The sequence below is a fragment of the Rhineura floridana genome, chromosome 3 (genome assembly GCF_030035675.1).
Source record: "Rhineura floridana isolate rRhiFlo1 chromosome 3, rRhiFlo1.hap2, whole genome shotgun sequence".
NCBI classification, from domain to species: Eukaryota; Metazoa; Chordata; class Lepidosauria; order Squamata; family Rhineuridae; genus Rhineura; species Rhineura floridana.
The window spans coordinates 6,665,491-6,937,314 of record NC_084482.1 but is presented as its reverse complement, the minus strand read 5'-3'; the positions used below and the strand labels follow the sequence as shown (position 1 = coordinate 6,937,314).

The window sequence follows — 271,824 nt, the reverse complement described above, 5'->3', positions numbered from 1 at the left end:
TCAGAAGTAAGGTCCATTGGGTTCAATGGGACTTACTCACAGGTAATTGCGTATTGGATTGCAGCCTAAGTTGGTGAAATATAATTCACATTTTAAAAAAAAGACTCCAGAAGTAGTGGGCAGTGGCTTTCATTTTATTTAATTTGCTACTAGCTGAACTTTCAAGAAAGGGACATTGAAGCTGTCACCCCACCTGCCCTTCCCAAGCAGTAAGCCCCATATTGGAGCTTACTCTTGACTGAAACACTCATAGAGTTGCATGGCAAATACCCCTGAGGAGATTCCTTTAATGCAGAGCCAGTCCAAGACATTATGACGCCTGAGGCGAAGAACAAGATGTTACAACCTCCCATTCCATGTATAGGAGGTGATCAGATTGGCAGTGGGGTAGTGTCCTCTACCATACCAGGTTAGCTTAGGGGGTGCAGGGCAGGCAACAGTGCCTAATATCTTTGCACTGCCTCCCTTGCCCACTCCCAAGAACCTGCCACCTGAGGCAACTTCTGCCCTCTGCCTAATGGTAGGCACTGCTCTAGTGAAGGAGTTGTTCCAGACATAATGTGGAGCAAGAGTGAATGGGTGAAGCCATTCTAAAAGAGCACATTTTCTATTTGGATGTCCCAAATGTGAGTGTAGAAAAGTGTTTGCTTAGCAATCTGAAGCCATGTAGAACACAACCATAAGAGATTTCCTGATTGGGATTTAAAGTATGCCATTGGACTACAACTACCATCATACCAGACCATTAGCCACATCGGCTGGAGATGATGGGAACTGGAGTCCAACAACATTTGGAGGGCACCATATTGGCTACTCCTGAATTATAGTCTGAGACGTGCTAGCAATAGTTGCCCTTGGGACCAGCCGGAAGCCAAATCAACTACCCAGTGTTTAGCCATCAAACACTCCCATTACAGTATCGCAAAAGTGCTTTACAATCTGGCAGTATTATGCTTTGTATGTTGACTCAGAAATATTTGTTTATTATTTATTTATTGTTTGATTTATATCCCACCCTTCCTCCCAGCAGGAGCCCAGGGTGGCAAACAAAAGCACTAAAAACACTTTAAAACATCATAAAAACAGACATTAAAACAAAACATCTTAAAAACATTTTTTAAAAAGCTTTCAAAACATTTTTTTTAAGGTTAAAAACATTTTTTAAAAAGAAGGTTTAAAAATATATTAAAAAGCAATTCCAACACAGATGCAGACTGGTGCAAGGTCTCAAAAGACTTGTTGAAAGAAGGTCTTCAATAGGCACAGAAAAGATAACAGAGATGTGATGTTAAGTTCAGTGGGACTTACTCCCAGGTGCAAAGAAATTATCATTGCAAGTGCAAAAACATGTTCAGTCTGATACTTTGCAACATCTTGGGGAAGGATTATGCTTCATGTTAGAAGACAATCCTTGGGTGCAATCCCCAGCATCTCCAGGTAGGTCTGGGAAAGACTCCTGTCTGAAACACAGGAGAGCTGCCACTCAGAGTACTGTCTGGACAATAATGAGCCAGGTTAATCAGTGCTCTTGGTATAAGGCACCCCACACAGCCATGAAGCTCACTGGGTGACCTTGGGCCAGTCACTGCCTCTCAGCCTCAGAGGGAGGCAATGGTAAACCCCCTCTGAATACCACTCCAGAGCTTGGAAAAGTTACTTTTCTGAACTACAACTCCCATCAGCCCAATCCAGTGGCCATGCTGGCTGGGGCTGATGGGAGTTGTAGTTCAAAAAAGTAACTTTTCCAAGCTCTGCACTTACCATGAAAACCCTATTCATAGGGTCACCATAAGTCAGAATCGACTTGAAGGCAGTCCATTTCCATTTTCCATTGAAGGCTGCAGTGCTATGTATCCTTACTTAGGGGGAACCTCCACTGAATTTAGTGGGATTTCCTTCTCAGTCGACGCATAGGATCTGGCTGCATTGTTGCTAAATGGCTTAGAGATGTATACATTTGGGTTGTTGGATGCTTCTGAGTGGCAATGCCACATCTCCTTGAAAGCTGACTGCATTATAAGCAATTTTGAAAGATTCAATATTTTACAATAAATCATGAGGTTGTGCTCGGAGCATAAAGCAAGCATCTGTCACAATGCTGAATTTGTCAGTTCCTTCTTCACATGCCAGATGCTTAATGTAATGGAAGTTATTACCATTCTCATTACACCTTCCTGTCAAAACAGAATATTAATAAGAAGACTTTGGGAAGCAATTTAATCGTATGGAAATCTGATATTTTAGTCAATTCTGATTGAAGTTTAGAAGGCGTTTTGTTCAGATCCCCCCCCCTTTTAAAGGGTTCCTTTAAAGTTTCAGAGAAGACTCCAACAGGAGACAGAATGAACATAGACTAGTGCTGATGCTGTATTCTATACATTTGAAATCTACATTAAAGTCAGATGATGATTATATATTCTGTTTTGTTTTATTAGTGCACAGATTATTTATCATTATGCTTACATCACCCCAAATCAGCAACATGATGGGCACAGTCCTGTACTGAAGATATGCTGGTTGAGGAGCTATATAGGATATAGCAAAAACCCTCCTATGCTGATGCAATAGAAGATAAACAGATCACCAAGAAAAATACACAAGCACAACTGCTCAGAACACACCACCAGGGGATTTTCTATGATGGTCAAGGTGCGCTGGCAGAATGGCCAAAATAGGGCAATGACATGGGCAGCACAAGCATACTTACTCTACATCCTATACTTCCCCCAGGCCACCCTGACAAGGGCACAATTTTACAGAGCTGGCGCAAGGCATATCTTTCCCACTGAACTCACCCCCTCCCCATGATGACCTCTCTGTCTATGTCACGGAAAAGAGCATAATAGCTGTCATGCCCCCGTCAGAGAACTCCTCAGATGAGGACGACTCGGAAGTAACAGCAGCTGACCCAGGAGCAGCAGACTCAGAAGGAGACATGGAGGAGCCTCCTGAGAATCCAGCTCTTTCTCCCCCTCAGCTGCAGAGCACCCCAGATACAGCAGAGTCCCTGCAGCCAGACACAGACAGTGAACAGGATACTCCCCCCTCACCTGCAGAACGTAGACAGCAGAAGGTCAGGCAGAAGAGAGGCAGGCCTGTCTCCTTCAGGCCCAAACGCTGAGGACTCACACCTGCTGTCAACCTTGCTCTTTATAAGGCACACCTTGGCTGCAGCTTGTTGCTGACTGCAACATCAGGCGTGGCTTGTGTGTTCCTAGTTTCCTGGCACCCTCTTTCGGACTGACCCCTTGGCACTTGATCCCGGACCTCTACTGACCTCACTTCTGGACTCCTGACTTGGCAAGTACGCTTCGGACAAGCCTGGCCCTTATCAGCTCCCCTCCTCCTAGACCTGGCAGATTTATGACCAGACTGCCGGCTAAGGACTTTGCTTCCCTGCCAACCACCCAGGAATTTCCAGCCCCCCACCGGCACTGCTGACACAGTGTAGAGCTGACAATAGCAGAGCTTGGAAAAGTTACTTTTTTGAACTACAACTCCTATCAGCCCCAGCCAGCATGGCCACTGGATTGGGCTGATGGGAGTTGTAGTTTAAAAAAGTAACTTTTCCAAGCTCTGCATGATAGGGATGGCAAACCTGTGGGTCTCCAGATGTTGCTGGACACACAGTGTCTGCAACTCCCAATCAGCCCCAGTCAACATGGCTGATGGACAGGGATGATGGGAGTTGCAGTGCAGCAACACCTGGAGGGCCACTGGTTCCCCATCCCTGGAGTATTTGGATATGGATGAAGTCAGTACCCAATCACAGCATACCATCACTTGTTATTAGTCCCAGGCAGGGATATCATAACTTGGATGACATGGTATGCAACATAAGCCTATAACTCTGTGACCGGATGTTATGCACACTTGGAACATACAAGACAGAACTGGTGATGGGAAGTTTGGGGCAAAAGCACTTTGCAGAAAACGGGGAGGATATGACACAAGAAAGTCTATTTCCCTCCATAACACTTTGGTTCATTGCCAACACTTCTCTTGCCAGAACCCTAACGGTAGCTCACCTTGAGTCTAGACTAGGGATGGGCAAATATGTCAATTTTTAGATTCTCTCCGTTTCTTATTTTCCAATCTTAAATTCAGTTCTTCATATTTCCACACCAGTTTGCATTTTTTAATTAATCCATAATGGAAAATCATCAGCATTTTAGTGTGAATGACTCCTAATATACACATATCACCAAAGCAATTTCCCTTAATATAATGCATTTTTCTATGTTATTTTAACTAATATATGCAAGGGCAGAGCACTCCATGCAGGTAAGTACAGCAAGTGGGTATCCATGCTGCGGAGTACAACGGTCTGCTCCCTCCTTGCGAGATGCGATGCCTGTGTCTTGCTGCAATACTCTTCCCTACCCCAACAGTGTCTCCCACGCAGAGGAAACACTCACCCCACCACCACGTAAGCTCTCCCTTGACAAAGGCCAAGTACTTCACTCTAGCCATTGCTACTGCTGACCAAATGCTCACAAGGACTTGTGCCTTTCAGGATCACAGCCCAGACACATGGAACAGAACAGGCTGCCTCTGCACTTTAAAAAAATTCCACTGTAAAAACAACCACAACCACAACCGGGAGGGAAGGGGAGGGGGAGGGGGAGGGAAGGGGAGGGGAGTGGGGAAAGTAGGCTCAGCTTCACAGCAGTCATTCCTTGAAGGCTTCTGCCAAGGAGGGATACGTATTGTCTCTACAAAGCTCCTGCCACAGAAGCTATGTGAATGTTGCCTTGCGTGCCTTGTCTGTCCTCCCCTTTGTGTGAAGCTTAAGGAGCTTCCCTATGGTTTCTTAACACTCTGTTGCCACCACCCAAAAATTGTCCTTTGCCGGGATGGGGAATATTTTCCAGCCCAAGGGCCACATTCCCTTCTGGGCAACCTTCTGAGGGCTACATGCCAATGGTGGGAGGGGCCAGAGGAAAAAGTGGATGGAGCAACAAACACACGTTTTACTTTTGTACAGTAGACAAGTGCATGCACCCGCTCCTATTTGTCCTTCCTCCAGGCAAGCAAGAGGTATTATCAGAATTCAAGGACACATTCCAGCCAGGCAAAAATATTCAGGGTGTAAAGTAGGGCCAGTGAGGGGTGTGACTGGGGGGAGTTCCAAGGGCCAGACAGAGAGGGCAGCCAGTCTGAGGTTATCTACCCTGTCCTACACCACCACCAGCCCCGTTTTCTATCCTTTGACTTCTGCTTAGGGTGTTTGTGTGTCTTACTTTACAGAGGCCAGTCCTCCATTTCAAGGGCTGCCTGGTCCAAGTCCTGGTTGAAGATAAAGACCCATAAGAAGGGAGAACAAAGAGAACCCTTGAAGCTGCCCGTTATCAGTACCTGGCCAACAGGCACACAGGTCACCTCATTGCAGTCTTCCCTACTGTGGTCAGGTATATTTAGATTTAATGTGCATCTACACATTAGAGTCGCCAGTTATGCACTGCCAAAAAGGAGGACAAAAAGAAGGCACTGGTTTGCATAAAATTTGCATGCAGTCAGTTTAGATGCAAATTTAGAAGTCCAATACATCTCACCCAAGTGGGGGAGCCAGCTGGTGATTTGTGTGCCTGCTGACTCTGCTGACTCTGCTTCTCCTAATGGGCGGGCAACATCAAGGCTCCTGCTGCCCTCTCTTTGCATGGCTCCTTAGAGTTAAACCAGACTTGGACTGGACAATCCTCAAAAGCTCCTTCTGGAAGGAAGGGTGGGATATACTGTAAATGTATAATAATAATGATGATGATGATGATGATGATGATGATGATGGAGGACACTTTCAAATAGAGGATAGCTGTCTGGCAGCCCTACAGAACAGAGGATATCCTCTGTAAAGTAGGGCACTTGGTCACCCTACATATAAATTAGCATATGCAAATGTTATACAAATCAGAGCCCTCTTTGTTCCCCATTTATTTGTTTATTTATTGGCAAGGCATTTATTCATTTCTGACATGTATAAGCGGCCACCCTGATTCTGCTCACTGAATCCCTCGCAGCTCCTTCCCTGGGGCTTCACGAGTTTCCTCTAATGCACTTGGAAGGGCCAAGCTGGCTCAAGACATTTTGCTGACTGAAGTGATGGACAAGATTGCATCCTCTCCCATTCCATTCCAAGATAGTACCCCCTACCATTCCATGCACTGAAGCTGACCAGACTGGCAACTGACAGTATCCTCCACTGCAGCTGAAGGCAGCAGGCTGGGCAGATCTGTCCTTTAACACTTTGTTGTCACTCTCCATCCCATCCCCTCCTCAGCATCTGTCGCCTGAGACAGCTGCAGCACACTGCCTAATGGTGGGGCCAGCTCTGGGAGGGGGTAGGATGAGCCCAGTTTTCAACAGCTCATACCGGAAGCTCTACCTAGCACTAGCAGGAAGCAAAACAAAGATCTTGCACACAATACTTTAAAAATTCCTTGGTAAGCAACATAGTAGGTAAACACGTTGCCAACTTGGCAGCTTTGGTCTTTGTTTTTCCTGATCCCACTATCTATAATTGTAGTAGTACTGCCTTCAAGTCGATTCTGACTTATGGCGACCCTATGAACAGGGTTTTCATGAGGCTGAGAGGCAGTGACTGGCCCAAGGTCACCCAGTGAGCTTCATGGCTATGTGGGGATTCGAACCATAGTCCAACACCTTAACCACTACACTACATAATTAGTATGTTCATAAACTGATTTGTGGTACATTTATACATATATGTATACATGTTTGCATTATGTTTTAATACCTGAAACATATATACAGATCTGTATGCAATATGTATTCATTCACGTTTTACTTGCTGATTTTTTCCTCCTCCATCATTTCTGATTACATTGCAGATCTACAGTTACCTGAAAGTTCCAGAGCCTTCTCCGCACCCCCTTCCCCAGGATGAGTGAAGATATGCTGGGCTTGCTTTTATAAGTGCAATTTTTCTGATTCCTGTCTCTGATCTAGTCTAGGGTGCTCATGGCTTGCAATAGTATTGACAGTGACACACAATCATATCTGCTTATTTATACAAAGGAAGTGAGCATGAGTTAGAGATGACATCCTCACCTAATCTATAGCTTGGATATAATCCAATCTATTTTATAACCAAGAGCTCTGGTTTAATTAGTTTGAGAATCTCAGTCTTATATTAATAGTCACAGTCAGAGCTTAATAATTTTGGGGTTGGCCTTAAAACTGACAATTCATAAAGTACAAATCTATCAGGAAATTCTCCTGTGCAGCCATTTTAATTTCACACAATGCACCAAAGCTATGCTATGTAAGGACATGGTGACCTGCTTGGGTGGTGACAGGGGGCCTGCTACACTCAGGGATATTGTTGTTTGGGGTTGTGGGGGGTCACAGTCTGCTTAATTTTGGGGGGAGCAGGGTCCCTATATTTGAGCCAATTGGTATGAAAGGGTCAGCCACTGAGAAGAGTCTTTTCACTTGGTTAACAACATGTTTCCTTGTCTTTTTGTGCTGATTGGAGCCAATCAGAGTGTAAGAAGGTGAATCTCAGTAGCTAACACACACCTCCCCTTTCATGCTGATTGGCTCCTAGGGAAGTGAGAAGGGAGCTTCATGGCAAAGTACTTTGGTCTCCCAAATCCTAGTCCCACACTTGGCTTCACTGTAGAATTCTTAATATCAAATTATTTCTCGCAATACTTAGCTCCCAGAAAGAGAGATTGAGAACGGGGGGGGGGGAACTATGCACACAGCAGTTTTATTCTGGTTCTATAATTCTACAATAGCAGAAGAGACAGTGAATCCTGGGGGCATGGCTGTGAGGGGGCATAGTGTGACTGTCATGAAGGGATCCTGCACTTCTGAATTTGCCACTATGCTACTGGCTACACTAGATAGTCTGAGTCATTGTAAGGCAGATTCATGTGTTCAATATAACTCTGTAAAAATAAAAAAGGACATGCCTTCTTTTCCCTTGCACCAGTGTCCATGTCCTCCCATTTAATGAATGTTTCTTTTCTTTTTCCTTGATGGATGGAATACTTTCCTCCCCACTCCTTACCCCACATTTCCAGCAGTGGAGTGCATTTCCCTTCTCCTTTATGGCCCTCCCAGTATCACTGTTGTGGCCTCATTCAGAACTCTCTGTGCCTGTTAAAAGTTATAAAAAGTCAAGTGATCTGCATCACATGTGGCTTAGCCCTAATTGTCTTCATACTGGAATCAGGGAAGTTTCTGTAGCCGATACAAGGGAGTGTTCATAATGTATGTGCTGAGTACAGCATATATAACAGTCTGACTGGCACAAGTGCAAAATGGGTGGTAAATATTTTCTTTAGTGGGCTAAATACTGAGAGATAGTCAATTCCTCTTTTTTTTGTTAGAAAAGCCATTTTTTAAAATTAAATTCTTACTGTCCCTGCTTTTTATGATGAAAGTAGATGTGCCTTCAGACACATTATTAAATTTCATGCTTAGGAGTCTTTCTTTTTCAAAAATCAACTGTGGGGCACCTGATCTTAGTTGGGACCACAAACAACGAAGGGTATTAACCTCTCCACATATGCTGAAAATTCCTCCCCCCCCAGCTGCTATTTGCTCCAAGTTTTAAAAATTAAGTGATAAAGAAGAGGCAAATAGCAGCTTCAGGGGCTGGGATTGGGAAAGTGGCATAGTGGGAAACCATTTTTAAAATATACGTAAACACGTTTTCTTCCTGCACTGTCACATCCACACCATACATTTAAAGCACATGGCTCTCCCCCCCCCCCGAATCCTGGGAACTGTAGTTTGTTAAGGATACTGAGAATTGTAGCTCTATGAGAGGTAAACTACAGTTCCTAGGCTTCTTAGTGGGACCCATGTGCTTTAAATGTATGGTGTGGATGCGAGTTCTTTGTGGATGCTTTTTGAAAGAGGCATGGCCTTTCCCAAACACAGGATTTAAAAAAGTGCTTATAGGATCATCAGCTGAACAGAGTTATGGGAAGATTATCTCTGTTCATTATGTATTGGAATAACAAATATCAAGAAAATATTCATCTATGTAACTTTTTGCATTATTTTAATTATGTAAATGTATACATTGTTATGGAAATATGCAGAGCAACTCAGTGTCTGAGCATGGAGTGTGCCAGTATGTATTTACTTAAGTAGTAGGCTTTTACCCTGCATTTAGATCACGGAGAAGTAAGACTTAGTAAAATAAGAAAAATATTTTTTTTATAGAAATACATAGTAGACAGGAAAGGCATACCTAGTTCTAACTCACTAAGTTGGAGGTGCAATGCCCAGACCTGCGTACTGCCCTGAGCGCCTGCATGGTTCAGGAGAGAGAGCAAAGACAGAGATGTCTCCTCTCTCCTCAGACAGTAGGGGGGGGGATAGACAAGGGAAGGAGGGGAAGATAAGCTTCCCTGAGCATATCAGTTTACAATGGAAGGAAGTTAGGTAGAGAAGAGCACAGGTAAAGGCAGGCAAGCCTAGGCAGCTGGAGGATCCTAACTCTATCTTCCTTCTGGAATACAAACAAAAGAACCCATACAGGAGTCTCTCTTGCCCCATTTCCAACATACATTATGAATATGGCACATGTATAAATCTGTTTCTTTTCATAAAGAAAAAATGTGCTTCAAGTCGTAACAAGCTCGAGCCTTTATCAAATGAGATGCAATGGGTGGCGTGGCTCCTAGAGACAGGGCCTTTTCAGAGGTGGTCCCCTGGCTGTGGAATGCTCCCAAAAGAATGCCCTCGCCTGAAGCCCATCTTTTAAAGTTTCCCAAACATTTATTTTAAATTTCAGCTCTTTTACTGCTTTTAATATCTTCTGTTTCAAGGTTTTCTGCTGTTGTTTTTCTTTATTTCTTAGTTCTTTTATTTTTTATTGTTAACTGTCCAGACAGACTACACTGTTGACAGATGGTAGACCAATAGTGTTAATAAATAAACAATGGTGAAGGCTAATAGAAACAAGAGAACAGAACAAAATGAATAGTTTGTTGTGTGCTGCCAAAGCTTCCTGTGGCTGTTATGGGGGTTGTTGTTTTTTTTGCTCTGTTTTGATGGCATATTTATTTATGTTTTTAACAGTGTTGTAAGTCACTTGGAGACCTTTGGGTAACAAGCGACTAACAAATCTAATCTAATAGTAATAATAATTCTGAATCCTGCTGTACTAACTATAGTGTATATCTTAATTAACCATATAGCTGAGATATGAAGGTGTTGAGATAGAATTCTGAACAGCAGTATCATCTCAAATGCAGTGAATTGGTTCACACATGCATGGATCTCTTCTACAAGCTTGTGTAACTTACTGGCTCAGTGTGGGAATATTTGGCTGCCTTTCCACAGCATCCTCCCCCTCCCCCCGCTCCAATCCCGTGTAGTGGCAGTCCACCTTCAGGCACGCTTGGAGGATACTGAATATCTGGATCTGTTTCAGTCTGGCTTTAGGTCTGGTCATGGCACTGAAACTCCTTGATTGCCCTGGCTGATGATGTTTGTTGAGAGAGAGATGAGAGTGCAACCCTGCTCGTTCTTCTTGATCTCTCAGCGGCTTTTTATACTGTTGACCACAGTATCCTTCTGGAGTAGCTCAAAGGGGTGGGGGTGGGGGACACTGTACTTCATTGGTTCTGCTTCTTCCTCCAGGGATGTTTCCAGAAAGTAGCTATTGAAGGCTTCTGTTTGTCACTATGGCAGCTTTCCTGTGGTGTCCCTCAGGGTTCCATCTTGCCCCCATGCTATTTAACATCTATATGAAGCTGCTTGGAGCTGTCATCAGGAGTTTTAGGGTGCGGTGTCACCAATATGCTGATGACTGTTGGCTATTAAACCGAGAAAGCAGAGGTTAAATTTCCACAAGTGAGCTACGTGACTTAGAAGCGAAAGTTGGCAGAGCTCGAGCCATCTTCAAGGACACATTGCTAAGCAACCTAGGCTTGGGCAGCTGGCCTTATCTATATAGAGGGCCAGCAGACACTTGTGAGTGTGGGGGTCGAGGAGTTTGTACAGAGAGAGAGCTTGTGATATATTGTCAGTAAAGTGACTCTTAAAACTTATTGCTTGTCCGGCTCATTGCTTCAACTGGCATCTAGCCTGTCACTATATTGTTCTGCATCCTGGGCATCTGCTTGCGCCAGATACAACATCCAACAAGTGGTAGCAGAGGATGGTTACCTGGTGCTGATGGTTACCTGGTGCTGATGGTTACCTGGTGCTGAGGATTACCTGGTGCTGAGGATTGCAGAAAAGCGGCAGAGAAAAGCCAGAACTGCAGACCAGCGAGTAAAACAGCAGAGAGACGGAGAAACCGAAAGCTGAGCTGAAAGCTGTGAGAGAGCCGTGGGGAAAAAAACAACCTAACTGAAGGACAGAGGTGAGAAGCTCTAATTACAAAGGCGGTGAACTGTGAAAAGTGAAAGTATGTCTATTACGTTATCGGCCGGGATTCCCTTGGAAAGGCTGACAGGGAAAAATTATGGCACTTGGAAACAGAGAATGCAGGCTTTTCTAGTGAAAGAAGACCTGTGGAAAGCTATCGCAGAAGACCCACCCGCCGGGGTGCCTATTCCAGCAGATTGGAGAAGGCTGGATGAGAGGGCAAAGGCGTTAATTGTTCTTGCTATTGATGATTCTCAATTACTGCACGTGTGTGATGCAACAACAGCTAAGGAAACCTGGGAAACTTTAAGAAATATTCATGTGAAAAAGACTGCCAGTTCTAAAATATATCTTGCCAGAAGATTGTACCAGATGCGCTTATCTGGAGATACAACCATGTCAGAGCATTTGTTGGAAATAAACAGACTGTTTACTGAGTTGTCAGAACGTGAAATTGAACATTCTCAAACGCAAAAAGTGTATATCACATTAGCTTCACTAGATTCAAGTTATGATAGTCTGGTGAGCTCTTTGGAAGCAATGGACGATGCAAATCTCAATATGGATTATATAGAAGGCAAACTTTTACAAGAATTCCAAAGGAGGCAGGAAATGGCAAAGCAGGAAAAGACTGAGTCTAAACACAACGTGGAAAAACAGAACAACAAAGCTGCACAAGAGAGACTGTATGGACAAAAGGCGTGTTATTTTTGTGGTTCCAGGCAACATCTTCAAAGGAATTGTGAAGCAAGAAGAAGAGAAAGAGGAAGAAAACCATGTGTACAGGTGATCTATGCTAGTAAGAATAAGCAATGTATTAACAATGAGCAGGGAAATAACTGTAAAGATTTATGGGCAATTGACAGTGGGGCAACAAATAGTATAATCAAAGATAAATCTATGTTTCATACATTTTGTGACGTAGAGGATCATGTAATAATGGCTGATGGATCTAAGAAACAGATCAAAAGTAGGGGTACAGCGAAATTAGCAGGTTTCAATACCATTATGACAGATGTGCTGTTTGTTCCTAATATCGAATGTAACATTATGGCTGTGTCGAAACTCAATGAAATGGGGTTCACAGTAATGTTCAAAAGGGGTTCAGTGCATGTAATGAGAGGAGAAAAATTATTCATGAAAGGAATAGTGAGGAACTCATTGTTCTTCTTACACGCGAAACAAACAAATCATGTACTCATGTGTGCTAATAAGAAACCCCATAATAATTGTGTTCATTTATGGCACAGAAAACTAGGCCATATAGGATATGAAAATGTGGTGAAAACAACAGAGAACAGTAATGATGTGACATTGAAAAACTGTGAAAAATATGTAGACTGCCACATGTGTAAACAAACTAGGGCAGTTATGGCTGCAAAGAACAAAGAAGCCATGCCTAGTACTGATGCACCTTATCAGTTAATACACGTGGACTTAGTGAGGCCATTTCAACCTACTCAGGGGGGTGCAAGATATTTCCTGACAATAGTTGATGATTTTTCAAAATTCTGCACTGTTTATTTACTAAAAGCTAAAAGTGAAGCTGCAGAGAAACTGAAAAGATTTATTACAAAAATTGAAGTGCAGTTTGGTGTCAAAATACAGAGAATAAGATCAGATCAAGGAGGAGAGTTATTAGGACACTCTTTTACTGAATACTTGGATAAAAGAGGAATAAAACAGGAGTTAACAGCCCCTTATAGTCCTCATCAGAACGGGTTAGCTGAACGCTGGAACAGGTTGCTTCAGGACTCAATAAGATCAATGCTATGTGACTCCTCTTTAACACAAGGTTTAACACTCTCTGGGGAGAGTGTGTTCTGTATTCAGCTTACATTCAAAACAGAATATTCCATAAGGCCACTGGAATGTCTCCTTATCAGAAATTGTATGACAGAAAACCCAGATTAAACCATTTGATTAGGTTTGGAGCAGAATGCTGGGTACATGTTCCCAAAAATAAAAGGACAGGGAAGCTGCAAAGGAGAACAGACAAAGGGTACATGCTGGGATTTGAAAACACGTATTACAGAATATGGCTGCCAAAACAAAGGTCTGTAGTGTTAAGCAGAAGTGTGCAAGCAATAGAGCAGGATTGGGAAGAGAAAACATATGTGGAGTTGGGAAACACTGAAGGTAGTAATGAACAAGAACAGGCAGACACAGTACCAATAAAACAAGAAGAAACAGGCAGCAGTAGTGAATCAAGTTCTAGCTCTGAGAGAGAAACAGAGGAATCGCCTGACACAGACACAGACACTAAGGCAGAAATACAACCACGCAGATCAGAGAGAACAACAAAAGGTATTCCACCTGTTAGATTTAAAATAAATTCCATTAAACATATAGACTTCAGTAACTGGAAAAGGTGGGATGATGGAAATCATGAAGAGTAATGAAATATAATGAAAATGATGCTGAGATTGCAATGGAGTAACTGTATTACAAATGAAAGTGATGTAAACTGAAATAAAAGGAAATGTATCAGAAGAATAAAACCAAATGATGTAAATGTAATGACATGTAAAATGTAACATGTAAATGGAAGAGAAATGTAACTGGCTGAATGTGGAAATTTAAGGTGGGGGATTGTTGGCTATTAAACCGAGAAAGCAGAGGTTAAATTTCCACAAGTGAGCTACGTGATTTAGAAGCGAAAGTTGGCAGAGCTCGAGCCATCTTCAAGGACACGTTGCTAAGCAACCTAGGCTCGGGCAGCTGGCCTTATCTATATAGAGGGCCAGCAGACACTTGTGAGTGTGGGGGTCGAGGAGTTTGTACAGAGAGAGAGCTTGTGATATATTGTCAGTAAAGTGACTCTTAAAACTTATTGCTTGTCCGGCTCATTGCTTCAACTGGCATCTAGCCTGTCACTATATTGTTCTGCATCCTGGGCATCTGCTTGCGCCAGATACAACATCCAACAATGACAGCTCTATCTCTCCATCCCATCTGCATGGGAGAGGCAGTTAAGGTGCTAGACAGGTGTCTGGAGACAGTGATGGGCTGGATGTGGGCCAACAAACTGAAACTGAATCCTGAAAAGGCAAAGGTGTTATGTGTTCCAAGTTCTCAAGTCCAGGAGTTGGGAAGACAGCCTGTTCTGGATGGGGTTACACTCCCCTGGAAGGAGCAGGTTCATAGCTTGGGAGTACTCCTTGATCCAATATTGTCATTGGGTCTCAGGTGACCTCAGTGGCTAGGAGTGCCTATTTCCAGCTCTGGCTGGTTCACCAGCTATAGCCCCTTTTGGACAGAGATGACTTGGCAACAGTATTCCATGCTCTGCTAACTTCCAGATTGGATTATTGGCAATGCGCTCTGCGTGGGGCTGCCCTTGAAGATGACTTGGAAGCTTCAACTGGTCCAGAATGCAGCAGCCAGATTACTTGATGGGGTTGCTTTTAGAACTCATCTAACCAGTTCTAAAATACTGATTGCCAGTCACATTGGTTGCTGGTTCATTTCCGGCCCAATCCCAGGTGCTCACATTAGTGTTTAAAGCCCTAAACTACTTAGGCCCCAAGTATCTCAGAGACCCCCTCCTTCCCTACAGACTCTCTTGAGTGTTAAGATCATCAGGGGGCCTTTTGGTAGTTCTGCCACCTTCAGGTTTTTGTGGGATGGTGACCCAGGAGAGGGCTTTCTCTGTAACAGCCCCTATATTATAGAATTCCCTTCCTACAGAGGTGGCTGTAGAGTTTTCATGCTAAAGACAAACCTCTTTACCCTGGCCTTCAGCACTTGTTGAGATACATGTTTTTAGGATCCACTCTTTTCTCGTAAATGTCATTTGTTTTAATTGTTTTTTTTAATACTATATTTTAAATTTCTGTAACCCACCCTGGGACCTACTGGTGCAGGCAGTAATAATACTGTTGAGAGATCTCCAGACTTGCAGCAGCCACCATTAAACATTTCTACCTCACAATGTGCGTTCTGTCCAGGGGTGCAGTCATCTAGGATCTCAGACCCCTTTCTTTTTTGGGAGCAGTGTCCCTATATCTCCAGCATCCTATGATCCAATCAGCATGAAAGGGGAGTATGTCAGCCACTGAGGAGAGGCTTCTAACTTGCTTCCTTGTCCTTTCTGCTAATTGGAGCCAATCAGAGTGAAAGGAGGTGAGTCAGCCACTGAGAAGACTCTTTTCAGTAGCTAACACTCTCCCCTTTCATGCTGATTGGCTCCTAGGGACGTCTGTTGTTATGGGAGAAAGCATTAATCAGGATGTTTTTGTGAACCTAGCAGCAAAAAGTGGAGGAGGGGCGTGGTTGTGACTATCATGAAGGGGAACCTGCACTTCTGAATTTGCCACTACAGTACTGGTTTGCAGCCTGTATTTGGTGAGAGTCTGTTGGAGCGCGGAGGTATATTTCTTTGCTGCCGCAGCGCCGGCTTTGCTTGCATCCTGCTTGAGCCTTGCATGGCTGGACCTCCTCCGTTTCTAAAGGAACTGCGGGGAAGGAGGCGCGCCGCACGGGTTGTCTTTAGCTCGTTTCGGGCAGCAGGGGGCGCCTGTGGGTCTCCAGCTCTAGCTAGCCTTGGGGCTTTGGGAAGGGGCGGGTTGGCTTGGAATTGGCTGCGAACAACCGGGAAGGGACTGGAGACACTTCGGAGTTGGCAGCGGTGCATTGTGGGGGAGTGGCTGCTGGTACAATCGGTGTCGCTGCCCGGGAGTGGCTCTTGGCTCGGAGCGGCGGTGAGCTGCAAGTTCTTAACTGGGCTCGCCAGGTAAGGCGCATCCGCAGTGCTTGAGGGGGAAACCGCAGGAGAAGGCTCCGGGCGCTCTGGGGTTGGAGGGAGCAGCCCTTTTTCTTGGGAAGACATCGCATCTGCCCCTCCGGGCTCCGATGCCTTCTTGAGACCATAATTTCTCCTCCCGCCCCCACGCCCCATCTGTGTCGCTGGCCAAATCCCAATGGTGGCTCGTTCCCTGATTAAAAACCTGTCCCTACGCCTCTCTCCGTGGGTCCTTTTTTCTCTTTCGTGCGCGTCTCCCCGCTCTTCTCTGGGAGCCAACCCCTCTGGAATCCTCCTCCTGCCTCTTTAGCGACCCCCCTCAGTTCCCTTGCAAAACTTGTCTCTCCTTCGATCTTTTGACACCCCCCTCAGTTCAGTCTCTCCAACCATTCCAGCCCCCAATCTTTCTTTAGCGACCTCTCCCTTCCCTCCCCCCCGTCAGTCGGTCCCCACTTTTTCCTTCACCCATCGCTGTCCTAAATCTCTTCCCCGTCCCCGCTTTTGTACCTAGACCCTTCCTTTTTCCAAACAGAGTTAGTACTTTGGAGAGGGGTGGGGTACTGCTTCTGCTTCTGAATTGGGAAGGGACGTGAAATTGTCAAGCTTGGAGGGTGGGAGAAGGGAAATTTTGACTCTAAGTTCCGGGCGATTTGGGTGGGTTTGAAAGCCCCTCTCTCCCCCCAGATTCTCCACCCGTTCTCGAGGACTTGTGGCGCCGCTCTCCCTTGCGGAGTGGGATGCTTTGTGTGGCGTATCTGTTTGTCTGCAATTGTCTGTCTGAATTGGCTAGCTAGAGTTCCAAAGAGGGATGGGGAACAGGTGCTTCGCCAGGGTGTGGATAACTACTTGTAACTACTTTTTTGAAAGTGGGGGGGGGACGTTTGTGCAAAACAAGTGAACTTTGGGCACGCCTCCTCAAGCCAGGCAAGGGGTGCAATCCATGTGTGAGGGCATGTTAGGGTGTGCAGCCAACAGCCCTAGTTGTTGTGCGGAGCTCGCCTTTCATAGAATGAGCTTTGAATAAGCGGGGGGGGGGGTTGGAAGGGATGTCTGGCTCCAATTCGAAAAGTGGCTTGTTTTTGCTGGGTGGGGATTTCCAGTTTAATTTTGCTCATATCACACTTTCTCATTTTGAAGAAGTGACATAAGAGTCAATGTGAATTTGGGGAAGGGCATAATTTACCTCTCTCTAAATGCCAGCCTCGTCCCTTGCTCAGGTTAGTAGGAGCTATTTCTCATTCTCTGGGAGCATGACTGATTCATTTGCAGAAAGACGTCTCTGTTGGCTTAATTTGTGGCTGAGCTGCTCAGCTCTAGCCTCTTTTCAATGCCAGGGATCAGTCCCAGAATATTTAAAGTAAAGGTAGATTGAACTGTCCCTGAGAAGATGCAGTGTGCATTTCCCTTAGCACTGGGTAACAGCAGAGATGCCCCACACATCAGAAATTAGGGGGTAGGGCTGGCAGATCAGAGACTTGAGCTTTGGCATCATTTTATTTATTTTGTAATAGATATCAAGCACTTTTAATAGACATCAAGTACTATCACAGATAGTTCCCCCATGAGAGGGGCAGGAGTAGGGTCACTTGTCACACCATGATTTCAGCTTAGATTGAGAAAGAACAATTGTACCAGGTTATCCAGTCTGGGGTGCATTGGCTTGTCTTAGGGATGGGGCATAGCTCAGTGGACAGAGTGCATCTTTGCATGCAGAAGGTTCCATATTCACTCCTCTGCATCTTCAGGTAGGGCTGAGAAAGATTCTTGTCTGAAACCAGAAGAGCTGAATTAAACATGAATTTCTTAGAAAGATTAGGATTGCACTGTTACTAGGGCAGGTTTGGGGAACCTTTGGCCCTCCAGATGTTGCTGGACAACAACTCCCATCATTCCTGGCCATTGGCCATGTGGAATGAGGCTGATGGGAGTTGGAGTCCAACAATATCTGGAGGGACACAGCTTCCACATCTGTGGTGTAGACAGTACCGAACTAGATAGACCCTTGGTCTGACTTGGTATTAGACAACTGAGCTTCCTAATGTGTGTGTGTGTGTGTGTGTGTGTGTGTGTGTGTGTGTGTGTGTGTGTGTGTGTGTGTGTGTGTGGTGTTCTCCTTTTGCACAGACAATCCTGCTCCATGCTTTGTAAAAAAAACTAGTGAAATTAAACTACTTGAAACGATCCCTTCCTCTCCCCCATATTTAATATGGTGCCCTACCCTGCTTGCACCTTAGCTCAGCGCTGCCTGTGCTGGAGTCTGGGTTGAAAGCTGATTTCTCTTCTCATCTAGTATACTTTTTACTACATTAATTTATTAAATTATGCAAATATTTACATACTTACATATGTGTGTGTGTCTGTGTTTCTTCCCTTGCTATAGATCATTATTAGTATTGTAATTCTAGGTTTCTGTTTGCTTGCAGCCCCCCAGCAAAAACCTAAACACAACCTAAACCTAACACAAATTGAACATTAATAATAATAATAATATATTTTTAGGACTTCCCTATTTTTTGTGATTGTATACAGTTTTAAACTGTTCTTAATGTTGAATTTTAAATGGTTGTAACCCATCTTGGGGCCTTAAGATGAAGGACGAGTAATAAATAATGATGATCTATAACAAGGAAAGAGAAGTGATGGGCTACTTTAGCAATCTGGGAAGAAGTGTTGCACCCACCCACCGTTTGCTGCATTTGTGGAGTAGCCTTGATGGTAACCCCATGCTGATTTTTCTGTCTTCCACACAGAGGTGGGATTCCTTAGGACTTTTCTCTCTCCCCTCTCCCTTGTGATGTTACATGCTAAATCCCTGGGTTTTGATTATGTTGGGGGTGTGTGTGTTGGGATTCCAAAGGAGTGCTGGATGGGATGATTCAGGAAAGCAGATGTAAGAAGTAAAGGTGCTGGATAGATATGGGAGGGTGTACTTCTGCTTGTGGCACTTTGCATGTGAGGGAAGGTTTTTAAGGCAAGCTGCCACGTGTAGGTGTGGGTGAGGTGGGAGTCTATCTTGCTCTCTCGCGCTCTCCCCCCCCCCCCATCTTTGCTGTTGACTCCAGGGCAAGTCCCAGCACGCCTGGCTGCCATCAGTCACACAGTTATTAAGTTAACAATGGGTGTTTGTTGGTTTGCTTCATCTTTCTAAAGTGGTGTGTATTTATGGGGTGAGGCAGAACAGAGAGGGGGGAAAGAGGTCTCCTGCCACACTGCCTTCCTCCCCAGAGGCTTCAGCCAGTGAGTAGTTAAGCAGTGGAGTGGGATGGCGAGGGGGGGGGGAGAGGAATGGATTTGCCAAGAACTCCAAATCACATGATTCTAATCCTGTAGTAATGTTGCCTGTCTCTTCCTCCGCCTCCCCCCACACAGTGCCTGTGTCTTCCTTTAACGGGACCGTTTACCATGGACTGGCAAATAGTCCTTAATGTTTACCTGAATTATGTAACAAGCACAGGGATTCCCTCTCTCTCCCCTGCTATATAATGTGTAATGCTTGGGAATGGGGTGGTGGCAGCATTGCCATAGGTTTGGATTCCTGAGGTCAGGTCTGTGACCTCCTCATAAGCCTCAGTCTGGGGTCTCTCCCAATCTCTTCCCATCCCCCCCAGCTGTGGGGACGCTTCATCCGGATCTGACACACATGCGCAGGCACTTCTGGTGGCTTTTTTTTTAGCTTGTTTTCTGTGGGGGAGGGGGGCTGCTGTGGTTCCCAGGCCACCCACGTTTTGCTCTTGCAGGCACCATCGACGCTGGGTTGGGTTTCCCGTTGTCTTGCCTGGAGCCAGTGTAGCAACCTGTGTACAAGGCAGCTGTGCCAGGCACCTTCCAAGGTGAAGCAAGAACCTGCTTTTCCCACTGAAGCCGGTGTGTGCCAGGAGCCTGAGGCTGGCGTAAGCAAGAAATCTATGGCAGTGGATTGAGAGGCTACCAACAGCATTGTGTGGGGTGATGGCAGGCTGTGAATGGTGCGTGTACCTGTGTGAATATGAATATGCCCACTGCTGGAGCAGAAGTTAAATGCATAGATATGCTGAGGGATCCATGAGGGGACGTAACACGCCTCGGTGCTGCTTAGTGGGGCAATGCTAGCAAAAGAGTTGTACTGGTTCGTGGTGAGGTCCCAGCCCCCCTTCTTGGCTGTGATCCCTTCACGTCTGCCCCACATTTTCTGCTCTTGTCTTTTTCCCCCACTTCATGCTCTGACTTGCTTTGACGCCCTCTTTCAGTCCTCTGCGTGTTTTCCTACCCCAGAGCTTGTTATCCTGGAAGGTGCTGAAAGCCCCATTGATTTCCTCCCACACCACTAGCTGGGTCCCTGCCCTCCACAACTCCTCTATCCCTTTTGGTGGATCAGACTCAGGAGGAACCTTCTCCACCGTGCCTGTGTGTGTACAAATGTATATTTACAGCTGCGTATACACCATACATTTAAAGCACTTCTCCCCCACCAATAAAGCTGGGAATCCTAGTTTGTTAAGCGTGCTGGGAATTGTAATGCTGTGAAGAATTCTTTTTTTTTGGGGGGGGGAAATGTGCATTAAATATATGGTGTGTATGCAGCCACAGTGGGTGGCTGTTGTTTGGAGTGGAGGTAGAGATACCAGGTTATTTTACCTGCATGTTTCCCCTCCTCCCCCCACTTTTAGGATGGGCTTTGGTCCTTGTAGAGTTAAACACATTAGTACTGTGAACTCTCTGAGCCAGAGTATCTCATTATTCCCTGGACTCTTATCAGGGGTGGCTCTGTTCTTGCCCCCCTACCCTGAGCCAGACAAAGGGGGCATTCAGCAGCCCCTGGACTGGCATGGCTCTCTCCACGCCTGCTTCCCGCTGTGGGGGTGGCTGCGCTGGGTCCCCGCCAAGGAACTGCAGCTTCTTGCTGACCCTGACACCTTCTCTGCCTCTTACAGTTCAGGCAGCCCTCAGCTGACTCTAAGGCGCAAAGGGAGTGGCAAAAGCATGAGTGTGGGACAGGCCTGAGCTGAGGACAAGGGTGTGGTGTCTTGCCCTATTCCTCACTTTGTAGGAGAGGGGAAGAAATAGGTGGGGGACCAGGCATGGCAAGGCCCTAGTACCCTGGGGAGGTGTCGTTGATGCAACATCTTGACCTCTTCCTCCTGATCCCTGGGCTGTTGTCCTTTGCATGCAGGCAGACACATATGCACTCTTTTTAGTTCCCAGTGTCCCAGTCTGCTGCTTCTCCTCTCCCCCCTCCCCGGCTGGCTGTACCCTTAATCTTGTGCCCACTTCCTTGTAGGGAATGTCCTGCCCCTCCCTGCTCAGGCCAAATGTCCTGGATCCTGCAGCTTCCTGGAGCCAGCAAAGGGAGATCAAGGATTCAGTGAGGCTTTAATGGAATTGCTACTATGCTATAACATGGAGGGGGGTTACAGTAATTGCCTGGGAAAAGCAGGGGAGGGGGCTACTTCCAGAGATTGAGATTGGAAAGTGGTGGGGGGGGCGGATTGGCACTTACAGTGGCAAGGCAAGGATTCGTAGTGCAGCTGCTGGTGGCTCTGGGCAGCATCAATCTGCTAACCTGATGGAAGCTTTAATTTAATGTGTAGTACTCTCAGCCAAAGATTTGCTCACTCAGGTCTATCCCCTTGTATGCTCCAGAGATAGCTCTGCTGTGAGGCAAGGCTAAGCAGCTGCCTCTAGTAGTGGCTTTGGGGCAGCAGAATGGGAGATGGACAAAGATCTGATCCATGGGACCTAATCCACTTGGAAGTTTTGCACCAGCACTGGTGAAGTGAACAGGCATTCACTGCAGCGAGTCTTGTGTGCAGGAGAACTTCCCAACAGATTGAGTTCACATGTTCCTTGGGGGAAGTGGGTGCCTGTTGGCTTCTTCCCCCTCCCCACCTCAGGAACTAAAAAGTCCTGCAGCAAAATGGTTAGAAAGGTTTGGGAATCAATATATACATTTTGAAGTCAATCCATCTTCATTGCCTGACCCTTAGATTTTGCCTTTCTTAAGCTTTTTGTTAGAATGGTTAGGGTCAGCCTTGCGCTGCTTTACATCCCCTTTCCCTCCACATTAAAAAGGGGCCTGTCAGTACACCCACCTCTCTCTCTCTCTCTCTCTCTCTCTCTCTCTCTGCCCTTTTCCAATTAATCAATAACTCCATGCAAACAAATTACAAGGGATTCCTCTGTTTCCCACCCAAGGGCTAGACACAAGTCCTGACCTGTCCATTTCTTGCTGGCTCAGCCCCCACACCTCGCTCCCCGCCCTGCACTCATTTGATCAGCTGATGCCCCAGCCAGAAATAGCTGCCTTTTTTCTCCTATCTCTGGCAATGCCCTTCATTTTGCACCCCCAACCTCCTCTTCCCTCTACCCCTTTTTATTCTCTCTGGGGTGCCAGTGCCATGTGTACAAGAGTTGTAAGAGCTTTGCTTTCTATGAGATAATGGGCCCCTTTAGCCCCCGTGTGGCTCTGTGATGGCACAGGCGAGATGGGAACAGTGGGGGCTTTGATTGGGGGAGGTTATCACAGCAGCCATTGATGCAGCCTTGAATTGCCATCTCACCCCTCTCTCCCCTCCCACCCTATGTCAACTCACAAGCTGTCTTATCTCATTCTTCCACCCATAGGGATGCCTGCTGAGTCCTCCTGCCTGATGCCACCATGTGGGAGCTGAAATGCCCCCAGCGCAACAAATTGGTAAGCACTGGAAGTGTAGGGATGTGAAACTGCTCCCTGAACAAAAATGGGATTTAATAGGGGGCCAAGGAGGCACAGCCCAGCTTGGGTGCTGGAACTGCTGAGCTTCATCTCTGGGAGCAGAGTTGATGTGCATGCACCTATGTGCATGTTAGGAGTTGAAGCTGATGCTGCTAGAAATACTGACATATTTCCCTTGCAGATACCATGGCATTACATATTACCCTATAATGTGCTTTGAGAACAGACTTGGGTTGCTGTGCTATGCTAAGAAACTCAGGGCCAGGATTCCTGGAAGTGTGTGTCTGTGTGGTGCCTTTTGTCTCCTTTACAGCCCCACCCCTGTGCTATTGTGTGTGTGTCTCTCTCACCTTCCCCAGGGATTGTGTGTGTGTGTATCTGATGGTGGTGTTGCTACATGTGCCGCCTCTGCTCCCTTCCAGCTGTTGCCAGGAGGGAAGGGACGAGGGAGGGAGGTTACTATTATCTCTTGTCTCTCTGCTGCCTGCCTGCCTGCCCACCCCACCCCCACCTGAGACTGGGTGTGGGGGGAGATGGAGAGATGAGACAGAAGGTTTGATTTCCAGCCAGGATGTTGAAAATCTGGGTTCTTCCCCCTCCCCTCCTCTAGCAAGCGGACGGGTCCATTTGCTGGAGGAAGAGATGCGGAAGGGTAGGGTGTGTGTGTGTGTTTGTATTGCTGGGTTGGGAATTCCACTGAGGAGGAGGGAGTGGGCCAAAACACCTTCACATCTGTATGTGTTTAGGCAACAGCTGGGCCAGGGGAATTGGAGCACAGCGGGTGGGGAGAGTGTTTTTTCCACCTAGGTGCCAGCTTCCTGATAGCATCTGTCTAGGGCAGCAGTGGGAGTGAAGAGGAAGCCATGCAAACTTGCAGTTCCCTTGCCTCATGGCTTCCTGTGCCAACATGCAAATGAACTTGCTTAGCCCACTCCTTTCTTACCCTGGACTCCCAGCTGAAATGACTAAACCTGTAGGGTACTCCATTCCCCCCCCCCCATCAATGCATTATTAATTAAAAACAACAACTAATAATTAAAAGGTAAGATTAATATTAAACTCCGATGGTCACATTTCTGTCTTCCCACTCCTACCCTTCCCATTGTACCTCAAGGTTCTTAGAGTGGTTTTGTAGCTATCATCTTTTTGCAGGTAATCTCAATAAGTCCATTTAATAACAAATATTATTTATTATTATTTATTGAATTAATATACTGCCCTTCCTCCTGAAGGAGGCCAGGGTGGCAAATGTAAATCCTGCCCTTATAGAAACAGGGACCGGAATGAAGGTTTGGGGCAGTGATGAAAACACAAGCATCGATGTGCCATTCATGTCCCCATTAGCCACCGTTTCCTGCCTGTGTCTGGCCTCTCAGCTGTGACCTCGCTTGAGGGAGGGGGATTAATTCCAATGGGATGTGGCTTAATCGCCTTCCCTGGACCGCTGAATCCTGTTAGTGTTGGCAAGTGAGAGGAGGGCACTCATTTTCAACTTGAAAACTGACTGAGAGAGATTCCCCCCCCTTCCACTTCCATGTGGGGGCAGTTCTGTCATCTCCCATCCTCTCATTGGGGTCATTGTAGAGGCTGGCTTATCATGCAGAAGCAACCTTCCTCTGGTAGCACCGTGAAGGGAGGTGAATGAAAGCAGGAGGTGGTATCTGAATGATGCTCTTTTAAAGGATTGGCCTTAGCAATGGGAGGGAAGGTGGAATGTTGGCTCTGTTGCAGGCAGCGAAATGCCTTGGGTCTGAGCAATGTCGGTAGATGGCTGTGTCAGGACAAAGTGTGGGGTCCTGGGCTTACTGTGGGAAGGAGTTGGGGAACTGGAGTCATTATCAAGTAGCATCCGTTGGTGGAGGGGAATTAATGTGGGAGAGTGAGGACTGGAATTTGAAGAAAGGACACTGAAGCTACAAGAGTAGAAGCAACTTAAGCCAGGGAGATAAAAGCAGTGTGCCAGGACTCCTGGATTCTGTATGCTGACTTAAAGTCTGTGCATAAACGATGCTTTGTCACTGAGGGAGAGTAAAATAAGTTAGTGCCTCTTTACTACAGACCAATCCAGATGATTCCTATCTTGTTTCCTAGTTGTACCCGCAAATGGTGATCAGGATTCCAACGTCAACCATAAGCATATAATTGGTCTGGTTTTGCTGGCCTTGGGGAGGGGTAAGCAGACTCTTTTACAGAACTGTCCCGGTGACAAAGCCTGGCCACAGATCAGGTCATTGCTGATCAGCAGTTCTTCTTGAACCCTCCTGCACCCCCACCCACCACCCACCCACTAGCAGGAACCTACTTGAAGAGTGACTGCTGTCTGTCTAGCATGGTGATTCCCAGACAGCATTCTGTGCCTCAATCATGTGGTGCAGGGGAAAGAAATTAAAGGATTTCTGTGAGCCTGGAGTGTCTGTCCATGAAAGAGACTGCCTGCTGTGCCTCAGAATGTTGATCATGCCTTCTCTTTCTCCTTTTTCTAGGATTTAGCCATGTTCCTAGTCTGCCGCCTGCTGCCCTTGGTGGTTGCACTGATGCTCCTGTTGCCGTTGTACCCAGCTGCTCGGTCCCCTTCCTACCAGCCATTCTTGGTTCCCAATGCTACCTTCAACCATCTGGCCCTAGCTCGGGACACAGGGACACTGTATGTGGGTGCGATCAATGCCTTGTATCAGCTGAGCCCTGAGCTGAGGCTAGTGAAGCGTGCCCACACGGGGCCAGCCCAAGACAGCCCTGAGTGTCTTCCTTTCCGTGATCCTCATGATTGTCCACAGGCCCGGATCACAGACAACTCTAACAAGCTGCTGTTACCCAACGAGCGGGCTGGAGAGCTGGTGGTCTGTGGACAGCTCTTCCAGGGAGTGTGTGAGAAGCGAGCCCTAGCAGACATCAGCCAAGTGCTGTACCGTCCCGAGGATCCTGGCGACAGCCAGTATGTTGCAGCCAATGAGCCGCGGGTTTCGACCATTGGCTTGGTGGGGCAACATGATGGCCATGACCTACTCTTTGTGGGTCGCGGGCTGACGGCAAAGCTCTCCGGGGGGATCCCACCATACACCATCCGGCAGCTGGCAGGACCACAGGCGTTCTCCAATGAGGGGATGGGCAAGCTAGTGGTGGGTGATTTCTCAGACTACAACAATAGCTACGTGGGCGCCTTTGCTTCTGGTGGCTATGTCTACTTCCTGTTCTCTCGGCGTGGAGCAAAGGCACAGATGGAGTATCGCGCCTACCTCTCTCGGAGCTGCATGGAAGACACTAACCTCTATTCCTATGTCGAGATCCCCCTTGAGTGCCGGGATGCGAAAGGGCGTGTTTATAATCTGGCTCAAGCTGCGTATCTGGCATCTGGCTTCCCTGGAGATGAGGCAACCCTCTTTGTCATTTTAGCCGCTGGGCAGGGCTCCACTGCATCTCCGACGGCGCAGACGGCCCTCTGTTCCTACAACTTGAGTGAGGTGAATGTGGCCATGGAGCAGACGCGGCGACTGTGTTACACCTCAGCCGGAATGAACGATGCTAACGAGGAGGAGGCCGCCATTGAGTATGGTGTGACCTCTCGCTGCAATTTGTTACCCAAGGTGAGAGCGAGGATGGAAAGGATGGCCTTCTTTCCATGGGGAAGAAGGTCTTTAAAAAACCCAAACAAACCCGGTTGCCCAACCCCAGAGGTGGCTGCATTCCAGTCTTTCTCTTTATCGTTGTATTAATTTTCAGGAATCCCCAGAGACTTACCCCTGTGGGGATGAACACACACCTAGTCCCATTGCTAGCCGGAAGCCAGTGGTGGCTGAGGCGATTCTAACCACTGTGCCAAGACTGACAGCCGTGGCGGCCATGGTTGAAGCAGGTCATACCATCGCCTTCCTTGGGGATGGTGCTGGGCAGCTGCATAAGGTAATGGGAATTTCACTAACAATCTGAGCTGTGTATAGTATTGCTACAGTTTCTCCTGTGTGCTTGGTGTATCCTCTTTTCTCTCTCTGTGTGTGTGTGTGTGCGTGCGTGCGTGCGTGCGTGCGTGTGTGTGTGTATATATATATATATATATATATATATATATATATAAACAAAACCATGAGGATCTTTAGAAGGGGATGATTTGGAGTGGAGAAACAGCAGCAGTTGGGAGAAGCCTACCTTTTTCTGCATGGAAAATAAAAAGGGGCCTAATGGTTTGATTATATGTGCTTGCATTTTCATGTGTTTATTACGTATTTGACATTAGTCACTCCCCACAAAAGTGGCCTACAAAAAAAATTAGAGTTGTCTGTGAGTTTTGTTTTTACTTTAATATCTGCAATGTCTTAAAAGGTGGGGTGTATAGGGTATCCAGCTTCATACCAGAAGTGGATTCATTTGAGCAGTTGGGAGTTTTAAGCCATCTGGTTATGCTTCTGGTCCATGTGCTCAGAGCTTGGGGTAGTATCAAGAAGTCCTGTGCCTTATTTTGCTCTAAATCACTCTGGGGTTGAGACTCTGAATAAGTTAATTCAGCTTCTGTGTGTCTTAGCCCCGCAAGGTAGTTCCTTTGCAAAGACTTGGAGATTCTAGCTCTATATATGAGATCAAGTGTAGGATTACCGTAGAGTTCAACACCTTGAAAATCTTCTCCCCACCTTTTTTTTAAAGCAAGTTTCTGGCTGTGATTACTGCAGAAATGGGTTTGTAACAGAGCTTGGAAATGTTACTTTTTTTGAACTACAACTCCCATCAGCCCAATCCAGTGGCCATGCTGGCTTGGGGCTGATGGGAGTTGTCGTTCAAAACAGTAACATTTCCAAGCTCTGTTTTTTAAGTAGGTGGTTGATGACTAGTGATGTTTCTGAAATCAGAGAAGAGACACAGTAAATGTAAGGATTGGTCATTGCTTTTCCTCACAACTGTGCAAACTAAATTTGCTTAAATTGCATAATTTTTGCAGATTGCAGCATATAGCAATTGGAAGCAGAATTTTAAATGAGCAGTTTCTTCAGATGTTGGTGTCACAGAGCAGGGAGCCCCATGGGAATTCTGATCTTCCCAAAGAAGGAAAGTGAGGGGAGATCCTTCTGTGGCGTAAAGTACCTACTGTCACTCTTTCAGCTCTGGAAAAATTGTTTGATACATGGAACTGAATCAAGAAGGAGAGTCTTAAGAGGGCCTGCCAGCCATCTTTTGTGGGGTTTCAATCTGTGGCTTTCCCTTACTCTGCCATGTGGTTTCGCCTGTGGAAGGAAAATTTATTGTGCTCCAAAGGACAGAGTTTATTGATACAGAATACATATACCAATAGCTCAATTGGGAGACAAGTTCAGCCGAACAACTCTGAAGCAAAAACCAGGAATGCATAGCCTTATAAGAATGATTTGACGTCATACTATGGACGCATCCAATCCCCTGCCCCTTTTAGATGGAGGCTTCCAGACTCTGTTCAGACTGGCTTCCCCTTTGTGTGTTACGCTTGGAACGTACAGAAACCCACAGTGTAGTCATTAATTTGTTAATGCCCCTCATCAGCATTTTACAAACTGTGAACTTGTTCTCCCTCTTGTTCCTTATGGCTTAACCACAAATTTTCATCATATCTCATCCATCTGTACTTTTGTTTTTAGGCAGGACATCCTTCCTCAAATTACAGTTGCTCTCAAAGCTGCTTTCTTTTGGGTTAATAAACTGCATTAGAAATTATCAAAGCCAAAAGCTTATTAGAGGGGCTTTAAGAAAATCAGAAATTCTTCCTCATTTCCCCCCTTTTGAACCTGAGGTTCAACCAGGAATTTCTGATTCCTGAATCAAAATATCATCACAACGCTTTTTCCTTAGGCAATGTAAGCAAATTTTCCCCGGTGGGCACTCACAAATCTTAACCTTTAAGGTAGCGGGAATTAAATATGCATAATAACATGATCCTGTCCATCCTGAGGGTAGCCACTTATAGGCTGTTTTCCCACATACATAATACATATCTTTGAGTCACTACCATCTGTTTAGGACAATCTTCCGGCAATAATCCATATTGCATATCAGTATTTCCAGTTTCTGATAATGGGAGAATGATTTCTTTCCCACAGGAAATATTATATTTGCACTTGCTGATTCCCATGTGTATTGTTCCCTTCAGATTTTGGAAACATAAATATCCTTCTCTTCTTGTAACTGTAAAGGATAAGGTTGCATTGTCGGACTTTCTGGTTGCATCCACTCTACTGGTCTAAAAGCCTTAGTGCCATAGAGGTGACACTGAGGGAGAGAGCTACAATCATACCTTTCCAAATTGCAATTTCTATAAAGATACCATAGACCACACCAATCTTGTTGAGTAAATGGTATTGGCAGAAGTGGAATTCCTCCTCCTACAGTTAGAGGAAGAAGCATGAGTACATACCCAACATTCTTTTTTCTTTAAATCCATGGCATATTCTAAACGTAACTGTACATATTTATTCCCATTAAATTCCCAATGATGCTGTCTAATAGCCCTTCTTTTTCTTCTTGGTGATATTCATAGGTTCAGGAGTAGTTTTCACAGGAAGATTTCCCCACACGCCTTAAGGCTGGCCGCTGATTAAATAATGTTTACGTGCTTGATCTGCCTTTTAACTAATTTTCTGATTAAACAAATAAACATGTGTATTACAAAAACCTCAGTATAAGAATCTTTGGGGGGATATTGAAGGAAGGACATTTTGTCTAGTTAACAAAAGCTGCCATTTATTGCTTGAAGGAAAAAGTATTCTCTGTTACAGTAACACTTTAGAACCAGCATAGCCTGAAAAACATATGCACCCTTTACTCTCAGTCCCACTGTTTTAAAATTTGCCTATGCTGATTTTATTTAGTATTAGTAAATTTTTCGCCTGCTTTTCACCATAAGGATAGTGAAGTGCTTCCCATTGATTTAATCAACTAAATATTGATTCATCTCGTCCTCTCCAGTAAAACCTCTCCTGGCATCCTTCCACATCCCTCGCCTCTACCCCCAGTGCCATCAACGTTGTGCATCAATGGTGCATAGTGTATTAGTGTTTTCTCTCTAGATACAAAGCTGCAGCAGCAGCATGGGCTAATTTTCCCAAATAGTTCCTCTGCATCTGGAGCCTTGTACTGCAGTTTGTTCAGGCTAAGCTCCATAGGCTAGTATGTATACTCCACATGCCCACTATTGCACTGCCCAAGTACAGAATTTAGTATCCTGCGAATCTCAACTTTCATTTGTTGTAGCTGGCTTCTAGATGGGCAGGAACTAGTAGCCCAGAGGTAGACCCCATGCTTTTTGGGCTCAGTCCTCTGCAGTTGAAGGATCTTGGGTGGCAGCTGCTAGGAAAGACCTCTTGCTTGATGTTCTGGAGAGCTGCTGCCCATCACAGTAGCCATTACTGAGCTTGATGGACCAATGGTCTGATTATGTATAAGCCAGTATAATGTATTCCAGCTGTGGAAGTAAACTTGAAACTATGTGGGCAGTATCTGGTGAAGTCTCCAAATCCAGCCTGGCACTGAACAGGACTTCCAGAATCCTGGTAATGGTGCTTTGCTCTCACTGTCCCTCCTCATGGAATGCTTTCGGAGTGTTCTTTTTCAAAAGTACAAAAGTTGGGTCCTGTGCAAATTCATTGCTGGGAGATGAGAATTGACCCAGGAGGGCCTATGGCCTCTGAAGCTACCGCCGCCACCCTGTGATATTTTAAGCTGCAAAGGAGCAGTCCCCCTTGTCACACCAATGATCCTGGGTGGTGGTACATTGTGGCTCAGGAATTGGGCTCAGATCATGCATGTCCTCCACATCCAGTTCTATCCATCTTCCCCTTTAGGCCCCAGGCTGAAGTAAAAGCAAGCAGTGGGCCACTTGGCTTCCCTTCATCACCTGTGCTCTCAGTCCTGGCTGGTCAAGGGCTTAGCACCTGCACAATTTTACCTATTGGGTTGGGCATATTCTCCAGAAATTTGAGGATGCTACTCATGTGCAACCCATGCCTGGTGCCAGTTTGGGGTGAGGATGATTCCAAGGGGTAGTGGGTGTCCCCCCCATTTCCTGCTACCCCATTCCTTCCCCCAGCTTTCATTCACAGTATGTTGTGGTCATACATAGTATGGATGGAATTCTTGCTCCTCCAGCAGTGGGCTCTGTCACCCCTTTGTTTTTCCAAACTGGTTTTTTCTGGGGTGAAGACTTCTCACCTTGTTTCAAGAAGGATAGGGGACCTCTGCCTTTTTTAGAGACCCCCTCCTGCTCTGTGCTTCCCGCTATTTCAATTCCTAGGACATCTTGCATAAAGGCCACAATCGGCTTGCAGTGCATCGTTCCTTATGTTTGTGAAGCAATCTTCTTTCCCGAAGAGTTTCCCAAGACTCTGGCTGGGAGCCTCTTCTCTTTATCTCCCTCCTTTCAGCCCTGTTGGTCACCCCTCGAAGGTTCATTTCTCCCTTTTATGCCACCCGCCTACAGTTCCCCTTCTCTTCTTCTGGGCTATGTCTTCCTCCTGATTGGTTTCAGTCTCTCTGCTTGTCTTGTTGCTGTTTGTCACTGCATGCTTTCTCATGCCGAGAAAATTTAATGGTTTGAAATTATTGCTGTGTAGCTTTTGATTTTTGGCAAATGCTCCTGTGCTTCAGCGTGGGGATGGGGAACCTGGAGCCCTCCAGATGTTGCTGGACTACAACTCGTCTCATCACCTCTGACCATTTGCCATGCTGGCTGGGGCTGATGGGAATTGGAGTCCAGTAACATCTAGAGAAGGGCACTCGTTTCCCACCCCCTGTTCTACCTCTTTTCACTTCTTATTGAAGCCACTGCAAAGGCTTGCCATTTTGAACTGTACAACGGAACCACAAATGTGCTCCTGAGTATCTGGTGACTTTGATGAGCGTGAGTTCTGCTCCCAAGAGAGGGTGGTGGCAAAGGGATTATCGCTGCAGTTGTGCCATGTGGCACTAATGGCCCCTCTAGACATCCTTTTTATTGAGCATTCATGATGACTTGGGCTGACGATGGTATTGGTGTGGTTATATGCAATCCCTCTTTCAATACTGTTTGTGCATGCAAACATTTTGGGGCAGACATACTGCTTTGTTTCTAATCGGTGCATGTCCTGTACCATCCTGTTGAAATCCTGTAATTGTTTATACCATCAATGTTCTGGGTTTTTTTTGTCCTACTTTTGTTGTGCTTTAGTGCATGAGTCCAGATGGCAATAATGTAATAGCATTGGGGAAGCATTGCAGAACAAAAAAACCATGTGTGGATTGTCTAGTATCAATCCACCACTAATGCATGTTGCAGAATGCAGCTGCAAAGCAAGCCCCCATCCAGAGCTGCAATGAACCTATGAGATAGGTTTGGCTGAGAGATAATAGTGATAGACTCAAGGTTACCCAGTGGGGACAGAAATAGGGTGCTGGCAGGCAAAAAGTTTGGCTAGCTACGTTTTCCCCAACCTCCAGATTCATTCTTTTCAATATTGCTACCATTTCTTCTCTCCACCCCTTTCACATACAACAACAAATTTGTTTATTATCTTTTTCTTGGCTTGATGATTGTGATCATCATCTCTCTGTTTTGACTCTTTCCTGGCTTTATCCCTCCCCCCTCCCTCCCCTTATTCTCAGTCCTAGTGCCCATTGTTCTCTGCAGCCCTGACCGCTTCCTTAATGGATCCAGTTTGAGTGTGTTGTCCATTCTTTTCTTTTAAAAAATCTCTTTACGCTTTGAGTCCTTCTTCTCTATTTTCTCCTCCCCCTCCTTATTTGTCTTTTAATAATCTCTGTTCTACAGATGTGGGTTACTCGTTTTACTTCATGCCGCTGTCTTTTCCCTCTTACTGCCCCCCTGCTTGCAAGTGTTCAAACTGTCTGAAAACTGATCTCTTCTGTTGTGAGACTTGCAAATATGCCCATAAAAACGACTAGTCTGTTGGGGGGCTGGCAGAGGAGAGCTGGCTAGCTCAGCCCTTCTTGCAGCAGCTTGCTGCATTTCTATGCAGGGCATAGTGGAGGGGTCTTCTCTCTGCCAGCCAGTTAGGTTTCTATGCTGGGTGCAGAGGAGGACAGAGTGCGCCATCCCTCCTCTGCCAGCCTGCTCACCAGTTGGCTATATAGAGTTCCATGTACTCATCCGTATGCAACTCCTTGCCAATGGCTACCAGGCTGGTGCTTAAAAACAAGGCTGCTTTAACCTCTAATCTCTGCCTCTTCTCAACCTTCTCTTTCATGTTTCTTTCCCTTTCTTTTGGATCTTGTGTTTGGTTTTATGTTATTTTAAGCTTCGTTATTCTACAGTGCTTACTGTCTGGGGTGTCTTAAAGGACCCCTATAAAAAAAAATTACGGTGACATTATTATTCCCCATATCTGAAAGGAGCAGGACAGGTTTTGCCAAATAAGGTAATAATAGTAAAGATTTATCTAGGTACCTGGATAGCTATTCTTAGCTATTCTTTAGTATGCATAATCCTTCCTATAGTATGAATCAGGCTTGTGTGGACTCTAACCCAAGTTGTCCTTCATTCTATCATAAAGTGTTTTTTAAATTTTTTATTACATTTATATCCCACTTGTCCTCCAAGGAGCCCAGGATGGTGTACTTGGTTCTCCTTGCTTATTTGTTTATTTGTTTATTTATTAAATTTATATCCCACCCTTCCTCCTGAAAGAGCCTCATAACAACCCTATGAAGTAGTTTAGGCTGAGAGAGCTTGGCTCAAAGTGACCCAAAGATCTTTTATGGCAAAGGGGGGGCTGGAACTCAGAGCTTCACTCTGTAGCCACCACACCATGCTAAGTCAGTCAGTTAGTGAACATATTTAGATTAGTGTCCCCCATGATACTTATTTACAAACATAATTATGCTGGGATTTCTTGGTGTGTCAGTCTTTCAAATCCAGATAACAAAATGGGATATAACTCTGCTTGGGGTACATACGTTTGTAGCTCTGTAGGCATTCCAGTGCACAGGCAGAGCTCTTGCCTGCCCAGACTTTTCTCCATGACAGCCCATCATGCATAGCCACGGCCCACATTTCTGCTAATCTGTTTGCCTTCTAAAAAACCACTCCGAATGAGATTGCTATTTCTGGGAAGCTGAGGAGGAGGAGGGAAACTGCATCTGCAATTTTACACCTCGGAAAGTGTGTCCCCCAGAATCATCCTTCTAAGAACTGCATTACAGAGAACATCAGTGCTTTAGGAGACCCTTGCTACCTGCATGGGATCAATCATTATCCCTAAATAGCATTCCCCTTGCCTTAAACCTTTTTAGCATGCTTTAGTAATCAAGGGGAAAAGCCTGCCATGCTTAACCAGCCTGGGAACTAATGGCCAGGAATGTGTGTGAGCACACAGAGTTGAGTAACAGCCAGCATTCGCCTACCAGTTCAGCTTCAGGCTCTCTCTATGGCCACACACCCACCATCTGCTAGGCATGTCACCTCTATTTTACAGTGTCTATAGATCATAATCCTGAATGATTAACCCTAAAAATCCACAGGAGGTAAGCCTAAAACGGGGGCAATTTGTCAGAGTAACTTCAGAGATAGGGAACCTGTGGCCATCCAGATGTTGCTGGACTACAGCTCCCAAAATTCCTGATAATTGGCCATGCTGACTGAGGCTGATGGGAGTTCGAGTACAACAGGTGTGGGGAACTTTTGGCCTTTGAGATGTTGCTGAACGACAGCTCCCATCAGCCTCAGCAAACATGGCCAATGGGGAGGGATGATGGGAGTTGTAGTTAAGCAACATTGCAAGGGCCAAAGGCTCCCCACACCTGGAGTATAATATAGCTGGAAGCCCACAGGTTCCCCATCCCTACTCCATCGCAAGGTACAGCCAGATGAAGACATGGAATGTGGGAAGGGCTGAGGCTCAATGGCAGAGCACATGATTTGCATGCAGAAGTTCCTGGGCTCAGTCCTTGCCATCGCCAGTTAAAAGGATCTCTGTGAGTGGGGTTTAGAAAGCCACTGCCAGAAAGAGTAGTTGATAGACACAGGCTAAATGGAGCAATGATCCAATTCACTATAAGGCAGATTCATAAGTTCCAGACCATCTAGCTGTGTGTACGTTTTCTCAGATATTATATTCACTGTTTGGATTTCTCTTGGATTCTGTTCATTTGTACCAAGCTGATTTACTACAAATTGCCAGATTTACCCGTAGGTCACGGCCATCCTTCTGCCCACACCTGCAGTGCAAGTCGTTTCCATGTCATTTTGTGGGGCTTGATAGAATTGTGACATGAATGGATGTAACTAATGGAATGAAGTATTCTGTTAGGATTCTGGGCTGCTATGGTAAATGGTGGGTATTGAGGATGGATGAGTCACTGGAATGAAGACGTTATTCTTGTGTTTCTGTGTGGAAGGGTACTTGCCCAGCCTGCCATGAATAGTCCCCTCACAATGAGATTCCACTCAAAAGACAGATAACTGCTGATTTTGTAGAACTTCGTAACATTAAAAACTAGTGCCCGAGTTTGCTTTTTCCTCCTCTCTCCCCATCCCTTTTTTCTTTTGTGTAGTGCCTTTTAGATTGTGAGTCCGAGGGCAGCAACCCTCTTGCTAGAGATCTTACGTAAGTCACATTGGGAGCCTTTTCAGCTGAAGAGTGGAGTAAAAATGCTTTAAATAAATAAAATGACATCTACATGGTGTTCCTTTCAGGGTTTTTTGTGTAGTGGTCAGTATTGTGGATGAAACATAACAGCACAAACCTCTGCATGTTTACTCAGATGCAAGTCCCACTATGTTCAGTGGACTTTATTCCTAGATAAATGTGCTTAATATTACAGCCTTTTGGTGATTATTAGATGCTATCCTGCAAGTGTTCCCTCTATTTCTGTTGGACTACTGGATTCTAGGTGTCACTTCTACCTTTCTCCTTCTCTTTAAACACTTGTGGGAAGAGAAGACAATTGTTCGGGGACGGGGTGGAGCTTCTGTGACTCTCCCTTATGACCTCAATTCATGTTGTCTTTACCATACTCCTAGAGGGGCTGGTCCTACCATTAAACTGGGGCAAGGCAGCTGCCTCAGGCATTAGATGCTGGGGTACCATTAAAGGGAAGCAAACTATTCTTTAGTGTATAGTTTTTGCTACCATGGGAAGAGGGAGCAGCAGCTGGATTTTTTTGCCTCGGGCCGTTTAATATCTTGGGTCATCTCTGCCTACCGGTTGCTTTCTCAGATGCCATTCCACCCCTTTCCCCTAAACCTCCAAGTTATGCATGCACATGCAAACACAGAAGCAGATGCTGCCTGTAAAGCAAGCCTTGAAAACAAACTTGGATTCATGTAGAATAAGTACCTGTGCAGAAATAGATTTGCATAAGTAACTTTGTGAGCAGGCTTTGGAACATTTTCACTCTACACATATACTGGACTGCCTTCAAGTCGATTCCTACTTATGGCAACCCTACGAATAGGGTTTTCATGGTAAGCGGGATTCAGAGGTGGTTTTCCATTGCCTTTCTCTGAGGCTGAGAGGCAGTGACTGGGCCAAGGTCACCCAGTCAGCTTCATGGCTGTGTGGGGATTCGAACCCTGGTCTCCCAGGTCATAGTCAAACACTCTAACCACTATGCCACACTAGGTGGCTGTTATTTTCAAGGTATAGTGTCCCATTTTATCCCAGAGCATCACAGTCCCAGAGAACATGATGATGTCTCTTCCAGTTACCACACTTGCCAAATGCCCTTACTTTTTAAATGGAATTGAGACCAGTGCAAGAAAAAACAAAACTGTACACAACCTGAGGAGGAACTACATGCTGTAAGCGACATGGGGCTGCCAGTGGGGAAAAGTCTCTTCTCCCCTTTTCCCCAGTCATGGGAAGTTGCAGAGACTCTGCTTGGGGCTGCTGTTGTCAGTGGCAGCTCCACGGTATTTACAATATATTGCTTTGGGAGACCCTGTGGCACTCTAGATGTTGTTGGTCTCCAACTTCCATCAGCCCCAGCTAACATGCCCAATGGCCAGGGATTATGGGAGTTGTAGTCCAACAATACCTGGAGGATGCCACATTGGCTACCGTTGACCCAAAGCGTGGACAGGCCTGAGTAAAAGCAGGGTCCTTTTTTTAACTGACAGTGGTCAGCAATGGAATTGAAGAGGAAGAATATGTACCAAGGATCCAGTAGAGGGTATTAACCAATGTGGACTGTTTCCAGAAGCTTTTAGGCTTGGAGATCTCCTTGCTGTCGTATCCTCCCTAAATGTCATATTAATAGGAAGTGACAGTCCTACTCATTTGTCTAGGTTTACCTGAATGGCTCCATGGCACAAGTCTACAGCACAATTCCCACTGGCCAGCGCTCTCCAGTCAATCCAGACCTGCTTCTAGATGGCAGTGGGGCCTATTTGTATGTGATGACAGCCTCACAGGTGAGTGAGTTGTCATGGGACTTAATCTTCTTCTCCCTTTACTCCTACAGCACTGCTATTTGTCACCTTCAGTTTTGAAGGGGGGTGGACTCTGCACCATATCTAGTTTCAGGGACAGCTGTTGACAGGTTTTCAGAGTTTCCCCCCCTCTACCTGCAAGTACTTTTTGGTAGAAAACATACACTGTTACTGTGCTGGTGTGTACAAAAAACTTTGCACGTGCTCAGAGGTAACGCTACCCCGTTACTAGATTATGAAATGTTACTGAGTTGAGCACTACTCTGAAAACAAACTTGAGCTGATACTTCTCTCTCTGTCTCTCTTTTTTTCCTTTCCTGTATAATACGTAGCTTAGCTCATTTGTATTTTCTGGAGTTGCTGGATAAGTCAAGTATGGGTCCTGTAATGCCAGAAGCCCTTTTTCGTATCAAGCTCCACAAAATTAAACTCTACTCCTGTTTTAACCATCCTTTTCTTATTTATACATTTCCTCTGCCGCTATAACATTCCAAATTCTACCAGCCCCCCAACAGTAGGTCTTCACTTCTGATATATAAAATTTGTACAGGCCAGTGCAAAAAGTAATGCAAAGTAGCCTAGAGTCTAGTGGTGGTGGTTGTTTTTGAGTATAGAATATGGGCTGCCTTTAGAGAAAAAAGTGGAGCCAGTAGCCAATTATTTATTCTTTTTCCATCCCAGGTCTCCAAGGTCCCAGTCTCCGAATGCCCTCACTTCCAGGACTGTGCCTCATGTCTGCACGCCCAAGACCCCTTCTGTGGTTGGTGTGTTCTGCAGAGCAGGTGGGTCTTTGCTGAGAGCTAGCAGAATGTGAAGTTTATTTCAAATCAAAGGATACAACCTGTTTTCATTATCTCTAATATAATTGCTTGATTGGCAGGTGCACCCAGAAGTTGGAGTGTGAGCACCATGAGATGGCCAATCACTGGCTCTGGAGCTATGGAGTGGAGAGCCAATGTTTGAGAGTAGAACAGATGTCACCAGCCAATCAGAGCCGAGAAGAGCAGACAGAGGTGAAAGAGGAGGGTAGAAGGTTGAAACTTGGGTTTATTATGACTTGAATCAGGGGCTGATTCACCTGTTACTCTCTTAGGGCACAATCCAACTCACATTTATGCTAGGCTGAGGAGAGTTGAATGCAGTGGATCTCCAGATGAGTCAGCTGGGTCCTGGCTCAGCCAGGCTATAACAGTCTTAAGTCCTCAGCCGAGGCTCAGCCGGCCTAGCTGAAATCAGCTTAAGTGAAGCTGGTGTAATCACTGAAAAAGGGGTGTCCCGGGTGTGTGTCAGGGTAGGGGCCAACTTGAGGGGATTTAGGCCACATCTAACTCATGTTCAAAGCTGTACTGCAGGTCCCAATTCAGGCAAAAGTTATGCTGGGGAAAAGATCGGTCCAAGAAAATAAATACAATAGAAGTCAATGGAGAAGGCTTACTCCCTGGTAGGGATATTTGGGAAAGCAGGCTTTTACTTTCAGGTCCCTGCATGCAGCTCCTGGCTGAGCTGCGTGCAGCCATCCCAGAGGCTCTTGAACGGCAACTGAATGCAGTGGAACTCTATGCCAGCTTCTCCTGCACCAGCACCACTTTTGCCGGCTTCCCCTGAGTTAAATTACTCTGCCCATAGGTGTTATGTGTGGAATGCAGCACGTCAACATCACCTATGTTTACCTCAAACCCTCTTGCCCCCCATTTACCTTTTTGTAAGTGGGTTCCATCCCAGTCACAGCCAATATGGAGAGTGACGACTGGAGATTCTTTTCAGCCCACATGATGTTCCTCACATTCTGGCAAAGATAAATCCTGTGACTGCTACCACTGCTATACACTCACCCAATGCCTGAGGGGGCAGTATTTGAATTGGCTCATCCAACATTAATTTACTCAAGATTTGTAAACGGCTTTTCTTTTCAAAGCTGCTCATACAGTACACCTAAAAATAATCTAACAGAAATGCATTGTTAATGTTAAGACCATAAAACACAAAACCACATCAAAAGTAGTCAAGTCAGTCAAGCTACATGCTTGTAAAATTATGTATCTCCTGCCTTACCCAGGTCTCCATGTTGGTCCCTCGTCTCCCTGCACTGGCTGAGGGAGAGCATTACCACTGTTCCTTTGGGACCCAAGACAGCCAAGCCCACCTACAAGACTCCTGGGTTCGCTGCTTCTCACCTGTTCCCCAGCAGGTGCCATCCACCCAAGAGGGCAAAGGTGAGCATGGAAAGTATGGGGTATGTTCAATTAAGTCCTATTCAGAGTAGACCCACTGAAAATAATGAACCTAAGTGAGCCATGTCTATTAATTTCAATGGATCTACTCTGGGTAGGACTAGCAGTGAATGCTACCCTATGTTTGGCCCCCTAACCTTACAATATTTGATCCCTTAGGACTACTGTTTGCCTCTGAGAGGGGGATGATTTTCAGTGGGAACCCAATGCAGGACCCCAATACAGATGAATAGCATGATTTTGATCAAGGCCTGGCATGGCTAGTTTTCCTTCAGAAATGAAACTGGCCCATTTAGAGGAAAATCATGTTTAATATCCAATTTGGCCCTCATTCCTTCAGGTTACTTAATCCAAATAGTTATCATGAGGGCTGTCAGCATTTTGGGCAGTGTTGTTGCTGTGCTTCTTAACAGCAGCTTGATCTTCAGCAACTGGCAGGTGAAGTTTTTCTAAGCATGAAGGTAAACATGATCGCTTGATCAATGTCTACAGGGCAAGCTGCTAGTAAAAGCACAGCGACAGCCCCCCTATTTGAAAAGGTGCCAACCTCAATTGTCACTTGCTGGTTCAATTCTGCTTTAGTACCCACAAGCACTAATGCAGATTAAAATTGTCAGTTTCATAAAGTATGTAAAACTGAGGGGGGAAATTGTCTTATGTTCCTCTTTTTCCTCTTGCCTATTATGCAAGATTCCAAAGCCAGGCTGCCTTCATGTTAGAAAATGCTTGTCTGTTACCTAGCAACCGTGCCATGTTTCTGGCCTAGACCAAAAGATAATCTCAGAGCAGCCTTCATCAAAATGGCCTAAACAGTAGGAAAAGTAAAGAGGCCATTGATGTGCATGCCGGGTGATGGTGGTCAGAAGTTTCCTGTCCCCAGATGTCTCTTATCGTTCTTTGTTTTTCCCCTCCTCAGATCATGTGACTGTGGCATTAGCCCTGATGTTCCGGGATGTGGTGGTGGCCTCCGTGGGATTTTCCTTCTATGACTGTAATGCCGTGAGCCAACTCACTGATGCCACCCCGTGAGCGAATGTTGAGTGGGGACAGAGGCATGGGGGGTGGCTGCAGGTTGGGGATTGAGAAGTATCTGTATAATTGTTTGTGTGGGTGGCTGGTGGGGATAGATTAGAACTTGGCCTAACTTGCAAGAAGCTTTTAATTTAAAGACAGGACTATGTGTGCTTTTTATGCTAAAAGGTTCAAATTCTGTGCTAAGGAAAACTGAATTCTGGAATTCAGCTGCTACAATTTTTAGGATGCTGATTTTTTTATGTTCCACCTCCTTTCCTATACTTGCTGTTCACTTACCATCCTGGCTAAAGGCCCTTTTCCTTTGACTGCCTTCTCATAGGTGTGGGACGTGTGTAGACAGCCCTTGGATGTGCCACTGGTGCCCATCCAGTCACCGCTGTGTCCCTGGAGGGCCCTGCCTGGATGGAGAAAGGCTTGTCTACAATCAGAAGGTAAGTAACTTAAATTTTACAGCAGCGCCCTCCTGGCTTTTCAGAACGGAAGAACCTTAGGAAAGAAAAAAGGGAGAAATGAAGCTGTATCTAACTCGTCTGTGTCTCCTAGGTGGCCGTAGAAGAGCTCCGGGGTCCAGCTGCCTGCCCTAGGGTGGAGGGCATTGGGGAGGCCCACCTGATTCCTGTTGGTGTGAAAATGCCACTGAAACTGGTAGTCTGGAACTTGCACTTGTTAGTGGTAAGTGAGGAGATTAAAAGCCCTAGAGAAGAATATGGGGGTGAAAGAGCAAAGGCCTTGAGAAGACATGAGGTGCTCTTCATTACAAAGTTTTAAAAGGCTTTACACTGTTGTGTCTTCCCCTGAAGAACACTAGGAGTTGTAGTATTTAATAGGGCGCTTGTAACTCTTAGGAGAACCCCAGGGATGAGGAACCTGTGGTCTTCCAGTTGTTGTTGAACTACAGCTCCCATCAGCCCCAGTCAGCATGGCCAATAGTCCGGTTTGATGGGAGCTATAGTTTAACCTATCCGGAGGATTGCGAGCTTCCCGCCTCTGCCTTAGCCCTTTCCAGAATGATATTCCCAATATTTTTCTGGAAGCTGTGGAAGTTTAAGCATGTTTCAGGTTGATCGTGAAAATGAGCTATGAGTTTGAAGAATAGTGCACTTGAGTACTATTTTAAGTTGTTGCAACAACATACCAGTTATTTGTAAAGAGCATACAAGTGATGCAGTCACTGTCCAGGGAGCTTCAGGTTGAGATAAATGAATGGGATTGGTGCTTTGAGATTGGCATTGCTCCTCTGTATTAGATGGGGGTGGCAGGTAGAAGGGGGTGGAGAGTAGGACTGAAAGCGAGCAGGCATTGTGGCAGGCCTGGGGAAGGAGAGGCAGGTGTGGTGTGCAGGGCCCTGTCTCACCCTGTCCTCATCCCCAGGGCCCAGTGACACTCTCCTGTGTACTGGAAGTGGAGGGAACCCCGGTTGTGGTTCCAGCATCCCTGGAAGAAGAGGACAGGGGAACATCCCATCGTGTGCAGTGCCTGCCCCAGGCATATAGCTACACACAGCCTGCCCCAGAGCTACATGTCCCTCTCTACATCATGGTAGGGGATGACCGGCGCCTTGACAGCCATGGAGACCTGCATGGTAAGGGATGATGACCTGCAGAGGTTGGATTTTTTTTAATGTTGTGATTATGCCCGGCCTTTGTGTGTGCTACAATTCCCCAGGAATGCAGAATGTGCTACTGGATGCAGAATTCAGCTTCATGAAATTCTCTAGCTTTTAATTTTAAAAAGAAAACAAGCTTCTAGCCCTTATGACTGCAAAGAGATGCTTAGAAGTATGTGGACTACGCCTGGAAAAATCTTAAAAGCTGAGTGGGGAGCGGGAGGGGGGAAGCAAGATTTCCAGTAGTTGGAGATGCAGTTTCAGTGCCCTGTGTAACTCTGTGCTCTCCCCGACCCTACCAAAACAAGAAGAAATTAGGTAAAATAGTAAACACTGCATCACTGATTATACAGAACAAGCAAATAATAATTTGCATAGCTTATTCAGGCTGCATAATTTACTTTCTCTTGATGCAAAACTATTTAAACTTTTTTTAGTGCCTAAATATACCCCATTACTACTGTGTGTTCCCCGTGCACTACTATCCTTCATTGCTCAAAGGTAATGAACCTCTCTTGCATCTTCTTGCCTTCCCTGAGTAGGAACGAACTGTGTCTGGGCTAGGAAAGGCAGCATTAGCTCTGTGACTTGAAGTCAGTATTCACCACTTACCTTCTTAACTCCCTCTCCAGTGACTTTGTACAATTGTTCTGCTGGCCGTTCTGACTGCAGCCGCTGCAAGGCTGCCCCCGGGCATTTCCGCTGTGTCTGGTGCCAGCTGGGAGAGGTGCCCGGCTGCGTCTATGAGGAACTGTGTCCATCCGAAGCTGGTGTGGCTGCTTGCCCGTCACCAGTCATCCACTCGGTGAGAATCAATCAGCTCTGGTTAACCACCAGTCCAATTCTAGGGGAGCGCATTCCTCTCAGTCCAAGTTTTTGTATGGAACTTGAGCCAGGAAGCTGACAGCGACCTACTTCTACTAACTTGGACTCCCTGAGACCATAATGCCAGTGTCTGGACTGTTTCCACTTCAGATTGCAGATAGGGGTTCTTGTGATTAAATGCTCCTCCATAGAAAGAGGTTCTCTAAATGTAGAAAACTAAACTAGGCCTTGGTCTGTCTTTTGTGCTTATATACCTACTGCCTTCCCAGTTTCACATGTATGTGGTGGAGTAGGTTATTGCTTAGAAAGCTCTCGCAGTAAACTAACTAGCTTCTAATGTACCACCAGTGCTTTTTGTTTCTTTTAGTCAGATCTGGAGGGAGGAGGAGCCGGTTTGGAGCTATAATGTCCAGTCTGGGTGCCACTACCAAATGAACTGTGATGGGTGGCTGCTGGGGAAAGGGCCTTCTCAGTGGCAGCACCCTGATCATGGAATGTACACTCAACAGAGGCTTGCCAGACACCTTCCTTGTGGTCTTTTTTGTGCTATGTGAAGACATTTCCCAAGCCTCCACACCCAGGCATTTCAAATGTGAACTTCTGGATCCACTGAATTATAGATTGGTTGTATACTTTTAGTGACACTCTACATTTCTTTGTTTCTTACTCTCTGCTGCTGAAATTTTATGCTGAATTGTTAAAACTGGAATTTGTTGTTTTCATTCTGTGATTATTATTGTGTTGTATTGTTTGTAAGCTGCCCAGAGAACATTGTTATTGACCAACATATATATATTGTTAATGAAATATTCCTGTTTTCTAGATTCACCCTGTCACCGGGCCCTTGGAGGGCGGCATATCAGTCACAGTGACAGGGTCAAACCTGGGTCGTCACTTTAAGGATGTGGCCAACACTGTGACTGTGGCTGGGCTGCCATGCATCCCTGATCCAACCCAGTATCTAGTATCTACTCGGTAAGGAGTCCCGGCAGAAGGATGCGTTCCGTCCCCCCATAACACACCTTAATCTCTCAGAAAACCAGAAGCGGCCAGCTCCTTCTTGTTCAGGGCTACAGGGAGCAACCAATCCTAAGCTAGAGAGTTGTAGCTAACGTACATATTTTGTTGCACTGACTTGCATTTCAGTTTTATTTACTGTGGTGGATGATATCAGCTGAAAATCTTGTGATTTTCATGAAAATATGAAAAGTCTCAACCAGTCTCTGGATCCATCCTTGCTGGATCAGACCAGTCGTCTATTTTATTTATTTTTCATATTTCTTCACCAGCCTTCCTCAAAAGATTCCGGGGCAGTGTATATAAGCTAATTGAGCTAATTCATGCAACATAATTCAAACAAGGTCTAGCAACTTGATTTCTTCCCCACAGCGGCCAGGGAAACCCACCAGCAGAGCATGGAGGCAGTAGCCCCTCTCCCTAGCAACTGAGGCTCAGGGCTTTGAGGCTTCCGAACTGGGAGTTTCCATATAGGCATCACGGCTCAGACACTGTTAGAGCTCCCTTCCTCCAATGAATTTGTGTCTAGTCCTCTTGGTAAAGCCTACTAAGGTAGTGGCCATATCTGCATCTAGTGGCAACAAATTCCATAAATGAATTGCATGTTGTACTTTCTTTGGCCTGTCCTGAACCTGCTGCCGGCCAGTTTTATCGGATGACACTGAATTCTAGTTCTAAGGGGAGAGGGAAAAAATGTCTTGTTCCACTTTCTCTACCCAATCCATAATTTATAAGCCTTCATCCTGTCCCTCTTTAATAATTTTTTCTGAACTAAAAAGGCCCCATTCTTTAGCATTTTCTTGTAGAGAAGGCAATGGTTTCTACAGCATCTCTGAAGACCTAGGGTTCTTTTATGGCATTCCTCCTTGCCAGCCTTGTGAGGTATTATCATTATCATCATCATTTATTGCCTGCTCTTCACCCAAAGGTCCCAGGATGGGTTACGACAATTTAAAAATACATTAAAAACAATTTAAAACAACCTAAAGTCCCAAAATAGGGTGGGTTCTAAAAATACACGTCTCAGGTGTCAAATGCCAGGGTAAGGAGGAATGTCTTCAGCATTCAGGTAGGTCAGTCACAGCCCTCCCCCCTTTTCAGATGGAGGGATGAGAGCAAAATAGAAAGCTTGGCCTAGCACCACTCCCTGGATCTGTATGTGAGCTAAACATGAACTCTGGTCCCTCATGTTCAAGTCAAACATGCTAGCCTCAAGAACTGTAAAACATAGGAAATCCAGCTATCATTTGTTGCTGATATTTTAGTATAGGTTAATTTGGCCACCATAAGGACTTGAAAATGTTTTTTAAAAGACATAGGAAGCTGTCTCATACTGAGTCAGACTATTGGTCCATCTAGCTTAGTATTGTCTACGCTGACTGGCAGTGGCTCTCCAGAGTTTCAGGCAGGGGTCTCTTCCAGACCTACCTGGAGATACCAGAGATTGAACCTGGAACCTTCTGCATGCAGGGCAGTTAGACAAGACAAGTTAGAGCGGGTTCAGAAGAGGGCGACGAGGATGATAGCCGGTATGGAGAACAAGTCTTATGAGGAAAGGTTGAAGAAACTTGGCATGTTCAGTCTGGTGAAGAGAAGGCTGAGGGGTGACATGATTGCACTCTTTAAGTACCTGAAGGGCTGTCACATAGAGGAGGGTACAGATTTGTTCTCTGCTGCCCCAGAGGGTAGGACTAGGTCTAATGGTTTTAAGTTGCAGGAGCGTAGATTCAGATTGGACATTAGAAGGAACTTCTTGACAGTAAGGGCGGTTCGGCAATGGAACCGACTGCCTAGGGAGGTGGTGGGATCCCCTTCGCTGGATGTCTTCAAGCAGAGGCTGGACAGCTATCTGCGGGAGATGCTCTAGCTGTGGATTTCCTGCTGTGAGCAGGGGGTTGGACTCGATGGCCTACAAGGCCCCTTCCAACTCTAGGATTCTCTTCCACTGAGCTACGGTCCTTCCCCACATTCTAACCATTTCTAACAAGGGACCACAGGCTCTACCTTGTTCACTTTTTGCCCTTGCTCTTCAAACATATTTCTACAGGCTGTTCCATGAGAGGGCCTTTCTGCTATTCCTTACAGGATTGTCTGTGATGCATCTCCTGGAAAGCGTGGGTTATCTGGCCCTGTTCAGGTCACTGTAGGAGACCGTCCACCAGGGATTTCTGTGAGTCACTTCACCTATCAGGTCAGTGTCTGACAAAGGACGGGGTGAATGGGTGGATGTCCAAGGATGGGTCAAGGAAGGGCAGAGTTAAGAAATAATTGTGCTTGCTCCCAGTGGTTTTCTGACACTGTAAACTTCCCACGTTGCTCTCTACCTGGGTGGGATGTGGGAGGAAAAAGTCAGATGCTGTGAACACCCACAAGCCCTTCACTGGTCTGCATGTCCCATTAAGCCATGGTTTAGCCAGACAGGCATGAACAGGAATGAACTGCTGCAAGCCTGGAGCTTGAATGCTCACCCTGCTTACCCTTCTTCCTGTGTGGCTGGAAGGAGGCTTTTGCAGCTTTTTTTACCTCACCTCACTTTCACTGAATGTTGGCTTGTCATGTTGTCCAAGCCAGGGATCATGGTTTACAAGAAGCTCTAGTTAGTTTACCAAGACAGCTTCAGAAACACTTTGGAGTGGGCTTGTTTTGTAACTTGGAAGAATTTGTCATAAACTGTGATCTTTGGTTCAGGCAGCAAGACAAGACAGAGGGAAAGTGAAATCAAAAGCTGCTGAAGTCTTCCTTCGTGCTGCTTGAGAGAAGGAGGGGAGGGGAGAGAGGAGCAGGCAAGCCTGAGATTTGTGGCGGTTCCTGCCTGCCTGTGTATGTCTTGCTAAACAATGGTTTAGTCTGTCATGCGAACCCTACCACTGTCTATAGGCCTAATAGGTGCTTCTCTCCTCAGGATCCCACCCTTCTTGATCTGCACCCCAAGCTTGGCCCCATGGCTGGGGGCACTCGAGTCACCATCACTGGGGAGGAGCTTCTGACAGGCACTGAGATTGCTGCCTATGTAGGGGGCCTGCCCTGCATCCTGTAAGTGGTGCAGCTTCTTTTATCTCCCCAAGTGTTGACCCTCCCACCTTTGTTGTTCTTTCTGTAACAGACGTGCCCAAAAATTTCAGTTGAGCTCTTTGCTGTCCCAACAGCGAGGAACCTGTGGAGCCAGGGGCCATTGTCTGCCGTACCAGTGTCAGCCTCAAGCCACAAGAGGCATCTGTCTGGGTCCAGTATGAAGGGGCAGAGCGCCAACTGCAGGAGAAGACCTTCCGTTATACACCCAACCCACAGTTCACTGGGGCTTCCCCAGCCACCAGCTTCCATGGGTAAAAGAAGATGCAGGGGAGGGGGAATGATTAGGGCTGTCACCTGATTAAAGAAAACCTTGATTGATTGGATCAATTGAATCGATGTGAGTTTGCATGGGTTAAAACTATAGTTGTGCAGAAAGACGAAATGTTCATCCCAGCAGGCATAATCTTTTCTCTTTTTGAAAAGGCTTCCCCTCTGACAAGAGGTAGAGGAGGGGGGAACTGCCCTTGCCATTGTCTCTTTTTTTAAAAACAAATACAATTATTAAATAATTGGAGGCATCTTATAGAGTCCATCAAAATGTTTTTAGTTGATTGATCCATTAATGACCAAACATTGCTGCCCCACATTTGTAATATTTAATAATAATAATGGCATAAGTGTGCATAAGAAACAATGAGTCCTTCCCTGCAGAACTTATAGTCTAAGGGCCAAACTGGAAGTGTTGTTATTTGCATCTTTAGCCCATGCATGTCTGGGCTGGTTTTTTTAAAAAAATTGTGAGCACTGGGGGGGGGGAAGCTGGATCAGTAACATCGTGCCAGGGAGACTTGGTACAAATCAACACATGCACACACAGGCATTGGCATATTTCATCAGCCAAGCAAGAACTAACTATATGTATACTGTCTTTTCTAGTTAGGCCCTACATTTTGAACCAGATGCAGAGATTTCAGAACAAATATATGCAAATGTGGCTGTGGGCCTTTGGGTTTCCTTGAGGATGATCAGTAAAGGGTTAGCCCAAAGGGTGAGGTTTTAAGCTTGGTTCTGAAGGAAGAGAAAGGTGGAGCTATGCTAGATGTTTTTGGAGGAAATTCCCATGCTTAAAGGGCAGGAAGGGAGAAGAGCAGAGCTCTTTAAGAGAGCAGGGCATCTAAGGGTGAAATATGAGGGGAGATGGGGACAAAGCCATGGAGGACTTCCAAGATAAGGCCCGGTTTGGACACTTGTGGGCTCTTTAATTGTGATCTTCCCTTAGGTACCTGGTTGGCTGCTGTGAGAACAGAATGCTGGATTAGACAGAGCTTTGTAGTCTGATCCAGCAGGGCTCTTCTAATGATCATAGTGTCTGAGTCAAACTGGGGGGTGGGGGGGACATAAGACTGACATGCCCCCTTCCAAAGCTGATTTTCACCTTCTTGGATGCTGGGTTTCCTCAGGGGCGGACGGATCATCTATGTGAAAGGGATTAATTTGGATGTGGTGCAGCAGCCAGTTATCAAAGCTATCCTGGAGCCAGAGGAGATGGAAAGCAGACGCAGCCGGAAGAAAAGAGCATGTGACTCCTTGCAGGACCCCCACATCCCTCTGACCCCAGTTCCACCACACCCCTGTGCTGAGGTGGGAGACTTGTTGGAGGTGAGTGCAGGGGGGGGATTCTGATTTAGTAGTAGTCTCTCTGTCTCTCTCACATACACACATTTTGATCCACTTGTGTACCCACAGTGCTCAGAACCTTGCTGTGCCAATTCATCCACTCTCCTCCTCTGCCCGTCACCAGCTGTGCCACCCAATGCCCTCTTCCGTGACCTTCTTTTCGAGCTGGATGGACTCCGTGTCCCCTTTAACAGTGCCAGCGGGGGCCAGAATTTCTCCTACAAGCCTAATCCCCATCTACGCTGGCCTGGACGGGATTCCACTGGGCATCCTTTCAGTCTTAAGCCTGGCAATGTCTTGGACATAGAGGTGAGCAGGCAGAACCATATGAAGGTGCGGGAAGGCCCTAGAGGCGAGGGATGGAGCTCCTAGGATTTAGTCATCACTCCTTTGCTTCCTAGCATAGTGATACCAAGTGGAACTTTTGCCACCCTTACACTCGCTTTATGCTTCTGCCAGCGTGGTGTAGTGGTTAGAGCAGTGTTTCTCAACTGGTGCCTCCAGATGTTGTTGGACCACAACTCCCATCAGCCTCAGCCAGCATTGCCAATGGTCAGGAAAGATGGGAATTGTGGTCCAACAACGTCTGGAGGCACACCGGTTGACAAACACTGGGTTAGAGTGTCAGACTAGGGCCTCCCTGACAGGGGTTCAAATCCACACTCAGCTATGAAATTTGCTGGGTGACCTTGGGCCAGTCACTAGCTCTCAGCCTAATTTACCTCACAGAGTTGTTGTGTGAATAAAATGAGGAGGGAAAGGAGAACCATGTACACCACCTGAAGCTCTGGAGGAAAGGTGGGATATAAATATAATGAATACAAAAATGAAATAAAGTAGTGCCTGCAAAACTTCTACAATTCCCTCTATGTGGATTCATTGAACAGATGGAGTTAATTGATCAGCACCAGATTGCAATGAAGTGGTCTTGATTCCACCACCTGCACCTTGAACAACATGGGCAGGGATATCATTCCAAGGGGCCGGGTATAAGAGTGCACTGGAATTCCATAATGCAACCTGCTCTACAGCTGAAGGGCAAGAGGGATTCCTTGAATCATCAACATTAGCGGCATCACAATCCCTGGTAGAGCTTGGAAAAGTTACTTTTTTGAACTACAACTCCCATCAGCTCAATCCAGTGGCCACACTGGCTGGGGCTGATGGGAGTTGTAGTTCAAAAAAGTAACTTTTCCCAGCTCTGTAGACTTGGTCCCTAGTTGACTGGGTAAAGGAAGGTCAGGGGGATAGAAGCAGGGCTGGCTCTAAAGGGCAGCAAGGTTGGGCCCTGACCAAGGGCCGCGTGGCCTGGAGCTGCCTCTGAAGAGCCCCTCTCTAGGGTGGGGGAGTAGCGCTCCCCTTCTGTGATCCACGGAAGAATCGCTGCTCTGGATTGCACCACCTGCCCGTTCTCTCGCTTCACCCGCCCATTCTCTCGCTCCGTCTACCTTTCTTGTGTTTTCTGGCTGCGTGTGCAGCGCTACCCTTAACCAAGATGGCAGCTGAGGTTTCCCTATGAGGGTGAAGCGTCTGCTGCCATCTTGGTTGATGGCAGCCCTGCATGTGCCCAGCATGCATGCATGCCATCAACTAAAATGGCGGTGGAGGCTTCAGCCCCTTAGGGAAACCTTAGCCGCCATCTTGATTAAGGGCAGCCATGCACATGCAGCCTGAAAATACAGGACAGAAAGATTGGTGGAGCGAGGTAACGGTGGGCGGTGCGATCCACGGGAGCATGTGCCGGGGCCCGGGACAGGCTGGAGCACAAGGGCCTCAGTATGCCTGGAGCCGGCCCTGGCTAGGAGGTGATACTAATTGGGCTTTCGTACTGTTTCAAGGAAGGTGGCTTCCCATTATTCTACTACCTGTTCAAGAATGAATGTGTATGTTTAGAAAACACTAGTGTAATTCATACCTGCAGAACTTGAATCCGACCTGTTGAATGCAGCCAAACAGCCATTTCTTGGTGACCTGCGATCCACTCAGCCATCCTCCATTTGATGGGGTGGGGGCAGTCCCAGGCAGGCAGCAAAACTAGTAGGTTTTTTGAGTTCCTTGTGAGCTCTTTTATATGGCTTGCTGGCAGGCTGCATTTGGCCTGGTGGGTCACAAGTTGTAAAGGCCTGTTCTGACTTCTTTTAACTATTAGCATGTAGAGTCATTGCCTTCTTTGTTCTGCTTTTAAAGAACTCTTTGATTAAATGCCTTTTTTTTTTTTTAGTTGGGATGGAGGGGACAGTTGCCCAGGTGTGTCTATGCTTGGTCATGAAATACACAGGGATTTGTTTTTCTTGGACTTGGACATGTGGTACACTGTTCAACTTAGATGCCAAGAGATTCAGGATTATGTTACCCCACAGCACTGCCTCAGCTTGTGTGTACATACAGAGAATTGCACCTTTTGCCTCTGTTTCTCTTTATGCACTCCTGTAGGGAGAAGGCTTGACCCTTGGCATCAGCAAGAATGAAGTGAGGGTCATCATCGGCAACAGTGCCTGTACCGTCAAGACTCTGACGCTTACTCACTTGTACTGTGAGCCTCCCCTGAAGCCCCCACAGCCACTTAACTCTTCCTCAGTGCTACCGGAGTTCATTGTGAGTTCAGGAAGTGGGTTGGTGAGAAGGGGGCTATAAGATGCATGCAGGAAGTAGCCCGCACCTGATTCCCTCACACAATGGGGAAGGTTCTTCGTCTCCTGAAAGTTTTGAAAGATATTTTGTGTAGTCTCTGATCTTGCCAGGCAAAACTCTCTCTTTCTCTTACTAGGTACATAACTTGTTTAAAGTACATAGACAAGGTCACACCCTTGTAGTTTGCATAATGACAAACGATTCTGTACTGTCAGTAGCTACTACAGATTAGTTTTCTCACTCCACCCATAAAGCATGCACAAGAAGTAAAGACCTGCAGAATAATATTATATTGGCTTATGCCTGTGTTAACTGCCATGGCTTCCTTCCTGGTAATTTGTTGCTGGTGCTGAGAAACCTGAGATCCCTACCCCTTATAAACAATTCCCTGGGTAGAGGGAGTGACTTGAAATGGTTTAAGTATGTCGTGTAAATATATCCTTAAAGATCTTTTTTGCAGTCCTTTATATGGCCTTACTGTGAGTATAAAGGAATTAGGGGGATGGTGAATTGAGCTGTGCGGTCCTCACATGCGTCCTTTCTTTCCCTGCTTCAAGCCAAATTCACTTGGTGGTTGATTGGGATCAGTGCTGCTAAACCCTGAGGTGGAGGTGGAGCTTGCTCTCGCACACTCTGAGGACGTGCCCTGTGTGGGATCAATGCCCTGCTAATACTTGGTTGAATAAGGTGGGTGGGGGATGGGAGTAGAGGAGAACTCGTCTCGATCATCCCAGAGTGCAGGACACGGAATAATGGGCTCAAGTTGCAGGAAGCCAGATTGACTGGACATCAGGAAAAACTTCCTGACTGTTAGAGCCATACGACAATGGAACCAATTACCTATTTATTTATTTATTATTTATTTCCATTTATAGACCGCTTACTATCTAAAAGATCTCAAAGCGGTTTACAATAGATTACACAAGGTACAATTAAAAAAATCAAATTAATTTACAAAGCAAACATAAACAATATCCATATACATAAACATATACATAAACACAGTATAAAAGTCAGCGTTCACCAAGGGAATCATTTAGAATCATGTCTTGATTCTAAAGGTTGTGCTGTGGGGTCTTGCTCAAACTATCTATTAGAGGAGCAGCTCCTATCATATCACTGGCTAGAAAACAGGTTCACCTTCCACAGTTAGCTCCAAGGTGGTTTCAGGAACACAACCTGGAAGTTCTGCTGGAGACCAGATGATCTCCTCATCTTTGGGTGTTCCAGAGCTTCAATGGCTGAACTGCAAAGCAGGTGGGTTGTCCAAGGCAGAAGGCAAGTCACAAGTACCTTGAGGGTCCTCAGTATCCTCAGTTTTTAGGGAAAATACTTACTGTTTTTATTAAATTTATTAAGTCAATTTATTAGTCTGATCTTCATAGCTAGAAAATATTAGACATTCCTAGATACTAAAATCCAATGCTTGGTAGATGGCATCAAGCATATTGATCATTTGTCATATGCAAAAATGGAGAGGGGCAATAGCAACATTTCAAAAGCACTAGCATCCAAGCTGCATGCACCATGATAAAGAGGTGCACTGGGGTATTTCTAGATAACCTGTGAGATCTGTGTTTAATGCAGCCTTTGCCAACCTGGTGCCCCCCAGATATTCTGTACCACAGTTCCCATCAGCCCTAGCCTGCACAGTTCTAGTGCTGGCTCATGGTTAATGAGAGCTGTAGTCCAAAACACCTAGAGGACACCAGGCTGGTGAAAAGTAGAGAGGTAGTGGGCTCTCCAACACTGGAGGCATTCAAGAGCAGCTGGACAGCCATCTGTCGGGAATGCTTTGATTTGGATTCCTGCATTGCGCAGGGGGGTGGACTTGATGGTCTTATAGGCCCCTTCCAGCTCTATTATTCTATGATTCTATAAACTAAAGTTCACTTCCCAAATGGCAAAGGAGTGTGGCATTAGTTGTTCTTTTTTGCATTTGTACCTGTGACATCAATTATTTTGGAAGCATTTGGGAGAGAACCAGTTTTCTAGGGAGCGCACCAAAGGCCCTATGTTTGAACCCTTGGCATGCCCCTCCCTGTACTTGACACAATATGCTGAGAGTCCTTCTCTTGCTACTTGTATGTGGGTTTTTTTTAAAAAAAATGTGGCTCTGAATGCAGCTACACTTTGTAGGAAAGAAACAGGCACACGAATTACAGACTGGAAGGAAGAATTCAATTTTGCTTTATCTCTTACTAGATGTGGTGTAATTATAATATGTTTATCTATTTCTTTTGAAGCTATATGAGGGGTATTTGTTTGCTTTACTGTTGGGAAGTGTTTGGTTTTTTTAACCTGCATGGCATTTTGTACACACAATCTGCAGGTGAGAGACACAAGATATTCTCATTATACAAAGTTTGAATGAGAAATGGCTGAAGTACAGTAGTTTAAATGTTTCCTCTTAAAATGCATTTTCACTTGTTTGTGTCCATTTTTTGTGCACCTGTAATATACCTTCGGGTTTTTTTCCCCTTTTGCTGGTTTAAGCTCTATGAAAACTTTAAGGAATGAAACAGCTTTTATCCCTGTGAAATGGCCATGGAAACCTATTTTTGCTTCTCCTATATTTCAGATAGAAATATTTTATAAAGCAGATATGAAAACGACTCCTAGTTTTATGTAAGATCAGATATTATTTTGTGACCTCAACCCTTCATTGTTCTGATTACAAAATGAAGCATATATTTCAATTTATTGGATTGGATCCTCTTCCTTCCACTTTATTTCCATATTGAATATCAAGATGCACTGACTGTGCACTGCTGGACTGTCATTAGCTCTATGACTGAGTACTAGAAATAGCAAATGGTCGCTACAGATACTGTTGGACTCCATCAGCCCCAGCCAGCAGGGCCAGTGGTCTGGGATGATGGGAGTTGGGAGTTTAACAGCATCTGGAAGGCTATAGGTTCCCCATCCCTGATATACAGGATGAACAGGAGAAAAGAGCTGAGAGTCTCCAGCTTATTGGCTTTCTATAATGATCTAAGGTGACTAATTTAGAGGTCCAGTTCATGGACCAAATGAACTGGACTTTGTCTCACAAAGGCTCCAGTATATTTGTTAGTTTTTTTAGGTGCTGCAAGACTTTGTTGTTTCGGTGCTATAGACAAATACAGCTACCTCTCTGGAATCAACCTTCTGTGTTGTTGCCACTTTACAGGTACAGATGGGAAACTTGCGCCTGGATCTCGGCCGAGTTCGCTATGACACTGAGCCACCATCCCGTTTCCCACCTGAAGCCCAAATTGGGCTGGGGGTGGGAGCAGCAGTGCTGGCTTTTGTAGTGCTTCTTCTCATCCTAATGTATAGGTAAACATTATGATGCTTCAAGGGGAGGGATGTGCAGGGAGGGAAATGGCCTTGTTTCCTTCACCCCATCCTTGCTTCTGTGAAAACTGTGTGTCTCCCCTCATCTGGGCAGGCGGAAGAGCAAGCAAGCCCTGCGAGATTACAAGAAAGTGCTGGTGCAACTCGAGAACATGGAGATCAGCGTTGGGGACCAGTGCCGCAAAGAATTCACTGGTATGGAATGAGAATGGGGTGAGCGAGGAGGAGATGATTCTGAACAATGGGCAGGAAAGCACAGAGAAGATGATGGGGGGTGCAGAGGAAGTAAGGAGCATGCCTGTGTATTCTGATTTTCTAAATGCACAATGATCAAGGAACTCAAGGTGTTATACAGGCATGTTCCTCCCCCCCCCACACACTTTTATCCTCACAACAACCCCTGTGAGGTAGGTTTGGCTGTGAGGCAGTGAGTGGCCCAGGGTCACCCAGTGACCTTCATGGCCAAGTAGGGTTTTGAACCCTGGTTTCCCAGGTCCCAATCTGACACTAACCACTGCACCACACTAGCTCATCTAGAAGACCAGAGGTTGTCTATCCCTAGTTTTGAACACATAGGAACAGAGCCTGTGAAAGCAATATATAAATGCCTCAAATAAATAAAAGAAGTGGCAGTCCTCGATGAGAGGGAGTCAGAAGGGTATTTCCTGAAAGGAGATATTTCCAGAATTTCATAAAGGAAGCTATTTGAGATGGATTGCAGAAGGATTTTTGCTGACATAGGAAATAGCTATATTTTGGGGTAAAGAAATGTATTCAACTTTTTTTTTTTTACTAATGTGAATAGCTGGATATTGTTAACTCTTCCTTTTCTTCTCTCCTTGGCCCCTCCCTTCTTACCTCCTCACGCTGTGTGCTGGTTGCTTCAGACCTCATGACGGAAATGACCGACCTGAGCGGGGAGCTGGAGGGCTTGGGGATCCCGTTCCTGGACTACAATACCTACACCCAGCGTGTCTTCTTCCCGGCTCAGGGGGATGTGCCATTGCGGACTGTGTTGGACCTGCCTGAGGGGCGCCGTGCCACGGTGGAGCAGGGCCTGGGGCAGCTCTCCAATCTGCTGAATAGCAAAGTCTTCCTGCTGACGGTGGGCACTCCGGGGAGTAGTAGTGGTGGTGATCATCATAATAATAGAAGTAGATTCTGGAAAGTGGCTGAGCTAGAGAGTAGATCCTATGCCACTCTTGGACAGGGGGTACGGGAAGAGGTTATCCTGTAAGTCAGGCATGGGGAACCTCAAATGTGGCCCTCCAGGCCTCTTGGTTTGGTCCTTGGAACTCTCCCCAGGCCACACCCTCACTGCCCCCCCCTTCACTCCCCAAGTGCTTATGCCTAGCTGGGATGTGTCTTTGAACTCTGATGATGCCTCTTGCTTGTCGGGATGGAGGCCCTGTGAGTGTTTGTAGAAGCTAACCTGCTGTACAGAGGTTATGTTTACATTCATTGCTTTACCCACTTCTTGCCTCTGGCCTTGCCCACCACTGGCCTCTGGCCCTTGGAAGGTTGCCCAGAAGGGAATGTAGCTCTTGGGCTGACAAAAGGTTCCCCATCCCTGCTGTAAGTGGAGAGTTTTGGATTTGTGTGTGTGTATAGAGACAGAGGAATGTGAGGTTATTTCATAGAGCTGGGCTATAGAGCTCAGTATTTCCAGATACACTGTGAGACGAGGCACCTACATCTACTCTTAAGGAGCACAGCTCTAGTTGCACTGAATAGTAGGTGGGAGAGGGGAGGGGAATGGAAAGGCCCCAAGTGGGGTGGAGCTGCTGGTGTCACCTCCTGCATTTAATTTAGGCAATGTAAATGTACAGCGCTAACCTCTAGGAGTTGTAATCTGGGACCTCCTAGTTCATGGGGAACCTGGTGCTCTCCAAGTGGACTCCAACTTCCATCAACCCCAGCCAGCATGGCCCAGTGGTCAGGAATGATGGGAGTTGTAATCTAGCGACAATTGGAGGACCACAGCTTTCCCTTTCCTATGCTAGAGGGTTTTGTGTGTGCTGGTGTCTAGGGCTGTTGTTCTGTTGTATGAATGGATGAAGAAGACGACACAAAGATCTGCCCTGAGTTCTGTTTCTAGCTGTGGGAAGGGAGTGGAACTGAATGGGCTTTAGTGCAGGGTGGGGATTCTGGTAGGGGAGGTGATGACATGCTTTCTGTGCCCTTCCCAGTTAATCCGTACACTGGAGGCCCAGCCTACCTTCTCGCAGCGGGATCGATGTCATGCAGCATCACTGCTCTCATTGGCTCTTCATGGGCGCCTGGAATACCTGACAGACATCATGCAGACCCTGCTGAGTGATCTGGCTGCTCACTGCGTTGCCCGCAATGCCAAGCTCATGCTTCGCAGGTAGGCCCCCTGGGGTTGCAGGGAGTCATGCCATTTTAAGGAATGTAGGGGCTGGGGGTGATGGAAATGTCCCTGTTTCAAGACATTTCCATAGGCACTTTCTCCCTATCCCATCCCTGGGGTACGGATCCATTCACACTTGGATGCATCTATTTATTTGCCTGGCCAGAATTAATCCCCCTGGCTAGTTGACAGAACCAGAGGATGCATTGTCAAAAACAATATCTCGTATACTTTGCTGTTAGCGCATGTCCATAAGGTAATTAAGGCTTAAACGAGAACGTCACAGATAGTAAATGCTGAAACAAAGTGGAGATCAGGAGTTCTTTGAAAACTTTTTTTTGCTGCTTTACCCTAAAATATTTATACTTTGCTATGCTTGCAGACAGAAACGAGTTCCTTTAAGCACTCTGTACATGTTCAGTGGCACTGTCCTGATGTTCTTTTAAAATACCAACAATTAAATTTGGGACCTTAGTACTGGTAAAAAGAAAAACAGCCTACTCCCTTTAAGGTACCAGAAGTTTTGATATCAAAACCATTCTACTGAAACTGATTTACTTAACTTTACATTTGTTCTGCAGAACAGAGTTTTGAATTCAAAACGTCAGGCATTGTGGACAAAGGATAGCTAGCACTATCTTTATGTTAGAGCTGATAGCAAACCTAGGCATGAGGGGGAGGGAGACATATCTCAGAAACAACTCTGCTTAGCTCCTCGACTATCCTGCAGGACAGAGACCATGGTGGAGAAACTCCTGACCAACTGGATGTCCATCTGTCTCTACTCCTATCTCAGGGTAAGCTGTGCAGCATGCCTAGATTATGCTTTCTAGGTCTAAGACAGGAAGTGGGGGGAGGGAGGAGGGAAAAGAAGGTCTGGTTGATGGGAAGAAGATGGGAGCAGGTAACACCCCTAACCTTGGATGTTGGTACCTTAAGCAGGATTTTACCAGTAGTGCTTTCCCTCCTGTTTACAGTTCCTGCTTAGTCCTGTGACTTGCTGAGGCTTCATGGGGGGTGCCTTTTTATCACAGTCTCTAGTTCCATAACTAGGCCAGCCAGGGCTGGTTTAAGTCATTTTGGTGCTTGAGGCAAACAAATCCAACTAAGACCCTGCCCGAGCGCCCTTGAATTCAGAACCAGAGCACAATCCACCTTATGCAAGTGAATGTATTCTTCTGTTTCTTGCATTTTTATACTGCCCTTCATCAAAAGAGCTCAAAAAGGCACATGTGGTTTCCCCACACCCACCCTCTTTTTATCCTCTCGATGGCCCGGTGAGGAAGGTAGAGCTGAGTGAGATAGTGAATGGCCCAAGGTCACCCTCTAAAACTTGTAGCTGAATGGGAATTTTGAAACTGAATCTCAGTAAGTCTACCTATGATGCCATGTTGGCTTTTAAAGGGCTTATGTAGGAAAACATCTCAGTGGATTGTTCCCATCTGCCTGTCTCCTACCCAAAATCCATCACTTGAGTAGCTGCATCACCTTGCTTGATGATAGGGCTGCCTCTGGTGCCTGCCAACCCCACCATGCCTGTTGGCCTTGGTCCCTTGGTCCCTGATTCACCCTCCCCTGCCTTCCTACAAAATCTTTTCCACTGCCTTGCCTGTTTCCCTTTTCTTGACTCCCATCCATCCATCTGCTGTACTTGAGTAGCCAAAGGATTTCACCTAGATTGTAGTACAGAAAAGCAAAATCCACCACAAACGTATGTTTGTCTGTCTGGCCTATGTGTGCATTCCCTATTTCCCTTCTCTTCCTCTCCCCCACCCCCCAGATTCCCCAACCTACTGTATAAAATACTACACTCCAGCCTTCTCGTGCTGGTCAGAAATGTATATACTCTGTTCAAAAAAATAAGCCAGCCCAGCACTGGATGCCAAGACACCAAAGTTCTGCACTAAGAAAAGTGGAGCTCTTTTACTCTGTGTAATTTATGCAAACTAAGCAGTCTGCATGCTTTGTGGCTTATTTTGCATAATGCATTTTACTTCTGGTAGTCAGGAGGATAGGTTTAGGAGGTATGTGGGGTACTGATGCCCTGATGCCCCTTGTGACTACCAGGAATCCCAGTCACCCTCTTCTCTGACACTTGGTACAGACATTCTGAACTTGTCCTTTTTGGGTGGATTTTTCTTTCTTTTTTAAAAGCCGAGATTCTCTTGAGAACTGAATTAAGCATCCAATACCACCAGTTGTGTTCTCCCCCCCCCCCCCCCGGCACTTTGTTTGGAACTTCCAAGAATATGCACTGCCCAGATGTGGGTCTGGTGAAAAATATGAGGACTTTGGAAGGTCACACTCTGGAGCTCCTCCTTCCAGCTGTGCAAGTGTGGGATTCGCTGGGTGCAGAACAGGGACTGTTGCAACTCTGGAGTTGAATTTTCATTCTTATTCATTCCATCTCTCTCTCTGTTTTTTCCTGGTGAAGGAGGTGGCTGGTGAGCCCCTGTACATGCTCTTCCGTGCCATTAAGTACCAGGTGGACAAGGGCCCGGTAGATGCTGTCACAGGCAAGGCCAAACGGACACTGAATGATGGCCGGCTGCTGCGAGAAGATGTGGAATACCGGCCCCTCACCCTGACTGTCCTGGTGAGAGGGGGTGGCTCTGGTGGTGGGGGTGAGACCCAGCGCATCCCAGCGCGTGTCCTTGACACAGACACCATCACCCAAGTGAAGGAGAAGATCTTGGACCAGGTCTACAAAGGCGTGCCTTTCTCCCAGCGCCCTTCTGTGCACTCCCTTGACTTAGGTAAGGGGCCTGCCACCTGCACTTTCCCCCCCGTCTGTGGGTCTTGGCTTTGAATAAAGAAAGACCAAATGGTGGTTAGCTCACTTTGAGATAGGGCCACAATACAATTCTCCTGGGTGTAGATGTGGGGAGCCCTCACCTGCCGCTCCTTCATTCCTCAGAGTGGCGCTCAGGCGTTGCTGGCCACCTGACGCTTTCAGATGAGGATCTGACCTCCGTCACACAGAACCAGTGGAAGAGGCTTAACACACTACAGCATTACAAGGTATGGGGGTGGGTGGGGAAAAGTTGAGTGGAAGGAGTTGGGGCGGGGGGAAGAGAGAGAATGTGTGGAGTACTAGCCTCTAGCTGATTAAGGAAGTTCTTGGCATGATGCTGGGGTTCCATGTTTTGTCTCAGACAAGAGTTTCCTAGGTTCTTACACACATGCAGCTGGGAATGCTTCTTCCTGTGCCTGATCATGGCACTTTCATTCTCTTACCTGAATGATTTCTCACCTTCCTCGATATTTCTCACCTTCCTTCATCGCTTGTTTGCATTCCTTCCTCTGTTCCCCAGGTTCCAGATGGGGCCACAGTTGGTCTCATCCCCCGCCTTCACAATGACATCTCCCAAGGCACAGGCCAGAACTTCTTCTCTGGAGAAAGTAAGTCTCCATCTCTCTCTTTTGTCCGTGAACTATTGCTGTCTCATGCAGTGGAGCATCCTCCTCTTTCCCTCCTCTCTTCAAGCTGGTAGCCTGCCTTGGCTGAAGGAAGGACTTGGGAGTACTTGCTCAGGACTACCCAACCTGAAATCCACCAAGCCAAGCGCAGCCCAACAGCTCCCAAGGGGCTTGTTAAACTTCCTGCTTTGGCAGCCAAGGACTGCAAAAAGGAAGAGGGGGTTGTCAAATGCCTGTCAGATCACAACACAAGGCTGGTGGGCTGCATTCATTTTGATGAGTTGTGCAGATGTCCTTTAGCTAAGTTCTTCATTCAGCTTCATTCATTCTTCATTCAACGTAGAGTGTGGAATCTCCTGTTTTTATATCAAAAGTGGATCCTGGGCAGGTGGTGTGTTTGTGGAGATGATTTATTTGCACTCAGCTTTTGTAATTTTAGCTTTCTTTTCCTTTTAGTCTTGCAAATAAGTTCTGAAAAGTTACTTGCACTCAGCAACTTTGCCTTTTTTTAAAAAAAATCTGTAACATTGATAAAACTTCAATTAAAAATAGTATTTTTAAAAATTAATTTGCTTTTAGTGGGTACACTACAGAGTTATAAGATGTAACTTGTTTTCACCTTGGGTATAAATGGTGAGGAGTGCAGACCAATTGCAGTGGGTATGCTGGGGGGAACAGAGTCTACCTATTCATGGAACACTGACGGGGTGTGGGATGGGGAGAGAATGCAGTGCTTTGCCTCTTATTTGTAATGTGTGTAGAGATCCTTAATTATCTGGCCTGAAGTAATAATGGAAAAGATCCAGGGCAGGAGACTCTAAAATTGCATGCATGTAGATTCCCAGTTTTGATTCTTTCCTCCTTCTTTTGTGGTTAAAGATAATGCAAGTTATTACTTGGGAACATTTTTATTTGTGTGTATGTACTTGTCTTTTTCTTGTGCAAACAAGAGGGTTGAGTTTGTTCCAGCCTTCCTTCAGTCTAGGAAAGAAAAGAGCAAATTGGTATACATGTGGGAGTGGCAACAAGTGGAATGCAGGGCCAGAGGAAGACAGACTGCATGCTTTTTAGGGAGGGACTGGAACTACTTGGACAGAGTGAGGTGGCCCCTTGGTTGGCGAAAGCCCGTGTGTGTGTGTGTGTGTGTGTAGATTGTGTTGGTTTTTTGTAGGTCTTTGGCAGAAACACATGTGGTTTTTTTTATTTTGCTACCAGGAGGACTAGATACTTGTTTAATTTCCCTTTGCTCTACTCCCCCCTTCAAATGAAAGCATCATTTAGGTGGGATCAATTTAGATTCTGCATTATAGAACCATATTCTGTGCTTTGCAGAACATGGTTTTAGTCGTGATTAAAAGTTCCTAAGCTTCTGCCCTGTGAAGATTTATAGAGGCTTCCTTTATGACCCTATCCCCTTTGTTTTGTTTCTTAGTTAGGTGGTCTACAGGCCACATCAGTCCCACCAAGCCTCCAGCTGGGCCCCTGCGCCTCTGCTTCTTCCTTTGTACAAGCATCACCATTTCTTTCACACCATTGTATGCTGCTGCTGGTAGCCAGGACTGGAGGCCCCAGTAGTTGTTTCACGGGTGCACAGGACAGATGGGTGGCCTGAGGGCTATCTGGCTGCCCCACTTCACATTCCAGTGAATCCTACTGCATCCTTTGTAGATACCCCAATGCTAGAGGATGGTGAGGAGGGGGGTCTGCGCCTCTGGCACCTGGTAAAGCCCTCTGAAGAACCTGAACTTACAAAGCAGCAACAAGAACGGCGCAGCAGCCTGAGGGAGCGGGCCAAGGCTATTCCCGAGATCTACCTCACCCGCTTGCTTTCCATGAAGGTAAAGGGCAAGCGTGTCCCCCTCACTTCACCTAGTCCCCAAATATACCAGCCCTTTTAGAACAGTGGTATTCTTTCGAAGCTTATTGGGATTTCCTCAGTGAGAAGATCAGTAATGACATTCTACCTTCCCTGAAAGGCAGCTCAACACTGCCTATTCTCCCCTGCAACATGCATCCCCAGGGCTATGTCTAGGTTGTACGTTTTGCACGAGATAACACAAAGACTACATAAACTTGACTGGGAGCCCTAGAATAGTTCTGGGGTTCCTCGGCAGACAAGACAGTCTGGAGGGGGATCTTTAATGTGGTAAATCTGAAAAGCCCTCCTTTAGAGGGATTCAAAGTTGGCTGCCACATCCAGAAAGCACAAGGGCTTATCTTCCAGCCTGCAGGTAGTGCAGCTGAAAAAGTGGCTCCATGTGTGTACTGGTCAAAGGCATATGGTATTTTGCATTTCCTGAAGACCAGACTTTCTCTCCAGATGTTGCGGGACTCCAACTCCCATCATTCCTGACTATTGGCAGTGGTGGCCAAAGCTGATGGGAGTTGGGAGTCCCGCAACATCTGGAGGGCACCTGCTTGGGAGAGGCCCATGTAGAGACTTCTCTTGGAAGTACACCCAGATATTGAACCTTATGCTAAATACAATATAGAGTAGAGCCTTGTCGTATAATATTAGCAATGATTATTATGATATTATTATTGTTAATAATGATAATAATATTTCTTACCCGGCCTTGACCATGAGGACCCAGGGCAGGTTACAACAATGTAAATTAAGAGGTTAGGATAGGGTTAAGTGGACAGCTGCTGTATTGACTATTCAGGAATCCTTTGTCACATATGTAACATAACAATCAAACAGGCTAAAACTTGTTTGTTTGGGGTGCGATAAGTCTTAGCCAATGGCAGTTGGAGAGTATACTTTGCGCAGCCCAGTAAACTGAAGGCTAAATGGTCAGTTCAAATTATTTGACTGTTTTGAAACTAGTGTGGTGGTAGACAGGTTTATTCCATCCTTTATAAGTTCCATTCAATGTAAGTCAAACTTTATCCTCAGATTCCATTGGGGGCTATAGCACTGAGGTGTAATAATGTTGGAAACTATTTAAAATTTCTTAGAGCAAGGCTCGGTGCTCCTCAGAGTGTGCCAGTGTTCTGACACAATGGAACTCTTCCATTGGAGATGAGAGCCCAGATCTGCATGTTTTAATTATTCTATTCTAAGTCCTGTCAAGAGAGAAAAAGAGACTCCCTGTGTAATGCCTTAAGGAGCAACTTCTGGTAATCTGTACAAAAAAGGTAGTTAGACATCAGATTGCTCTGTTGCCAGCCCAAGATAATGCTCATGGTAGAACCATGCTGCTGTTTAAACTGGTGCTTCCTGGGTGTCTCAAGTGTGCATCCATGAGTCTCTAAACCCCTCCCTTTCTTTCTTCCATTCATTCTCCCAAAGGGGACGCTACAGAAGTTTGTGGATGATGCGTTCCAGGCTGTGTTGAGTGTGAACCGCCCAGTGCCAATCGCTGTCAAGTATCTGTTTGACCTGTTGGATGAGCTAGCTGTGCGGCATGGGGTCAATGAGCCAGAGACACTGCACATTTGGAAAACAAACAGGTGGGGTGGACAGTGAGGTAGTTGAGACAAGCTCCCGTAGGAATGGTTGGTGGCAGGGGGAGCTGAGACTTTGGGACAGTGGGTTGTGGAGTCTGAATATTTACAGCTAGAAGGGCTGAAGCAAGTTATCCAGTTTTGAAAATGATTTCTCCCTTTGTTCCCCCTCATCCCCAGTCTTTTGCTGCGCTTCTGGGTAAACACGCTCAAGAACCCACAGTTCATATTCGATGTGCGTGTCTCTGACAATGTGGATGCCAACCTGAGTGTCATTGCTCAGACATTCATTGATGCCTGCACAACTGCTGAGCACAAAGTTGGCAGGGTAAGTCTCCATGTGTATGCACCTACTAAACAGGGTAAAGGTCTTCTGTGTGTCTAAAGGACACATCCCTATACCTTACTAGGATAAAAACAGGACAGGTGGTGCTTGCCTGGATCAGTTTCCGCAAAGGATAAAGTCACGTGGTTAGCAGTGGTTCATCCTCTGCCCTGAAAAAGGATACTCTAGGTATTTAGTTCTCATATTAATCCCAATGCCACCAACAGAGGTAGTCCTACTGTGGGGCAGCAGATTTAGAGAAGCAGAGAGAGAGGACCTTTGTAGGCCACAGTCCACTGGGAATTACCCTTGAGGCTCTCCTGTTCATTTCAATGTGGTGTACACTGGAAAATTTTCCAGGGGATTCTGCCCCATATTAATTAGTTATTTGGATCTTCTGCCTGAGGTACCAGCATATCTTGGCCCACCCTAGGTAATCATGATTTTAGCCCTTGCCGTCAACAGAACAGGGATAAAAATGATGTTCCATACCAGAGGGACTTTAATCAGGCTGCTTGAAGAGCAGCTTAATAAAATAATCCAGACTGCTCAAGGAACAGCGTCAAGCCAAAGGAAATTCTCCTTGATAATTAACCAGGCTTACATGAGACCAAAGCTGTCCTGACTAGCAGAAACCACCTTGCCCCATCTTTACTAATGTCCCAGAAGAAGTGGGGAGCAAACTTCAAGATCTTGGACAAAAAGGAAGGAAACTTTGCCCCAGCGCCACCATAAAGAATTGGTGCCAAATATGAACATGACCATTCATGTCTGATCTCGTTGGGGGTAAAGGATTTGGCATTCCCTAATGGAAGAGTCTCGGCATATGAGCTAAAATGCCATTCCTAATTTACAGTATTTTTTAATCCACCAAACCATCACCTCAGTTCCAAGATGCCTGTTGTGGTTTCGGCCTGTCTCAAACACTTGCGCAGAAGTACTGATTTCAAGATGCTTATTGCTGATTGTGTGGGAATGACTTTACTCCCATCTAGCTAGCAAGGCCATTTAACATTCAGTTGCATCACTCTGCTTAACCGTCTGTATTGCAAAACACCGCCTTTCCCACATCGTTAACATTTTATCCTTCTGGATTTGCAGTTTAGTTTTCCCCTTCCAGTAGAGTGATGTTCAAAAATGGTGGCTACCAATAGTCCCAAATTCAGTCAAGTGTGGATAAAACAATGTATCTTAGGTCAGTAGTTGGAATCCCAGGGACTGAACCTGGCCTCCCAGTTTTCCATGTTCTTCCAGCCTCACCTTCATGTGCAAGGACCTATGTAGAGCACTGAAGCCTTGCCCCACTAAACTAGAAATCATTTTCAGCTGTTTCTCTGACCTTTGAAATTTCACAGGGGTTGCCCACACTTTCAAGCCTTCATATTTTTAAAACATGAAATCTTAAGACTGCAAAGGTGTTTGCTTGGAACATAGTGTGAGAGCCTTGGCCTATATACCCTTTTTGATCTAAATGTCTTATCTCTCGTCTCATCCTAGAAGTGCAGAAGCCATCCTCTGTTTGTTCAAGGGTGAAGAAGTGGTGCTCTACCATACTTAGTGATGCATTTTTTTAAAAACAAAAACCTATATCACCATACATTCTAGGCCTTTGACTCTAACATAAGCCCCATTTTATGGACCCAAGTACCAGTCTCACATTCTAGTTGCTCTCTGGAAATATTCTTGTGGGATGAGTTTTTCAGCTTTATCTTTCAGAATTTCTGAAGAAAAAAAAATAGATATTTTTGTAGATCCCTGAGGAAGGGCCTGTTGGGCCATAAAAATAGTGCTTTGAAGCGCCTTTTTCTTTCCTTTTTTTAAAAAAAAATAAGGTGCAGCCTTTTTTGTTCTTTTGACCTCTCTTCAGCCACGACTAATGCAAGTGACCAGTCCATCTGAAGAATAGCATTTGCACAGGATGCTTGTTGAAGACTTTTTTTTTAACTTTCATGCAAAGCCCAACACTTCTAGAAGATGGTGGGGGGGGGAAGGAAGGAACCTCCTGTACTATTGGGGAAAACATTTGTTGCTCCCTGTACTGCAAAAGCTGGATGTCTCTCAATCTTTCATTACAGCCTGCCAAACTGGTCAGACCTGACTGAGACCTGCTATTGCTGCCTCTCAGACATAATTCCCAAGGACTGGTGGTTCTTCCACACCATTTTTTTTTTCATTACCGAGAGCTCACTTGATGATTCTGTCTTTGAGATACAGGCGTTTTCATTTTTAATTTGGGGTTTAGTTCAGCTGCCTTACTCAGCTGCTCATCTTGTATGTCTGGTGTTGTGCTAGGAGGCCCTTTCAGGAGTGCCCCGCTCTGAGATGGAGTGTTGATACTGTAGATTTGTTAGGAGGATGAGTGCCAAAGATATTGGCAGATAAGAGAGTTAGAAGGACAAGCAAGAGGGCCCCTCAAACATGGCACCTTGAGAGGAGGGAAGCCATGATGTTTAAAAAGGCAGAATCGGTAGGATAATTGGTGCTTTTCACCCTTAAGCCAGATACAGAAATGACACATCATTATTTGTTACCTGCACCTTTATTTATTTATTTATTTATTTATTTATTTATTTATTTATTATATTTCTATACGGCCCAATAGCCGTAGCTCTCTGGGCGGTGCACAACATAAAAACATCCAATATACAGGTAAAACATATATAAACAACTTAAAAACAGTATATCAAAAGTAGTAGAACATAATTAAACATATAAACAACTACAACACAAGCCTAAAAATATTAAAAGCGTATTAAATCAATTAAAAGTATTAAGATGTTAAGTAATTAAAATTACTAAAATATTGAGAGCGTAAGTGCAAATGTAGGTGTTAAAAATAGATGTTAAAAATGTTGTTAAAATGCCTGGGAGAACAAAAAGGGTTTTACCTGGCGCCGGAAGGACAGCAATGTTGGCGCCAGGCGTACCTCATCAGGGAGAGAGTTCCATAGTTCGGGGGCCACCACAGAGAAAGCCCGTTTTCTTGTTGTCCCCTTCCGGGCTTCTCTCTGGGTGGGCCCCCGAAGGAGGCCCTTCGATGTTGAACGCAGGGTACGGGTAGGTTCATATCGGGAGAGGCGTTCCACCAGGTATTGTGGTCCCAAGCCATGTAAGGCTTTATAACCAGCACTTTGAATTGAGCCCGGAAGCATATAGGCAGCCAGTGCAAGCGAGCCAGAATCAGAGTTATATGTTCACACCTCCGAGTCCCTGTTAACAATCTGGCCGCTGCATTTTGCACGAGCTGCAGCTTCCGAACTGTCTTCAAAGGCAGCCCCACGTAGAGTGCATTGCAGTAGTCCAATTTTGAGGTTACCAGTGCATGGACAACTGAAGCAAGGTTTTCCCTATCCAGATAGGGGCGTAGTTGGGCCACCAACCGAAGTTGATAGAAAGCATTCCGTGCCACCGAGGCTACTTGTGCCTCTAGTGACAGGGATGGTTCTAAAAGAACTCCCAAACTACGGACCTGCTCCTTCAGGGGGAGTGCAACCCCGTCCAGAGCAGGTTGAGCCTCTCCCATCTGGGCAGGGGAACCACCCACTAACAGCATCTCAGTCTTATCTGGATTGAGCTTCAATTTATTCGCTCTCATCCAGTCCATTACCGCAGCCAGGCATCGGTTCAGCACCTTGACAGCCTCACCTGAAAAAGATGAACAGGAGTAGAGCTGCGTGTCATCAGCATACTGATGACAACGCACTCCAAAACTCCTGATGACCGCACCCAGCGGCTTCATGTAGATGTTAAAAAGCATGGGGGATAGTACTGACCCCTGTGGAACTCCATATTGGAGGACCCAGGGTGCCGAGCAAAACTCCCCCAGCACTACCTTCTGGAGACGACCCACTAAATAGGAGCAGAACCACTGCCATACAGTACCTCCAACTCCCAAATCAGCGAGTCTCCCCAGAAGGATACCATGGTCGATGGTATCAAAAGCCGCTGAGAGATCAAGGAGAATCAACAGGGTTACACTCCCCGTCTTTCTCCCGACAGAGGTCATCATACAGGGCGACCAAGGCCGTCTCAGTGCCAAAACCGGGCCTGAACCCCGATTGAAATGGATCTTAGATAATCGGTCTCATCCAAGAGTTCCTGGAGCTGGTCCGCGACCACTCTTTCTAGAACCTTGGCCAGGAATGGAACGTTCGCTACTGGACTGTAATTGTTAAAAGTTTCTGGGTCCAAGGAAGATTTTTTCAGAAGTGGTCTCACCACCGCCTCCTTCAGGCAACCAGGGACCATTCCCTCTCGCAATGAGGCATTAATCACCTCCGTGGCCCAGCCGGCGGTTCCAACCCTGCTAGCTTTTATCAGCCAAGAGGGGCAAGGATCCAGTATAGAAGTGGTCGCATGCACCTATCCAAGCACCTTGTCAACGTCCTCGAGCTGTACCAATTGAAACTCATCCAACAAAACATGACCAGACTGTGCTCCGGATGCCTCATTTAAATCCACTGCTATAACATTGGAGTCCAAGTCCTGACGGATGCAAGAAATTTTGTCCTGGAAGTGCCTGGCAAATTCATTACAACGGGCTTCAGATGGATCTATCATGTCCTTAGGGCCAGAATGTAATAGCCCTCGGACAATCTTAAAAAGCTCCGCTGGCCGGCAGATAGAAGATTGAATAGAGGCAGCAAAATGTTGTTTTTTTGCTGCCCGCACTGCCACTAAATATAACTTAGTATAGGCACTTACCATTGCAAAGTTGTATCCATCAGGAGTTCGTCTCCATCTGCACTCAAGCCGTCTCCTATGCTGTTTCATCCCTCTCAGCTCCGGAGTATACCACGCAGCTGTATGAGCTCTACCCAGGAGAGGGCGCTCAGGAGCGATCATGTCAACTGCCCGGGTCACTTCAGTGTGCCACAGTTCGACCAGGGTTTCGACAGGAGCGCCAGCCTTATCAGCCGGAAAACTCCCCAGAGCCTTTTGAAAACCATCTGGATTCATTAGTCTCCGGGGGCGGACCATCTTAATAGGTCCCCCACCCCTGCAGAGGGGGAAAGTCGCTGTAAGTCTAAACTTCAGCAAGCGGTGATCTGACCATGACAAAGGGGCTGATGTAAGATTCCCCACCTTCAGATCACCTTCACCCTGTCCAGTTGCAAAAATCAGGTCCAGAGTATGCCCTGCCATATGCGTTGGGCCAGTGGCGTATTGGGACAGCCCCATGGTTGTCATGGAGACCATGAAGTCCTGAGCCGCCCCAGATAAGGCAGCCTCGGCATGGATGTTGACATCCCCCAGCACTAAAAGTCTAGGGGATCTCAACAGCACATCCGAGACCACCTCTGTCAGCTCAGTTAGGGAGTGAGTTGGGCAGCGGGGTGGGCAGTACACCAACAGAATCCCCAATCTGTCCCGTTGACCCAACACAAGGTGCAGACACTCCAGGCCAGTAGCTAAATGGACAGGGTGCTTGGAGAGAAAGATGGAACTCCTATAGACCACAGCAACCCCCCCTCCCCAGTCCTCAGACCTACCCTGATGCTGAACCAAGTACCCAGGTGGGCACAGTTGGGAGAGACTAGCTCCACCCTGTTCACCCACCCAGGTCTCGGTTATACATGCCAGATCAGCCCCCTCAACCACGATTAAATCGTGGATGAGAGAGGTCTTATTATGGACCGATCTGGCATTTAAAAGCAGCATCCGGAGATCTGAGAACTGGCTGATAGGGCAACCAGCAATCCTGTGGGTGCGTGGGGGACCGGAACATGGCACAGCTATTAATTGTCTGGTTTGTTATAGTTTGAATACAAAAATATCTTGGCTAGAAAATACACTGGATTTAAAATTGGCTCTTATGTGTCTTCTGTTTTGCGTTAATGATGCTTAAAAACATATGAGAAGCCTTGTTAGATCAGGCCAAGGTCCATTTCATCCAGCATCTGTTCCTAACAGCAAATCAGCCAGATGCCTCTGTAAAGTTCAAAAGCAGGGCGTTGAGGTGATAGTCATTTCTTGTTTGCTTCCATTATTTGGAACTCTGGTGGAATGGAAATACTGCTTCTATGCATGGAGATTCCATTTATTTATCAAGGCTGCCCCTGACATTGGACAGAGTGAGGTGATCACATCAGACACCTGATTTTTGGTGTCATGAAAAGGCAGCAAATTGTTAAGTATTTAATTTATCATTATTGTATTTTTACTCATAGAAAGAGGTACTTAATGGGTTTTTTTGCAAAATGCCTTGCTCTTGCCCTGCCATGGCTAATAGTTGTTGACAGGCCTATCCTCTTTGTATTTGCCTAATCATTTTCTTCAAAAGCTATCTACAGTCTTTGGGATGGGATGTTTTTAGGGGGGTAAGATTTATATGCCTTCAAGTCAATTATGACTTATGGTGACCCTATGAATCTTTTGGATATATTCATAGGGTTTTCATGGTAAGAGGTATTCAGAGGTGGTTTACCACTGGCTTCTTCTAAGCCTGTGGCGCCTAGTATTCCCAGGCAGTCTCCCATTCAAATAATAACAAGGCCTGACCCTGCTTAGCTTCAGAGATCAGACGAGATTGGGTGTGTTCAGGGTAGTATGGTAGTATGGCCGTAACCAAGATTTAATGTTAGAGATGCATTATTTTTGCTGTTGGAATTATGGCTTTGTATTTTTATTATTTGATATTATTATGAAGTATGTGAGGATTGTTTAATTTTATTGTATATTTATTGAGATGTTTTCATTAGTTTATTGTTTATTACTATTTACATTTTATGTTTTTGTAATTGTTAGAGTGAACTATGTAATTTTTTATGTTGTAAGCGGCCTTAGCATGGTTTAACTATAGAAAGGCGGCATACAAATAAATGATATGGATGAGCTAGTGGTAACCACCCTGACTTGCAGTAGTGAATTCCGTAAGGTAATCATTCCTTGAGTAAAGAAGTGCTGTTATTCCGTCAGTCCTGAGCCTTCTGCTATTCAGCTTCATTGGTTACCCCCAGATTGTTTACATAAGTTGTGTCGTTTAGACTGACAGGTGTTGGTTGTTGATCCTGCCCCTTTGAAAACATCCTTAGCTACCCAAGCATGGAAGAGGCTGCCACATTGGAGAGTGACATATTTACCCATCAGAACTTTTGAGTTGGGCCTTTCTCTTTCTTCAGTAGCTGCCTTGTCTTGTTTCTGAAGGGTTTAATGAAACATGAGGCATAGGCCTTGCTCAGGAGAGTGGCCTGTCTTCTCATGCCTGCGTCACTTAAGTCCTCTTCTGGCATTGCCATTGTGTGTTATGAAAACACATGGGGGTATAGCGGTGACAAATATGTGAGTTCGACAACCACCACCCTTGTTGTCCCCATTGCTCTCAGCTTGTGGAGGGTGACTGTCTGAAGCAGGTTGGACATTTGTCCCTGCTCCCCCCCCCCAAGCGTGTTTCCTTAATTTTTTATAGTAATGCCTGAAGAGGGCTTTACTGAGCTGGTAACTCTGTGCCTGAGCTTCAGGTAGGTTTCAGCTTGAAGGTGGAGATTTAGGGACATAGAAATCTAGTGTGTCAGAAAAAAAACTATGCTGTAAGTCTTTTCCCTGATACATTTTTTATTCTGCATGCAGGGGTTTTTGGTATGGAGAACTTTTCTACCTGCATGTGAGCCTTCATCTGCAGTGTGAAGTGATATAATCCAGACACAGGTTTACCATCTCTGTCAGAACTAGGCCCCAGCTGAGTCTTGCTCATGCCTCCTGTTTGTTGTTGTTGTTGTTCTAACAGAATAGCCAAGGCTACAAGCCAGCTGTCTTGGGCATGCAACATAATCTGTTTCCCTATTGTAAGGAACACATTTTAAAAGTGCTGCTAAGGGAAGTGTTTAATGGGAGAAGATTTAAAGCCTGCTGGATATCAAATTATGTCAGTCAAGTAGTTACTTTTTAAAAATTCAGGGGTGGCAGTGCTCAAGGCCCCCTGGAAATAATGTCCTTTGATTTACAAGACCCGTGCCTTGATCATAGATGTGGGAGACAGGCTTTGACTCTGCACATACTCAGAGGAACTCTTCCCCCCTTTCTATTAGCTATGCAGAGTCCTGCATTTAGAGCAGACTTTAGAATGGGCTCCCATTTAAGTGCTGAATTTCCCTAGTAAACTTTACATTTTTTCCTTTCTCCCCCCCCCACTTTTGAAGTACAGTCTGGCCAGCCTGAAAAATAAACCAGTAGCCCCCATGCCATAACTAGATGTGGAGGCATAATGTTTATTTAGTGTTTAGCAGAGACATAATTTGTGAGCCTGACTCTTTGTGTGTGTGCACCTGCCTCCTTTCCAAAATCTCTTCTAATCACCCCATCGTTTGCTGCTGCTTCCCCCCACCTCCTCAGGATTCACCAGTCAACAAACTGCTCTATGCCAGAGAAATCCCACACTACAAACAGATGGTAGAGAAGTAAGTATAAAAAAAAGTGTGGAGGGAGGTGGTGGAGGAAGGATATCTACCTCTGGTGAAAACAAGAGGTTGTGGGAGTGGATTGGCAAGCTACAACTCTTGGGAACTGGGAGCTTTGTCCCACATGCATACAATCATACTCTTGACTGCATATATTCTACATTTGTTTAAAAAATATGCAACAAGGAAAGATTAATTTTGCAACAGTTATACATTATGCAAATTGAGCAAACTTGCATATTTTTCTTAGTTTGCATAATTCTGCTTCTGCTACTTATATGGAAGGGCAAGGAGCTAGGCACAGGCTTTGAAGCCTCATCTTAAACAAATGGAAACCTGATTAGCCTCCTCCCTCACTTCGGAGATTTCTCTGTCAGTATCCACAAAATTTCAAGCATATCTTCATAACGTCTAGAAACTTCCTTTTATTTAATACAGGTATTCTAAGGAAGCCGATTCTTGAGATTTTTCTGCACTCCTGCAAAATCACAGAATACACGCCTCCCTGATCACACCCATGTACTCGGGAAATCCATTGCCCTCCCTCTTAACCACCATTAGTCAGAAATTTCACATCTATGTCTGCACGGAAAGTGAAAATATCCACCCTTTCAGTTACCCAATATGGATGAGAAGAATATTTAGCGATCTTCCCCCGGTATTGCTTAATAATATTGCTATATTAAAATAGTGATTGCTTCCCCTTGCTCTCCATACTCCAGAATGAGAAGGGGGCCTTGTAGGCAGTGTTAAATGTTATATGAATGTCACTAGATTGCTTGATATGTCATTTTAAGGCTATCAAGTGAGATCTATATTGCAATGTGGAGCTCCCCACTAACCTTTCTCTTTTCTCTCCCCTCCCCCTTTGCGGTTAGGTATTATGCTGATATTCGACAGACTGTTCCTGCCAGCTACCAAGAGATGAACTCAGCCTTGACGGAACTCTCGGGGGTAAGGGATTTCCTGCCAATGTCCCCTCAGTCATGATTCCAGAACCAAAAATAGTATTTAAAAACTGCACTCTTAACTCTCAGCCTCATTAATTTTAAAACTCTCTCATGCTGATTTAATATGCCATTTTCAACCCAGGAAAGGTTGCATGCAGCCCGCATAGTAAGTGCCTCAAAATCAAAGCACTATATAGCATCCGCCACCCAAGTCAAATAGTTGACATTTTCATTGGAATTTCATAACTGAACAGTTCCAAGCATGTCAAGGGTATGTTGCAAGAGATCCTGGAAAAGTCTTCAGAACTCGAGTTGAACAAGGGCTGTTTTTGTTGCAATTTGGTCAAGACTTGGGTCATTTACATTTACAAGATGGTTTTGTCATGTCCCAGTCCACTAAAATTGGGGCTGTGCTCACAACTGATGGACATGAAGCCGTTGGGAAAGAGCCAATTCTAATTGTGTATGTCCCTTGCAATGCCCGTGATTCAGTGTGAACGTGTATATGAACATGTGAAGCTTCCCTATACTGAGTCAGACCATTGGTCCATCTACTGTAGCTCAGTATTGTCTACGCCAATGGTTCCCAAACTTCCCCCTCACAGACCAATTGCAAATTACTGAGGGTCTTGGCCGACCACTTGATGATTTTTCTGCCTGGGGTAGCAGCCAAATCCAATGTATTGCTAGGGGCAGGGATGTATATGTCCAATTCATTGCAGTCTAGGAGCCAACATTGGCCAGCATTTTCCTGAAGCTAGAATGCAGCCATATGAATAGGCCCAGAGTCAGTATGGGCTCATTTCAACCTGCAGGAAAATTGATGCATGAATTAATAACGCTCCACATTTGTATAGTGCTTTCTGAACATTCCGAGTGCTTTGTGATAATTATCTCAGCAAACTTACACTAATCCTGTAAATGGCCACTGTTGAACAGATGGGTTGCATCTGGAGGGCTGGCAGGTACTATATAGAATCATAGAATGGTAGAGTTGGAAGGGGCCTATAAGTCCATCAAGTCCAACCCCCAGCTCAATGCAGGAATCCAAATCAAAGCATATATATGGCAAAGGACCACTCTGGGAGCACTGCATTCCTCTGTGCACAGGCATGCATTGTGCTTCCTTGTAGGATCCCATCCGTGAGGTCTGAGTCATACAACGTATCTCCAGTTGCAGTGTTTTACTTTGCCCCAGAGGAATGCATGGTTATGGTTCATATATTGTTGCTTCCATCCTGTGGTTCATAAATTGTTGCTTCCTTACTGAGATGACATTGACTATCAATACCTCGGCACAATCATTAACCAAAATGGAGACAATAGTCAAGAAATCAGAAGAAGGCTAGGACTGGGGAGGGCAGCTGTGAGAGAACTAGAAAAGGTCCTCAAATGTAAAGATGTATCGCTGAACACTAAAGCCAGGATCATTCAGACCATGGTATTCCCGATCTCTATGTATGGATGTGAAAATTGGACAGTGAAAAAAGCTGATAAGAGAAAAATCAACTCATTTGAAATGTGGTGTTGGAGAAGAGCTTTGCGGATACCATGGACTGCAAAAAAGACAAATACTTGGGTGTTGGAACAAATTAAACCAGAACTATCACTAGAAGCTAAAATGATGAAACTGAGGTTATCATACTGTGGACACATCATGAGAAGACATGATTCATTAGAAAAGATAATAACGCTTGGAAAAACAGAAGGGAGTAGAAAAAGAGGAAGGCCAAAACAAGAGATGGATTGATTCCATAAAGGAAGCCACAGACCTGAACTTACAAGATCTGAACAGGGTGGTTCATGACAGATGCTCTTGGAGGTCACTGATTCATAGGGTCGCCATAAGTCGTAGTTGACTTGGAGGCACATAACAACATCAAGATGGGTAAAGACTGTAAAGCTATTGTATGAGTATGACATATACGTAACTTAATGTTTAGAAATGTGTAAAAAAATACAAGGACTGTTAGGGGTCAGTTTAGGGAAAGAGCCACAGCTCAGTGATAGTAGAGCGTGTGCTTTACATGCAACAGATCCGGGGTTCAATTCCTGCTGTGTCCAGGTGCAGCTGGGGAAGATTCCTGCCTAAAACCCTGGAGAGAGCTGCTGCTGTTTGTCAGCGTTGGTGATACTAAGCTTGATAGACCGATGGTCTGACTAGTTAAGGCAGCTCATATGTAGTTGTCAAGATGTATTTTTAAAACAAATCTGATATTATTTTTTCCATTTTCCTTTTTCTTTGGCAGAAATATTCCTCTGACCTCAACTGCCTGGTGGCCCTGCAAGAACTTTATAATTATATTAACAAGTACTATGACCAAGTATGATAAGTTCCTTAGATGTTGTAGTTGCAAAATGGAGGGGAAGAGATGGGGGGGACACAAATAGACCAATTTTTGTGGGAGAGGGTGGGGGTGCAGCCATCTACTCTAACCCAGTCCCTGCAGAGAGGTTGGCTGCTGAGGAGGGAAGGCCTGTAGAGCAAGGATGGGAAACTGTGGCCTTCCAGATGTTATCAACTCCACCTCCCGCCAGTCCCCAGCCAACACAGCCAGTGGTCAGGGTTGATGGGAGTTGTAGTCCAGCAGCATCAGAAGGGCTCTGGAGGATCACAAGTTAGCCAACCTTGCTCTAGGGACATGGCAGAAGGCTTCTACTAGGATGAGCAGGCAATACATTGACTTTGTGTGCCTCTTTGCAGATAATCAGCGCACTAGAAGAAGACCCACTGGGCCAGAAGATGCAGCTGGCGTATCGCCTCCAACAGATTGCAGCTCTCGTAGAGAACAAAGTGACTGACTTGTGACATTCCTGGATCCATTACCTGCTCAGATCAAACATGGATGACAAACTGTGCAATCCTAAGCACGTTCACTCAGAATGAAATCCCACTGAGTGCAGTGGTGCTTAACTTCCTAGTTACTGTGTTTTGGGGGCTGCAGCCTTTTAAGGGGGGCAAAGTTGATCCATACTGGGACATTCCCTGCTGTCTGTGTGCATATGTCTGTACACATACTGATGCCTCCAGCCAGTGCCTTAACTGCATAGATGCTGCCGGGGTCTCTCGTACTCGGTGCTCTTTCTCTCTTTTTAAAAAACTAGCTGCAAAGGGAATCCTCCCAGTCCAGAACACTGGTTTTGTATATAAAAGGGTGTATTTATTTCTGTCGCTATCTGAAGAGGGTACCGGCTACTGTCTCCCACCTTTTGGGGGAGTGGGGTTATGGCAGACTGCAGCATCTGGAATTTGGGGATCTGCCCCTTCTGACCCCAACTTCCTCGCTGGTAATGCACTAATATTGGGGTGGTAAGACCACCTTCCAGCTTCCTCTAAACAGACTCTAACTAGTCTCTCTCCTAACCTTCCCTATCTCCCCCTTCCCACTCCCTCCATTTTATGTGTATATATGGGAGCACTCTGCTCCAGGATTGTATTTATTTTAATGAGATTTTGAAGAATTAAAAAACACTTTTGAGAAAAATACTGTTGTCTGATTTACTCACAGAAGCTAAAAGAGATGGGAAAGAGGGAATGGAAAGAGGTTTGGCTTAAACAAGTGATCAGATGACTCCCACAGCAATTAAGGCTGAAGCTGCTAAGGAGGGAAAACTACGGAAGATGGTACATGGGCAGTCTCAGGAGAGTTAGGATGAAGAGGTACCTTTTTTAGTGCTACCTTGGGTCAGTCTCTCTCTCACAGGTTGATTAGGAATTGCGCACATTCCAAAACCAAGTGGGTGCATATTCCATGATTCCACACAAACATGGAGTATGATGTTGGGCACAACCTCCAGCTTCATGACAGTCTTGGTTTCCTTTTTCTTTTCTTTCTTAAAGCAAGTTTCTAGTTCTTAGGATTGTAAATATAACGGGTGAAATGACCAAGTCCTGACTCAATAAAGTTTCCAGATGTCAGGGGAGAAGGCTTTCTTTCCCCAACACTTGTCCCTGTTCTTTCCCTTTATTAGGAGAAGCAGAATACACTGGGGGAGGGTAGAATCTTTTTCAGTCCAAGAGTTGCATTCCCTCATGGGCAAGCTCTAGGGTGCTTGAGGGTGCAGAGGGTGGGCAAGACCAGAGGCAAAAATGGATTGGGCAACAGACCCCCTGGCCAAGAAGAGGTGGTAGATGAGGCCTTTCTCAAACAAATCTCTGAAATCTCAAGGAGGCAAGAAGTAGTAGTGATGGGGGACTTCAACTACCCGGATATCTGCTGGGAGACAAACTCTGCGAAGCACAAAGCCTCCAACAAATTTCTGATGGGCCTTGCTGATAATTTCCTCTTTCAAAAAGTAGAAGAAGGAACAAGGGGATCGGCAATCCTGGACCTGATCTTAACTAACAGGGACAAATTGGTCACGGGAATTAAAGCGGTCGGTACCTTGGGGGAAAGTGACCACGTAATGCTGGAATTCGTGATTCTGGGGAAAGCCAAAGAAGAATATAGTCAAATATGGACCTTGGATTTCAGGAAAGCCGATTTTAGCAAGCTCAGGGAAATGATGGGTAGGATCCCGTGGCTAGATAGACTAAGGAAAAAAGGAGCCCAAGAAGCGTGGGAGTTCATGAAGAACATATTACAAAAAGCACAATTGCAAACAATTCCAAAGAGGAAGAAAAACGGAAGACATCGGAAAAAGCCAATGTGGCTACACGGAAGACTGGTGGAGGAGGTAAAAATAAAAAAGAGCATGTATAAAGAATGGAAGGAAGGACGCATCACCAAGGAAGAGTACCAACGAGCGGCTCGGGCTTGCAGGAATAGCGTAAGGAAAGCTAAAACCCAGAATGAGCTGAGGCTGGCGAGGGAAGCGAGGAACAACAAAAAGGGTTTTTTCAGGTATGTTCGAAGCAAGAGAAAGACCAAGGAAACGGTGGGACTCCAATCCAATCCATTTATTCGACCAATTGGTCAGCATAAAACATAGTAAAACAGGGTGTACACATAACTAAATGCTATATGACATTTTAGTAAAATACATAAATTTGAATTTAAAATAGATATAAAAGGAGTAAAACTATAGATTTTTAGTCAAGTTTCTAATAGATCGAGAAAGATTTACAGTTGCATAATAATGTTGATCGAGATGGGTTCGAAGTGGCATCGAGTGAGTCAAAATAGGATTTTTTTTTATGTTCTCAGTTAAAAGAATTTTTTACAATGTTGCATCGTAGATTTTGGGCAGCAGCACTAAACTTTGCTACTTGCACAGTTGTTTTTGAAGATGTGTCTCCTAGGAGATATTCCAACCAAAAAAGTTCAGATTTATGAGAGAAAGGCGACAGCAGAGGGATAATTAGTTGTTGCCTTAAGGTCTTATAAAGAGGGCAGTACACGTGTGTTGTTCTCAACTGCATCTTCCCCACAGAGACACACACGATCTTTGTACGGTATTTTGGATAATCTGCCTTCCATAACAGCTGAAGGTAAGACGTCCATTCGGATCTGAGAGAAAGCTTTACGATATTTGGGGATTTCTAAATTCAGTAAGTATGGCATCGGAGTAAAGAATTTAGAATTATGTCTTTGTTTTTTGATTAACAGTAACTGTTGTTGGTAGTCTATGTCTTTCAGACGCTGTCGTATGTTGACAAAAGCTGCTTCAGGTCCAATAAGAGAAATAAGTTGGGAGGAGAGGCCTATCTTTGAAAGTTTATCTGTCACTAGTCCCGCCCAAGCAGATTGAAAGTTGTCATTTAAGATATCAGGGGCAAGACCAATGGGGTTAAAAGTAAGTTTTAACCAAATATTAATCCTTAATAACCATATCTTAGTTTCTACTGATTGGACTCCAGCTTCCAGTCTGAGGATATTATTGGGAACACATGTAGGAATTGCCATGATGGATCTTAAAAAAATGGTTTGAATTGCTTCAAACTCACTGAATTTCAGGTTCTTATTAACTTGGGAGCCAAAAGTCAGCTGTGATAGTATTTTGGCATTGAAAATTTTAATAGCTGGGAGGAAAGCTTGTCCTCCTTTAGAGTAATAGAACATCAATAGTGCTTTCATCGTTCTCCATGCATTAGAAGTCGTAAGTTTATTATGCATCTGATGGCTACCTGTAGCTTGGAATACATAGCCCAGATATTTTAAAGAATTGACTTGTTCAATTTTATGTCCATGGATCTGCCAATAATGAATAGTTTTTTTACGGGTAAAAGCTATTATTTTAGTTTTCTGATAGTTTATTGTCAATAATTCCGTGGAACAAAAAGTTGCTAGTTTGGCTAAGAGGCATTTCAGATCAATTTGGGTTCTTGAGAGCAAGGCTACGTCGTCCGCATATAGTAGGATGTTTCTCGGTTTCTTAGCCAAAATAGGTGGATGAGCAGAGACTGATGTTAAATTGTGTACTATGTCATTAATGTAAATATTGAATAGTACAGGAGCTAGTACACAGCCTTGTTTGACTCCTCTTGAAGTTGGGACAGGATTAGATAGGTGGCCTTTAGTACTACATCTTATTTGCAATGAGGTATTATTATAAAGACCTTGAATTAAGGCTATAAGACATCTATCCATACCAAGATAATTTAGTTTCAACCAGAGACGGGGGCGAGATATTGAGTCGAATGCAGATTTTAAATCTATGAAGGCCGTGTAAAAGGTCCCTCCTTTCCTGCCCGCATATTTATCGATTAGGTGATGAAGTACTAATATATGATCAAAAATTGATCTTTTTGGGCGGAAGCCTGCTTGTTCGATTGCTATTATATCATTCTGGTCGATCCAATCAGCTAGTTTTATATGTAGATGGGCTGCATATAATTTGCTAATTATGTTTATTAAGCTGATCGGCCTATAATTGATCGGGTCATTAGAGGGGCCTTTTTTATAGATAGGGACAATTGTGGCCAGTCCCCAATCTTTTGGTATTTCTAAAGATGACTCAATGTACGTAAACAATGAGGCAAGGACAGGGGCCCAACGGTGGGACTGCTGCTCAATGAGGATGGCAAAATGTTGACAGATAACAAGGAAAAGGCAGAACTGCTCAACGCCTATTTTGCCTCCGTTTTCTCCCAAAAAGGGAACAGTGTGCAACCTTGCATCGGTAGCAATCTCAGTAAGGGGTCAGGATTGCAGTTCAAGATTGATAAGAAGATAGTCAGGAAATACCTAGTTAACCTAAATGAGTTCAAATCTCCAGGGCCTGATGAACTGCATCCCAGAGTATTGAAGGAACTTGCTGATGTACTCTCGGAACCTCTTGCCATCATCTTTGAGAAATCCTGGAGAACGGCAGAGGTGCCGGAGGATTGGAGACGGGCAAACGTCGTCCCGCTCTTTAAAAAGGGTAAAAAAGAAGATCCGGGGAATTACAGGCCGGTCAGTCTGACTTCAGTATCGGGAAAGATATTAGAACAGATAATAAAAGAGTCCATTGGCAACTATCTAGATGACAATGCTGTGATTAGTAGGAGCCAGCATGGGTTTGTCAAGAAAAAATCCTGTCAAACTAATCTCATCTCTATTTTTGATCGGGTCACTAGCTTAGTAGATGGTAGAAATGCTGTAGATGTCATCTATCTAGATTTCAGCAAAGCGTTTGACAAAGTCCCCCACGACCTTTTGATTAGCAAACTGGTCAAATGCGGACTAGATGGAAATACTGTCAGGTGGATTCACAACTGGTTGGAAAACCGTACTCAAAGAGTGGTCGTCGGTGGCTCTGCTTCGGACTGGAAGGAGGTTTCGAGTGGAGTGCCACAGGGTTCTGTCCTGGGGCCGATACTCTTCAACATTTTTATCAATGACTTAGATGATGGGGTGGAGGGAATCCTTATGAAGTTTGCGGATGATACGAAACTGGGAGGGATAGCTAACACAATGGAAGACAGGAATAAAATCCAAAGGGACCTGGATAGACTAGAAAATTGGGCTGAAATTAATAAAATGACATTCAATAAAGACAAATGCAGGATTCTGCATTTAGGCCACAAAAACAAAATGCACGGGTACAGGATGGGAAATACCCGGCTTAGCAGTAGTGCGTGTGAGAAGGACCTTGGAATTGTAGTGGATCGCAAGTTGAACATGACCCAGCAGTGTGATGCTGCGGCAAAAAAGGCAAACACGGTTTTGGGCTGCATAAACAGAGCTATAGTTTCCAGGTCGAGGGAAGTAATAGTCCCACTATATTCTGCATTAGTCAGGCCTCATCTGGAATACTGCGTTCAGTTCTGGGCGCCTCATTTTAAGAAAGATATAGACAAGTTAGAGCGGGTTCAGAAGAGGGCGACGAGGATGATAGCCGGTATGGAGAACAAGTCTTATGAGGAAAGGTTGAAGAAACTTGGCATGTTCAGTCTGGTGAAGAGAAGGCTGAGGGGTGACATGATTGCACTCTTTAAGTACCTGAAGGGCTGTCACATAGAGGAGGGTACAGATTTGTTCTCTGCTGCCCCAGAGGGTAGGACTAGGTCTAATGGTTTTAAGTTGCAGGAGCGTAGATTCAGATTGGACATTAGAAGGAACTTCTTGACAGTAAGGGCAGTTCGGCAATGGAACCGACTGCCTAGGGAGGTGGTGGGATCCCCTTCGCTGGATGTCTTCAAGCAGAGGCTGGACAGCTATCTGCGGGAGATGCTCTAGCTGTGGATTTCCTGCTGTGAGCAGGGGGTTGGACTCGATGGCCTACAAGGCCCCTTCCAACTCTATGATTCTATGATTCTATTCTATGATTCTATGTGACTCTCACCTTTTTACAGTAGGCTGCATTCCAGCCACACAAGTCAGCAGTTTCTACACCCACATACCATCTCTCCATCCAGGCAGGCAAGAGACATTTTCAAAGTTCAAGGACATATTCCAGCCAGGCAGAAGCACTTGAGAAGGATGCAGAGCTGGGTTGGTGAGGGGTGTGGCCTTGGACAAGCCCTTAGGACCAGATAAGAGAGTCCTGGAGGGCCACAACTGACCCCCGATAATGAAATGAAATGAAGTATAGCATACACTCTTCCTTAAATAATACAGCGGCTCCAGAATTCACTTTTTCTTTGCACAGAATTTGCATTTTTGTACAGAAACTTGAGGCAGAATTTCAGTTACTGTATAGAACTGAAACTGGGCAAAATCTGGATTCAGATCCTGCTTCTGTCATGAACCCCTGTGCAGCCTTGGCATATTAATGAAGTTCAGTTTTCCCCATCTCTAATGCTTGGGAGGATGGATAATGTAAATAGCAGAAATGTTGTTGTTAAACCTGCTCCAAAATACTGTATAGGGCTAGATAAATAACCAAAAGAAATGGGTTAAGTTTAAGCATGGACTTTTTGGTCCTAATCCAAGTGGATCATTTTTAATGAACAAAATCCCCTTGGTGTAGGTGCCTGGCAGGAATGGATTTGGCCCAGTGTTAAAGGCTTCATCCTATCTGTCTCTATTAGGATCTGTGATGGTTTCCGGTGCAGAGATGGAGAACCTGAAACCCTCTTGGTAGAAACCCTGTAATCCTAGCAGGGGTGGGGAACCTCGAGAGTTCTCTCTTCAGCTTTCAGGACTCCTGGGACACACCGTCACCAGCTTTGCTCTGTACCCTCCTCAAGTGCTTTTTCGTGGTGGGAATGTGTTCATGAACAGTGATGCTTGCCTAGATGGAGGATGGTGTGTGTGTGTGTGTGTGTGTGCGTGCATGTAAAAACTCTCCTAACTTCTGCATGACTGATATGTAGCCTACTGTACAAAGGTAAGAATCGTATCCATGCTTCCATCCACATTTGCCTTTAGCTCTGCCCAGTTTTGTCTCTGGGCATGCCCACCACTGGTACATACCCCCCCCCAAGGCAGAAAAACGTTCACCACCCCTACAGGGGAAGGTTACCACTTACACCAGGAATGGGGAATCTGTGATCCTCTACCCAGTTCCCATCAGCCCCAGCCAGCATGGCCAGTGTTTGGGGATGATAGGAGCTGTCCGTAGTTCAGCAACATCTGGAGCCCCAAAGGTCACTGTCCTTTGACTCGTGCACTCTAAAGCAATTGTCCATATTTCCTTTAGCTGATCAGTCTCCACCAAAGCAGGACTGGTGCTAGGGACCACAGTTTCTTGGGATGGTTGTAGAAGAAGGGGGATTCGTACTGGGTAGGATTTAGGAGCCTAGTTTGTATCATGTTTTCTTCAGGGACAGTTTTAGCAGTTCTGTCTTGCCTGGGATTCTGCCTAGTGAGGTTCCAGAATATTTGATTCTCAACAGATAGAGCTAGGGCTAATGAGCTCCCAATTGAGGTGGTAAGCCTGTATGTAGGATGTACTACTTCAGAGACTGCAGACAGATCCGGTGCTTGCGTGACTAAAAATAAGACAGAAATCCATCCAAATAGAAAACTGGCAAATTGGAAAGGAAGGGTTCTAGTCTAGCCTTCTCCCTGACATTTGAGTTTTCTACATGTAGGATTTTTAAAAAATTGTATGGAGAAGCAGTGAGCCCTGAACCTGCAATACAGGCTTACTATCTCAGTGAGATCTAGACTTTAGCTGCTGCTGTTTGTTTTGTTTTTTAAAAGCAAAATCTTCTTCCTGTAGGGCACCTCAAGCAAGTTGTGGCTCTGGTTTCTCTGGGCAAAAGAGGTGTCTGAGGGCTGCACATCCGTGGTACTAGGCCCTTCCCTGGCACCCACAGGTCCCATCTCCTGCCCCTGCCCCTGCTGAATTTATTCTTGAAAGAATCCTTAGACAACAGAAGCCTTTTTTAACATCTTAACTTTGGCATGGGGGCAATTGGGTACAGTTGAGGTGAGAGCTGTGAACATGTGAGATACTGACACCATTTCTTTGGTTTGCAACCCCTCAACTAGGAGCTAAATTTAAAGGGCAGTTTTAGGCTTACTCCTGGTCAGCAGCTTATTTTTCTCTTTTTTTTCTTTGTGGTCAGGCCAGTGTGTCTTAACCTCCCCAAAATAGCCATTTGCAAGTCCTGTTAATGGATACCACTTTTCCGCACTTTGGCTGTAGGTTGGAAACCAGAGGCAGCTCTCCTCAAGCAGGTCGTGTTTTATGCCTGGTCCTCTGATTGCTGCATTCTACAGCATGGGAGGGCACATCACTCTGTTGTTGCTTTAGTTTTGTAAATCTGGTTTCTGCTCTGTTGTAATGGCTTAGAAATTATAAGTTGTGTGGTCTATGTGGTTAAACTACTTCTTGTAACTTGTTGCTAACTATGTTAATGGTTATTTGTTTATAAGTTGCCCTGAAGGCCCAACATGGGTCAAAAGAAGAGCTAAAAGTTTAACACCCACACACACCAGTGTGATGTAATAGTATTTCTTCATTATCTTTTTTCTATACTTCACCTTAAGAGGTAAGCCTCAGCTTTTACATATTAATATTAAAAATTATTCTGAGCTGGAAATATTTTGCCAGTGAAGTAGCAGTGTACTTTCAACCGCTGCTGTCTTGATATGTTCAGTCAGCATTGACCTTTTTATTGCAAATATATCAACAGAGTCCCAGTTTCAGAGCTTCCTCAAAGAATGAAACAGCCGCTTCATGTACATGTGGCAACACACAGTCTTTCCAGTACAGAGAGAATTATATCTACAGGGAAATTATCAAAATGGGACAGCATCCTTAAGAAGTGCAAAGAGGTTACATTAGAGGACTGAATACACTATGAAATGAAGATCAAAGGATAGAGCAATTATGCTTCAAGGTGGGGGGCCTGAATTCATCCACCTCTTGTAGAATGACCTTAAGTGCATTTAGGGAGTGGGTGTAGTGACCAAGAAAAAGAACAGTGCAATCCTAACCATGTCTTAAACTGAACATGGGGCTTACTCCCAGGTAAATGGGATTTGGATTGCAGCCTGAATCAGGAAATCCCTGGTTCAAATCTTGTGTCTCTGTAGCTCATTTAGGCAAGGCAAGCCTCTGTCCCTCAACCTTCCTTCACAGGTGCAACATGGAGGATAATAATACTGACCTACCTTATAGGGTGATTCTTAGGACTTCACATGTATTACCTTGAACACTATAAAAATGGAGCATAAGAAGCGGCCTTCCTCCAAGCCAGATTATTGGCACATCTAGCTCAGCATACTCTATTACTGGCTCCCACTCTCCAGAGTTTTAAATGGGGGACATTCCCAGTTCTACCAGCAGACGCCAGATATTGAAAGTGAGACCTTCCGCATGCAAATCATGTGTTCTACCGCTGTGTAACATCATCATCATCATTATAGTTATTATTCCATACTGTGTTCAAGGAGGAATTACTCTCCAGTAAATGTACATTGTATTGCAGTTTTGGGATGCTTTGAGAGAACATTTCATTTATATAGAGGCCCACCTTGCAGGGTGGTGGTTAATTATAAAGACTGAAGCAATTTGCCCATGTACATAAAAAGTGTTCTATGTGAAACATTAAATATATATAGTAAAATGCTTTACATGAATTAAATGTTTGTACTTGAAAAGAATAATCTGTCTTGTTTCGTCTTTTTCTGTCTTCTCTCCCGCCGGCCGTCACCGCCCCGCATCAGAGAGCAAAGCGGTAGGGTGGGGGAAGGCCGTGAGAGGATGTCCAGTCTCCTCCCTTTCAGCCTCACGTGGTGGAGCAGAAACAGCTACTGCGGTTGAGAAGGGGCAGGGCTACGCAGGCGCAAGGGGGGCATTTCTGAGGTTGTATGGAGCTTAAAGCGGCTGGGGGGGCCATGAGCAGCAAGAAAAGTAAGGGGGTGCGGCTGCCCTTAGTATATGGGGTGCATGTAAAGGAAGGTGCGGAGAATTTTGGGGCTGGAGAAAGGGTTGTATTGGAAGGGAAAGAGGGGGCTGCAGCAGGTGCAGAGGAGAAGGAGATGATGGTAGGGGGGTTGTCTCTTGGACGAGGTATTCTGTTGCCATTTCCAAGCTTGCCTAGGAAACTTTTGCAGGAAAAGTCCCATTTCCCCCCACCCCATTTGACCGTGCATGAATTCTTCTCCTTCCCCCCCCCTTCCATCTCGCTGCAGGCCCAGGGAACGGCCGGAGTAAAAAGAAGAAGCATAAGAAAGAGAAGGCACCGCCCCCTCCACATGCAGAGAGCGAGACTCCCACGGGGTGAGTGCGGGGCAAAATGGGGGAGGCGGTCGTCCCGGCGATCGTTTCATGCGGCATCTTGCCTACCTTGGCGGGAAAATAGTGATTGGAATAGTCCTGCCCCGTCGGGGGGTGTGTATGAATGCAAATGATTGTTCCTTTCTCTGTAAAGCGTAGCTCTGGGTGCATTAACCCTAGTTGAAGGAAGCCAGCATGGTTGGGGGGGAAATGTTGAGTGGGGTGGTTTACAGGACAAGTGCAGAAGAAACGCATGGGGTGTGTGCAGGGCTGGTTGTGGCTTCCATCTGGATGTTCATTGATCCATCAGAGTGTGTGGATGGGCCATCACAGGTATCATGTCCTAGTGTCTGAAGTGTACTACTTTTCAGTGGAGTTGGTTAATGTGCTCAGCTGCCAGTCTTCAAGCCTTAGGAAATCTAATGCCGTGTGCACGTGCAAAGCAACCTTTAGTGTTTGGAGTACTGCGAATTCCAGGAGAGTGGCTTATTTTCAATGCCTGTTAGTTGCTGGAAGACAACATAACTTGCATGTGTGAATGGCCATCACAGATATAACACAGTCACCACATAACGTCTGAAACCTAATTCAGTGGAGTCAGTTCAGCCACAAGTAGTTGGGTACTGAGAAGGCCATACGATGGTTATGGATATGTCCATTTGTGTTGCAAGAAAAGAGATATGATGATAAACACATTGATTGCAGCAGAAGCTTTTGTAGTTGCTTCACTGATGCATGAGGCAGCCAGAAAAATTGGTAGATAAGGTGATTCAGGTATCTGATGTTGAAGGCTTAGCACATCAGTCTTTCCTCCCCAGCTGCAACAAAGCCTACAGAGGAGCAGCTGTGTTTGGTTGCCTTGGGCCATTTTCCTCTTGCTTCTCCTCCTCTCATCAACATTTTTATTGTGAACTTTTGGGAGTAGGGAACTTTTGTTGTTGTTACTTATGTTGAAAAGCAGTGTGACATTGCTAATGCTGTACAAATAAGCTACGGCCTGCAAACATCTATGCCACAATACATATGTAAGGCTTTTAGGGGGCCTTAGCTCATGAACATGGATTGGATGCCTCTTGAACCAGGGTGGCTGTGACAGGCTAGGAGATCCAGATGACTCAGACAAGTAAACCAAGCTAGAAGCCCCCTAAGACAGGTTTCCCCAACCTGGTGCCTTCCATATTTTGATGGATTACAACTTCTATCATCCCTGACCACTAGCCTTACTAGCTGGGGCTGATGGGAGTTGTAGTCTAAAGAACATCTGGAGGGCACTGGGTTGGAGAAGGCTGCCCTAAGATGAGGTGATTCCTACTGTTGCTGCAGTGGTCATTAGCTAATCTGAGCTGATGCAGAAAGCCCTAGTCAGCTGTGGCTCAAATCAACCTTGGGCCTTATCTAGGGGAATCAAAACAGATATGAGTAGGTCCCCTGCCTACTTAAGGAGAAAAGCGTATTTTAAATAAGCGAGAGGGAGGTGGGTTTTTACCTAAGAAATCTGCATGGTTTGGGTATGATGATTTTGGGGTAGTTTCTCTTTACCACTTAGCCTTACGATGCAGATCACCACGGGTAGTTTGGTCTTGTGTATGGGATAGAAGCCAAAGCCAAAATCAAATTTATGAAACTGGCTGTGTGCAAAATTGAGTTTACTGTGTCCCTTTGTCAAGGAGAGAATCCCTTAATTAGGTGCCTGAGGAAAGTGTGGGTGATAAAGTAACAGTGCTGGTGCCGAGAGGCCTTTTTACAGGCATGAGGATAAAGCCCCATCTGAGGGTGATGGAAATGGTAGCATAGGTTACTTGCCAGATATATCTTTTTCAGAGTGATCTATGGTGGCAATTGAGACCGATTAGCTGTGAATCTCACCCAGATCCTAGGAAGAAAAAAAATCTTTAGGCTGTTTGGTTCTCTGGGGGAAGATGCCGAACTAAGGTCTAGCTCACACTGAGGTGATAAACCTGATTCTGGGCTGTACCACTTTTAAATTGCAGGTAGGGGCTTATACAACTGAATGTTACTCCATACCAAAAAGAAAAATCCTCCTGCCATAGGAAACTAGCACATTACAGTAAAGCTGTGCTAAAACTCTTCTCCCTGACAGCTGACAGGGATTTTAATTTTTTTTGTATGGAAGAGCATCCAGTCATGCAAGGCCATGCCTGCAGCAGTATGGTCTGGACATAGGTCTATCACCTCATTGTGAGCTAGGCCCAAACCGTGTAGGGCTGGTTGCCTTCCCCTGCTGGTCCCATCCCACCCCCAGATGCCATTCCCATCCCGGGCTGCAGCTGCTGCTAGGGGCTGTTGGGCTATTTTTAAACCCCCGTTGGCCTCTTGTCTCTGTGCACATTTGGGCTCTGACAGGGAGGAGGGTTCTGAGCTCACAAAGTATTAATTCCTCTTTTACTAATGAGGGGAGCATGTGGGACAGATAAGGTGCCCAGCCACCAGCATGTTCTGCTTAGGCAGAGTCTTCCGCCACCATCCCAAGGCCAGCCTGGCATTTGCGCTAGAATCAGCAGCCCCTGCCCAGATCTGGGCACTTTTCCTCTGAGGAATATCTTTTCCCTGGGGAAAATATCAGGAACAGAGCAGATTCTCTCCCTCCCCCCTCCAATACACACCTTCCTCAGACAAGAGCTGGAAGATCAACAGCAGTTGATAGGGGGACTTAGACCCTTTCTGCCAGCTAATTCCAGTTTATGCTTGTCCGTTATCTTTGGAGATGGGGGAAACAACGCAAGAGGGACAAGAAGGCAGTAGGTAAGTACAAAATATTGTCAAAAGAAGATGGTATTTTTATTTAATTTTTAGTGTCATTGATGTACATGGTATTTTACAAAGTAATGTAAGCCTAAAATATAGATCCCTACCCTGAGGTGGTTACCATTTAAATTTTGACAGAGAGGGAGATAAGAGGATTAAGTGTGAACAAATAAAGTTACAGTTGATTAAATTTAGCTTCTGTCAGGGTGACAATACCCGTGTGGTTCTTCCTATGTCGGAAATAGGCAAAAGATGTCTGTGTAAGCTGCTGCTCCCAACTAGAGACATAGAATAAAAATGAGATAGGCCTGAATAACAATGCTAGGAGTTGGAGATACTCATGGTGGCTTTTGACAAGTTTCTTTCAATCTCTCTCTCCTCCCGCCCACAACCCCCCCTTCCAGGCCACTGAGTCCATCCTGTTCAGAAGATGCTCTATGCACCCCTCCAATACCTCCCCTGCCTCTCCCTGCTGTGATTGGAGGAGGGTTGTTGGGATCTGATGATGAGGAACAAGAGGACCCCCGAGATTATTGCCGAGGTATTTGGGCAATGTGGGGAGTGGGATGTGCTATTCTTCTCCCAAGCTGGGGCTGGGACGGCCTCTCCATCCAGGATTGTGAGGGGGGGGTTAAATAGTCATAGGCAGCATTATTTTGGGTACCAGATGCTGAGAGCAGAAAACAGAGGAGGACAACCTAAATAGGCCCTAGGTCAGATCTAACAGGGTGCACTCTTATGTTCCTAAAGAATAACAACAAAACTGTACTAATAACTTTAGAAGTTGCCTGCATACAGTACTAGATCATGAGTGGAAAACCTGCAACATTGCGGATGTTGTTTGAATTACAACTCCCATAATCCCTGACCTCTGGCATGTTGGCTGCGGCTGATAGAATTTGTAGTCCTCCAAATGCTGTTTTTGTTGTTGTTTGGGTTTTGGTCATTGTGGTTCTTAGTTGGCACAAAATCCCCTTTGAAGCTGCACGTTGTGTGCATTTTGCCCAGTCCTAGGTCCTTAGCACAAGGGCAGAAAAGACTGGAAATAAGACTGTCGTCTCAACTAGTGAGGCAATTCTGGGGGTGTTGGCATGCCTCTGGCGACTGGTATAATTAACTAGCTTCCTCTTGTCTCCTCGCTAGGTGGGTATTACCCAGTAAAGATTGGGGACCTGTTCAATGGGCGCTACCATGTGGTGCGGAAACTCGGCTGGGGGCACTTTTCTACTGTCTGGCTTTGTTGGGACATTCAGTGAGTATTGGGCGACTGGGAGGCAGGAGACAGACTCCATTTCTGTCCTCTACTAAAGAGTGAGGACTAGTACAATGTCCCTCACTTCTCTGAAAAATAAAGTAATATGTTCAGACTGATTAGATTATGGAGCATACATTGGAGTGTATGTAGAAGGAGAAAAGAAAGCAGAAGTGCATGGGTACTGTTTTTTATATCATATAGATAGGAATATGGAGCAGGAGGGAGGAGAAGAATGTGCTGAGGGCTTATATTTCATGACTTTTCTGCTGCTCTGAGGACTAGAAGCTTGTTTTGATTTTTTTTTCCTTTGCAGTTATTCGTTGGCACAAAAGACCCTTTGAAGCTACACATTATGTGCAATTTTAATAATATTTATTGGTTGCTTTTTTTCCTCAGAATGAAACTCAAAGCAACTTACAAAGGAATCTAAAAAAATATGAGCAAAAAATGTCAAACACAATTCAAAATACCAAAACAATATACCAAGCCAACAATAAATAAATAAATCTCAAAAGAGTATATACAAAATTCACATCAAATACAGTACAGCTTACTAGCATACAATTGGGAGTCATCTTACAAGCCTAGTGAAACATTTAATAAACTAAGTAGATAGAAGTAATTAGATAAAGGGACATCTTTGTGGATACTCTCTTTCTTCTTTTTACCCAGTCTACAATAGGTCCTTAGCACAAGGACAGATAAGATTGGGAACAAGAATCCAGAGCGTATTCACAGGATTGTAGGCTTCTACCTGTAATTAGATACTCCAGAATAGCTAACATCAGTAAGATGCAAAGGTTGGGGGAAAATCCAGCCTTTCTAACCAGCCTGCTGATTGTAAGCACAAAAGGAAAGCTGGGTGCAAAAGGATGCCTAATCTGTGTTCTTAGATCTCTGGCAGACCCATGAGCATCTGAGGGTTCTCTGGGTGCATGTGGCCAAGGAGGGGGTGGGCATGATACTCAGAGGAGAGTGCTGATTTTTACTGTGTAAATTATTAAGTATTCCCATTTTGCTTTTATTAGCTTGCTTAATGCTTTTTAAAATTCACTACGACGTCTTATTAATTTGCTTTATTGTGAGAAATCTCGAGGCTGCTGTTGGGACTATAAAGTGGAATGTAAATTTTAAAACAAAGTGGGAAGGGGGAGTTAAGACTAACCAGTCCCCCCTTTCTCTCTACGCCCCCAAGACGGAAGCGTTTTGTGGCTCTCAAGGTGGTGAAGAGCGCTGTGCACTATACAGAGACAGCCGTGGATGAGATAAAGCTGCTGAAATGTGTGAGTTTTCCGCCTTGTCCCATCCACTTCCCCAATTCTGGAGGCACTGCTCTCCTCTTGAAAAATGGTGGAAGTCCTTAATTTAAAAAGGGGAGGGAGGTAATGGGATTTAGGCATATCTGGAAACTCCATTCCTTGGGTGCCCTGACCCATAAACTACCATTGCATGGCTGTGTGCTGTTGGGAAAGAATCATATCTCAAAGGCACTGTTTATTATTTCATGTGCTCCCAAGTTCAGCCTTGGTATTGAACACTGTTTTTCTGGGCCTAAACCTTGGAGAGCCTGGGGTCAGATGATTAATTGAATAGGTGAAACACTTCCAGTCTCTGCTTTCCCCTACCCACACTCCTTGATCAATTTCCTTTGAATGTGGTTGCCATCTAGATACCACCTTTTGCTGTCACACAGTTTCTTCTCTAGAGATCCCTTAGAGTAATCTTTGCTAATCGGATGCTCTCCAGATGCTTTGGACCACAACTCCCATCAGTCCCAGCCAGCACAGTCATGCTGTCTGGGGCTTATAGGTATTTTAATCCAAAACATCTGGAGGGCACCAGGTAGGCAAAGGCTGCCTCGAAGTAGTATGAAAAGTGTATGACTATGAGAGGGCCAACTCCCAACAACCCTAGAGCAGTTGCTGTGTAGAACCACAGAGTCTGTGCTTGCTGTTCTGACATTTCAAGAAGTTTTCAAGTAATCCTTGCTTCTTCCCCCATCCCACACAAATATGCTAGTTAGCACCTGGAGAGGTGAGCAGTTTTAGCCCAGTTTTGGCTTCTATAGTTGGTTCTTAATTTCCCCCCTTTTACCTGATAGTCTTCTTTTTCACCCTCCAGGTGCGGGACTCCGATCCGAGTGACCCTAAGCGTGAGAACATTGTCCAATTGATTGATGACTTCAAGATCTCAGGGATCAATGGTGTCCGTATCCTTCCACAGGCAGACCCAGAAAATAATGACTGCTCCCATTCAGATTATGTTGGGAACCACTCTTGAGTTCCAAACATGTGGTTTCAAAAAGTATTTGATTTGGATGAAAGGCCTGGCCTAAAGAAAACTGTCCTACTACTTTTTAGACCACATGTAGGAGATTGCAAGATGGAATGTTTTCCAAACAAAACAAAGAACAGCCCCAACTTCTCCACGCACATAAAAAGTGAGCACATTTAGAAGGTCAACTCTTTTTGCCAACTTGTGGTTCAGTATGTACAGGATATTTTTTCTTTGCTGGAGTCCTGGAGCCTACCTCCTACTATCTGAAGTGATACAGTCCAGAGACAATTTGAGCAAGCGATGAATTTTCTGTCTGGATCAGGCCTACGAGGATGTGCATAAATGGTTGCAGCCTGTTTCACATTATTTTATTGTTGAATAGAGACACAGCTATTGCTAGGCTACAGAGAATTTCCCTCCAGCTCATGCCCCTGTGAGGAGGAATAGTACTTTGGCCGGTTATAAACTGCAGTACATTTTTGCTGGAAAAATTAGCACATCCATGATGGGTATATGGAATGTTGTGATTACTGTGGCTGTGCAATGTCAGAGGCATCTGTTGACTAGCAGCTGTAACACATCTGGTTATGGCCAGAACATTCTTCAGCATACAGAGACACAGAATTTTCAGAACTTTTTTTTAATGGTGGCTGTGTTCTTTGCTTTTCCATTCTAGCAGGAGTTTTCATGAAGCCTCTGAAAAAATAAATGGTGTAAGGGTGGGGACCTGATAAAACGGTAACAAGGCTACCTGTCCTCTACAGTTCCCTGTCATTTAATAAATAGCCCTGTTTCTGCATTCTAACTGCATGCTTCTCCTTCCCTGTTATTAGTGTACATCAGGGGTAGCCAGTGTAGAGCCTTCCAGATGTCTTGGGCTACAACTCCTGTCAGCCCCAGTCAACATGGCCAGTTGTCAAGGATGATGGGAGTTTTAGTTCACATCATCTGAAGGGTACACACTGGCTATTCCTGGTGTACACATCTATCATATTTAATAAACACACCAAAAAAGCAGCGAACAGACAATAGTTCACTACAAATCGGTTACCCCTGCCCCATCTTTTACATGGGATGCTTTAAAAAGGAATCCCAGTTTTATGGTTGTGTGGAGATGCTTGTTTTTCACATAACGGCCAGTTGTCAATAGCCAAGTGTCTCTAGGAATCTGTATTCGAGCATTCTTCCCCCTGCTGAACACTGGCACCTTTTGTTCTCTCTCTCCGCTTCCCCCAATATCTGATTTTAAGATTGAAAACCCTCAAAACATTAATAATCTGAAGAAAAGGAGTTCTGGTACATTGCTCACACCTGGGAATAGTGTTCTGATACATTGCTCACACCTAGAAAATTTGTTCTAGTTTACTGTGTCTCCTTGACTTGGCCCCTGCCCAGATGTCTGCATGGTCCTTGAGGTTTTAGGGCACCAGCTATTGAAATGGATCATCAAATCCAACTATCAAGGGCTTCCTATACCCTGTGTCAAGAGCATCCTACGGCAGGTAAAAGTAGATTTCAATGTAAATTCAGGGGTAGTGGTCTGCTTTCTACCATCAGAATCATTCCTACCATTCTTTATTTAGGCAGCTCAAATTTAGGTTACAATATATCCTTTTATTGTATTATCCTCAAAATAACTGGGAGGTGGACCAAGTTACACCCAGGGAGCTCTATGATTTGTGCTGGAATGCAAATGGGTTGGGGGGAAATAAAAACATGATTAAATCGTTTCTAGATTGTATCATTTCAGACCACTAGGGGGAAGTTGCATGTTGCATTGCTTCCCATGAAAGGAGAAAGAACCCCGATCTCTGCATATGGAAAGCTAGGACATCAGGGTGAAGGCTAGACTAGAATTCACCCTGACACACTACATTTTCACATGCAGGGAGTTGTTTCATGGCAAGGAAGCATTCAAACCACTGCCTCACCTGTACTCTGAAATGGTGCAGCTCTTAAGTCTGCTCTGAATAAGGGAGGCTCTGTATCGGAGACTGTGACAGAGGGAGCACCTACCGTTACAATGGAAATGCAGTGGCTTTCCACACTCTTCTTTGTCTTCTGGGGTAGGAAAAATGTTTTGAAAAAGCACAAGGGGACATGCAGTTGGGGAGAGGGAGAAAGGGATTCAGGTGAATGGAGCAGAACAGGAGACTACCTATTGGGCATAGATTGGGACCTAGGCCAACCATTCCCAAATCTAGCCCTTTCAGAGGTGGGTCCCCTGAAGTCTGTCGATTGAAGTTTGAACTTCATATAGTCTGGTAAGTTTGAGCTTCACACATGATTTTGTTACAACAGTCAGGATTATTATCCTTGCATGGCAGAGGATGGGTAGAAGCTAAAAGAGTGGTTTGCCTTAAGGTCACTCATTGAGACAAGATTCAACCGGGGGCTCAGTCTTTATACTGCACTGGCTACTGCAATGTTAATTGGTGCATGAGAGCAGCTTCCTGGTATTTATAACAGGTTGGCCTTTCCAGAGACTTTGTACGGCCTGCTAGTCGAAGAGGCTGATGTTGCATGCACCTGTTTCCATCTCCTCTCAAAGAGGATTCTGTGGCTTGAGTACACACTCACACTCCATTGTACAGTAGAACCTCGCTGTAATGTGTGGGTTGGGGGACAAAGTGCCCACGTTATAGGGCTTCTGTGTTATAACGAAAGCCACGTTCTGTAAATAGCATTTTACTCATGGGACATTGTCATACCTGTGTAGTATATCTGAATCTGCGGTTCAGCAAGCCACATTATAGCAAGGTTCTACTGTGGCTAACAAAGTCCCAGGCTGTGAGATTTCTAGTTCAAGCTCCATAATTCCTGATACCACAACCTCTGTACACAGAAACCCCGGAATTCTGCATTTGAAAATGCATCTCCCTTCCCAGGTATTGCAGGGCCTCGACTACCTCCACACTAAGTGCAAAATAATCCACACGGATATAAAGCCAGAGAACATCCTGCTTTGTGTAGATGAAGGTTATGTGCGGCGTCTGGCAGCTGAGGCCACGATCTGGCAACAAGCTGGGGGGCCTCCCCCTTCTGGCTCTGCAGGTAAATAATCACATGCTACCTGTATTCCTTATCTTCATATAGGCACCTCTTCTTTATAAAGAAGAGGATAATCATTGGCTCCATTCTCTCTGTCTGCCTTAGACAGGCAAGACAGGAGTTGATAAGTGGAGAAGTCGGAGACTAGCAAGAAACCAAGCAAGCATCTCCATCTGATTGATTTAAAAAATAACAGTGCAATAGTTCCTGAGTTTATGGGTGAAGATTACTTAACAGAATCAAAGGGGGCAAGGGGGAGAAGGTCTGATAGCACACATACAGTGCTATTGAAGAATTCAAAGTGTCCAGCAAATCCTTGACAAAGCATAAAACGGGAAAAAAGGTTTGGCTGAATTGTGGAGTGAGATAGAGGAGAGCCAACTGGTGGTAAGTGTAGGAAAACTGATAATAGAGTGGTTTATGAAAGGCTGGACTCCTGGCTGGCAATTATTTTTACTATAAAAGGAGATTGCAGACATACACACAAGGTTGTATCCAATGTTAGCCCTACTCAGAGTAGACCTATTGAAAATAATAAACATGACTAACTTAGGTCCATTAATTTCAGTGGATCTATTCTGAATATACTTAGATGAATACAACCCACATTCTCTTCCTGCAACTGAATTGTCAGAAAGTCCCATTGCTATCACTCCACCCACGCATCTTCCGTCTGACTTGGCAACTGGAGGGCCCAGCTGGTACATTTCATGGAGTCGGATTTGGCCTCGGGAATCACAGTTGCTGATCCCCAGACTGCACCCTAAAATATGTTGCAGGAAGTGGCTTGACATATGGTACAAGTATGGGGAACCTCTGACCTTCCAGATGTTGCTGAATTACAGCTCCCATCATCCTTGGCCATGCTTGCTGGGGCTGATGGGGGTTGTAGTTCAACAACATCTGGAAGGCTAAAGGTTTCCTGCACTTGATATAGTGAGAGGCTGCCTTAAGCATGGCAGAAGGCACCAAAATTAAGAAAGGAAGGAAAATAGTTCTCTCAGATATATTAATATGTGTATGCATATATAAACACACACACACACATGTACATATAATTTATAGTAGCTCTCCCCATTCTCCTTACTTCTTGCCATCAGACGTTCATGGCTGTGTGTTGCTCTAGTCCAGAGATTGAGGACCTGTGATCCTCCAGCTGTTGTTGGACTCCAACTCCCATCCAACCAGCAAGGATGATGGGATTTATAGTCTAAACGGCATCTGGAGGGCCACAGATTCCCCTTCTATAATCTCTTCTATCTCTGTGGCAAAGGGTGGATGTGAGTGACAGATGTCTGAAAAGAGGTGAGATGGGAAGGAGATGGAGAGAATTATAAGGAAGGGAATGAAGATGATGCAATGTGTATGTTTAGGAGACAGTATAAGAACTGAAAGACTTGAAGGAGAGGGAGGGTTCCAAGCGTGGCCTGGGCTGTGCATGCTCTGTGCTAAACATTGGAATTCTTCACTGAGGTGTCTCAATGCCTGCATCAAGAAAATGGACCCCTCTATACCTTGCATACTCAGATGAAGCAGATTTCCATCTCTTGTTTTCTGTCAGTCATTCTCCTTTAGTTAGCCCTTGGGAAATATGAGGCACTGGGCAAGTGCCATGAACCACTGTTCCTTCAATCACTAGAAATCAGCCCTATTCTGAGATTTCACCAGGCATTTGTCACATGCTTTCAAATGTATTTTTGAAGCCACAAGAGCTGGAAACACAATGTATTTGTAAATGAGAGCTAAGATCCTTAGGATCTTGAATTGTAGCAAACGCACAAGCCCTAGGAGTGGAGAACTGTAATGAAGGAACATGTATGTAGGAACTGTAGCCTGGTGGAAGTCTGCAACCCAGAAATTCTGCAATATTTATTTGATAAGGTTCAAACTGTGTTAAGGATCACCAGAAGTGGAAACTACCTATTCAGGACTGTGCTAAGCATAGCCATAGTGGCAGAACTCTGGGATAATTTGTGTGTGTGTGTGTCTATCTGTTAGGGTAGCAAATTTTTTAAAAAGATGGGACAGAGACAGTGAGCAAGAATCATGATGTCACTCCTCAAGCCATGGAATGGCAGCCCTGCCTAAAATGTTAATCCACCTGTGCTAGGGATCTTGGCTGCCTCCCAGATCCTCTCCCTTATGTATCTTCGTAGCATTACTGATTGATCTTTGTGTGCCTTAGATTTTCTGGCTGTTTGATTCTGGGAATCATTCCTGTCTCTTTTTCTCCCTCTTTTTCTCTCCTCACTCCATCTGTGCACCTCTTCCCTCAGTCAGCTCAGCACCCCAGGAGAGCCTGGTAAGTCCCTTCTTGGCACCGCTACTCCAAGGGTGGTGGAAAAAACGAAGTTTAGAATTGCTTATGGCCTTGTGTAGATGGGTGGGTCACTCCCCTGGTTTTACAAAAATCTCAGCGTGGTCACATCTGTATTCCCCAGCAGTCCAGGTTTATGGAACCAACCATGGCCAATTTTTCTCAAGGGCAAAAGATCTTTCCAGTTATTTTTGGATACAAAAACCAACAGAGCATCACAGCCTTATTTGTGCTATTCTCAGGCCAGGTTTTAGTGACTTGGCTTTGTTGGACTCTAGGTAAGGTAATCCTGGGTGCATATGAAAGGGGAGGGGGAACATTGGAAGCTTGTACTACATCTGCCTACTTGTTCATCTTGTCCAGTCTTGTTTCTTCAGATTTGTAGCAGCTCTCTGGGGTTATAGGCAGCAGTCTTTCCCATCACCTGCTACCTGACCTGTTTAGCTGGAGATAACCAGAGATTGAACCTGTGGCCTTTTGCATGCAAAGCATAGCTCATCCACGTAGCCCAGGGCAACTCCAGGATGGCCTCAACTGGAAAAAGTTCTCCTTCTCACATTAACGGCACATTAGCGAGTGTACTTCGCTACCCACTCCCCCCCCCCCCCCCCGTTCATGCCAGTGAGGCGGCTTGTGCAGAACAGTTTGCTGGTTGATTCTGCCCCATGGAACAGAACTGTTTGTCTCCCATGCCTCTGACCTTAACAGCACCCAAACTCCATTTCCCAAGACAGCCACCTCTGGTTACTTCACCTCTGGCCTTGTCTTTTGGAGCAGGTGGGAAGAAGAGGGTTGCAGTGCTGGAGTGAGCTTGACAGTCCATCATTCTTCATTCTCCATAATAATGGCAGTCAGTGGGTGCTTCAGGAAGGTTCATAACAAGGCTTGATTCCCAAGCGTATGGTTATCAAAAGTTATTGTCTCTGAGCATGAAGATTGCAACTTTAGCTAATGTGTATTGATATTTCTATTACTATTTTATTTTATTTGTCACTTACTACAAAGATGTCTCAAAGCAACTTACAATTCTAAAAGCATATATATTAAAAATAACTAATTGACTAAAAGTGCTCATGTAATAATAATAGTGAAGGGTCTAGCCACCAATAGGTCTATCAAATATTGTTCTGTTCAGGTCTCTTCTTTCCAAGCATAATCCTGAGATTATTTTTTTTTTACTGCCCCCACCCAAGCTCCGTTACCTTCCTCATCAGTGTTTAGGGTATGTAGATTTCTGCACTCACCCACCCACACCCAAATGTAAACTATAAACCAAGAATTCTGTGCTTGGTATGCTAAGCAGGGAAAGCAAATTTGCATAGATCTCAGCTGCCGGGTGTATTTAATTATAGTTTTAAAATAGGGTTGCCTTAGCTGAACACAGCTCAGTAGAACAGCACGTGCTTTGTATGCAGAAGGTCCAAGGTTCAGTCCCTGGCATTTCCCATTAAAAGGAACAGTTTGCAGATTATGGGAAAGCCCCTCCTCTGCCAGGGCCCTGGAGAGCCACTGCTAATCAGAGGAGCTGATCCTGGGCTAGATGGACCAATAGTCTGACCTGCTATAAGGCAGTTTCCAACATTCCAACCATGGTGCCCACGTGGTTCAAGTTGTATCACTTGAGGAAGGACAGAAGTACTTGTGTGAAACATAACATACCAAAATAAGGTAGGGATGGGCATGCAGATTAATCCTGAACTTGCCCTCTGTGAGTTCACCCTCCCCTGCAATACAGTTTATTAGGATTTTTTATATGAATACAGTACACGCATTTTCAAAAGTGGTACAGCCCAGTGCAGACAGAACATATGTTTTGCCATATGTCAAACTGATACCTCTGTGTACCAGGAGGGGCCATAGATCAGTTGTACAGCACATGCTTTGCATTTATTAGGTTTCGGGTACAATCCCCCTTTAAGGTATTTCAAGACAGAAGAACTTCCTGCCAGAGACCCTGGAAAGCAGACCTTTCCTATATAGCAGGGATGGGGAACCTGTGGCCCTCCAGATGTTGTTAGTTCCAACTCGCATCAGCCCCAGACAGTATGGTCAGTGGTCAGACATGATGGGAGTTGGAATCCAGCAGTAGTTGGAGGGCAGCTGGTTCCCCATCCTGCTATATATTCTGCTGCCCTTTTCTGTTTTTCCAGTCCACCCGGCACATAAAAAAAGTGATTAGGCAAGGGACAGGCCTGATTTCTACTTGGTTAGCCAAAGAAACTGGAGGAATGCTGAATTGTGAGTAGCCTATTTGAAACCGGGCTAATAGTCTTACCACACTTCTGATATAACTAGCACATGGCTGGGTGCAGATGGTGGTAATGCTGGGCTTTTGCCAGTACCCTAAGTCCAACAAAGGGTTCATTGTCCTAACAATGCTGCCATTCTCACCGCATGGAGCACCCATGAAGGTCAGAGGCAGTGTGATAATTCTTAATTTGCAGGCCCCTTTTCTTACAGGTTAAGGGGCCCTCTGAAGATGCCTTGCCTATGGGTCTTACACTCCTTAGACCAGCCTTTCCCAACTAGTGGGCCACCAGGTGTTGTTGGTGTTGAACTTCCATCAGCCTCAGCCAGCATTGCCAATGGTCAGGAAAGATGGGAATTGTGGTCCAACAACATCTGGTGGCCCACTAGTTGGGAAAGGCTGCCTTAGACCAAAAAACACACAAAACCCCTACACAAAATCTTGTGCCTTTCATCCATGCCAAAAATGTAGCTAGTCATGCTATTCTCTTAGAAAAACCAAGCAAACAAGTTCCTTTTTGAACATTGCACCAGAAGCAGGGCAAGAGGAAGTGCAACCAACTTGCTCACCTGCTTCCTTGTGAGACACTAAGGCTGCAATCCAATACATGTCTACTCAGAAGTAGGTTCCATTGGATTCAGTGAGACTTACTCCCAGGTAAATGTGTATAGGATTGCAGCCTAAAGCTGCTGCAGGATGGAGATTTGGTTCACATGATGGAGTTTTGTGTCTTTGAGCCTGTTCCTTCCTGTAATCTGTACACATGGGCCAATATCTCATTTACTATGAAGCCTATATTTTGTAACATGGCTTCCACATACACCTATAAAGGTGAAAGAATACAGGTTTATGGGTTTGCATGTAGATAAACATGGCATAGAAATCTTCCCTTAAGATCTTGCTGCTGATGTCCCGTCGTTGCCCCTGCTGCTGTCTTGCATTGGATAGTGCATTGATTGTTGCTCAGCTTTGCTGGAAAGTGAAAGGATCATGCTTCATATGCTCATACCACAGCTTTTCTTTGTTGTTTTTTCACACTTGTCTGCTTGCTCTGCTTTTCCACCTTAAAAATACCTGGGTGCATACACACACACACATCGCCCTGCACGCACACGGGTATCCCTTTTTGTTTGCAGAAGTGCAAGATAGTACCTCCTCGCACAACCATTACGGTTTATTTGTTTTCTCATTCCCAGTTGCACTCTCTTCATGCCTTTGGTATGTCCTCGAAGAGTTTGTGCTTCCGCTACCAAGCAGACCCTTCTTTCTGTATGTCATTTATTTGCTGTTTCTGCTTTAGTCCAGCCAGGCTTGACCCAAGGCATTTAACTGCCAGGTGGCTAACCTTTTTTGGGCCAAGGCCACATTGCCTCATGAGTAGTCTTGGAGGCCTCAGGAGGGCTGCATGGTACAGTGGGCATGGCCATAGTAGAAAATTAATACCTTTTTCTTTCCATCCCAAGTTCTATTTGTTTTATTTATTTTTAAATAATTAAATTATTATTACTTCCATCCCAAGTCCATTCCTTAATTTCTTGAAATGTCTTCTATTTGTACTTTCTTTTAATTAATTTTTAACTGATTATTTGTCCTCATTATTCCTTCAAAGCCCCTCTTTTTTTCCATATACAATTTCATTTGCAATCAATGGGTGATGCTGCGTTCATTACTTCTGTTCATTCCTGTTGTTTCTATTCACTTGATTTCTGTTCACTGCTGGCTGCATTGTTTCTCCCACTTTGAGAAATCAATCATTGGCTGATAAGACATCACAGTGGAAGCAACAATGCAACCAACAGCAAATAGGAGTGAAGAGAACAGGTTGTTAATGAATAGTACTGTCAGTGGAGCGCCTAAAAGCAGCAACATCAAATAATCAATTTGGGACTTTTTTTAAAAAACGGTGAAAATTTCCCAAGGGCACTTAGATCATCACCATCATCATCACCACAGAATTGTTGGGGGTCCCTGCAGGCCACCCAAAACCTTTTGTTGGGCTGTTTGCAGCCTGCAGTTAGCCACACCTGTTTTGTAACCTTAACCAGCAGTTCTATGCAGTGTGCCCCCCCATCCTTTCTAGGATCACAAAGAATGATGGGGCTCAGTATTTTAATTGCACATTGTTTTCCTGGTACCCCTAAATATATTATCAGCCTGAGTGACCGCTGTCCTGCATTTGGTCTGGCTTTGGGCCCAGCTTGTTTTATAGACCGAATTCTTGCATGCCTCATGCCTTTCTCACTCTGATCCTCCATTTTGACTGCAACCTTACACAGGTCCCTGCTTCCCCGCAGGATATTTGCAACTTCGGTCTAGTGCTCAGTGAGGTCTCTGGGTTGTACACTTCAGATTGCAGTGGGTGCTCAACTAATTAAAATATACCTCCATAAATAAATACCTACATATAGAAAATGTATCATTTTCTATATGGGATAGGAGCCTGACCTAGCCTTCTTCCTTGACATGCTAGTTTTCTATGTGACATGCTAGTATTCTGTTGTGTTGTTTTGTTTTGTTTGGAGAAACATTTCAGTTGTGGGAACCCACCTTGCAATCTGAAGTGGACAGCCCAGACACCCCACTGAGCACTAGGTATTAGTTTCCAGCCATTTCCTTACCTGCTCTTGCACACATAACACTTGTCCTGTTTATACATTTCCCTGTGCCTTTTACATACTTGCAGTGCCTTTTGTGCTACATACATTTGTTGCACCTCTCCCCCTCCCAATTTGTTTGCACACAGCTACTCTCTTGCACATTGTGTGTTTTGGTGTGAAATTACACCCTGCTGCTTTGGGCACTGGCACTGCCCACTGACACTTCCATTTGTTCCCAGATGTTTCCCTTGGTTTGCTCTTCCAATTCTCCCCTTCTCGGCCCCAGACATCACAGGCTGGCATGTGGCTCCATTGTATGCCTCTCCCTTCCACCCCTGGCTGCCCCAAAACACATACCACCTTTCCCATGCAGCCTTGGAATTCTGAGTAGCAGGCCTGTGACATGGGACCATCTGATCTTCCAGAATGGGAAGCTTTCAAAGAACAAGCGGAAAAAACTGAAGAGAAAGCAGAAACGGCAGAGCCAGCTCCTGGCAGAACGGCTTCAGGACCTTCAGCAGCTAGAGGAACTGGCAGCCACAGGAGCCGGTGATGCCAGTGAGTCCACACTGGCCCCAGGTGAGGTTCGGAGTTCGGTGCAAGCTGTTGTTGTGCGTAGCCAGTTCTCTTGTGTAAGTCAAGCCTGGAGGCTTGACAGACTCACTTGAACATCTCCAGTGCCTTCTGTTTGCATACTTCCTCTCACACCCTTTTGCACAGCTTAAAGATTTAAACTTGTGTGTCTTCACTCCTTCTCTACTCTTGTATGTTTGCATTTACATTGTTTGTCACCGGCATTTTCATTGATCCAGTTTGCATGTCACAATAAACTATAGTTAATGTTTTACTGTCAAGGCACTTATCTGGGCTGTTTTGCTCCTCCCAGCTAGTACATGGAGGAAAGTGAGGTCCCTGGCTTTGAGTTCCATCTGAACCAAGGATCTTGGTTTGTTTCCACTCCAAACCATTATTGATAAGCCAAGAACAGATTGGTTTATCATTGTGGATTGATTGGATTGAAACAAACCACAATACAATCCCAGGTTTGGATGTAATGCTAAGCCAGGGTTCATGGTTTGTTTCTCTCCAGTGCTAGCAAGCAGAAGCAAAGTAGGCTGAATCAGCTCATGCACAGTAAGCTGTGGTTTATTGTTTTGCCGTGACATGCAAAAGCAGCCATTGCCTGTTGGAAGTTTGACTTCCGTTTTTACCTCTCTTGATCACTTGTCATATGCAACAACCCTATAAGGGTAATTATCCAGCCTACTACACTTCCGAGAGTTCCCTGGGAAGGGGGATTGATTGTTAAACCACTCTGGGAATTGTCACTCTGGAGGGGGAATAGTAGGGGTCTCCTAATAACTCTCTGCACCCTTAACAAACTACAGTTTCTAGGATTCTTTGGAGGAAGCCGTGACTGTTTAAAGTGGTACGATACTGCTCTAAATATATAATGCAGATGGGACCTGTGTTGGTTCTGCATGCTTGTCTCTGTGCACACACTGTTTAGTACCACAAAATATTTTTTATTGGGAGTAAGACAAAGTAACCAAGGTTCTAGAAAACCTTACTCAGTGGGTTAAGGTAGAAAAATCTACTTATAATTATTGACATATGAACAGCATTCATGAAACATCCAAAAATCTTATTACTATATATAGTGCAGTTTGAAAACAGATCACAATTTCCTTGCCAGTGTGTACAATTTGTAGCCATGGCCACATCAGGTTTTAAATAGTCACAGATCTTTTGTTGTGTTTTCAAAATGCAAAGTGAATTGTTAAAGTGAATTATTCACACTGGCAAGAAAATTGTGACTAGTTTTGAAATATGTGTGCATTTTTATGTAATTACATAAGCCTTGTTCTCAGGGGGTTAACCTGTGTCTAGGCAATACCACTTCAGTCTGCGGGTGAAGGCTTTCATGAGTGAATGTTTCTTTATACCATAAAAAAAAATATCTGTATAGGAAAATTACACGTAGAAAGGTTCTAACCTAACATTCTCTTTGATAACAGAGATGTGTATGTTTTGTGGATATTTATTTATTTATTGCATTTGTGTACTGCCCCATAGGCGAAGCTCTCTGTTGTTAATTGGATATCGTTCCCTCTATTTCCAGTTCAAGTCTTCCCATACTCCTGGAGATATGGCCAAAATGGCACTATCCACACACAAGAGGGGAGGTATCAATAGATGTGAGGTAGCCCCAAGGTTTACATGTGTCCAAAAACGATTTAGGGAGAAGAAAACCTTAGGGTGCAGAGGGAAAGCCCCAAAACAGCCCCAGAAGGCCTCAGTGGCAGGAATGTTGACTGACTGAGAGGGGAAAAAACTGACAATCTGGTGGGAGGGGGAATGGAATGGAGTGACTGGAATGGGAAGAGGGTGACACAGTGAAAAAAGGGTACAGAGAGAACCATCTCATTTTCTGGATAGGTGATTTCCTGGTTCACACTGCCTATTTTTTTAATATTACCATAATCAGAGAGAGCTGCCTGAAAAAATCCATTTAGAATTCCAAGATTTTAATGTAATAGATTGGACCAAAATGTAGCATGCCCCCCCCAATCCAAAATCAGGAAAAAATCCCAAAACAGGCCAGTGAAGACTGAGCATGTTTAGTGGACACAGAATGCTGACCGAGTGTTGGAATGGGGAGGGGTAATGGAGTGGAGTGGCTGGAACAGCAAAATGTTCACCGATCCCTAACTTCAATATGCTCTAAGCACAAGAATGGCACATGACGTAGGGGGAGCAGGAAGCAGAAAAACAGAGGCAAAATATTTACTTTTTTTTGTAAACTGCCATCAGTCTTTAGAGTATGTGTGGTCAATCTTTTTACCTACTTTAATGTAAGTTAGTATCCAACAGATTTCACTGTTATTTTTGGCCATGTTACAGTCAAATAATCTCATAAACATATAAACATAACATATGTTTTTAAATTGTTTTAACTTGTGTTTTTAAATTGTTTTTTGTGTTTTAAAATTTGGATATTTGTTTTTAATGTTTTTAATTGTTGTAAACTGCCCAGAGAGCTTTGGCTATGGGGCGGTATATAAATGTAATAAACAAACAAACAAACAAACAGTGAACAGAAGCACTTTACGCTGCAACATTTTGTTGCAGGGGCCCACTTATCCGCAATAAATAGGTTTAATTTTTGAATATTTTAAATCGTAACTCTTTGAATCGGATGTAGGTACCTCTTGCCTCTTCTCTCTTTTGTGTCTTTTCATGCCTGCCTCTTCCCCCAGGCATGCACAACGGCAGCTCTGTTCCTTCTGAGTCAAAGCTGTTTGCATCACATCTTTTTACAATTTTGGGAAACCATGACCCTCTCTTTTCCTTTTCTGCAGACCTGCTTGGCGGAGCCCCCATCTTGGTCTCCTCGGTTGCAGGGGCAGAGCCCTCAGGGGGGTCTCTAGCCTGCAGCCCCCAGAGTCTGACATCGTCTTCTGGTTTCTACACGCACAACGCTTACGACAGCTGCAATGGGCACTCTCCACCAGGCACTGCCAGCCGCCATTTCAGCCCTGACTCAGCAACCTCAGGCTTCTCAGGGTCCCTCTTCTCTGGCTCAGCCATGTCAGGTGTCTCTAACCAGCGGGAGCGTGGAGGCCTTCTTTCCCCCAGCAGTGAGTATCTGTCTTCAGCCTCATGATCTCACAGGGCAAAGTGACCGAGGGGGAGGCATGTAGGCCCAAAAGCTGGTGAACCATCTTTTATACAGCATCTCTTCCCTTGGTCAGAGTTTCCTAAAGTTGTGATAGCAAAGGCAAACCATTATCCTTAATTAAAGCTGGAGTCATAGTTTATTCCTACAACTCAAAAGGTTTGAAGAGTAAAAATCACATGCCTTCCAAAGAGAATGTGTTTCGCATCAAACGGGGTACTGCTGTCCTTCCTCATAGGCAAGGTCATTCTGACTTTGGAAGTGACTGGAAAATCAGCCATATCTGATGCAAAGAGTGTGGCAGTATTGCTGAGCCAATTATCCCCCTATGCATTTGGTTTATTTTTCCTAGGTGTAGAACTTTATCAGATGAAACTGAGGTTATTATACTTTGGACACATAATGAGAAGACCTGATTCACTAGAAAAGACAATATTGCTGGGAAAAACAGAAGGGAGTAGAAAAAGAGGAAGGCCAAACAAGAGATGGATTGATTCCATAAAGGAAGCCACAGACCTGGACTTACAAGATCTGAACAGGGTGGTTCATGACAGATGCTCTTGGAGGTCACTGATTCATAGGGTCACCATAAGTCATAATCAACTTGAAGGCACATAACAACAACAGAACTTTATCCCTTTTAAATTTCATTCTGTTGATTTCAGCCCAATGCTCCAACCTATCAAGATGACTTTGAATTTTCTTTCTGTCTTCCGGGGTATTAGGTATCCCTCCCAATTTAATGTCATCTGCAAATTTGATAAGCATTTCCTGCACCTCCTCATCCAAGTCATTAATACAAATGTTAAAGAGCACTGGGCCTGGGAACAAGCCCTATGGTACCCCGCTTATTCCCCCCCCCCAGTTTGAGAAGGAAACATTGTTAAGCACTCCTTGAGTACGATTCTGTTGCCAACTGTGGATCCAGCTGATAGTTGTTCCATCCAGCCCACATTTAGCTAGCTTGCTAATCAGAATGTCATGGGGCACTTTGTCAAAAGCTTTGCTGAAGTCAAGATACATTATGTCCACAATATTCCCACAGTCTGCAAGGGAGGTAGAAAATGAGATGATTATTCTGGCAGGATTTGTTCTTGATTTCTAGTAATCACTGCATTGTTTTCAAGGTGCTTACAGATTGACTGCTTTATAATCTGCTCCAGAATTTTCCCAAGATTGATGTCAGACTGACTGGTCTGTAGTTCCCAGGCTCCTCCTTTTTGCAGATAAAGACATTAGCCCTCCTCCAGTCATCTGGCATGTCACCCATTTTCCATGATTTCGTAAAGATAATAGACCGTGGTTCTGAGAGTTCTTCAGTCAGTTCCTTCATTACTCTAGAATGCAGTTCAAGTAATTAGGTATTCCTTGACCATTTGTTTATCATTCTCAAGCTGCAGTACTGCCCCTTCAACTTGTACTTCATGTTTGCCAGGAGGGTCATAGACCTGCTTTTGGGAGAAGACTGAGCCAAAGTTGGAATTGAGCACTTCTGCCTTTTCTTTCTCATCTGTTATCATTTTGCCATCCTCACTGAGTAGCTGTGCCACCATTTCTTTCTCTGTCTTTTACTATGGACGTATCTGAAGAAAGCTTTTTTGTTGCTTTTAGCATCCCTCACTAACCTCAGCTCATTCTCAGCTTTAGCCTTCCTGACACTAATCCCTGCGATTCTATGCTACCTGCCTGTACTCTTCCTTTGTGGCCTTATCACGCAAGTGAGGATATGAACCTAGGTGTTCTCAGCTTTAACCCAGCACTCTTAACCTCTGCACCACACTGGCTCTCAGTTGTGGCCATTTCCCAACTCCATGGTGTCCACAGAACCCCCTCCGTGGTTCTCTCTACCTCACAAGACACCCCCAAAATACATTGTCTCCACCCTTTCTATCAGACTGCTGTTCTTTCCTTTCTTGGCAGCCATTTTAAACACAAAAATAAAAAAGGCTTATATAATTGCAGCAAATGGTCAGCTATTTAATTTATTATAATATTTTTAGTAGGTGTTGGGAGGACAAAGGCACCATTTGGGTTTTCCACCAGACAACAAATTGCCTCGCAAACAACACCTGTACTACTCGTAGCCTTTTCAGTTTAATGAGTGACAAGAGGTGAGTGGATGGACCTTTCACCCAATGGCTTTTTGTTTTGTTTGTGTTTCACCCTGTTCTCCACCCTGAACTGTCTTGGCAGCTTTTGGTACCTCTGAATTCCTAGTGAACCCCTTGGAACCTCAAAATGCAGACAAGATCAGAGTGAAGATAGCAGATCTGGGAAATGCCTGCTGGGTGGTAAGTAATTGGGGCAGACACATGAATGCGTTTATAATTTTCAATATGCCCAGTTCTGAAGGTTCTTAAAAAATTTAACTGTGGACTACACACACACACGCATTTTGTAGCAAGTACGTTGACTGGTGTCTCGGGGGACGCTGCCAAGGAATAAGAATTACATGGGATTTAGTAAGACCCATATCCTATCAGCAGTGGAGCAGGGTGAGGTGATTTTCCTTTTGGAAGATGAATGGGGGATAGGTAGAGCTCTGCTTTGGTGGGCAGTGCACACAAGTTTTGGCTGAGGCAACTGCCACATGGTGGGAGAGAGGCATTTGGGTTGGCCTACAGCCTGGCTATTTGAGGGAATTGTATTATGATGAGTGTGGGGGGTGTGTGTGCATGAGTGTGCATGTCCATCCATGCATGCAGGGATTATCATCATGCTCTTCATTTCCTCAGCACAAACATTTTACAGAGGACATTCAGACTCGCCAGTACCGGGCACTGGAGGTCCTAATTGGTGCCACGTACAGCACTCCGGCTGATATCTGGAGCACAGCATGCATGGTATGAATTCCTGGTGAATCCCTTGGAACCTCAAAATGCTTTATGTGCTAAATTCTGGTGGTGGTGGTGGTTTTTAATTCCATGACTTCAGGTTTTTAACTCGAAACATGTCCACAAATGTAGTCACCATCTCGCCATTGGTAACCATATTCTTTAAGTCTTACTTTCATTCTCCAAAACCCTGGAGAAAGGTGAGGGGTCTTACTGACCATATGCCAAAGACACTTGGCTACATGTCATAATGGCTCTATGGAACCTCCAGGTTCAGAGGCAGCCCACCTCAACTGAATGCCCGTTGCTGGGGAGCTGCAGCAGAAGAGGGCTGCTGCATTCATATCCTGCTTGTGGAAGATCTTCTCAGAGGCCTCTATTTTGGGAGACAGGATGCAGGAAGCGATGGGCCTTTGGTCTGATCCAGCAGGGCTCTTCTCGTGCCCTTTTGCTGAAAAGCAGCATGGTGTCTCACTACGACGAGGCTTTCTGAAGTCAGCATGAGGTAAGGAAGATTCCTGGAGGAAAGGGATCGTGCTGACCTCATGCTGAGACTTAGGTGGCCTTGCTGTTTTCCTGGCCTCTCTCAAGACTCAGCACAGCAGGTATGAGCCCTTGCCCTCCCTACCCAGCTCACTGCAAAAACAATGTTTTGTGATTTTAAAGAGAATACAAAAGCTGGCTGTACCTTCTGACAGCATGGTGGCTGCTGCTTGTTAAATTGTTAGTTACCTGACACTTCCTTTGCAGTTTGAAAGACTCTGCTGGTGTGGCTATATGCAAGAATGAGCTAAATGCTAGGCGGTTAATGAATTAAATATCCTTCCTTCATACTGTAATAGCCACACATTTAAAATTCTAAGTACAAGACCTTTGTTATTAGTACTGGTACTGGTGCTACTTCATACTGGTACTAAACCCCCACACCCTTCAAAGCTTTCTTTGCCCTTCATGCTTCTTTTGACATCAAACTCTGTGAGCAAAGGATCGATGGTAGCTGTAAGCCCTGCTTTCAGCAGGGATCACCTCCACTCTGGAGCTCTGATTGCGAGCACCAGAGTGAAACCAGTCCCACTGGCACTTGTATTGGTATGAAATCTGAAAAGGTGGTGAATACAAGCCCCACTTGCCAAGGAGCAACCAGGAGTGCACTTTAAGGCTCTCAGTGGCTCCTTTGCAGCTGTATCTACCTGCCCCAAACCTGATACCATATATGACATTGGGGGCGGGGCTTGGAGAAAAGGTTTTCATGGGCAAAAGTAGGATCCCTGCTGGGCCTGATTAGGCCAGAGGTTCCCAACAATTGCTTTCACCCAAGAAAGCCTTCAGACCTGCCTCACAGATCTTCCATGCTGAGACTTCTTTAAAATGGCTCCCTGCAATGTTTTCATGGTGCAGTTAAGTCATTCCTGTGGAATTGCTTACAGTGCAGTTTTCTCTAAGGCTGGTACTACTGTCTGGAAAAAAAAGGTTTGAGCTGGTCGTGTGGTATTTTTCTCCACAACTTCTTCACACCAACATCTTAATTTGAGCAAGCAATAACAGCTGATGAAGCAGGCTCTATACGATTGCTGTGTGACATACAAACTGGCCCAGAGAACATGCCAGCAAGATCCTTATGCTCTGAGAATGGCTGTCTAAATGTTCTTGCTATTTGATTTTGATGCATGATGGAACAAATATTCAGATGTCAGTCACAGCTCCTACCAAGTTTTTGTGGTTTGTTTCCGTGAATGAGTGAGTGAACAAGTGAGCGAGTGAACAGCAGATTCCCTTTGCTTCTTAGACCAGTGAGTAAGTTTGCCCAAAAGGTCCCGCAATACCACATGAGCCCTTCTGGCCTATTGCTTAGGGTTTCTTGCTGGCCTCACTGGCTTCCTCGTAGTTCTCACCTTTGGCCACAGGTTGCCACTGGCATGCAGAACTGCTATGGGCTTCGGTCCTGACATTTGTGTGTTATGTACCTTCAAGTCAGTTACAACTTACAGCGAGCCTATGAATCAGTGACCTCCAGAAGCACCTGTTGTAAACCATCCTGCTCAGATCTTCTAAGTTCAGGTCTGTTGCTTCATTTGTGAAATCAATCCATCTCTTGTTTGGTCTTCCTCTTTTTCTACTCCCTTCTGTTTTTCCCAGCATTATTGTCTTTTCTAGTGAATCAGGTCTTCTCATGATGTGTCCAAAGTACGATAACCTCAGTTTCATCATTTTAGCTTCTAGTGATGGTTCTGGTTTAATATGTTCTAACACCCAATTATTTGTCTTTTTCGCAGTCCATGGTATCTGCAAAGCTCTCCTCCAACACCACATTTCAAATGAGTTTATTTTTCTCTTACCTGCTTTTTTCACTGTCCAACTTTCACATCCATGAATAGAGATCGGGAATACCAAGGTCTGAATGATCCTGACTTTGGTGTTCAATGATACATCTTTGCATTTGAGGATCTTTTCTAGTTTCCTCATAGCTGCCCTCCCCAGTACTAGCCTTCTTCTGATTTCTTGACTATTGTCTCCATTTTGGTTAGTGACTGCCTCAAGGTATTGATTATCCTTGACAAGTTCAATGTCCTCATTATCAACTTTGAAGTTATCATTACTTCAAAGTAATGATGTTGTCATTACTTTAGTCTTCTTGACATTCAGCTGTAGTTCTGCTTTTGTGCCTCTTTAACTTTTATCAGCATTCATTTCAGATCATTACTGGTTTCTGCTAGTAATATGGTATCGTCTGCATATCTTAAATTATTGATATTTCTCCCTCCAATTTCTGCACGTCCTTAATCTTGATCCAATCCCATTTTCCGTATGATACGTTCTGCATATAGATTAAACAAATAGGGTGATAAAATACATCTCTGTCTAACACCCTTTCTGATGGAGAGCCAGTCGGTTTCTCCATATTCTGTCCTTACAGTAGCCTCTTGTTGATGCTGTGGCACTCCCATTTCTTTTAAAGCATTCCATAGTTTTTCGTGATGTACACAATCAAAGGCTTTGCTGTAATCTATAAAACACAGGGTGATTTTCTTCTGAAATTTCGTAGTCTGTTCCATTATCCAGTGTATGTTTGCAATATGATCTCTGGTGCCTGTTCCCTTTCTAAATCCAGCTTGGACATCTGGCATTTCTCACTCCATATGTGGCAAGAGCCTTTGTTGTAGAATCTTGAGTGTTACTTTACTTGCATGGGATATTAAGGCAATAGTTCAGTAATTATTGCATTCCCTAGAATCCCCTTTCTTTGGAATTGGGATGTATATGGAACGCTTCCAGACTGTGGGCCATTGTTTTCTTTTCCATATTTGTTGACAATTTTTTTTTGTCAGTAACTTGTAGCAACTCAATTGGTATGGCATCTATTCCTGGTAATTTGTTTCTTCCAAGTATTTTAAGAGCAGCTTTCACCTCACATTCTAAAATTTCTGGTTCTTCATCATACGGTTCCTCCATGAATAAATCTGTCATCCTTGCATCTATTTTATATAATTCTTCAGTGTATTGCTTCCATCTTCATTTAATTCCTTTCGATCAGACTATTGTCTCCATTTTGGTTAATGACTGTGCTGAGGTATTGATATGACAAGTTCAATGTGCTCTCATTGTCAACTGTAAAGTTGCATAAATCTTCTGTTGTCATGACTTTAGTCTTTTTGACGTTCAGCTGCAGTCCTGCTTTTGTGCTTTCCTCTTTAACTTGCATCAACATTCATTTGAAATCATTACTGGTTTCTGCTAGTAGTATGGTATCGTCTGCATATCTTAAATTATTGATATTTCTCCCTCCAGTTTTCATACCTCCTTCTTCTAGGTCCAATCCTGCTTTCCGTATGATATGTTCTGCGTATAGATTAAATAAATAGGGTGATAAAATACACCCCTGTCTCACACCCTTTCCGATGGGGAACCAATCGGTTTCTCCATATTCTGTCCTTACAGTAGCCTCTTGTGCAGAGTATAGGTTGCGCATCAGGACAATCAGATGCTGTGGCACCCCCATTTCTTTTAAAGCATGATCTCCATGATCTACACAGGCTTTGCTGTAATCTATAAAGCCCAGGGTGATCTTCTTCTGAAATTCCTTGCTCCGTTCCATTATCCAACGTATGTTTGCAATATGATCTCTGGTGCCTCTTCCCTTTCTAAATCCACCTTGGACGTCTGGCATTTCTCGCTCCATATGTGGCAAGAGCCTTTGTTATAGAATCTTGAGCATTACTTTACTTGCATGGGATATTAAGGCAATAGTTCCATAATTACTGCATTCCCTGGGATCCCCTTTCTTTGGAATTGGGATGTATATGGAACACTTCCAGTCTGTGGGCCATTGTTTAAAGGTAAAGGTGTCCCTGCACTTATAGTGCGAGTCGTTTCCGACTCTTAGGGTGACGTCTTGCGACGTTTACTAGGCAGACCGTATATATGGGGTAGGATTGCCAGTTCCTTCCCCGACCTTTCTTTACCCCCCAGCATATGCCGGGTACTCATTTTACCGACCATGGATGGATGGAAGGCTGAGTGGACCTCGACCCCTTTTACCGGAGATTCGACTTCCTCCTTCCGTTGGAATCGAACTCCGGCCGTGAGCAGAGCTTCTGCTGCGTTACCACCGCTTACCACTCTGTGCCACGGATTTTAGTCAAAATTTGGACTGATTCAGTCTCAGTACCTTGTAGCAACTCTATTTGCCATCTATTCCTGGTGATTTGTTTCTTCCAAGAATTTTAAGAGCAGCTTTCACCTCGCATTCTAAAATTTCTGGTTCTTCATCATATGGTTCCTCCGTGAATGAATCTGTCATCCTGTCATCTCTTTTATAGAGTTCTTCAGTGTATTGCTTCCATCTTCCTTTTATTTCATCTCGGTCATTCAGTGTGTTCCCCTGTTGATCCCTACTCTTGGTTTAAATTTCCCTTTCATTTCTCTAATCTTTTGGAACAGGGCTCTTGTTCTACCCTTTTTGTTGTCCTCTTCTATTTCTATACAGTAACTATTGTAATAGTTCTCTTTGTCCCTACGTACTAGTCGCTGTATTGTTGCATTTAGGGTTCTGACTGTGTTTCTATTTATTTATTTATTTATTGCACTTGTATACTGCCCCATAGCCGAAGCTCTCTTGGCGGTTTACAGCAATCAAAAACATTAAAACGAATATACAATTTAAAGCACATATTTTAAAAACAATTTAAAACACAATTTTAAAATTTAAAACAATATAAAAACAATTTAAAACACATGCTAAAATGCCTGGGAGAAGAGGAAAGTCTTGACCTGGCGCCAAAAAGATAACAGTGTTGGCGCCAGAGAGATCATTCCATAATTTGGGGGCCACCACTGAGAAGGCCCTCTCCCTTGTTGCCATCCTCCGAGCTTCCCTTGGAGTAGGCACCCAGAGGAGGGCCTTTGATGTTGAACGTAGTGTACGGGTGGGTTTGTATCGGGAGAGGCGTTCCATCAGGTATTGTGGTCCCAAGCCATGTAAGGCTTTATAGGTCAAAACCAGCACCTTGAATCAAGCTCAGAAACATACAGGCAGCCAATGCAAGTGGGCCAGAATCGGTTTTATATGTTCGGACCGTCTGGTCCCTGTTACCAATCTGGCCGCTGCATTTTGCACAAGCTGCAGTTTCCAAACCGTCTTCAAAGGCAGCCCCATGTAGAGTGCATTGCAGTAATCTAATTTGGAGGTTACCAGAGCATGGACAACTGAAGCCAGGTTATCCCTGTCCAGATAGGGATGTAGTTGGGCCACCAACCGAAGTTGGTAGAAGGCACTCCGTGCCACCGAGGCTACCTGAGCCTCAAGTGACAGAGATGGTTCTAGGAGAACCCCCAAGCTACGAACCTGCTCCTTCAGGGGGAGTGCAACCCCATCCAGAACAGGTTGGACATCCACCATCCAGTCAGAAGAACCACCCACTAGCAGCATCTCAGTCTTGTCTGGATTGAGCCTCAGTTTATTAGCCCTCATCCAGTCCATTGTTGCAGCCAGGCACCAGTTCAGCATATTGACAGCCTCACCTGAAGAAGATGAAAAGGAGAAATAGAGCTGCGTGTCATCAGCATACTGATGGCAACGCACTCCAAAGCTCTGGATGACCACACCCAATGGTTTCATGTAGATGTTGAACAGCATGGGGGACAGAACTGACCCCTGCGGAACCCCATACTGGAGAGTCCAGGGTGCCGAGTAATGTTCCCCAAGCACCACCTTCTGGAGGCGACCTGCCAAGTAGGAGTGGAACCACCGCAATGCAGTACCTCCCACTCCCAACTCAGCCCGTCTTCTCAGAAGGATACCATAGTCGATGGTATTGAAAGCCGCTGAGAGACCAAGGAGAATCAGCAGAGTTACACTCCCCCTGTCTCTCTCCTGACAAAGGACCTTGCCCAGGAATGGAACATTTGTTACCCGCCTATAGTTATTACGATTTTCTGGGTCCAGGGAGGGCCTCTTCAGGAGTGGTCTCACTACTGCCTCTACTACCTCTGTATATTAACTCTGTATGTGTTTGTTTATTTTTAATGTTGTTTTAGGCAGCAGCCAAGGCTAGCACCTTGTAGGCTTTTTTTTAAGTAACTGAAATGTAATTGTAGTGATTACTTTGGAGGAAAAGTAAAGTAATCAGTTACTTTCAGAGCGATTGTTTTTTTGCTGCCCTTGCTGCCCCTAAATACAGCTTACCATAGGCACTTACCAGTGTATAATTGCATCCACTAGGAGTTCGCCTCCATCTGCACTCAAGCCGTCTCCTATATTGTTTCATCGCTCTCAGCTCTGGGGTATACCATGGAGCCATACGAGCTCTACACAGGAGAGGGCGCTCAGGAGCAATCATGTCAACCGCCCGGGTCATTTCTGTATTCCACAGTTCAACCAGGGTTTCGACAGGAGCACCAGCCCTATCAGCCAGAAAACTCCCCAGAGCCCTTTGGAAACCATCCGGATCCATTAGTCTCTGGGGGCGGACCAACTTAATAGGTCCCCCACCCTTGCAGAGGGGAAAAGCGGCTGTAAGTCTAAACTTCAGCAAGCAGTGATCTGTCCATGACAGAGGGACTGATGTAAGGCCCCCCACGTTCAGATCACCAACTCCATGTCCAGATGCAAAAACCAAATCTAGAGTATGTGTTGGGCCAATGGCATATTGGGACAGTCCCATGGTTGTCAAGGAGACCATGAAATCCTGAGCCGCCCGGGATAAGGTGGCCTCGGCATGGATGTTGACATCCCCCAGAACCAACAGTCTGGGGGATCTCAACAGTACACCCGAGACCACCTCCATCAGCTCAGCTAGGGAGTCTGTTGGGGGCAGCGGGGTGGATGGTACACCAACAGAATCCCCAGTCTGTCCTGCTGACCCAACATAAGGTGCAAACACTCCAGACCAGTAGCCACATGGACAGGGTGCCTGCAGAGGAAGATGGAGCTCCTATAGACCACAGCAACCCCCCCCCTCCCCGACCCTCAGGTCTACCCTGATGCTGGACCAGGTACCCGGGTGGACATAGCTGGGAGAGACTGACTCCTCCCTGCTCACTCACCCAGGTCTCGGTTATACATGCCAGATCGGCTGCCTCATCCACAATTAAATCGTGAATGAGGGAGATCTTATTATGCACCGATCATGCAGCAGCTTCCGGAGGCCTGAGAGCTGGCTGATAGGGCAACCAACAAACTATCTCCTTTCGCTTTTGCTTTCCTTCTCTCTTTAACCATTTGAAGAGTTTCTTCAGTCATCCATTGGGGTCTTTCTCTCTTTTTAGCTAGAGGTATTGTTTTTTTGCATTCTTCCCTGATAAAATCTCTGACTTCATTCCATAGTTCTTCTGGTTCTCTGTCAACTAAATTTAAGGCCTCAAACCTGTTTCTTATTTGATCTTTATATGCTTCTGGGATATTATTTAAATTGTATTTTGGCATTATGATTGCTTTGTTGTTCTTCTTTAGCTTTACTCTGATTTTTGATACGACCAGTTCATGATCTGTACCGCAGTCTGCTCCTGGTCTTGTTTTTGCAGAAAGTATGGAACTTCTCCATCTTCCGCTACCAATTATGTAATCAATTTGATTCCTATATTGACCATATGGTGATGTCCACGTGTACAGTCGTCTTTTCTGTTGCTCAAAAAATGTGTTCGCAAGAAACAAATTATTGGCTTCACAGAATTCAATAAATCTTTCTCCTGCTTTGTTTCTGTCTCCTAAGCCCCATTTCCCCACAATTCCTAATTCTTCTCTGTTCCCTACTTTTGCATTCCAGTCCCCCATGATTATCAGCACATCTTGTTTTGGTGTGTGATCAATTTCTTCCTGTACTTCTGCATAAAATCTCTCCAATTCCTCTTCTTCTGCGTTTGCTGTCGGAGCATAAACTTGGATGATGGTTATGTTGATAGGTTTCCCATTTAATCTCATTGATATCACTCACTCAGACCTTGCATTGTAGCTCCTAATTGCTCTTGCTACATCACTTCTCACTATTAAAGCAACCCCATTTCTTCTTAATTTCTCATTTCCTGCATAAAATATTTTGTAGTTGCCTGATTGGAAATGTCCCATTCCCATCCATTTTAGTTTGCTCACACCAAGTATTGTAATGTTGATGCGTTCCATTTCTTGCTTGACAATATCTAACTTTCCCCGGTTCATGCTTCTCACATTCCATGTTCCTATTGTGTGCGTCGTACAACTCCGGACTCTGCTTTGGAATCTGTGTGCATCAGCCTCTGGGCTTCCTTTCGGCTTTGACCCAGCTGCGTCATTAGTCACAGCGCTACTCGTACTTGACCTTTATTCTTCCCCAGTAGCTCGGTGAGTGCCTTCTGACCTGGGGGTCTCATCTTCCAGCACTATCTCGTATTGCATTTTGGATACTCTGTTCACAGGGTTTTCGTGGTAAGAGATATTCAGCCAGATGGTTTAGGCCTTGCCCCCCCGCTTTGAGTCCCAACCTGGATACGACACTATTAGAGCAATTCCATGTCTTAATTTCTCATTTCCTGCAAAAAATACTTTGTAGTTGCCTGATATTTTAATTCACTCGCGCCAAGTATTGTAATATTGATACATTCTATTTCTTTCTTGACAATTTCTAACTTTCTCTGGTTCATGCTTCTCACATTCCATGTTCCTATTGTGTACATTAAATAACTCCAGACTCTCCTCTCGCATCTGTGCGCATCAGCCTCTGGGCTTCCTTTCTGCTTTGACCCAGCTGCGTCATTAGTCACAGCACTACTCGTACTTATCCATTGTTCTTCCCCAGTAGCTCACTGAGTGCCTTCTGACCTGGGGGTCTCATCTTCCAGCACTATGGCGTGTTGCATTTTGGATACTCTTTTCATAGGGTTTTCATGGTAAAAGGTACTCAGAAGTGGTGTACCATTGCTTTCCTCTGAGTCTGGATGCATCTTAGTCTGGTGTCTCAGCTTTGACCATTTCGCCTTGGGTGCCCCTGCTAGGAGTTTAACCTCTTGGACTAGACTCCTGACGGCATTGCTCTCAGCTTCTTCAACACACTCAAACCCCCTCACCATGTTAAGGTGTGCATCCTAGAGGGGGTCCTTACATTTAGCTGATCTGAAAAATTACGATGGGCCATGGAGAAGAGGAGAGATCTCTTAACTCTGTAGATGTGATTATCCGCTTGAGGGAATGTAGGCCTGCTTACAATTATTCTCTCTTCTTTCTTTGACAGGCGTTTGAGCTGGCTACTGGTGATTACCTCTTTGAACCGCACTCAGGCGAGGACTATACCAGGGATGAAGGTATAGAACTCTAGCTGGTTGAGCCAGATGGTGGTGTGTATGAGGCCTGGCTAGCTAGCTGGGCTTGATTTTTTTTTTTTTTTAATCTGGGGACATTGGTGATGTGACACTTTCACAAAGGGCATACTGGAACACTGGAGGGGTGCAATGAGTGGACAGACAGGGACCTACTGTAGGAAACTGGAGCTGCTGGGCATTTTCTGCAACATCCCTGCAAACCTGCCTGTGAAATTAAATGATGGCAGTGAGGCACAGTAGCTGAGACATGCTAAGTTTAGGAACATAGGAGGCTGCCTTGTACTGTATCAAATCGGACCATTGGTCCATCTAATTCAGTATTGTCTACACCAGCCTTTCCCAACCAGGGTGCCTCCAGATGTTGTTGGACCACAACTCCCATCAGCCTCAGCCAGCATTGCCAATGGTCAGGGAAGATGGGAGTTGTGGTTCAACAACATCTGGAGGCACACTGGTTGGGAAAGGCTGGTCTACACTGACTGGCAGCAGCTGTCCCAGATTTCAGACACGATTCTCTCTAATCCCTACCTGAAGATGCCGGGGATTAAACCTGGGCCCTTTTGCATGCAAAGCAGATGCTCTGCCACTGAGCCATGAAGCACAGGGCCATGGCTCTGCTGCTCAAGGAAGACTCTTTCCATAGTAAGCCCTGTGGCCCTCATATTTTCTCTTTTCCCTCTTTCAGATCATATTGCCCATATTGTTGAGTTACTAGGTGATATCCCTCCGCACTTTGCTCTTTCAGGGCGCTATTCCCGCGAGTACTTCAACCGGAGAGGTAAGAAAGGGAGTGCAGCATTTCTGTGTAGTTTAGAGGAGATGCTCCCCCAACGCATGTGTATGTATCATGGTCAAAGCCTGTCTGTGAGGGCCGTGAAAACTGAGGAACTGTGCATGTAAGAGAAATTAACAAGAAAGGGAAGGAACTGTGTGGTGGTGAACACTAGAGGAATGAAGCTGCTTGGCCAGCTGAGATTCTGGCCAGCAAACCCAGGTTTTGGGTGAGACTGCATGGGGCTCATGCAAGAAGAGATTTGGTGTATGATTGTCACATGCCACATTGCATCTCCTTTCAGGGCAAATGCTTGTGTGTTCTGAACTTTTGGTATGGTAGGGAATGTTTACCATCTAGTATGTCTAACTTTTGAACTAGAGGCTGGCCTGGAATGGGGCTCCATGCTGTCATCTCAGGAACATAGAAGCAACACAAATACAGTATTGGGTATCATATTTAGAATCCTGATGAAAGTGAAAGAGGAAAGCACAAAAGCAGGACTACAGCTGAACGTCAAAAAGACTAAAGTAATGACAACAGAAGATTTATGTAACTTTACAATAAGGATTATCAATACCTCGGCACAGTCATTAACCAAAATGGAGACAATAGTCAAGAAATCAGAAAACGGCTAGGACTGGGGAGGGCAGCTGTGAGAGAACTAGAAAAGATCCTCAAATGCAAAAATTACTGAACACCAAAGCCAGGATCATTCAGACCATGGTATTCCTGATCTCTAGGTATGGATGTGAAAGTTGGACAGTGAAGAAAGCGGATAATTAGAGAAAAATCAACTCATTTGAAATGTGGTGTTGGAGGAGAGTTTTGTGGATACCGTGAACTGCGAAAAAGACAAATAATTGGGTGTCAGAACAAATTAAACCAGAACTATCACTAGAAGCTAACATGATGAAACTGAGGTTATCATACTTGGACACATCATGAGAAGACCTGATTCGTTAGAAAAGATAATAATGCTGGGAAAAACAGTAGAAAAAGAGGAAGGCCAAACAAGAGATGGATTGATTCCATAAAGGAAGCCACAGACCTGAACTTACAAGATCTGAACCGGGTGGTTCATGACAGATGCTCTTGGAGGTCGCTGATTCATAGGGTCGCCATAAGTCACAGTCGACTTGGAGGCACATAAGAACAAAAAGTGGCTCCTGAATATAATGCCCGGTTCTCAAAGGGTGGGGTTTGGGGGCCCTGTGTAACCTTTTTCCTAACAAAAACCAGAATAAAGCTTGCAAAATAAGAGATGTCATGCACATTTGCTGAATTTATATAGGTTGCAGGCAGAATCTTATTTTTGGTTTTTTTCATTGCAAAGTACCCACAGCCCTAGACAGGGCCTCTTCAACCTTCTCTTTTGTTTCCTTTTTCTTCCCCAGGGGAGCTGCGCCACATTAAGAACCTGAAGCATTGGGGCCTGTATGAGGTCCTGGTGGAAAAATACGAGTGGCCCCTTGAGCAAGCAACCCAGTTCACAGACTTCCTCTTGCCCATGATGGAATACATCCCAGAAGACCGTGCCACAGCCGCCCAGTGCCTGGAGCACCCGTGGCTGAACTCCTAAGGCCAGACAGACCAGCTGCTGAAGCAAGGGGACTTCTTGCCCCCACAGATTCCCCAGCAAGAGGCTGGTTCCGTCACTGGGGTGGGGAAGGCTTTGTCTCGTGCTGGTTCCTCCCCATTAGCGGAGGGCATTCCAGGATTGGAGGCAAGAGGCTGTTCTCTCTGGCTGATTACATTGGGGAGATGGGGGTTGTAATGCTGAACTAGAACCCCAAGCCCCAGGTATCACCTTCTGGCTGTTTCTGAAGCACAGCCAGAGGATTCCTATGATCCCTCACTAACTCTTTTCCTAGAGTTCACCTTTTTGGAGTTGCCAGTGGCCATCTTTCCCATGTACCCTTGACCGACGCTGTGTGATTTTTTAAATTAGCCATGGGATTCCTTGCAGGTCCCCCCACCCCTTGAGGCAGAAGGAAAAGGATTCCTGCTGTTCCTAACCTTAGTGGGCAAAAGAGTGTATGTGAAGCTCCCAGCATGTGGATGTGCGAGTATGGGACAGGCTAAATCTGTGAGTAAAGTGTGGATGGTGATTAGGAAGATGTGCTTGAATGTTCAAACAAGAACGCTGGAAATGACAGCTCTTTGTGCGAGTATACTGTCTTGCTGGAGATGGCACAGGTATTACAGGTCCTGGCGCTATTTGGAGGGGACAAGAGACGGTAGCCGATGGAGAAAGCAGGGGAAATGTATAGGTAGCCAAGCGGAGAGGGAGGAGATCCTTTTCCCAGCTGCCAATCAGCACCTGACGTATCTGTAACTAGCAGACATTTGCTGGCAGTATTCTGCAGAATTGTGGTTAATAGTTAAATAAGCAGGCCCTGATACATTGGTGCTCCTCCGCCACCCCAGGAGCGTGTTGTGAATCCTGTTCCCTGCTGTCTGGATGCATAGACCATAGATTATGCCACAGTCCTTAACATGCATGTTTTACTTTAGCAAGGGGCTGAGTTGCAAGTAGTTACTCATAATTTGATATTCTAGGAATCTCAAACTTAAAAAAAAAAACTGAACAAGTTTCTAGCCCTCATCGTTGTGAAGGGATAGTCTATAACAGACATTTTCAATAGCAGGAATGTATTATATGGTGTAAAGTCTCTTGTTCCCATTTCTGATTTCCTTTTAGTCCTATTTTGCCTCAGTTTCCTTTATCACTCCGGTCTTTGCCCCTGTTTTTGAGATGGCTGGCAATCCCATTAATCCTCACGTTCTAAGTATTTGCATACCGCATTTCAACTCCTGCTGTACCTGGAAAAAAAGCTAGGTCAGAAAGTGAGTGTGTGTGTACATGTGTGATTACCCACCATCTTTTTCTCCCTGGTGAATGTTTGGATGTAGCTGGAAATGTTGCCATCTCTCGAGCTGCTACTAAAGCCCCCCTTCCCTCTCCTCCACTTAAGTTTCTTGATGCTTTTGCTACCTGTGATCAGTTTTTATTTTATTTTTAGAGCAGAGAGGAGAGCTGCTCCAAAATGCTTGGCTCAGTTCAAGCTACTTTGTGCCTTTAGGAAGGAGCTTATCTACGGTTTGTGATGAAGGATTGAACAGAGCGAGTGCTTCTGTAGCATTTCCCCCCCAATACTTTGATCTTAGAAAAAGAGTAACCATCAACCAGAGCAAAAAAAAAAAAAAGACACAGAAGAGAGCAAAAGGTGCATGAAGCCAGGCTTAAACCCAAAGTCCTAGGTCCTTGTGCCTATCCCAGGGATATGGCACTAGAAATCAGTTGTGGTTGGCTCTTGCATCTCTCACTATAGTAGTGGAGAGGTGGGGGAGAGCCTCTTGGGTACGGGAGAAATCTAGCTGCAGTGCTATCCAAGAGGAGTGTATTTAAACCAAAGTTGTGGTGCCAGAGAGCTTGGCATAAGAGAGAGTGAGACAATGTTGTTTCCTTGCACTGCAATTTCTTTTAGAAAAATCATGCCCTTGCTTGGGGTGTGGCCCATGTGGGGGAGTGTGTTTGGATGTGTGGGTGAGTTGACCCCTCCCTCCCATGCTGTTACAGGCATTGAATTCAAGACTTTTCATTAAAACGTTTGCAATAGCCTCTGCCTCCTACTGCTTTCTAAGGGCAAAGTGGGGTTTAGGAAATGGCAGTAGAGGAGAACCTCTCCAGGATCAGGTTCTTACTTCCTGCAAAGGGAAAGGTTAGGAATTTCATACTCTCCCTCTGAGGTAGGAAGTGCTTATACTTCTTATGAAGTCGCTCTCTTGCCAGTGCAGTGCCATGGATTAAGACCAGGGCTGTGTAAATTTCGCAATGCCACAGAAGTACAATGAAATGTCTGAATGCAACTGCTTGAAAATTATCAGCCTCTCATTTAAAAGCAAAAACAAAGGTCCTGCTATATAAACAGGAATAAATGTCCCCATACAGCAATGGTGGGGACCCTTTCTCAGCCCAAGAGCCACACTGCCTCATGGATAACTGTCCAGGGGCCAGGATGGCAGTGGCGAATGTAGTCAAAGGCAAGAGTGGACATAGCTACAGATGTTTCCTTGTATACCGTAGGGTACATTCCACCTGTGTAAAAAGCAATGGTTTCTACATACACATCTCTCTACATCCAGGCACACAAGAGGCTCTATTACATCTCAGGGACACCTTCCAGCCAAGCAAAAGCACTCCAGGAGGGCATGGAGCAGAGCTGGTATACAATGCAACCTAGGGCAAAAGGAACCACTTGGAAAGAGACACGGCCTGTGGAAAGTCCTGAGGACCAGATAGAGATGCTTGGCAGGCTGCATTTAGCCCGTGAGTTTGAAGTTCCCCACTCCTGTCATTCATATTCCGAGACACATCTAAGAACACAAGACGAGCCTGCTGGATCAGGCTAATAGCTCATCTAGGCCACCATTCTGTTCTCATAGTGGCCAAACAGATGGCCATGGGATGCTCACAAGTGGGACCTGAACAAAAGAGCATGCCTCTCCTGCTGTTTCCAGCAACTGGTATTCAGAAGCGTACCACTTCTGACCTTGGAGGTAGAGCATAGCCTTCATGATTAGTAACCATTGGTGGCCTTATCCTCCATGAATTTGTCTAAGCCTCTTGTAAAGCCATCTAAGTTGGCTGACATCACTGCCTCCTATGGGAGCAAAGTACTTGTACGCATTATACGCTGCAAAGAAATGCTTTCTTCATGGAAAAGTCGCTCCATCCCCTGGATCATTCTGGTTGCCCTTCTCTGAACCTTTTCCAACTCTACAATATCTTTTTGAGGGGAGGCAACCAGAACTGTACACAGTATTCCAAATGCAGCTGCATTTAGACGGCCCAGCAGGACCTGGATGAGCCAAAACATGTACCTGTAGCAGACTGCTTTCAGTAAATCTCCCTTTCTCAACGAGTGCGCATGAAGCCTATATATATGGGTAATGCTTTGAAGTCTGTAAGCATTGCTTTAGTGCCCTGGAGCTTTTTGATGCTCCTCACTGCTAGCAGAAGCACAAATTCTGCAGGTTGCAGAATTCAGCTTTTCTGAGAAAAAAAATGGCAAAGGTTTTCTTTGTTCAAAAAACTGCAGCACCAGTCTCATTGACAGACATTCACAAAATCTATTGAATATTTAAGTGTGCCTTTCTGTCGTTTATTGGACAAAAGACTATAGCTGTAGCTGCAGAAAAATCAGTGTCTTTTGAGAAGTACCTTATTAAAAAAAAGGGAGAAATTGACACAACCTTGGAATCTCATTTGCAGTGGTTGGTTGTGGTACTAGAAGCAGCCAGCCCCTTCGCAAACTAGGTAGTTGTGGCCCTTGCATTTGGCTGCTGTCTTATCCAGTCCTTAGGTGCCTTTCATATAAGTGCCTTTCATATAAGTCACTAGGATTCCTTCCCTAAGTTGAAAATCAGGCGTCCTAGTCCCAAACCTCTGCTTCACCCACTCTTCTTACTAAACCACTAATCTATTTACCCACATTTTTACCAGTCACCCTAAAAGAGAGAGAGAGGGAGACACACAATAAGAATTCACATTTCCATTTATTTCCTTTAAGGAGGTGAGAATGAATTGTCCTCTTACTATGTACAGAAGACGGGAGTTTGTGCTTGGATAGTTTAGAATGGGAGAGTCTGTTCCAGTCACAGACAACAGAGTTGCTCTGGCCTCTTTTATAGAGACGGGGGGGTTGTTTCAGTTGCAGCTGGGCTTCAGGATGTTGCTTACTAAAAAAAAGAAAGGTAAAACAATTGCATGGTCTTTAGCAAAAGCTACTCAGAATTATGTCTCATTCTGTCTAATATTGCTTTAAAAATCCCATTTCAGAAGGGAAGACGCTAAGGCAGGACAAGAAATTTCAAACTGGTCTTAGCTCCAGTTGCAGGACTGTGAGAACCTCCCTTCCTGTTCACACAGCTGGGGACAGGAGGCAGAACTAAATCCTAAATTCTGCTGCCACCATCATACCCCTGCCGCCTTCCGTCTTGCATCCAATCCCTTCTCCCTTGTCTGCTGCTGCTGCAACCCTCCAACCCCCTTCTGAGGGCTGCAAACTGTTACCTTCCTGTCCAGCTTACCTGTGCCAGGTTCGGGTTAGCATTTCTGATCTGTTTCAGGATGGACTGAACAGCTGCTGAGGTTGTACCCTGGCCCCCAATATCTGGTGTGTGGGTCTGGGGGAAAAAAAAAACCAGGCTATTCTAAGCCACCCTCACTGACAATTACCCATCCACAGGCTTCAGTTTAGCTGAATAGCAGTCTTTCTTTTTAGGAGCCAGGATCTACCATTAGTCCAAAGGTACCCAATTCTCAATTTTTTACCATGTATTTGCAGATATTGTTGTGACCCACTAGTACAATTGGTGTATCTGCACTATAGTCATTCCCTTGTTCTAGGGAAACACAGAACTACAGTTCCCAAAGGAGTGGGTTTGCTAAAGATCTCACCAAGTTAAAAATTCTCATAAAATCCACAAAAGAAAAAACTAGAAAACCAACATAAGTTTGTAGCATGGATGGGGCTATCTACCCAAAGTGCAAGGACAGTCAGTTGCTGAGTAAAGCCTAAGCTGCTGCTTCACATAAGAGGAGCCCTGCTGGAATAGGCCAATGACCCATCTAGTCCAGCATCCTCTCAGTGGCCAACCAGATGCCTGTGGAAAGCCTACAAGTAGTACATACATACACCCATACCACATATATACGACTGCATACTCTCCAATACTTGTGGCTCTTGACCAACTGAAGAGACTGATGACTCGGCCCAACTCCCTCAGAACAATACCATTAACTACATTATACCCCTCCATACCAACTGACAGAGGCAGAAGCCAATTCATTATTCAGTTCTCTACAAGTCCCTTAGTTACCTTATAGATGAATAGGCATGTACTCTCATCCATCAGCAGAGCATGTGGACCAGTACCTGCTCAGTCATCTTTGTTTTGTCTTAGGTGAATTCAGAGAGACTTTTTAGTAGTTTGTTGCCAATGGTTGCATTGATCATTGTTGCTTTAGGAATCATTAAAGCTTGCATCTTTCCAGAACAAGAAATCAATTTGAGATATTTGGTGATGGATTTTAAGACCTCTGCAAAGACCTAAGGAAGACACCCACTGACCACAGCTGAGCACCCATGTATTCCCCAATTTCTTGATTTGCCATAGGCCCAGCAGGAGGAGGAGAGCTACTCACTTCTGCTTGATCCATGGAGGCCAGGACTGCTTTGCGGATAACAGATGCATAGCTGTGCAGTCTGTAATGAATGATAGATCCAAGGGGTGAGGAACAGCAGCACAAATCCAGTCTCTTTTCTCTCACACACACACCCATTACAGTGGCAGAGGCTACCACTGGGGCAAACATTCCATTTTTGGCCTACACTTTCTCCAAGATGCTCAGAGCAGCATGTGTGGCTCCCACATTTTATCCTCAGAACAACCCTGTGAAGTGCATTGGGCCAGTCACCATCCTTCCACCTAGTGTCTCCCAATAAGTGACCAAGCAAAGATTTGTACCCAGGTCCCCTAGTCTCACCCACTATACCACATTAGCTCTCATAGTTTGAGAGCTGTATTAGGCAGCGGCTGCTGGGGTAGGAAGGGAGGCTTGAACACATACTTGAGGTGGTCCAGCATCATGCAGCTGGCAAGCAGCATGGCTGTGGGGTTGGCAATGTTCTTGCCAGCAATACTCTTGCCAGTATTACGCGTGGCCTGGAAAGAGGAGAAGAAGACAGAAAGGTGAGACATGAAAAGGGTGGACTATATGACAAGAGGAGCAAGAGGTTTTCCCAAATGAAAACGGGCCAACTTAGAAGAAGGGAGAGGTGGAGACCCAAATGGCTGTTTTTTTGTTGGTGTATTCTGGTCTCTTCCAGCTCTCTCAGTTTCTTTAATGGAGAGATGCTGGGACTCAGGCCCAGCTGGAAGTCATAGTGGCCAACTTGAGAATCTTTCCTCACTCAGTTGAGCAGCTGCTGGTGCCGATTAGAGGGATGAAGAGGCGGCAGCCAGGTCCCACATCCAATCGGCCACATCCATGAGAGGACAAACCAAATTCCAACGTGTTCAATTGCTGAAATGTCAAGTTACGACAGCCTGTTCTGGGCACCTGCATTTTTACACTGCTATCCCTATTTTATGTAATCTTGCCCTCCGTTGTCAAGCCTCTCTCATCCCCATGGCATTTCCAAGTTCCTTGGGGCATCTATATAGCACTAGTAAAAAGGCAGTCCTATATGACAATTGTGCCGTATAACCAACCAGCAGCAGCTCCTCGCATGGAGGCAGCAAGTGGCATAAGCAGCCTGCTCCCTATGGCCTTCTGCGACTGCACACAACACAGAAGGATATTGGAAAATCGTGAGTTTCAAAACCTCTCTAACACATACCATTGGTATCAAATCTTGGTTAAGCCATAACTATGCTCAATTTTGGTGCCAATGTAGCACTCGGACACAGTTAAGACAGGTGAGAAAAACCTGGTCCAGGGTGGGAGTATGTGGCCTTGTGACCTGTTCACAATCTCTTTAAAGCAGCTGTAAGGAACCCAGCCAGCATGGCCAATGGCCAGGGATGGAGTTGTAGTTCAGCAACATCTGGAGGGCCAATGGTTCCCCACAGCTGTCTTGAAGACAATGAAGAAGACCCCAAATGTTATATCTGCACCAGGTCATAAGAAGAAGGAAAAACAGGACAGTTCAACCAGTAGGTATGCATTCTTGTTTCCAATGCTACCTCATCACAACCCCCATTTTACCAAACTCTGACTTCCACCACCCTCTCAAATAAACTCAAATGTCTTATATGCCTCACCGTTTCAAAAACAGCGTAGTCACGCCCATAATTAGCACCTGGCACCAGGCCCGGGCCCCCAACCAATCCAGCACAGACATTGTTGACAATGTTGCCATAGAGGTTAGGCATAACCATGACATCGAACTGCTGTGGACGGGACACCAGCTAGGAAATTGGAGAAAGCAGCGAGTGGAAAGGTGTTAGTCACAATTTTCCACCACCACATCCCCACCCACCCCAGTCACGACAGAATGGGCACGTGGTTACAGGTCTACCTAAAAGGATGCATAAAGGCACTCCTGATGTAAACAATTTCTCTGAATAAAATTTAAAAATCAGGAGGTTACATTATTATACAAATTCTTAAGACAATTTTGTTTTTCCATCCAAAGCAAAACCTGAGGAATGATTTCTTTACAACCATTGCTTTGATCATAATAAACTTGAAAATTTCTAATCCTTACCATTGTAGGTATTCTTTAAAAAACCAAAGTGATGCTTGTGGGCACAAAACACTGGGTGGCAGGTGGCAGTGTGGCTTTGGGAAAAATTACTGTAATGAGGAAATTTAAGTCCCCTTCAGAGTGGGACTTCAGAGAGCGCTGCGCAGCACTGCCAAAAGGAATTAAGAACATTAAGCTTTGAATTATTTGCACAGGAGTCTCAGAAGTCCTGCATCTGGAACTGCACTTGGACATGAAACCAGACCAACATCAGAGTACCTGCATGGTGGTGTTGTCAACGATCATGCTATCGAAGGATATGTTGGGGTAGCCAGCTGCCACCTCTTTGCAGCACTGTAGGAAGAGACCATCACCCAGCTTCCTACATGGGAGGAAAACGGGACACATCAGCCAGATCTGCAGCAAAGGCATCACAAGCGGTAGAGGCAGCAAGAGTGTGTGATACTCTTGGACAGGAGCAGAAAGGTCTCTGGCACTGACCAGAGGTAAGCCAGCACTGCTGCCTGCTCCCTGACTTGATAGCCACCCTAGGAATAAAGCCCCAAGGCACAGTGGTGAGCATGAGCAGTACATCTCCTACTGGGCACAGGTTGTGGCACACTTGCCACCACAGAGCCATAGTACTCACACTCCCCTTGCCACACACACAACACAGCCCCACATCTCCCCGACCTACATGATGTTGGCCTTGTGGACGGCTGTCACCTTCTTGCGGCCAGCTTCTTCTGCCAACTTGAAGGCATATTCGGCAATGCGCAGCGACTTAGCCTTTGTGATGATCTTCAGGCTCTCTACTACACCAGAGACACTCTGTTGGGGGAGTGGGCATCATCAACATCCCTGGGTTCTACCTCCACCCCAGTGACAAGGAGAACATGGGAGCCGGGAGTGAAATGGTGCCTCATGGGAAAGGGCACTGCAATCCCCAGCTTGGAGGGATTCCCTTTTTAGGAACCCAACTTTCTACTTGTGGTTTTCCCCTCTGATATATCATAGAACACTGGTCAGAAACTATTTTTAAATGGGGCCCATGTAATTTAACTGAGTAAGAGGAACAGGCTCTGCCTGCTTGTATCACACCCATATGAGACAAAGCAAATGGCTCTCTCACACACACAGAGCCAGCATGCACAAAAAACAAACGGTTTTGCAGAGCCATTCCCTTACACCTGGGGTGGAGAAACTGTAGCCTTCCAGATGTTGGACTACAACCCCTATCAGCCCCAACCAGCTTGGGCCAATGGTCAGGGATGATGAGAGTTGTAGTCCAACAATATATTTGTGTGTGGGGGGGGGGGGAGTACAGGTTCCCCACCCATGCCTTGACACACTTTAGTTCTTGCACCAAAATGAAAATTAAAGGTGCATCTTTCAGGGGACAACTCTGCCAAAGACTCTGTGCTTGGTTCCGGTGAGGAGGAAGGGGTTAAAGAGCCATTTGCCAGTCTCTTGTTTCGGAGAAATCTCTTGAAGGTAGGCAATAACTGGGAGGCTCCTTGAAATTGAAAGATATGCCAAGAGCCAGACTGAACCCCAGGACTGCCAGCTGTCGACCACTATAATAAAATCTTACTTTGACACCTCACTAAAAGGCCATTTAGTTCAACACCTTGCTGTACAGCAAGACCATCCACCCATCCTGACCTCTCATTACTCAATCATAATATCCCACAAGCAGAGAGCAGGTGTGCCATAGAAGGTACTTGCAAATCCCAAAAGCCCACCCAGATGGGAAACAGCATTGCCCTCGTGTAAATGGGGTTGAGGCCAATATGCAGAGGAGAGATACTGGGGAGAAATAACAAGGGCAAAAGTGGTTGCCGCTGCTTATTAGCACCTCATGCTCCAGGCTGCTGTATTCCCCCTCCGTGTTCTCCCGGACGATGAGGATGTCAACATCATGGTGCCTGGTTGCAACTCCTGGAAGACTCTTGCAATGGATGAGGTTAGCAAAGAGATCCAGACTCGTGCTGTGGAGGCAGAAAAAGAAAGGCCAAGGTCACACAGCACAGACTCTGTTCCCAAGTCACTTCAGAAAGCAATCATCCCTGCTCTCCCAACCCACCTTCTCCCCAGTGTTGCCAATTGACTTTAAAAGAACATCATGCCGCTAATAGAGATAAATCTCAAATGCTATGGGTGACCAACCCATGTCACGGTAAGCAGGATTCTGTGTCACGCCTGGATTGGAGTTGGGCTGCTGAGCCTGGCTGTGACACAGGCTCAGGCCCAGCCAGTACGCATGCTCCTGCCTCCCTCCCCAGTGCTTTGTCAATGTCTGCCCCCCCAACTCAACAGACTAGAAGCAAAACCACACTAAGGCACAGAGGGTGGAGTTGCATACATGCATATATATATTGCAGTGCACACTATAGTGATGTTATCTCCTTATGGTGACATGGTAAGCAATACACAAATTAAGACGCTGGTATATATTTGCTTGATTTACCTACTTTATTTCATGTCCAAGATCTAGTGGGGTTTGTTTGTTTTAAAGAATCTAGATTTATAAAAAAATTTAAAAAGCAAAGGCTTGAGTGGGAAATGTATGGAAATTGTTAGCTGTAGACAGAGACCAGGAACAGCATCTGGCAAAGACAGGTAAAGAGCTGTTTAAGGTCCTGGTGTATCAACCAAACTGTGGAGGCAGTCCAGCCCCAGTCTGGCTCCAGAGACCTCATCAAATATAGCCCACACTCTCAAGTATTACTCTGCCTTTAAAAAAATAAAAGCATGCAGAGGTCCTTAAGGTACCACGTACTGCATCACTACATGTACAGTACTAGAAACTTTAAGAAGCCAGAGAGAGCATTAGAATCCTCCCTAGGGTGCCTCCTAGAAAGGCCCACTTTACAGTTCACACAACATCCAACATGTGACTTGCACAGCAACTAAACTGCAGTTGTGCTGTTACCACTGCAAGAGTCACTATGTTGGCCTGTCACCTGTTGGCAGACCAGGATGCTGGTAAGAACAGATGATGCAGTACAAAGGACAGCATTGTCCACAATCCTGCAAATCCACAAATCAAGGAAGTGGGGAGAGAAGAACAGATAGCATCAGGTACCTGGCCTTAAGAGAGACAAAAGTACACGAGGAGGAAAACAGCCTACAGTAACCAGGTTGTGACCCTACCCCTCAGTTCCAGCCCACCATTCACACTTGAGCTTTACCTCAGTCTGCACAACGTGTGACCCACTAAGTCAAGTACACCCTAACAGTCATGCATTGTTACCTGTGGGTCCCAGGCAGCCGAGAGAGAGAGAGAGACTGTTAATTGAGCTACTGCTCCACCACCATTTATGGCTGATGGGCTGTGTTGCGAGGGCCACAAACAGTGTAGGCCTGGTTTAACCCACACTCCCAACTCCAGGCTTTGTCTGGCAACTGAACTAGGCCTCTCTCTCAACTCACCGAAGTATGTTGTTCCTGGATTTGTGGGAAGGCGGCAGGTTATGGTTTGTCTCAATGTTTCCTATAAAGCAAGGAAAAGAGAACCGGTTAATAAAGGGACCCATTCCCTGGCACTGGCAAACATGAAATGTCGAGATGGGGCAGTCCAATAATCGTAGCTGTACTAACCACCCTTGCCCTTCTTCCTGATGGGTTAGGGACAAATGTGGACAAAGAAAAAAATCAGCATAACAGCCCTTTCCAGCTGCCCCCTGCAATTAGCAAATGATACAGAGGACATGGGCATTCCCATCCTTTCCATTTCCCTTTAGCAGATGATCCACCCCGTTCGCACTACTATACATGCTGTGAAAAGAGAACAGGATCACTTTTACCTTTGAGGGCCACACGGTTGCGCCGGATGGCCATGAGAGCATTCTTCATGTCCTCTTCAGATGCCTCAGAGCTCACCAGGACTTCCTCAAAGTCCACGGGCACACAGGCATGCCTGGAGCAAAGAGAAGAGAAGGCTGAGGGCAGTTGTGGCAAATTCCAGCTGTGGCTTTGGGAGGGGAAAGGGGCCTGTTGGCACAGTTGTACAGAGGGGTGCTCAGAGGGTGGCTTTCTGGGTTCCATGCACAGTTCTGGAAAGGGGGAGGAAAAGGTAGAGGGAAATTTGTACCTGAAAAGTTCCTTGACATGTAGCATAAGCTCTGGCCCAATCCCATCTCCAGGGATCATTGTCACGGTATGGCGTCCTCCATATTTGGCTGGTGGAGGCTACAGAGAAAGAGATGTGAATGCAGGCAGGTGAGAACAAAATCCAGCTATTCATACGCCTCTCAGCTAAGCCACACTCCTTCCCAAGAGTTCACCACACATCCCTGCCATGATCGTCTAGGCTAGTGCCTTTCAGACAAGCCTCCAAGGAACTCTGCCCAGATTGACTTGTATGCAGTGGATCCCCTAAGAGTCTGCCATGAAATGCCACCCTCTCCATATTGCAGAGGGTTCTGGGGCATGTTCTAGGCCTCCCATGCAGTTCACATAGATTGCTTGGTCAGGTCTACTGGGCCTCACTGTTAGCCATGCTAATTAGGGGAACATTCTAGAACAGGCCCAGCACTTCCCTATGGCTACACAGTGCATGGAAAAACTGGTGGTGTCAGGCAAATAAGCATGTTCACCATTAATGATCTTCCCTTTAAGGAACCCCTCACAAGCTACTGAAGATCCCCAGAGCTCCTCAGAGCAGCTTAAAAACAGTCTAAATTCTATGTTTTTAAAATATTTTTTGGAGAAAGCAAACTTTATAGGTGGTTAGCACAAAATCCAGAGCTACCCACCTGAAATTTGGCAGGGTTGATCTGCTCTATAGGAGCTACCATGTCTCCAAATTTCATTAATTTATTTAAGGCATTTATATACCTTAAATAAACCCCCAAGAGTCCTAGATCCCAGCCAAGTAGCATCAGCTGCTCTGCTCTAACCAGTAGACCACCCCATTCTCACCAAGTCAAGAACAGAACCTACAAATCCAACCTGGAAGGTGCCTTAATGCTGAGTCAGACCCCTGGTCCATTTGGCCAGTATTGTCTACACAGACTGGCAGCAGCTCTCCACAGTTTCATACAGGATATTTTCCCAGCCCTACCTGGAGATGCCAGGGATCAAGCCTGGGCCGTCTACATGTAAAGTGTGTGCTTTGTCACTGAACTACTACATTCCACCCATCATCCTTTTAGCTTGCTACACCACATTCAAACACCACTTATGATGGTCAAGTTATCCTCCATTAGCTTGCTTTTGCTTTTTAGCCACCATGACCTCTGGTTTTCAGTGGTAAATAAATGCAGTCACCAGTATTCCCAACCCTACCTTATCAATACAGAAGATTTCTGAAACCAAACTGAAGAAATATTTAAGCTCATTCTCTCCAATTTGGGGGACATCAGAGGAGGCCAAAGAACTACTCAGGACCAGTGGTCCATATATTCTTGCTTAGTAGTATCAGTCTTAGCAACCATCCTTTGCCAATTACCATCCAGCATGGGACTTTTGCAGCCTGTTGAGTACTTGATACCTGGAATAGTTACTCATTGGTTATAACTCCAATTTTAACACCGAGAGAGAAGGAAAACTACTTACAATAGTCTGTTGCTTTAGGCGATGCGTCAGAACAGATATCAGGGACAAGGGAAAGAAAAAGACAACACGAGTTTCACAAGCAGCAGCATAACAAAAATGCAGTCTTAAACAAAAGGACACCAGGACTATTTATCTAGTCTTTTCATCAACAAGGTGCTTTACAGTCTCTCATGTCCTCATAGCAGGCCATTGTCGGACTGTAAATTATAGGGATTGGCTTCCTGCATGCTAGAATAACCAAGATTCCTGGGGCTTCCCACTTCCAGTTTAAAACAAAAATCGTAATTCCAAGCTTCATCAAGATCAGCCAGAGTGCATTGTGTACAGTGCAAACCCAAAGAGCTCTGGGGAGGACTTCCAGGGGCCCAAAAGGTACTGTAGTGCCCTCTGAAAATTCACAATTGATTTTTTTTATTCCTCATAATTTCCATGCACAGGTAGATAGGTCAAAATTATAATTAAAATTTGACAGAGAAAAGACATGAGTGAGATTGTTAAAATGGCCTCTGCCATAGCAACCTTGTTCCTCAATGAAGAAAAACAGTCTTAGATTGCAACATTTTGTTTTAAAATTTTGTCTACTAGATTTCATCCCAACTACTCGGGTGCGTGATCAGCAAAGAGAAGACAGAACAGGTTCACATTCAACATCAGGAAAACCATACTATTTATGGCAGGTGTGGGGAACCTTTGGCCCTCTATATGCTGCTGAACTACAACTCCCGTCAACCTTGACCACTGGATCATGCTTGCTGGGCTGATAGGAGCTGTAGTTCAGCAACATATGGAAGGGCAAATATTTCCCACACCTGGTTTAGGGAACTATGTGGCATGAGATTTACATCCCCAGTCTGTCCACTGACAGCAGTTAATGAACTGCACGTGGGGTGGGGTGGGGAAATAATATACAAGAGAACATGAGTGCCTCCCAGAGCATCACTCTGGGATGAAAGGCAGCAGAAGCTATACAAACCGAGGCCATGTTCCTGCGACTGTCATCTGTTAGAACCTGCACCTATGAGGAAGAGATAAAAACAGGATAGGCTCTGCAAAGAGATTTTGGGGATCCAAAAATAATTGATTCTTACACTATGAGAATGAGACCTAAACTAAACAGACCACAGGCATCCTGCTTGACTCCAAGGAAATTCTAGGTTTGAATGAGACTTTGCGTTTTCCCTCTGCTAGAAGTTAGAGACGGACATTTGACCTGTCAAAAAAGTACAGTATTGGTCTATCAAATATCAGTCAAGTATTTAAAGTAGGGGCTGGGAATGTGAGGCCCGAGGGTGGAATGTGGCCACCTGGGCCTCTCTGTCCAACTCTTGGGACTCTTTCCAAGTCACACCCTTTACCAGCTCCGCTCCATCCCTCCCTGAGTGCTTTCGTCTGGCTGGAATGTGCTCTTGACCTGTGATAATGCCTGTTTGGATGAAGGATGGAGAAGTATCTGTGCACGTGGGTGGCTAAAACACAGCCAACTGTACAAAAAGGTAAGAACCACGTCCATTGCTCTGCTCACTTTTGCTCAGCCCCTGCTCCTTTGGCATGTGGCCCCCCAGAAGGCTACCCATGAGGGAATCTGGCCCTTGGGCTGAAAAAGGTTTCCCATCCCTGATTTAAAGCATTCGTTTGGTTGAACTGTGCTAAACGTGTGCAAATTATAATTATTATACTTATATTATTATTATTATATTATACATTGGAGGCTTGAAGAGGCAGCTGGACAGCCATCTCTTGGGTATGCTTTAATTTGGATTCCTGCATTGAGAAGGGGGTTGGACTCGATGGCCTAATAGACCCCTTCCAACTCTACGATCCTATGATTTAATGATTATTATTTTAAAGAGAGCCAGTGTGGTGTAGTGGTTAAGGTGTTGGACTATGACCTGGGAGACCAGGGTTCGAATCCCCACACAGCCATGAAGCTCACTGGGTGATCTTGGGCCAGTCACTAACTCTTAGCCTCAGAGGGAGGCAATGGTAAACCCCCTCTGAATACCACTTACCATGAAAACCCTAATCATAGGGTCACCATAAGTCAGAATCGACTTGAAGGCAGTCCATTTCCATTTTCCATTATTTTAAATAGGAAGCTAATTCAGTGTTTTGAATGAAATTCAAAACCTTTTGAACAATAAATAATGCTATGCAAATGTAAATGTCTATCAAATAGTTCTTCATGTTTTGTTTTAGGAAACCCAGAGTGCACCTCAACAGTTACAAGCTTTGTTCAAATATCTAATTAAACAAAGAATCATAGAATAGCATTCATCACACTTAAGGGTGCATCCTGGACTTAAGATCAACTGGTGGAGGGGCAGTAAGAATCTGCAGAAGTTCCACTACATTGCCAGAATGCCAGATACATACGAGTTTCATAAAAAACACACCAGGAGAGCTATTCTGCTAACAAAGATTATGTCAGTAGAACAGCTGAAAAAGGGCTGATTTGTAGGCAGGGCCTGGCCAGCACAGGGGAGGAACATATTTACAGTGTATCCTATACTCCTCCAGTCTACAGCTACATCCACATTTATAGCACAACTTTACATCAGCCCCAGACTTGGGACCAAAATTTTCCCTCCTCTTGACTTCAGGGAACCGGGAAAGGGGATTAAAACTAGCACCCTCATATCAACAACCACCCCATCATGACAAAGAATAGGACATTGTGTATGTCAGCACCCAATCACAGCACACCTCCATCGGTATATAAACCCCACAAAGGGTGGCCACAAGCACACAGCATAGAACTCCACACTTCATTTACATGGACACTTCACATTTTGTAAGCACACAATCATCAGAGTGGTCAACTGATAGCAGAAGGATGGATCTCCATCCCTCTGTTCCATGCCATGGCAATTAGATAAGCAAGTATGAAAGCAATAGATGGCAGCTACTCCAGACTAATTATTATGATGGTAAAAAATTAACTAGTATGTGCCAAACAGGGCTATCCTTTTCTTGTTCCACTAGCCATTCTTCAGTGCTTTTAGTAGCACACAGCAGCCTTCCCTAGCCTGGTGCACTCCAGCTGCTTTGGACTACGGCTCTCATAATCCCCACCCACTGACCACGCTGACTGGGGCTAATAGGAGTTGTTATCCAAACCATCAAGAGAACACCAGATTGGGGAAAGCTGGCACAGAGAAAAATAAAGTAGCAAGACAACGTTCGCCTGCTTAATTTCATTGGGTCAGGTGACTATTGCAAGGCGAAAGAAGAACTCAAAGGATAACTGTAGTGCCAAATGGCTATGAGAATACACCGCCCACCTTCAGCCCTTCTTAAACCAGCCCCTTAATCTAGCGTCCAATCAAAACGATCTGTAACACAACTACTCCCACCCTTCAGGGAAGTGACGGCCCATTAAAGAGCCTTTCCAAAAACGCCCCCGCCAAGACGCCGAGCCAATACGAAAGCACCGTTCTCTTTTTCTCCCACCTATCATTTGTTTTCTTACCAATCAGACACACCACAACGGTTTACCCCCCCACCCGAGGGAGCAAAGCAATGTAGCACCGGTTTCCCTTCACCTCCCACACGGCCAATATCACAACCGCAGTTAATCATTCTCTTACCGAACGAGGTGCCAAGAAGGTCGGCCTCCACAGTTGCCTGCTGGTGTTCAAAACCACCGGAGCTGCCATCCTTGAATCTACTAAGGGTGGCTCTGGAAGTGGAATTAAAGAAATCCTATCTAGATTCCGCGAGACTTGTAATCAAATCCCGCGAGAGATTGAAAGAAGTGCATGCGCATTAAAGTTGCTTCAATCTTTTTCCTCCATCTTTGAAATGGGGGTGGAATGATTCTGAGATCCGAGTTATGTCACAATGGACATTTCTTCTACCCAGAGACGGAATTCGAAGCACGCGCACCGGTGCTGCTTCTTACTCAGCGACCATAAGTCGCTGCGGCCATTTTATTAGCTCATTCAGTAGATCGTAATGCATAAGAGAATCAGAGCCGTAATAGATGCTACTATTACCTAACAGGGTTTTTGGTCTTCTTAATATTATTTTTATTTGCTTATGATTTCAATTGAATTCAACGATAATTGTAATGCGTTCTTAATAAGAGTAGCAAGTTTGTTATGTGCCTTCAAGTCGATTTCGACTTATGGCGACCCTATGAATCAGTGACCTCCAAGAGCATCTGTCATGAACCACCTTGTTCAGATCTTGTAAGTTTAGGTCTGTTGGCTTCCTTTATGGAATCAATCCATCTCTTGTTTGGTCTTCCTCTTTTTCTACTCCCTTCTGTTTTCCCCAGCATTATTGTCTTTTCTAGTGGATCATGTCTTCTCATGATGTGTCCAAAGTAGAATAACCTCAGTTTCATCATTTTAGCTTCTAGTGACAGTTGCTTTAATTTGTTCTGACACCTAATTATCTGTCTTTTTCGCAGTCCATGGTATGCGCAAAGCTGCCCTCCAACACCACATTTCAAATGAGTTGATTTTTCTCTTATCCATTTTTTTCACTGTCCAACTTTTACATCCCTACATAGAGATCAGGAATACCACGGTCTGAATGAATGTTCTTTGCATTTGAGTACCTTTTCTAGTTTCTCGTAGCTGTCCTCCCCAACCCTAGCTGCCTTCTAATTTCTTGACTGTTGTCTCCATTTTGGTTAATGACTGTCTCAAGGTATTGATAATCCTTGACAAGTTCAATGTCCTCATTGTCATCTTTAAAGAACATGTTAATAAAATTATGACAATTTGGGTTGAGAGGAGAGCGACCATATGAAAGTCAATGAGCTAAATACCTCCTCCACAGAAGGCAGAAGCTCCTAATGGTTCGTTCCATTCTAACGCTGTAACATGGACATTCCTAAATCTACCCGGAAGCTAATGTGTCACTCTAGCCTTCCTCTACACTCAGCTTAAACTAGCCCCTTCGCGCAAGGCCCAACATCTATAGTTTCTGCCGTCCTAGAGTGGCAACATAGATAAGGTGCGCGCAGGCGCGTCTTCACTCTCTTTCCGCTCAGTGAGGTGAGTGTGCGAGTGAAATGGTCGATGTGTGTCTCTGGCCTATAGAGGAGAAATAGGCCCTAAACTTGATCCCATTTTTTTCTGTTGCGGTCGGTGACTAACTTTCTGTCTCTTCTTTTCAGACCTTTAGCCATGGGCCGCCGACCCGCGCGTTGGTGAGTTAACCGTTCGCTCTGCCCAGAGAACGAAAAAAGGGTCGGGCGAAGGCAGCGTGGCTGCTTGCATATTGGGGGTGGGGGAAGGTTGGGGAGAGTGAGGCGCTCCTGCCAGACTGGGACGCGTGGGCTGATGTAAAGGGAGCTTCTTGGGGCTAGTTTTTCGGGAATCGTGATCATGGAAGATGAGTCTATCGATAGATAATACCCAGTGCAAGTAAAATTGTGGCGTCCGCGTTTAGAAGCAGGGTACCTCTGTTGGGGCCTGTAACCGACATGTGTATATGTTTCCAACAGCACCTGGTTGGCGCTTGTTGGAACTGAAATATTGGTTCGATACACCCATGTTACAATTCATAATTGTTCTTATCAGCAAAATAGTTTTCATGGGGTGGCTATCAGTCTTCGCCGCCCCCCAAAAAAGTTTAACATAAAAACCTTAGAACTAAATTGATTTATGAAGCCAGGTACTAGCATTGGGACTGAGCAACCCCCTTTTTGTCTTTCCCTTCCTTCTGTGACATGCCACCTTCAGCATGCAGATTCTGGCATATATTAAGTCAGGGTTCCTTGTTATATATATAGGCCAACATCTTCACACAGAAACTGGTAAGGGAAGGGAGAAATACTTGTCCCTAGAGCTCATTCCTAGAAACCCAGATCTCTTAACCAGCAAATGCTACTGGTTCTAAGCCCTTTTCATTATCTCCTTTTTCTCTCCACCCCCTGCGTGTGCATTCTAATTCAATACTAGCAAGTTAGAGAAGATATTATGTATATAACATATTACTGCTGTGTTAGAGGACCACAGAAGCTCTAAAATTCAACTATCGAAACAAGAATCAAAGCTCACAAAAAGAGTGAGCTTAACTGTACCAACAGTACTAATGGTAGCAGCTAGTGTTGAGCCAATTATTTGTTGTAGGATAGGCATCCACTTCCTGGTACAGAATAAGTTGTGTAGAGATGGTACAAGCCACATTAAGCGATCTAGCCCTTGGACCTTATGTTTGCCTATAACATAATGATCAGAGTTTCTTAGAGAAAACTGTAGAGTTAAAATCTACCTTAACATAAACACAGTGCTCCAAAAAAGGAGTTAAGGTACAGATATAAAATACAATGTTTTATAAAATAATGTCAAAAAATGTTTTTAATATGTATATAAAAACAGACAATATAAAATGCTTATAGGAGTTCTCACGTAATAATACAAAGATGGCCAGAAAAGAATTTTAGTGAGCAACTCAGTGTTCATACTTGATAAAGAATGAGATAATCAAAACAAAACCAATCTGAACATGAAAAGTAACTGATAATCAGTGGCCAATAAACGAGTCTCAATACCCAATAAATTCAAAATGTATATTGTAGCCAAACGCGTTTCGACAGAACGTCTTCTTCAGTGGCCTTGAAGATGGATATGCATTTTGTATTCTATGTTCTAGGATATTGACTGATGTGTTAATTCAATTTTGTCATTTCCTTATAGCAGTCAGTTTGAACCATATTGAAGATTTTACCAACCTTATCTAGCCCTTGGACCTTATGTTTGCTTGTAACATAATGGTCAGAGTTTCTTAGACCACAGGTAGAATATTTTACCATACCACTTAATACAGTGGTGGGGAACCTGTGGCCATTCAGATGTTGATGGAATACAGTGCCATCACCCCTGACCACTGGTCATGGTGGCTCGGTCTGATGGAAGTTGGGAATCCCAACAACATCTGGAGAGCTACCGGCTCAGAGCCGTTTGGAGGAAGGGGATTGCTTCAGTGTATGTATTAAGCAATGCCTTTTTTAAAAAGTGCATTGTATGAACAAATCCAATAAATCAAGAGCAAGGCTGTGAGGGCGGTCAGTTCTGTTTCCATGTCTCTCCACTACCACAGCCATACATTCATTATTTGAAACAATCTTCTATTTAAGTACTTGCTTGGTAACCATAGGCAACAAGAAATTAAGTGCTGCAAGTGAGCATGTTAGCAACAGAGGGATGAAGGGTTTTACCCCTTACATTTGTCCAGCATAGACATGCAGTGTGGGTTGCTTAAAGAGGATCAGAGCTCTTCATCCTTCCTCTGCTATACCCCAAAAGGCTGGTATCAGGGACTGCATCTTGGACCAGTTTTTAAACTCCTCAATCACTCTTCTTTACTGACAGTTAAACACTGTTTGGAGTACAAGGGATGGTGTTCCCTAGAGGCAACAATCTAGCTAGCCAGGAGATGTTTATAAACCTATATTCATGGGTGGCTCTCTAAACCATACATTTCTAGCCAGACAAGAGATAAAGAATTAAATCTTTTGAAATTGGGATAGGGAACTTGTGACCCTCCAGATATTGCTGGACTCTAAGTCCAGCCAGTGATAAGGGATGATGGGAGTTGGAGTCCAACAACATCTGGAGGGCTACATGTTCCTTATCCCTGGTTTAATACATTTATCTGTTTTGGCTGTAATTCTTTTTTAATGCCTCTGACCACCTTTTCTGTTTTCCTCTAGCTATCGATACTGCAAGAATAAGCCTTACCCCAAGTCCCGCTTCTGTAGGGGTGTTCCTGGTAAGTAAGATGTTGACACAAATTATCTTTTTGTGTAAGATGAATTGTTAAATTGAATTGTGCACTTCCAGAAAGCAGCTTAAGATTTAAATCTGAGGTAGGATTGTCTGATTGATTGCACCCAATTTGATCAGTAGCTTCCTTACACTTGTTCGGGAGTGCTGGAGAACCCAGCTTTAGTTAACTTCCCTGTATCCTCATGTAACAGTGGCTGATAAAATTTATTTTTATTCTTCAGACCCCAAGATCAGAATCTTTGATCTGGGCAGGAAGAAGGCCAAGGTCGATGAGTTCCCACTCTGTGGGCACATGGTGTCAGATGAATACGAGCAGTTGTCATCAGAAGGTACAGAGCACCAACAGATCATGCAGCCCATTCTTCTTGTTGCTGTGCTTGTGTGGTCTTCCCCATTCACCCTGTTCATCTCTCCACAGCTCTAGAGGCTGCTCGTATCTGTGCCAACAAGTACATGGTGAAGAGCTGTGGCAAGGATGGGTTTCACATCCGTGTGCGCCTGCACCCCTTCCATGTCATTCGCATCAACAAGATGTTGTCATGTGCTGGAGCTGATAGGTAAGGAATGAGTTAGAGCCCCAGCTCTGATGTTAAGATTGTGGGAGCGGTATATGAATGACCACGCAGTCAATTAAGCCGACCAGTCCCTGCTGCTGTCAGGGGCTGGTGTGCACTGACTGCGCACAGCAACTCCCTTGGTTGTGTACGTGCTCTGTTCCTTGTACAGAGCACCTTAAGGGACCTTGGGAACACTTTTAAGTCCTGGTGAGGTGCATATGTCTATATCCATAGCACCTGTGATACTTGACTGGAGCCCTTGGCTTGCATGTTCAGACATTGTGCCAAGAGGGCTTGAGTGGTGATGGGTGTGGCAACATGGTAGTCCTTGTAGATCACACATTAAGATCTTAAACATTTTTTGGTTTTCATTAGGCTTCAGACTGGAATGCGTGGAGCCTTTGGTAAGCCTCAAGGCACTGTGGCCCGTGTGCATATTGGTCAGGTCATCATGTCCATCCGCACCAAGGTGCAGAACAAGGAACATGTCGTTGAAGCATTGCGCAGGGCCAAGTTCAAGTTCCCTGGGCGCCAGAAGGTAATGTATGGTGTTGGTGGAGGAAGTTGGTATTGTCAATGTGGCCATATACAGGTACCCCACTGCTAAAGATAGGGCACATAATAAGGGTTAAATCTCACAGTATAACTAGTGAGAGCATAAGTTTATTTTGCTGCTGTCATAACATTCTGCCCAGGATGTATTTTGTTGTGTGACTCTCTTGTCTACAGTGACTTGCTGTAGATTGGTGGGGAAGGACAGGCAATTAACCAATGGCATTGCTTCTCACCTCATTGAAGACAAGCTAATACAGGCATACCCCGCTTAACGTCGCTTCACTTAACGTCGCCTCGCTATAACGTACATGCTCCATACGTCCCCATACCCCGCTTAACGTTCACGCTCTTCGCAATAACGTACACTTTATTGGCATGACGCCGCTGCCATCTAGTGATGATTGCGTGCAGTACAAGTGAAGACAATTGCTTCGCTTAACGTTTATTTTCGCTTAAAGTATACTCTCCGGTCCCATTGCGAACGTTAAAGCGGTATATGCCTGTACGCAATAGTAGATGCATAACAGAGCATTGTGGATACATGTATCCATTTTTTTAAGAACACTTGGCACATTGGGAATTCCGGGGGAAACTTCTGATCTCTCCCGCTCTCTCTCCTAGATCCATATTTCCAAGAAATGGGGCTTCACCAAATTCAACGCTGATGAGTTTGAGGAAATGGTGGCTGAGAAACGCCTTATCCCTGATGGCTGTGGAGTTAAATACATCCCCAACAGGGGCCCTCTAGACAAGTGGCGTGCGTTGCATACCGCATGAGTGCAATGTAGGCTGCTCCACTCAGTTCTTTTCTTGAAGGAAAATTGATGAGAATAAAAATTTCTATCTAGCTGCTGTGTTAAATGTTGATGTTACTGTAGGATTCATATAACTTTGAAAAGATGTTCACCCTTTGGGGTGAAGATGCTTGTAAATTTGAGATAATTGGTAATCCTTTGTCAGTGTTGCAAGACAATTCTCTCACCAGTGAATCCCTTAGACTAGTCTGCCACAAGCAATCCTAAGGAAGGGACTAAAAAACCTCACAAAGACTTCCAGGGCAAAATAATCAGAAACAAGATTGCCCTGTACTTCAGAGAAGATTGGTAATAGTAATTAGTCCAGACTGGCCAAAGTGATGACACTTGAATGCAAAATATGTTTGTTTTCACATAGAATATGAACAGTAGGGTGTAACTGTTAAGTCCAAAATAAGCACTTTAAATTTATGGGGAGAAGAAACAAGCATAAGCAAAAATAAAATTGACTCCCAGGGCACAGTCAAGATATATGATAATTGGCTGAAGCGAAGCAGGTCTACTCACTGCCTACATGGGAGACCTAGCAGCCTTTATGTAGATATAGGTTCCCAGCTGGCAAAAAGGCATAATTGTAGAGAAATGCATAGAATTGCTTAATCCAGGAGTTCCCAAGCTTTTTTTCCCCACTGACCATTTGATAATTGCTGAGGGTCTTGGCAGACCACTTATGATTTTTCTGCCTGTTGTGGAAATTGTAATGTACTCTTAGGTGCTGTATGACTTTTAATTGTATTTTTATTCCTTTTATATTTTATAGTATTACAATTTGAATTCCATTACATTTGAATTTTAAGGAATTCAGATTGTAGTACAAATAAAATACAGTATAAGAAATAAAAAGCAATAAAATACAGTTCAAAATCAAAATGTATATTTAAGGTAGACATGCTGTGGGACCACCCGAATAAAGCTCACAGACCACAGTTTGAGAACCTCTAGCTTAATCCGACTGTTTCAGAGCAAGAGTGATCCCAGTTGGATGTCCTGGAAGTGATGGTTAAACTAAAACAAAATGCCAGGGGGGGGGAGTCTTTGGCCCTCTAGGTGCTGCTGAACTACAGCGCCCATCATTCTGTGGCTAGTAGGAGTTGCAGTTCAGAAACAGCTGGAGGGTCAAAGGTTCCCCACACCAGAACTACATGAGATCATATATTACAGTTGGGAAATGCCATCACTTCACACTCTGAACTCCAGAGCTACCTTTATGTTTACCTACCTGTGAACCTTTGTGAAAAGCAAGGAGCTGTGTAAGGCCTTGAAGCCCCGACCGCTTGAGGCAACAGCTGCAGTGCTTGAGTGCCATTTTTGCAGAAAAAGTAAAGTCAAATGTCTGGAATAAATTAAAGGATGTACTGGTTACATAACTTTAAAGATGCTTTTCAAAACCCTGAGATTTTCAGAAAACTGAATGTTGTGCCTCATATTACCAACCCATGTGGGATATTTACAGCTCTCAACATCAGTGGTGAATCTCACAGCACACCTAGATAGGCCTGCAGGAAGTCTTAGACTTAGCACTCCCGCTGGGCCTTAGGAACAAGCCCAGGATTCACCTCCACAGGATAGGGATTGCTGATTCCTAGGGCCTGCAGAAATGAGATGGTGTAGATTACCCAGGTCTCTTCACATCACGTTCAAACTATCAGCTGCTTGAGAAGAGATCCCAATGGCACGGCTACGACTTGGGAGACCAGGGTCCAATCCCCACATGCCTTGAAGCTCACTGGGTGACCTTGGGCCAGTCACTACCTCTCAGTCAGTGTTTCCATTTCTCTGAATATGTGAAGTACAGCAACACTTTGCAAAATTTACACTAAAAACACTCCAAAAATAATTGTTGAATAATGGCACTGACTATTCTGCAGAATAGTCTCTAGTGGACACCAGGAGTATCTCAGTTTGCACAAGATAAAACAGTGGGAGGTGAAATATATTCTAGCAAAATTCTAGGTGTAATCTATGTTTTTAATTGACTGTGCCCACACTGCCTTAAATGAAGTGGTTTAAACATAGCAGGCTGAAAACATGCGTCTTCTTTTTTCCAACAGCTAGAGTGATGGCTGAAGTAGCAACAAATTGTAATCTGCCTGATTTTACATCAAACTGCAGTTTCAGATTCAACTGTCAATGCACCCAAAATAGAAATAGAACATAACCTCCAATTTGAAACAAAAGGCTGTCTTCACCATCATATGACACTGACCAATAAAAAGGCTTTGAAATTAATAAAAATAAATTTGACACAGATTTCTAGGATGAATAATGAGGGAAATAAAAAATTCTGCATTAGATTCTCTGTAGAAAACAGTTAACACAGGAAAGGAGCGAAGTAAGAACACCAACAAACATACGAAAATATAATTCTCCATCTTTGGAGATGGCTGGTGTGTCCACCACTCACCATATGCTCAGAGGCACATGTTACCAAATTCTTCCAAGCTACACAGCAAGTGGATTGGACTGTGAAAGGCCAACCCAAATTGTGTTTGCATTTTGACAACTTTGTAGGGCAGTACAATATCTCAGAGAGGAGTTCAGGTCCCCTGCTCCCCTGGTGTATTCACTATAGCTGCCCAATTCCCCTGCTTTTTAAAGTTTGATAGAAATATCTGTGGGCTATAGGTATGTTCTTAAACCGCAAGTCCCCCCCCCCATTAGTGAATTTATTTGCTTTTTAATCCGGGAGGTAAGAAATGGGTTTGTTGAAAATAAATGGATCATTTGCATGGTTATTGAGTTCAATGGGATTTACTCCCCTGCAATCATGCTTAATATAGCTGAAACTGACCACAAGGGATGGGGAGGGGGGAGGGAAGAAAGGGCAGAGGGGAGGTGGGGGATGGGAGCACACAGGAGGGGGCAGGGAGGAGAAGGACAGGTTTGGAAGATCAGGACAGACAAAAGGAAGTACTTCTTTACTCAGTGCATAGTTAAACTATGGAATTTGCTCCCACAAGACGCAATAATGGCCACCGGCTTGGATGGCTTTAAAAGAAGATTAGACAAATTCATGGAGGACAGGGCTATCAATGGCTACTAGCCATGATGGCTGTGCTCTGCCACCCTAGTCAGAGGCAGTATGCTTCTGAAAACCAGTTGCTGGGAGCCTCAGGAGGGTTCTTGCACTCAGGTCCTGCTTGCGGGCTTCCCACAGGCACCTGGTCAGCCACTGTGAGAACAGGATGCTGGACTAGATGGGCCACTGGCCTGATCCAGCAGGCTCTTCTTATGTTCTTATGTTTGATCATTTACATGTTTATTGAGTTCAGTGAGATTTACTCATGTGCAAGCATGCTTAGGATAGGTAAAACTGACCGGGCAGGGGGGAGGGAGGGCTGGAGTGGGCAGGGGAGGAAGAAGAAGGAAGAGGGGACGGGAGGAGGAAGGGAGAGGGGAGGGGAGGGGAAGGAGGGGAAAGGCAGGTCTGATCATTTGCATGCTTATTGAGTTCAATGGGATTTACTCATGCAATCATGGTTAGAATAGGTAAAACTGACTATGGGGTAGGAGGAGCGGGGTGGTAGGGCAGGTTTGATCATTTGCATGCTTACAGAGTTCAATGGTATTTACTCCCGTGCAATCATGCTTGAGATAGGTCAAATTTACCATGGGGAGGATGGAGGCGCAAAGGAAGAGGGAGGGAGGGGGCAAGAGGGAGAAGGGAGGGTGAGTTTGATTATTTGCATACTTTTTGAGTTCAATGGGATTTATTTCTGTGCAATCATATTTGAAAATGGAAATGGACTGCCTTCAAGTCGATCCCGACTTACATTGACCCTATGAATAGGGTTTTCATGGTAAACGGTATTCAGAGGTGGTTTTACCATTGCCTTCCTCTGAGGCTGAGAGGCAGTGACTGGCCCAAGGTCACCCAGGGAGCTTCATGGCTGTGTGGGGATTCAAACCCTGATCTCCCAGGTCGTAGTCCAATACTCGGTAAGCACTGGGTAGGGGAAGCCCCTTTCATTTCTTAAAGGAAAACATTATGAACAGTAACATTGCTTTTCAGCGCTTCCCCCACCTTTTTATTTTACAACAGGCACGTGTAGCCTCCCACCCAAATTTAAGCCAAAGCTATCCCTGACCACATCCACACCAGGCCTTCACTTTGGACAGTCATGGCTTCTCTCAAAGAATCCTGGGAAGTGTAGTTAGTGAAGGGTCTGAGAATTGCTAGGAGATGCCCTGCTCCCCTCACAGACCTTCAATCACAGTGGCTGACTGTTAAACCAGTCGGGCCATTGGAGCTCTGTCAGTGGAATAGGAGTCTCCTCTCAGCACCTTTCACAAACTACCCTTCCCAGGATTCTTTGGGGGAAGCCATGACTGTCTCAAGTGAAATCAAAGTCTGGTGTGGGTGTGGCCCCCTAATTAGCCAAGCCAAGCTGCTGTGAGTCTGGCTTTTAGAACACTGACAGTTGGTTCTTACTGAGAATGCTCGAGCTTATGATTGACTCCAATGCTAAATTTCTTAAATTAAAAAAAATGCCTGGCTGATTTTTAATTAACTTTTAAACTGCAGAAGATGAAGGTCAGAGTATGGGGCAAGGTCAGTAATAGGATTACAGGTACTCTGTGAACATGGCTGATTTTTAATGAATTTCAACAGATTATAACTCTGACAGAAAAAAATCCAAAAGGGCTCTGGGTTTTTTTTCTCTCTTTTTAGACTTTGAACTCTCTGTTTTCTCTGACTGTTTTGTGTATCGCCATGAAAATTGAGAGGGTTGTTAAGCAGGCGTTTCTGAATTCAGGACTACAGTAGGGTCCCACTTTTGGCACCCTGCTTTTTGGCGTTCCGCTAATACGGCGCCAGCAGGGCGATCAGCTGGAGGGGGGCTGGAGCTCCCCGCACTCCAGCTGATTGCGCCGGAGGAGGGGAAGATCAGCTGTAGCGTGCTACAGCTGATCTCCTCTTTTGGCACAATCAGACTCCCGCTCGAGCTGATCACGCCTGAGGAGGGGAAGATCTGATCTTCTCCTCTGGTGCGGTCAGCAGGTTAGGTTCCAGACCCCCGCTCTACAGCTGATCTGCTTTTCGGCGGTTTTTGCTTTTTGGTGGGGGTCTGGAACCTAACCTGCCATATGAGTGGGGCCCTACTGTATAGGTTTTGTAAGGTTTTGTTTTGAAATGAGCTTATGGGAAACAGCAGAATGGCATGGGGAGGTATTTTCAATTTAACATTGCAGAATGTGAAAAATCTATGCTGGCTATAATATACAGTGTTGCGCTGCAGCCAACTCAGAAGGGACAGGAAGGGGGGAGGCATGAGTTTCAGGCACCTCTGCAGCCAGAAGAAGCAGAGTTGGGGATTGTTGTGTCTGAGCAGGATCGTGCGGGAGGGGGGCAGCCTGCTCTCCAGCCAGTTCCCACGAGTAACGCCCTTTCCGAGGAGCCGAGCGCACCGCCCCCAGTTGATGCAGAGGACTTGTGGGGGGAAGCTTCAGAGTCAGTGCCAGCTCCTCCTTTACCAAGCAGTTCCCAGGAGGATTCCAGTGTGGCACCGCCCCCTGACCTCATTGCTTGGGAGCAGGTGTCTTCAGATGAGCTGTTGGATGCGCGCCCTCTGTCTCCTCGTTCCCGACGCCGCGAGAAACGGTCAGGGCAAAGACAGGAATTACGAAGGAGTCAGAGATTACGTTCGAAAACATTTCCTATATAAGCCTGCCACTCCCAGTGGGGGGTCATTGAGTCAACTTCCTTCACACGCTGCAGAGCATGTCTAGAGTATAGTTAGGGACTCTAGTGAGTTAGCGTAGGGTTTCCTATGAAGCGCAATGCCTTTGATGTATCCATTACTCTACTAAAACGAGATTTACTTGCACACACACTCCAGCCTCATTCTTTCGGCTCTGGATGGGACAGATTGACTCAACCACCATCCCTACTCGAACCTGTTCCCATGGCGGATGACATGGACCAGAACGAAGCAAGAGGGGGAGTACCTATCACCATGGAAGCTTTGTATGCCGAGATCCAGAACCTCCGAGTGACTACGCAAGCCCTACAAGCCGAGAACCAAAACCTCAGAGCCGCAACGCAAGCCTTGCAAGTGGATAACCAGAATCTCCATGCCTTGGTCGCCCAAGTCCAGGTTGCGCCTCCCGGGGCGGTAGCCCCTGTGAAGTCTCCAGTGGGGCTCCCCGTGTGATACGGGGGCCAGAGTGAACAGTTTGCCACATTTCTAGCCCAATGTGAGTTATACATTCAAGTGCGCAGAGCTGAGTTCCCAACTGATGATGCGAAGGTGGCGTTCATCATCAGTTTATTGGAAGGGGAAGCGGCAAAATGGGCCACCCCGTATTTGATTCGCAATGACCAGATATTGCGCCAGTTTGACGCCTTCAAGAATGCGATGGGGGACATGTTCTGAGACCCCCAGAGGAAGGAGACGGTTGTCCGCCAGTTAGAGACCCTGAGACAGGGAAGGGGGTCTGTAGGGCAATACACGAATGCTTTTCGTGTTTTGTCTCAGGAGACGGAGTACAATGACCCAGCCTTGATGTACTTCTACAGAAATGGACTGAGTCCAGAAGTGTTGGATGAACTGGCGCGCTCCACACACCCCGACTCACTGAGGGGTTTGATTCAACTGAGTTTGCAGATAGACAGCCGCTTAGAAGGAAGAAAGTTGGAGCGAAGAATGGAGCCTTCACGGAGTCAGGTTGCTGCTCCGCTGCCCCGTGCACGCCCCGTGCCCAATCTTGGCATCCCTACTGTCTCGGGAGAGGAGCCCATGCAGATTGGGGGGGCTAGACCACGATTGACAGAGGAGGAGAGGGAAAGACGCTGGAGGGAAGGACTGTGTCTCTATTGCGGAAAGTCTGGACACCTTGCCAGAAATTGTGCAGCCAAAACCAGAAGTTCCCAGCCGCCGGAAAACTTCACATCCCAGCTCTCGTAGAGGCTAGAGAGTTGGGGGGTGCTATAGACACTGAGCCTCCGTTACGACCCCTTCCCTCCCAAGGGGCCCTTCTGTTGCCCATTCGCATCACCCTATCCTCAGGCGAGAGCTTCTCAGCCAAGGCTATGATCGACAGCGGAGCATCCTCTTATTTCATAGACCAAGAGTTGGCGCTACACCACGCTATTCCCACAAGAGAACTGAGTCAGCCGTTGGCAGTGGAAACTATAGATGGCCGGCCTCTGAAGTCTGGGGGGGTGACTCTGGTGACTGAGTCCGTGGAAGTGAAGGTCCCTGGGCATCGGGAAGACCTGTCGTTCTATGTGGCATCCTTGCCACGTTTCCCGGTGGTGTTGGGTATGCCTTGGCTGGTTAGGCACAACCCCACAATCTTTTGGGATGAAGCTGTGGTGGTTTTTACCTCCAAGTACTGCCATCAACATCCTGAAGAGGAGCCACAGGTGTTGGCAGGGGCGTCTCCCCCAAGGAAGATAACTTTGCCCACCAAGTATGGGAGTTTTCGGGACGTCTTCGATAAAAAGGAAGCGGAGCAACTCCCTCCTCACCTGCCCTATGATTGTGCCATTGATTTGGTGCCTGGGGCACGCATCCCCACCGGGCGGATCTACTCTCTATCTGAACCAGAGTTGGCAGCGTTAAGGGAGTTTCTGGACGCCAATTTGAAGAAAGGCTTCATTCGCCCTTCACAGTCCCCAGCTGGTGCACCCCTGCTGTTTGTGAAGAAAAAGGGAGGGGAGCTCCATCCCTGTAATGATTATCGAGCCCTAAACCAGCTCACTATTCCCAATAGTTACCCGCTGCCGTTCATTAGGGAAATGTTGGAGAGGTTGCGTTCCGCCAGAATTTTCACGAAACTGGACTTGAGAGGAGCTTACAACTTGGTGAGGATTAAGGCAGGTCATGAATGGAAGATTGCGTTTAAGACCCGTTACAGTCAGTTTGAGTATTTGGTGATGCCATACGGGTTGTCGGGAGCACCTGGAGTCTTCCAAAATTTTATGAATGACATCTTTCGGGACTTTGTGGACCGCTTTATGATAGCGTATTTGAATGATATCCTGATTTATTCGAATACTCCTGAGGAACACGACTCGCATGTGCGTGCAGTGCTGCAGAAGTTACGGGAACACCGTCTTTACGCGAAGCTGGAAAAGTGTGGGTTTGACCTAACCACGTTGGACTTTCTGGGGTATCGGATCTCTCCAGCAGGAGTAGAAATGGACCCAGAAAAAGTTCGTTGTGTACTCACGTGGCAACCCCCCAAGACCAAGAAGGATTTGCAACGCTTCTTGGGCTTTGCGAATTACTACCATCGTTTCATAGCCAACTACTCCCATCAGACCGCACCGCTCACAGATTGCCTGAAGGGCTCAGGACCTTTTCAATGGACAGAAGCTGCACAAGAGGCTTTCAAGAGCCTGAAGCGAAGGTTTGCTACCGAACCCATACTACAGCATGCCGACCCGGCGCTCCCTTTTGTGGTAGAGACGGATGCTTCGGATGTCGCGATCGGAGGGGTTCTTTTGCAACCAGCCCAGAAAGGGGGAGAACTGATGCCTTGTGCCTACTTTTCCAGAAAGTTAACCGACTCTGAACAAAACTACACTGTGTGGGAAAAGGAGCTATTAGCCATTAGAGATGCCTTTGAAGCCTGGAGACACCATCTGGAAGGGGCGCAGCATGAAACCATCGTAATCTAGAGAGTCTTCATACCGCCCGTAAACTCAATCAGAGGCAAGTGCGCTGGGCTCAGTTCTTCGCACGGTTCCATTTCAAAATTCATTATATCTCCCAAGCACAGAATAAGCGGGCTGATGCCCTCTCAAGGAAGCCAGAATTTCTGAGGGATCCCACCCCAACCATTACAGTACATAATCCCTCCCGAGCAGGGAGTAGTAGGGGCCTGCCAAGATTCTTGGGAAGCTGAAGTGCGTGAAGCGCAACAACCGGACCCTTTCGTGCAGGAGCAGCGGGTCGAAGAGGGCGCGTCACCCCAGGCAGAACAGAAGGACCTTATATGGAAGGATGGCATACTGCACCATCAGGAAGCTGTTTATGAGAACTGCGAGTGAGGGTACTACGTCAGTGCCATGACACCTCCATGGCAGGCCACTTTGGGGTTTTTAAGACCATTCAAGCTGTCACTCGGGAGTTCTGGTGGCCCAAGGTGAAGAAGGACATAGAGCATTACGTTCGCTCTTGCCCCACTAGCATGAGGGCTAAACATGCCACTGGGAAGCCACCAGGGCTACTGGAACCCCTTCCTACTCCAGGAGGACCTTGGCGAATGATTACTATGGATTTTATAACAGACCTTCCACCTTCGCAGGGGAAAACCACAGTTTTGGTGGTCGTTGATGCCTTCTCGAAAATGGCTCACTTCATTCCGTGCGCAGGGCTCCCAAGCGCTCAAGACACTGTCAAGTTGTATGTGCAAAATGTGTATCGGCTGCACGGTCTGCCAGACAGCCTGGTTTCCGATCGGGGCACACAATTTACCTCACGTTTTTGGCAAGCATTGTGGAAGTTGCTGCAAAATGAGCTGAGACTGTCGTCTGCCCATCATCCCCAAACGGATGGGCAGTCCGAGAGGGTCAACGCAGTGTTGCAACAATATTTACGTTGTTTTGTGGGGTATCAGCAGGACAACTGGATGTCCTACCTGCATTTAGCAGAATTTGCCTATAATAATGCTGTGCATTCGCACATGCAACAGACTCCTTTCTTTGCCTATTTTGGCTACCACCTCCGAGCCTTCCCTGCCCCAAAAGACAGTCTCTCAGTCCCAGCCGCTGAGGATTACTTGCAGGAACTTCACTCTATGCAACAGCTACTCCAAGAGCAACTAGAACAGGCCAAAGTGGATTACAAACATGCAGCTGACCAGCATCAGAGAGAGGGGGACCTCATACGAGTGGGAGACCAGGTCTGGATCTCTACACGTTTCCTAGCTATGCCTGGCCGGTGTCATAAACTGCAGGATCGGCGTGTAGGGCCCTTTGAGGTGGAGGCTCAGATTAACCCTGTGACTTACAGACTAAAATTGCCGCCCACCTTCAAGATGCACCCAGTCTTCCACAGGGTATTGTTGACCAAGGACGCTGCCCCCGACCCTCACCGTCCGCGAGTGGACCCCGCACCGCCGTTGTTGGTGGAGGGGGAGGAGGAATACGAAGTAGAACAGATTTTGGACTCGCGACAACGCCGAGGGCGTCTTCAGTACCTGATTCATTGGAAGGGGTACGATCCAACTGAACGTTCCTGGGAAACAGAGGAGAATGTGCACACTCTGACTTTGGTGAGAGAATTTCATGAGGCTTATCCAGAGAAACCTAGACCTCAGGGGTGGGAAGGGTTAAAGCATGGAGGGGGGGATGATGTTGCGCTGCAGCCAACTCAGAAGGGACAGGAAGGGGGGAGGCATGAGTTTCAGGCACCTCCGCGGCCAGAAGAAGCAGAGTTGGGGATTGTTGTGTCTGAGCAGGATCGTGCGGGAGGGGGGCAGCCTGCTCTCCAGCCAGTTCCCACGAGTAACGCCCTTTCCGAGGAGCCGAGCGCACCGCCCCCAGTTGATGCAGAGGACTTGTGGGGGGAAGCTTCAGAGTCAGTGCCAGCTCCTCCTTTACCAAGCAGTTCCCAGGAGGATTCCAGTGTGGCACTGCCCCCTGACCTCGAGCCCGTTGCTCAGGAGCAGGTGTCTTCAGATGAGCCGTTGGATGCGCGTCCCCTGTCTCCTGGTTCCCGTCGCCGTGAGAAACGGACAGGGCAAATCAGGGATTACGAAGGAGCCAGAGATTACGTTCGAAAACATTTCCTATATAAGCCTGCCGCTCCCAGTGGGGGGTCGTTGAGTCAACTTCCTTCATACGCTGCAGAGCATGTCTAGAGTATAGTTAGGGACTCTAGTGAGTTAGCATAGGGTTTCCTGTGAAGCGCAATGCCTTTGATGTATCCATTACTCTAATAAAACGAGATTTACTTGCACACACACTCCAGCCTCATTCTTTCGGCTCTGGACGGGACATACAGCCACTCTTGTGGTTGTATAATACCCACTCCTTTCAGAACAGGGAATGCCCCCCAGGAAAAATGATAGCCATCTGGGTGCTTAGAATATATGGAAAATACGAGACATACAAATGAAATAGGCTGGACTATATATGTAAAGAATGAGGTGATCTAGGATCCTCTGAAGGAAGAATGGACTGTACTACTTCTGACTGCAGTGGGGGGAACTTTGCTAAAAAAACAACTCTGAATAAAAAAAGCCAAAGCACTAGCCTATCAGGGATAAAGATTCTAGCTCAGCCTATTCTTTGGTGTGCTAATAGGGTGGCATTCAAAAATGAGATCGCCTCACCCCCTACAGCCTCAAGAGGTACTGTTCAGATTATTCCACCTCACTCTGCCGCCTGTGTAGACTGTGAGTGTGAACAACGCCATCTGTTAGTCAGTGCCTACCTATTCACGGCCCGGAGCAACATCTGCATAGCTGAACCTTCAGAGTTGTGCACCTCTTGGATGGCAGAGATATCACAGCAAGAAAGGATCTTGCAGTGGGCGAAGAGTGGGTGATCAAAGCAATGCAAGTCGTGGCGAGTTTGTTGCTGGGTGGGTCCCTCCATAGCTGAGTTAAGCAGGATATTGAGCATCACCACCCTGACTGGGCTGCTGCAAGTTAAGACGTGGGCAGGGAGGACATAATGTTCTCATTCTCTTGGTTTTTATTTTTACAATAGCCTCATGAAAATCCTCCAGCATTTAGTGCAAATGTCTCCTAATAAAACACATTTTTGTAGTTTTGACTAATATACACATTTTTGCAATCAATTTCTCATCATTTAATGCATTTTCTTATGTTATTTTCACTCTATTTTATGCACACTTTCCCCTAATATATGCGTTTTTGTAAACATTGGTTGTAGAACTGCATTACAAAATTCAGAAAAGGGCAAATTTCAAAGGATGGCTATGTTTTGGGTCTCACATTGTTTCAGAATGTGTGGATCTGATAGATGGTGAGAAGGGTGATATGTTGATGGCATTGTTAAATTCAGGAACTGCAACCAGTTTTTTAAGGAATAGTTAGCCATGGCAATAAGAGATAAACCACAAATAAGAGGAGCGACAGTGAATGGGAGAGAGCACACTGATGTTTTGCAGATAGTCCTGTGCTCTTCGTTATAAACCAGGAAGCTTGCCGGGAATCATTGAAACAGAACTGCATGATTTTAGCATGGATTAATTGTTCCCCATTTTGCATACATTTGAGCTCCAATTAAATTGTAATACAATTGTGTTCCATTGCTATTTAACTCCAACCTTTACATTTGTTTTCCTTTACACTCATGTGCATACCTGACAACCAAGGATTACATTTCATGAAAGCTTTTGCTGTAATAAAAGGTGTTGAGGTGCCACAAGTCTCTTCGTTATTTTCGCTGCAACAGACTAAGTGGCGATCCCCCTGGAATATATTCCCTATTTAAACCAATGATCTCTAAAAGTTCTTAACTCTGGCAAAATGATACCCTAAGCTTTTTATAGTTAGGAGGAAACCAAGAATTCCACAAATGACACTTGCTTTTTATTAATCACTGAGTTTAGAGTTCCAAAAACACAATTTGAGAATTCTAATATGCATAATTATCCCTCTTTATACAACTTTTCCTAGCTAAAGAACTGAATCTCAGCGGAAAAGCAAAACATAAAAGTTCCATAGCACCTGTACTGATTTATTGCATTACCTTTTAAATTGTGCGTTTGATCTTGCAACTTCAAAGCTGTCCCTTATACTTCTCAGAAAGCGGTCGGCTATTGGTATTGGGGAAGGACATTGTGGCTCAGTGGTAGAGGGCAAATTTTGCATGCAAAGGGTTCCAGGTTCAATCCCCAACATCTCAAGGCAGGCCTGGGAGAGACTTCCCACCTCAAACCCTGGAGAGCCACTGCCAATCAGTATAGACAGTACTGAGCTAGATGGACCAATGGCAGCTTTCCATGTTACTGTGCAGCTCTTTGTACTGGAGAAAACAGGCATTCACTGATCCTTTTAGCATAAGAGGATGAAATCATGCACACACACTGCTCTCCCTCTCTCTCAAATACACACACACACAGCTTGACCATATTGTTTTCTAGGAGAATGTTCCCTGAGCCAAGAAAGACAAGACGTTTCAATGCCACTTCCCGTTCTCAGAATACAGTTCCTGTTTTTTATGTCCTTTACCATTTCCTCTTTGAACCAGACTGCTCTAGTCTTCAGGAAGAATTATACATAGGATCATGGGGGGGGGGTTGTTAAAAAGGGGAGGGAAGAGCATGATCTGTGAGTACACTAACACGTTGATAAGTCACCCTATCCCTTGAGGAAGGGAAAAGATACAAGAGGCGATGGTTTTAAAACTATAGAGAGGTAGGTCTAGGTTATAAATAGTTCTTCCTAAAGAGCACTTCAGCAGTGGGAGGATTAGGAAGGTAGTGAATTTTTGTGTATTTTTATATACAGTAGGGCCCCGCTTTTCGGCACCCCACTTTTTGGCATTCCGTTAATACGGCGCCAGCAGGGTGATCAGCTGGAGGGGGGACTGGAGCTCCCCACTCTCCAGCTGATCGCGCCGGAGGAGGGGAAGATCAGTTGTAGCGTGCTACAGCTGATCTCCTTGGGGCATCAGACTCCCCCACTTCAGCTGATCACAGGAGGAGAAGATCTGATCTTCTCCTCCTCTGGTGCAATCAGCAGGTTAGGTTCCAGACCCCCCGCACTATAGCTGATCCGCTTTTCAGCGGTTTTCACTTTCTGGCAGGGGTCAGGAACCTAACTTGCCATATGCATGGGGCCCTACTGTATTGGAACACTTTTTTTTAGGTTGGGTATCTAGTTTGAGACATTCTACATATTCAGAACAGTCAGTACAGTCCCAGTCAGGTTGGTGTAATGGTTAAAGAGTGTCCAACTGGGACCTGGGAGACCAGGATTCAAATCCCTGCTCAGCCATGAAGCTCACTGGGTGACCTTGGGCCAGTCACTGTCTCTTAGCCTAACCTACCTTGCAGGATTGTTGTGAGAATAAAATCAGGAGGGGGAGAACTATGACTGTACATCACCTTGAGCTCCTTGGGGGAAAGGTGGGATATAAATATGTGTTTTTAAATTTGTATATTTGTTTTTATGTTAATAATAATAATAAATATTAAAACAACTCTGCAACAAAATTAGGATGTCTGAACATTCATGCCATGACAAGGATCCAAATTCATCTTCCCATAATGAGTGGTCCAGGTTGTGGGGAAAGACCCACAGTCACCCCAGCTGCAGGGGGCACTCCAACTGCATTAATATATTGTTTCATTCAGTGTCTGGAATCTGTGAAGTTATTCCTTGTGTTGGACTGCAGCGGCAACAGGAAGATATAGTTCATTGGCTAGCCAAGTGTGAATTGTGAAACCCTATTTCAAAGCTCTCTCCATAGGTAGCCATAGGCCAACCACCCTCTCTCATGTCGAAAAAATGTATCCTCTCAACAGTTCTACACTTCTGATGCTGTAGGATCAGGACAGCCACCAACATTTGGATTCCAGGATCAGAGCATCTTCAGATGCCATAGCCTGAGCCAGACAGCATGGCTATGGCCAGCAACACAAGGCCAGCTGGACTGGCTGGCTGGCACCTCCAATGGCCAATGTTCAGTTCCACCTCTACAGGATAATGGTCACTGACCTCTAAAGCCTGGAAGAGAGAAAGAGAGAATGAAGATTTGGGAAAAAGATGGTCTGGGGTCTATTCTCTATTCAGAATACAAGAAAACAAGAAAGAGGGTGCCTCCCCATAGCAGATTCCAGTGCTTTAGTGCAGGAATGGGGAGGCCTGTAACCCTCTAGATCAGAGGTGAGGAATGTTTTTCAGCCTTAAGGTCATATTCCCTTTGGGGGAAATCCAGGGGTAGGCGGGGCCAGAAGCAAAAGTGGGAGGAGCAATTAATGCAATTTTTATCTTTGTACAGTAGGCTAATTTCTACCCCCCCCACACACACACACACATAAGAACATAAGAAGAGCCTGCTGGATCAGGCCAGTGGCCCATCTAGTCCAGCATCCTGTTCTCACAGTAGCCAACCAGGTGCCTGGGGGAAGCCCGCAAGCAGGACCCGAGTGCAAGAACACTCTCCCCTCCTGAGGCTTCCGGCAACTGGTTTTCAGAAGCATGCTGCCTCTGACTAGGGTGGCACAGCACAGCCATCACGGCTAGTAGCCATTGATAGCCCTGTCCTCCATGAACTTGTCTAATCTTCTTTTAAAGCCATCCAAGCTGGTGGCCATTACTGCATCTTGTGGGAGCAAATTCCATAGTTTAACTATGCACTGAGTAAAGAAGTACTTCCTTTTGTCTGTCCTGAATCTTCCAACATTCAGCTTCTTTGAATGTCCACGAGTTCTAGTATTGAGAGAGGGAGAAGAACTTTTCTCTATCCACTTTCTCAATGCCATGCATAATTTTATACACTTCTATCATGTCTCCTCTGACCCGCCTTTTCTCTAAACTAAAAAGCCCCAAATGCTGCAACCTTTCCTCGTAAGGGAGTCGCTCCATCCCCTTGATCATTCTGGTTGCCCTCTTCTGAACCTTTTCCAACTCTAGAATATCCTTTTTGAGATGAGGCGACCAGAACTGTACACAGTATTCCAAATGCGGCCGCACCATAAATTTATACAACGGCATTATGATATCGGCTGTTTTATTTTCAATACCTTTCCTAATTACTGCTAGCATGGAATTTGCCTTTTTCACAGCTGCCGCACACTGGGTCGACATTTTCTTCGTGCTGTCCACTACAACCCCGAGGTCTTTCTACTGGTCGGTCACCGCCAGTTCAGACCCCATGAGCGTATATGTGAAATTAAGATTTTTTGCTCTAATATGCATAATTTTACACTTGTTTATATTGAATTGCATTTGCCATTTTTCCGCCCATTCACTCAGTTTGGAGAGGTCTTTTTGGAGCTCTTCGCAATCCCTTTTTGTTTTAACAACCCTGAACAATTTAGTGTCGTCAGCAAACTTGGCCACTTCACTGCTCACTCCTAATTCTAGGTCATTAATGAACAAGTTGAAAAGTACAGGTCCCAATACCGATCCTTGACGGACTCCACTTTCTACAGCCCTCCATTGGGAGAACTGTCCGTTGATTCCTACTCTCTGCTTTCTGCTTCTTAACCAATTCCTTATCCACAAGAGGACCTCTCCTCTTATTCCATGACCGCTAAGCTTCCTCAGAAGTCTTTGGTGAGGTACCTTGTCAAACGCTTTTTGAAAGTCTAAATACACTATGTCCACTGGATCACCTCTATCTATATGCTTGTTGACACTCTCAAAGAATTCTAATAGGTTACTGAGACAGGACTTTCCCTTGCAGAAGCCATGCTGGCTCTGCCTCAGCAAGGCTTGTTCTTCTATGTGCTTAGTTAATCTAGCTTTAATAATACTTTCTACCAGTTTTCCAGGGACAGAAGTTAAGCTAACTGGCCTGTAATTTCCGGGATCCCCTCTGGATCCCTTTTTGAAGATTGGCGTTACATTTGCCACTTTCCAGTCCTCAGGCACGGAGAAGGACCCGAGGGACAAGTTACATATTTTAGTTAGCAGATCAGCAATTTCACCTTTGAGTTCTTTGAGAACTCTTGGGTGGATGCCATCCAGGCCCGGTGATTTGTCAGTTTTTATATTGTCCATTAAGCCTAGAACTTCCTCTCTCGTTACCACTATTTGTCTCAGTTCCTCAGAATCCCTTCCTGCAAATGTTAGTTCAGGTTCAGGGATCTGCCCTATATCTTCCACTGTGAAGACAGATGCAAAGAATTCATTTAGCTTGTCTGCAATCTCCTTATCGTTCTTTAGTACACCTTTGACTCCCTTATCATCCAAGGGTCCAATCGCCTCCCTAGATGGTCTCCTGCTTTGAATGTATTTATAGAATTTTTTGTTGTTGGTTTTTATGTTCTTAGCAATGTGCTCCTCAAATTCTTTTTTAGCATCCCTTATTGTCTTCTTGCATTTCTTTTGCCAGAGTTTGTGTTCTTTTTTATTTTCTTCATTCGGACAAGACTTCCATTTTCTGAAGGAAGACTTTTTGCCTCTAAGAGCTTCCTTGACTTTGCTCGTTAACCATGCTGGCACCTTCTTGGCCCTGGCGGTACCTTTTCTGATCTGCGGTATGCACTCCAGTTGAGCTTCTAATATAGTGTTTTTAAACAACTTCCAAGCATTTTCGAGTGATGTGGCCCTCTGGACTTTGTTTTTCAGCTTTCTTTTTACCAATGCCCTCATTTTTGTGAAGTTTCCTCTTTTGAAGTCAAATGTGACCGTGTTGGATTTTCTTGGCAATTGGCCATTTACACATATGTTTAATTTAATAGCACTGTGGTCACTGCTCCCAATCGGTTCAACAACACTTACATCTCACACCCGGTCCCGGTCCCCACTGAGGATTAAGTCCAGGGTTGTCGTCCCTCTGGTCGGTTCCATGACCAACTGGTCTAGGGAATAGTCATTTAGAATATCTAGAAACTTTGCTTCTTTGTCATGACTGGAACACATATGCGGCCAGTCTATGTCCGGGTAGTTGAAGTCACCCATTACTACCACATTTCCTAGTTTGGATGCTTCCTCAATTTCATATCTCATCTCAAGGTCTCCCTGAGCATTTTGATCAGGGGGACGATAGATCGTTCCCAGTATTAAGTCCCTCCTGGGGCATGGTATCACCACCCACAACGATTCTGTGGAGGAGTCCACCTCTTTTGGGGTTTCGAGCTTGCTGGATTCAATGCCTTCTTTCACGTATAGAGCGACTTCGCCACCAATACGTCCTTCCCTGTCCTTCCAATATAGTTTATATCCAGGGATAACCATATCCCACTGGTTTTCTCCATTCCACCAGGTCTCCGTTATGCTCACTATATCAATGCTCTCCTCTAAGACCAAGCACTCCAGTTCTCCCATCTTGGTTCGGAGGCTCCTAGCATTAGTGTACAGGCACTTGTAAGCAGTGTCTCTCTTCAAGTGTCTTTGGCACTTGTGGTTTGGCCTGTGGTAATTTTGCTCTTCTGAATTTATATCCTGTGCCCCTGCTCTCACAATGCCTACTTCTAGGCCTACCCCTTTTAAAATTTCATCATTTCTTTGGTTTTTATCCCAGGGGGGAGGTTTATTCCGAACCGGACCTTCCTCAGCTCCTGTCAGGTTTCCCCCCTCAGTCAGTTTAAAAGCTGCTCTGCTACCTTTTTAATGTTAAGCGCCAGCAGTCTGGTTCCATTCTGGTTCAAGCGGAGCCCGTCCCTTTTGTACAGGCCCGGCTTGTCCCAAAATGTTCCCCAGTGCCTAACAAATCCAAACCCTTCCACCCGACACCATCGTCTCATCCACGCATTGAGACTGCAAAGCTGGGCCTGTCTGGCTAGTCCTGCACGTGGAACCGGTAGCATTTCAGAGAAAGCCACCTTGGAGGTCCTGGCTTTCAGCATCCTACCTAGCAACCTAAATTTTGCTTCCAGGACCTCACGGCTGCATTTCCCCATGTCACTGGTGCCAACGTGCACCACGACCACTGACTCCTCCCCAGCACTGTCTACCAAACTATCTAAACGACGGGCGATACCCACAACCTTTGCACCAGGCAGGCAAAACACCTTGCGGTCTACACGCCCATCACACACCCCACTGTCTATGTTCCTAATGATCGAATCACCCACTACAAGGATCCCTCCACCCCCTGGAGATATATCCTTGGCACGAGAGGATAGCTGCTCATCCCCCAAGGAATGGGTCCCTTCTAAGGGATCGTTTCCCTCTTCCTCAGCTGGATGCTCTCCTTCCCCGAGACCATCGTTCTCCATGATAGCAGGAGAGCTATCATCGTTGGAGTGGGACACAGCTATAACGTCCCTGAAGGCCTCCTCCACACACCTCTCTGCCTCTCTCAGCTTTTCCAGGTCAGCCACCTTGGCCTCAAGGAAATGAAGTCGTTCCCGGAGAGCCAGGAGCTCATTGCACCGAGAGCACACCCACGACTTCTGTCCAACAGGCAGATAGTCGTACATGCTGCAGGCGGTGCAAAACACTGGAAAGCCCCCACACCCCTGCTGGCTTCTTACCTGCATAGTTTTGTTTAAGGTTTATTACGTCAATGGGTTGGAGACTGCGGTTTAGTTGAGGTCAGGGAACAGACGGGCACAGTGGGGGGCCCTGGCCTCCTCGCCCTGCTGCCGAACTCACTCTGCTGCTTAACTCGCCTTAACTCACCTTGACGCTTTGTCAGCTGGGGCTCCCTCTAGCTCGTGGAGCAGGCTCCCTTGCTAGGGTGCTCTGACTTTATATGTGTGGCTGGTTCCTCCCAGCTACTGCTGCCAGCCAATGATGTGTTACTTGAGGCTGATGGCTCAACTATCAGCTGGGGCTTAACTCTTTAGTATTCTCTCAGGCTTCCTTCCTTTGAAGGCAGGAAGGCAGTCTTCCTTCCTGAGCGAGGGGCGGGGCTGTTTAAGCTTTTGGCTGCTTTTAATCTCAGCAAGGGGCTGCAACTTCCAGGCAAGTCTTTTGTGTTTGTTGTTTTCCCACCTAGAACAGCCTGACCTTTCTTTAACCTAGGGAAACAGAGCTTGTGGTTGTGTTTCAGGAAGGCTAAAGCTGCCCCTTTTAGCAAGGACTGAGCTGACTCTCTCCCTGTATGTATTGGTGGAGTTTCCTTTTCCCCCTTCTCTCCGACTGGAATTTAGCCTTGTTTACAGTGTCCCCTGAAGCTTTCCTGCTAGGGTGGTGTTGAAAACTAGCTTTCTATAGGCTTCCTTCTCCTAGGATCTGTCTCCTAAGATATAGGTTCTTTCAGGATTTGGCTCCTAGCTCAGGGTGACCTTGGGCTGCCCTTATTACTTATTGCTCTGAGCTGTTTTACTTCAATTAAATAATGGAATAAATGGGAGCTACTTACCCTCTTTTCACACACCTCTCTATCCTCCATCCAGGCCAGTAGGAGGTATTGACAGATACCTGAAGAGGTACGCCTGGCGCCGACATTACTATCTTTTCGGCGCCAGGTTAAAACTTTCCTCTTTTCCCAGGCATTTTAGTATGTGTAAAAATGTTTGTTTTAAATTTAAATTTTAAGCTTTTAAAAAAACTGTTTTAAATATGTGTTTCATTGTATTTTATGCTGATTGTTGTGAGGGAGCTTCGGCTATGGGCGGTTAATAAATTTAATAAAATGAAATGAAATGAAATTTCAAGGACACATCCCAGCCAGGCAAATGACACTCAAGGAGAGCGCTAAGCAGGGCTGCTGAGGGACGTGCCCTGGAGCAAAGGGGTGTGGCATGGGGAGAGTCCCAAGGGCCAGACAGAAAGACTTGAAGGGTTGCATTTGGCCCCTGGGCCTGAGGTTCCCTACCCCTGCTCTGGAAGTTGTTGGACTATAACTGATCATCCCTGACTATTGGCCATGCAGGGAGCTGGAGTCCAACAACATCTGGAGGGCCACAGGCTCTCCAGTCCTGCTTTACTGCAAGACAGCTCCCTTTTCTTTGGAGGCACTTCTCCAAGACAACACTGCAAAGCCAGTAGCAGCAATCACATGTGGGGACCACCATAGGCTGGAGGCACCCTTTTCACGACTATCTGAAGCAGAATAAATTAGGCAAAATAATCAAAATTGCTGAATTAATGCAGACTACAGGAAATGACCAAAAAGTGCTTAATTTGCATAATGTGAACAGGTCGCATAATTATTTGCTTCTTGGCTCACAATATAGGTCCCCTTGGCACAGAATCTTTACTTTAATTATTACTTTACAGATCTCAAAGCATTCATCAAGCAGCCTCCAGAGCTGGAGAGGCAGCACAGGAAGCATCAGCCTGGTAACACCTCTAACCATTAAGTTGCCTGAGGGAGAACAGCATATCTTAAAGTTTTTGCAACAGGCAGTGGCAAGGGATTGGTTCTCCTGGATCATCTGATTCCCAGCACCAGGAGATTCTGGGCCGTGACTTTGGTAAACCAGCTTGAAAGAGTGACTGATCCATAAGGATCCTGGTTTCAGCCACGCGGCACCTCTTTTTTTCTATGCCAAACTGATCTACCAAATCTTTGATAGTAAAACTTTGTTGACTTCCAGTTCATGTCCAGCATAATTCAAAATGCTAGCTCTTATCTACAAAGCTTAGTAAAGGTCAGGATACTTGAAGGACTACTTTCTCTCATGCAATCATGTTCACCGACTGCATTCATTCAACACTGGAAACCCTGCTATGCTTCCCATCACTTTCAGAAGCATAATTGGTTGGGCACAGCAAGACAGGGCCTTTTCTATTGCCACACCAAAAACTTCTAGAGAAGTGCAGGTGACTCCTCTCATATTAATGCTTCAGATGAGCTATTAAGATCTTCTTTATTTTGTCATGCTTTTAAGTGTGGGTAGAAGTTCTGGCTCCCTGGTTTTTATGCTAAAATGGATTGTTCTGCTCTTGGTTTTAAATGTATGAAATTGGTTTTAGTAATTTGGACTGTTTTTATATTTTATGAACTTTTTTGGTAAGCCCCTTTGAGTTTATTTTATAAACAAAAGCAATGTGTACGTGTATATATAAACAATATTTGTAGGCTTTTGTGAAAGTAAAGATATTATGCACATATCGTAAAGCAATTTCCCCATTCCAACAGGAACTCCCTAATACCTCTGCCTCCGAGAGCCCAAATTCCTTGGGGAAGTTGAAAGGCTGAGCTGATCCAGGCACCACAGCAGCCAGGCAGCGTTCACCATGCACCACGATCCTGTTAGAGTGAGGGAGAGTAAGACAAGGGTTAAAGCAGAGTGGATCATGCAGCTTGTCAGCTGACCGTAAGCCTGGTTCCAGGATCCCACCTGTCATAGGCACAGCGGCTGTTCTCTCGAACGGTGGTATCCACTTTGTCCCCAATGAGCCAATGAAAGTCAGGCTCCTGGCGCAGGCGGATTTGTCCCCAGCGTTTCTTTGCCACGTAGCCACAGTCGGCATTGAAATCACCCAAGAATATCATGTCCTGGGTTAAGGAAGAAAGAAAAAAGAGGTCTCCTTGATTGTTTAAGTAAGTAACAGGATTAGTGGGTTACAGCACAGGGTATAGAAAAGTGATGTCAGCTGCATAAAAAGTTGCCAGGTTCACAACTAAAGATGTTGCATATGCTTTTAAATTACGGGTGAGGAACATTTTTTATGTTGAGGCTGAGGGCCACATTCCCTCGGGGTAATATGTCAGGGGCCACATGCTGGCAGTGGGCAGAGGCAAAAGCCAAAAGTGAGCATTGTTATGTAAATTTGTATAAATGAGCAGAGATCGTCAACGGTCTGAGATGTGTGTGTGCCAGTGTGTGCGTTTACCTAAGTGGCAGGCTTTTACCCTGCATTAGGATCACGGAGACTTAAAACTTAGTAAAATAAGAAAAGCTACTTTATATATAGAAATACATAATAGATAGGAAAGGCATACCTTGTTCTAACTAACTAAATTGGAGGTGCAACGCCCGGGTTTGGGAGTTGTCCCCATGGCTCAGGATGAAGAGAGCAGAGACAAAGATGTATCCTCTCTCTCGGACAGTCGAAGAAGAGAAGAGAGGGAGGAAGGAGGAGGAGCAGATAAGCTTCCCTGAGCATATCAGTTTACATAGTTAGTCAGAGAACAGCACAGGTAAAGGTAGGCAAGCCTAGCCACCTGGAGGACCCTAACTCTATCTTCCTTCAGAAACACAAAGAAAAGAACCCAATCAGGAGTTACTCTTGCCCCACTTCCAGCAAGCATGACATCCCCCATTTTTCCCCATATCCACCCACATGGAATTAGATTGTGGGCTGCAGGTTCCCCACCCGTTTTCAATTATTTTTACTAATCCTACTATTATTTATAAGATGCTTTTTAAATAGTCAAAGCACCTCACATGTATTATCTTGTAACCTGACAAGAACCCTGCCATATAGGTCAATGTTATCACACCATTTTGCAGATGAAGTAGCTGAGGGCGAGAGATGAGTTTGTTGAATTGTTAGTGAGCTTGCTGCACAGGTGAGATTTTAACTGGGAACTACCCATCATTATAATTATTAAGATCTGAACACAAGCATTCATGCTTTAGTCATCTCCAGATGTTGTGGGCTGCTGTGCTTTATGTGGTGCTGACTTGGAGCTGCCCACAAACTTTAATTGAACTGGGGGTGTGGGTAATGTTACTGGCAAAATACTAAATGGGGCTGGCTGATCAAGGCATATAACTCTGGCACTGTTCCATTTTCACTGGTTATCTACTTGTTGATTCCAATTCAAAACCCTGGTTCTTACCTTCAAAACCCTTAACAGCCTAGGACCTGGTTACCTAACGGCCAGTCTTCTCCTAAATGTGCCTTTCCATGTACTTGAATCAACAGATGTTTTTAAGTTGTTGTGTTTTAATATATTTTTTAAGATGTTTTAGTCTTTTGTTTGTAATATGTTTTAAAGTGCTTTCAGTGTTTTTGTTTGCCGCCCTGGGTTCCTTCTGGCAGGAAGGGTGGGATATAAATGTAATAAATAAATAAATAGCAGAGATCTTACTTTGTATCTTCCCACCAGCAAGGGGCTCACCTTGCAGAAATGAGAAACTGTGTTTTTGGTTGTGGCCTTGTTGTTTAATACCTTGTCACGGAAGTCCAACTGGCCACCTATTTGGTGAGAATTTTTTTTGGAAGTCTTTTGGTGGTTACAGATTGCTGCTGATAAAGGAGTTATTGGGTTGTATTCAACTAAATCCTACTCAGAGTAGACCCATTGAAATTAACAAACCTAAGTTACTCATGTCTGTTAACTTCAATGGGTATATTCTGAATAGGACTAGCACTGAATACCAGTCTGCTCCGATATGTGTGTGCTGTAATTTGTATTGTTTAAAATTAATATTGTTTTAAATTATTTCCTGTTGAAAGTTCTTGGGGGAGAAAAGGTGGGATAGAAATATTTAGACCCAATCAATCAAATAAAAATAATGTAGTATTTCTAAAGTACCTTAAGCTAGGCATGGTACAAAGATGAACAAGTTAGGTATGTTATATAATAAGAACTTCTGATTCAGAGTGCAATCTCTTAGCCAGGGATGGGAAACCTTATGGTCCTAACCCCCTGTGGCCATGCTAGCTTGGGCTAATGGATACTGGAGTTCAACAACATGTGTCCCATCACCCAGCTCTGTCCGTGCCACTACATTATGCTAGCTCTTAAATGCTCCAGGGCATTGAGCAAGATGACAGTGACCTCAACGCTCAATCTATACCTACTCTGAGCCTCCCACCTACCTACCTTCCTCCTTTACCTACTGAGGAGCAAAGCTGCAGTCTTGCTGGCCACAACTAGTGAAAGAAGAACAGCAGGTCAAAAGGAATGGGGCAAAAGAAAGACAAAGTGGCCAGTCTTGTTGAATGCCTTGGAACATTTCACAGCACAAATACTAGATTCTGGGTGAGGGCCTATACATTGTGTGCTCTGCTCATAGTTTCCCTCATGCCCCACCACACCCCATATCTGAAGCATCCCAGCGAATCGTTGTTATGATATCACCGAATCTACCACCAGTAAACAAGACGGCAAGTATTGCAATGGCTGGGATCTGTTCAGCAGTGGTTCAAGAAGTGAAGCAGCAAATAATTGCCTATGTAGATGCACTCCAATATGCAACCCCCTACCATTTTCTTAATTTGCAGCTTCTCACCCCTTACCTCAGTGCCCCAGCGTGCCTGCACATTCAGGAAAACATCATAGAGGGCATCAATTTCAGCTTCTGCCTTTGAAGGCATTGTGTGCTGTGGGATCAACACCAGCTCTGGGAGCTCTTGAGGGAGCAGAAATAGAGAAAATGATAATGATAAGGTACAGAAGAATCCAGAGAACTTGGAATCCAAACTCAACATAACCTGTATGGTTTGAGAACAAGCCAAGATCTGAAACCACAGCTTGAACCTGGCTTGTTCTCACTAAAACACAGTTTGAACATACCACATTTCCCTGAATTCATACATCACAGGAACTATGGTTTGTTTAAAAGCAGAAGTAGATGCTTTTGCTTCCTGCAAAAAAGGAGGAGACGAAAGTGGGGACCATGTGAGCCCAAGGCCCTCTGCAGTTTATTCACATTAAGAAAAACCATGGTTTTCTTTTATGTCTGAACTGGGCCTTGATGCTATTGTCAAAAGATGTTCTCTTGGGTTACCTTAGAAAATGCAGTTACATAGGACCCAGGCCATCAGCAGGGCAATTTGTGGTAACATGGAGATGGAAGGAAAGGCAACCTGAGAGTGTGTAGAACAAGAGTAGGGAAACCTTTTCAGCTTCTAGGTAACCCGAGGGGCTTCTGTGGGCAGGGCCAGAGGCAAAAGTGGACAGAGCATTGAATGTAACCTTCACCTTTGTGCAGTAGGCTAGTTTCTACACCTACTCACAGACCTCTCTCTATTCTTCATCCAGACCAGCAAAAGGCATTATCAGAGTTCAAGGACACATTCCAGCCAGGTAAGAACACTCAAGGAGGGTATGAACCAGGAGTGCTGAGGGGTGTGGCCTGGGTAGAGTTCTGAGGGCCAGATAGAAAAGCCTGGAAGGTCACATTCAGCCACCTAGGCCTGAGGTTCCCCAGGCTCTCCTCCCCCACAGATGCCCAGGGCTCTCACTTTTGATTGGCACGCTAAAGCGGACAATGAAGGGCTCACGAGCAAAGACATCTGGTCGATCTGGATTATTATCTTCATATGAGTAGAAGTCCAACAGCCGAGTCCTCTTTTTCCTAAGGGAAGGGAAGGACACAGGTAAGTAATGGAGGATCTGGCCTGAGGGAGGAGGTGAAAAAATAGCACCAAGGGCCAATGTGGGATTTCCCTGCAAAGGAAATACTAACTTCAGCAGTGGGATTTTCCTCAGGACCACAGTAGGGGAAGAAAGGGTTAATCTACTCCCAACGTTTGCTCCAGTCCCGTTAATTACCAGTCCCTCCACCAGCCAACATCATTTGAATTTTTAAAAAATCTGCATGTTAGATGCAAAAGCACATTTAACCTCATCTAGTTTGGCGCTATTATTTTGTTTGTTTCCTCTCTCTCCCCATGCCCTTTATTTTATTTTTATTTACATTATGTCAACAGGGCAATTCAGTGGTTTAAACTTTTAAGATGAGCCAGTAATTTTTATGATTGTTTTGTTTTTATATATTTTATGCTTTTTGTAAATTTTGTTGTACATTACCCTCTTTTATGTAAGGCTATACATAACTCTATACATTTTTATAAATAAATACATGTGTGCGCTGTCAATTTTTATTTAATAATATATAGCTAAGGTGTGAGTGGAACAACCCATTTTGTTCTGAAACATCAGTCAAATATTGTGCTCAAGCATAAATGAGCACAAAATTGCTTGCACATCTTAAATATCCCTCTTCCAGTGGAGTCATGTGAATTGCTGTGGGAAACAGCATTAAAACGTATCTAGGCGCAAGTGTTTAAAAATTGTGTTTAAAATTGTTGTAACCTGTCCTGGGACCTTTGGGTGAAGGGCGGGTAAAAAATTCTAATTCTAATAATGATAATGACAATGATGGTAATAATAACAACAACAAAGAGAAGAAAGGGAGGAATAGTCTGTGCTGGGTGAGAAAGAACAAGGAAGTGGTGCTGCTTTAGTATAACTGGGTTGTCTGCTGACCCTTGATGATGGAATTCAGGCTCCACACAGAGGATGGTAAACGTAATGGTGATATCCAACCCCCTGGCAGGGCTCCTAACACAGGCTTGCAGCTGGGATTCTCTGACCTAGGTCCAAGGGAAGAGGCAGGGTGAGGCTGGATTGTGCTTAAGTGGACAGTGGCACCATTTATAAGCTGTGAGTGACAAAAACCTAGTAATTGCTTTCTCGTTGTCTTTGGTCTATCTGATAAGGATAAAAGAAGGGGGCGGACATTTGCTGCAAGAGAAACTGACTGTGGGGATTCCAAAAAGGGAGCTAATGCATCAGAACCAGAGCTTGGAAAAGTTACTTTTTTGAACTACAACTCCCATCAGCCCCAGTCAGCATGGCTGGCTGGGGCTGATGGGAGTTGTAGTTTTAAAAAGTAACTTTTCCAAGCTCTGATCAGAACCATTTGCTGCAAGACCTGATTGCTGTTATCAGTTTCCCAGAATGGAAGGGAACATCTCCACGTGTCTGTAAACATCTCTTCTTTTTAAATCAAATGTATAAATTCATTTTTGCTGGGTTCTGTCATTAGACTATGTGTTGTCTGCTGAACCTTGTTTACTCTTTCAGGCTTCACATACGTGTTGATGATGCATTCAACAGAGTTACATACATCTCCCCGGGAGGGCTCTGAAAACACAGCACTGAAGCAGGTTTTCACTAAAAGAGCAGAAGGGGAGTTTGAAGGTTGGGCTGTTCTTAAAAGAGAAAGTGTGCAGATAATTCACCATGCCTGAATGCAGTAGACATTTTTGTCCAAAGCTTAGGGCCATAGTACACCTGATATTATTCAAAAGCATGCTTATATTGGTGATTTTTATTTTGAAGGGAAAAAAAGCAGCCATGGGGCTTGGATCCCATTCCTTCCCCCTCCCACCAAATAATTCTTACCAAAATTATCCCCAAGCTTTTATCTGCCCCCCCAAGATGCTATTGGCAGTAAACAACCCCTTCAGAGGCAAACAGCAGCTGAAGGAGGGGTGATTTTTGGCAGGAAACTGATGCAGATTCCTGATCCAATTCAATAGCACACCCTGGACTGGGGCCCCACAACTTCTTTTTCTTCAAAATAAAAATGTCCCATTTATGCACACTTAAAATTTTTAGTATGAACATCATGTTTAATTTGGCCCTTAGCCTATGCCAGAAAACATTTTTATTCATGTATTTATTATTATTACATTTGTATCCCACCTTTCCTCCAAGGAGCCTAGGGTGGCATACATGGCTCTCCACTTCCCCATTTTATCTTCACACCAACCCTGTGAGGTATGTTAGATTATGACCGGCCCAAGGCCACCCAGTGAGCTTTGTGGCCAAGTGGGAATTTGAACCCTAATCTCAGATCCTAGTCCAATTCTCTTCACTGTGTTTTCATGCTTAGCCATGGTTTGGCTTAGTGTTATGTGTGAACTAGACCAATAAAATATCCAATAAAAATAATCATCAGTAAAATCATCACAGTGGCCAGTATTAACGATATTAAGAGTCAAGGAAAACCTAGGTGAACAGGTATGTCTTCAGTTGATGGCAAACCCCTCCCAAGCTTGTGCTTGCCTGATCTCAGCAGGGAGAGCATTCCACAAGGCAGGCATCACAACAGAGAAGGTCCTTCTTCACCCCACACCCCACCAAGTGGAACTTTGTACATTGTGGTATGGTCACATCCACAGACTACAGTGACCTTGGTGGTCTATATGGGAAAAGGCATCCCCTCAGATAACCTGGCTCTGTTCCAAGTGATGGACACAGCAGTTCTGGCTGAAGCAAGGCAAGAGTTCAAGGTCCAGCAAAGCAAGGCAAAGTCCAGGTTTCAGCAAGGCAGTGCAGTCAAGAAAAGCAAGGCAAGATAGAGCAAAGTCCAGGTTCTGTTAAAGCAAAGCAAGGTAAGGTAAGTCAAAGTAGAACAAGGCAAGACTTCTAGACAGCTATGTAGGAAGCTGACAATTCATGGCAGCAAGGCTACCAGTCTCCAATCCTCTGTTATTTCAAGCTCTCCCTGCCCCCCTGCCCCCCGCAATCTCACATTGCCGGCCTACCTTACAGCATTATAAAGGCTATCTGAGATAATGTATTGAAATGCTTTACACATACTAATAAGAGTAGGACAAGGTCAAGGCACTCACCTGTATATGAATACATAGCGTTCTTGGTAGTTGCCCCGGCCCAGCAGAGGGCTGGTGAGGTAGCTATAGGGGCTAGAGCGATCATACCTGACAGGAGAAAAGACATTTCACTTGGGCTCAAGGACACTTGATTTGCAAAACAAAGTATATGTGGATATAGAAAGGTCATTTCCCATCATAAGTTACCAGCCAGGGAGTGGATCAAAAATCTCCCTGTAAGGCAGGAACAGAAAACCTGTGGCCTCCAATTGTTGTTGAATTACAACTGTCATCCTTGATCTTTGGCCATGCTGGCTGGGGCTGATGAAAGCTGGAGTCCAGCAATATCTGGAGGACCACAGTTTCCCCACCTGTTTTAAGGCACTGTGGGGCTCAAACTAGGGCTTTTGTAAGTCAGGCACTCGGTTCCTGCTTTCCGCACCACCAGGGTCACTGGTTAGAGGAAGGCTCGTCAGGCAATTCAAGCCAGGGCACCATCACTACAACCCAGAATCCTCTTGGTCTTAGGGGGGGTCAGATGATACCAGAGAACCAATCCTGTGCTGCTGCCAACCATAAAGCTCCCAGAGCCAGTGCTCTCCATCAATATGGGCACTTGCTACTATGGAGGACCACCAGTCTGTGTCACTTGCCTCTCTACTCCCACCTAAGGTGTGTGTCAATCAATCCTTGGACCTCAGTATCTGAAACTCCAGGAGGTGCTGGAAGGGAAGAACATAAGAAGAAGTTTGCTAGATCAGGCCAAAGGCCCATCTAGTCCAGCATCCTGTTCTCAGCTAGATGCTTCTGGGAAGCCTGAAAGCAGGGCTTGAGCACAACAGCTCTCTCCCCATTTGTGATTCCCAACAACCGGTATTTGTCAAGAACATCTGATTTATAAAATGGCTTTGAGGCAAAGAATTGGGGGGAAGACATCTTGTCTGAGATGGGGCCTCTGCAGTTCTCACAGCTGAAGCTAATTAACTAGGCTGCTTATCAGTGGAGACTGGTACTTCAAGGCCACAGGCCTGGGAAGGTTGTGGAGTGCATGACATTAGGCGTGAAAACTCCAGAAATGTTTCATCATCAGAAAGCCCCCTGATTGGCTAATTAATTCCTAGCTGTTGCTGGGCATTTCCCCATAAGAATAGGATTCAGAACTTTTCCTTTGTTCCCCGCTGTTCCCTGTGGTTCCATCTTCCACTATCCAGGCTATACATCTCTGGGGAGATGAGGAACCATGAAGCTATTTTGCTGTTTACCTCTTTGTCAGTACAGACTAGGCTAGATGGTTTTGTTGTTTTGTTTGTGACTGTAACTCTCTGTATTTTACCTAGCCCTCAGGGGTGTGGGTTTTAAGGAACCATTTTGCTGCTGCAATTGTGCACTTATATTTTATTTAATAATGTTACTTCTTATTTACCAGTGTGTGTTCATTGCAGGAGGGGATTTGGCTCTGAATCCAGTACCTTGACCAATTAACCACGGACTACCTTTTATTTGGATATTTTGCCTAAGGCTCCAAGACAAGGAGTGTAGTCTGGCTCTTCTCTGTTGGAATCCTTAGCAGATCTATTTCTGGCACTTTGGGTTTCCCCTTGGCTCAGAGTGACCAGATTAAGGGGTGGTGGCAGTCTACCTACCTTACAGGGTAGTTGTTGGTTACTCAGCCTTAGTAAGGGGAGGCACAGGTTTGTGCCTTGCCAGGATCAGTTGTACTGGGTTTGGGAATTGAGTCCTGGGACTGAACTGGGAGCAGTTCATGACATTATTCAGAGGCATACTGCCTCCAAGAATGGAAGTAGAACATAGTCATTGTGGCTAGTAGCCACTGATAGCCTTACCCTCCATTGAACAAGGTGGGGCATTTACTTTGCATTCTACACAAACTACATTTAATGGGTGTTCCCACCATGTCCTGTTTTGGTCCTACAGAGGCACCCAGGGAGCAAGGCAGCACCAAAGAGAGATCCTAGTGAAAAACTTGCCCCAGCAAGGGTTGAAAGTGAACTGAGCCCTTTTCAGCCTCTGCCTCCAGTCCTCCTCTCCTAGACTCCACCCTCTTTTAGGAGAATGAGAGTCTCTGAAAGAGCCAATTCTCTGGCCTGAAAGTGGCTACTCTCCTGTGTTCCATGACTTCATGCCTGATGCATTCCTTGCTCTGTTGGACTGCTGATGTACTGTGGGAAGCCCTCTGTTCCTTGGGCCCAGAGGAAGGTGCCTGTTAGAGTCCCGACTATGCTTCTATGGGTGCTGTGGCTGTGGCATCAGGTTCAGTGGGCTCCTGCCTGCTGGTCTCAAGTTCAGTGGTTCCCTGGTTATCAGCATGAGGTTCAGAGCCAGCAACCAAGTCTGGTTTCTTAGCTGCTGACACTGTAGCCTGTGACTCATGTCCTGGTCATTGCCTGATTCTGGGGGTCAGGACCACCACCACCCATTTCCATCATCTCATACAACATTCCTCCCCACCCCAACACAGTCCTGCTATAAGACAAAGCACAGCACACCGAGAAATTCTCCTGTGCAGGCCCCATTAAAAAAAATGGTATTACTAATCTCACCAGCTCTCTGTCATTCCAATGAGGCTCGTGCAAAAAACTGTCCTGGTGAATTGTGCCCAATGTCATTTAGGGGTTGCTCTTTTGCATTTGTCCACCTGACACCAAGATATCTGGGCCAGCTCTGCTGCCCTCATGCAACAGTCCAACTTCTCTCCTATTCATTTCTCTTTCCCAATCCATACTCTTTCCAAAGTCCCAGTTGTCCCTTGCTCCACAATCCCCTTGTGTATTCCTGTCCCTCTGATTGTGTTTCTCCCACATTATTCACACTCACTGATTCAAGGCAGCCACCAAGGCAGGGATTGCTTTTCCTTTTGCATCCATCACCTCTTGTAGGACAGAGATATCGCAACGAGACAGGATCTGTGGAGTACATGGGAGGGGAGACACGTTAGTCGATATATGAGGGTAAAGAATGTGTAGCCCTCCAAACGTTCTTGGACTCCAACTCGCTAGTCCTAATGGAGGTGGTAAATCTGTGCCTGGGCAGTACAGATTGAACGCTCCTCCATGAAAAAGAAACCAATCCTGAGCATAGAAAACTAGATGTCAGAAAGGAGGGCAGGCTAGAATCCCTTGCCCTGACATCTAGTTTTCCTGGGTGACGGGAATTGTTTATATGAATGAGCATTCCATCTTGTTAGCCTTCACCTGCAATGTGAAGAGGTACAGCCCACACACACACTGATTATCTCCTTGAGAACTAGGCCAAGGAGAACTAAGCCAAGCCTCCTTCTCTGTGACATGCCAGTTTCATATATAAAGAGATTATTATTCATGAAGGAGAATTCAAAGCATTGAACCATCCTTGCCTTCATAGTCTAAAGAGGTGCCAATGCAGATCTGCCCTGAGGTTCTTCACTATTCTAGATGAGGCATTATTATTTTTTTAACTGTACTGAGACCATTTAAATTAGATTGCCATGAAACCCCCCCCACTAATCTTGCATCCTGTATAAATTATATACACATTTATCAATTTTTAATTTATGTAGTTTGTTTTGCTTCTGATAGTCATGGAGAGACAAGCCCCATTGCTTGGTCCCTGAGATTTCAGCAGGTGTTGCCCACTGCACCCATAAGGACTAGAAACTTGATCTCATAAAAAACAGAGGTTCTCTTAATGTTGAATTCTTCACCAGTTTTTTTTACAGAATATACAAAGCTCTGATCCTAGGAAAATATTGCAGAAGTATTCAAACACAAGCACGCACACACTTTATACTGAGGCAGACCCTTGGTCCATCAAGCCTATTATTGTCTACACTGACAGGCAGCGGCTCTCCAGGTTTCTAGCAGGGGTCCCTCCCAGCTTGACCTGAAGATGCCAGGACTGAACCTGGGATCTTTTCCATGCAAGCATATGTTCTACATCCCTTCGCTCTTCATTACAACCCACTGTATACAAACATAGGAAGCTGCCTTATACTGCATCAGACCACTGGTCCATCGAGTTCAGTGTTATCTATACTGACTGGCAGTGAGTGTCCAGGGATTCAGGAAGAGGGCATTCCCAGCCCTACCTGGCAATGAAGCTGGGACCTTCTGCATGCAAAGCATGTGCTCTTACCACTGGGCTATGGCCCTCCCCCCGGAGCTCCAAACTTTGGTAATTTCTTCTCCTAATCTGTCCCACCTACTCCTTCCAGACCCATCAGAGCTTGTTTATACAAGTTGTTCCCTTAAGAAAACAAGCCCCATCTGGAGAAGGAATTCCACCAGCAGAAGCTACATGCGTTCAGAAGAGTCAGGACGCCTGCCAAGGATTGTCTTGACATCCTGCACCTTGACAAGAGTGTCCATGACTCTGACTTTGTCTGCCTTTCCTTGGGCAAAGCGCTGAGTGTTGAAGGCACAGATCCGGAAGGGGGCTGCCGCTGGGCACAACAGCAAGAGCAGCAACAGGGGCAAAAAGCAGGAGGGCTCCATCCTCAGGAATCTAGTCTGGTTCCTCCTACAGACAGAGAAAAACACATGAGAGGAAGATGGAAAAGAAGGACAATGGAGGAGGAGGTGGCGATGGTGGCTACTTGCAGCAGAGGCCATTCATGAGACTTCAGGGACTAGGGCTAAATATGGAGACGGGTGCTACTAAATAAAGATCAGCACAAACTAAACAGCAGAAGACGGCGGCAGGCAGCACATTAATTAATGCTCCTAATGCCAACAGAGTCCTCCTACGCAGGGCTTAGTTTGAGTCAGGCTATCGGCATCAATGGCAGTTTTCCTCTTGGAGCTCAGCTCTAGAACATGTGATGAGGGCCTCTGAGCAAACACAGACTACATTCATCTCTGGCAAACGTCCATCTGAAGTCAGAGAGTGGTGTTTCCAAGTCAGAAGGTATAGCTTCCAAGCGGGTATGACTCAGCAAGCATCCAGTGACTCAGCATTCAGATTACCCAGAGCACCTGCCAAGGATTGCCTTGATGCCTCCCACCATCAACAGTGTCTATGATGCTGACTTTGTCTGTCTTCTCTTGGGTGAAGCATTGAGTGATGAAGGCACAGATCTAGAAGGGGGATGAATGATGAAAGTTTCAGGCCAGACAATAGGAGGTACTTCTTCACACAGTGCATAGTTAAACTATAGAATTTGCTACCACAAAAATTTAGTAATGGCCATCAAGCTGGACAGCTTTAATAAGAATTAGACAAGTTAATGAAGAATAAAGCGATCAATGGCTACTGCTAGTTATGATGCCTATGTACTGCTTCCAATGGTTGCTGGTGTCCATGAACAGAGAGGGCTATTGTGCTCATGTTCTGTCTGTGGGCTTCCCAGATGCAGTTGGTTGCCATTCTGAGAACAGGATGCTGGACTAAATGGGCCTTTGGCCTCATCTAACAGGGCTGTTCTAATGGTATTTCTTTGAAATGAAAGACTGCATACAAATAATGTTAACAAACAGATAAATCTTCTCATTTACTTTATTGTTAAATTTATATCCCACCTTTTCTTCAGTAAGTTCAAAGTGGTGTATATGGTTCTTCCCCTCCACATTTTGTCCTCAAAACAATCAGTGGTGTAGTTGTCTAGGGTCTCAGGGGTTTTTGGACCCCTTACATTTTTGGGAGCAGGGTCCCAGAAGGGTCCCTATGTTTCCAGCATCCTATGAACCAATCAGCATGAAAGGAGAGTGTGTTAGCCACTGCGAAGAGTCTTCTAACATGCTTCCTTGCCCTTTCTTGCTGAATGGAGCCAATTGGAGTGAAAGGAGGCGAGTCAGCCACCGAAAAGACTCTTTTCAGTAGCTAACACTCTCCCCTTTCATGTTTATTGGCTCCTAGGGACATCTGTTGTTGTGGGAGAAGGCATTAACAAGGATCTCATTCTCAACCTAGTAGCAAAAAAGGAGGAAGGGACCCTGAACTTCTGAATTTGTCACTACACTGCTGAAAACAACCCTATGAGGTAAGTTAGGCTGAGAGACTGTGACTGGCCCAGGGTTGCCCAGTGAGCTCTATGACTGAGTAGGAATTTGAATCCTGTCCCCCAGATCCTAGTCCAGCACTCTAGCCACTATGCCACATTGGCTCCACACTGGCTTCTTAGGTTCTTATCTTTGTTTTCAGCAGTCAAGCTCCGACTTAAATGGCTCATTCTCCAGTGTTAAGCAAATCAATAATATTCATATTGCTGCAAGAGTAGACCAAAAGCATTTTACAAGTTGCATTAAGGGTCAAATGAAACATTACTTTACATTTGTATTATTTACTACATTTATAGCCAAGGAGCTCAGTACAGTATAGTCTATGGTTTTCCCCTCATCCCTTTTATTCTTGCAACAACCCTATGAAATAGGTCAGGCTGAGAGAGACTGCGTATCCTAAGGCCCACCCAGTGAGCTTCATGACTGAGTGAGGATTTGAACCCGGGTCTCCTCAGTCTTAGGCTGTGTACATAAAACTGGCTTAAAATGCAGCTAGGTCATTCTTTTTCTCAATTCGGATCAAAGCTGGTTTGGAGAAAAATGCATCAAAACACATTATTTAATAAGAAACAACATAGATACAGGATTGCTGCAAATGTCATGTGTACACTGCTTCCCAAACCAGCAGCGAGAGCACACTGGATGCAGAGTAAACACGAGTGTGTACACAGCCCTAGTCTGACCACAGGAGTACCATACTGGTTGTGCAGGTGCTGCCCAAAACAACAACTGCACAACTAACTCCACCTTCCATAATGTCTACAGTGACTAAACCTAGAGCCTTCACCGAATGCACATGACCCTGTTCAGAGGGATGGGATTTCCTTCAGATGGGACTTACTTCTGAAAAGATATGCATGCCATTGTGTTGTAAATGCCTCCAAACTGAAATACAGCTGCAGAACCAGAATTCCATTATTGCATAAAACACAGAAACTGTCACCGGTATTCCTAGCTTCTAATAATGACGGGCAGAATTAGTACTGACAAAAAATTGTTTCCCTCCAGTTTCGCTTCACAGTAATAAAGAACAGGTGTTGAAGCCACTGTGCACAAAGTAAAAAGGAATGCCAAACTATTTTTCTCTGCTAGAACTGCCCAGCTGTTTATAGCAGGGGTGGAGAACTTGTGGTACTGATGTAGTTGGACTGTCATCATCCCTGACCTTTGCCTGTGTTTGCTGAGGCTGATGGGAGTTGGAATCTAACATCTGCAGGGCTACAGGTTCACTACTCCTGATGTATATGGATTGTATAAGGTTGGTACCAAAATTTGTTGATAAAATAATCTTTCTGCTCAGTCAAGTTACTCAGAAGCCAGTCCGGTTGAGTACGGTGAAACACACTCTGATCCACCTAACTAGGAAATGGCTCTTAGTTCCCAGCATGGTTACGAGTTGCATGCAATGTGTTTTTTTCCAAGCAGCAGGAAGCTTCCCCCTAAGACCTGCCAGGAAAAACATGTGCCCGATCCTGAGGGACTCCACTAGGGCTCCATCCAGCAGCAGCAGGATCAGGAACGTTCACAGGGGGACCGCCTGCTCCTTCCTTGCACCTTAATGCGATTGTCATTTATATGCTCTTCAGTTGCCCCCCTCCCCGTCCCTAGTAATACCGTAGTCTTGTCTCATCATGCTCCGAAAAGGGCAAAGTCCATTTCTTGAGGCTGCTTTTTCACCCGGCAGCAGCCGCTTACCGACAGACGGGACGCGCAGGAAGAATCAAATCCAACCCAAGCACTTGAGGGAGGCGCCTCTTCCCCCCACCCCCGGGGCTAGTAATCAAGGTCCGACAAGCGCGGAGGCGCCGTTGTGAGGCCCTCTTGGGTGAAGTAAATGTTGTGCCGGTGTGAGCATTGGCAGAGAGCACTGCGGTCACCGCGGAAGAGGAACCACGCAGCTGGCCCTCCCGCTCCTCTGGCGCGTTTCACTTTGGCTCTTAAGGGCGGGTCTTAGTTGCGCGGTTCGCTGGACCTGCCTTACGTGGGTTTATTGTTCATTGCGTTGTATGTTGTACTGTTATATATGATCGTCGGTTATATAAGATCGTCGGTGGAGTGACGTTTTTATTGGAGACTGTAAGCCGTTTTGTTCAGGAGGTTCCTCCAAAAAACGGGATATAACCAGTAGTGTAGTGGCAAATTCAGAAGTGCAGGCTTCCTTCATTATAGTCGCATCACACCCCCTTTCAACTTTCCCTCATCTCCCTTCCTCCCTAGAGGCCAATCAGCATGAAAGGGGAGGCTGTGAGTTAGCTACTGGGAAGAGTCTTCTCAGTGGCTGACTCACCTTTCACTCTGATAGGCTCCAATCAGCATGAAAAGACAAGGACTCTTCTCAGTGGCTAACACACTCTTTCATGATGATTGGCTCCTACTTAGGGACCTGGCTGGGAGCCTGCTCCCAAAAAAGAAATGCCTACAACCCCCTGCGACCCTGGACGACTACACTCCTGGAGATAAGTTTTAAAATAAATAAATAAAATGAGCAACGCAGGCTGGCTTCATCCACAGCACTTCTCTTTGTCCCTCATCCAGCACTCACAAGACAACCCCTGCCCCCATCACAGGAAACTGTAGCTAAGATGAGGAAGTGGGGAAAAGGCCGCGTTGATATATTGCAAAATATCTGCGAAGATAGTGCAGTTCCACAGAGGAATTCATCAGAAATCTCAGCTCAGTTTGTACATTGGGTAACATTCCTCTCCCCAAGTAAACATGCTGGCAGGAATGCAAGGAGCTGCTGGAACCTGGTGGGAACCCTATGGAAGAAAGGCTGGCCCTCCCATTAGGTAGAGTGAGGCAACTGCCTCAGGCAGCAGATGCTGGGGGGCGGGGACAGGAAGCAATGGTGAGGGGTTGGAGAACATAATGGCGCATGCTACACAACCTGCCCTGTGCTCCCTAAACTAGCCTGCTGTCCTAAAGTGTGGTAGAGGATGGCACCCCATCACCAGTGTTGAAGTAAGATACAACTGCTGGTCCAGTTGGCTTCTGTGCCTCGAATGTGTGTGTGTGTGTGTGTGTGTGTGTGTGTGTGCGCGCGCGCCCTCTTGTCCTTTGTTTCAGGCAGCAAAATGCCTTGTGCCAATGCTGGCTGTATAGCCCAAATCAGATGAGATGTGGGCCATGGCTAAAATGCTTATCCATATAAATGTCCCAGATATATGCCATCATGCTTAAGTGCACTTTCCCCATGTATCAGCCCATGTATGTGCTTCTTTTGCATGTGAATGACTGACAAAGGGGTGTGTGGCTAGCATGCTAACATTCCATACAAATAGTAAATGCATTCAAATGTGATTTGCTTTATGTGGAAATAAGGTAAATGCTTTATCCTGGCATGTATCAGGCCTGGTGTGACCCTATGAATTGATGCCTCCATAAGTTGTTGTTGTTGTACGTACACCCACCCCATGGAGGTGCACAACTGGTACCTCCACATGATTCTTCCTGGACCATGAGCCTCCTGGTGCCCCAGGTGCTCCCATGGGTGGTCAGACAGGGGCTGCCAAATGCACTAACCAGCTCTACATATGTTGAAAAGGACCAATTGGCTTCCCACCTGTGCCTTTAGCAGCAAACCGACACACAGAAATTTAGCATACAGTGTTTTTCTGACCACTTCTCTCGATGCTAGGAAAAGCTTTGCCAGCTTAATTTATGTGTGCTGTGCCTGCTGTTAAAGTACAGAGGCTGGGCTAGTCAAAAAAAGTGGTGGTGGTGAGAAACTAGCACATGGAGTAAAAAAAAACCATGGGCATTGGGTTGTCAACCAGCAAATATTTAATTGGCCCAACCATAAAACCAAGATCTACCAGATAAGCAAGCCTGATAAATAAGCTCAAAATTCTGTCAGACCCACCTTCCCCCCCAATCCATTATTTGCCACAGGCTTCTCTCATCATAACCTACCTGGTTCTGCATTGGTTCTGCTTATCCTAGATCTGCCCTTTGTCCTAACCAAAGGAAGCAATTTAAAATAAATAGATAAACCAGAAGCTGACATTTCTTATGTTATTTCTTATCCATGCTAGTTTTCCAACCATTTCTTCACAGACTCTGAGAAGGATACACAGCTCTGCAAGCCCACAACGCTGGAGAGAGACAGGCACATGGGGGAGTAAGTTGTAGAACCCTTCAATGCTTCTGGTCTCAAGACTTTGGGGAAATTAGTGCAATTATACACTAAGTTGCCCTGTGATCCCAAATTACCCCTGATGTCCTTGTTCCAAGATTAGCTAGGTGATCTTCTCCACAAGGACTTGATAATCTTTTTGCTGGTTGCTGCCTGCATGGTAATTGCCAGATAAGCATTCCTGGAACATTGGTATGCCCAGGTATGAAATATTGCTTAAAGAAAGACTAACCACATGTCTAAACCTGAATAAAAATCAAGAGAGCAAAGATTCTTTTCACAATATGTGGCCCTGTTTTATGTTAACTCGCAGCAGATGTCCACCTGCTTCTCACTGTCAACTGTGTTGGGATGTTTGTTGCTGAAGGCCAGAAACATCACAGCCATTCATATATACAAAGTTCTGAATGTTCAGGAGGCATTGCAAACATTCTTCTTTGACAGTATTGTGTTGTTGTGATTCTGTTGTTGTAACATCTGAAAAATTTCATAAAACTTAAAAAAAATACTTGAAGCCTGTATGCTTCCACTCTTTAGCACTGCACTAACAAAATGGGGAAAAGCAAGAATCTCTGCAACAAGACTACCTCCAATTCCAGTTCATCAGGACAGAATGGATATTGTACTCTGCTGCTGAACTGGAGCTAATACGAGTATAGTTGAATAATATCTAGTTGTTTTGTCTGGAAAGGTGCTGGATTTGCCTTTCTTGTCCCATGCACTATGCTTCAAGCAGCTTGCAAGTCAAACAGAAATTCCCATATTCTGACACTCTTTCTGCTGTCATCAGAGCTGCAATCAGTAAAAGCCAGTAAAACGGGTCCAATCATTGCTCCAATACTGACAACTCACTTTACTCCTGCCTCCTCCCGTCTTTTTCTTTCTTCCAGGAATCATGCAGGTTTCATCGTTCCCCAGGACAGCCTCAGCATTTAAAAAGCTTCAAGTGACTGAAAATCAAGCATGCATCTTCATACACTGGCACACTGAAATTAAAAAATGTACAGACGTTTGAACAGGATGACTCAACACATGCTCACAAAAGATACAGCTCTAAATACTAAAATGTACCAAGAGGAGTCACACAAATACATGCAAGATAAATAAAGAATGCTTACTGAATGGCACACCTGGTTCTGTCATCACTACAACATACAGTCAGTGTAACGATACCCAGCAAAGATGTAAATACAGGATATCCAACTGCAGCGTCATCTAATTTAGTGAAAGGGAAGTGGGGCAACTGGCTTAAAACTGATGTGGCAATATTACGGTATTCCACTATGCAATATGTTTTCACTAGCACTAATAACCAATTAAATATCAAGCACAGCATCCAAGAAAGTAAAATCATTTTAAGTACGTTACCAGTCATTGTACATAGAGAAATAACAGTCCAGACTTATCAGCATTGTGAGAGAAGCAAAAAGCCATTATAGTTTTCATTTATAGTTTCCAATTAAATTCTAGGTCTGCTAGTTGTTACTTTTACCCAAGGCCTAAGTGGCATGTGCCACTGTGTACTTGAAGAAGCGCCTTGTGGGCACTCCCACATGAGTTGATTGTGGACACGGTGCTACTTGTGCATGCAAGATTTGTACAGTATCCGCATGACGCCATCCTCTCAAAATGTCATCCCAGCTGTTGCTTGTTCAGTTATAATTAATTTTAATAGTCAGTTTTATTGCTAGCACTGTTTTTAAATTTGATTTTATTGTATATTATTACGAATGCACCTTGAACTTCCTCATGAGCATAGCTCACTAGAAATGCAAGTTCCTCTAATGAGAGTGAAGCAGGATCTTTTGCTGGAGTTACCCGCACGTCACCCCCAGAGCATGTATAATTTTACCCTTAACCCAATGACACATACACAGAAAGTAAAATAAAGAGTGGTTTTATTAAGAGAAGGAACAAGGGAAAATATTGCAGTTTACAATTATTGTTAATGAGCAGCTTTCTAACGATTATTCATTCATTCAGCAACACTGGATAGACTAAAGCAAAGAGACTAGCCTTATGAACACTTTCACATTAAGCTCACCTACACAGAAAGAAAAAGGAAAGGCCCAGAAGTTACGTATTCCTTTCCTGGAGAAATGCTGCAAGACTTAGGCTAAGAGAGACTTTCGTATCTAGCCCAATGAGCCAAAAGCTCTGCCCTTGTGTACACTAGATTTGAAAGATCTCACTCAAATCCTTAGCTCTGAAATTTTCCCAAAGATGCTAGGGTGCGTTGGTAAGAAAAGCAGTTGTTGAGCCTTCCAGAAAGAGGAACTGCTGACCCCTCCCAACCCCTCATGTTTTATACCTTTTTCTAACTAAACTGACCCCAATGTAAATGTGACCAGGAAGATGTGAACCAACCCATTTCCTGATAAGTTCCCAGATAATAGGTGTGATCTCCCTGCTGTAGATTCCAGATGATTCCTAAAGGTTAAGATTATCATAATCCTTATGTAAAACCATTTCTTTGTTTGAAAGGAGCACCTGATTCTTACTGGGCAACATTCCCCAAATTTCCATAGGAGACAGGAAGTCTATACCCTCAGACTTTCATGATATGTTCTCAGGGGTCACAGAGAGGCTGTTTCCCAGGAATCCTTGCTGTTGCAGGTTTTCCAAACTCTGGTTCACTGAAGTGAATCAAATATTAAACATTCCCAATATTTGATTCCTTACATTTGTGCAATTTAAATAAGAAATATGTTTTATAAATACATTTTGACAAAAATAAATACAAAGAGAACAATGAAAATGTGGATGTTTTTTATGTCATGCCTGTTACATTATATAGATACCCAACAATAATACTTAGCATTTATATAGCGCTTTACCCAAATGTTTAAAGCTCTTCATATATATTATGTCAATAATCCTAACACTTCTGTGAGGTAGGCCACCATTATTGTCTCCTTATTGCTGATAAGCATGTCAGACAATGAAAATAGGAAAAGAAGACCCTATCTTAATTGGAGATGCCAAGGATTGAACATGGGATGTTCTGCATGCAAAGCAGGTGCTCTACCACTGAGCTACCACTCATCCAAAGGAACAACTTGCCTAAAGCAATCTAATTGGGTCATGGTTGAGGTGAGATTTGAGCTGGGGGACTTCCTATCTTACCTTCTTAGCCAAGATGCTACATCAGTTCTCTACAGCAGTGTTTCTCAGTTGCAGCCACAGAGGAGACCCCACAACACAGTAATATGCCAAAATATCAATAGAGCAAACTTGGTGTCACCATATCTAAAGCCCCTGGTAGTCTCATGGTTTAGCTGCATTTGAGAAGCCATGCTTTTGAGTGGCAGTTCTCAAGTTTCTGAGTATCTCAGACACTTACCAGAGGTGAGAAGAACAGCAACAGTGAACAAAGTGCCCTGAAAGGCAACTTGCTCTCCACTCCTGATCTTCCCCTGAAATTTACAGCCATAAGGGACTATAGAGTGTGCTTTAGGATGCATTGACTGTTCATGACAATGCAACAAATTATTTTATTTAACAAAATTTATAGACTGATTAATAAAAAGAAAGAAAAATCTCTAAGCAGTTTACATAAAATATAATGTAAAATATTTATTTAAAAATACAGATCAAATCAACAGATTTTAAAAACAAGTATAGGAAGGCCAACAGGTATGACCAACATGAACACAGGACTGGCTCAACCATACAGGCACACTGGGCAGCTGTCTGGGGTAAACTCAGCAAGAGTGCAGGAGTTTCTGGAGTGCACATACATTTTGTGTGAGGATGCTGTTGCCCTACTCTGCTTAATGAAGGGGGGGAAACCCTCTTGAACCATCCCTGGATATGCGCCCTAGAACATGCCCCAAATGCTCTGTAATGTGTAAGAATCATGTGACTGAGGTTCATGGGCTCCTCAGCGGACGGAGCAATGTGGAAAGGGTTCTTCTCAAGGCAGAACATTTGGAAAGACAGTGCTATAGTGGTGAGGAGATAGTGGCACCCCAGACATTGTTGGAAACCATCAGTCCCAGCCAGCACAGCCAATGATCAGGGATGATGATGGGAGCTGTATTCCAACATCATCTGGAGGGCACCATGTTATCTACCACTGCTCTAGAGACATATAATTCAAGAAACTGGGGATTTTTCTGCAACACCATCATAATCTCAAATACATCATCCTGAAGAGAGGTTGTTTTGGGTCCCAAAATTTGTCCATTACTGCAGAATAGTTTCTCTATAGGAGCAAAATTTGGCAGAGTTGTGTTAAATTTGATAAAAAGCTTGGCAACCGCTGGATATCTCTTCAGTTGTCTCTGTTCATGTAATGGATCGTCCAGGAACCACACCCCAATATTTCTTAACTCATACCCAGCAGCCGTCAACTCCTGATCATCAAAGCCATAAAAATTGGCAGCAGTTTTTGATGCCACTGCTTGATTGTTGAACTTCAACAGGGTGTCACAACGAAGCAGGTTTTGCAATAAAGCAATAAAGCAATAAAGCTGAATCTGCAGCAACTTAAAGAAATGTGACACAGAAGCAACAACTAGCGGCTTTGTGTTTTTACTGCTCACGGCTGCATCAAAAGTCAAGATATGCCCAAACTGTTTTCAAAGTTCCCCTTCCAGTGCATCCGCCAGGCAAGAAGTGTATTTTGGAGATACTGACTCAAGTTAGCAATTTAACACAAGCACCATGGGCAGAACAGCACCATAGAAAGACTCTATGGTCTTATTTGCCTAAAGCCCATCAAGCGCTGTAGCAATTGGAGATATCACCTCCAGCCACTCCCCTAGGAACTCTACGTCCAGACTGGTAAATTTTAGAAGCTGAAGGCATGCCATTATGAGATTCACTGTGCCACACATGTCATATATGCAGCAGAAACAGTCACACTCAGAATTCCAAACTGAGGTTGGTTTGGAGATTGACTTTCCAAGGGCATAATTCACAAGCTCTGCATTTTCTAAGCTGTCTTGAGAAACGTTCCTTAAAGCACAGCATTTGCTTGCCGTGCTTTGAAAAAGATGTCTGTACGGAGGGTTTGTGGCCAGAGCTTTGGAAACAGCAGTCGCTGCGAAAAACTAAGTATACAGGAAAGCCAAGTTACTTAGGGTGGCAAGTAGAAGATGCTGGAAGAATCAGCCGTATCACTTGACAAGGCTTCATAAATATGCGCGTTGACACAGGTTTGGGGAATTTGTTTGCTTCCCAGCATCCTCCCCCTCTTGCTGGTGCAAGCTATCCTCCCGCTGTGCTTTGGGTCCTGAGAACAGCTGAAAGGTTTTCCCAAAATTGCTTTGGTTATCTGTGACATGTGTGTTATTTTTGTGTATAGATCTTAGTCAGCACAGACGCAAGCTTGCGGTACAAACATGGCCCAGGAAAGTGTTGGGACACTTAAGGCAGCAATTTTCTTGTCAAGTTAGCTGAATTGATCCAGTGGTATGTGACACCCATATACTGTAACTTTGCCCCTGATGCTTCCACACATCTGCAGTTGTACTAATGTAAGAAACTGAGGCCAATCTCTTTTTAATTCTTTCAAGAACCAAGCTGCACTGTCTTGCAAGATTGTTCTGAAGGGTTTCTGTAGAAGTTATTGCAGCACTGAGAATAATTCCTTTAATCAAAGTATGGAAGCCACTTCTATCAACAATTGACAAGGGAAGTATATAAGTGATGAGAAAACTGAGCATTTGCTAATCTAGGTTTTCTTTGGATAACGAGTGATCGCTGAGCTGATACTATGGGAAAGAATCCGAATGAGGATCACAATATTTTGGAATGTCCTTGGTCATTTTTAACACATCAGTACTAATTTGCTTGCAACATATATTTTTCCTTTTGCATATCATCTTCAGATATTTTTCTCCATGGATTCTCTACAAAAGGGGATAACTATTTCAGCTAGTGCTATATAATGTAGAAATTATACAGTATAGGAATTATACAGAAGTGTAAAAATACTTGTGCCACATGCAGAGATGATGACAGTTCTGATTAATTTCTCTGCAGCCTATGCAGTCAGGTACTTACAAATCTATCTATCTATCTATCTATCTATCTATCTATCTATCTATCTGTCTGTCTGTCTGTCTGTCTGTCTGTCTCTAGACCTCATGATTTTACAGGGAAATTTGTAAGAATGCTGGCCAAATTGCTAAAAGACCAAAAACAAAGAAGCAAAAAAGATGCAATAATTTTGGTTTAAAAAAATCATTTTAAGTAGAAATAAGTTCTTATTTTAATATTTTTTAAAGGCTATATAGATTGCTTTGCAAAGACTCTTAGGTATGACAGCCGAATATAACCAGCATGTTCAAAGGTAATATATAGGGAGGGACACAGAAAAAAAAAGGAGGGTTGCTTTCCCACTCTGCTCATGACCTTTCCTGAGGGATGTAACTGGCCATCCAAAACAGAATGATAGATTCCCATGGACCATTGGTCTCATCCAGCAAAGGAAGAATAGGTAGCCTGTGGTCCTCCAGATATTGTTGGATTCTGACTCCTATCAGCCACAGCCAGCATGGCCAATGGTCAGGGATGACGGGAGTTGTAGTTCAACAACATCTGAAGGGCCACAGGTTTTCCATCCCTGCAATAAAAGCTCTTCTTATGTTCTTGGCATCTCCTATTTGAGGATGATGATGTTAAAATAATAATATTCTAAGTGCAATAAATTCACCAACTGCAGTTTGGTTTTTGATGTGTATGAAAATATGCCCTGAAAATATTTTGATGATGAAAAGGTTTTGATGTGATTGTCCTAATTACCATACATCTCTGATGTGCCTCCCCCCAGTTTGAGAAGAAACCATTGATAAGCACTCTTTTACAATTCTGTAGCCAACTGTGGATCCATCTGATAGTTGTTCCATCCAGCTAATATTTAGCTAGCTTGCTAATGAGAATGTATTGCTGAATCCTGCTGTATCTTGCTGAAGTCAAGATATATTATGTCTACAGCCTTCTCACAGTCTACCAGGGAGGTTACCCGATCAAAAAATGAGATAAGATTAGTCTGGCAGGTTTTGTTTTTGATAAATCCATGTTGGCTTCTAGTAATCACTGCATTGTTTTCAAGGTGCTTACAGATTGACCGCTTTATAAATCTGCTCCAGAATTTTCTGAGGGATCAATGTCAGGCTGACTGGTCTGTAGTTCCCAGGTTCCCCCTTTTTGCCCTTTTTGAAGATAGGGATAGCATTCGACCCATTCTCCACGATTTCACAAAGATATGTTAATCCCAGGAGCGACCCAAGGGCCAGATACTGTTTACGACTTGGGGGAACTAGCAAATGGAAACGGGTCACACAGTCATAACCCAGGAGCCTCTAGCAACTGGGAATGGTTTCCAACCCCACTGGCCATACGTCAGTGCTGAAGAGACTGCTGGGAAATGTGGTTTCTTTCCAAACGTTTTACGCTGACTACTTGTTGTTTTTAAATAACCCAGTAAGAGAGGCAATTTTTGTTTTACGAGTGGTTTCTTTGGGATACTCACAAACTGCAACTAGTTAGGCCAATCAATTTCAACATATTCTCATGGAAAAAAGATTTGCACATGGCAGGGTGAGATTTAATTATAAATTAAGGTCAAAATCCTATTCACGCTCCTGGGAATAAGCCCTGTTTGACACAGTGAGACTTTAATAGTGAATCCAATACATTTCAAAGGACCATAGGTCAGGGATAGAGCATCTGCTTTGAATGGGTCCCAGATTCAATATCTAGTAGTACTCCAGGTAGGTCTAGAAAGGACTAGGAAGGACTTCTGCCTGAAACTCTGGAGAGCTGCTGTCAGTCAACAGTATACAGTACTGAGCTACAAGGACCGATAGTTTGACTCAATATGACAGCTTTCTATGTTCCTATAAAGCAATTCCCTTTGAGTAGACGTGATTAGGATTGCACTGTAGAGTGCCAAACATAAGCATATTATACTAACTTGGCATACTGTGTTTGCTCCCTTTCTTATACATCTGATACATGCTGATACAAACACATAAATAACGAATAAACATGCTTATATGAAAGACAGCCAAAATTCAACATATTTTTAACTGCATCCAACAAGCTCTGTTCTACAGAAAGTTCCTAATTTAACGACAATAGCATGTCTTTTTTCTAACATACCCCTTGCATTCAAAATGCTGGAATTACAATAAACAACAAAAGGGCGGAAAAAACCCTTCGGGTTGCATCCTATTGCAGTAATTATTCGTGCTTGTTTTCACTAAAACTGAATTGTGGTTTTCTACCCTAAATTCAACGCTTAGTGGTTAGGATTTTCACCACAGAGGTGCCAAGGGATAGAGCGACATTGTTGTCCAATGGCCGCTTTCAATTTCTACCGGATTCTTAGTTTATGTGTCACTCTATACTATTTTCTATTTCTGTGAGCTTGCCTGAAAGCGTGCGTCACTTGAGAAGCCTTTTACAACAGTTTACAAAAGTGATCCTCCGAGAACGCTTTACGGCTCTCTCGTTTTGTTTCTTATTACATCTCTTTATAAAAAAATCTCTTTACGTGGGTAGAGCTGATAGCAACAAGAGTTTGAAGGCAGAAAGGAGGAGAAAGAGGTGATTGGTATGTAATAGAAGACGCAAGGGCGTGGGAAATCGGGTCGAAAGTACAGGGGTCTGATAAGGAGAGCGTATAACAATTTGGGGGAGGCGTAGTGGACAGAGATGCCACCTTATTTTTTTCTTGTGAGTGCAGGATTGCTGTGCATAGCAGGCGGGAGCTCAACGGGTACCACTTCCTCCAGCAGAGAGATGGGGGAAGCTGCACCTGTTGAGTTCCTGAGAGGCAACTGTTGCAACACACAGGAGGCCTTCCAGAAACGAGGTAGTAATAATCAGTAGAGGCTGGTTCGAAGAGAGGGAAATTGCAGCTTTGAGGCATATTGGGAGAGATCACAGAGTTGTGATGCTTTCGTTGGCAATGCAAAGTCCCGAAGGGGGAGCAATGGGCCTGGGGATACAGTGTTTTTGGGCCCTTGGTTGTAGAGAGGGAAGGAAGCAGAGGCTGGTAGAGAAAATAGAGCGTAGGTTGCCAGTTACAAATGAGAGATCCGATCTTTTTTTAAACACTTCTGCATGTGCATATAGGAAGATTCCTCCTCCCCCGGTTCAGTGGCTCATCCCCACATTTTGGTGGGGTACAGCAAGAGTCTTTCTTGCTTCATCAGGAGGCTTTGCTGGTGATCTTCCCAAATAAGACTAGGAGGAGTGTGAAGGTGCTGGGCTCTAGGAGAGCAGCATACCTTTAAGGAACAGGGAGGTGTGTTGACCTAGAAACATGGGCTTGGTTGATCATAAAACTGGTAAAACAGGGCAGCAGGAGGCATGAGGACCAGGACTACAGAAAAAGGGAAGTTGTGAGCATGTGATTGTCAGTACTGGAACTAAGTATTGTGGTCATGGCATGTTCTCAGATCTCTTCCCAACCCCCAGTTTGGTTTGCAGGGGAGATTGTGGACCGTAAAGGGCACTGCTGCTAAAATTCCAAATCCACTGCTCAGAAAAATTGTCTCTGCTCGAATTCTGCTATGCAGACCATTTGTCAACTGCTGCTTATCCAGTGCTGAGTATTTCAGATGTGCTTTCCTGTGGTAGGGATGGGGCCAATGGAAAGGTGCAGTGATGCCACTCTTCTTGGCTGTTGCTCTGATTAAGCTTCTGAATAAGCTAGCTTTCCTTGTACCATCTTGAAAACATGTTTAATTGCTCTGCTTGGAAAAGAAAACCTTACATAGTTCATCAGTATTTTAACAATTGTCAACATTTTGATTGATCACTGTAGCCTGGGCAGAAGTCTGATCACCCCGTCCTAGTTCCAGTATTTGTGATGGTATATTGAGTGCTGTATGTGTTGGTAACTGGGATTAAAGCAATGATGTCTCCTTGTGGTGGGAGAGGTGAGCTGAGATTATGTAAGAAGAGGCTGAAATTGAAGGACTGCATTTGCCACTTATTTGTTTCATTTTTATTCCACCTATTTTTTTTCATTTCTAAACAACATCTCTTATTCAACTCATTTGAAATCTGGTGTTGGAGAAGAGCTTTGCGGATACCATGGACTGCAAAAAAGACAAATAATTGGGTGTTAGAACAAATTAAACCAGAACTATCACTAGAAGCTAAAATGATGAAACTGAGGTTATCATACTTTTGGACACATCATGAGAAGACATGATTCATTAGAAAAGATAATAATGCTTTGAAAAACAGAAGGGAGTAGAAAAAGAGGAAGGTGAAACAAGAGATGGATTGATTCCATAAAGGAAGCCACAGACCTGAACTTCCAAGATCTGAACAGGGTGGTTCATGACAGATGCTCTTGGAGGTCGCTGATACATAGGGTCGCCATAAGTCGTAGTCGACTTGGAGGCACATAACAACAAAACAACATCTCTTAAGCAGTTTCCAACCTGTCTTAAAATATCAAATAGAGCATTACATCAAAATAAAACATGACAAATGAAAATCAAACACAAAATTCAATAAAGATCCACCTAAAACATTTGAAAGTCGCTTCTTGTTGGGTTTGTGCTGGTTTGTTTCTCAGATTGGCCCTTTAATCCGAGGACCAGTCTATAGAACAGGGATGGGGAACCTCCAGCCTGCAAGCCAAATTTGGCCAGCCAGCCCTCCTTATTTGGCCTGTGCAGCTGTTTTCCCAAACTGTGCTCACATGCTGCCTACCTGATATATGTGACATCAGGTGTGGGGCAGATGGAGATGTGGCTGGATTGGATTGGACTGGCTGCTTGCACAGCTGAACCCTGCACAAATCACAACTGAAGTCCTGATCAGGAAGGGGTTTGCACTGAAACCCCTGCTAAAACAAATATGTTTCTCCTCCATTTTAGCAGGGGTTTCAACTGCCCTTCCTGGAGGAAGGTGACTGCTCACCAGCTGATGGTTGGTGGGAGTACTTCTTTTTCCAGGAAGGAGAAGCAGTTTCCATTGAAATTCCTGTTAAAACGAAGGAAAAAAACTTTGTTTTAAATGGAAATAACATCCCCTTCTTGGAGTAAGACAAGGCCCTATAGCCATCAGAAAGCAGGCTTCAGCTTTGCTATCAGCTGGTGGGCAGGAGAGCCAAGCCTGCTTTCTGATGTGGGGGTGGGGGGTGCCTTGCTGCCTGCAAGGTGCTTTGCAGGCCCATCTTTGGGACTTCAAAGTTCCAGATCTCCTGACATCATGATGCCAGCTGACAGGTGGGCAGCCTCCCAAAGCCAATCCTGATAATGATCTGGCCCACAGAGTAAAAAAAGGTTCCCCTCTCCACTATAGAAGAAGGGGTGGAATGACTCTGAGAAGTAGTGTGCATTCCCACAAAATATTTCCCACTATTTCCCAGAATATTACATCTATTTCCTTTCCTGGCTTTTATTCATGGCAATGGTAAACCCCCTCTGAATACCGCTTACCATGAAAACCCTATTCATAGGGTCGCCATAAGTTGGAATCGACTTGAAGGCAGTCCATTTCCATTCCATTTGTATTTAAAGCATTTAGCAAAATCCCTACTCTCCTAATTAATGGCACCCTTTCACTCCCCACAAGCTAGTTTTTCTGGAGCTGGGATAAATCAATGCAACTGGAGCGCTTCATAATAGTTTTTGCTGAGGGTGGAATTACAACAGTGGTTTCTTCATTGGGTAGAGAATTGCCCCAAAATGTGTTTGATTACAAACTTGCAGAACTTGGAAAAGTTACTTTTTTTGAACTACAACTCCCATCAGCCCCAGCCAGCATGGCCACTGGATTGGGCTGATGGGAGTTGTAGTTCAAAAAAGGTAACGTTTCCAAGCTCTGCACACTTGTTACAACCTCTGTCTTTCCATTGTACAGTTCTGCTTAATCCTGTTGTTTAGCTTAACCAAACTGAGAGGAATGGTGTCCCTTGGTACCTTAAGCGTGTGGTACCCAAGTGTGTGTGTTCAAGCCTTATGCTGTATGTGACTGTCAATACCTGGCAGAATTTTTTTTTTAAATGTTGTGGCAGCCCTCAGGCAGAGGTGAGGCTGCAAGATGTGGTGCCACCTGCAAGTTGCAACAGAGATTTCTTGGCAGGGGAGTGGTCTGGCACAGGAGAGCCCTTCATGTCAAGAGTCAGAGGAAATGCAATAGGTTGGAAAGCATTCTGCTGTCTCCTCTTTGTCAGGCGCGGCTGACACTCCTACCTCGAGGATTGCCAGGGATGGGAAGATGCCCCTTGAGGTTAAATGGCCCTTTCCTCGGGCCCCACATCTGCCCTGGAGCTTGGCCAGTCGGCTGGTCATGGGGTTGGTGGGCACCTACAGTTGCTTCTGGACCAGTGAGTACTTGTAACCTTACCCTGTCTGCTGCAGCCGCAGCTTAGACAGATGCTAGTGCCCCAGAGGTTCGGGGAGGGGGAGGGGGGAATGAACCTGAGCTGACTACATAACCATTTAAGCTCCCTGGAAGGCTGGAACAATGCAAGAGTGCCGTGCCTGGAGCTCAGGAGGACAGGTGAAGAGCCCTCTCCTGACTCACCGGTGCTGGGCAGAGAAATCGAGAAAGATCTCTCAGTTTACCAATGTCTTAGGATCAGAATTAGATTAGTGATGGAGGGGAATAGGACAGTGTGGAAAAACCTGTTTCAGCCCAAGGACCACTTTGTCCTCATGGGCAGCCTTCTGGGGGCCGCATGCCAGTGGTGGGCAGGGCCAGAATCAAAAGTGGGTGGGGCGAAGGATATGGCTCTTAACCTTTGTACAGTGGGGTACATTTGACCCATGCAAAAGTCAGAGGTTTCTACATACACCTCTCTGCATCCAGGCAATCAGAGGCATTATCACCGTTCAAGGCAAAAGCACTCAAGGCAAGGAGCGAGGCCAATGAGAGGTGTGGCCTGGGAGGGGGAGTACCCTGAGGAGAGCCTCCAGGGCCAGGTAGAGAGAGCTGGAGGGCCGCAATCAGCCCCTGGACCTTGGCTTCCCCATCCCTGGAATAGGAGGAGCAGGTGAATGCTAGGCCCATGAGGGATCTGTAAATGTGCCCCATTGGTTCATAGCCCACTAAAGAGTCTTGCTGAGGGCCACCAAAATCTAGGAGTCAGGCTCTAATAAAGCTAGGCCCTCTTATTTTTTCCCTGTTTTCCCCTCCATGCCCCTGCCACTAAGAACTGCTGTAGTTCATCTCAAGACCTAGGTAGCTTTAGGAAAGCCACTCACTATTTATTTATTTATTTATTTATTGCACTTGTATACTGCCCCATAGCCGAAGCTCTCTGGGCGGTTTAAAGGTAAAGGTAAAGGTGTCCCCGCACTTGTAGTGCCAGTCGTTTCCGACTCTTAGGGTGACATCTTGCGATGTTTACTAGGCAGACCGTATATATGGGGTGGGATTGCCAGTTCCTTCCCTGGCCTTTCTTTATCCCCCAGCATATGCCGGGTACTCATTTTACCGACCATGGATGGATGGAAGACTGAGTGGACCTCGACCCCTTTTACCGGAGATTCGACTTCCTCTTTCCGTTGGAGTTGAATTCTGGCCGTGAGCAGAGCTTCGGCTGTGTTACCGCCGCTTACCACTCTGCGCTGGGCGGTTTACAGCAATCAAAAACATTAAAACAAATATACAATTTAAAACACATATTTTAAAAACAATTTAAAACACAATTTTAAAATTTAAAACAATGCATAATAATATTGACCTACCTTACAGGGCTGTTTCAAGGGTTACAACAAGATAATGTCTGTAGCTCAGTGGGAGAGTTCATGCGTTATATGCAGAATGCTCCAGGTTCAATCCCTGACATTTCCAGGTATGGTTGGGAAAGACCTCCCCCACCCTACCCACTCTCAATGGCTGCAGAGCTGCTGCCAGTCAGTGTAGCCAATACCAAGGCAGCTTCCTAGGTGGACCTATATAGGAAATGCTTTGCTCAAATTCGCTATGCCACTGCCAAGTTTAATTTAAAAAAATAATAAAAACCCACAAATAATACATCTGATTAATGGATCAACGGAACACTGGGATCCAAGAAGCCTGATTCCATCGGTCTTGTGCCAGTCTGAATTGGAGCATAGGAGCTCCTCCACTTTTTCTCTACGCTGCTTGTCCCTTGCTGCTGACTGAGCTCTCGTTTTGCTATTAACCCCCTTTTTTCCAGAGTATATGAACCAACTGAATGTCCATAACGAAGAAGTGCTATATGAGCTAATTGAGAAGCGTCAGCAAGGCACCCCCCTTCTCACCGTCTGCAACCATCAGTCCTGCATGGATGATCCACACCTGTGGGGTATGGTACTGGAAGGGAAGTGCTGCCACCTGGTGGATAGGAAGGGAAGGTATTGCTCTTGTCTCCCTTCTGAAAGACTGGGCCAATCGCCTTCTTAGGCTCTGGAGCCCAATTAAAAGGGGAAGAACGGGTGCTTCCCCCACTCCCGTAGAAGCTTCATCAAAGAGGGTTAACTTGACTTTGTTAAGGGCTGGAAAGGTGAGCCCCAAGCCTGACTTCTGTGTGTGTAGCACTTTTCTGCTTCAGCAGTGATAGATTTGGTTTCGATTGGTCCCTGTATGAATGCAGTTTGTCTCTTCCAGGGATCCTGAAATTACGGCATGTCTGGAGCTTGCAGAAGATGCGTTGGTAAGTGGTATGGAAAAGGGTAGTTCTTCCCTGAGAGGAAGAAATTAGCTCCTTTTTAAAAGTTCCTGGGTCTCTGTAAGGGCTGCCCATCGTATTCTGTGTGGGCTCCTCAGGTTTTTGGAGAGCCCAGATGAACTCTTGGCCGAGGATGTCGTGATGTGGTCTTAATGCTTTCTTTGCTGTCCCAGGACCCCGACAGCTGCGGACATTTGTTTCACCAAGGAGCTGCATTCCCGTTTCTTCAGCCTTGGGCGATGTGTTCCTGTTTGCCGTGGTAAACAGATGGTTTGCTTGATACACACAGGCGGCTGGGATACAAATGAGGTGGTTGTCCAGACAAGGCCAGGGCCATAGACAGCAGCGCCCAAATCAAGGCCAGAGAAGTAGTTAAGTTATTCAAGGTCTCTGTTTCTCTCAGCCTCTCTTTTTCCACCCAACATCTGTAAATGGGGACAATAGTGACCTATCCACAGGGACGCTGCGAAGATCCATGGAGGTGGTCAAATCACTTTGCAAATGAAAAGGGCTATATAAGTGTCTCTTTTATAGGCAAAAATGATTTTTAATGCTTCTGGCTTCTTCTCTAGGCAGGGGTGAGAGGGCTATTTGAGCGGGGCTTCGGAACATATGGTTTGGGAAAGGTGTTTGCCCTCCATGCAAAATGGAACAGGCATTAGCCCATTTGTTTTTCCTACAGGCGATGGAGTCTATCAGAAAGGCATGGACTACATACTTGAGAAGCTCAACCATGGAGATTGGGTTCATGTATTTCCAGAAGGTAGGTAGCAATGCTTGGAAGTGATTCTGTGAGCATTTTGGGGGCTGGGGGCTGATAAGTATGGCTGTGCTTCATAAGTTCCAGTGGCCATAGCTATTCTGCAGTGATATTGTCCTCTTCAGAGGCTAACCTACTATTCCCTAAATGTCCTCCATCTTCCCCTTTCAGGCAAAGTGAACATGACCCAGGAGTTCATGCGCTTCAAATGGGGTAGGTACCTTTTTGGGAAGAGAGAAGAGGAGCACTGTGGGGCAATTTCATTCTCTTTAATTCCCCTTCCTCTTATCTCTTCCAGGTATTGGGCGTCTCCTGGCTGAATGCCGCCTGCACCCCATTATACTGCCACTCTGGCATGTAGGTGAGACCTGAATCAAGAGAGGGACAAAGTCTGACACTAGGCAGGTAGCAATGGTGTAGGTAGAAGATGTGAGTTAGGGCTCTCAGATTCATTATGGGACAGGACATTCCTGTTTCTTTAAAAACTGTGTAGACAGATTGATTTTGGCAGGGGCCAGATTTCCCACCAAAGGTGCAGTGTTTTTGGAAGCAAAGCCAACACCCAAAGTATGCGCAAGGAAGGCTGGCAGAATGTGACACAAGCAGGCTGTCCATCTGACTTTCAAAACCAACATTTTACATTTCAGAAATAATATAGTGAGAATATTTAAACGCAGGATGTGGAAACGGGTTTCGAGAAACCAGAACAATCTCTAGTTTGAGATGCCCTCCTGCACCAAGGGGTGCATCTGCTTCCAGAAGCAGGACTGTGTATAAATCTTGTTCTTTGTTGTGGGAGGAGCCTCTCGCAGTTCTCTGACCTGCCTCTGCTGAGTGAGCAGGGCTCTACCACAGGTCCATGTTCTCAGGCTCTGGCTTTTTCTTTTTAAAGCCTATTTCCTCACCTCTCTCTTACTACTTTAACTTGATGTTAGCTAGTCATTGTGGGGAAGGAGGTTACAAGTTACCTGCTTCAGGATGGTGGTAGTATTGCCATCAACCTATTGCAAGGCTCCCCAGTGGTTTTTGGGCTCGTGGGCACATCTTGCAAACTGAAGAAACTGTTGTGGGCCACACAACACGCACACCACAAACTACTCATATAGGCTACACAAGAGTGCCACATTGGTAACCCCTGTCCAATTAAGTAAAAAGAGAGCTTATGATAAGTGCTAATGTTCCTTTCTCAGCACTGGAATGAAAGAGACAGACCCTCTTGGGTGCTCAGATCAGCAGAGAGTGCCTTCTTGGTAGTTCTGCCATGCTCAGAAGTTTGGGAGATGGTAGCCCAGGAGAGGGCATTTTCTGTGGCAGCCCCTAAATTGTGGAGTTCCCTCCCCACAGAGGTGGGTCTGGCACCTTTGCTATACAGTTTTCAGTGAATTGTCAAGACGCACCTTTTTATCCTAGCCTTTGAGACCTGAGATGTATATTTTTAGGACCCACCCTATTCCTTTGATAGTAATTTGTTTTAATTGTTTTTAATATTGAATTTTAAACTGCTGTATCCCACCCTGGGACCTTCTGCTGAAGGGCAGGCAATAAATATGATGATGATGATGATAATAATCTCTGGAAACCCTTTTCTGAAGGTGTGGGAACATCAATGAGAGCATCTGGAAGCTTTTTAGAAAATCAGGTTGAACATGAAATCATGTTATGTGTAACCTTCTTACATAATCCACACTGAATGCTATGAATTCAGTATCGGAGGCTGTTGTTTTCAACTCCTGCCAAAATGAAACCCTTCTATACAACTATTAAATACACAGGAATCCTGTCCCATTTTGTCATTGTTGAGATCATTACTTAGGGACGGGGTGAGATCAAAACTGATTGAATTGTTTTGTGTGTGTGTTTTTCCCCAATCACCCTAGGAATGAATGATGTACTCCCCAATGCACCTCCTTATGTGCCCCGAGTTGGACAGGTGAGTGTCTGAGACGGGCAGGAGGAGGAGGAGCTACTAGCATTGCTGAAGGAAGTGGCAGGGGATTCTAAGCGGCAAGCTAGCGGAGGACTTGTGAAAGTGAAGATACTTCTCCTATCACCAGTTTCCCAATGTTTTCTTTTCTTCTTGTTACAGAAGATCACAGTGTTAATTGGGAATCCGTTCAGTGCCCGTCCTTTGCTAGAGCGCCTGCGGGCAGAGAACAAATCAGCGGTGAGTGCAGAGGGGGAAGAAACAGCATGGCTTGCCATTAAGGAACTATTATTATTATTAAATGTATATCCTGGCCTTCCTCCCAAAGGAGCCCAAGGCTGCAAGCCCACGATTCCAATACAGATGCAGACGGGGAAAGATTTCTACTTCAATTTTATTAATATTTACTACATTTATAAATGTTGACACACTGCAGGAGTGGGTTCAGGGCTGGATTTATGTTTAGGCTTCATATTCTATAGAGTAGGGTCCTAGTAGAACAGTAATAATAAGTTATGAGTGAAGATTGTGTGCCCACCCTGCTTCCTAAGCTGGCCAGTTTTCTGAGATGTGGGGCTATTCCTTTTTATAACTAAATTGCAGGCCTACAGCCTGTTTCCTAGGTGGGGGAAAGATGATGAGGGACAGCGCCAGTGCCAGCCTGTTGCAGGCCCTCAGGTGCTAGCCTGTGCACGTGTTAGTGCGCATGCCTGCCATCACCCAAGATGGCAGCAAGGGTGAAGCAACCGGGTGCATTTAAGTGCCTGCCAGCTGCACATGCGTACGGAGGTGATGTCAGCTGAGAGCGCTGAGCTCCTGCTCTGCAATCCATGCCACCGTCTGGTCACAGCCCGATGCTGGTGGGGATTGCAGAGTGGGAGCTCCACCCTTCCAGAGGCAGGAGCCCTTGGCCAGTGCCTGACATGGCTACCCACTGGTGCCAGGCCTGATGAGAGTATGACTATCTGCTAAGAGAACCTGAAGGTATTTCTCAAGAGTAGAAGGTATGAGTTGAGTCTGGCATTGATGGGAACTGGGGAGACTACGTGGGCTCAAGCTTCATCCGCCTAATTGCTTTTGCAAATTGGCTCAGCAGACGTCATGATTTATGGGTCAGGTGTATCTGAGATCTAAAACTGTGTTTTAGGATATTATTATCATCATCATCATCATCATCATCATCTTTATTTATACCCCACCATTTTCCCAAAACTGGAACTCTTGGCGGCTTCCAGATAAAAAATACATATAATTAAAAACATACAAAGTCTACATTAAAATAAGATTAAACTATTTCCAATATTAAAACCATACACACATATAGCTAAAAGAGTTCAGACTAGTTTAAAAATGATATAATAGACATTAGCAGTGCAGCACCCTTCACGCCTTATCCTTAGCCTTCAATTCCAAAGGCTTGTTGGAATAGGAAGGTCTTTGCTTGTCGTCGGAAGGACTGCAAAGAGGGGGTCATTCTTATCTCCCTAGGAAGGGAATTCCAAAGCCTAGGGGCAGCCACCGAGAAGGCCCTCTCACGTGTCCCCACTAGTCGTACTTGAGAAGATGTGGGTATTGAGAGAAGGGCCTCTCCTGAGGATCTCAGGGCCCGGGCAGGCTCATACAGGGAGATACGGTCTGATAAATAGGCTCCAGGTTTGTTCATTTGTTTGAAATGGACGTCCTTGGGAGTCCCAGGTTCTGTGCGCACCCCACACCCTCTGTGCACACCCCACACTCACACTGTATCCACTCATAGTCAGAGCGCTGGAGTACATTGCATGGCCTTGCTGACCCCCACTCCTTATCTTTGCAGGTGGAGATGCGTAAAGTATTGACTGACTTCATTCAGGAGGAGATCCAGACACTGAAGGACCAGGCTGAGAGACTGCATCAGACTTTCAAGCTGCAGGGCTAGCAATGTGGCTTTGGATGAGTACTGGAGGCCCTCCCACCAAAGCATGGATTGTGCAGACCTTGTGGGGCATGATGGGGAAGGATGCATGGACTACCTCTAACCTTAGTGAGACCTCCTCACTTTGCCACCTGTCACCCATGCCATGCCGCAAGTGGACTGGTATTGCATGTAGAGGGTTGGATGAAGGCTCCCCACATACCTTGCAGAGCCTCACATAGCATCAGTGTGCCTCATACTCTGTCATTGTGCCTGACTCCCAAGGGGAGAGGAGGTACACACAAAGGCTATGGAATGTGGAGGTTCCTGTTGCCAGAAACTAAGAGGTGCAGGAAAGAGCTTGGGCCCCAAGTTAGCAGCTGCGGGTGATGGATGTATAGGAGCAGGGGGAGGAGTTGGGGGGGTAAGGAAGGCTCTGCCCCTCCTTGCAATGATCCCTCTTAGCACCAGCCTGCCTTGCTCAGTGGGGGCTAGAAGGATTGGTGATGGGTTCTATGAGTTCCCTGCTTTTTTTTTTGGTAGAATCAGTGGATTTTATACTTTGCATTTTTCCAGTAAACTGTCCCAAACCCTGCTGCAGCCTGGGCTGATTTCTGGGGTACAGGGGATGAGGTTGGGGATGGCTTTCTGCACATGCTGTGGCTCTGTGTAGAGAGAAACACATGAAAGAAGGATGTCTCCTCTGTTTCTTAGCAACTCATCTCTGTTCACAGTGGCTGATGGGAGTTGTAGTCCAAAACATTTGAAAGGCACCGGGTTGGGGAAGGGTGGTTTACAGTGTCAGGAAAAAGCATCCCCCCCTCCCCCACACACACCCTGCTGCCCAGAGGAGGAGACTTTGCTAAAAAGTAGTTAAGGCATCCCTCTTCATCTGCCTTTTTCCCTCTCTCTCTCTCTCTGGTGAGCAAGCATCATACAGAAAATATCAATTTTGAAGTTGCCTTGACTTACGATTGTTGTGGGGGTTGGGTGAGAGAAGATGACTGTGATGACACAGGCCAGGTTGGGCCCTTCTTCTTCAGCAACAGTGTTGTTGTCCTTCACCATAAGGTTCCTGGCTTACAACACTATGTATATATTTAAAAATTGTTACACAAAATTTACAATTGGAAGAACAAGGTGAGTTCTTAAGAATCCCCCAAACTTCCGAGCATGGTGGAACTACCAAGAGACCAACCTTAACACCTGCGTGGGCCTGTAGGGAAGGAGGCACTCTTTTCAGATATGTTGAGCCTAATTGAAGAACCTGCAGCAATTCTTACCCAGAGCCCTAATGCAAGCAGAAAAGCTGGCCTGATAGAATTCAAAGTGAAGTGGCTGCTTAGGCTTGCAGAATGGGAGGTAGAACTGGCCCATGATGTACATATTATAGGTATGATCGGTGATAGCTCCTTCAGGTGATAGCTGCAGGGATGAGACTGTGCTGGGACCATCAAGGGGCAAGCTTTTCCACCTGCCTTGCCCCACCCCTCTGCCTGGGCCTTATCAGGAGGAGCTGCAGGCTGAGAGGTGCTGCTGCAGGGATGACACTGTGCTGGGACCATCAAGGGGCAAGCTTTTCCACCTGTCTTGCCCCCCACCCCTGCTCTTAGTGACATTTTTCTGGGGACTGCCCTTTACCAGGAAGATGAATGCTTTTGGTTTGCTGCTCCTGTTTTTTTTTTACAGATGTTAGGACTTTGTTAGTTTGATTTTTTTTTTGTAAATTGTATTGTTTTTATTTGTATTTCGTATTTTTATTTGTGTGTAAGCTGCCTTGGGGGCCTATTTGGCCGAAAGGCGGCCTAGAAATAAAACATTACATTACACATGAAGTTCACCACTTGATACTGCAGACAAGCCATAAAGATGGGCCTGTGTCAATCAACTCATAGGTGCTTTCTCAAGGCTACACAAAAAGAACATCTTTTTTCCTTTAAAAGTTATCAGCTCTTTTGCAGATCCCATGTATTTCAATAAGATCTGTGCAAGAGAGCTGCTCAGCTGTTTGCGTCTTTGCTTATTACATTTCAGAAATGTTATAATTCTTTCTTTATTTGGGCCAGCTAGGCTCTGTCATAGCTTAATTTAATTGATTGTAATGTGTTTGTGTTTTATTTTAGTTCTGGTTTTTCCTTTGGAATGGGGCAGGTTACACATCTAAGGCAGGGATAGGGGAGCTTGTGGCTGTCCAGCTGTTCTTAGACTTTACCTCCCATCAGCCCCAGACAGCAGGGCCAACGGTCAGAGACAAATGGAGCTATAGTCCAACAATATTTAGCGGGCACCTGTTCCATACCCCTGCTCTTAAAAAATACATTGCTTGGCTTTGTGGGTTTTTTAATTGCAAAATCAGGAACTTGTTGATAGAGTCTCTGCTGAAACTTCCTCTTACTTAGAGAAGGACTCACAAATGTTTCCAGAGATCCCAGTCAGTCTCCAACATTCCGGCTTTGCCATCCTATGTAACCTTCCACGTGAGGAAGAGGCAAAAGTTCTAGTTCTGTGCGATGTTTGACAGCCATTGTCTAAACCAGCCACACTTGAGTAAAAATTCTCAGTGGTGGATGTTGCCGCCTTATGGTCAGCATTGTTTCGCTGGGGAAATACATGCAATGAAGGAGAGAGGTGTACTCAGTGCTAACTAGTGATGCAAAGATCTGTCAGTTTCAGATCTCTCAGTTTCTCATTTTTCCAACCTTAAATTCAGTTCTCCACATTTCTGCAGCAATTTGTGATTTTAAAAAAAATTCTCATGAAAATTGTCTAGCTGCATTTTAGTGCGAGTTTCTCCTAATAAAACACATTTTTGTGGGCAGTTTTGACAAATGTACGTATTTTTGCAAGCCATTTCTCATCATATATGCATTTTATTTATTTAAGATATTTCTATCCTGCCCTTCTACCCTACAATAGGGCACTCAGGGCGGCTACAATAAAATTGCACACATATATAATAAAATACACAATAAAAACTAAAACATAGTAAATTAAAATGCATTTAATACAATTAAAATACATAAAATGCATTATGCATACACACACAAACATATATACATATATGTGCATACACATGAGGGAGTGAGAATAAAAAAACTTAAAAGATAACAATAAAAGATAAAATAATTTGTGTATGTTTTCACTCATTTATGCACACACTTTCCCCTAATATATGCATTTTGTAATCATTGGTCGGCAAACAGCATCACAAAATTTAAATAAGTGTGAATCTCAAAGGACGGCTGTGTCTTGTTTCAGAAAGTGTGAATTTGATAGATTTGGCCTGAAATATGAACTGATTGAAATTCTTGACCATCCCTGGTGCTAACCTAAAAGAGTTCATTTAACTATCAAAGGAGTTTGGTGGGGAGGTGACAGGTGACTTGTATAAGCCAGGGCTGGGGACCCGGTGGCCCTCCAGACGTTGCTGGACTCCCATCTCTCAGTCATCCTTAACCACTGGCTATGCTCACTGGGGTGGGTGGGCATAGTTCAACAACACCTGGAGACCACAGGTTTCCTCAGCCCTGATATAAACACTTGTATTTAAGGTATTTCAGGAACTGTTTATGGAAAAATACTGAGCCACATATTTCATTATAAGTTTTCATATCTGCATGTCATTACAAGTTTTTGATATAGGAACCCTTTCCTAAAATAGTTATAAAGAAATTGATGCCTATGGCTAGTTATGCACATAGATGCACTGTTCAAAAGAACTGTGATGAATTTACTGGCTCACTTGTTATGGGGTTAGTACAAGAACCTCTTTCAGATCCCCTTTGTCGAGGGATGAGTCATCTTTGGTGATCATTGGTACACAACTTTGCTAAGCAATCATCAGTGTTTAATCTGCCTGGAGTTAGCTGTTCATTTGAAATAAGTTCCAACAATGTCCATGGAGTTTCTTTGATTTTGGAGATTTTTTTGGGTGGGGGGAAGTGTAAATTGTAGAGAGTTCAGTGAATTTCACTTTTAAGAAGCTTTATTCAGAAGAGATACATGCTAGAAATTATAGCAGGGCACTGAAATGTTTATGAAAAGTCAGTGCTGCAGCTGTTCTATTAATTGTTATCTGCTGAGAAAAGTAGTAAGAAGCTAGTATTGTTTCCAAATTGTGCTGCTACAAAGCAGAGAAAACCAATCTCAATGGGAGTCCCATGTAGAGCACATTACAGTAGTTTGTTAGGAATGTAGTATTTATTTATATCCTCTTTTTCTTCCAAGCAGCTTAAAATGATGTACATTGTGTTCCTCCCCCATTTCATCCTCGCAACAACCCTTTGAGGTAGGTTAGGCTCTGAGGGAGAGCTAGTGAGGAATTTGAACGTAGGTCTTCAGAGTTTTGCGCTAACTAGTGAACTCACGCCTGTCTTGTGCAGATTGTAATTCCTCCGCGGTGAGTGCAATCTGCACATTCTCAAAGACACGTTCACTACCCAAAAATGAAAACTAGAATGGAAGACGCCGCATGCCTTCTCTCCGCCCTCCTTTCCGCCTGCAGATAAGGGCAAAACTCATGATACGTGATTGACACTGACTTCCCACATTTACAAAACCATGTGGCGCCTCCAGTCTGAATGCAGGGCTGGGCTGCAAATCCTACGCGCTCTCACTTGGGGAGCGAGCCCTGCTGACCTCAGTAAGTTTTCCAAGTAAACATGCAATAGGATTGTGCTGCGGCTTTTGCGGAACTGGGGTAGAATCTCCGATGGGAGGGGAGGAAGACGGAGGCAACACAAGGAAGGTTCTTATTGGTTCTCGTTGATGCTGCCTGGGGCCCTCATTGGTTGTCCTCTCCAGGCCGCGGGCACCTGCCCTTCTCTTCGTGTTCCAATTGGCTGCGGCGGGCCGGGAAAGCAGGAGAAGGGTGAATTGCGAAAGGAACAGGAAGGGAAGATGGCGTTACAGGAGGTGGCTGGTTTTCTGCTCTTGGGCCTGGGGCTAGTATTCGCGCAGACAGGACAGGTGCCCTTGCTGGCTTGGTCTAGCCAAAGGTACGTGAGGCTCTGGGCTGTCCTACTGGGGCTTGATACGGAACAGATCCTTAGGATATGGGCTACAGAAGTGACCCAAGATTGAGTAATACAGATAATCAACGCTCTTTAGTCATTCAGATCACCTTATTCACGCGTCACGGCTTTAGACGTTGAAAGTGCATGCTTAAAAACAAACCGTGAATGTGGCAAATTTTTGTTTGCCAGCGTGTATCCGATAGCTAGTGTGTCGCCAGTGACTTTTCTGGATGATGTGTGAAACGCTCCCCCGTTCTGATCACCAAGAGGGTAGTTAACGGGTGGGCTTCTCACTTATGATCGACAGGGTGTGGCTGTCTCATGACCAGCCTTGTAATATAGTAAGGTCAATAGATCACTGGGTACTGCGGCGTGTAATGGAGAGTAGGAGTAGAAAGGCACATTGGTAGCGTGGGGTGGGAGGCAGGACGTAGCGCTCCTGGCATGTTAAGAGCAACGGGGGGGGGAGTGGTTTTGCTTTTACCATGACTATGGAAGCGTGTTCTTATGGATTAAATAAGGAAGAGCCATTTCTAGTTTGTTCCAAAATACTTTCTTTGGCTGTCTAGAGCAGCCTGTCTTAGGGCTGCTTCATACATTCCATAGTGACAAAAGTGGTTGCCAGTTGTAGATACATGCAGCCAATCCTAGAGTCTAATACCCATGTCCATACAATATACACATTTGTAAATATATGTTTAGCATGTTACAGGGACCATACTGCTGCTGTTTCCCTCCCCTACCAAAAAAAGCATAATGTGATAAGTGCTTCCTAAAATGGGGCAGTTGAGAAATCCATATTTAAGGAAGCAGCAGCAGATGGTCTTTGTCTAGCATTCCAGACCTCTATTATCACTAATATCATCATCATCATCATTATTAATTAGCTTTCTTACCCAACCTTCACCCTAAGGTCCTTGGAGGATGACAACAATATAATACACAGTTATAGGAATTGTTCCTATTACCGTTCCAAAATGGAACTGGATAATATACATCCGATAAAAGAAGTGGGTCTTCTAAAACAAATACAGTACCTTAATTCTCAAAGGCCAAAAAACACATGGATGGGATAGGAAAGAGCAATGTACAGTGGTGGGAGTTCACCTTTGGGGACAGTGTAAATCATAAATTATGTCTTGCATCAAAGGTGGCAGAAAGGCTACCTGAGTTGAGACATTTTTTGACTGATGGATAGGGTATTGGTGATGTGTGTGCTTTTCCAAAGTAGTAATATAGAGCACAGTCCTATACTTATCTTCTCAAAAGTGAGACCCATTGAGTACAGTGGGGTTTACTTGCAGATCAGTGGGTACAGGATTACAGCTTTGGTATATCCCTGCTTGGTGCCAAGGGGTACATTTATTTTCTTTTGTGTCCACATGACGTTGGTTTAATGTTTCCCTGTTTGACTCCATTTTCTCCTTCTGTTACCCTGTGTTTTGGATATTTTCCTTTCTCTTTTTACTTTTCTTTTTTCCCGGAGTGGGAGAAGATACTGTGCTATATTGTGACAGAGGTGTAATAGGCACTTAAAATTTTTCTCCTTTGGATTGACCTTATGCCTGCCTTCCCCAACCAGGTGCCTTCCAGATGTTTTGGACTACAACTCCCATCAGCTCCTGGGAACATAGTCCAAAGCATCTGGAGGGCACTAGTTTGGGGAAGGCTGCCTTAGCCAGTATACTGCATGGGGATGAACAGTGCATGGTCAGCTGACAAAAAAGTGGTTTGTATCCTTGCAGAAGTGTTGGTGTCCTTGAAATGTTCAGTAACCAACATGTGTTTTGGGTGTACATGAAGAGAATTAGTGTCTTGTCCCCTAATTCATGGAAGCAAAATACTGGCTTTGGAGAAGAGATCCAATAATGCACTATATTCTTCTTCCTTATAATTATTTGGTTTGTTCTCGTTTTACAATTGTAGAAGCTAAGGAGTGATTTCTTCAATGAGAATATGGTTGAGTTGGGGAGTTTGAATCCAGTCTGCATGCACAATCTCTGGACTCTCAAGTTGGCCTCATGGGTGGCCATATACTGAACACAAATCTTCATTGGGCCTTTCTGCCCTTCATTTTGTAAAGAAGCCCTTTTAATCTCTCTGTAAGACACAAATATACTCCTGTCCGTTCTTCTAAGGGTAGGGAGAAAGCATCTGTGCAAGAAAAGAGACTCTAGGTAATTGCAGCAGCTCTTCTGCCTATGAACCTGTTTCTTTTTCTCTGTCTCATCCTTCTGTGAATACAGCTCTTTATGGTCCTCCTTGGCAGCACCGCATGAAGGGCATGTGGTGACAGAAACTCAACTTGCAGCTTTACTGGATTCAGCACTAGACAGTGGACCTCACAATGTGCTGCTTTTCCTTCAGGAGAAAGTGAGTACTTGTTGCCTGGTCCCTGGCAGAACTCTTTGTTGAGGGCACAAGTATACTACAAATGGAGATCTTTAGTGAAGAGCTTCCTAAGGAATCCTGGGAAATGTTGTCTTGTGAAGGTATTGAAGAGTTTGTAGAATTAAAGAGTTGGAAGATACCTTTGAGGTCATCTAGCCCAACCCCCGGCTCAGTGTAGGATCTGCAGTGTGGGACGCAACTACAACATCCCTGGCAGATGGCTGTCCAGCTTCTGCTTGAATACCTCCAGGTTAGGAGAGCCCGCCACCTCCCAAGGTAGTCTTTTCAGTGTCAAATTACTTTACCAACAGGAAGTTTATCCTAATGTTTAGACAAAACCTGCTTCCCTGTAATTGCCTACTGTTGGTTCTAGTCCTGTCCTCTTGAGCACCAGGGAACAAGTCTGCTGCATCTTCTGTGTGGTAACCTTTCAGATTTTAAAGACCGCTGTCATATCTCCTTCTAAATCTCCTCTCCATCCTCAGCTCTTTTGCAGTTGGGAGCCGTTAACAGTTATTGATTGGACAACTTAATTATTTTTTATTCTGAGCATGCCCATAGGCCACCTCTTTCCCACTTATCTAGTCCTGATGGATATGTTCAGGCTCCTCAATCCCATTTTTCAACCCTCGTTTTATAGGGTAGAATAATCTTCCGGAAACTACCTTCTTTTAGATGACATAATACCGTAATTGGGTTCCCTGTCCAAGGGTTGTTTTCCATCCCTTTTGGCTTCTGCAGAAAAAGGAGCTTCCAGTCTTTTCAGAACATGCATGGCTGTAAAGCAAAAGAAGTGTACAGTTCTGGTCGCCTCATCTCAGAAAGGATATTATAGAGTTGGAAAAGGTTCAGAAGAGGGCAACCAGAATGATCAAGGGGATGGAGCGACTCCCTTACGAGGAAAGGTTGCAGCATTTGGGGCTTTTTAGTTTAGAGAAAAGGCGGGTCAGAGGAGACATGATAGAAGTGTATAAAATTATGCATGGCATTGAGAAAGTGGATAGAGAAAAGTTCTTCTCCCTCTCTCATAATACTAGAACTCGTGGACATTCAAAGAAGCTGAATGTTGGAAGATTCAGGACAGACAAAAGGAAGTACTTCTTTACTCAGCGCATAGTTAAACTATGGAATTTGCTCCCACAAGATGCAGTAATGGCCACCAGCTTGGATGGCTTTAAAAGAAGATTAGACAAATTCATGGAGGACAGGGCTATCAATGGCTACTAGCCATGATGGCTGTGCTCTGCCACCCTAGTCAGAGGCAGCATGCTTCTGAAAACCAGTTGCCGGAAGCCTCAGGAGGGTAGAGTGTTCTTGCACTCGGGTCCTCCTTGCGGGCTTCCCCCAGGCACCTGGTAGGTCACTGTGAGAACAGGATGCTGGACTAGATGGGCTACTGGCCTGATCCAGCAGGCTCTTCTTATGTTCTTATGTTCTTAAGTTTTTTTGCCCTGGTCATGTGAGCTGAGAGCCTCATGACTCTGTTTATCACTTCCTCATTCCATTTATCACCACCCACCCTGGTGCTGTCTTTGCTAGTCCCTCTGATGAGTGAGACTAATTGTGGCTTGGTTGGGGGGGGGTGTATCTAAAAAAATAGCAATGGAGGTTGTGGGGATTCTTCGGCTTCTAATCTGGAGATTAGCAGGATGCTTGCTGTTAATAGCTTCTGTCACCCATTTTTTCATTTATCTATTCTGTGTATCTAAATCGAATTCAAGATGGCTTGCAAACATTCAGAATGGGAAGAATTTTAAAAATGGAAATAGGTTTTTTACAGCACAATACAAAATCACATATATTTTAAATAGTACTTTTTAAAGTTTTTAAAAATTAGTCTTCTCTCCCAGCTCAGCGTCGAGGATTTCACATCCTACGGTGGGGTGTTTGGAAACAAGCCAGACAGCGCCTTCCCTAATCTGGAGGTAAGTGAGAAATGGTGAACTCTATGTTGGGTGAGTTGCTGGCTTCTCCTCTTCCCCCACCCCCTTTATGTATATGACAGTGCTTTTGATGAGCCACTGCATTCCAGTAGTTTGTCAATAATGAAAATATAAAAGAGGAGCTTTAAACACAATTGCGAGTTCAAATTCTGATCTAGCTAGCTAGAGCTGTGTTTTTCCATTCATCTTCTTTCCATGGCCTGCAGTATAACTTGGAACGGCTTGTTCCTGCATTTTGATCCTCTGTTGGGAATGCTAATTAGAACAGGGATAGGAGAACTTGTGGTCCTCGAGATGTTATTAGGTTCTAGCTCCCATCAGTCCCAGCCAGCATAGCCAATCGACAGGGGTGATGGAGGGTGTAGTCCAATAACATCTGGAGGGCTACAAGTTCCACTTCCATGGGGAAAATAACTCAAGCTATTGTATTGGCCCAAGGAAGAACCTTACATACTGCCCTGAGATTCTTGGCGAAAGTGTGGAATGACATTTAGATTATATCTTATTCCAGCTGCAATGTTAACAAGCTCTAGCTAAATTTTACATCCTGGGTGATGTGCGAGGTCCTTCCACATCAGCTAGATTAGGAAGATGCTAACGGATGCAAGTCTGGTAAAGGTTATGTACACACTTACTACAGATAGTTTTCTCTCTGAACCATTCAACTCTCCTCTGTACTCTATAAAAATAATGCCACCCTAACTTGTTTCTAAGCAGTCAGAAGGTTTGCTGGATAGTGCAAGAAAGCCAAACAAATTATATTATTTTGGAAAAGAAACTACAATTTGAAATTGTAGCATAAAAAGAACATAAAATATCCTCCTGAAGATGCTAAATATTGTTCATCAGAGAAAGATATTAAAATACTGCAAAAGTGCACTGCATATAACCTAAAACCTCATGGCTTTTAAGAGAAGTTCTCTGTATGGAAATGATTCACTGTCGCATGCAATGATGTTCTTGGAAACAGTGAAACAGCCTGCACATGAAGCTTCCTACCCTTTGTACAGGGAAGCTCCACCTTCCTAGAGACTTTTTTTTCTTTTGCTAGTAACTGTGAGGATTGTCATACTGTCCATTAATAATTCACCTCCAGCGGCAGCAGCCATTCTATCAGGTTATAGTAGAGGGAGAGATGGGACTGCAGGGTCTCTCCATTGGCTAAGCCAAGAGAGCAGTTTCTGGATCCTCCTCTCCTTGAATTCTTTCCAGCTGGCGCTTTCAAGAATTCTGTGACTAAGGACTAGTGCCTGAGTTTGCTTTTTTCCCCTCCTCCCTGCCAATCCCCTTTCCTTTTGAGTTGCAAATTCCTTTTCCTTTTGGTTGCATCTTTTAAATGGTAAGCCTGAGGGCAGGGACTGTCTTATTTCTGATATTTGTAAGCCACGGTGGGAGCCTTCCCCACCACCCCCATGGTGAAATGCTAGCAGTGATAGTGTCAAGTTCTTGGGCTATACATACTACCTTTGTGAACTTTTGTCTCTCCCTTGCCATCCTGCCTCCTTTTCTTATGTTGTTGTTTTTAATCCGCTGTAGTTGGGGAAAGCAGCCACTTGGAAGCATCCTTGCAAGGGAGAGTTAGCTTGATCAAAGGAGAAGCAATACATTCTGGAAAGCCCTAACCTTTTTCATCAAGCAAAATGGAAATGTTTGGTTTGAAATGGCTACAGGCTTTCTAATACAATGCAAGCATATTTCTTTGTCTTCGCCGCAGCCTATCTATGGAATCTGTGGTTCATTGGTGTGCCTTTGTGCCTACACAGAAGTTTAGATGCCTTTGCAAGGGGCATTGACAGTAACCATTCCCAGCACAACCTCCTAGTTCAACGCTTGGTACATTTTCACGCTAGATCATGCAAACAAGGACATGTTTGGTCAGAAAGGTGCACGTCTTGGAATGAGCTTTGAACATGGAAGATTGGGGAATGTGTGCCCTGGAAGGAGACACTGGCGTTAGCAAACCGGGTCGGGGGGTAGTAGGGAGAAGTTGCAGAAAGCATTCCACACAAAGATCAGCAGCTGGGGGCTGGAGAAGTTCAGGCCATGATGGGGGTAAAAGGAGTAGCACTGGTGGCTCTGTATCTTTGCTGTATGACAGCCTTCCTCAGCCTTGATGCCCTCCAGATGCCCCGGACTCCCAACTCCCTTCAGCTCCAGCCAAGTTGGCCAGTAGTTAGGGATAATGGGTGTTGTGCAACATCATCTGGAGGGCACCAGGTTGGTGAAGGCATGCTGTTTGTCTTAGGAAATCTTGTGGGGATGGCTCTGACTCTTTCCTGGTCTTCTCAACAGAATGCGCTTGGTGTAGCTCCATCCTCCTTGGTGCTTCCCTCCGTGGATTGGTTTGCAGCCAGTGCTGTCCCTGCCTTTTTGAAGGCCAAGCTGGGCATATCGCCTCTTCACTTGGATCAGAACACCCTGCAGGAGCTGCGGCTCAATGCCAGCCTACCTGCCCTGCTGTTGATACGACTGCCGTATGCCACTGGGTTTGTAACCGGCCTTACAGCACCTTCTCTTATATTGCCAAGGACCCTAGTGCCCCCCCTCCCAGTGTCACTGGAAGCAAAGAGGGATATGTGAATCCATAGGTCTTGGGTGACTTCCAAAGCAGAGTGTGTGCTGCTGAGCACTAAGTTCAGCATCCTGAGAAACTATCCTGTTTTCATTTTGGAAAAGCAAGGTTATAGCTCTCATTATTGCTGAATTTGAAGTCTGAGGCTTCCTAATGTTGTGTTCAGCATCGCAAGAACTTAATCTCTTCAACCTGCTGCACCTAGAGCCCCTCTTCCATCCTGCAAGTGTGTCTTGGCCAGAGCTTGGAAAAGTTACTTTTTTTGAACTACAACTCCCATCAGCCCAATCCAGTGGCCATGCTGGCTGGGGCTGATGGGAGTTGTAGTTCAAAAAAAGTAACTTTTCCGAGCTCTGGTCTTGGCATGTGTACTTTCCCGGACTCATCTAGGGTATATGGATGCAACCCTCCCCTTCTGCCTCAGAACTCCCTGTTCCAATCATATATTACACTTCCCCTAGCACAGCCTTCGCCAACCTGTTGCCCTCCAGAAGTTCTTGAACTACAACTCCTGCCACCCTTAATTGTTGGCCATGATGATAGAGGCTGATGGGAATTGTCGTCTGAAACATCTGGAGGGCACCAGGCCAGCAAGGCTACACTGGCATTTCAAACAATCCTTCAGTGCTGGTGTGCAGTCTTAAAATATATGTTTGGTTACCAAGGGTGTAGTCTTCCTTCTGTCCCAGATAATTGTCCATGAGAGGCAATATAGCCAGAAATGCCGTTTGAACCAATGACCAAAACCTTCCTGTCCAGTTTGGAAGGCATTGACATATATAAGGAAGATACACAGTAACTTAGTTATTTTTCTCTCCCCACCCCCACTCCCTTCCAGCTCTAGTCTCATGGCCCCAAAGGAAGTTTTAACCAGCAATGGTGAGTAGTGAGGAACACTACTGAAAGCATTAAGGGTGGGCAAGGGGGGCTGAATTTGTGCTTGGGTTGAGAGGCCCTGGCTTGGAATGCCTGGAAGGGAGTACCGACTCTGAGGTTGGCCTTGTATTTCCCTCTCTGGACAGGTGCTTGTTGCCTGGCAGTTTTACAACCCGCATATTTCTCTGTGAATTAATGCATGTGAAGTGCCTGTTGTTCTCTGAGAAGGGGCAGCACCCTATGGGGAAGCCAGGAACTTTGATGGGAGTCTTGCATTTGTAGACGAGGCTGGAGTCTGAAGATACAAGGGGTGGTGGTTGGGGCTGAAGTTTATTCATGAGCTTGTGCTGTCATAGGTGGGAGGCTATATCTTTTGCTGTCTCTCCTTTCTCTATCTCTAAAAAAAAACTTTTCTCCATACAGATGAAATCCTGGGACAGGTTTTGAGCACCCTTCAGTCAGAAGACATCCCCTACACAGCTATCCTGACTGCTTTGCAGCCCTCACGGGTATGTGGCCCTTTTGATTCCTATCCTACTTTGGTTGGATTCCTGCTCTGAGTGCCCCCCCCCCATTCCTAGGAATGTCCAGTCATTTCATTAATTTTATTTGTTCCATTTATGCCCTGCCTTTCAGTTCCCAAACAGCAACCCCCAGCAGCTTTGTGATGCAAAAGGTTGAGAATGATTAAAATACAATAAACAATAAACATGACAGATGCTCTTGGAGGTCACTGGTTCATAGGGTCGCCATAAGTCATAGTCGACTTGGAGGCACATAACAACAACAAACAAAAAATATGTTAAAACAGTTCTAAGCCTAGCTGCGAAAGCAACAGGATTATCCAAATCTTTAAACAATCTTTAAACAAAAAGATGCATTGTTTGCTAAGGAAGCCTGCATTGTAGGTTGGCCTCTTGGGCAAGGCATCTGTATAATGGGTGAATTACAGAATTGGACTACGTAATATACAAGCTTGAGTTATTGAAATGATTAATATATTTTAATATCTATTTAATAAAAAACACAATTGAACATAATTTAAAAGAATCAAAATATATAATTAAAATGTCATCAATACAAACATGCAGAGATGGAAAGCTTGCATAACAAACACGATTTCTCACTATCTTATGTATCTGAACATGCCAACTTCACAAGGGAGCTCTATTGTTAGGACTTTGCAAAAGAACAGTGCACACTGTCAAGCCAGCCAAACGTGTTTTGAGCTTTATCAGGTCTTGTGCAGTGGACAATATGAACAATTACTAGGTCTTGATTGTATATATAACCTATACAATATAACATATAAAAATGTGTCCCACTAGTCTGTTCTAGAACTGGTCAGCAGATGTTTTAAATCCTTTGTAATATGAGCCTTTCCGGTTGTCAAATTTCTTATATATCAACCTTCTTACATACTCTGGCTTCTGTATGGAATTATATAGGTGGCCATGTTTGTGTTGATTACATTTTTATTGTATATTTTGGTTGTTTTAAATTATGATCAGTTGTGTTATTAAAATTATATTAAAGTATATTAGTCATTTCAATAACTCAAGCTAGTACATTACTTAGCCCAAATTTGCAATTCAGCTTTTGTGAAGGTTAGGCTCTCATCCTTTGAAGTTTTAATTTTCTGGATAATGGGTGCCACTACTGAGTGGGCCCTGATCTATGTGGCCACCACCATGACTTCAGATACCTATGGCTCTTAAAGCAAAGCAAGACAACCTGAGCTTATCTAAGCAAGGATGGGGGAGGAAAGGATGGCTCATTTGGGGGGAAGGCACTTAATTTTGAATCAGATGGCAGCTTTCTAGTGCCACTCTATCCCATTTGTCTCCCCTCCGCCCCCTTTTTTTCACCCTCCAGGTTATCCGAGATGTGTCTGACATAGCTTCTGAGCGACTGGGGCGGCAGTTGCTCCAAAAGGAGACTGTGATTGCACCACTTCGTTACCCTAAACATGGGATCCCGCAGATTCTCTTCTGGGCCAGCCACTTCTCAGTGGCTTTTAATGACACGTGGCATGACCTTACCAACCTCACGTTTGGAAGTCAGGCCTCAGTCGATGTGGAAGAGTCCCAGTGGAAGGCTAATGCTTCTCAGTGAGTTGGGAGCAAGGCATATGAGATCAGATGAATGGTAAAAATGGAGAAGAGGACACTGGGGAAAGCATGTTTTTTGTGTGGTATGGATGTTGGCAACCATGGGTGTTGCAGAGGGCCAAACAGCCATACTGTGACTTGAATAAAGCCAACTGCTTCCATGCAAAGCTCCATGTATTTTATTATTTGTGCAACTTTGTTTCTCCATCCATGATGGAGGGGGTATTGAAGCCCTGTCTCCAAACCATTAGGAGTCCTGCATGGCATTGACTCTGGCTTCCTGGGAACAGCCAGGAATGCCTTCATTTTTCACTGCCTAAACTTTCTCCAGTCTTATGAATGAGAAACCTGGCTTAAAATTCATTCTCTCTCTCTCTCCCTTCCCCTCCTGTACAAAATTGGTTAAGGGCTGAGGCAAGGCTTTAGAAAAGGTGAATGGGAGGGGAATGTAGTCATCCTACATCAGTGCTTTTTAACACTAACTTTGTTTTTTCTCCACACCGTAGGTTGGTACTGAAGTATGCAAATGTAGGTGGGAGTTCCTTGACAGTCAGGTAAGTATTATCATCATCATCATCATTATTCTGCAAGTTGTCTCAAGGCGATGTACCATAGAACAGTTTTAAAAAACAATTGAAAACACAGAAAATGGCAGATAGATTTAAAAACAATGCAAAGTAGATGCCCATGGCAGAGATCCATTCATCCAGCAGGGAAAGCTTGTCACAACAAAAACTACTTCAGTTGTTTCTGGAAAGTGCAAACGGGTGCAGCTCCTCAGATTCCATTTTTAGGACAGTGTAATTAATATCTTAGCAAGTTATGCCTCTCCTTTTTGGGTCTGAGGTGATAAACAGCCAGGTAGGCTCCCTGTTGGCAGCGGGTTTGGAATTCTATTTCACACTTTTTAAACTTGAGAATCAAATGTATACACCACAAACTACTTAATGCAAGGCATTGCATAAGGTTTTATTTCCACTTCCTTTTGTATTGGATTAGAGGGCTAAACAATGCCTTTAAAAAATTTTAAAGGGAGATGCACCAAATTAGTCCTCATGTGACCCCCAATCTTGGCCCCCTAACCCCAGGTGAATTAGTCATTCGGGATCTGTTTCTCTTTCTAGAGCAGAAATGTTTGGTGAAAACCTTACGAAGGGTTTATAAGTCCCCAGTAAAAGTCGATGTGACTTTTTTCAGGGAGAATAATATATCTGTTGTTGTGGAGCAGGGTCCTGGCATTGCAAAGAGATTCTGCAGCTGAGTTTTGAGAAATACTGGCCTGTGAGATTTGGGTGAGGTGATGGGGAACCTAACTGGATTTTAAAGATCTGCTGCAGGTGATATTACCAGCTGTTGCTCTTTACCTTCTTTGCACCCCTCTTCTCTCCCCAGGTTCCGCATGTCAAACTTCCTCTACCCAGTTTCTGCTCGGTACTGGTTTACCCTCCACACTATGGAGTTGGTCAGGCCTCGGAACCCCCCTGCTGTCTTCAATGCCACCCAGGTCATGGCACCCAGCAATTATTCTTTCAGGTGTACCCGTGTGAGCAGTCAGCCGACCTCTGGGGCCATCTTAGTACCTAGCAGCAATTCAGCCAGCCAGTGGAAAGTGCTGATTGCGAATTTTCAGGTATGTTTCAGTGGGAGAGTAAAGTCTACTAAAGTGGCGGGAAAGCAGTTGAGAAAGTTCGGGCCCTTTAGGAAGACGATGCATTCACATTCTCTCAGTATTGCCCTCTTTTGTGCTCCCAACCTTGGGTCAAGGCTCACAAGCTTCTCAATCAATGGAAGGTTGAATGGCAATCATTTCCTTTCTCAGACTCAGCCTTGGGTATCTGAACCAAGAGGCTGTTTTCTTCCCCCCACCAATCCTCTGTAAATAACAACTGAACCAGAACTGAGTTTTGTTTTCATTTCAGATCCAGAGCTTCAATGTGACAGGTGAAAGATTCTCCTATGCCAGTGATTGTGCCGGCTTCTTTTCTCCTGGGATCTGGATGGGGCTGCTGACCTCCCTGCTGCTTGTTGCCATTTTCACCTACGGCCTCCACATGGTTATGAGTCTCAAGACTATGGACCGTTTTGATGACCCCAAGGGACCTACCATATCTGTGCCCCAGACAGAATAGGGGCCAGTTCATGTACTCCCTGCCTTGGGATCCTTGTGACAGTGCTGGGCTTGTTCTGTTCATTCCATCTGTCATCACTTTTCCTTCCCAACCCACACCAGCACAATGCATTACACCCTGTTGGTCCCAGTCCTTTAACTTCTCTCCCTTCTACTTCCTTCTCCCCAATAGTTGCTTTCCTGCTAAAATTCCCTGGTCACTTGTTCTCTCTCCTTTGATCCTTTGTAGCTTCCCCAGCCTGAAACATTGCAGGGGCATGCTATAAACAAGAAGGATGGTGTAGATGTCCTGTTTTATGGAAGTGCAGATCCTGTGTGTTGCAGTGTCAAGGCTGTCCATGTTCAACTTTTGCTGAGGACACATCTTCAGGGACACACTGCCATCCCCCTTCATTTTTCAGTGGGACAGAAGCAGTCCTGCCTTGGATGTACATTCTCTAAGGTGGTTGTTGTATTTAGAAGTCTCCTTATCTTGCCTCCTCCCCAATCCTTGTTTGCAGCCGTGTTATAAATGGTCTCTCCCCCCCCCCCCCAGCCTTATTTATTTATGTGGTTTCTGTGATTAGTACTGTTTACAGTGACTCAGTATTTGGAACTCCATGCTGCTCTTGATTGGGGTGGGGGCTTCCTTCCTGTGAATCCTCACCGTTAAATTAACTTGAATGATGTGAATAAAAGAGGAAGTCTATTCTGTTGTTTGTCCGTAGCCCCTCTTGGGAGCTGTCCAAGAGAAGAGAACCTGAAGCAGCTTTTTGGGGGGTTGGATCACTGGAGATGGTCTTGCTACTCAATGTGTAATCTTCCTCTCTTTCCCTGCAACCAATGTCTTATTGCAAGTACTAGTGATAAAATGTTGTAGAGTGACATTATTGGGTCAGAACATTGGCATAGTGATTTTGGGGGTACTTTAAAGTTTGTTTAAGAGAGCCAGTGTGGCATAGTGGTTAAGGTGTTGGACTAGGACCTGGGAGACCAGGGTTCGAATCCCCATACAACCATGAAGCTCACTGGGTGACCTTGGGCCAGTCACTGCCTCTCAGAGGAAGACAATGGTAAACCCCCTCTGGATACCACTTACCATGAAAACCCAATTCATAGGGTCGCCATAAGTCAGGATCGACTTGAAGGCAGTACATTTTAAGGTTTGTTTATGTATATGCACACATACACAGTAAGAATGTGTTGATCTTACATTACAGTAGGGTCCCACTCATACGGCAGGTTACGTTTCAGACCCCTGCCGAAAAGCGAAACCTGCCGAAATGTGGAACTCCATAAATAAAATAAAATGGCACCCAACACCCGAAAAACTCCGTAAAAGTGGAACAAGCGCCGTATGAGTGGGGCTTTACTCGTAATTGAAAGCCGCCGTATTAGCAGGCCTCCAAAAAGCAGGGCCCTACTGTATCATATTTTAGATCTTCAGAACGAGAGAATGACAGGCTAGCATTTTAATGCTATTTCTTTAACCACCAGCAGGTGCTGCTACTAGCTTTACCCTGGCAAAGAAATGGCAACTGGGTAGGTCTGCTTTGTCTTTTAATGTGACCTCCAGCGCTGATATACTACAAAAGGAAACAAACACAAGAGTGAGCTCCAGTTCCACAATTTTTCTACCCTTATGGGCCTTCCTAAGGAGCTTGGTGCTGCTGTTCTCTGATACGTTCTCTCTAATTCTCATACTAAAATGTGGTTGGAAATAAGCAGTTTCTATCCTGGTTCAGCTTGCTGTTCACAAGAGTGAACTATTGAACTACAAATCCTATTTCTCTCTCTAGATTTGGTTGCAATTGCCTTGGCTTTGTCTACTTGTGTTGCTTTTTGTATATAGCTTTGCTATGGTTCAGTGGGGCTGGTATGGCTACATTTCAGTAATCTTTAGTTCGCCAAGCTATTGTTGTTGATGACTTTCTTTAAAAAGTGAGGTGATCCACATTTCTAAAATTGTGTTAACTGAAGTAGGCATCTGGCTTGAACCCACAATAGTAACCAAGTACTCTAGACTACATGCCGAACGTTCAATCAGCTTGAGAATAATTTCTGTACTTGATTTTAGTTCCTAACAAATTGTATGCTATAGGCCATTCATTATCTGTCTGCCTCAGTGATTGTGGTTTTTGAGAACCTAAACTGAAAGGAATTAGTGTTGTCCTTTAAAATATAATAGTAATTTTCACCATTGCTATGTTATGCAAATAAAGTTTTTACATGTTGAAAGCAAAGCACTCCAATGATGGAGTGTTAGTTTCAAAATAGCCCAGTTAGAGCTAGGTACTATTAAGTGTATCATTGAGCAATTAGCATAAACTTAGTGCGTCTAAGCTTTGATGCCCATAGGATGTCCATAGAGTAGCCATTTCAATGAATATATAGAACCATTTTATCTATGATTCTGGGCTTTTACAGGAGGTGGGAAAGGCTAGCTTATGTACCAGTATAGAAGGAAGTGTACTCGCCTCATGAGACACAGAGCAGAGTGTACTTTTTAAAAAAATGCAAACCTAGATCATTTTTACAAGTTACACCATCATTGGTTTAAGGATGGAGTTTTACATATTATTGTAAACCTAAGGATATTTTGTGTATGTAAGTGGCCTGTGTAACTTGCTGTTTTCCAAATGAAAGATTCCACAATACATTAAATACCAAGTGATCTAGAAGGAAGGGTCATTCTTCTAAACAAGCTTGTAATAGCCTTTATTGTCAGAGGCCTAGGATGCTTATTTCCTTTCAAGGTGAACTTTGCTAGGAAGATTACGTGATGCAAACAATAGGGCTCTTGTCCCTTTCTGTTTGTGTTGATTCAGAAGAAAATATTATGACAGCCAAGACACCTTCCTCACTTCTACATAATTGTGAGATTATTCTTGCTACTCCGTCCCAAATTCCTTTGTTAACAGTACCAGGGAAAGTAACAAGATTGTTATTCCTCATTGCATCTCTCATGGGTGGTGGTGGTGGGCCTTTGAGCGAGGAAACTAAAAAGGCATTGTGACTTACTCCTTTTAAAAAATATATACTCTGTACCCTTCCCCACTAACATATGTTGTACAATGCCCCTCCCCTGACAAAGCTGAAGTTGGTTCCTAGTTCCCAGTTCCTTGTTTGCATGAAAGTTCAAAACACCAAAAAAGAAGAAAAGTTCACAGCTACAGCAACTCCAAAGGGAAGTTAACATGTCTCTCAACATCAAAATATATGTTGGGGTACCCCATATTGTATTGCTGTGATCTGGGTACTCTCCCTGTCAAGAACAATAAATTTATTCAATCAAAATTATCAGGCTTCTGAAATGCTCATAAATGTAAAATGATGTCATAAAAACATCAAAAATAAGTGAGTGCCCACCCAAAAATCTGCCCTCCCCTTTCCTGGAGTGTATGATTTGTCCTGGGCCAGACCAGATTTAGGGGTAGGCACCCCCAGTTACTTATTTTTTTTCTGCATGCTTTTGTCCAAAGGTTTTGCATAGATGCCCTTACCTGTGCCCTGCGCCCAGCAAAAGCTCTGGCCCAGACAGGAAACAGATGACACCTTCCCCTTTCCTAGGGTGTATGACTGACATATGTTATAACAGCACAAACTCTTAAGTGGGTAACACGCATGGAAATGAACATCCTGCCCGCAATCCTCAACGAAGCAAACCTTGGCGGAAGAATCTGCACGTCTAGAGTATAATATTGGAAGGAATTCCCTTCATCTGCGAACGTTTTAGAACAGGGTGGGATTATTTTATGGAAAGGGGGAGAAAGTAGTTTTCAGTCTTTTGACTAACAATCAAGTGGTAGGAGGAAGACAGTGAGGGGTACTTTTTCGCTTCCCCTCAAATATACAGGTTTTTTTAGACGGCCACAGGAATCCAACGGTGATATCACGGTTGCCATGTTGATGGGGGGGGTGGCCCCTGGATTTGCAAACTTCACCGCCACCACCGCCCTCCCTATAACAGAAGAAGCAGAACCGGAACTTGTTTTTTGGTGTTCTCTCTCTCTCCCGGCGCGTACGCACAAACTGGGAAGAGAAAAACTACCATCCTCCCCTGGTCTCCCCATCTCTTTCTCTTCCCCTTCCCGACATGGCGTCTTTGGCGAAGGCAAGGTGATGATGGCCATCTCGGAGGGGCGGTTCCCCCGGCGGAGAAATCCCTGTGCCGGGACTAGATTCCGGCGGAGGGATCCGGTTGGGCTGCTGGTGCTGAGGTTCCATCTTGGTTCCGCTTCGGGCGGGTGGGGGGAGGCGGCTCCGCAGCCGGCACCATGGACGAGGCCTACGACGTGATCGTGCTGGGCACTGGCCTGACCGTGAGTCCTCTTTTTCCGCTTTGCTTTGCAATCCTTTCCGCCCCGATCTCCCTTACTAGCAGTTGCCTTGCTGGTCTGCATCCCATTCTCTCTCTCCGGCACCTGTACCCCTGCCCATCTGCGGCAGCATCCCTGTCACGTCCGGGTGGGTCTCCATCGCCTCACGAACAATTCCCCGTCACCTTTCCTAACGCAACCGCGTCTAAGCTTTTCTGGTTGCAGTAATGCTGCTCCTAAAGCAGTCAAGCTCAATGCCGACCGCCATATACATGCCCGTGTGCTTGTTGTGCGTTTTACGTCTCTGCAGCTGCTGCTCACCCATCTCCTTGTTTCGCTAGCATCTCCGGCCCCGTTTTGCACCTGTCCCCCTCCGTCCTGAACTGCAGGTGTTACTTCCCTTCATGCTTCGCCCAGTCCTTCGGGCACCCCAGCAACCTAACGGGTGGTGCGTTTTGCTCCATTGCAACTCTTCTGATGCAACGCGATGCCATCAGCCGTTTCTGAAAGTGGGAAATGATAGGTACCAGATGCATGCATCCTTCCCGGCCTGTTATCACTGCAGGTGCCAAACTTTGGGTTACCAAACACATCAACCGCCTACAGTTGCTGTGTCTTTAATAGTGGCTTTATAAGCAGGGGATCCTGTTTATGTCTTTGAGGTGAAAAGCTTCTCCTCCTGGCTAAAGACCAGGTCTGTGTGTTTCTGGTCGGTTAGCAACCATGCCCTATTTACATCTCAATAAAGGGAGGAAGGGGCAATGGCATTGCTGCAGTTCCCATGCTCTGTATGTGCCCCCTTCAACAGCATTTCAGTCTCCCCCCCCCCTCATGTAGCCATTTAACTGTACAGTACTTCTAAATCCTGCAGTCCCAGTGTGAACAGCATACTCCATTGGCATCCAAGGTTGATGAGGCTTAAGCACAAGGTGCTGAGTATCTTCCTAGCTACTGCAGATAAGGTGTGTATTTATCTTATTGCAAAACTGAACAGTATACCTTTCATCTTCTGTATGCAATTCTCTGGATCCTCCAATCAGTGCAGCCGCCTGGCAGTTTTTCCCACTCTAAACATTTTAACTGTATATAAAAATGTCCTCTGCTAATGGAAACACTTCTCCTGGTTTTTTTAGGAAGTACGGTAGCATAGACTGCATTGCCCCATGCAAATCCTTGCAGTCTAGGAAGCATATATTGTTTCTATCTTGCAGTCCCTGTTAAGATTCTTCTTCTTCTTTCCCTTATAAGCCTCCTTGGCACCCCTGTGCCTTCTCTCTGTATCAGCTCAGCTTTGGGTCATCCAGTCTTCGGCAGAACGGAATTAACTTGTGTTTCTCCTGAAATGAAATCACTTTCTCTCTGCGCAGTGTCCCTGGGAATGACCAGACAGGGGAAAGTTAACTGTCCCCCAGTACTGCAGCATGAGATTTCCTGTTCTGGAAACCAATGTAGGCACCTCTTTCTGACCACAACTGGTGGCTTGAAGCCCCTCTTTTGTATAAGTAGGATGACTTTCTACAGATTACTTGTGTTTTGCAGAACTTACCTTCTACCTTATCTCTTCTCTAGGAATGTCGAAGGAATACAGATTTCAGTTTGGCATCTTTCCAAGCTATTCCCTTCTTTTTCTTACATTTCCAGGCCCTAGAGTGGAGAGCACCATTTACTCTGTCCTGTTCATGCTGTGTGCCCCCCCCCATTATAATTTGGTGGAACAGTGCTTTCTGACTCATTCCATGCACACATACACAGCTTCTTGTCAATCTCCTGCCTGAACCCCTGTCTGGTAGAGGCTAAAGGGGATTTATCCTAGAAAACACCTTATACCAGATCATATCATTGGAATGATTATTGGTCTAGTTCAGCAACGTCTGCTCACTGACTGGTAGGTGCTCTCTAGGGTTTCAGAGAAGTCTTTCCTAGCTCTAACTAGAGATGCCAGGCAGGGATTGGACCGGGAATCTTTTGTATGCAAAACATGTGCTCCTCCACTGAGCTCTGACCTTTCACTCTGGAGCCAGTTTATTTCTGTGTTGTGGAGCAGGAACCTGTTGAGAAAAAACATTATCCTCTGTCCCACCTAGTATATGTTCTCCTGACCTTTATCCCCCATAACAGGCTTGTCCTTAGTTGAATTCAAACTGATATAACTTGAGAAGTCATTCATCCCCTTGTGGCAAGCAGGCTGCCCTCTCTTTTTCCCACTCCTAATGCACTAACAGTAAACTCATATAAACTTATTTTGGGGGAAGCCATGGCATTTTAATTGTCATGGGCTCTGCCAAAAAATCCTTGGAGCTATTACTTAGTGAAGGTGTTTACATAAGTATTCTTTGTTACTGTCTGGTCGCTGCTTGTAGAAGTTCCTTGAGGGGGAGGGAATAACTACTCAACCAGTTTCAAGTGCGCAATATAGATGTACCCTCAGGGCTTTTTCAAACAACCAGTTTAGAACACAATGTGCAGTTAATATTAATTTGGATCTTGGTCCACAAGACACCTTAATTAATGGAAACATTTCTATTTTGGGGGTCACCCACTGTTTTCCCTGCACTCAAAACAGCAATTTATTCTTCCAAGGCAATGCAATTCTTTCTACAGCTAGTGAGGATTGTGGTTTGGAGCATGTGTGAAGTTGCATGAATGTCACAGTGTGACATCACTAATAACAAATGACAATTCCCATGCACCCAGCTAAGAATGCCTATGCCAGATTTGACTGATGGTTAGAGAACTTGCATGGAGCTGAAACATAAAACCTGTTCTTGCATTCCACTGGCTAATGCCCCTCTTTCTGCCACCCCCTTTTCTCTCTTTCCCTCATCTCCCAGCAAATTGCTTGGGAAGGAACCTATTATTCTTACAAGAGAGCTGGCTTGCTTGCAGAAGGTGTTTTTCTCTTCATTCTTCCATTGCTCTATCTATTTTGTCCCCCCTTTTCTACAGTCTCTACTCCCCCCTTCCACCTGCATAAAATTAGACTCAAGGTTGCCCATCCCTGCTTTGCAGGAACAGCATGACTGCCCTCTCCTGTGGCTGAATCCTCTGGTAACTGAAGTAATTTTGGATGGCTGAAATCATGTGTGAGATTATACAGGAAGTTTGCATCTGGCCTGCACTTCTCCAAGGAATTGGTGGAACTGACATGTGATTTTAGTTATCCAGATGTTACCCGAGTGGTGTGGGAACCAACCACTCTCTCTGATAACATAAGGTTGTTAATTTCAAAGTGTAAAATATCTCCTTGTGAGCTTCCTTCTTTCTCCCTCTCCCATCCATGCATTCACTTGCCTAATTGCAGCCAGTCTTTAGACTTTGCCTTGGGTCTTTACTATAGCTGTAAGCTGTTGAAGTGAAACCAAAAAGAGCATTTTACAGACAGCCTTAAAACTTAGTTTTGGCCCTGTGTCAAGCCATAGCAACTGCTTGTCAGTTTCACCTTAACTGTCTGTAGCTGAAATCCCAAGGCATGCTCTCTCTATATATATATTGCTGATTCTCCCTGGAGAAGGTTTCTCAGACTGCCTTGAGACCAGTTTCTGTTCCCGTGCCAGCTCCCCACTTTGTAACTGAGCACCCCTGTCTCCTGGTTTGGAGCACACACTGGGTTGGCATGGGGAGATAACTTCAAGCTTCCCCCTCCCCCTTCCTACACACAGAAATGTTCTGTGTACTGAATATCAATCTATTGAGTTTGATTTGGGACCTCCAGGACTATACTGTAAAGTGGGTGGGGCACCCGTGACCCTTTGAATGCTCAGGAATAACAATTCCCATGATCCCTGCCCATTGGCTATGCTGCTGTGGCTGATGGGAACTGGAATGCAATAACATGTGAAGGACCACAGGTTCCCCAGTCCTTCTGTGAAAGTAGCAATGCAGTGGGGGTACACTTTGAATTGAATCATGTAGGGAATCCATAACCCTGTCCACCTTCTGTCCTAGGAATGTATTCTTTCAGGCATCATGTCTGTGAATGGCAAGAAGGTCTTGCACATGGACCGGAATCCATACTATGGGGGTGAGAGCTCATCAATTACCCCCCTGGAAGAGGTGAGGGGGCAAGTGATACTGGGTGTGTGTTTATGCCTGTGTTGGAACAGATCTAAGAGGCAATGTAGTATGGCTAAGAATGCATGCTGGAAAATTTCCCATTTCCAATCTCTCCCTGGCCATAAACTCAATAGAGCCCTTTTGCCAAGGCATTCTCTGTTTGCTTCAGTCCTCCATCTTCAGGAAGGGTGTAATTCTAACGTTCTTGTAAGGGTCACTGAGATAATGTACTTGAAGCACTTTGAACAACTCAGAAAAAGTGCTATATAAATAATAAATAGTAGTGTTACTCAGTTATGCAATTTTCACATTTCACAAAATCCTTCAGGCCGTATGTCTGTCAACAGCACATGAAAGGTGAAATTAACATTAGCATCCCAAGTCTGGTGCCAAAGCACTGTATAAGTGTTTAGCAGATAGTAGCATCCTTGTACTTGGGTGCCTGGAAAGTAGGAGCAATGCGTACAATAAAGTGAGTTTGGGGCTCTGGGGCTCTGTGCCTATAGCCAGGGAGAACCAATCAGAGGAAGTGGCTGTGGGTTTTTTTAGTCTCCTAGGAGAGGTAGCAACATTTCTCTGGCTGATACAGCAGAGATAGTTTCTTCTCCTATATTTGGGTTTCACTGATGCGTTGTGTTACCTATTAGCATAAGTATATTCTAATTGAAATGCCCAGTCTGATTTTCTCTACCACCAGCTCTACAAGCGCTTTGAGATTGCTGATGGTCCCCCTGAATCTATGGGCCGTGGCCGGGACTGGAATGTTGACCTTATCCCCAAATTCCTCATGGCCAATGGTAAGTTCAGTTCCTTGTAGTGTTTTGGTCTGTTTGCCAGAGATGTGATACGTTTTACTCAAAGAGGAGTGAGATGAGTGAAGAATTACTGTAGGACAATCTGCAGTGGCATACAGCAGGCCCATATAATAGCATCATGAGATGCATTCATGCATTGGAGTGGTCCAGGACTTTGCATATCATTGATGGGTGCTGATGAACAAGTATCCAAACATGGTTTTCTGCAGTCTGTCTCTCGCATCCCACAGCTCTACCTGTAGGTGCCACACCTAGCTTTTCATCTCCTTCTCGCACCTCCTCGTTTCTTGTGAACTTTTGTACTGGGTATATTTTATTTTACTACATTTATATTCTGGACTTTTTGCATCATGGAACCAAAGAATGTGGTTCCCAGAGGTCACCCATCCAAACACTGATGAGACCCAGACCTCTTTTGCTTCAGGAAGGTAGTGGATCTTATGCATCTTCAGACCATACCTTGGGATCCATATATAATGCACTCCCTACCTACGGTGGCAGGTAGAAGGGCTCCAGGGGCTGAAATGAGGTTTTTCTTCTCCCATATAGGCCAGCTGGTGAAAATGTTACTGTATACAGAAGTGACACGCTATCTAGACTTCAAGGTGGTAGAGGGCAGCTTTGTATACAAGGCAGGAAAGATCTACAAGGTGCCGTCAACTGAGACAGAGGCTCTAGCATCCAGTAAGTGAGCCCACTGAATGCAAAATTCTACTCTGGGATATTTGTATCCATACTTATCTGCATTTTTTATTTTCAAATTCATATCCTGTTTTATAATCCAGTAATGGAACCTTGGAAAGCAAGCAAAACATACAGTCTTAAATAGCTATAAAACAATTAAAACCATAATGATGACATTTGTAAGATCATCCTAATACCTGAGCCACATATTTTTCCCCTTCGGAATTAAAGCTGGAGGCACACTTCAAACTTTACACCTGAAAAAAGTTTACTTTTAGAGAACTGCCTGACCTCGGAGGAGCCCACGCCATGTGTGTCTGTATGACTCACTACTATGGATATGCCTCCATTGAGGGAGAGGTAATTCTACTGCATCTCCATGTCAGGAGTGACTGACAGATCAAAATCACACCTGATGTAGAGATATGGCAGAACTTCCCACTCCCAGAAGATGCCAATTGGAAGGAGGCAAAGTCAGAGCAGCTAATTGGGCAGATTTGTACTGGGCAGCCTTCTCTGTGGGTGGGGGCTTGGGCTAACAGAAGCCTTTTGATTATTTAACCCACATTATTTATTGCCATGCACAGTTTGCAAGACGAGTCCTTGGGATACAGTGGCCTGCCTAAAAAGAAACATTTCTGTCATATTTTATTCATGCCAAGTCCTGCAGTCCAGGTAGTGACTTGATGCTAATCCTTACATGTTCCCAGACCCAGAGACACCACTTTTCTCTGAGCTTGGAAGGAGAACAGGGGCTCCCTCTCTCTCCCTCCTTCCCTTGAAGATGGTATGCTTGTCCTCTGTTGCTGGCACTGTTACCCAAGAACCTTTTAGCTGGGGATACCAGGGATTGAACTTGGTCCCAACTTGTGCCCTGCCATTGAGCTAGGGCCCTGGTAACTCAGTGTGACTCTGCAGAGTGCTGTTGCCAGTCCAACTCATCTTCCCTTCTCCTTCAGATCTCATGGGCATGTTTGAGAAGCGGCGCTTCCGTAAGTTCCTGGTGTTCGTGGCAAACTTTGATGACAATGACCCGAAGACATTGGAAGGGGTGGATCCTCGCAACACCACCATGCGAGAAGTCTATCGACGTTTTGACCTGGGCCAGGATGTCATTGACTTCACAGGTCATGCCCTGGCACTTTACCGCACTGATGAGTGAGTGACTGATCTTAAACCGTCCTTCTGACATATAGCCCAGCTTTCTCCATGCCACTTAATTTCTGATTATGCAACCATGCTGTGTCCCTTGGTTCTTTTAACAGCCTCTTGCTGATGGATAGGTCAACTGAGAGTGACCCGGTGGATAGTCTGATATCCTTTTCACACTAGCCTGGTGGGCTTTCGGGCAGGGGGAGAGAATCCAAGGAAAGCCCATATGAAACAATTAAGGATTATTTTTTTTAAGGCAGTCGACTGTTGGGTCCCTCAGGCAAACAAGACAGCCCTAGTGTGTCACCTAGGAAATTCCCTATTGCCATGTCTGCCCTATCTGCTGTTCACTCTGGGTGGGGCTGAGGCAGGCTGTTTTCTCTTTCCACAGTTACTTGGATCAGCCCTGTTTGGAAACCATCAATCGCATCAAACTCTACAGTGAATCCCTGGCCCGCTATGGGAAGAGTCCCTATCTCTACCCACTTTACGGTCTGGGTGAGCTACCCCAGGGTTTTGCCAGGTACTTCATCTCCTAGGGAAGCAAGGGTGTAGGGCAACTCCTTCCTTTGATCCACTCCTCATCCTGGGGCCAGTAGAAAGAAATGACATTGAGCCTGGCTGCTAGTTATCCATGCTGACCTATTCCTTCTGCCTCCCCTAAATTCTGTTCCAAAATATTGAGGCTCTGAGCTTTACACATGAGCGGCTCAAATAAGTTATATGCAAACTTCAAAAATGTATATGCTTTATTTTGAACACTATATCTGAAATTTTGTGGAATTCTCATTTTTGTTAATCGTTGCTTGCAACAGAAGTGGACAGAGGAGAGCCTGTGATGGAGGGTGATGGAGACATTTCCATTTTTCTGTACAAGGGGAGCTGAATGTTACTTCAAAGGAGAAACAAATACACATGAGGAGCACAGAAGCTGTACTCCTTGGTCACTTTTTTGTAGATCCTGTCTGCATGCTTTTACAAACATAAGAAGTGGGCAGTACTTAAAAAAAAAAGTATAAAGACTCTCAGGAAATGAAATTGTATTTAATAGCAGTCACAGAAAGAAAGCACTTCTGATACTATTGTGCTGGATTAAAGGAAGATGAAAACAATGGGAAATGGATTCTTACATGTTTTGGCAAAATAGCTCTGCACTTGTTGCTGAACTGTGCAGTGTGTGTTTGGGATGGGGGGGGAGTGGTCTTGTCAGTGCCCTTCACCACCCACCCTCCTCATCCCCTCAGGCTCAGCGCTATATACGGTGGCACCTACATGCTCAATAAGCCAGTGGATGAGATTGTCATGGAAGGCGGCAAGGTCATTGGGGTCAAATCGGAAGGCGAGGTGAGAATGGAAAGCTGTCATTTTCACCCATATGTGGCCAAGAGCCTGGGAAGGAGATGTCTCAAGTTACGTCCAGAAATTGCTCCTAGGAGCAATGGTGCTGGGAAGTCTGCTCTTCAGAGTATCTGGCTTTTAAAGAGGTACTTCCTGATTCAAGGACTTGGGATACCATTGCTATTGCTAAAGAGTCCACTCTTTCCCTGCCTCGTGCTAATTCTGCTAGTCCATGTGGATTGGCAGCAGTTGGAATGGGGAATCATCCCTTCTTCTGCCTTGTCTAGCCATATCTTTGGCTAGTTGCTTTTAATATGGGGGGCAGATTCAATCATGAGATTCCTCCCAATGCAGTCTGAGATGGTGCAACCCAGCAAAAGCTTGCTTTGCATGACACTTCTGTGGCATACCCTGCCAGCTTGAACCAGGTCAAGAGACATGGGCAAGGGCAAAGATGGGAAAACTTCAGACTCCTGTTTTTTCCTTGAACCCCCAGAGGTCCACAAACCAGAACCAAAGGTGCAAACTAGTGGCTTAGAGGGATGGGCATAGTTTTAGAAGTATAGAACAAGACACCCCTGACCACATGCACAGGAATTTGTTTTCAGCATCAGAACTGAGCTTGAAGTCCTTTCATACAAAAATCCACTCCTGGCTTCCCCTCAAGATTTCTTCAATTCAGCAGCCTAATTTAGAGGAGGGAGAGCATTTTGTTGCTGTTTACATTATTGCTTGGAATTTATATACCATCTTTCTGCCAACTTGGGGTCGTTTGAACCTATAACTGCATGGAGTAATATCCAGGGAAGGCTCCGGCTCTCCCAGTGACCCTCCTGATAATGTTTACTCTCCGACTCCAGGTGGCACGCTGCAAACAACTGATCTGCGACCCCAGCTATGTGCCAGATCGAGTGCGCCCAGCAGGGAAGGTTGTGCGTGTCATCTGTATTCTGAGCCACCCTATCCGTGGCACCAATGATGCCAACTCCTGTCAAATCATCATCCCCCAAAACCAAGTGGGACGCAAGTCTGGTGAGTGCAGATGGATATGGGGCTCTGGAGATGGGACTGAGTTGGGGAAATGGGGGTGGGTGGGCAGGAATTTACTGTTTCAGGGGCTTCTTCCACAGTATGGTATACAGCAGCAATGGGGAACCTGTGACCCCTCCAGTTGTTGTTAGACTATAACTCCCAACATCCCTGACTATTGGCCGTGCTGGGTTGATGGAAGTTGGAGTCCAAGAACAGAGGGCCATGGACTCCCTGTCTCTGGTACATAGTGTATCAAGTGCCTTAGAATTCTTGCATCTTTTCCAATTCCACACCTTGCATCAACTCTGTGAACTAGGATAGCCAAAGTGAACATCATGGTGGGCCAAATGATTTCATCCAGGGGCTACACTGACTAGCACTAACTCCAGGGTTTCAGACAGGAGACTTTTCAGCTACTGAGCTACGACCCTTCCCTTTAGTATCCAAAACATGCACTCATCCTCTGATGTCCGTTATAGGTTGGTGTTGGCTTGATGTGGTGGCTACTTGGTTTGGGCTGTTTTCTTCAAGGCTTCTGACCTGTTCCTTCACCTCCTCACCCAGATATCTATGTCTGCCTGATCTCCTCTGCCCACAACGTGGCTGCCCAGGGCAAGTACATAGCAATTGCCAGCACTACTGTGGAGACGGAGTCTCCTGAGAATGAGGTGCAGCCAGCCCTCGAACTGCTTGAACCTATTGACCAAAAGTGAGTAGGGCAGGGGAAAGCACAAGAGGGAGAGAGCCAGTCTCTTGGATTATGGTTATGATGATCATTATTATCTTCTGCCCTTCACCAGCAGGTCCCAGGGCAGGTGGTGGTGATGATGATGTTTGCCTAAAACAATTTCCTGACTATAGTTCAAAATCTAAAAGGATAGGGAATGGACACATACAACACATGCAATAGGGATGCAATGAAACAAATACCGGCAAATAGTTGGGCACAGCTGCATTTCATTCAAGACAGTTAAAGATGAGCATTCTAGCAGATTTTCCACATAGGATTAAGAAGGCAAGCCTAGCCTAAGGAAAAAAGATGTGGCAAGCTTGTATTTGGACTAACACTTCAGAATGCAGGTGAATTCTCACATGATTGACTGTTGCTCCATATCTTAAAAGATTATGGCAGGAAAGAGATTCTAGCCTAGTCACCCCTTAACACATTACTTTCCTCATGTGAGCCCAACTTGCAGTCTGGAGCGGTTCAGTCAACCACTCCAAGTCATAAGTTTACCATTCATCCGTGAGAACTAGGCCTCGGACTAGAGTAAGAAAACAGTTTAACAAAGAAAAATGAATCAGAATATAAAGTAAAATACAGGGGATAGAGAGATGCAAGGTTACAGAGAGATTTTAAAACAGGGGTTTATATTGTATTTGATAAAGGCTGAGATAAATTACAGGGGCGGGCTGCTGAATCTTCTGGAGTGGGAAGAAGATGAGGCTGTGAAACCGGAGCTTTGGAGCTAGAGATAGATGGTAGATCTCCAGAGCTGAAAGTCGTTTCAGAAACAGATCATTGCTGGTATATATACAGAACACATTTTTGCCTATAGTAAACCGAGTTTGAAGGTTTCTCTGTTATTTCAGAAACCCTCAAAACCTGTTTCACTAGAAGCAACAGAGTGGCAAAAGCAGTATTATGAGGAGTGAAACCTGCCTCAAATCTCTTTCAACTCTCTTAGGCTGAAAGACAAACTTTCTTACGCATATTTCTTTTTTTATAGGTTTGTGGCCATCAGTGACATATATGAACCCACTGATGATGGAACGGAAAGTCAGGTGAGATTCCCCAATATATCTGCTAGTCCAAAGTGTTTCGGTAAAGGGAGAGCATTCTCATGTGGTCCATAGCTGGCTTTGGAGAGGATCCTAGCATCTCTCTCTTCCATGCTCATCTTATGTATCTGTGTCTTTCTTGCCTCCTTTTCCTCCTGCAGGTATTCTGCTCACGTTCATATGATGCCACCACCCATTTTGAGACAACATGTGATGACATCAAAGACATCTACCGGCGCATGGCTGGGGCTCCCTTTGACTTTGAGAGCATGAAACGGCGCCAGAATGATGTCTTCGGCGAGGATGAGCAGTGACCTCTCTCCTTCTCTTCCCTCCCCATCCCCACCCTCCCTGGGTTTTCCCCATGCAAGGGACCATACTCCCACTAGGGTAGGGACTGGCGTTACCCTGCACCTGACCTGAGACTGGCTCTTCCTCCAAATCCTCATTCAGCCATGCCTCACTTCTCCTACTGAGACCAGTTCCCTTAACCCACAGGGATAAAAGACATTGCCACTTTATTTTTCCTCCTCGCACCACCCCCAGATCTTTTTGCCTACAAGAAACAGATTCCCCCATTTTGAGATTAGATCAAAGTCGGTGTAACCAAAATCCTTTGGGGACCAACCTCTTAAGTTCCTTCCAGTGCCTGCAGGGACTTGGGGTCAAGCTATGTACTGTATGCAGTTGCATGAAGTTAACCTCCTGAAAGCTGCCACCCTCTAGGAAAAAGCAGTTTTGGATTGGGCTGATTTGGCATACTCTTCTGCTGCAGCTGCTGCCCACTGCATGCTCGTAGGGATAGCAATGTATCTGAAAGCGAGCAGAATTAAGCACACTAGTCACTTTTCCACTTGGCCTGTCACAAACCAATTCTCCCTTAGAAAAAGCAGACATCCAGGGTTTAAAAGCATACAGTTGTAGGGAGCATGTTGTTTGGCCTTTCTTCCTGCTGCTAATCTCAAACTTTGCTCATGTTTTACACTAGACAGACTTCGCCGTTTTCTCTCCCCCATCAGCACCCCTATTATCATCTGTGTCTCACAATTTCCCCCTTTCTCATCCCACTTCTGCTCCCAGTGAATTGGCTTGCTGCTTCACTTGTGACGGACCTTCTTCCTCCTTGCCCCCCCCTCACTTATAATCAGCCCTCCTTCCTTTCCTTGTTCATCCTGATCATGGTGTAAATCTTCATTTCTGCATACTGAGAAGAGGCTGGAATGCCTACCACTACATTAGGAGGATGTGGGGCATGAAGAGCCACTCCAGACCATCTCTTCCCACACGTTGCCCCCTAGCCAGTCCCACGCCCTCCCACCCCCACCTTGCCACTTCAGTTTCCCACAAGCCTTTCTGTCTGTCTTGTGTCTATTTTGTCCCCTCAATTCCCTCTTAGTTCCATTAGCCTAAAGTGGGGGAAGATTTGTGTGTGTGTGTGTGTGTGTGTGTGTCTCGTGTGCTGGACATAGGGACAGGGTGGTGGTTCTGTCCCCCTTCCACTTGCTGCCACCTGCTGTAACTTATTGTAACTTATTAATGAAGCAGGTCAAACTTTTGTTGATACTCCTGATAATTAACGAGGTTTGGATGGGGGACGGTTAGGCCCTGGCATGTGCAGAGGCCTGGGGCCTGGTTTTGTGTCAGGGGCTTCCTTTATGCCCGAAGCAGGCTTTAAGGTTAACAATCTGTCTGTAACCCTAGGGGGTATGAGGGGTCACTTCCCTCCACCCCACAGCTGCTCAGTTGTCTCAAGATAATAAATTCACTTAGTCTATCTCTGGTTCTTATCTGGTACTGCTGCCATGGGAATGAGAGGAAAGGGACTTATGCCTGGACCAAAGCAGAGTGGTGCTGTTTATAGAGAAAATACCTTGTCAAACTCAGGAGTTGGACAAAAAAGTATCATCTGAAAAAGAGATGGAGTGATGAAAATGTTGGAGAAGTACCACAACTTTGGAAAGGAATACCTCTATGATAGAGTCCAGGGTCCCATGAACCATAAAGCTTGAATTTTGTTTTAACTCACATGGCTTACTCTGGTTGTAGATTTTCACATCATTTACTTTTTCCTGTTGATTAGGCTCAATTTTTCAATGATTTTGGAAAGAGATTTTAAGGGTTAAACAAGGAAAGTGATTGCTATTTAGGAAACTGGCTGTGGGAGTTGATCAGATTATTCATGTATTTTCTAGTCTTCCTTTGTGTCACCAAGGGCTAAAGCAGAGAATTGCAGAATTTAGCAAAATGCTGCCCTTATCCTATAAGCTGTATCTAGGAGGTAGATCTTTGGCCTAATATATCTCCCATCTACCTTGGGGCAAGGCCCTTTGGCCAGCTGGTTTATGGCACTTTCCTCTTGGAGCCGAAATTGTTTGCCACCTGCCCTCTTGACTTTTGCCCATCCTGGCTGCTGAGAACTAGCCATAGGGGAATGACTGGGTGGGTCCAGAAAGTGATTAATACTTTGCTGAAGGAGGGGGAGGTACCATCTGCCTTGAAGGAGGTGGTGGTACATCCCCTCCTTAAGAAGACTGCCCTGGACCCAGAAGTGTTAAACAACTATCACCCAGTAGCAAATACCCCCTTTTTGGGCAAGGTGGTTGAGAAAGGTGGTGGCAGTCCAACTTCAAGCATGCTTGGAGGAAACAGATTACTTAGATCTGGTCCAGTCTGGCTTCAGGCCTGGCCATTGCAATGAAACTGCCTTGGTCACCCTGGTTGATGACATTTGTCGGGAGAGAAATGGGGGAATGTGACCCTGTTCGTTCTCCTTGGTCTCTCAGCGGCTTTTGATACTGTTGACCATGGTATCCTTCTGGAAGTTCTTGGGGAGGTGGGGATTGGAGGCACTGCGCTTCAGTGGTTCCGCTCATACCTCCAGAGCCGCTTCCAAAAAGTAGTTGTGAGAGGCTACGGTTCAGCACCATGGGAATTATCCTATGGTGTTCCGCTGGGGTCCATCTTGTCCCACATGCTGTTTAATATCCATATGAAGCCACTGGGGGCTGTCATCAGATTTGGTGTGAGGTGCCATCAATATGCAGATGACGCCCACTTCTGCCTCTATTCCATCTGAATCGGGAGGCAGTTGAGGTGTTGAACCAGTGCGTGGAGGCAGTGATGGACAAGATGTAGGCCAATAAATTGAGGCTGCATCCTGCAAAGACAGAGGTGTTATGTGGCCAGAGTTCTCACATCCAGCAGGTGGGAAGATGGCCTGTTCTGGATGGGTTTGCTCTTTCCTGAAGGAGCAGGTCCACAGTCTGAGGGTACTCTTTGATCCAACACTGTCACTGCAGGTTCAGGTGGCCTCAGTGGCTAGGAGTGCCTTTTTCCAGCTCTGACTGGTGTGCCAGCTTTAGCCTCTTGGGCAGAGAAGACTTGGCCACAGTGCTCCATGTTCTGGTAACTTCCAGACTGGATTACTGCAATGTACTCTACATGGGGCTGTCCTTGAAGACGAATCGGAAACTTCAGCTGGTCCAAAATGCAGCAGCCAGATTACTGGCTGGGGTTCCCTTTAGAACTCATATAACCCCTGTTTTAAAACAGCTGCATTGGTTGCCAGTTCATTTACAGGCCCAGTTCAAGGTGCTCACGTTAGTGTTTAAAGCCCTAAACTCATGGACACCCAAGGAAGCTGAATGGTGGAAGATTCAGGACAGACAAAAGAAAGGGCTTCTTCACACAGCGCAGTTAAGCTGCAGACTTCACTACCACAAGAGGTAGCAATGGCTGCCAGCTTGGATGGCTTTAAAAGATTAGACAATTTTATAATCGTATCAGTATATGCATTTTAATTTAGCCACCTTGGTACAGAATAAATAGGCAAATGAACTTTCATGTTTGTTTATTTGCATAACTTAAACAGGATAAACATTTTGGATAGATATTGTGGAAAGAACATATCAAAGAAGTTAGAGTTAGTTCCTGTTGAAATGCACAACCAACTCAAGTAGGATGAAATTTTTTATTGATAATAGTGGGAAATTCTACACAGAAGTGGATTCAAACTAGAAAACGTTCTAATGAGCTTTAGAACACTGAACAAATGACTGTTGTAACCTGCCCTGGGACCTTTGGGTGAAGGATGGGTAATAAAATATAATAACCCAACCAAAGAATCACAAAGAAGCTAAAAATAATAAATTGTATTGAAGCCTCCGGGTTGATTTCACTTTTAAATTGCGTATTAGGGACTATGGCTGCAATCCTTGCCTGTGAGCAGGTCTAACTGAATTCAAAGAAACTTCTGAGTAGCTGTGTATATTGCCCATCACTTCTTTAGGGCATTCATGGTCCCTTCCTTTCCCCTGCCCATTTTCTAGTTAGCAGGAGATTGAGATGACAACAGCATCAAAAGAATCTTTAAAAAACAGATCCACACACTTCCAATTTCAACTTCACAGAATTCTCCACATCCGGGCAAGCAAACATGGCAGAAATACAGAGGAATTACCTGTGTAAATGCAGTTGAAACATTTAAATAAAACAGAAGGTCTAACTTTCGTTACAGTGATTTGAAACGGACATTCTATTAATTTTTTATATATGTATTTAAAGTTATTCCCCTACACACACACACACTGGGTTCACATCCCTTTTCTGCCAGGGCTGTTGTCTTTAAAAGCCAGAAAGGCAGAAACTGAAGAAATGGAGATGCAACTATGGAAAAGATTTTACTTGTTGAATTTCTCCATAAAAGTTTCGAAGGCACAGGATTTGCAAATACCCATTGTTGCAGCGTGCTGAAAGCATCGTGTCCTCTTCCCTCCTCCCCAAAAAGCACAAGCTGCCTACATAAACTTGGAGGGGGGGGAGGACAGAGGGAGAAAGTTGGATGATTTACTACCAAGTGAAAGTTTTCATCTTCGTAGGAACGCAGCACACACTGAATTATTGCTTATCACACAATTTTGAAGATGTTGCATCGCAGAGGCAACGCAAAAGGTAGGTAATGAAAAAAAACAAGTACAAGACAAGCATAACGTATACCTAGGCCTAGACATAATTCGCTATGCTTTCCATCTCTTTTTAATGAGCTACATCCCTTCAGATGGCCATTACTCATTACAATAAGCTGCAGCTCCTAGTGGGGCGGAGAGCGAGCGAGACTTTTTATGTATTAAAAAGGCAACAATCCGGTCCGCAGGCTAACAATCTAAAGAGATATAAAAGGGGAAGGGACGCCATTGGGGAAAAAACTATATAGGCTACAATCTTATACAGACTTACCTGGGAGTAAGTTCCATTTAATCAGTGGGGCTTACTTCTGAGTAAATATGTACAGGCTCGACCTGTATGACTCTGTTCAACCACGTTTGTCTTCTCAAGGTGGAGATTCTTTGAACGGCAATCGAGAAACTGAAGCGCAACAGGAAACAAAGTAAATAATAACGAGCCTGAGGCTCCCACAGAGAAATAAAGGGGTTAGTAAACGACATTATTTCCTTCTCTGGGTGGCAGCTCTTTAAGCGATACCGGTTCCGAACCGTCGCAAATCATGGAGGCAGAAACTTGTCACATACACGGGCTCATCGTCGCAGTCCCCGCCACTGGGCTGGTTTTCCACTCGGGAAGACATTCCGGAGCAAAGCCGGACTGTCACCATAGAGGTGCCAAGGGCTAGAACTACGCCACTCCGCGACCATGGCCAATGACAGCTTGATTTTTGTACCGGAAGATCCGGCTGTGTTTCAGTCACTTCTTTCCTTTGTATTTGCCTGTAGATGAAAACAGGAAGAGGGAGGCTAGTTGCGTCTTGTCGCTTATGAGTGACGTATTTAACGCTGCTGGTGGGATCTACTGCTGGAGAAAATATTTCCCGACTATTTGGAGAGAAAGAAGATTCCCCCACCCCTCTTGATTAGGCAAGGACCCCAGAGTTTCTTTACACGCGGTTCCCTTTGTGCTTCACTGTTTTTCCTGCAGATCCAGGACTCCCATCCCCACCCCGAGGTCCTCTGTCCTCTACATTCAGCCTTATCTTCTTCTCTGGGGATCAACCTTTGTTGTATTGGCGGGGGTGTTATTTAGGATAGAACTGTGGGTTGGTGGTAGAACACATGCTTAGTGTGCAGAAGGTCCCGCACTCAACCTCTAACATCGTTAGTTAACTGGATAGCAAGGCTGGGAAATCTAGCCCATGACCTGAGTAGTAGATAGTACAGATCCAGGTGGGCTAACAGTTACTTGTTATAAGGCTGCTTCTCCTTTCATTCATATATTATTATTAGTTTGAGAGTAGATGATTGTGTTTAAGAATGTTAAACTGTTTTTTTAAGGTTGTGTTTTGAAGACTGTTTTTAGAATTTTTAATTGGATTGTTTTAATATTGATATGTTTGCCACCCTGGACTCCTTTCTGGAGGAAAGAGCAGGATGTAAATTTAATAATAATAAATAATGTGTGTGGGGGGGGGGTTGCCTCCCAGGTCCATCTACAGCAATGGCGCAATACAAAGGAGCTGCCAGTGAGGCTGGCCGGGCACTCCAGCTGATGAAGAAGAGAGAGAGGCAGCGTGAACATATGGAACAGATGAGGCAGCGAATTGCTGAGGTGATGGGATTCAGAAACTCTTAAGGGGGAAGACGTGGGGGATTTGGTTGTTGAGAGAGGCTGGTACTATTATGAGGGTATGGTCCAGAATCATTCAGAGGAGGAGTGGGGGTGACTCTTGGATGCAATGAATGGGTAAAAAGGCAGGGGTAGGATTTTTTATTCTTTGCTGCCATGTTGTCTGAAAGAATAGATACAAAATACTTTTCTTCACCATCGAAGACTGTTTTAAAACTATGTTTATGCATGCTTACAAGTTACAGTGCATTTCACATGTGATGCCAAAATGCATTTGAGCCATTTTTCTGCTATGTATAATGTTCGTTGTGCAGGATAGGAAGCCAAAGTGATCAAATGGACATTCTAGTAAATATTTGACATTGCAATGCGATTATGGATGCTAGTAATACAACTTTCCAGACCATGTTTAAGCTAAGCATGATAGGTAAAAACACTTTAAAACCAACATGTATCTTTTGGCAATAGGAGCTGATAACACTTACCTTGTGATTCCTCCTCCTCACTTCCGTTGGCCCTTGGCATGCTTTTTGTTAAGTCTCTGTCTTTTGCTATCACAAATTGAAGGAGTGCTATGAGTCACTTTGTCTAGCCCCTGCCCTAAGCAACCTTAAATGTTTTTCTTTGGAAAAACTCTCCAGGAAGATTGCACAACCTCCCTAGGTGCTTGTTCTTTTACCACAGGGATGGCGACCTTCATAGCCCTCCAACGTTGTTAGACTCCAACTCCCATTGGCTCCTGCCAGCATGGCCAATAGTCAGGGGTGATAGGTTTAGTAGTCCAACCACATCTGGAGAGTCACAGGGTCCCCACCTCTCCATTACCAATTTTCTCTCAGAGGTTTTTATTCTTCTGGTATTGGCTTGATGTATTCTGTATAATTTTATTTTCCTTCTCACCTCCTGCAAATTCCTATGTAGCTGTATGTCTCTTCTCTGATTATCCTTTTTCTTCATGGTAACGGTTTGCAGTTTTCCTCTTACTATCAGTAATTGATCACCGCCAACTTCTTTGTCACTTAACATATCTTTCCAATAAACTTTTCTTACTGTCTCAGTTTTTTCAAGTCTATTTCTCCCCCTGCCTCCTTTAAAACCTAAACTTTGCTATCCTTTCTGTTTCCTTTTATTTGGATAATCACATCTAGCATGTACACATCAGCTGAGACACCTGCACCTTCACATTGTCCATTAGTTTTGCTCTGAGAGAGCGAACTAAAATTTGAATGGGGTAAGCTTCTGGCTGTTCCATAAACTTCTGAAAGACAAAAACAATCTCAAATGCACATAAGATCTCTTGAATAGCCAATATGTTCTGTCTCCAACAAATATGGTAGTTGCAGCAAACTTAGAAAAATTCTAGATACTCAGAAGTGTCGCTCAAAACATGAATTATTTTCCAGCCCTGAGTTAGTCCCTTTTTATTACCTTGAATGTAGGTTTGCCACCTTGCTACCTGAACATCAGACATGTGCCCTTTAAATCCTCCCCCAAAGCAGAAGGAGATAACATAGCTGCAGCTTGTTCTGCCTACTCCAATCCTGGTATCCGTCCCCTCTCTGTCTGCTGTGACAAGCAGGATTCCCAAGTGTGCCATTCCTGAGCTGGGATGACAGGACCAGGGAGGGAGCAGAGCGAACTGCCTTTTCTGCTGTATTAGGGGATTTAAAGTTATGCATTGGGTGTATGGATTGAAACCCTGTTTTATTCTGTAATCCTAAACACACTAAACAGAAAGTTGTTTCCCTAAGAGCAGTAGACCTTAAATTCCACACCGTATATTTAGTGTCAGGGACAATCAAATTCTTTCTTAGAGAATTCCTCATCCAACTTGATTTTGCTGGTCTATAAGAACACGTTCACAATGTTATCTCCTTTTCTGTCTTCACCTAGATACATTCACAGGTTTTGCCATTCTGTTCATCTTGGACCTGGGCAAACTTCTATTACTTCTTCAATGCATCAAGTTAATAGTCTTTTTTCCTCTTCCTGTATTTCTGTAACAAGTTATGCCCTTCAATAATAGTGACATTTCAGTCTTGAGAGCTTTGCCAACACGTTTTGGTAACAATAGCTCTACTTCTGACCACTTTTAGCTCACCTTCCTTGTTCCCCTGGATTCCTTCTTAGTATATGAAAAGGCTGTGTGTTGTTGCTTGAAAGTCTCAAATGGTCTCTGTCTGCTCTTGTCTTGGGCCTTGTTGTGGTTCTGCAGGGCACTTATCCATTCCAAACAAGATTGCAGATCCTCCTACTTGGTACTTGGGCGGCTTACATCTTCCAGTCGTTTAGATCAGCTTTCTCCCAGCCTGATGCTCTTGGGATGTTTCAGCTTCCATCTCTCTTGACCATTGGCCATGCTGGTTGGGGTTGATGGGAGTTGAAGTCCAACAACATCTGGAGGGCATCAGATTGGGGAAGGATGGTGTAGATGTCCTAGATTAATAATCTGCTATTGGATTGCCAAGGTAATGCTTGAAGGTATTCTCTCCAGTATTGATCAGCTGTATCTCGTATTGGCTGTCAGTCCTTTCTCGTGGAATCTGATTCCTCATGCTCAGTTGCTGAATTCCTCCTGGCAGCATCACCTGAGTAGCCAAGCATTCTTGTTGAGGACCTGTCCATCCTCAACCACACTTTTTCCTTCATGAAAAGGGTTTTTTCTTTTTTTTTTAATTGAAGTCTTTAGAAAATGTACATAATCTGCCTCAAGTCTTTAACACAAGTTATTGTATTATAAATCTAAAATAGTTGGAATACTGAGTGTGAGTGCTTATTTTAAACCAAGGGGAGGATGAGATGAGAACACTGAGGGCATGTGAGGTTTTCCTAGAAACTCCCCCCCCCCATTCTGCCCAACAGCGCGTGGGTTAATGTCCCCCATTCTCTCTTCCTCCTCTGGGATAGTTTTAGCTCTCTAGATTTATTCTAAGAAGGTGGGTTGGAAATTGGATTGGGAACATTGTCAGGATCTCCAGCTTCTTGCAGCAAGCTTGATCTCCCCTATCCCATGGCAGGAGAACATCATGAAATCAAACATTGACAAGAAATTCTCTGCCCATTATGATGCAGTGGAAGCTGAGCTGAAATCCAGCACTGTTGGTGAGTGTGGGCAAAAGAGCCTCATGCTGGGGAACAGAACCCAGGAGTCCTAGTCTTCATCCCTCAACTTGGATGGATGCATAGCTGCTACTTCCTGGCACTATGCTGGGTGATCATCCCATAGCAGGCCTGATTCCCAGCACATGTTCTTCTGATAGGCCTGGTGACCCTCAACGATATGAAGGCCAAGCAAGAAGCACTCGTAAAGGAACGGGAAAAGCAGCTGGCAAAGAAGGAGCAGTCCAAAGAGCTTCAGTTGTGAGTTATGGGCGCACTGAGTAGGCCGGAACTGGCATATTTTCTCCCCTTGCTGAACTTTTTTTCTATGTTATAGGGTGGTGTTTGAGAGCTGGAGTACTGTAATGGTTAAGGATCTTACAGCTGCAAGGGCTAGTCAAATAGCATCCCTGATAGATGGCTGTCCAGATGTAGGCTGTGAGTAGAGAGCAGGTTTAAGCCTCATGACACTAGGGCACACAGTCATTCAGTGAAACTGATTTGCAGCAGGTTCAGGACATGCAAAAGGAAGTGTGTCTTCGTGCATTGCATAAGTAACTTATGGAATTCACTAAATGAATTGAGCTAGTCTACGTGGATTTAAAAAATAGTTAGACCTGTTATCTTAATTAGTCTGTCAACTAGCCAAATGGAGCCTCCCTGTTCAGGAGCATTATACTTCTGAATACCAGAGACTGAGAACAAACCAAGAGAGGCTATTGCCTTCATGCCCTTCTTGTAAGCTTTCCAAAGGCAGCTGCTGGCTGCAGTTGGAAACAAGGATGCTCGGTTAGGTGGACGCTTGGTCTGATTCAGCAGGGCTGTTCTTATTTTTTATATATATCGTCCACCAACTCATAAGGTGGCCTTGACCAAGCCAGTATTTTCTCTCGGCCTCCACACCCCATCTGCAGTACGGACAGCATAGTACTGGCCCAAGACTGTTGTGAAGATTACTGCAATAATGCTTGGGAAGCACTTTGAACATTGTTGAGCCCTGGCATAGGCTGAGGGCATATGATGCAGCCACCTTGCTGGAAGCAAAGCAGGGCTGGGTCTGGTCAGTGCCTGGATGGGAGACTGACTGGGACCCCTGTGAAAGCTGCCTTGAGTCCCATGAAGAAAGAAAGGCAGAATATAAATGGTAATAAATAAATAAATACGGAATTATTATTTGCTCCCCGCCCCAGCGAGTTGCATCTTTGTGATTCTAAGGTCCCTTCCTGCAGATCCTCCTACTTTGAGAAATATGGCTGATCTGAGAGTATTCTAGCATCCACACTTCTCTCCTTTCCTCTTCAGTTCTCTTTCCGCTTTTCAGACCTCTACCTTCCTCAGGCATCTTTTCCCCCACCCCACGAGGGGGTGCGGGTGGGGGTGGTGTCCTATGAAGCTGACACTGGCTTGTCCCTCGCAGGAAGCTGGAGCGCATGCGGGAGCGGGAGCGCAAACAAGAGCAGAAGCGCAAGATCTCGAGCTTGTCCTTCACTCTGGAGGAGGAGGAGGAGGAGGAAGAGGAGGAGGAGGAAGACGATGGCGGCGCTGAGGAAGAAGAGGAAGAGGCAGAGTTGGAGCAGGAAGGTGAGGACTGGGAGGCTGGCTGATTGCTGAAGGAGAGCAAAGCCCAGGGTAGGCCTGGAATAGCGGTGATGGGAGTGAAGCAAAGGAGGAAGGGGGGCTCTCAAGTTCAAGCAGTTGGAATTTCGAGGGCAGCTCCTCCCTCATGCCTATATGTACCCCTCCCTCAGAACTGCCCTCCAAGAAGAAGAAGAAGCTGGGAAAGAACCCAGATGTGGACACCAGCTTCCTGCCTGACCGTGACCGTGAGGTATGGTACTTACCTGCCCTCTGTGATGCCCCAACGCCCCTTCCCAAGTACATCTTCCGAAGCACATTGATCCCTCCCCTCCCCCTTTGGATTGTTCTTTTTTTGCACTAAGGCAGGAGCAGAGAACTTGTGGCTCTTCCAGATGCTGCTGGACTACAGCTGCTATCATCCCTGACCCAGTGGCCATGCTGGCTGGGGGCTGATGGGAGTTGGAGTCTAATGGCATCTGGAGGGCCACAGGTTTCCCCACTTAGGGATTACATTAATGGCTCTTCATCTCCCAGGAGGAAGAAAACCGCCTGCGAGAAGAACTTCGCCAGGAATGGGAGGCCAAACAGGAGAAGATCAAGAGTGAGTGACGGAATGTGATGCTCCTGGGCTGGCTCTGCTCATTGGTTGTTGGACTCTGGCATGCATTTGGGGGGGGGGAGGGTGTAGCTTCCAGGAAGATGCTGGAGTTTTTCATAATGGTTCTAATTAAAGAGGCTTTGACTCTGCCCTTCTTCTAACGCCTATGTACTTTCCCCCTCTCCTCTTCCAATCTCTGGCCAGGTGAAGAAATTGAAATCACCTTCAGCTACTGGGATGGCTCTGGGCACCGCCGAACTGTCAAGGTGAGCTTTGCTCCCTGCCAAATCAGGCTCAGTTCTTAGCTTTTGAAAAGGAGCCGGTAGCTTATCCTGCAACTGATTACATGTCTTCTCAGAAGTAAGCTCCATTGGGTTCAATAGGGCTTACTCCCAGGTTAGTGTCTATTGGATTACACGCAGTGTTTCCCAACCTTTTTTTTGTTGTTGTTGCTGGACTACAGTTCCCATAATTCCTGACCATTGGCCATGCTAGTTGGGGCTGATGGGAGTTGTAGTCCAGCAACAAAAAAATAAAAAGAGGTTGGGAAACACTGGCAGTCTTAGTGTGTGGGATGTTAGGAACCCAGATGGTTTTTCCATTTGGCACACTGACCCACAATGTACGGCTACTTACAGTGTCTTACGGCTACTTACTAACTCTCATCTCCAGGAATTAAAAACTACTTGCACCAAATAATCCACACCTTAATTTTCTAATCTACCAATTAAAGACTGAAGCCATTAATCCTATATGCAAAATGACCCTCTCTCATTCAAATATGTATACATATGCACACACACACACAGAGAGAGAGAGAGAATGAGTGGGCATAAGAGAGGTTTGTCAGCCTGGGGTAGTATATAGAGCCTCAGTATAGGACTCTGATGTTCCAGGTTCAAATCCCCACTCGGTCATACAGCTCACTGGATGGCCTTGGGCCAGTCACTCTCTCAACCTAACCTACTTCATAGGGCTGTTGTGAGTATATGTACTCACCACATGTGCTGGCTTGAGCTCCTTGAAGGAAAGGTGGGATGTAAATAATAAATCGACCTCCACACCTGGCATACATACATGCATATGCAATCTTTGAGGATTCTGTAGGCTATATTTTTGGGTTAGGGCATGTAAGTGAGAGAGGTCTGTTCCAGACTGACACTCTTATTTCCCCGCAGTGCAGATGAAGAAGGGCAACACAATACAGCAGTTCCTACAAAAGGCCCTGGAGATCTTGCGTAAGGACTTCAGTGAACTCCGGTAAAGAATTTGGCAGAGTTGGGTTTGCTCGCACAGGGTGGTAGGCATGAGATTCATAGTATGACTGCTACCCTGGGCTCCTTCTGGAGGAAAGGCAGGATAGAAATTTAATTAATTAATTAATTGGTAATGATAGGGCTATGTCGACCACAGCATAAGAGAGCGGATTTTAGAGATCAAATCATTGTGCTCTAGTAGTGAGTATTGGAGTTGGCCAGGTAAATCTGAGTTCAAGTCCTGGAGTTGTGCAAAGTTGCGCTCTCTCTGCCTCATAGCCTCAACTGTAAAATGAGAAGGATTACTTTATATGTAAAGTCACAGCAATAACCAGCAACACAGAATTTGTAACGCAGCCAACGTATAGAAGTTGTAATAGTAAGCAGACCGCAGGAGAAGTGAACACAGTTCTGAATCACATTTTGGCAGTGGTTTCTGGGTGTTGGGGTATGAGGCTTCCCGGAGGGAGAGCACAAGGTGTTGGGTTCAGTCTCTGAATATGTCTGTTCCCTCTCCCCTTGCAGGTCAGCTGGTGTGGAGCAACTTATGTACATTAAGGAGGATCTGATCATCCCACATGTGAGCCAATGACCCTGGCCCAACATACCCTGCACTGCCTCTCAGTGTTCCTCTATTTACCCTGGTCCCTCTGTATACGGAGGGGCAGCATCTATATTATTTATTTCTTTATTATATTAGCTGCATTTTTGCACTTAAGTGCCTCGAAGTGACTTGCGTAGTAAAACTGAATATGAAATTAGGCACACTTCACATCTGTGCCCTAGTGGTCTAAAAGCTGGAAGCACTGAATCTACTTGCCTAGTCTCTCTAGAGTATTAGAGGGGTGTGTGAAGCTGGACCTCCCCCACCTCCCTGGCCGCCTCCCATCCCCAAGAGAAGTTTGAACCAAAACGAGGAGAAAACACTCAACTGGCTGTGCACAGGGACTTTGTGCCTGTCCTAGCAACTGCCAGTTCTTGCTTTTCGGAAAACCCACCTCCCATGTCAAGAAGCAGGTATTTATGAGCCCTCCAGTTTTCACCCCCCTCAGCAGTCTTATGGAATCTTCCTCTGACCAAATCAGCGTGTGAAGTGGGATGGTCAGGCCAGACTCGATTAAGTCCCCCTGAAAAGAAGTAGGATAGTTGTAGGTCTGCAAGGGTGGGGTGGCACCCCATTCCTCTTCAAGCATTGAAACAAATCCATTATCACTTCCTTTGAGGAGGGAGAATGCTGCCCTCATTTCTACGTTGGTGGGGGCAATTCCCATCTGCTCCAAATAACAGTGACTCCATTGGCAGGGTTCCTCTGTGTGGGCGGGGGAATATTTTTAGAGACGTTTCTTCCTAAACCCATGTCGTCTTCCCGTCTAGCATCACAGCTTCTATGACTTCATTGTCACCAAGGCCCGTGGGAAAAGCGGTGAGTTCTGCTCTGTCCTCCCTTCACTGCCAGCCTTTGCCTTCCTCTCCTCTGAGCCGACCACAGGAGAGTGACCGGCATTCTCTTCTAGTTCCTGTGGGAAGGACATGGTGGCGGATAGAGACAGAATGGGCTGCAGTTGGCATGTTGGCAGAGAAAGGGGCACTTGGGGTGAGAGAAGAGATAAAAGGGGTATAAGCATGGAAGGGACAGACGATTTGCAGGGACTCCATGCCCTGTGATAAGGTCGCAATTGTAGGTGTGAGTAGTAGAGAGGGAGAGGCTGAAAAGTGGATCTAGGTTTTCCTGTGGGGCATGAAGCACTGGGTGAGGTTGACGAGAGGGGTTCAGGCTGTGGGGTAGGAGCAATATGCACCAGTGTGAGCCTTTTTTATTTCACCTGGTGTCCTCCCCAATCCAGGGCCGCTCTTCAATTTTGATGTACATGATGATGTTCGGCTTCTGAGTGACGCAACGGTGGAAAAAGATGAGGTGAGGAGGAGGGGGGAATCTAACCCAGCCTTGCTAAGTCCTTGGGCTTTACAGGTCTACTTACTGGGGGAAGCCTCCATCCAGTGTAAGAGCAGCACTGTTGTCCGTCCCCAGTCTGCTGCATAGTCAACAGCAGTGTGCCATCCATCACCCTGGCAAGAGACAATGCAAAGCCCCCTTCCCTAGCCCTCCAGATGTTGCTGGACTCCAGTTCCCATCATCCCTGACCGCTGGCCGGGCTGGTTGGGGCTGACAGGAGTTGTGGTCCAATAGCATCTGGAGAGCACTTGGTTGGGGAAGGCTGATGTAAAGAGTCTATTCCCACCAACCATGCAAAGCAAGTTCCTCCCCTCTGTCTTCATTGAACATTTCCCCTCCTTTTCCAAACAATCCTTGTCAACAGAGTCAGATTTCCTACACCCATCCCCATTCTGAGCTTGTTGGGAAGTGATTTTCCCGGCCAGTCCCCTGACTCCTCTCTTGTCCACTATCCCCAGTCCCATGCTGGCAAGGTTGTGCTTCGCAGCTGGTATGAGAAGAACAAGCACATTTTCCCTGCGAGCCGGTGGGAGCCCTACGACCCAGAGAAGAAATGGGACAAGTATACGGTACGGAATGGAAGGAGCTGGTAGGGCTGGGGGAAGGCGTCCAGTGAGAATTAGGAGCTCTGAAGTAGGGGAACTTCAGTGGTGGAGAGGTATGTCTAAAACACTGGGAAAGTAAAACGCCTTGCCCTCCTAATTTAGACCAATGTGAATATATTACTGTTTGTTTTTGCCTTTTTCTGAGTGCTCAAGACAATTTGCATATGTTGCCTTGTAATCCTTGCAACAGCCCTCTAAGGTAGGTTAGTATCAGTATCCCTGTATTACTGATGGGTCACTGAAGCGGAGAGGGAGTGTCTTGCCTAATCCCCTGCATATGGCTGAAGTGAGTTTTGAATCTGGAGTGTTCCCACTCATAACCTATTTCCTTCACCACCACAACCCTTTAGTAGTCCATCTAACACAACACCAGTTGCCTGCTACTGGAACTCTCTTGCCAATAAATTCCCGATGGTACTTTCCATCTCCAGTTTCATCCACTCCACCTGGTAGTCCAAAATACATGGTCATTGAATATGAGAGGTTTGGTCTCTGGCCAGTGGTGCTAGTAGCTTCTAATAGCCTGCTCTCTGTAGCTGTATTTATTCATTAAATGGGAGGAGAAGCAATTGGATATCTATACAATATCTTGGGCGGTGAATGAATGGATTTGTTGTTGAAGGTAAAAGCCATAACAATGCCCTATAAAGCAGGGATGGGGAGCCTTATGGCCCTCCAGATGTTGTTGTACTCCACCTCGCATCATCTGATGCAAGTTGGAGTTCAACGACATCTGGAGAGCCACAGTTTCCCCGTCTCTGCTCTCAAGCCACTGGGAAATTCTTCTGTCCAAGCCCCGTTGAAATGGATGCTAGCAGCCCAAAAGCACTTTCAAATGGGACTTTCAAATGAGAACTTCCTTGTGGATTGTATCCATTTTAAACTATGAAGAATAAACATGCAAGAACACTAAAGCCTAATAGTATGATATATTTCTGGCAGAAAGTTTCATTTTTTTAATTGATAAAACTTAAACCTAATTAATGCAGCAGCCTTTTGCATAAAAATTGGATTACTGCCGTTCAGGAAAGAGCCCTTAGTCAAGTAAAAGAGCAGCTCTCCTTTTTTCCTATTTTTTAAAGTAGGCACTCCTGTCTCTAAGAAAAAAGTTGCAGCATAAGAGATTTGCCTGATTTGCACACAACACTAAACCATATGGACAAGCCTGAATAAATCTGAGCAAAACATCAGACTTGTACATCTTCCCCCTTCCCTCTCCTTCACCCACGTGGCTAGGAGAAAGACTTTGGCACCGTTTATTTTCACTGTTAAGGTATCCTGATTTAGGGGTGCATTCAAACCATGGAACCTGTTTTAAGGTCATATCCATACCATACAATTAAAGCACACTTAAAGCACTTGGCTTCCACCAAAGAATCCTAGGGACTGTAGTTTACCCCTCCCAGCCCCCTTAACAATTCTTACAGTTCGCAGGATTCTTTGGCGGAAGCCAGATCCCTTAAATGTATGGTGTGGATGTGACCAAACAAACTCAGGTTAGTTTAATAATGAGGCAGCTTCAAACCATGGGTTACAAAGTGGCTTATCAAAGCAGCCAGAGCTTGTTTTAAACCTGGATCCCTTGTTTAAACATATCACTAAGATAGGGCTCCTTAAAAGTTAACTAACCCTGTCAAGAGTCCTCCTCCTTGGCTGTGCAGAAGGAGGAGGGGGAAGTACATGAGCCGGTGCTTTGTTTAGGTTCATTCAGGCTCATCTACATGGTTTAGTGTTGCATGCAAAGCCATTGTGGGATGTACTACATAAACCAAATCTCAAATCTAGTGGAATGTTAGTATGCCATCCTGCAAATACCATTGCTGCCACACCCAGGAAGGAAAGGAAACAAAAACCTTGGGATAGCAATTCAACAGCATTTCTGTTTAAAATATTTTGTATCCTGCTTCTCCAATGCTTGAAGTTTACAACAATTACTAAAATGATTAAAACACAATAAGCTGCCCAATTTAAACAAAAACCAACACTTCACAGCTGAACAAAACCTCTGCAGCCAAAATGCTTTCAGGACTGGTGGGTTTAACAGAGTCTCCAGAACATTACTGAGAGAGGGGGGGAGGCTCATTAGGAAAGTCATTCCACAACCTTGGAGCAATAACAGTGAAGGTCCTGCTCCTTGTTGTGCAGCATAGGATCCACTCCACAGACTGTAGTGGCAGAGTGGAGATGGGAGAAGGAACTGGCCTCTAAGCTAAATAGAGAGTTCACAGTACCTCTAAGTCAGCCTTTCCCAACCAGTGTGCCTCCAGATGTTGTTGGACCACAACTCCCATCAGCCTCAGCCAGCATTGCCAATGGTCAGGAAAGATGGGAATTGTGGTCCAACAACATCTGGAGGCACACTGGTTGGGAAAGGCTGCTCTAAGTAATAGATGCTGGAGACAAACAGGATGACCTTTGTGCCCCTCTTCCCAGCTTCAAGAGGCATCTGGCTGGCTGATGCAGGAAACAGAATTGTAAAATCTATGGCTGGGACCCTTCAAAGCAGTTCTTGTGCCTCCTCCTGAAAAATGGGCAAGGGGAACTATGGTGGGAAGAAGTTTCAGGGCCAAGTGACATACGCTGGGGACAGCTACCTGGAGCCCAGTGAATGGCCTAAGAGCACCTGATACTGAGGCTAGATGGGTACAGATGTTTTAGGCAGTCTGGATGGGGCATCATGTAAGAGCAGGCCACTTTTTGGTTTGTTTGTTTGTTTGTAAAAAATGGTAATGCATGTAATATGTAGCTTGGCCAACTCCATCGGAATTCCTCATACCTTCATTCTGAAGTCTTGATGGCCCCTATCCTGCAGTTGTTTAGCATGGCTAAATCAGGTTTGATCACCCCATTTAAAAGAGAACATAGTAAAGATAGTCCTAAGTTAACATCAATAACGGATGATAAAGACCATGAGTATACAGTACATGTATCCAAAGGAGATGGGGAGCTGATCAGCGCTGTGTAACTTTCATCCATGCCCCCCAAGTTATTTGCATTAAATAATCTTAGAATTAAACCTTTTCTTTTTGTACCTTCATCCAATTGATAACTTGTATGTTACCCGTTATGTTGCTTTCCCAACAGCTTGAAAAAGTTATGGTTCTTAAGCCACAAGCCCACGGCCTTGTCCTTTGCATCATTAAATTTCCTTTCCTGTGTTTATTACTGTGGTCCGTAAGGTCATCTGCATTATTCTTTGATAAATGAACCGGGCACTGTCGTTCTGTAGTCACCCTAAGTACAAACAGTTACCACTGGGTTGAACCAAATGAAGACCTTGTTGAGTTACAGAGAGCGCTGCTCCACTTCACGTGGGATGAACAGTGCTTCCTAAGAGAATTACTGCAGCCCGGGGCAGGAATAACCCTCACCCTCTTCTCCTTCCCCACAGATCCGCTGAGCAACTGCTGGAACTAGTGATGCTCTGTCTATGTCACACGTGGCTACATGCTGCCTTCCTGAACCTCCTGCAGCATCTCTTCTTTACCCTACTCCAGTCCTCCGACCTCTGTAGCTGCATCTCATCCCTAACTGTATCAACCTTTGGTGAAATAAACTGCCTCACCCAAACCTGAATTGTCATATTGTTACCACTTGGGGCCAAGGGCTGCCAAACCTCTTCCTCCAAATCTCAATCTGCTGAATTGAAATTTATTTGGAGCCAAAGTTTAGCACTGGAATCTGCTTTCAGGCTCTGGGCTTAGTGTTGGTTTTAACACAGGGCTAGGGCACCTGTGGCCCTCCAGTTGTTGCTGGACACTATACCTCCTATATGAATGAATGACAGTTTATTCAACCACATGGTCAGTAAAATACATTAGAAAATTTAAACACAGCAATTATACATTGATGACAATTCTAATAAAATCAATAAACTAAAATTTTTAAAATAGAAGTCAGTTAAAACAATATAAAAATAGATTATATTTCATAATATTATTCATCCTATTGGGTAATATATTCAATTAGGAGAGCTTTTTAAAATATTGGATCTGAGTTTTTGAACAGCAACACTATATTTTGCAACCTGGATTGTTATAATGGGCGATGTATCATCAAGAAGATGTTGCAACCAAAAGCATTCAGATTTATGTTGTAAAGTGGCCAGAAGGGGGATAATCAATTGATGTCTTAATGCATTATAAAAGGGGCAATAGAAAAGTACATGTGTGTTATTTTCAGGTACATCTTCCCCACAAGGACATACTCGATTTTTGTATGGAATTTTAGTGAACCTGCCCTCCAAAACAGCCGACGGTAAGATATCCAATCTGATCTGGGAAAAAGCTTTACGGTATTTTGGGATTTCTAGGTTTAGTAAATATGGCATTGGGGTGAAAAATGTGGGGTTATGTCTTTGGTTTCTGATTAATACCAAATGTTGCTGGTGGTCAATATCTTTCATGCGTTGGCGTATATTATTTATAGCTGCTTGATATCCCATGGTAAAGATAAGTTGATATACCTCCTATAAACTGTGACTATTGGGCATGCTGCCTGGGGCTAATGGCTGTTGGAGTCCAGCAACATCTGAAATGCCACAGGTTCCTGTCCTAGTACCCTGATATTTTTATGAGCATGTTCAGAGAGTCCTTCATCACTAAGGAACCACGACTTGCTCCTTGTAGCTGGATTTGAAAGAAGCTGGATTTCCTCTCCATGTAAGAAATTAAGCATTATGTTACAGTTCACTTCAAAATGTGACAAATTGCTTAATAAGCTATACATTGCTAAGACCAAGAGGCTTAAGTGCATTCTGGGATTTATTGCAAATTTGATCTACCAATTTCTCATTTTCTCTGACGAGTCTTCCCCTTCACAGAGGACAACCATGCAAAGTAAGTCAACAAAAGTTACTAGCCCACCCCTGCCTGTAGGAGTGAGTTCTTTCTGACACGTTAGCTTGAAAGGAAAGAGTAGAACCAACTCCTTTCTAATTCATAAAAATGTCCATCTGTGGTTACCTGCAAACAACTCTTGTTCACCACAGGCAACCAAGCATGTGCTGTTTTTTGAGCCTGACTAAAAGTGTATCTGTGTTATGTATTCAAACTGTGGTAAAGCCACAAAGGATCATCTACTTGCTTGCTTCACTTAGAACCCACGTTTTGACTAAAAAACAATCCAAGGCAGCTAGCTAGCTCTATAAAACCACTTTTAAAAGTCACACATAAAGTGAAACCTGAGAACTGAATTTCTGTAATGCTGTTCTGTAATAATTTTTTTAAAGGATGGGGTATTCTTCAGAACTCTTGCATAACTACAATTCCAGGGTGCTTTGAGGGAAAGCAACACAAACTTTCCTTTATAAAACAAAATGTAATGATGCAGGTGTGATAGCCCCAACACAGGTAACATCTTCCCAAGTCACTTTCCCCCCTCATTTTATAGGTGTGCAGAACAATTCTATACTTGTTTCACTGGGAGAAAGCCCTTCTGAGTTTAGTGGGCCTGACTCCCAAGTAAATGTTCTTAGAACTGCACCCTAAAGTTGTCTCTGAAGCACTGTGCTTGCCCAGGCACACCCACTGAGTCTGGCTGGCATTGGAGTTGAACCCTAGTGTCTCAGGGCTTATGCTACATAATAATTATAGGATTGTACCCAGTTGTGTCCCTTAACTCATGGAAGAGGCTTCTGTGGATGGAAGGATTTTTTTGCTGATTTCCCCCCTCCCCTTCCCTCTGCAGTTCTCTGAGACCCCTCCCAAATCTCCTCTAGAGGTTTGGGGGACCTTTTGGAACTGTTTGGGAAGTGGTCAGGAGGGCCTGGAAATGCAGGAGAAAGGGGAAGTTTGCATGGTAGTCTTCACTGAAGCAATTTGCCTTCCATAAATGGAAGAACAGTGTTGGATGCGACCCATCCAATTTAATTATGATGGGATTATTATATGATTAGTAATTCTGAGATGATGGCGAATATGCACCTTGACTATGTATGGCTATCTTCCCTCATTCTTTTTGTTTCATTTTTGACCTGCAGTCTTAACAGTCACCACCGAGGCTGAAGAATCGCCATTAGTGTGTTACCTCACTTTTCGTGATTGCCACGTTGCTTCCTGAGAATGAGAAATTCCAAAATAGGTTATTTATATCTGTAATGCACTGAGGGCGTAGTTGGTAGTAATTATGAATCCTCTTCACGTTGTTTGGCTGAGCTGCCGGAATGTCACAGAAAGGTGAAGTAGGCAGAAGGGTCTCTGGCACTGGCTTAGATGCTTAGTCAGATGCTATTGCCTTCCCTACAGATGGAACAGAAGGATGCTGAGAGGAAAGAATGTTGAATTCTTGGAATTTTATTTATTTATTTATTTAATTTAATTTATATACCGCCCTAAGCCCGAAGGCTCTCTGGGCAGTGTACGTAAAAGATAAAACAAGCACAGTGTATAAGTACAATAAATACAATAAATCAAGAACCAAAAACAAACAAACAATAAAAGAACCAAACAACGTCCAAAATACAAGATAATAGTGAAATACTGTTAAAATACACTTTAAAATGCCTGGGAGTATAAAAAGGTTTTCACCTGGCGCCGAAAAGATAGTAGCGTCAGCGCCAGGCGCACCTCATCAAGGAAACTATTCCACAGTTCGGGGGCCACCACTGAAAAGGCCCTAGTTCTAGTCACCACCCTCCGAGCTTCTCGATGGGATGGCACTCGGAGGAGGGCCTTAGATGTTGAGCGCAGTGTACGGGTAGGTTCATATTGGGAGAGGCGTTCCACCAGGTATTGCGGTCCCATGCCGTGTAGGGCTTTATAGGTCAAAACCAGCACTTTGAATCTAGCCCGGAAACAAATAGGAAGCCAGTGCAGACGGGCCAGAACAGGTGTTATATGAGCGGACCTTCTGGTCCGCGTCAGCAATCTGGCCGCTGCATTCTGGACTAGCTGTAGTTTCCGAACAGTCTTCAAGGGCAGCCCAACGTAGAGCGCATTGCAGTAGTCCAATCTAGAAGTTACCAGAGCATGAACAACTGAGGCGAGGTCGTCACTGTCCAGATAGGGACGTAGCTGGGCTACCAATCGAAGATGGTAAAAAGCATTCCGTGCCACCGAGGCCACCTGGGCCTCAAGAGACAATGTGCTGCGACGGGTCTCTGTTCCCGCAGGAACACTTTCCCGCATGGGCACCAGGTGGTGCTGTAATCACATTGAAGTCCTTGTTGACCCCATATGAAAGCCTTTTATATATAGGAGGAAAATGGGCCCCTCTTTAGTAAGGCATTTGTGCTATTTACTAAGAGTGTGTCGCTGTCACATACAGTGTCAGGAGGTTCCCCTACATGAATATGCACCTTTTACTTTAAAACTTTCAAAAGCACACCCACAAAGTTTTGAGGAATCTCCAAATTTGAGGCAATTTTAGAAATGTCTCTTTTGCTCTCTCTTTCCTGGAGGTTGTACATTTACTCCCAGCTGGGTTTTGGACTTTATCTTAGGTGGTTTTGCATGCAGATGTGCAGGCTAAGCATGCTTAACAACTCACATATTGTGTGCAAATACACACTTTAGACATTGTTTCCTTTAGACATTGTTGCATCCATATTTTCTACCAGCAAATACAAAACCTGACCCTCCTGTGTGTGTGTGTGTGTGTGTGTTTACTGCTGTGTAAAATGCATCTCACCTTTGCACTATGTTCTAATACCTGTATACACTCATATTAAAATGGAGGCAACTCATCTTAAGACTATGCTGTAAGACTATTTGGACGCCTCAGTAGATTTAAATGTCCACAGTTGAAAAAGTCCTAAGCATGTTTCCTTCCAAGAAAGTCCCACTCCGTTCAATGTGCTTAAGAACATGTGCATAGGACTATAGCCTTACAGCATAATCCAATGCGTGTTCACTCATGAGAAGCAATTACCACTGTATTCAGTGCAGTGGGACCTATCAGCAAAGTGATGGGGAACTGGTTGCCCTCCAAATTTGCTGACTTATAGTTCCCATCATTCCTGATCATGGGTCATGCTGGCTGGGGCTGATGAGAGTTGGTCCAACAAGGGCCACAGGTTCCCTTTCCCTGTACTAACAAGAAAGGATGCATAGGATTGCACCCTTAAAGGGGACGCACCATTTACTGAATTGGCTGGGGTTTCCAGGCACCTGAGGTCTTCTTATGAGATTAATATAACATTGGGAGTGTGGGATGGATGAAGAAAAAACGTGACTTCCAAGTCCTGACATTTCACTGGTCTCTGTTTTGGATTTATCCACCCTTCCAATTGGGGGTCAAGAGTAGGTGCTGGGGGGTGAATTATTTTGGAAATTAGTTGGAAGAGATAATGCAAAACAATTACAAGATGACCAGAGAAGAACTATGTCAGAAAATGGACAATAAGCAAATAAAGAGAAATATCACAGAATCTGCCTCTCGCACTTTGTGGTCTTTCCACTGTTTACATTTTGTCCCTCTACATCTGTGTGTTCTGTGTCTACACATGCAGTTTATGCTTTTTATGACGTGGACTCTAATGCACAAAAGAGAGCCAGTGTGGTGTAGTGGTTAAGGTGTTGGACTACGACCTGGGAGACCAGGGTTTGAATCCCTGCATAGTCATGAAGCTAATTGGGTGACCTTGGGCCAATCACTGCCTCTCAGCCTCATGAAAACCCTATTCATAGGGTTGCCATAAATTGGAATTGACTTGAAAGCAGTACATTTACATTTTTTACTAATCCACAAAAGCTTTCACTGCAATAAATCTTAATCCTTAACAAGCCGCAAGACTCTTTGCTGCATTTGTTGCAATGTTTTAACAGAGCTACCCCTCTGAAAGTGGTTAGCCTTGTTGCAGTAGATTCAGGCTCACCATTTTCTCTAAGCTCCAGTTATTAAGCAGCAACTAGAGATCTCACTCCTGGACTGCGCAATCTGCAGTCTTCCAGATGATGTTGGACTCCACCTCCCATCAGCTGCAGCCAGCATAGCCAATGGTCAGGAATTATGGGAGTTGGAGTCCCAACAACATCTGCCTGGAGTGCCACAGGTTCCCCATTTCTGTCTCACTCTATCTGAGGTATCTGTATAATGGTGGGCCAGGTACTTTAAAGGTGTGATCTCATTAACATATAATCTTTGGGATTCTCACAATTAAAAAAAAATGAAGCTATAGGAGCAAGTTCTGAGGGAACAAATTGCCCTGACTACCTGGGACTTATTTCAAGGAATGGTTCCTTATTTTGTGTTAACGTTTTAGTAACTGTTTCTTGAAATAAGGAATTGGTTGGAAGCCTACAACAAATAATGATACCTGGTGCTAATTAAAAAAAAGAACAATCTCTCTTTCTTGATTGGAAACCTGTGGTCCTCCATATATTGTTGGACTACAGCCCTTATCAAACCTGACCATTGGCCATGCTAGTACAGGTTGATGGGATGTGGGGATCCCAGTAGCATCTGATGGGGCATGGGCTTCCCATCTGTGCTCCCCATCTGTGCTCCCCATCTGTGCTCCCCATCTGTGCTCTAGGTGCTAGTTCTCACTGAGGAGGCAAACCTGGCACAGGGCTATACCACTTCATACTGCAGTTAGGAGCTCACATGACTTAATGCTCCTAGTCATCATCATCCCTGTATATTAAAAAAACAACACCTTTCACTTTAGAGGAGGGAAGCCTAGGCTAGAACCCTCTGTATAGAGGAGCATTCCATCAACTTGAGTCCACCTGAAGTCTCAAGATTCAGGTTCACCATCCCAGGGAGTGTTAGGCCGTTGAGAAAGGAGCTTCTGTCTTGTCTATTAAATGCAGTGAAATTCCAGCTGGTGGCAGGACAATAGAAAAATAAGAGACCTTAATCCAGCCTTTCCCAACCAGTGTGCCTCCAGATGTTGTTGGACCACAACTCCCACCTTCCTGACCATTGACAATGCTGGCTGAGGCTGATGGGAGTTGTGGTCCAACAACATCTGGAGGCACACTGGTTGGGAAAGGCTGCTAATCTATTCAGAGTTGGTTTGGATTGATTTGGGACCTTTTGATCTTAGACAAAATTGCTTCCCAGCCCAGAAACATAACAAACAACCCTAGATCAAACCACTATTTAGAGAGTTGGTTCCCATTTTTGTGGTATATTGAGAATAACACTTTTAGCAAAAAAAAACTAAAACAAAAAACCACCAAGACTTTTATTTAGGTCAATTTATTCATTCTAGTTGTACGGGGGGGGGGGAAATGACTACTCTGTCATTATGTGCTAATTTCCATAAATGCCCTGAGGATTTGTTTTCTATACCCACACTTTTTTGAACCCTAATAATTTTGTCATATAGGCATCCCTTTTCTCCAGTTGTTTAGGGTTCCTTCTGATTTTTCTTTATTCTTTTGCTTGATCTAAACTTAAATGTAGGGTTGATTTATACATACATACACACACACTTACTTACTCAGAGGTATAGCCATTGGGAGTCTTGGGGGGGGGTCTTAGATTTTTGGGAGCAAGGTCCCTATGTCTCCACCATCAAATGAGCCAATCAGCACAAAGGGGGAGTGTGCTGGCCACTGAGAAAAGCCTTCTAACATGCTTCCTTGCCCTGTCCTGCTGATTGGAGCCAGAGTGAAAGAAGGTGAGTCAGCCACCGAGAAGACTCTTTTCAGTAGCGAACACTATCCGCTTTCATGATTACTGGCTACTTGGGACCTCTGCTGTTGTGGGAGAACAAGGACCCCATTCTCAACCCAGCAGCAAAAAAAAGTGTGTTTGTGTGGATGTGACAATAATTAAGGGACCCTGCATTTCTGAATTTGCCACTATGCTGCTGTATTTACTCCCTTCCCCCTACCCTGAGGGGCCAATATCTAAAATTTCTGCTGCCCCAGGCCTGCGTGCTTGGGCGGTCACTATCAACCATAAAAAGGGGCGGGGAAATGCTCTCTGAATATGTTCAGTGGCACTGTCCCATTAAATGATCCTTATGTCTTTTAGGCTGAGCTCCCTCCCTCCCCTAATTGAAAACAGGATCTAGCTCGCCCTTGGCTCGAATTAAGTCTGGATCCTTCACTGACATCTGGAATCCTGCTATGCACCCACCCGGCCATGCCGGTCTTCCCTTCTCTGATCGGGTCACCGGCACCAACTCACGTTAACTCCAACTATACTTGCTTCTGGTGCTTGCCTGGCGACCTCCACGTAGTTCCAGTGCACCCACAACCCCTTGTTTGCCCCGCCGCCTTCCTTGCACACCCAGCCCACGTGGACGTGGCCCTTGCCAGGCTCAGTAGCTGCAACGGCGGCGGCATCTGGTTCCCATCAGAGGCCTCGGGGCGTGTTGAATTTCAGTGGTTTCTGGGCGTTCGCGGTGCCAGGCAGCAGCAGGCAGGCAGGCCACCCGACCGCCCCCTTTCTCTTGGATCCCAGCCCGGGATGGGATGGCACGGGACGGGACGGGACGGGTCGGGACGAGCCCTCCCCTTTTTCTTGTGAGCCGGGACACTAACACAGCCCCCTCCCGCCAGGCCCGCGGTTTATGACTCAACCGGAGGGAATGGCTGCCTGGCGAAAGAACCCGGGAGACGGGGGTACAAGACCGGACAGACCCTGGGATTTAGTTTGATAGAGTGAGTGAGTGTGTGTGCCAAATGGGCATGTATCCTGTGCTTCCATCCTCCCCCCCTTCCATGTCCAACCCACCAGACCACAGTGGGCTCAGCTCCCCCCACGTCCCTATCTCCCCTCTCCCTCTTTGACCCATCCCTCACCGCCCAGTGCTCTCCATCATCCTCCCGCCACCCATGGGGCGTCCATCATCTCTCATCTCCTGGCTCCCGTTTCCATGACAACGTGCCCTGGCTGGTACAGCGGCGGCGGCGGCAGCCTAAACAAGGGGGAGGGTGGAAAATAGCTGGGATCTGTAGCGGGGCAAGGGCACGGGGAGCTTGGGAGAGGGATCTGATGGCGAGAAGATGGGGGGGGGCTCTTCTTAGGTGCGTCGCGGGGGCAAACTGATTCCAGGCGTGCAACTAGTGTCTCCACCCCCGCTTTCCTTCGTCTGGTTTCTCCGCTAGGGGGCTCTTTACGCACAGCGACGCTGTCCAGGGCCGGAAAAGACAGCATTGGGTTATAAGGGGTGTAATTGGGAATGTATAATATCCCCCTCACACAGCACATTTCCGCTTCTTTTCACGAGGTTCGGGGATATTAGCTTCCATCTCTCCTCCTGTCTTTTCAGAACCCCCCCCCCAAAAAAAGAACACACAGAGAGAGAGAGAGAGAGAGAGAGAGAGAGAAGTCCCAGGGATTCTAGTAGTGAGAGGTGGAGGATTTATTATCATGTAATATTTTTGCTTGCAAATTAGACTCTCGCATGCTCACGCTGTGATTCTTGGCATCGCTTTCAGGGTTCGGCTCAAGGGGGTCCTGACTCCTGGGTGAGATAATCCTTTGCAAGGAAAAGAGCGCCTCCTTCTGCAAAACAAATGAGAGAGGGAGCTGGTTGTGTGTATGTGTGTATTGGGGCAAGGGGGTGTTCCATGCACGATTAGCCAGGGAGTGTTGAGCTTTCTGCCGGGTTGTCTCCTACACTCAGCCTATGTGGGAGAGATCCGTTTGCAAAACACCTCGAGTCTCAAACTGGCCCCTACTCAAGGGTCTGGATGAATGAGTGCCCGGGCGGTACCATTTTAGGGGCCGGGGGTTTGCGTGCATGGCGACTATTTGGCGCGGAGGACACAGGAGGTTCTCCTGCCCTTAGATGAGAAGAGGGAAGGAGGCTCGTATAGAAAAAAACCGGGAAGAGAGCTTTCAGGGACCTGGCAAGGAAGATGCGGGGAAGCGATGCTTTCTCTAATCCCCCAATCCCTTCGCTTCTCCCCCCATGCCTCCAATGGTTCTGGCCATGTTTAAAGGGCTCAGACCGGCTGGGGCGGGAGCAGACACCGAGCAGCAGCTGGAGACGGAGCAGAGGGAGGCAGAGGCGCGGAGCTAATAGCGGGAGCAGGTAGAGGGTGAATCCGTGCACTGCAGAGGGGCTCGGGGAGCGTAGGTGAGGAAGGGAGGCATTACCCCGTGCATGCCCACCCATCCCATTCTCAGCACCGGGTGGACCATTTTAATGTAACAAGGAAGGTCGTGGCGGTTTGCAAGGAAACTGGCTCTCTGTGTTGGGGGTGGGATTTCCCCCCCTCCCTCCACTTGGGTCTTTGCTAGACGGGGAGACTGCCTGATTTTGTGCCAGCAGCAGACGCCCCATCTGTTGCCCCCCCTTTTGTGGTTGCTGTTCTTGAATTGGTCGCCCCCCCTCCCGATTTTTTTTAAGCGTACGGTTCAGGGAGGTTCCTAGCTTTCCTCTCTGGATTGGGAAAGCAGCGGGCTTCGTTGCAAGTGTACGGCCGTCACAGGAAGGAAACGAGGCCGGGAAGGGGGGGGGGTGGCGAGGCGAACAGGTAAGGTAATGTGTGTGAGAATGTATCATGTTTAGATCGCTACAGCCGTCTGTGTGGAAGAGATCAACTCTTTCCTTCCTTTTCCCTCCACACAATGATTTGGTTCCTTACCCTGGAAGAGCCCGATCCCGGGGGGAGAAGGCTGGCTAACGCCCACCATACTCTAGCTGGGGTTGGTTTGTGTGTGTGTGTGGGGGGGGCGCTTAGAAGATAACACACGCATCACCTCGTTGGCCCCGATCTTGCGGTTGTACACGATTTGTCAGTCGGTGGGTTTGTTTTGTATCTGGAGCTTTGCTCTTGCTAAAAAACAAAAAAACCTTGTCCTCATTGCTGGAACCCCAAAAAATATCATTTCTATTGGAAGAATTTCCAAACATGTAATTTTAGTGGCCTGGTGAGGATGTGGATTGTGCTGGAGGGGCCAGAATTCTTCTTGCTATATCTTTATTATAGCTGTTTGTGGTTCAAGGGAGCAGAATCTTAGATTTTGAGAGGAGGGGTCTCCTAGCTCTGGGAATTGGGCCAGTCTCATTGATTGTGGTGTGTTATGGAAGAGAAGACCTCTTAGACTCTCTCCTTTTCCTTTTAGTTGAATACATTGCTTAAAAAAGCATTTCCTGAATTTTGTTCATCCCCACAATAGATCTGTGAGTCCAATCAAACGGCCCCCATTTTGCAGAGTGGGAAAACTGAGATCAAGTTCACCCTGGGGGACGTATAACTGTGATGCTGTTTTGAACCCTGGTTTCCACTGCCCAATGTTGTATTTGATGGACAACTGAAATGTGTGTGTAACAGGTTGGTCTCTTTTCTCTCTGTTGGCAGGATGATTAGTGGATCCCAGACTCTTCCTCCTATTTGTGCTTCCCTCCCTGGTTGAGGGCATTGTAAAGTATTGGGTCTTAGAATGGTTACGGTTGCTGTTCCACTCGTTGCTATAAGCTGTGCCTCTTCCAGGCCTTTCTTTCTGGGAGGGGTCTATTTATTATTCATGCCTGCTGAGAAGGGAAAAGTAGACAAAAAAGCTTTGGAGGAAAGCTCGAAATATGGGATGGGGGATTTTTCTTCCTGTGAGGTGGATGATTGAGAAGCTGAGCATGTGGGGTAATGTTAGGGGAGGAATAAAATAAGCTTATTGGAGGATCTATATAATGAAAAGCAAACCCAGTGGTCTGTGGTTTCCTTGAGTCGGGAAAGGCTGCATAGAATGAAAAGGGGAGATCTATGCCCATTTGTTAGATGATATTTGGGGAGAGGTTGAAAGGCTTGTGTGTACTGATGTCGTCATTTATAAGGCAGTCTGCTGTGGGGCCACCATGGTAGGTGTGGAGAGTCAATGCCTTAGCGTAGTGGAAAAGGACAAGGCAACAATGAAAAACCATCTGTATGAATGTATTGGTGGCCGGGGAGCATTTGTGTACATATATATATGTGTGTGTGAGCGTATATTATAGTCATTTATTGCAGGCTTAATTACAGTGTTTGTATGTTTGCTGTAGTTCAGCTGCAGGAAGGGGGCAAGGTTGCTGGGCAGCCCTTATTTTAGAAACACCATTTCCCACTTCACTTAATAGAAACCACAAAACATGGTTTCTCCATGACCACACATAGCAGATGTGGGGAACCTTTGGCCCTCCAGATGTTGCTGAACTACAATTCCCATCAGCCCTAGCAAGTACAGCTAATGGGCAGGGATGATGGGAGCTATAGATCAGCAAAATGTGGAGGGCCAAAGGTTCGCCACACCTGACACACAGCTTTATACTCTTACTTATTTTTAAATATGGTCACTGGTAGAACATGTGCTTTGCATGTGGAAGGTACTGGATTCAATTCCTGGCAGCTCCACTTTAAGGAACTTGGGAAGAGAGGGCAGGTGCCATTGATTCATAGGGTCGCCATAAGTTGTAATCGACTTGAAGGGACATAACAAGGCTAGATGGATTGATGATCTGACTTTGTGTGCTATGTGAGCTGGGGTGGGGGTGGTTGCAGGCTCTCTGTGTGCACTACAACTCTGTGATAAGTGTGTGTAAAATTTTGACGAGTCCAAAATGGTATGGAAATTGGGGTAGGGACAATGAAATGTGTTTCTGGATAATAGTTGCAGATTCTAGATTGTGTGTCTGCATTATTTGGAGTTACTGTGCTCTCTACATGAGGCTTTATAATAAGTTATGGAAGTACCTATCAACCAAGAGTCTTGTGACACCTTAAAGACCAACAAATTTATTTTAAATTATTGTTGATCTTACAGGTTCCACAAGACTCTGTTGTTTTTGCTGCAGCAGGCTATCACAGCTGCTCCTATGGGGAAAGTACCTTATCAGTTAGGACATTATGCTCAAAACATGGCTATAACATTAAAGTGCAGAACATCCCTTTTATTTCTCACAGTTTTTGAAAACGTTTTCTTATGAGAAGCTGAGCATGATGTTTATACCACACATTAAATAACATTTTATAGGGCCTCTGGGAAGCGGATAAAATTGCTTCGTCAGCCAGATATAGTCCATGGCTACCAGTATGCCTATTCCAGCTCTAGTGAATACTTTAGCCACCAGTTTGTACTTGCAGTCAGTGGTAAAAGGATAGATTTTCATTGCTTGCTCATGGTCACTGTCTAATTCTATATGGAATTTATGACCCTGTGCACAGTGCATATTCACCTGAAGGTGTGATTTTGTATATGGAGGACAGGGAAGTGACTGCAAATGTTTGTGGAGAGTAGTTTTGGAGATGGCATATTGACAAGTTCAGAGAGATGGATGAAAACCCAAGATGCATGGGGGCTTTTTGAGGTCCGTGTGGGGCACAGTACATCATTGAGGGATCTCAGCATAAGGGGTCTGGTTCACATGTGCAGTCATGTTGCTTGATTGCTTCTTGTTTGACTCTCCAGCTGAATGGGTGATGCCAGTCTAATGAAAAGCGTTGAGTCTGAAGCAATGTAAAAATGTGGCATTTGGCCTATAATGGGGCGGAGGGGAAGCAGTAACTTAGGGGCTGCTGTGCAAGCAGAAGGTCCCGTGTTCAATCCTCATCATCTCCAGGCTGTCTGAAAGCCTGAAGTGCTGATCCCAGCCAGTGTAGACAATACTGAGTTAGATGAGCATTGCTCTGGCTCAGTATAAGGCAGCTTCCTATGTTCACTCCCACATGCAGAGTATTGCCTTGATGATGGAGCCATTAAGTGATGGACGTGTATCTATGAACTATTTGAATATGATATGAACAGGCAAGGAGACCTCTCCATTGTAGCATTGCACATGCCCAATATATGACTTCATTTGGGCCCTGGGCCATTGTGGTGTGCACTCTTATCATGCTAGGGATCTGTAGCCTAGGTGGGCATTGCACTGGCATGCTAACATTGTAGATCTAGTGGCTGAGGGTCCAGTCCAAATGAGATACCAGCCAATGGGCCGTGTTGCACAGGTAAGTTCTTCTTGCCTGCCCATGTCATGTTCAAATGGGGCCTGTGGTATTTGTATTGAGGTGCCATTGCTATGATGTAAATAGCCTAGGTCAGAGGTGGGAACCCGTTGTGCTCCAGCAGGGCAGGTCCCCTCAGGGGGTTGGATCCCCAGTCCAGGGAGGTATAAACCTCCTCTGTGAAACACTCACTGATGCAACTGTGTCCAAAGCAAACAAAGGCCAAGCACAGACAATCAGTCCAGGTCTAAAACGTAATCCAGAGGCAAGGGCAGGCACAGTCCAGGGTCAATACCAAAGGGAATCTAGGCACGGCAGCCCAACTGGGCTCAGCTTCAAGGTGCTAGAGAGACCAGTGTTGTTTCCAGCAGCAGGAAGGCTGAAAAGGAAGAACTAATATGCTCTAGCCTCTTATACCACAGCCAAACCGCCACTGGTAGTGATGAAGGTATTTCAGGGATAACTTGGTCTCAAGAAGACCTCTGTTCTCGAGTCGCACAATGTGTCTGAGTCTGTAGATGCAGGCCATGCCGTCACTCTTCAGCCTGGACCCAGACCTTTTGGCATTGGTGTTTGGGAGGGCTGGCGAGTGGCTCCACTGACAGCACTCAGGGTTTTTCAGCGAGTCTCCCCTCAGAGGACCCTTCAGTGCTGATTCCTGGCTACTCTGCCTACTTCCCAAATTCCTTGATCTGTGGAGTGTTGGGTTCACCCTCTGAGGACAGTTCAAAGACACAGTTCAAAGACACTTTCTAGCCAGATAAAAGCACTTACTGATGGTGTGGAGCATGGCCAGGGGGGTGCCTGGGGAAAGCCCCGAGGGCTAGATAGAGAGGCATGAGGTTCCCATTCCTGGTGTAGACATTGGGAGAGTGTGTGTGTGGAGGGTAGCCTTGGGAATGAGAAGGGAGTCACCTCTTGTTAGTGCCACCTTTGTTCATTTTGTGTGACAGGTGGCATTGCTGCCTTCAGCTTTTCTGCGTTCTTGCAGGGTGTGTGTGTGTGTGCGTGCGTCTGCATGTGCAGTGTGATGATGTGTTTGCTTCTCAGTTCTGCAGGTGCTGCTTTGTGCTGTGTATGGTGGGTGCTAATGAGAAACTGGGAAGGCTGTCAGAAGGAGAAAACCAAATCCTTGGAGGCTGTGACTTTTTATGTGGGGAAGTGTGGATTTCCAGACAGAGCTTGATTGGGGGACTCTTAAGCATTTGGAGCTCCTTAAGGGGCATAGCTTTGCGGAGCTCCAAGGAGATTTTAGTTTTAAGTAATTGTAAGCCTAATTCCAAGAGACTAACTTTGTTAGCCCCAAAAAGGTGCTGTGCAACCTGACAACCCGGTCCCTCTGCATACTTTCTTAGAGCAAAGTTTCACTGAGCTCAGTGGGGCTTCACTCTCAAGGAACTATGTATTGCAGGGCTGGGGAACCTGATGCCCTCCAGATTTTGTTGGAGCTCAACTCCCATCAGCCTCAGCCAACATGGCCAATGGCCAGGAATGATGGGAGTTGTTGCTGGACTACAAATGGGATTGCAGCCTCAGAGTCTGGCTGCTGTTTACTGTGCCTGCCATTTCTGCTCTGCTACTGGATGCTTTTTGATTTTGCTGCATAATGCTAGATTGGTGCTTAACCACCGTTCCCTCTCCCCCTTGCAGGCTGAATGAGCTGCCCATGTCTGGCCCTGCCTGACCCCAGGCAACTCCCTGGTGATCATGTGGCGGCTGCTGCTCACAGCCACCACCACAGCTGCCGTCCTCCTCTCCTTGCCGCTGCCACCTGTCTTAGGCATCCTATCCACACGTGCCATCTTCACAGTCTCTGACATGGCCCTCACCCACTTGGCTGTCCACCATGACACGGGTGAGGTCTACCTTGGTGCCATCAACCGCATCTACAAGCTCTCAGCCAACTTGACCCAGCTGCGGGCTCACACGACGGGGCCGGTGCCTGATGACCCCCGATGCTACCCTCCGCCTGCCGTGCGGCTCTGTGCTCACCGGCTGGCCCCCGCTGACAACGTCAATAAGCTGCTGCTGATCGACTATGCTGGCAGCCGCCTGGTGGCCTGTGGAAGCGTTTGGCAAGGGGTGTGCCAACTCTTGCGGTTAGACGATTTGGCCAAGCTGGGTGAGCCACACCAACGCAAAGAGCACTATCTTTCCGGCGGGCGTGAACCAGATGCCATGGCTGGTGTGATTGTGGAGCAGCCGAGGGAGCCCAGCCAGTTTTTTGTGGGCACGTCCATAGGGGGGCGCTCTGAGTATTTTCCCACTCTCTCCAGCCGCCGTCTGACCTCTGATGCCAGCAGCCCCGAGATGTTCAGCCTTGTTTATCAGGATGAATTTGTCTCCTCCCAGATCAAAGTTCCTTCGGACACTCTCTCGCTCTACCCAGCCTTCGATATCTACTATGTGTCAGCATTTGTGTCTGGTGGCTTTGTGTATTTCCTCACTTTGCAGCTAGACACAGCTCAGACACCCCTGGAGCCAGCAGGAGGTCCAGGTGGCCCTGGCGTGTCTGGTGGGGAGCGGTTCTTTTCATCTAAGATTGTGCGTCTGTGTGCCAATGACACAGAGTTTTACTCTTATGTGGAATTCCCCTTGGGCTGCTCTAAGGATGGCGTGGAGTACCGGCTTGTGCAGGCTGCTCAGCTGGCCAAGGCAGGCCACGACTTGGCCCAGTCGCTGGGCATTGCTGAAGGGCAGGATGTGCTCTATGCTGCCTTCTCGCAAGGCCAGAAGAACCGGGCAGCGCCGCCCCGGGAGAGCCTTCTCTGCCTCTTCACACTGGATGAGATCAATCAACGCATCCGTGAGCGCATCCAGTCCTGCTATCGTGGAGAAGGGCGGCTCTCCCTCCCGTGGCTTCTCAACAAAGAGCTGCCCTGCATCAACACGGTACTGCGTGGTCAAGTGATTTGGGCTTTTCTGTTCCCTCCCAATGCCCACTTGCTCATTTCCATTCCATTCTGGTGCTTGAAAGTCTCCTTGACCCTTTCCTCTGTTCTCTTAACCACCCCCCGGTGCCATGTTTCCCACAAATACAGTAGAACAAGGATGGGGCACCTGTGATGCCCCACCTGATATCATTGGACTACAACTCACATCACCTCTGATCACAGGCTGTGCTGTCTGTGGCTGATAGAGTTCAATAACATCTGGAGGGCTGCAGGTTCCCCTTCTCTGTCCTAAAATATGGGGGGGGGCTAGAATGTCATGATGTATCCAATCCTATCACCGTAATACAGGAAAAGGGCACCAGATCCCATCTGATATCAACCCTTATTCCCTTCTCTCCCTGTTTCCAGCCCATGCAGATCAATGGGAATTTTTGTGGGCTGGTGCTGAACCAACCCCTCGGGGGACTGCAGGTCATTGAAGGGCTCCCACTGCTGGAGGAGAAGACTGAGGGCATGGCCAGCGTTGCTGCCTATACCTATCACGGCCACTCAGTCGTTTTCATTGGAACCCGTGTTGGCAACCTCAAGAAGGTGAGGCCTTCTTCTTGGATGTGTGGGGAAGGGGAGAGGAGGGGAAGAACCATAAGGAGTCGGTGGGAGGGTGGAAGTGGGTTGCTATAGGGCTGTCTACATACAAGTGTTCCCGTCTTCTTTGGACACAGAAGGACCCAGGTTCAGCCCCCAGTATCTCTAGGTAGGGTTGGGACAGAGCCTGCCTGAAACCCTGGAGAACCATCACCAGTCCATTGTAGATGATGCTGAGCTCAGTGGACCAATGATCTGACTTGGTACAAGACCACTTTCTATTATGCATCCTGGTCTAATCTGAGCTGGGTCAGTGTAAACAAATTAAAATTCCTCAGAAGCCTCTCATAATCTGGACCTTTCTTCCTGGCATGACTACGATCTTTTCTAGAATCTGCTTTCTATTACTAGGGTATTATTTGACCTTTACCAACAGAAATAACAATGCATCTTCCAACTAGGTTTGTTTGTTAGTTGCATTTATATACCGCCCCATAGCCGAAGCTCTCTGGGCAGTATACAACAATTAAAAACTAATATACAGATTTAAAAAACACATTTTTAAAAAACAATTTATAAACACATGCTAAAATGCCTGGGGTCATGTCATTTTTTTTTGCAGAACAGAAGGGCAAGTTAACTTGTATAACCTCATCCAGAACTTCTGTGTGTCACTCTTAGAATATTTAACAAACAAATCAGTGGCAGGCTGTAGAATCCGATTCATGCTTTTGCTGAGACTATATTTCCTGTGACTGAATAATTGACTTTCTCTGACTATGTGCAGGGTGCCTTTTTCTCATCACTGACTTACCATAGCTGGGCTCCACACACCTGGGCTGATGAGAGTGGAAATAGCTTCCAGGAAATCTTAGGCGCTGGCACATATTTCTTATTTTTAATTCATTTCACACTTCTATCACTTCCTCCATTTGCTGTACTGAGACTTAGGCAAGAAGGCGCCAAGA

The 271,824-nt window shown here is 45.3% G+C and overlaps 10 protein-coding genes, 1 long non-coding RNA gene and 1 other non-coding gene across 33 annotated transcripts in view; 10 read left to right on the top strand and 2 right to left on the bottom strand.

Annotated features, from left to right (window-relative positions):
* The first annotated feature begins 15,657 nt into the window (after positions 1–15,657).
* PLXNB3 (plexin B3) lies at positions 15,658–76,937 on the top strand. 4 transcript variants are annotated; one of them, XM_061614168.1, is made up of 36 exons: positions 15,844–16,093; positions 19,840–20,067; positions 22,703–22,772; positions 25,277–26,374; positions 26,511–26,690; positions 37,024–37,149; positions 37,849–37,949; positions 38,048–38,180; positions 39,224–39,380; positions 40,315–40,423; positions 40,753–40,864; positions 40,977–41,105; positions 41,805–42,015; positions 42,672–42,844; positions 43,688–43,839; positions 45,967–46,072; positions 46,784–46,914; positions 47,028–47,204; positions 48,354–48,552; positions 48,640–48,879; positions 51,004–51,165; positions 54,374–54,522; positions 54,635–54,735; positions 55,428–55,645; positions 56,730–56,908; positions 57,642–57,708; positions 59,346–59,667; positions 59,829–59,932; positions 60,226–60,313; positions 62,000–62,169; positions 63,627–63,787; positions 63,962–64,109; positions 72,438–72,502; positions 73,381–73,456; positions 75,702–75,776; positions 76,157–76,937. In XM_061614168.1, exons 3-36 carry the CDS (start codon positions 22,737–22,739, stop codon positions 76,259–76,261), a joined length of 5,760 nt encoding a protein of 1,919 aa, XP_061470152.1. In that variant the 5' UTR covers positions 15,844–16,093; positions 19,840–20,067; positions 22,703–22,736; the 3' UTR covers positions 76,262–76,937. The 4 variants fall into 4 exon arrangements, with proteins under 4 accessions (XP_061470154.1, XP_061470152.1, XP_061470153.1 ...); XM_061614170.1 differs by lacking the exons at positions 15,844–16,093; positions 19,840–20,067 and adding an exon at positions 15,658–15,705; XM_061614169.1 differs by lacking the exon at positions 19,840–20,067.
* Positions 76,938–85,996: 9,059 nt separating this feature from the next.
* Positions 85,997–123,304, top strand: SRPK3 (SRSF protein kinase 3). Of its 3 annotated transcripts, none has more exons than XM_061614182.1 (16): positions 85,997–86,175; positions 86,409–86,496; positions 89,664–89,800; positions 90,403–90,511; positions 91,710–91,797; positions 92,636–92,723; positions 94,187–94,293; positions 95,680–95,845; positions 98,119–98,144; positions 103,430–103,583; positions 106,367–106,645; positions 108,877–108,974; positions 109,419–109,526; positions 119,216–119,285; positions 119,989–120,081; positions 121,473–123,304. In XM_061614182.1, the coding sequence occupies exons 1-16, from the start codon at positions 86,085–86,087 to the stop codon at positions 121,655–121,657; spliced, it is 1,887 nt and encodes a 628-aa protein (XP_061470166.1). In that variant the 5' UTR covers positions 85,997–86,084; the 3' UTR covers positions 121,658–123,304. The 3 variants fall into 3 exon arrangements, with proteins under 3 accessions (XP_061470166.1, XP_061470167.1, XP_061470168.1); XM_061614183.1 differs by having other exon boundaries at positions 85,999–86,127; XM_061614184.1 differs by lacking the exons at positions 85,997–86,175; positions 86,409–86,496 and adding an exon at positions 88,925–89,256.
* Positions 123,305–125,618: 2,314 nt separating this feature from the next.
* IDH3G (isocitrate dehydrogenase (NAD(+)) 3 non-catalytic subunit gamma) lies at positions 125,619–138,620 on the bottom strand. 3 transcript variants are annotated; one of them, XM_061614188.1, is made up of 14 exons: positions 138,485–138,618; positions 135,871–135,912; positions 134,898–134,909; positions 133,432–133,529; positions 133,145–133,257; positions 132,771–132,831; positions 131,194–131,326; positions 130,033–130,166; positions 129,615–129,717; positions 128,911–129,057; positions 127,715–127,809; positions 127,289–127,349; positions 126,172–126,267; positions 125,619–125,820 (listed from the first exon to the last, which is right to left on the bottom strand). In XM_061614188.1, exons 1-14 carry the CDS (start codon positions 138,551–138,553, stop codon positions 125,818–125,820), a joined length of 1,167 nt encoding a protein of 388 aa, XP_061470172.1. In that variant the 5' UTR covers positions 138,554–138,618; the 3' UTR covers positions 125,619–125,817. The 3 variants fall into 3 exon arrangements, with proteins under 3 accessions (XP_061470172.1, XP_061470173.1, XP_061470174.1); XM_061614189.1 differs by lacking the exon at positions 134,898–134,909; XM_061614190.1 differs by lacking the exons at positions 127,715–127,809; positions 134,898–134,909 and having other exon boundaries at positions 138,485–138,620.
* A 1,218-nt stretch (positions 138,621–139,838) lies between these two features.
* RPL10 (ribosomal protein L10) lies at positions 139,839–144,601 on the top strand. Its single transcript, XM_061614202.1, has 7 exons — positions 139,839–139,903; positions 140,026–140,058; positions 142,567–142,625; positions 142,864–142,971; positions 143,061–143,199; positions 143,575–143,737; positions 144,376–144,601. Exons 2-7 carry the CDS (start codon positions 140,036–140,038, stop codon positions 144,529–144,531), a joined length of 648 nt encoding a protein of 215 aa, XP_061470186.1. The 5' UTR covers positions 139,839–139,903; positions 140,026–140,035; the 3' UTR covers positions 144,532–144,601.
* On the top strand, positions 143,263–143,396 carry LOC133382647 (small nucleolar RNA SNORA70). Its single transcript, XR_009762032.1, has one exon. It is a non-coding gene; the product is annotated as a small nucleolar RNA SNORA70 (small nucleolar RNA).
* A 12,462-nt stretch (positions 144,602–157,063) lies between the features above and the next one.
* Positions 157,064–184,484, bottom strand: DNASE1L1 (deoxyribonuclease 1 like 1). 5 transcript variants are annotated; one of them, XM_061614195.1, is made up of 10 exons: positions 184,353–184,484; positions 178,334–178,444; positions 177,719–177,887; positions 176,208–176,296; positions 173,394–173,480; positions 170,211–170,323; positions 169,263–169,375; positions 166,409–166,566; positions 166,221–166,317; positions 157,064–159,227 (listed from the first exon to the last, which is right to left on the bottom strand). In XM_061614195.1, exons 2-10 carry the CDS (start codon positions 178,372–178,374, stop codon positions 159,093–159,095), a joined length of 1,002 nt encoding a protein of 333 aa, XP_061470179.1. In that variant the 5' UTR covers positions 178,375–178,444; positions 184,353–184,484; the 3' UTR covers positions 157,064–159,092. The 5 variants fall into 5 exon arrangements, with proteins under 5 accessions (XP_061470179.1, XP_061470177.1, XP_061470180.1 ...); XM_061614193.1 differs by lacking the exon at positions 184,353–184,484 and adding an exon at positions 180,980–181,349; XM_061614196.1 differs by lacking the exon at positions 184,353–184,484 and adding an exon at positions 180,980–181,349 and having other exon boundaries at positions 178,343–178,444.
* On the top strand, positions 180,486–184,621 carry LOC133379267 (uncharacterized). Its single transcript, XR_009761145.1, has 3 exons — positions 180,486–180,623; positions 183,422–183,485; positions 184,391–184,621. It is a non-coding gene; the product is annotated as an uncharacterized LOC133379267 (long non-coding RNA).
* A 7,306-nt stretch (positions 184,622–191,927) lies between these two features.
* On the top strand, positions 191,928–205,792 carry TAFAZZIN (tafazzin, phospholipid-lysophospholipid transacylase). 2 transcript variants are annotated; one of them, XM_061614199.1, is made up of 11 exons: positions 191,928–192,069; positions 195,658–195,810; positions 197,632–197,760; positions 198,063–198,108; positions 198,297–198,382; positions 198,806–198,886; positions 199,055–199,096; positions 199,182–199,244; positions 200,761–200,813; positions 200,970–201,047; positions 202,621–205,790. In XM_061614199.1, the coding sequence occupies exons 2-11, from the start codon at positions 195,702–195,704 to the stop codon at positions 202,720–202,722; spliced, it is 789 nt and encodes a 262-aa protein (XP_061470183.1). In that variant the 5' UTR covers positions 191,928–192,069; positions 195,658–195,701; the 3' UTR covers positions 202,723–205,790. The 2 variants fall into 2 exon arrangements, with proteins under 2 accessions (XP_061470183.1, XP_061470185.1); XM_061614201.1 differs by lacking the exon at positions 195,658–195,810 and having other exon boundaries at positions 202,621–205,792.
* Positions 205,793–207,450: 1,658 nt separating this feature from the next.
* Positions 207,451–220,422, top strand: ATP6AP1 (ATPase H+ transporting accessory protein 1). Its single transcript, XM_061614185.1, has 10 exons — positions 207,451–207,695; positions 209,960–210,086; positions 211,955–212,029; positions 214,340–214,533; positions 215,458–215,498; positions 215,919–216,004; positions 217,371–217,606; positions 218,113–218,160; positions 218,999–219,236; positions 219,526–220,422. Exons 1-10 carry the CDS (start codon positions 207,466–207,468, stop codon positions 219,733–219,735), a joined length of 1,485 nt encoding a protein of 494 aa, XP_061470169.1. The 5' UTR covers positions 207,451–207,465; the 3' UTR covers positions 219,736–220,422.
* A 3,359-nt stretch (positions 220,423–223,781) lies between these two features.
* Positions 223,782–236,662, top strand: GDI1 (GDP dissociation inhibitor 1). Of its 2 annotated transcripts, none has more exons than XM_061614187.1 (11): positions 223,782–224,035; positions 227,978–228,085; positions 228,783–228,882; positions 229,450–229,584; positions 230,544–230,742; positions 231,128–231,259; positions 231,981–232,080; positions 232,935–233,106; positions 233,671–233,815; positions 234,837–234,891; positions 235,050–236,662. In XM_061614187.1, exons 1-11 carry the CDS (start codon positions 223,991–223,993, stop codon positions 235,200–235,202), a joined length of 1,344 nt encoding a protein of 447 aa, XP_061470171.1. In that variant the 5' UTR covers positions 223,782–223,990; the 3' UTR covers positions 235,203–236,662. The 2 variants fall into 2 exon arrangements, with proteins under 2 accessions (XP_061470171.1, XP_061470170.1); XM_061614186.1 differs by lacking the exon at positions 223,782–224,035 and adding an exon at positions 224,929–224,994.
* Positions 236,663–240,617: 3,955 nt separating this feature from the next.
* Positions 240,618–254,124, top strand: FAM50A (family with sequence similarity 50 member A). Of its 2 annotated transcripts, none has more exons than XM_061614198.1 (14): positions 240,618–240,758; positions 241,334–241,446; positions 244,482–244,566; positions 244,725–244,824; positions 245,981–246,144; positions 246,312–246,391; positions 246,676–246,742; positions 246,944–247,005; positions 247,923–247,999; positions 248,521–248,575; positions 249,370–249,418; positions 249,840–249,910; positions 250,408–250,518; positions 253,946–254,124. In XM_061614198.1, the coding sequence occupies exons 2-14, from the start codon at positions 241,336–241,338 to the stop codon at positions 253,952–253,954; spliced, it is 1,041 nt and encodes a 346-aa protein (XP_061470182.1). In that variant the 5' UTR covers positions 240,618–240,758; positions 241,334–241,335; the 3' UTR covers positions 253,955–254,124. The 2 variants fall into 2 exon arrangements, with proteins under 2 accessions (XP_061470182.1, XP_061470181.1); XM_061614197.1 differs by having other exon boundaries at positions 241,322–241,446.
* Positions 254,125–263,397: 9,273 nt separating this feature from the next.
* Positions 263,398–271,824, top strand: part of PLXNA3 (plexin A3) — an 87,821-nt gene continuing 79,394 nt past the window's right edge. For 3 of the 8 annotated variants that reach the window (XM_061614179.1, XM_061614180.1, XM_061614173.1), the window contains exons 1-3: positions 263,398–263,494; positions 269,028–270,269; positions 270,680–270,862. In XM_061614179.1, the coding sequence (XP_061470163.1) occupies positions 269,085–270,269; positions 270,680–270,862 (1,368 nt within the window). In that variant the 5' untranslated portion in view covers positions 263,398–263,494; positions 269,028–269,084. Of the gene's footprint in view, positions 263,540–263,915; positions 263,940–264,585; positions 264,741–267,770; positions 267,826–269,027; positions 270,270–270,679; positions 270,863–271,824 lie in introns of those variants that run through there. The other 5 variants (XM_061614175.1, XM_061614176.1, XM_061614174.1 and 2 more) reach the window with 5 other exon arrangements.

Coding starts and splice junctions, on each gene's coding strand:
- PLXNB3 (XM_061614170.1), top strand. CDS start 22,737: ATGTGGGAGCTGAAATGCCCCCAGCGCAACAAATTG. Junction 59,933..60,225: donor ACACACTACAGCATTACAAG/GTATGGGGGTGG, acceptor TCTGTTCCCCAG/GTTCCAGATGGGGCCACAGT. Junction 75,777..76,156: donor TTAACAAGTACTATGACCAA/GTATGATAAGTT, acceptor GCCTCTTTGCAG/ATAATCAGCGCACTAGAAGA.
- SRPK3 (XM_061614182.1), top strand. CDS start 86,085: ATGGAGCTTAAAGCGGCTGGGGGGGCCATGAGCAGCAAGAAAAGTAAG. Junction 98,145..103,429: donor CAGCACCCCAGGAGAGCCTG/GTAAGTCCCTTC, acceptor CTGATCTTCCAG/AATGGGAAGCTTTCAAAGAA. Junction 108,975..109,418: donor TGGGAAATGCCTGCTGGGTG/GTAAGTAATTGG, acceptor TCATTTCCTCAG/CACAAACATTTTACAGAGGA.
- IDH3G (XM_061614188.1), bottom strand. CDS start 138,553: ATGGCAGCTCCGGTGGTTTTGAACACCAGCAGGCAACTGTGGAGGCCG. Junction 129,718..130,032: donor GTCCACAAGGCCAACATCAT/GTAGGTCGGGGA, acceptor CCTCCCATGTAG/GAAGCTGGGTGATGGTCTCT. Junction 129,058..129,614: donor TTGACAACACCACCATGCAG/GTACTCTGATGT, acceptor CCAATTTCCTAG/CTGGTGTCCCGTCCACAGCA.
- RPL10 (XM_061614202.1), top strand. CDS start 140,036: ATGGGCCGCCGACCCGCGCGTTG. Junction 140,059..142,566: donor GGCCGCCGACCCGCGCGTTG/GTGAGTTAACCG, acceptor GTTTTCCTCTAG/CTATCGATACTGCAAGAATA. Junction 142,626..142,863: donor CTTCTGTAGGGGTGTTCCTG/GTAAGTAAGATG, acceptor TTTATTCTTCAG/ACCCCAAGATCAGAATCTTT.
- DNASE1L1 (XM_061614192.1), bottom strand. CDS start 177,979: ATGGCCTCTGCTGCAAGTAGCCACCATCGCCACCTCCTCCTCCATTGT. Junction 169,376..170,210: donor CTTTAGCGTGCCAATCAAAA/GTGAGAGCCCTG, acceptor TGCTCCCTCAAG/AGCTCCCAGAGCTGGTGTTG. Junction 166,318..166,408: donor AGCCGCTGTGCCTATGACAG/GTGGGATCCTGG, acceptor TCACTCTAACAG/GATCGTGGTGCATGGTGAAC.
- TAFAZZIN (XM_061614199.1), top strand. CDS start 195,702: ATGCCCCTTGAGGTTAAATGGCCCTTTCCTCGGGCCCCACATCTGCCC. Junction 200,814..200,969: donor ATGTGCCCCGAGTTGGACAG/GTGAGTGTCTGA, acceptor TTCTTGTTACAG/AAGATCACAGTGTTAATTGG. Junction 201,048..202,620: donor GGGCAGAGAACAAATCAGCG/GTGAGTGCAGAG, acceptor TTATCTTTGCAG/GTGGAGATGCGTAAAGTATT.
- ATP6AP1 (XM_061614185.1), top strand. CDS start 207,466: ATGCTGCCTGGGGCCCTCATTGGTTGTCCTCTCCAGGCCGCGGGCACC. Junction 207,696..209,959: donor CTGGCTTGGTCTAGCCAAAG/GTACGTGAGGCT, acceptor CTGTGAATACAG/CTCTTTATGGTCCTCCTTGG. Junction 210,087..211,954: donor TGCTTTTCCTTCAGGAGAAA/GTGAGTACTTGT, acceptor CTTCTCTCCCAG/CTCAGCGTCGAGGATTTCAC.
- GDI1 (XM_061614186.1), top strand. CDS start 224,944: ATGAGGCTTAAGCACAAGGTGCTGAGTATCTTCCTAGCTACTGCAGAT. Junction 224,995..227,977: donor TCCTAGCTACTGCAGATAAG/GTGTGTATTTAT, acceptor CTTCTGTCCTAG/GAATGTATTCTTTCAGGCAT. Junction 228,086..228,782: donor CAATTACCCCCCTGGAAGAG/GTGAGGGGGCAA, acceptor CTCTACCACCAG/CTCTACAAGCGCTTTGAGAT.
- FAM50A (XM_061614198.1), top strand. CDS start 241,336: ATGGCGCAATACAAAGGAGCTGCCAGTGAGGCTGGCCGGGCACTCCAG. Junction 246,392..246,675: donor TGCCTGACCGTGACCGTGAG/GTATGGTACTTA, acceptor TTCATCTCCCAG/GAGGAAGAAAACCGCCTGCG. Junction 248,576..249,369: donor AGGATCTGATCATCCCACAT/GTGAGCCAATGA, acceptor CTTCCCGTCTAG/CATCACAGCTTCTATGACTT.